Source organism: Schistocerca piceifrons, chromosome 1, assembly GCF_021461385.2.
Source record: "Schistocerca piceifrons isolate TAMUIC-IGC-003096 chromosome 1, iqSchPice1.1, whole genome shotgun sequence".
NCBI lineage: Eukaryota > Metazoa > Arthropoda > Insecta > Orthoptera > Acrididae > Schistocerca > Schistocerca piceifrons.
Window position 1 is genome coordinate 277481033 of NC_060138.1, and position 219212 is coordinate 277700244.

At 41.5% G+C, this 219212-nt stretch overlaps 1 protein-coding gene and 1 non-coding gene across 4 annotated transcripts; one reads left to right on the forward strand and one right to left on the reverse strand.

The window, feature by feature from the left end:
* The first annotated feature begins 11523 nt into the window (after positions 1 to 11523).
* LOC124789319 (progestin and adipoQ receptor family member 4) lies at positions 11524 to 195537 on the forward strand. Of its 3 annotated transcripts, XM_047256638.1 has the most exons (6): positions 11524 to 11661; positions 118788 to 119006; positions 132945 to 133048; positions 147182 to 147319; positions 183400 to 183706; positions 191767 to 195537. In XM_047256638.1, the coding sequence occupies exons 1-5, from the start codon at positions 11538 to 11540 to the stop codon at positions 183658 to 183660; spliced, it is 846 nt and encodes a 281-aa protein (XP_047112594.1). In that variant the 5' UTR covers positions 11524 to 11537; the 3' UTR covers positions 183661 to 183706; positions 191767 to 195537. The 3 variants fall into 3 exon arrangements, with proteins under 3 accessions (XP_047112594.1, XP_047112601.1, XP_047112608.1); XM_047256645.1 differs by lacking the exon at positions 147182 to 147319; XM_047256652.1 differs by lacking the exons at positions 147182 to 147319; positions 183400 to 183706.
* Trnat-agu lies at positions 17520 to 17595 on the reverse strand. The gene has a single exon. It is a non-coding gene; the product is annotated as a tRNA-Thr (tRNA).
* Positions 195538 to 219212: the final 23675 nt, after the last annotated feature.

Genomic DNA, 219212 nt, shown 5'->3' on the forward strand with positions numbered 1-219212 from the left:
TTCTCTTACTGAACTGCTGCGACTTGGATTATGTTGAAATTCCAACAGGAAAAAATGTCATTCAGGTTTTCTGTGCCATATACACTCTATCAAGCAGTTGAAAAATGCGTGATCTATAAAAATTCTCGAGAATCAATCGAACAGTGTTTCGCAAGCCACTTCTTTGGAAATTTGTGGTAAGCTTCTACGGGACCAAACTGCTGAGGTCAGCGGTCCCTAGACTTACACACTACTTAATCTTACTTAATTAACTTACGCTAAGGAAAACACACATACCCATGCCCGAGGGAGAACTCGAACCTCCGACGGGGGGAGTCGCACGAACCATGACAAGACGCCTCAGATCGCGCGGCTACCCCGCGTGGCTACCACGCGCGGCTCTTCTTTCGTGGATGAATTACATTTCCTTAAGATTCTTCCTATGAATCTTAAACAGCTGTTAGTTGATAATTTATTCAGACGAAAGTTTCGCTACCTTAAAGCAGCTCCTTCAGGTGATAAGCAGTGTCACATATATTAGCACACGGAGACGCCCCCAACATTCGTAGTCACAGAATCCAACCTCATGAAGAGGCAACAAATAATAACGGGAAGAGCACTAGGGCGAATAGTGCTGAGAATATGGCACAATAACAAATCATTCGGAACCGAGAGGATTTATTCAAGTTCAGTTTACCTTGAATTTCAACTACTGTGGCTCCCCGTGTCATAAAATTGCATATGAATCTTAGCTGGGGATCTGATTTTCTTACTACTGATTTTATGTGGTTATACCATTTTAAAATCGCTCCGGATGTTTACTCTTAGATATTTTACAGTAATTTCTGTTTCTAATGATTTTTCATCTGTAGTGTGATCATACAGCAACGGATTTCTTAAACTATTTATGCGCATTATGTTACATTTATTTAGACCAGTCCCTGTACCAATCATTAATTCTCTGCTGGTCTTCTACATCTACATCTACATCTATACTCCGCGAGCCACCTTACGGTGTGTGGCGGAGGGTACTTATTGTACCACTATCTGATCCCCCCTTCCCTGTTCCATTCACGAATTGTGCGTGGGAAGAACGACTGCTTGTAAGTCTCCGTATTTGCTCTAATTTCTCGGATCTTTTCGTTGTGATCATTACGCGAGATATATGTGGGCGGTAGTAATATGTTGCCCATCTCTTCCCGGAATGTGCTGTCTCGTAATTTTGATAATAAACCTCTCCGTATTGCGTAACGCCTTTCTTGAAGTGTCCGCCACTGGAGCTTGTTCAGCATCTCCGTAACGCTCTCGCGCTGACTAAATGTCCCCATGACGAATCGCGCTGCTTTTCGCTGGATCATGTCTATCTCTTCTATTAATCCAACCTGGTAAGGGTCCCATACTGATGAGCAATACTCAAGAATCGGACGAACAAGCGTTTTGTAAGCTACTTCTTTCGTCGATGAGTCACATTTTCTTAGAATTCTTCCTATGAGTCTCAACCTGGCGCCTGCTTTTCCCACTATTTGTTTTATGTGATCATTCCACTTCAGATCGCTCCGGATAGTAACTCCTAAGTATTTTACGGTCGTTACCGCTTCCAATGATTTACCACCTATGGCATAATCGTACTGGAATGGATTTCTGCCCCTATGTATGCGCATTATATTACATTTATCTACGTTTAGGGAAAGCTGCCAGCTGTCGCACCATGCATTAATCCTCTGCAGGTCCTCCTGGAGTACGTACGAGTCTTCTGATGTTGCTACTTTCTTGTAGACAACCGTGTCATCTGCAAATAGCCTCACGGAGCTACCGATGTTGTCAACTAAGTCATTTATGTATATTGTAAACAATAAAGGTCCTATCACGCTTCCCTGCGGTACTCCCGAAATTACCTCTACATCTGCAGATTTTGAACCGTTAAGAATGACATGTTGTGTTCTTTCTTCTAGGAAATCCTGAATCCAATCACAAACCTGGTCCGATATTCCGTAAGCTCGTATTTTTTTCACTAAACGTAAGTGCGGAACCGTATCAAATGCCTTCCTGAAGTCCAGGAATACGGCATCAATCTGCTCGCCAGTGTCTACGGCACTGTGAATTTCTTGGGCACATAGGGCGAGCTGAGTTTCACATGATCTCTCTTTGCGGAATCCATGTTGGTTATGATGAAGGAGATTTGTATTATCTAAGAACGTCATAATACGAGAACACAAAACATGTTCCATTATTCTACAACAGATTGACGTAAGCGAAATAGGCCTATAATTATTCGCATCTGATTTATGACCCTTCTTGAAAATGGGAACGACCTGCGCTTTCTTCCAGTCGCTAGGTACTTTACGTTCTTCCAGCGATCTACGATAAATTGCTGATAGAAAGGGGGCAAGTTCTTTAGCATAATCACTGTAGAATCTTAAGGGTATCTCGTCTGGTCCGGATGCTTTTCCGCTACTAAGTGATAGCAGTTGTTTTTCAATTCCGATATCGTTTATTTCAATATTTTCCATTTTGGCGTCCGTCCGACGGCTGAAGTCAGGGACCGTGTTACGATTTTCCGCAGTGAAACAGTTTCGGAACACTGAATTCAGTATTTCTGCCTTTCTTCGGTCGTCCTCTGTTTCGGTGCCATCGCGGTCAACGAGTGACTCAATAGAGGATTTAGATCCGCTTACCGATTTTACATATGACCAAAACTTTTTAGGGTTCTTGTTTAGATTGTTTGCCAATGTTTTATGTTCGAATTCGTTGAATGCTTCTCTCATTGCTCTCTTTACGCTCTTTTTCGCTTCGTTCAGCTTTTCCTTATCAGCTATGATTCGACTACTCTTAAACCTATGATGAAGCTTTCTTTGTTTCCGTAGTACCTTTCGTACATGATTGTTATACCACGGTGGATCTTTCCCCTCGCTTTGGACCTTAGTCGGTACGAACTTATCTAAGGCGTACTGGACGATGTTTCTTAATTTTTTCCATTTTTGTTCCACATCCTCTTCCTCAGAAATGAACGTTTGATGGTGGTCACTCAGATATTCTGCGATTTGTGCCCTATCACTCTTGTTAAGCAAATATATTTTCCTTCCTTTCTTGGCATTTCTTATTATACTTGTAGTCATTGATGCAACCACTGACTTATGATCACTGATACCCTCTTCTACATTCACGGAGTCGAAAAGTTCCGGTCTATTTGTTGCTATGAGGTCTAAAACGTTAGCTTCACGAGTTGGTTCTCTAACTATCTGCTCGAAGTAATTCTCGGACAAGGCAGTCAGGATAATGTCACAAGAGTCTCTGTCCCTGGCTCCAGTTCTGATTGTGTGACTATCCCATTCTATACCTGGTAGATTGAAGTCTCCCCCTATTACAATAGTATGATCACGAAACTTCTTCACGACGTTCTGCAGGTTCTCTCTGAGGCGCTCAACTACTACGGTTGCTGATGCAGGTGGTCTATAGAAGCATCCGACTATCATATCTGACCCACCTTTGATACTTAACTTAACCCAGATTATTTCACATTCGCATTCGCTAATAACTTCACTGGATATTATTGAATTCTTTACTGCTATAAATACTCCTCCACCATTGGCGTTTATCCTATCCTTGCGGTATATATTCCATTCTGTGTCTAGGATTTCGTTACTGTTCACTTCCGGTTTTAACCAACTTTCCGTTCCTAATACTATATGCGCACTATTTCCTTCAATAAGAGATACTAATTCAGGAACCTTGCCCTGGATACTCCTGCAGTTTACCAATATTACGTTGACTTTTCCTGTTTTTGGTCTCTGAGGACGGACGTTCTTTATCAACGATGATAATGTCCTCTCTGGTAAGCCGTCAGGTATTTTATCGTTTCGCCCAAGGGGGGGTCCCTCTAACCTAAAAAACCCCCGTGTGCGCGCCACACGTACTCTGCTACCCTAGTAGCTGCTTCCGGTGTGTAGTGCACGCCTGACCTGTCTAGGGGGGCCCTACAGTTCTCCACCCAATAACGGAGGTCGATGAATTTGCAACCATTATTGTCGCAGAGTCGTCTGAGCCTCTGGTTTAGACCCTCCACACGGCTCCAAACCAGAGGACCGCGATCGACTCTGGGCACTATGCTGCAGATATTAAGCTCAGCTTGCACTCCGCGTGCGATGCTGGTTGTCTTCACCAAATCAGCCAGCCGCCGGAAGGAACCAAGGATGGCCTCAGAACCCAAGCGGCAGGCGTCATTCGTTCCGACATGTGCTACTATCTGCAGCCGGTCACACCCAGTGCGTTCAAAAGCTGCCGGAAGGGCCTCCTCCACATTACGGACGAGACCCCCCGGAAAGCACACCGAGTGCACACTGGCATTCTTCCCCGACCTACCCGCTATTTTCCTAAGGGGCTCCATAACCCGCCTAACGTTAGAGCTCCCTATAACTAATAGGCCCGCCCTCTGTGACTGTCGGGACCTTGCCGGAGAATCGGCCACTGGCCCAACAGGCGAGGCATCCTGTGGTGGCTCGGAAACGATGTCATCACCACTAGGAAGCACCCCGTACCTGTTGGAAAGGGGTAAGGCAGCTGCCACGCGGCCAGATCCCACCTTCGCCTTTCGGCCAGGCACGCGCGAGCCCACCACTGTCCGCCATTCACCCTGGAGTGATGGCTGACCGGTAAGATGCTCACTGCCGGAAGACGCAGCGACATCAGGGGTTCCATGCGATTCCAAGGCCACCGAAGTAGGCATAGGTCTCACCACAGTTGCCCCAACGCCACTACGAGCCGACGCCTGCGCCTCGAGCTCGATGAGCCTAACAGACAAAGCCTCCACCTGCCCCCGAAGAGTGGCCAATTCTCCTTGCGTCCGCTCACAACAACCACAGTCCCTACACATGACTATGTTTACCCTACAAGCGAACGGTGTACTCGCCTTATTAGCAGCAGGAAATCGAAGTGCTCTCTCACTGACGGTCTAACCGACACTGAGCTGTTCTAACCAAATAAACAAAAGCCTGTACGATACGAGGGTCGATAGCAACGGTGATACTGTACACTACACTGTTATTAAAATAAACGGTTGTGTCTAGTAGGCACTCAAACACGCAAGAAATTACAAAAATAAAATAGTAACTACCCAGATAACTGAAAATAAGTTGTACCTGTTTGAAGCTCGCAAAAATGTGTAACAAGCGAACGGTGTACTCGCCTTGTTAGCAGCAGGAAATCGAAGTGCTCTGTCACTGACGGTCTAACCGACACTGAGCTGTTCTAACCAAACAAACAAAAGCCTGTACGATACGAGGGTCAGTAGCAACGGCGATACTGTACACTACACTGTTATTAAAATAAACGGTTGTGTCTAGTAGGCACTCAAACACGCAAGAAATTACAAAAATAAAATAAAATAGCAACTACCCAGATAACTGAAAATTACTTCTTGCAGTTCGCTACAGTGTTCTAGTGTCGCTATCTCCTTATAGAGAACCGCATTAGCTGCAAACAGCCCCATCAAGCTTCCGACGTTAGCCACTATATCATTTACGTATACTGGAAACAGTAACCATCCAATCACACTTCCTTGGACTATTCCTCAAATTAACTTTATATCAGTAGATTTTCTTCCATTAAGAGTGAAGTGTTAAGTTCTGTCTGCAGGAGAGGTGTGAATCCAGTCAGAAATATGGTCCGATACTCCGCAAGCTCGGATTTGTTTCACTCAACGACAGTGCGGATCTGTATCAAAGATCTTCCTAACGTCAAGAAACACATCAATCACAGCGTTCTGCACCTCTTGCAGGAATATGGGACACTTAAAAGAACCACCCTGTATATTAAGCTGCGTCATATCCCCATTTTTAGTCCCCCTTAAACATCCCAACAACCACCACCACCATATCCCCATTTAATTATTACTCTCGGCGCTTACAGGTGGCTCGAACAATGAGCGGTATCACAGGAAACCTAAATAAGTATAACAAAAGGGCTGTGAACCCTCTTCCTATGGAATGTGTTTCCGGTGCGCTAACCACTGAGTCATGTCGGCTCCGCTGACCTTTCCGTGGCATCAGATGGTAAGTAAGGCAGCTACAGGCGTCGGAAAAAAATATGGAAACATCAAAAATGCAACACATTACCATACCTAATATAGTGTAGGAAAACCGTTGGCATTCAAAACTTCTACCAGTAGCCTCGAAAAAGATTGAGTTTTTTGGGGAAAGAGACCAGACAGCGAGGTCATCGGTCTCATCGGATTAGGAAAGGATGGCGAAGGAAGTCGGCCGTGCCCTCTCAAAGGAACCATCCCGGCATTTGCCTGGAGTGATTTAGGGAAATCACTGAAAACCTAAATCAGGATGGCCGGACGCGGTATTGAACCGTCGTCCTCCCGAATGCGAGTCCAGTGTCTAACCACTGCGCCACCTCGCTCGGTTCGAAAAAGATAGAGATTCTATATAGTTTCCAAATTAATCTTACACCACCTTTGCTGCAAAACAATGGCAAGCTCGCGTAATGATGAGGGAGACGGATAGCGATCACGCACCCGAAGTAAATCTCAAAGACTCAATAATATTGAGATCTGGTGACTGTTATGGCCAAGGGAGATGCGACAATACATCCTCGTGCTCAAAAAACCAGTCCTGGATAATGCGAGCTGTGTGAACTGGAACATCGACGTCCTGGAACACAGCACCGCTATGGGAGAATAAGGATCGTACCATGGAATAGACCTGATCAGCCAAAATTGCCACATGATCCTCGGTAGTAATGCAACCTTGCAAGGTAACCATGATGGCCATGGGACACCACGATATCTGCCCAAATGGTCACCGAACCCCCATCTAGTTTCACTCTTGGCAGCGAGAACACTGCATCGGGCAAGGAATGGCGTCCGCCGCACTTAAATTCGGCGAGAAACTGCAAACAGTGCAAAACAAGACCCATCCGAAAAAATGTCATTCTCCCATTGCTCCATGGCTTCGGCACCTCGTTTTCCTATTACGGGCTCAAAATGGTTCAAATGGCTCTAAGCACTATGGGACTTAACATCTCAGGTTATCGGTCCCCTAGACTTAGAACTACTTCAACCTAACCAACTTAAGGACATCACACACATCCATGACCGAGGCAGGATTCGAACTTGCGACCGTAGCAGTAGCGCGGTTCCGGACTGAAGCGTCTAGAACCGCTCGGCCACAACGGTCGGCCCTGTAACGGGCATTTGCATCACTGATGTGTGGTTTTGTAATTCGAGCTCGCTCTGCAATTCCCACCTTATGGAGCTTGCTTCGTCTTATTTTGGTGCTGACGTGGTTCGCGAGTGCGACTTTCTGTTGTACAGTTACATTTGCAATGACCGTCTGTCGTTTTCACTAAACATACATTTTATCCGAGTTGTGACTTAGCGGACGATGCTTTACAGCTTTACTTATATGCGGCACAAATCTTCGATACGGTGCCTCTTTAAACCCCAAACACTTCGGCTATCTTGGTTACGGAAGCGCTCACGATACGATCCCAAACAATTTACCCACTTTCGAATTCATTTATTTCCGACATAAAGCACTCACAACTACACAGAACACAGTTCTGACCATGACTGACATTTGCAGTCCATCGAGGGCACGGCACAGGTGCCGTTCGTGCTCACTCACCAAATACAACAGCGCAACCTGCAGGCTTGTCTAGCATCTGCATTCATGTTCAAGGGTGCATTTATCTCCATAGTTTTGTCTGACCCCCTACACTCCCTAAGAGTACGGGTATCTAGGAGCATGCGTAGAGAGCGATTTAAAGTGGAACGATCACATAAAACTAATCGCAGGAAAGACAGATGCCAGACTTGAGATTCATTGGAAGAATCGTCAGGATATGTAGTCCGTCAACAAAGGAGGTAGTTTACAGTACCGTCGTTCGACCATTACTTGAATATTGCTCCTCAGTATGAGATATGTACCAGAGGAGATTGTTAGAGGAAACAGAGAAGATCCCAAGAACAGCAGCGCGTCATTTAGTAAGCACGGAAGTGTCATGGAGATGATCAAACAACTTTAGTGGCAGGCGCTGAAAGAGGGGCGTTCTGCATAACGGTGAAGTTCACTGTTAAAGTTCCGAGAGCGTACGCCCCTAAAAGACTCAACCAATACAGCCTGAGTCAGAAGGACAGATACATGTTTTGAGGAGTGACATTGATTCTGAATAAACAACTTCGTATGGACGTATGCCATATTCCGAATTGTTTCCTAATTAGAACACAACAATATCACAACGGTAAGTTTTTCTTGAATAACTCGAAAACTGCACCCTCGAGCGAAAACGAGTTGCAAAAAAAATTAAACTACATTAAATTTTCAGCAAAACAGACTGTATTCATTTTTTTCGTCTATGACCAATAGTTTCAGCGAAGACAGCGCGAGATTATCGAAAATTTACGTGACGTGCATACGCTGTAGCTTCGGTAATTTTTCTAGGCCAATTTGTTACTTTTCTGACTTGATGGACCACAAGTGTCCTGTATACAATTGTTCGTCTCATCTTCCTCTGCGTTGCTGAGTTACCGTCAAACGGGGTGATTTCGGACGGGTTTGTCGTTATTTTGATTGTAACTTTCGTATATATTGTTAGATTCAATTGATTTTTATGGAAGTGGTAGGGTATACGTGTAACGAATAAAATATCCCATAACCAGAAAGTGGATGTGTAGGTATAGTTATCTGAGGCAGTTAAATAAAGTGTCCGAAGTCACCCCATGGATTGGGGTGATTTCGGACACATGTGTTTTTTAAATCTCTGTCCGAAGTTACAGTATATAGAGCGCGAATTCGGACAGTTACTGCCTTTTTTAAAAATTCTACATGCTTTCTATTTGATTTTGGTGACATTTTACACATGGTGGGAGATTTTCCAGCTTTCCCTTGATATTGGAGAAAAACATCTTAACAGTCTCTTTGTTCACTTCTGCATGAGCTCGTTTAATATTTTCGCTTAAGCGAACGGAAAGATCTTCTGACTGTCGTTTGCGGAATAAATGCACCCATTCTTCTCCTGGCAGTTTATTACGAAATTTCTTCTCTTTTCGGACAGATTTCTCAAGGTAGCCTTTAAATAAATACCTAATATCCAATTTAGTGAAGGGAAATCCCCAATGTGCAGCCCTCAAGATACCTTGCTTCAACATTTCTTCTTCTTCTTTATTTAGCACTGGCTGTCCTCCCATTTTTTTTTTTTTTCGGATGTGCTTCCTGCACTTTATTTTGTAGGGTTGATTTACGTATACCATACAAATCACACGCTTTTCTGTACAATAATTTACCGCTCTGAATATCAGGAACCGCTTTATCTAAAAGTTCTTGGTCATAATTACACCGTACTGTAACACCTCTCCTGCTCTTAGACGTTCTTGGCATTGTCCGAACTCACCCCACACAGTACACAGTTTTACAAAAACCGTCGTTATTTTATAACCTTGCACGAGAAACTTGGCAAACTTCTACAGAAATTGTCTCAATGCTGTTAGCTACTGAGTGCATCGACAATTGCGATAACAATAACTTCCAGCTGGGCGCAACAATAGAAAGTTTCCACTTTACGATAGTTCATGATTCTTAACACTGAGACTGTTCGTCAATTATCCACATAGGGAAACAATTGACGCAGAATAAAAGTTGTGGAAAGCGATAAATGCATTCTTGCGCTTAAAATAACTGGCGCACGGACGTTAAGGGGGGTAGGACGTCAAACGGGCCGACTTGGAGCAGGAGAGGCACCACAGGACATTTTATTTTCTACTGTCTATACTTTTACAAATAAATTCATAAAACTTTGTCAGCATGACCAGGAAGGTTTCAGGATTCACACTCATAACAGTGGAAGTGCAAAAACAACACAAAATAATTTTTTTTAGATATGAAATTTCATCATTTTTTCACTTACTGTTGGCTGCATTTGTTGCTATAGGTACATTTTTCTTCAAGTAAGAGAGATTCCTTGATGAATTTTGCACAGCATACAAACCATACTTACAGGTGTATGAAACTCTAGAATTTTCCAAATCTATCAAAAACTGTGTTAAAAGTTGAGATAATTAACTACAAAATTTGATATTTTTCTAAACATAAAGTTTAAAACGTTACAGCTCATTCATTTTTTCATACATTAAATAGATTCTAGAGTTTCAGGCACCTGTAAGTATGGTTTGTATGCTGTGCAAAATTCATCGAACACTCTCTCTTACTTATGAAGAAAAGTGTACCTATAGCAACAAATGCAGCCAATAGTAAGTGAAAAAATGATGAAATTTCACATGTAAAAAAAATTATTTTGCCATATTTCTGAACTTCCGCTGCTACGAGTGTGAATCCTGAATCCTTCCTGGTCATGCTGACAAAGTTTTATGAATTTACTTGTAAAAATATAGACAGCGGAAATTAAAATGTCCTGTGGTGCCTCTCCTGCTCCAAGTCGGCCCGTTTGACGTCCTATCCCCCTTAAAAGAAGTAACTCTTTGTTTCTATGCAGTGGCAAAGAGCAAATAAGCCATACTGTCCGAATTCACCCCGGTGTCCGAAATCACCCCGTTTGATGGTACGTTGTAAACAGTGACAATGTTTGAATAATACAGGAAATAAATAACGGAGCACATTAAATGTGTCCTCTCTCGGAAACCATTCGGAATAGGGCACATGCCCAGATAAAGCTTTTTGTTCAGAATCACTAATACCATGTCAGCCCTCGGTAGCTGAGTGGTCAGCGATACAGACTGTCAATCCTAAGGGCCCGGGTTCGATTCCCGGCTGGGTCGGAGATTTTCTCCGCTCAGGGACTGGTGTTGTGTTGTCCTAATCATCATCATTTCATCCCCGTCGATGCGCAGGTCGCCGAAGTGGCGTCAACTCGAAAGACCTGCACCCGGCGAACGGTCTACCCCGGGTTCGATTCCCGGCTGGGTCGGAGATTTTCTCCGCTCAGGGACTGGGTGTTGTGTTGTCCTAATCATCATCATTTCATCCCCGTCGATGCGCAGGTCGCCGAAGTGGCGTCAACTCGAAAGACCTGCACCCGGCGAACGGTCTACCCGACGGGAGGCCCTAGCCATACGACATAAAAAAAAACTAATACCATCAAAATACATACCTTCCCTCTTGACTCAGCTTGTAAGTTGCTTCCTCCTATATAAAAAAACATAAAATTAGGGAGATTCGAGCACACACGGAGGCTTGCCGGCAATCGTTCTTCCCGCGAGCCTTTCGCGACTGGAACAGGAAAGGTGGGAAGTGACAGTGGTTCTCCAGGTACCCTCCTCCACACACCGCAGGTGATTTGCGGAGTACAGATGTAGATGTAGATGTAAGGCTAGGCGACAGCGGGTGAGGTGACGCGGCCGCAATGCGCAGTGCGCAGCATCGACCGCGCGCCACTGGAGGGGTGAATCGGAGGGGTGCGTTGGCGTTGGCGGCGGCGGCGGCGGCGGGCAGAAGCTGTCCAGTGTGCGGACTGCGCGCCAGCAGCAGGCAGGTGGTGTGCGGGCGGCATGGCGCGCTCGTGACGTCATGGGGCGGGGCCGGCGCCTGCTGCGCTTCCGCGACATGCCGGCGCACCTGCGCTTCAACCCGCACATCCGCGCCGGCTACCGGCCGCTGCAGGGCGTGCGCGGCTGCCTCGCCAGCCTCTTCTACCTGCACAACGAGACCATCAACATCCTCACGCACGGTCAGTCGCTTCTGTCCGGCCGTGCCACTGCAGTCTGCACTACTACACTCTGTTCACAATTACTTTAGGACCGACAGCGACGAAGGATTTAGTCGGATGAAGTCTGCGCAGGAGGCAGGCCAATCCACGTGACCCGTGGACGCAGCAAGCATCCGCGATTGTCGACTCTTCACCCACACCATCACAGCACTTTCCACCTACACTGTGTTTTAGGCTTTCGTGTGATCGTTCGTTGGAACGCTGTAAATTTCTTCGTTTTCATGTCTTCACGTATTTTACATGTTGTCACTATTGGTTGTCGGCTGATACTGAACGTTAGAACGAGTTCGTCGAATGTTATGAGTGCATACTTCGACTTCCCTCACTTGTTCAGGGGACTGTGGTACGAAGTCAATCGAGAGAAGCGTGTTGTGTATCTGCATCAAGATACAACAGCTAAATAGCGGCCAAGGCTTTGAATGTCAACAAAGACAAGGCTGTGAAGATTGTCGAGGATATGTTCGAGAAAGTCGAGTAAGCTGGAAATTCATCGAAGCTAGAAACTCTGTGGAAAAGTATGCGTAAGCGAATTAGCAACATAGTTTCATTTTCTGATCATTCGATGCGTCACAGAAAGGAAATTCTAATGTTCGGCATGTTACTGGGCTCATTTACGTTCAGTTTCCCTTACAGTCGCACATCGATATTTACAGTTATGTACAACGTGGCCTTTCACTGTTGGCATTTCTTTGGCCGTAAGCTGTTGGCGGAGATACAAGATCTTGTAGAGTGGTTATGTCGATTTTTAGGGCAGATACGTGACGTCAATATTGACGTAATGGTGTGGCTTGATGAGAAGTGGATCAATTCTGGCCACGTGTTCTAGCAGGGCTCGACAGATGACACAACCAAATGACGCAATAGAGGCAGATATTCTACACAAAAGCGAAAGGCAAGGTTTTTCACAAAGTTTCCCCTGCTTTTCAAAACGAAGAGGACAGTAGATCATCACGAGGAAATGTACTCGCTAAAACCAAATAAGGGAAAACCACCAACAATTGTTCGTGATTATGCTGCTTACCAATCTGTTATTGACAAGGCGTGTATGATGAAAAAGCGAGAGTAGCAGATGATACACTACAGAGTCGCAAAGTCTAAGTAAGTAAATTTTAAAAACGTGGGGTAACTAATGTCAATTCATAAACGACGATTTCCCTGATACGAAATTGACAAACTAGGGAAAACATACGGGCGTTCAGTCATTAGGTTCTCACCCTGTCATCACCATTTCATTCCAGTACAACTGATATGGACCCAAATAAATGCTATGTTGCCAACAACACTAAAAACGAATTATACTGTCTACAGTAAAAACACTCAGCAAAAAGGTGTTCGGAAAGTCACATCCGAAGACTGGAAGAAAACTGTCAATCATACACAGTCCACATAGTCCATGATGAATTGGTAGAAAGAGGTTTTTTTTTTTTTTTTTTTTTTTTTTTTTTGTAATGTGGGAAATGATGCACCATTAAACAACCGACAGGGGCACTTTATCATGTGAAAGAGTTTTCCATCATCATCATCACAAAATTGACTAATAATTAAAAGGCTGTTACAGCAACTAAATTCGAATGATCATCATCTTAGGATCTTAGTATTAATCGCACAAGAGAAATCTCTTTCACTGTTTACATTATAATTGATGCAATGCTCATGTAATACAATTTGTTAACACTGCACGTTTTTCTTCCAAACGGATAAGTATCCTCATTTCAATGAAGAGGCATAATTTTTATTTTGTTACAAATAAAGGCAAAATTTGATTAGAAAACGTAATGAAATGCCAATGATAAACCTAATGCTCTCTTTCTTACAATGGAAGTAAACGGGCGGATGCTGAGGTTTTGACGCGAGAGCGCAGCATAAAGCGTGACATTAAACTCAAGTTATGCATATGAAGACATATTGTGTTGTTAAGAATTCGTTGCAGAATGTGTTCGCCAAAATTCAATAACAAAAAAGTTTCCCACTTCCCACATGTCGATAATTTGGTAACATCGTCAGGAAACGCATTTTCGTAAACTTTCCATATATAGTCTTAAAAATTTGCTGCCCTGAAGAACCTAACTGAAATTTAAACATGATGCGGCTGTCCCACTGGTTAGCACACTGGACTCGCATTCGGGAGGACGACCTTTCAAACACGTGTCCAGCCATCCATATTTAGGTTTTCCATAGTTTCCCTAAATCACTCCAGGCAAATGCCAGTATGGTTCCTTTGGAAGGGCACGGTCACTGCCCCACAAGATCCTGATATTAGTACGCTATCTGTATACCGAAACGTCAGCCAGTATGAGTGAGTTCAATGGAATGTATGATTACGCGTGTGTTCCGTGCTGGGCGTGAAAAATCTGCTCCGCGCCTCCACGTGTTCCTGCCGAAGTGTCAGTCCTAAAGCAATTTTGAACAGACTGTGAGACAGTGTGTTTTGGGTCGCTGTTCTTCTTTTCCCCAATACCGGTAGCCTTATTTAAGATAGTGTTCCCAACTCGATTACAAAGTGTAAATTTTAATATTTGTTATTGTGTAAGTAATGAATAGGGCAGCCAGAAAGCGCAATAACGCCTTAATTATAAACACAAAGATCTGTTTCTCGTTAGCTCTTGACACACGAGTGGAGAATTAAGCATTACATTTAACTTAAATTATCTCGTGTTAGCAGTCTTTGACAGAGTTCCAGTTTAGAGGACATGAAAATATCATTCATTTTAAAAATTTTGTTCGGGTAATATACCTATCTAAATTCAATAACGAAAAATTTTACAGTAGACAGAAAATTCGTTAACGTTGTCAGGATACGCGTTTTTGGTAAATTTACAGTTTATTGACTTAAATATTGCCCTGGACAGAACTGAAATGGAAATACACTAAAGCACCAAAGAAACTGGCATAGACATGCATTTTCAAATACAGAGATATTTAAACGGGCAGAATACGGCTCTGGGGTCGGCAACGCCTATATAAGACAAGTATATGGCGCAGTTGTTAGATCGGTTACTGCTGCTACAATGGCAGGTTATCAAGATTTAAGTGAGTTTTTAACGTGGTGTTATAATCGGCGCACGAGCGATGAGACACAGCATCTCCGAGGTAGCAATGAAGTGTTGCTTTTCCCGTACAACAATTTCACGAGTGTACCGTGAATATCAGGAATCCGGTAAAACATCAAGTCTCCGACATCGCTGCGGCCGGAGAGAGATCCTGCAAGAACGAGACCAACGACGACTGGAGGGAATCGTTCAACGTCATAGAAGTGCATCCCTTCCGCAAATTGCTGCAGATATCAATGCCGGCCGTCAACAAGTGTCAGCGTGCAAACCATTCAACGAAACATCATCGATAAGGGTTTTCGGAGCCGAAGGCCCACTGTTGTACCCTTGTTGATCACGACGCAAAGCTTTACGCCTCGCCTGGGCCGGTCAGCACCGACATTGGACTGTTGATGACTGGAAACAAGTTGCCCGGCCGGACGAGTCTCGTTTCAAATTGTATCGAGCGGATGGACGTGTACGGGTATGAAGACAATCTCATGAATCCATGGACCCTGCATGTCAGTAGGGGACTGTTGAAGCTGGTGGATGCTCTGTAATGGTGTAGGGCGTGTACAGTTGGAGTGATATGGGACCCCTGACACGTTTAGATACGATTCTGACAGGTGACACGTACGTAAGCACCCTTTCTGATCTCCTGCATCTATTCCTGTTCATTGTGAATTCCGACAGACTTGGTCAATTCCAGCAGGACAATGCGACACCCCACACGTCCGGAATCGCTACAGAGTGTCTCCAGAAACACTCATCTGAGCTTACACATTTTTGCTGGCCACCAAACTCCCTAAACATGCGTATATCTGGGCTGCCTTGCAATGTGCTGTTCAGAAGAAATCTCCGCCCCCTTTGTACTCTTATGGATTTACGGACAGTCCTGCAGGATTCATGGTGTCAGTTCCCTCCAGCACTACTTCATACATTAGTCGAGTCCCTTCCATGTCGTGTTGCGGCACTTATGCGTGTTCGTTGGGGCCTACACGACATTAAGTAGGCGTACCAGTTTCTTTGGCTTTTCAGTATATGATGCAGCTCTTCCAGAATACAGTGTTAGTGCCATATTTGTATATTGAATAGTTTGTGAGTTTGAGTGGACTGAATGAAATGTCAGATTAGTGTATGTTTCAAGCGCAATGTAGCAGCTCTGCTCCGTGCCTCCACGTGATCGTGACGAAGCGTCTATCCTAAAGTATACGGCCTGACAAAAAAGTGAATTAGCAGAAGGTGAGGAAGAAAAGCACTGAAACGTCGCACTTGGAGAGGGAATATAATGTCACTTAAATGATTACAAAATCGGGTAATATTTACAAAGAATTTGACGGTATGAGCCCATTTCTGAGTGTGACGTTACACTCTGTCATGCTTCGATGCATGCACTGGTTCAGTTGGGAGAGCTGTCGTAAAGCCATTATATCCCCCTCGTAGGCAGTTTGCTTAGCGACTGTTGTAACAGATCCTTGATATCATGGCTACTGGCGCTGAGACAGTGTTGGCATCCGATCTGGTCCCACACATGTTCTATCGGGGTCAGGTCTGGGGATCTTGCTAGTCATGCGAGTACCTCAACATCACGCAGACAATGCATAGGGACACGTGACATTTATGGACGAGTACTGCCCTGTGACGTATCACTGTGCCGTCAGAATGCCGTCAATCACTGTCAGCCGTTACCTGAAATCACACCCGGTGGCTCCGCTCAAACATTATCAGCTCGATCACTCTCCACACCATGTCATAAGCAGTAACCCCGCTGTGACTCTTCAAACATTGGAAGAATGGGACCTCTCCTTACCTCGCCTCATGCTTGTCGACGTTGGTCATCCAGGGTAGTCCATTGCTGCGAATCTTCGCCATTCATCAGCACGCGTTAGTTTCCAGCTATGGCACCATCCAAAACGCAGACGTTTGTGCTGTGATGGTAACTACAGCCTACGCATGGGACGGTAACTCATTAGTCCGGCTGGTGATAGTCTCTAACTAATGGTAGGAGATGACACAGAATGTTGCCGGATGTATATTAGTTGCGCTGGACGACAACACAAAACAACACGCAGCAAGGCTCATAAAAGATCAGATTCATCACTTAGGATGCGAGAGATTGGGTCATCCCGCCTACAGCCTCGATCTTGTCTCAGTGGACTTTCACTTGTTCCTTGCATTGAAAGCCGCACTGCCGGGACGTCATTTCCAAACTAATGCTGAGGTGGAGCAAGCTGTATGACAATTCCTTACCAGAGTGGTTTCATCAAACTTATTGAACGTTACGAAATATGTCTCAATCTCAGTAGTGAATATGTCGAGAAATAGTGCAAGGTATATACTTCTTGATGCCATAGTGTTTTGCTTTTGGCAGTGAAGTTTCGGTATGGAAAACAGTAACGAAACTTAGTTTCGCAACGACCCTCGTACTACGTTACAATCACTGGAGACCAAGCGTCCCTTAAAACAAAACAGCAAAGAACCCCTGAGAGTTTGTTATTGACTTCACTCTCTCCCTCTCTAGGGTACGTCACTTACCACTGTCACATTGCAGCTCTTTTCACAATAAAGAATGTGATAGTCCATAGAGGTAGCTAGAATACGTCTGTAGTGCGGTGCAAGCGCTCCATCCGCACCTAACTTCGGCAAAATGTGCAACAGTGTGTAGTCAAAAAACTCCTTAAAGTACTGCACAGCTGTATTGTGAGAGTGAAATGACACAATTTCAGAGACTTTACTGGTCTCGTATAGATATGATTACATGTATGTAGACTGAAGCGGCGAGTGAAAATTTGTACCAAGGTCGGGAATCGAACCCGCGTCTCCTGCTTACTAGGCAGGTGCGTTAACCACTAAGCCAGCTTGGCACAGAGGTTCACACAACTGCAAGGACTACCCTGGGACGCCTCCCTCCTGGGCACAAATTCTCGCTGCCGCCCCAGTCTGCTTTACGTTCAAAGTGTATCAGTTCCTAAAGAACCAAACTGCTGAAGTCATCGGTCCCTAGACTTACACACTACTTAATCTAACTTAAACTAACTTATGCTAAGGACAAAACACATCCATGCCCGAGGGAGGACTCGAACCTCCAGCGGTAGGGGCTGCGCAATCCGCGACATGGCGCCTCAAACCGTGTGGCCACTCCGCGAGGCAGTCTACTTTAAATTCTCCTTTACACACGAGCAAAATTGCCGAGGCTCTCGATGTTCTGGAATATCACTCCAGCATCGAACGTAAAAGGGGGATCCAGGCTGAAACCCAGGTACAGTTACTTATATAAATGAAATGACATAATTTCAGAGACTTAACTTGTCTCATTCAGATATGAATTTACATATATGTAAAGGGGAATTATAATAGAGATTGGGGCGGCATTGAGAATTAGGATCGAGGAGAGAGGCATGCCATGATAATCTTTGCAGCTGGGGTGAACCGCTGTGCCAAGGTAGCTTAGTGGCTAACGCACTGCCTTGTAAGCAGTTTCAGTCCATATACATTGTGAGCGACATGGGTGCTATTCTGCCATTCGGCGCAACGGATTCATCTGAGATGTACCCTTTACCCTGAGGCTCCTGCAAGATGGAATTTCCACCCCCACACTACTACAGAAGTCAGACAGACGCTCCTAACGTTCTGAAGAGAAATGCCTGAAAAACTTTCAGCAATAAATATCTTCTGGAGTCGTCCGCTGTAAGGAAATGACACAAAAATTCACAAAATTTCTTACGTAACTAGTGGGATACTTGGGTACTGGAGTAGTGCTAGTTAGTGTAAGAAAAAACATGAAACTAACGAAAATTATTATTTATTTTGCAAAAATTCTGAGAAATCACAATGGCACTTTTATTTATGAACTGAACAAGTTATTTTCGGGTTCTTTTCGGAATTTGAAGTTACCTCTTAAGGATAGGATCGCTAATGAAATTTCTATACAAAGTTTAAGATTGTTATTGACTTGGCAGAATGGCAGAGAGCCATGCCTACTCATCTTGAATAATTATCTGTTAGAATGTTGCTAGGTACGGTCGAGGCTGTCGCGTGTGAAATGCCGTGAAGTGTACTGTTGTGGAGGAAATATGGGGCTTGCAAGAGGTGTAGCGCACAATACCGTAAGCTACGCTGACTGCTGTCTGCGCCGCTCGCTGCTTTCAAATACGATAACTCTCGTTCTATCTGGATTGACCTTCGCCAATCAAACTCTCCCTACGCCTTGATGAAGTCAAGGACTCCTATTCGCCCCTAGTCTAACTACTGGCGAGGTACACCAGTCAGATAACCAGTCCACAGCGATGCCACTCAAAAATTCGCTCGCAGGCGTCTAACTATAACTCTGTCCGTTCACACCGCACAATAAGTGTGGCAGCCAACATAGTGAACAACGCTTAATCGCAAGGATTCAGTATAGAGTCGCACTCCGATTCACTCTCGACCGAGGTGCTCTCCCAGTGAAGTACTGAGGAGAGACTTGTTCCTCGCTCTGTGAGTACACGTACGAGCACACACGCTCTCGTTACGTGTTCTCGCTCCAAGAGCGACAACGGAACGGCCCCTCTCCACGCCAGACGTGAAGAGGGTATATCTTTTAGTCTCTTCCATTACTCCTTCAGCTCAAGGCGTCAGAAATATCGTCTGCCAATCAGCATTGCTCTTCTAAAACGGGAGAATGAAGTTTCTTTTAAGGTGACCAGTCCGGAAATCTGTAGCACCGGCGTTTGGCGTTTGCTGTCTCCCTGTGAAAACCTCTGACACGGCGTGCTATGTTTGTAAAGAATGTGTAGGCTGGGCACTCCCACACAATGCAGCGGAATTTGCTTTTTAGCCAAACACGGGGTTGTTCGCCCTTTCACTCGGGCAAACGTTGTCTGCTCTACGGGCGGTTGCCTGCCGACGTAGATAGGTTGACTCGTCCTCTGAAGGGTCCAGCCTCCTGGCATGCAGTTTGCCTCTCCCGAACTAAAAGCTTTTGTGACCGTCGTGTCTTGAATGTGTGCATGTATGCCAGCCTCGAGTATTTCAACCTCGGTGCGCACTTCGCGATTTACTTGTTATTTGCATATCGTTTGCATGAATTCATACAACATTGACTTTATCTTATCGAGTTTGGGTTCGAATGAAGCGTCTTGATGTGCGGAATATGATTGCGAGGGCGGAATATGTAAGCAATGAAGGTCAGGAGATCATGACGTCTTTCAACTTCTTACATACCTCCCTCCTTCTGACAAAATTTTTGTCTGGGGTTTGTCAATGTCGAGGAAAACATTGACAAAGTCAGGCAAAAATTTTTCTTTTAGATTTTTCAATAAACTTTTCTCAGACATTCTTAACAATTTTACAACGTCTTACAACATTTATTGTGAGGCTTTTGGGAAAATTGGCCTCTACTTGCAGTTCGCATAACGATGGAGTGACCACATTAATTTCACACTAAATTACATTAATTGGAAATATTACCAGCTGCTGCCATCGCTTCTGTGTAGAAAACTTAGCATACTGAAGTGCAGCCACACACTTTTGATTCTATTTTCCTCTGATAAGGTAACTATTCTTAGCAATTAACTGTCACTGTAGCCTGTTGAGGCCTCTACTATGGTCGTTACGCATGACACAACACACTCGAACTGTGTAAAATTACCCCTCCAAAATAAGCATACAAAACATGTGGACACAAAACAAGATTAATTAACTGAAGCACTTTCCGATAAACAATAATGAATAAGCACATGTACTTACAACGCCGGTTCACTACAGCGATTCGTACATGACGGAGCAACATCTCAGCAAGAGACATAGCAGTCAGGACAAAAGGCAGAAACATATTCATTCATGCATTCGTGTAAGCAAAAATATTTTTAATTCGCATGATCATAACCATACAACCATGAAGACAACAACTATAATCAGACGAAACAACACCCACTACATAAGTGCAATACAGTGTCCTAATATAATTCTTAGTATCAAACGCAAGCGCCGGCCTTGGCAGCCGAGCGGTTCTAGGCGCTACAGTCTGGAACCGCGCGAGCGCTACGGTCGCAGGTTCGAATCCTGCCTCGGGCATGGGTGTGTGTGATGTCCCTAGGTTCGTTAGGTTTAAGTAGTTCTAAGTTCTTGGGGACTGATGACCACAGCAGTTAAGTCCCATAGTGCTCAGAGCCATTTGAACCATCAAATGCAAGCCGCCACCTGTTGTGCAACATAGATCTGATAATATTTTTGAGGCATCTGCCAGGCAAGCAAGTCTCTAATTTCTGATTCATTAAATAGTACTTTAAACGCGATAACCATAATCGGTCAGGCTTTCTGCTAGTATCCAAAACAGATGAACATATTTTAGACTGGGACAAAATAATTGACGCATAAGTACAAAGTCAATGTACACTGCACTTGCAATATTCCAAGACTAGGTGTGCTTGAAGTTACTCCGTTTTCAGTATACAAACCGTGCGGGTCCTAATTGAGCTACCGCCGTCCGCCGGCATCTTACGGAAGCTGTGTCGTAAGAAATTATTGAGGCGCCTCCAGTATCGCCAATAAGCGAATCTGACAGAGTCATTATGGACTTCTCCTGTAGTGATATGAGCGTCTTCCACATATATATTTTCTTCTCCATATTGCCGATTAACGAATGTCTGTTACTCAGTAACACGCGCATTCATAATTAAAGCTAGAGTGGAAACTTTCTTCTGCCGTGGCTCGCCATCCTTGCCTCATTCCGCAACAAACAGTAATTTTAATGTTGGATAGTGCCTGATTGACCACTCGCTAAAATAAGTTTTATTCACAAATATATTTATACAGAGAGTTACAGCTCATTTCCTTATCTCATGACAAGCAAATAGTGTACATACATTGCCAAACAATAAAGGTGAAGCACCCAGAAACTTGGTCTTACGTCGGTGTAACTTTGTATACCTACACACCATTGGCGGGCATGTTAATGATTGGAGTTGCAGTGTTCTGTGACAGATAGAGCGGCTACCAGAGTGCGTTAATGTTGTTCATGTTTAGTTTTGTTACGATGCCTGATAAGGCATAAAAGGGCCGTGAGAGGCATCAGTTGAGTGATCGCTATGAAGGACGTGGAGATGCTGCTTACTCGTGCGAGACAGCTTTATCTGCACCTGATAGCGTGTGAGAGGCCGCTCATTGTGGGTTTCCATTTGACTGGCTGGTCGAATCTTGCAGCATCCAGATTTATGAACCACTCCGATGTGACAGTGGTCCGATGTTGCGTTGCATGGGAATGTGATATCACACATATTCGCCGTCGACCACTCTTGACCATCACGAGAGAGGATTGCCCTACTGTGCGCCGAGCACATCGTGACCCACTCACATCTGCGTCTGTCATCCGAGAACCGGTAATGTACTCCCGTGGAACATTCTGCCTAACACCATATGATTGTTCAGAGAATAACAGCACCGGACTAGAGAATTACCATGCCATGCGTTGGGTGCTATTGCAACACAAAAGGCTACGTCTGGAATGGTTCCACGACCAGGAGGCATGGACTGCTGACGAATGGCGTTGCATTGTGTTCAGCCATGGATCGCAGTTCTGTGCTACCTCGGATGAGCATCGTCAGCTTGTGTGGGACAACCTGAGGAGATGTCCCACTCCTTCAATGTTTTGGGGCTTTGTGAATTGCAGCAGTGTTATGCCCGGGTAATGGTGTCAGGAGCCTACAGATATGGCTTGAGGTCACAGCTAGTAGTTATTGAGGAAACTCTGTTGTCACAACGATACGTCTCAGACATCCTGCGTCCTCATCTGTTATGCTTCACGCGACAATATGGTCGTGCCATTTTTCAACAGAACGATAGGACGATGCTTGTCCACTCATAGCACGTGTCTCTACAAACATTTTGCATGATGTTGAGGTATTCCCTTGTTCAGCAAGATCCCCGGCTCTGTCCCCGATAGATCACGTGTGGCACCAGCTCGGGTATCAACTCTCTCCCAGTGTCAGTACCAGGATATCAAGGGCCAGTTACAACAGTTGTGGGCCAGCTTGTCATAGGAGAAGCTGCACCAGCTTCTTTCCAGCCGAATCCGTGCAATCGTACAGGCGAGACGGGGTGCGACGTCATGCTGATAAGTGGATTCATATTGTCGAGTTCTTTGTAAATTTGACTCGATCACTGAAGTAACACAACATACCTCTCACCCCATGAAATTTCATTTCGGTTCCTCCTACCCTTCTGAGTACTTCACCATTTCATCAGGCAGTGTACATTCATTAAAAAAAATTAAAATACGGTAATGTATAACAGAATAACTGTAGGTAGTTTACAGAGGCAGACGATCAGCCAACTTGTCAGGTATCGCACTGCACAATAAATATCGAATGTACAATTCGTAAAGGCAAAAAATATTATCTATGTATGTAGCACTAATATTAAAAGTACCCCTGCTTATTTGTTCCATTTCAGTTGGCCGCTTAAAGCTGGAGTAGATCGCTTTCCAAAGCTTACGCCATACAAAAGCTTTGAATGGCAACGGGGTCTCCATGTTCCTCAGTAGCTACGTTAACTTTCAGATCACGGAGATGCGGTCAGCTTTTGTATTTTGAATGCCAGCTAACACACACCAAGGTAGCCCTGAATTGTTATCCATCAGATCCGAGTAAACGATGTTGAGGCAACGTCAGTCTAGCTGGTTAGAGATGGAGCCGAACTTTGCTTAAAGAGAGACGGATAATAATAGTTGGCCGTGACTGTATTTAAGAACAAGCTTTCCATCGTTCTAAAATGATTTAGTAAAACCACACAGCACTCAGAATGATCATGCTGAGATATGAAACAAGCGTACCCTGATCTCCAGCGTAGTGTCTTAACATCTATACAATCTCGTTCGATTTGGACTACAGAGCTTATTATTGAATGCTGGTGCCGCATTGGAGCAGTACTATTAAATGTCCCAATGTCAGTCTCCATAGTTGGCCAGTGTCTGCTGTGATGTGGACCGCATGTACCTACCACTTGGTATGAGATGCTTCTCAGGCTGCAGAGGGGCCATTACAGACAGTGGCGAAACTGTTAGCAAACAGTTGTCTTTACTGCTGGGCCTTGATTCGGACAGGACAACGCTGACGGTACGCGTGAGATCCTGTAGAGATGAAGTCGTTTCGTAGAGTGCATTATCCAGTCACATCAGACGATAGTGTGGAGTCGTGGTATAGTGGGCAGCTACGGCTAGACGATCGCGGTGGATGATCTACAGGCTGCTCCACTTTCCTGGTACTCTCTGCGTTGATCTATACACCTGGGAAGTTTTGAGACAGTAGCTTTTCTTCAGTCCCATGACCTAGTCGTTATCGTCGTTGCGAAATGGCGCAATGCGGATACGCGGGGACTACCATGGGTTCTTCTGGGATGAAAAAGTCTTGCATTGGAGTAGAACAATGGTTCTTTAAATGTTACGAGCAATACTTCAAGTATTCCGCTTTGCACCACAGTTAATATTTTACTCTAAGCCCAACCTCTTCACCTAACCTGTCAGCTTTCCAACGTACCTTGACTTCGACAGTGTGCGCAGTCTTTTGATGCGTGTTCAATAACCAACAAAACTTTTTTCTGGCCTCAGGTGGAAACTGTATGGCACTACAGTCCTCGTGGTCATATTCAAGTCTCGCTAAATTCATTGCCACGAAGAGCAAAGGTGCTCATCAGAACAGTTGGTGGAGTCAGCAATGTCTAATTTTTGTAATTAACTCCAAATATTTAATCGTTTTAGAAATTGGAAGACGTGATAGTTCAGAAGCCCTTGTGCAAAAATACATTCCTTCTACGTTGCTGACTAAGTTCAACATTTTAGGCGTGGGAGGATGTTCACGTGCCTTCGTAATCTGTCATTCACGACACACTGTTCAGAGGGCAGGTCCCCTTTAAACACTCCAATGAGAGCATCTTGCGCTTATTCTTTATACCATGTGTAGTCGACACTCGTGCATGTGTAGCGTCAGCATGGACAGACAGTCCCCCTGTAAGAGTTCTCGTAAACATCTGAAAGGCACGAATATTCCGATCTCTCTCTTGATACCTTGCTTAAAAAGAAGGAAGTCATCATAAGACCAAGCTGAGATTGGGGAACAGTGGAGGAAAGAAATCGACTGTGTCCTTTTAAACGAACGATTTCGGCATTCGGCTTGAAATATTTAGTGAAATCCTGCAAAAGTTAAATCTAATGTGATTCTTGAAGTTTTCCATGTGGTTTCAGGATTGCAGCCGATGACATATTGCCACGATATTTCGGCTGTCAACCAGGCAGCTGTCTCCAGGCAAATTTTCCATTGAATGAAATCTGTAGATGGCTACCTGAATGTCATCCGAAATATTGTGAAAAGATGTTGATATCGTCCGACTGCTATCCCAAAGCGTGATGGAACACCTAAACATATATGCTCGGGTGGTGAATTCAACACTGGCCATCCTGAATACAACAACCTTACTCTCTGTTGTTCGGTTCCAGCTAAATTTTCTCCATTGACTCATACAACAGAAACTATGTCTGTGATGCTGCCCACCTACGTGCTGTCTGTGCGCTTATCTACTACTCTGTGCACAATATAACGTGGCCCAGAATGTCTAAAGGTCGGTTATCCAGGAACTTCTGACGACGTAGTGCATTCAATTAAAAACTGTAATATATATATATATATATAATCCTCACCAACAGCAAAACGAATAATTTCCACGAGCGATAACCACATTGTGGTGTCGATTTTGTTCATAATCACTTTTTATAGTGTTGTGGATAGTGATTTGACAAAGAGGTTCAAGCTACCACGTTTCTCAAGTTATCGCTTAGGTCTCGCCTTACTAACAGCTACTGAAAACGTTATTACTGCAGGACATACGTAACGTTACAATACACAAAATAGGAAGAAACAGCCTTCGTTCGACTAATGGTAAATTCAGTGCATAGTTTTGCTCTTACACTCAAAGAAGCGAGGCATCCATTTAGAGAATTTAGTATCTCGAAACTGTCCCGTCGATAACAATTAGTCTCCCGCCTATCTAGGGAAACTAGTATTTTATCAGTCGGGGATAAGTGCATTTGGTTTTCCTATATTTATGGAACGTCAGTTTTTTTCAACTCATCGCATAAACCAACAGAACGAATTTGTTGACCAACCACAGTGTTCGTTTTAGACGTTTGCGCAGAACAACTGTGGAGTTCTGCCCAACCCGGCCTGCAATGCGTTTAGTAAATGTGAGTTGCGACATCGCCGTCGTCTACTGACTACTATGGCTTGCAGATTTATATTTTCCTGCATGCGCCGTGGGTTCTAGAAGTAGTTTAATTAGGTGAAAATGTTAGTAAAATACTGGGAACTACCTGCGGTAAGAAATATTTGACGCTCTCTGTTTAAAGGGACACATCCCGTTCCTAATAACCTCGTAATCGACGGGACGTTAAACACTAACCTTTCTTCCTTCCTTCCTTCAGGGGACACGTAGAAGAGGAACATGCTGTTTCGGTAGCAAAAAGAATACTATTGAAAAAACTGACAAACTACCTTAGTTGATTACTGTTATGAATGTGTGGTTTAAACAGTTACACAGAGAACAGAGTATAGTAGCAAATGACGAGCTACATAAAGGATCAGACCTCACGTTAGTTCAAGAAGTAGCTACTATTCTATAGGTTTGAAAGATTTTTTGAAGCTGCGTTTGCGGATTAATAATATCATAACTCCACGTTAGTGCATTAGTCATGCTCACAGACACGTGATTTGGTTCCTATTGATGCTGTTGGTAGGTGGGATTTCACTGGGTGTGGCCTGCACCCCAGTAAAAAAGGAAAGAGTAAATCGACAGCGTTGATAGCAAAGTCCTTAAGGGGGGGGGGAGGGGGGGTACTGAAATTCACGGGAGTATCTCTTTTTTTAGTATAAGATCAGTGTCCAGTGGTACAACATTGAAACAAATGAAGTGTAATGACTAGCTGAGACAATTAGGTACTAAAGCTGTTATAATATCACAAGATTCTTATAAAAGTACCGGTACAGTGAAAAATAATGTTAGTGTATTGCATCAGAATATCAGGTGGTTAAAAACCAAAGTAGATCAACTTCTTTTGTTTGGAAGATTTAGAAACAGAGAATGCAACATATGTACTATTCCTGTCTGAATACCACATAGTCAAAATATAACAGACATAAATGTAAGTGGTGGATATAAGCTTTCATTACATATAAAGCAGAGACAATATGTAAAAAGGAATTGTTACATATATTGAAAGTTACAGTAGTGTGAAAAATTTGGAAACTAAAAAAATTGTGTGGAGCAACATACAGAAGCATATCTTAAACAAAAAATGGTAATATTACAGTTATAACTGATATAGGTCCTCGTTGGGAAATTTCTGAAAAACAGACACAGGGAACCAAATTATTATTTGTTGGAATTTAAATGTAGATTTTCTGAAAGAGTCTGATAGGAATAATGATCTTGAAATTTTACTTGGTTCTTTCAATTCAAATCAGTTATTGATTTTCCTACTCAGATAGTATAAAAAAGCACCACACTGATAGACAATATTTTCATAAACTAAGATAAATTTAATCAAATAAAATTTAACCTGTTAACAATGGTCTTTCTGATCATGATGCACAGCTAATTACAGTAGCTGACATTGCTCCATACAATAATGCAAAACAGTCCTCCAAAACAATGCATTCAGTTAACGATTTAATGATTGAAAATTTTATAGAAAGCTTGCAGCCATTAGACAGGGATGAGGTGTATTTAAAATACGACTTATTTCGTGAAAGGTTTGTGAGTAATTTTGAAAACAGTTTCCCCTAGAAAACAGTGAAATATAGTTTAAAAAGCTGTGTAAAAACCATGACTAACTGAAGGGATAAAATAATATTGTAACCAGAAAAGTGAAATACATCTAAGAAAAAGAAAGAGTAATAATCCGTAAATGGTCAAATATTATAAAAACTACTGTACTATATAAAGGAAAGTTATTAAAAAGTCTGGAAGTATATTTATCATATATGAGATTAGCAACTCCAATAATAAAATTAAAACAATATGGGACATTGTTGAAAGTACAACAGGGCAACCAAGAGCACAGAAAGAATGTACTACCATCAAACTAAATAAAAATTTTATTAACCATAAAAGATTGAAAATATTTTTAGTAATCATTTCTTAAATGTTGTGGAGAAAATAGGATCCACATGTTTATTAGAAAAGGCAAAGCTATATATGGAAGAGGCAATACCTACGAAATTTGATAAAATTGACATTCTACCCTTCTCTCCTCCTGAAGATAGGAAAAGAATAAATTCATTCAAAAGTAAAAGCCCACATGGAATTGATGGCAATTCCAACAAAATACTAAAAGTTTGTTCCCAGCAAATAAGTAGAATTTCAAACCACATAATAATAGATCACTGACACAGGGTAGGTTACCTGATAAATTGAAATATGCTATTGTTAAACCATTGCATAAAAATGGTGATCGATCTGATGCCAACAACTACTGCTGACCGCACTTCTGACAGCTTTGTCCAAAATTCTGGAAAACCGAGTGTATTCAAGACTAGCTTCATGTATTTCTAAAGATAAAGTACTGAGAGAAATCCAATTTGGTGTTCAGAAAGGCTTTTCAACAAAAAATGTTATATATGCTCTCATTGATCAAGTATTAAATGCTCTGAATAACTGAACATCACCAATTGGGATTTTCTGTAATCGCTCAAACGCTTTTTATTGTGTTAATCATGGTATTGTTCTAGATAACTTAAGTATTTTGGTATGAGTGGAACAGTGCATTAATGGTTTAATTCATATTTAACTGGACGAGTACAGAAGGTTGAGGTAAACAGTTCACATAATGAGCAAAAATCGGCAGATTCCTCATACAGGGGAGGCATCAAGAATGGCGTCCCATAAGATTCAATTCTGGATTGCTCATTGTTCTTAACCTGTATTAATGACTTGCCACTCTATATCCACGAAAATGGCGTCCCATAAGATTCAGTTCTGGATTGCTTATTGTTCTTAACCTGTATTAATGACTTGCCACCCTATATCCACGAAAATGGGAAGCTAATTCTTTTTGCTTATAAGTATGGTAAACACACCCAACAAACAAGAGTTAAATGAGGAATTTGTAAATAATGCTTTTCAGAAAATTATTAGGTGAACTCTCATTAAATTTGGTAAAACGGAGTATATACCATTCTGTACAGTAAATGACACAGCACTATTAATAAATATAAAATCTGAACAGAAGTCTGCAGCTAACGGAGAATATTCCAAATTTTTGGATGTGTGCACCGATGAGAGATTGACTTGGAAGAAGCACATTGATGATTTGCTGAAACTTTTGAGTTCAGCTACTTATACTGAAACTTACTGGCAGGAAGTTTCATATCAGCGCACACTCTGCTGCAGAGTGAAAATCTCATTCTGGAAACATTCCCCATGCTGTGGCTAAGCCATGTCTCCGCAATATCCTTTCTTTCAGGAGCGCTAGTTCTGCAAGGTTCGCAGGAGAGCTTCTGTAAAGTTTGGAAGGTAGGAGGCGGGGTACTGGCAGAAGTAAAGTTGTGAGGACGGGGCTTGAGTCGTGCTTGGGTAGCTCAGTTGGTAGAGCACTTGCCCGCGAAAGGCAAAGGTCCCGAGTTCGAGTCTCGCTCCGGCACACAGTTTTAATCGGCCAGGAAGTTTCATATCAGCGCATACTCCGCTGCAGAGTGAAAATCCCATTCTAGCTACTTATACTATTGGTGTTATTGAAAATTTTTGCGATCAACATATAAGTAAATTAGCTTTACTTTTCACTCACTGACTTCGTATGGCATCATATTTTGGGGTAATTCATCATTAAGGAAAAAAGTATTCATTGCAGAAAGGCATGTAAGCTGAATAAAAGCTGGAGCCCAGCCAATATCAACTTGCAGACATTTATTTAAGGAACTAGGTAAACTCACAATAGTTTCACAACATATATATTCACTTATGAAATTTGTTAATAATATCTCATCCTAGTTCAAAAGCAACAGAAATGTGCATAGCTATAACGCTAGGAGAAAACCTGAACTGCACTCCGTTGGGTTAAATCTAAGTTTGGAAAAGAAAAGGGCGAATTGTGCTGCCACAAAAATCTTTGGTCACTTACCAAATAGCATCAAAAGTGTGACAGATATCTTAGCCAACCAACATTTAAAAACAAATTAAATGAATTTCTGAATGACAACTCTTGCTCAGTAGATGAAGTTTTAGATGTAAATTAGTAATCTTACGACAACAAAAATAAATAAATGAAAGTAAAATATAAATAACCTTAAATTATGGCATGAAGATAAACCTTTTGTTAAACTGAAACGTTTCACATCATTACGAAGTGTCATATCAATTATCTATGGTACAAATATTAACGTAATCTCATGTAAGCATATTTTATATCTGGTGGATATGGCAGATGCTTGTGATATTCTGAGGTATATAGAAGTGCAAGATAATTTGCAAGCTGTAAAATAATTCCTACTGTTGAATATCAAAATATCTGATAAGCAACCAATATAGATTAAAAGAGAAAGCAAAATGTGTTTACGACCAACTGCACATGTTATCGTATTAGCCACACTAACATTGCTCGATCATTGATTCAAGAACATGTGCCTTCAAGATACTTTATCATGTTCTAAAACAATCAGAAGCACGGCGGATATGTTTGCATGTGTCGAAATAACAGTCAGGATGGGCAGTGCGTTGATACATTACAGGAAAACGGAGAAACGAAATTTTATTTATAGAGTGTACATTTACAAAATAACACAAGAATGCTAATTGGAGCAGAAACGGACCTACCATCACAGGTCAATCTTTACCTGAAATATCACCTTCTGTATTTAAATAAGATCCTTTAGAAGTGTGAAATCACGTCATCAGCACTATGTATTTAAAGTTACAAAAAATTGCACCCATGCATTTCAGCTATATAGACACATCGTCAGCTTCTGATATAACTGTTCATAAAAACATAATAAGGTCTCTGTTGACAATGGAGCAGACAGGAGAGGAAACTTCTCTCAAAAATTTTATTTTAAAACCCTGTATACAAGAAGTTGTCGAACATACAACGTTAATAATTATTATTGCTGTATTATTTGGCGACATCGTGCATCCCTAGGAAGGACACGCTCTATACTTCCACAACTTACCCACACTAGCTCGTACGTGCCGAACTATGCTCTTACATGCCTGTGAGAGATACAGCTAGCGGCGTTTGCGGGCTTCGACGGAATTGCTGCGGCTTCACGTTTTGGCTGAAGCTGCGGTTGTTGAGAGAAGTAGGACAAACCGCACAGACTTGTGGCCTATTAGTTTGGCAGCTGCGAAGTAATTCCTTTCGGAACTAACGCTTTGGGGACGTAGTACAACAATAAATTACACCTGCTCCCGTCAGTTGTTCGCTGATTGTTTTTCCCTCCATCGTGTAGGAAAATTGTATTTTCTTCTAATTTCGAGTTGAATGGTTCACAAAAATAAATAGAAATTCAGTTTCTCAATTCCATTTGCTATCACTGATAACATACGTTCTGCACATTGTTACCATTTCCGTGATAGATGATACTTTTACATCAACACTACTATTTTAATCCGTTCATTCACTGATCTGTAGCAACTTCCAAAAGTTCCATTCTGTAATTCCAGTCAATCATTAGAAACAAATTGTCGTAAACTATCAATTTCTATCCACAATGATCCTTTTCAAATCTGTCAGGAAAAGGGAGACCAAATACAACTGCTGAACAGTATACGTCTCGTAAATAATCAGTTATAAAATAATGAAAATTTACTACTTGTAATTTCATATGTTACAAAACAAGAGCCTAAAAGTGTGGTGAAATAAACATCATTACAACTGTAGTTGCCAAATGTTAACACGATGTGATTAAGACAATTTATCATCTTCATGAGGTATAAACGAAGTTGCTGCTAATGTTACAAACAACTCACTATTCGAAAAAACTGCTTCGTTTGTTCGCATGTAATTATATACCTTTCACATTTGCTGATCTAACAACTGCTTTCCGTAATGTGTGATCACTAAAATTCTTTAACTGAACCGTTTCGCTGCTGGAGCACAGATTTCATCCTATAAGCACGATCTCGGTTGCACAAATAATCGTAGTTTTTCTTTACAAAAATTATCGAATTTATGGGTTTTCGTTTGCTGCTAGTTCATTACTATCATCAGCCATTGGACGTCCATTGTTGGATAGATGCTGATGCCAGACTTTCCCCGTCTTTCGGCATTCAGCTATAATTATCCATGTAGCTGCTGCATGTTTTCTAGTGTCATTTACAATCCTTCCATAAGGTCATCGGCTCGGTGTTTTGTTGTCTCGTGCAAACCAGCAAATAAGTCCCTTAGTTCATCTTGGCCCGGCTACGTCACCCGCCCATACCCCTCTCGTTTATTTACTGCAATAGTTACTTCTTCCTCTCCAGTGTGTTTTCTGATCCATTTGCTGGTTTTCCAGCCTCTGCTAATAATTCCTAGTAAGTGTCATCCCATAGCTCGCTGTGCAACGTTCACGTTTTGAATGGTATTTGTATCAATAGCCCGCGTTTCATTCAATCAGTCAAAACTCGTATTATACACTTAGGTTAATTTTGGAAATCCTATTTAGCTTATCAAAAGCACTGCAGGCCGTTTTTTATTTTTCAGTAATTCAATCAGACTGCCATTTTATAGCATCTGCTCATCTTCATATATCCACACGTTATCTCCCCTATCATCTTGATTCATCTACTCATGTGATCCAGTGCTTCTATAGCAACACACTTATGTTGATATACCGCTGATTTTATTTAGTTATGGAGTGCAATACGTATTTAACGAAGATACCATTCCTCTTGCATTGTTGATACACTGGGGGAAAAAAATCACAACACCAAAAAATAATTAATGTGGAGTAATGAAATTTCGGGAGACATGTGTCTAGGTAACGCATTTAAGTGATTAGCATTGCAACATCACAGCTTAGTGTAAGCGCGAGGTAAGCCATTTCAAGTGAGGACTGCTGGTACATTCATAACCGGCGAAACCGCCAGAATGTTGAATGAAAGCATGCAAAAATGAATGCATTGTGTTAGACAGGTGCCGGATGTCAGTTTGTGGAAGACGAGTCCCATCTCTTTTGCACTTGGTAGGTGAATACAGGGACGGTTAATGCTGTTTGTGGAGTTGTCATACGCTGATGTCTCACACGTGCTCGATTGGAGACAGATCTGTTGATCTAGCGGGCAAAGGCAATATGTCGATACTCTGTAGGACATGTTGTGTCACAACAGCGGTATTCTGTTAGAAAACACGCCTTGAATGCTGTTCATGAGTGGCAGAACAACAGGTTGAATCACCAGACTGACGTACAGATTTGCAGTCAGCGTAGGTGAGATAACCACGAGAGTAGTCCTGCTGTCATACGAAATCGCACCCTAGACCATAACTCCAGGTGTAGGTCCAGTGTGCCTCGCTCACACACAGGTTAGTTGTAGGCACTCAATTTGCCTCCTTCTAACTAACATATGGCTATCATTATCACCGAGGCAGAACCGGCCTTCATCAGAAAACAAAACAGGCCTCCACACAGCCCTCCAGTGAGCCATCGATCCATACCACTAAAATCGCGAATGACGGTGGCATGGATTCAGTGGAATGCACGCGAAAGGGCATCTGGCTCGGAACTGTCCTTGAAGTAACCGATTTTTAAGTTTCTCTGTGTCACTGTGGCGGCAACATCTGCTCAGATTGGTGGTGCAGATATAGTACGATGAGCCAGAGCTATATGCAGAAAACAACGGCCATCCGTCTCGGCTGCACCACGTCGCCGTCCAGGGCCCTGCCTTCTTGCATTCGTACAACATTTTCGTGATCATCGCTGCCAGTAGTCATGTACAGTGCTTCATTCCTGCCAAGCCTTTCTGCAGTTTAGCGGAAGGAACATCCAGCATTTGGAAGCCCTATTACATAAACTCGTTCAAACTCAATGAGGTATTGATAATGGTGTTTTTGTCGCCTTAAAGGCAACCTTGACTAACATCAACTCACCACTTCCAGTCTCAAAGATAACAAACGCTCACGATCGTTACAGGGTGAATTTAAAGCAAATCTAATTTGCATACTCTTAGTGGCCATAACAGCGCCACTCTTATGCGATTGGCTAGAAATTTGAATAGACAACATCTTTCATATGTAGAAATACGACTACCAACTTTCGTTTATTTCGCGCAAGTCCTTTTTGGTGTTGCGATTTTTTTTCCGTCAGTGCATATTGCTGATTACATTTAACTGCAGAGGACAATACTGGTGATTCGTCAAAAAAAAAAAAAAGGAGCTGTCCTTCTTATATTGTTGTACCACCTCGTTCTAAGCCATCCATTTACCAGGAATCTGCGTTCCTTCCTGTCGGCGTCTATTACATTCGATCTTCGCTATAACTAGTCGACTATCCATTCTCAATTTTCTCTCTCCCGTCTTTGTTTACTTTATTGAGACTTTAAGACTGTTTCAATTGTCTCCTCAATTCTTAAGGATCTAAGCCAATCTCCTCATCATTAAGGGCTGGACATCCTCAATATATGTCAAATATTCCATACTTTGTCACGCTACACAACTGCCCTACCTACTGGTCCATACATTGTCTGATTAATTCGTCCTGGGGAGTTTTGCACATACTCTCACTAGCCTGATCTTTGTTAGATGTTCCTTTCTTCTTTTATTATGTTTAATACCCCTTCATAGCATGTTCTCACTCACCATCTTGTGGCATGGCACTTTAAATTTCTTTCTACAGACTTCAAAAAAAGGTTTTGCATCTCCCCGGTTCCCAGAACCCCTGAAGATGACGTTGGCTGTGGATGTTGTATCATAGACACAGTCCTTTTGACTGTTCAGATGTCACTAAGCCCGGTCAAAGACGTAAAAAAACATGCATGAGCAGATCTTATTACACGGAGGGGGTCTGACAGTTGATCAGTTCCAGTCATTCCAACAGGAAGGAGGTACACGGCTCGTGTTGTCTGTAGTTCAACCATGTCTAGATGGTCAATACCGCGGAGAGACAGGAACTGTCGATGACATGCCTCGCTCAGGCCGCCCAAGGGCTACTACTGCATTGGATGACAGCTACCTACGGATTATGGCTCAGAGGACCCCTGACAGCAACGCCACCATGTTGAATAATGCTTTTCGTGCAGCCACAGGACGCCGTGTTACGACTCAAACTGTGCACAATAGGCTGCACGATGCGCAGTTTCACTCCCGACGTCCATCTTTGCAACAACGACACCATGCAGATGGGCCCAACATCCCAAATAGACCGCTCAGGATTGGCATCACGTTCTCTTCAGTGATGAGTGTCGCATATGCCTTCAACAAGACAATCGTTGGAGACGTGTTTGGAGGTACCCCGGTCGGGCTGAGCGCCTTAGACACACTTTACAGTGAGTGTAGCAAGGTGTAGGTTCCCTGATGTTTTGGGGTGGCATTATGTGTTGCCGACGTACGCCGCTGGTGGTCATGGAATGCGCCATTACGGCTGTGCGATACGTGAATGCCATCCTCCGACCGATAGTGCAACCATATCGGCAGCATATTGTCGAGGCATTCGTCTTCATGGATGACAATTCAAACCCCCATCGTGCACATCTTGCGAATGACTTCCTTCACGATAATATCGCTCGACTAGAATGCCTAGCATGTTCTCCAGACATGAACCCTATCGAACATGCCTGAGATAGATTGAAAAGGGCTGTTTATGCACGACGTGACCCACCAACTACTCTGAGGGATGTACGCCGAATCACCGTTGACGAGTGGGACAATGTGGACCAACTATGCTTCTGTGAACTTGTGGATAGTATGCCACGGCGAATACAGGCATGCATCAATGCAAGAGGACGTGCTACTGGGTATTAGAGATACCGGTGTGTACAGCAATTTGGACCACCACCTCTGAAGGTCTCGCTGTATGGTGGTACAACATGCAATGTGTGGTTTTCATGAGCAGTAAAAAGGGCGGAGATGGTGTTTACGTTGATCTCTATTCCAGTTTTCTGTACTACAGGTTCCGGAACTCCCGGAACCGAGATGATGCACACATCAAATGTGTGCATTTTTGCTCCTCCAGTATCCGAATTTCACTTATACACACGTTGTTCCGAAACGTACACCTTCGGCAACTTTTTCCTCAGTTGTAGGCATCAGCACTGGGCAAAATTTGCTTCGCTTGTCTCATTAGCGTTATGTTCGTCTGCCACAATATTAAAGTAATTTCTCCTAGATGACACTGAAACACATGGCATCCATGGAGAGATGACAAAAATGAGAGAGAAGGGGAAGTAACTACACAAATAATCGACTGTAAATCCATTCTCGGATAGTACAGTGTACGATTCTCTCAGTAAACTTATACGTAACACTCTTCGATTTATTAAAGTTTCATGGCTCTCCATTTCGCATCTACGTGGTCGCAATAGAGGAAGCAAATAAACACATATATAGCTAAGCAGATAATATGCGCTCATATGTAAGACTCTGTTTACTCTTGCTACATTCAGTCTTCATTTCAGGACGCTCTGGAATGTATGTTTACCCTCACTATATTCAGTCTTCATTTCAGGACGCTCTGGAATGCAATGAAAATTTTAAAAAAACCTTTGAAGGTAATCCGTGTATCGTATCATCTTCTACGTCTTTGGTTAGACGGTGAGTGTTTAATTTTAATTAATCTACGCAAGATAAAGTGTTAAAAACAAATATTCTTTGCGGAAGTAATCTACCTTACGGATCTAATGAAGTTCTGTAATTCTCGATATGTCTCGTGGGCCAAGCAGTTAATGAGAACTCATGATCCGACCGGTTTGTCGTTTTTCCATTTACATTTATCTACGCACGACGATAGTTTGCTTTATATAGAAACGTTGTTAACAATATTTCCAGTCACAAGTACCGTTTGGATTCATATTGAATGTTGAATCTTCGTATTGCTATTAGAGATAACCTTCCTACAGAAGAAAATAAATAAGTCATGCTCTAGTCATCTGTAACTTCACCGGCAACTTTGTAAGCGTGCTTCACGACTTACACTCAATTGGAAAGTCATGGGACAGCTATATGCAGGTATACAGATGGCGGCAGTATCGCTTACACAAGGTATAAGAGTACACTGTTCTGGCGGAGCTGTCGTTAGTATTCAAGTGATTCATGTGAAAAGATGCCCAATGTGATTAGGGGCGCACGACGGAAACAGAATTTGAACGCCGAATGGCTCTTGGAGCAAGACGCTTGGGACATTTCATTTCAGAAATCGTTAGGGAATTCAACATTTCGAGCTCCACAAAATAAAGCGTGTGCCGAGAATACCAAATTTCAGGCATTACCTCTCACCGCGGACAACACAGTGGGCGACAATCTTTCTCTTAACGACGAAGAACAGCAGCATTTGCGTGGAGTTGTCGGCGCTAACAGACAAGCAACACTGCCTGAAATAACCGCAAAAATCAGTGTGTGACCTACGAGGAACAAATACGAGTACGTTAGGACATGCCGGCGATATTTGGCGTTACCGATGTGAATGTCTTTGTGAACTGCACATCGCCTATAGCGCCTCTCCTTGGCTCGTGACTTATAGGTTGGATCCTAGACGACTGGAAGACCGTGATCTGGCCAGATAAATCCTCATTTCGGTTGGTAAGAGCTGATGATGTGGTTAGAATGTCGCGGAGACCCCAAGAAGTCATGGATCCAAGTTGTCAACAGGGCACTGTGCGAGCTGGCGGTGGCTGCATAATGGTATGGGGTGTGTTTACATGCAATGGACTGTGTCCTCTGGGCCAACTGAACCGATCATTGACTGTAAATGATTATGTTCGGCTACTTTGAGACCATTTACAGCCATTCATGAACCTCATGTTCCCAAACAACGATGGAATTTTTATGGATGACAATGCGCTATGTAATCAGTTTGAAGAACATCCTGGACAATTGGAGAGAATGGTTTGGCCATCCACGTCGCCATGAATGAATCTCATCGAATATTTATGGGACCTTACCGAGAGGTCAGTTCGTGCACAAAATCCTGCACTGGCAACACTTCCACAAATATTGACCACTATAGAGGCAGCATAGTTCAATATTTCTTCAGGGGACTTCCAACGACTTGTTGAGTCTATGCCACGTCAAATTTCTGACCTATGCTGGGCAAAAAGAGGTTCAATGCCATATTAGGATTTCTGTGACCACAGTATATAATGGCGAACGATTCTGACCGAGGGTTGTACGATCAGTGACAACGTTCATCGTTGAGTTTGCCATATACTAATTGCAGAACTAGACAAACGAGAAGTCATATGGTAACTACAGATTGAGAGAGAAATAGTTTTGAAAGACTGAAACCATCAAATCACGTCTTTTCTTCGTGCGGCAAGAAAATCATGGGCTATATCTGTACTATCGTTTCGAAACGTCTTACTCCGCCGCTGTGACTTGATTCCATTGCGCCGGCCATGTGTGGCCGAGCGGTTCTAGGCGCTACAGTCTGGAACCGCGCTACCGCTACGGTCGCAGGTTCGAATCCTGCCTCGGGCATGGATGTGTGTGATGTCCTTAGGTTAGTTACGTCCAAGTAGTTCTAAGTTCTAGGCGACTGATGACCTCAGATGTTAAGTCCCATAGTGCTCAGTCTTTTTTTTTTTCATTCTATTGTTATTGAATCTTGTGTCCTGTTTGTATTTGCATCCAGAGAAGTATCCTATGTATATTGTTAGGGCTCACGAAATATCAGATCAGTGGTTCTGTATTTACGAGAACCTATGGCAGCTGGAGCAATTATTTTGCGAATAAAAACCAAATCCAGCGGCATTTTCAGTTACTCTTATACATCGATTTACATAGCAGTGTGCATGGAAGCACATCTTCTGCAACATTTGCTTAGAAAACAGCAGAGTCCTTGTTATAACAGTAGTATACGTCACGTTTGTGAATCACTTGGAAAACAAAACAAAAACAAAAAATAGTTATGTAGATTTTGAGTTTTATTTGATCAGTACTAATGAGGTGAGTTTCAAAATACAGTTTATCAATTTTATTGTGCAGATATTTAGGTTAACGTTATTCAATGTTAATTATAAGAAAGCTTATATACATGTGACCTGCACTGCGAACACAGCCTAAACTGTGGGGAGAAGGGTTTACAGGGACTGGCGCTCACTGCTGTGGAGAATTACTGGCTGGGAAGTTAAATATAACCGACTCATGGCGACTGTTGCATATGTAACAGGCGGTTTTCACGGAAACTTTGTGCAGATTTGTCTTTCTGTCACTCTGAAAAATATCCGAACTATGAAAACGACGCGCAAAGAAAGTACTTCGCGTTCCGGCAGAACCACAGCGCTCTTTACATAAAGTGTTCAGCTCGATGAAAGAGGGCAAGTGAAGCATGATCACAGTTTCTTCGACCATATCTCTTGCTGCAGGACATTTCTAATTTAGAGATGCTCTTAAGAGAAATGTTGGGGTATGGCTGTCACGAAACAACCTGTGTCTCATATTATTTGCAAGAATATTTTCTTAAATAAGAAAACAGTTACTAAATAAAATTGGCCAAGTGCGAGTTCGACTCGCACACTAATAGTTATGTGTAAACTTAATTAAGCGTACATTTATATAGTTCATCCATCTTCGGGATCGAGAATCTCAACGACTTTTGCTTGTTTGCGATATAGATACTGGAAAGATATCGGTCCCGCAAAATCCGAGACCGTATTAGAATCTCTACAATAGTTCCTTAGGCTAGCTCGTACATATAAAAAGAAGCGAGCAGGGGACTTAAGTTTGTATATGTAGATATAGCAGATTTAATATAATACTTTTTGTACCTACTAAAATATGACCACAACTTACATTTTATGTTCGCTTGCAGAATATTCGTCTGTTATGGTTTTGGCGGATGATGATTGCAATGAATGTTATAATGGCAGAAAGAGATTTTTGTGTGATATGACTAATTTTTAAAAATCCAGATATTTTTACTTTATTTTTTCGTGAAACCTCGGCTTCGTGCAAAATTTCATGATTCTCCGTTAACGGGAAGTACCCTATACGTTGCCCGCCCTGCTAGCCGTGCGGTCTAACGCGCTGCTTTCCGGGAGGGAAGGCGTGCCGGTCCCCGACACGAATCCGCCAGGAGGATTAGTGTCGAGGTCGGGTGTGCTGGCCTGTCTGTGAATGGCTTTTAAGGCGGTTTTCCATCTGCCTCGGCGAATGCGGGCTGGTTCCCCTTTTTCGCCTCAGTTACACTATATCGGCGATTGCTGTGCTAATATTTTCTCCACGTACACGTACACGTACACCATAATTAGTTCCATACAGTACAATACAATACCCTATACGTTTAGATGGTGTGGGTTTTCGAGTATCAAAATATGTTACATAAATGACCAAATCTTTTGATTGCATTGACTTAGCAGCTTAAATTTTTTACATAGCAAAGGGACCATAGTCTTTAGTAAGTGAAATAAATTTGAATTTGAGACGCCAAGTTATTCATGAGAAAACGGGGTCTTAACAGACGTACAAACAGGCATGCGGATAAAAAATGTCAAAAGAAATATTTGCTCGTGTCACATAATCACAAATTAAGAATTTATCATTTTTTCCTTCACCTGTACTCTGAAACATTGCTTCTCACCGAATTTTATGATTCCATGTCTACGGGAAGTACGCTATAGGTTTTGATGCGTGAGTTTGCGAATTTCAAAGTAGGTGTCATAAATGGCCGAATCTTTTGATAGATTTGATTAGAAGCCTAAATGTTTTATCCCGCCAAGGAATTACAGGCTTTGGTACGTGACACAAATCTGAACTTGATCCGCCTACCTTTTCCAGAAAAAATGGGATCATAACATACGGACAGAAAAACAGACGGATAAAAAAAATTACAAAAGTATTTTTCCTATGATATAATTACAAATTAACAATTTTCCGATATTTTCCTTTACTCGCAGTTTGAAACTGTCTTTGCAAATTGCATTATTCTAGGTCAACTGGAAGTACTCTATAAGTTTTGAAGAGTGAATTTTCGAGTATCAAAATATGTGACATGAAAGGCAGTATATTTTAATTGAATTGAATTGAATTCAATGACCTAAAAATTTTTACGCTTTCAAGAGACCAGATGGCGCTATGGTTGGCCCGCTAGATGGCGCTGCCATAGGTCAAACGGATATCAACTGCGTTTTTTAAATAGAAACCCCCATTTTTATTACATATTCGTATAGTACGTAAATAAATATGAATATTTTAATTGGACCACTTTTTCGCTTTGTAATAGATGGCGCTGTAATAATCACAAACGTATGAGTACGTGGCATCACGTAACATTTCGCCAGTGCGGACGTATTTGCTTCGTGATACATTACCCGTCTTATAATGGACCGTTTACCAATTGCGGAAAAGGTCGATATCGTGTTGATGTATGGCTATTGTGATCAAAATGCCTAACGGGCGTGTGCTATGTATGCTGCTCGGTATCCTGGACAACATCATCCAAATGTCCGGACCGTTCGCCGGATAGTTACGTTATTTAAGGAAACAGGAAGTGTTCAGCAACATGTGAACCGTCGACCACGACCTGCAACAAATGATGCCCAATTAGGTGTTTCAGCTGCTCTCGCGGCTAATCCGCACATCAGTAGCAGATAAATTGCGCGAGAATCGGGAATCTCAAAAACGTCGGTGTTGAGAATGCTACATCGACATCGACTGCACCCGTACCATATTTCTATGTAACAGGACGACTTTGAACGTCGTGTACAGTTCTGCCACTGGGCACAAGAGAAATTACGGGACGATGACAGATTTTTTGCACGCGTTCTATTTAGCGACGCAGCGTCATTCACCACGATGGCTGCGACAAGTGGAACATCAGCGACCTTGGTGGGTTAATGTATGGTGCGGCATTATGGGAGGAAGGATAATTGGCCCCCATTTTATCGATGGCAATCTAAATGGTGCAATGTATGCTGATTTCCTACGTAATGTTCTAATGATGTTACTACAAGATGTTTCACTGCATGACAGAATGGCGATGTACTTTCAAGATCATGGATGTCCGGCACATAGCTCGCGTGCGGTTGAAGTGGTATTGAATGGCATATATCTTGACAGGTGGATTGGTCGTCGAAGCACCATACCATTGCCCGCACGTTCACCGGATCTGATGTCCCCGGATTTCTTTGTGGGGAAAGTTCAAGGATATTTGCCATCGTGATCCACCGACAACGCCTGACTACATGCGTCAGCGCATTGTCAATCCTTGTGCGATCATTACGGAAGACGAACTACTCGCTCTTGAGAGGAATGTCGTTACACGTGTTGCCAAATGCATTGAGATTGACGGACTTCATTTTGCGCATTTATTGCATTAATGTGGTATTTACAGGTAATCACGCTGTAACAGCATGCAATCTCACAAATGATAAGTTCACAAAGGTACATGTATCACATTGGAACAACCGAAATAAAATGTTCAGACGTACCTACGTTCTGTATTTTAATTTAAAAAACCTACCTGTTACCAACTGTTCGTCTAAAATTGTGAGCCATATGTTTGTGACTATTACAGCACCTTCTATCACAAAACTAAAACAGTGGTCCAACTAAAATATTCATATTTCTTTACGTACTACACGAATATGTAATAAAAATGGGGGTTCCTATTTAAAAATACGCAGTTGATATCCGTTTGACCTATGGCAGCGCCATCTAGCGGGCCAACCATAGCGCCATCTGGTTTTCCCCTTCAAGCTAGACGAGTTTTGTTCTTTGTAGTTTTTTCCTTTGACGCTTATTTCGTGAGATGTTTGGCCCGGTCATGATCAATGGACCACCCTGTATAGTACTGTTCAGGGTAAGAGAAAATGACCGAGCACAAATACGTCCCATTGGCCATGTGTAGTCTGAATCACGTGCCTGTATGCCAGGTAGCACAGGGTGAGGCAAATAAAAGTGGCCCAGAGGACAGTGTTTCCAGGATACAAAGAATCACAGCAGAGGAAAGGAAATATAGTAGTAACCTGATTACAGCAGATGCTAAAAGTGTCCACCATTTATCTCTTGTCACTTTTGTGCCCTAGTCAGGAAATTGCTGAAAACGGATCGAAGATGGATTGTTGGAATCGCTGCAGTTCTTGAAGACTATGAGGGTTGTTACGATACACCTTGGGCTTCAGAGTTCTTCACACAAAGTAATCGCACACAGACAGATCAGGTGACCTGGGTGGTCAGCTAGGGCCGCGACCAGACTGACCTCTGCTAACAACTCTGTCAGGTGTGAAGATGTGCGCATGTGCTCCAAGGCTCGGCCGGCTGTATGGGCAGTTGCTCCATCCTGTTGGAAGTAACTGTAGGTCTTCTCCTCCTCTGTTAATGCTGCCCACATGCTGTCAAAACGTTGGCAATGTCACGCGCCGAAGTCAGCATCAAATGAAAGAAGATGGGGTGTGCAGACACTGCATACTAAACGTCAACCTTCTAATCATGCAGTATTGTTTCATGGAAGTTATGCAGATTCTCCGCTGCCCAGAACCAGTGGTTCTGCGATTTGACATAACCACTCAGGTGAAACTAGGCTTCATCAGACATAAAGAACAGATCCATTTCCAAGCCATTCATTGTTATCGCAGTGAACAGCCACTCACAAAACTGGAAGCGCTAAGGAGCATCTGCTGGTTTTAATGCATGAACAACAGACACTCGGCAGGGATGCACGTACATGTCCGGTGAGATATTCGTCCGCATGATCGACATGATATGCCAGTCTCTTACGACAGGCGTCGGGTTGATTCGGTAGGACTCTGAAGTATTTTCTGGTGAACCGCAGCTACATTTTATGATGTGTGGGCACGTTTAGGAATGTTTTTTGATTTGTTCAAACCGATCTTGTCTGACGCCATTTCCGGACTAAGCATTCCATGACACTCTTTGCTCGCATTTTGATACCATTAAATTTCTCAGCTAACAAGTGACCACACCGTTTCCAGCACTTTGTTGTCATGGGGTGTGGTTATATTCACACATTCACGACCAATCGTATCCACTCGTCCGGTCCACTTTTATTTTCCCAACCCTGTACAAGTAGCTGATGACGACTGGGCATATCAAAAGTCAGAGTTGAAGTCGTAGAGTTGCTCGACTGTTACCTGTTCTAAGAGCCACAGGGCACAAGAGAAGTTAGCTCCTGTGCACTTTGCATTCTACGGGTATTTGACAGAACGGTGACCGGAAGACGATCACGGTGGAGTTGGCCGCCGGCGTGTATTAAACCTCGTTAAAAATAATCACTTCCGTACATAGCAGGTACTGCTAAAGAAGGGCAATGCGCAGGCTTTCTGAACCAACACTTCGAAGGGAGTTGTGTACCATACTTGTTGCACAGTTACACACTATATACTTTTCTCGTGCCCACAAAATTTTGCCGATTGCAGTTGGCAGATTGACCGCAGATGATAGCAACATTTTATCACCTCAGACGAATTACTTTTCTGGAAAATACGAAATTCTGTCTATGTAAAGAATAATTGATGCGTTATACATTTCCTGTACATGTGGTGGTCAAAGCGTTGTCATACTCAATTCAGAAATAGCATCAGAGAAACAAGGCATAAATATGACATTATATAGCCGGCCGGTGTGGCCGAGTGGTTCTAGGCGCTTCAGTCCGGAACCGCGCTGCTGCTATGGTCGCAGGTTCGAATCCTGTCTCGGGCATGGATGTGTGTGATGTCCTTAGGTTAGTTAGGTTTAAGTAGTTCTAAGTTCTAGGGGACTGATGACCTCACATGTTAAGTCCCATAGTGCTCAGAGCCATTTGAACCATTTTTTGACATTATATAAAAAGTTACAATGAGTTACATTTTAATTTTTTTAAAGATTCTGATCCACTGTGAGTGCATTTATAACTTATGTTTATGTATAAATGATTTATAATTGGTTATGCGTTACGTAATAACGTAAAAAAACGAAAAATATACAAAAAAGTTACTAGTTTTACCGAAGTAATGAAAGTAATACAAGCATACTAAGAAACAGAGAAGGGAGTTGATTGCAATAAAAAGAATAGTGTCCGATAGAACATTACCGTTTAGCCAGCTAGCGTTTGGCAGTTACGACATGTACACCCCACTATCTGTGCACCGCAGAGTTCCAAATCATTTTTAACCAGCTTCGCTTGGTGTAGACGTGCACAGCATATGCTGCTAAAAAAGGGCTATATGCTCCAATTTCAGTAGGAAAAATAAATATTTTTGAAGTGAAGCTCGTGATGTGCAACAGGATATTCGTTATCAAAATTAGATCTGTATTGCTAGCTACTTAAGGTGTTCCATTTCTGGTTGTGTGGTAACTTTATCGTTGGCCATAGGCTCAGAAGAGAAGGTGTGACTCAGTCAGCATTTTGTTGTAGACTAGTGGCACTCCTCTTCCAGTTCAGATGTGTTCATGTTAAGTGGAAAAATGCTCGGCAGGAGCGACGTGGGCTGGACTGCGTACTGAGGTACTACCGTAGAAACGAGTCACCACTAGGGGGAATGACTGCAAGGGGTGTTGCAAACTGAGGTGCTATTCTAATGTCTTGACGATGTTTGAATTACGCGGAAATTATTCATTTGGTTGAAGTGCATCGGGACGGCTACATCGTGCTGATGACAAAGGGAATTTGGCGCCTGTTCATCTGAACGAGGGGTCGTAACATTAGCAGACATCTCGTTCAGTATGAGAATTATTGCGTCCACCAGTCTAAGACTGTGATTGTTAGGCGTGACAAACGTCCATTATCAATCACAAACCTACATACTCATACAGTCGTCAAATATGAACCCGCTTGATAATATTTGTAAAGTCTGAAATTCCTCGTTAAATGTTAAGGATGGTACCAACGAAATTTATTCTACCTGCGAAAGTGACTGTGGCAGGAATTATTAGTCACTGCTGTTTGACGCATTCAGCACATTTTGCAGACCGTCCCATTGTGGATCACACCTGTTATCACTGCGCTGCGTACTACTGACACGAAGGTGACTAATTTTTTGAGCTTCGAGGTTATTTGGGACCCTGTCTTGAGGCCAACTCCAGCGAATTGCTGTGGTTTATTTTGTTTTAAGAAATGCAGCATCTACCACTTTTTATGTATCTTTCTTAAATTTATGCCAATACACGTTAAGGGCTCTCTCCATCTTCAACTGGTGTAATACATATTTCAGTCTTCAGTAAGAACACGTCGTTAAAACATTGACAGCAGTTTGGATGCTGCAGTTGCCTTTCCATCAGTTTGTTGTTATTCGGAATTTCGCTTTATAGATGAAGCACAAACAGTTTTCCACTTTTATCTTGCACAGAAACAGCGCAGTATCCGACAACATGGCGTCGATATAACAACCACAAACGGAAGCGAGATTCGTCGCTGAACACCACAGAATGGCGCTTAACGTCCCAGTTGACTCTGTATTCACACCACGAAAGTCTCTGTAGTCTGTGGTATGAAGACAGCGATCAATGACGCATGGCAACCAGAGATCTCCACCCAAATTCCAGTGATCTGTTCCGTCGAGCCATGGTGACACTGCTTGCAACTTCTGCTCAGATTTCAGTAGTTGTCATATGTCTGTTCGTCAGAACCAATCCAACAGTTCTACGATCTTCTCGGGGCGTGGTCCACTCTGAAGGACACGTGGCCACTGTTCTCATGACCACGTTGGTATGAATATACCTCGTCATCATTCGTTCTGCAGTCGTTGCACTACAGCCAGTTATGCGATCCGTCGCTATGACTCTCCCCTGTCCCTCATGCCAATGATTACAACTTTATCAAAGTCCCAAATTTGATTACAACGCTATAGGAAAACATAGATTGCTAGTACCATAAAGAAGATAGGTTAAGCTGCAGAAAGTCACAATTGAAAGACATTGACATACAGCATCCGGCCACAGCCTTCATCAGCAAAAAGAGAAACACACAGCATTCAAACACACAGGCAAGCACTCCTCATGCACACATGACGGCCAAATCAGCTACAGGGGCCGGCCCGAGCTGCACCTGTTCATACACTGGGAATGCTGTGTTGCTGTCTCACACCGTTCTTTATAAACGGTCTACTCACATTAATGTGACACTTGTCTGTGTTCGAAGTTAATGTGTAATAACCACTCATAGATGGAAGGTGGCAGCACTAACTCTGGAGGGTAGACGCTAGAAAGACGCTGAAATCAGTGCAAGCACTGTCATAATGCTGAAACAGAGCGATTTATCTCTCTCCAAAAGGGCATGATCATTAGCTTCTGGGTCAAAGGTGGAAGCATTTCTGAAACAGCTAACTATGTAAACTGTTTGCGTGTTGCTGTAGTTAAAATATACCGTCCATAGGAAAATGGCGCTATGAGAAACCGGCGCCGAGGCAACTGTTAGTGTACCGCGGGCCGTAGATGACAGGGGTGAACGACGTATTCGGGAGAATAGACATGCAACTGTTGACGAACTGACCGCCTAGAAGAACCAATGGGCTGCCAACAATGTCTCCTCAACAATCATTCAGCGAATCTCACTGCGTACAGGCCGTCTGTTTCATGCACCCATTCTGACTTCTGTTCATCTGCGACGAAGGCTGGTATGTGCGCGCCATGACTGCAACTGGACGTCCACTAGAGTGGCGACGGGTGGCCTCTTTGGATGAATCACATTTTATGGTTCATCAGGCACAAGGCCGCTGGCGCGTACGGCGTGAAACGTCCGAAAGCAAACACCCGCCAACAATCGTCGGATGGCTCCAGGCCGGAGCACGGAGCGTTATGATCTGATGAATGTTTTCATGGCATTCTCTTAGTGATCTCGTCTATTGGAAGGCACAATGGATCAATAGAAGAATACCGCTGTCCTTGGGCACCATGTCCGCACCTACATGCAGCCCCCCTTCCCTTCCCCCCTCCCCCCCCCCCCCACCCCCCAGTGGGCTCACCACTCTTTGGCAGTTTCATGCTTGACTACCACAGGGCCCCCGCCTTTGTAGTATTTTTTTTTTTCCTTCTATGCTGCATGTCTAGCCTCTTCCTATTCCTTTTCCCCTGCCTTCAGGAACACGTCTGGGTTGTTTTTAGGAATGTGTTCAGCATTTTCAGTAGCCAACATTAGAAAACTTTCTCCACTGTTTTTCGTTCCTTTTTTCTTTCTTCATTCACCTTCTCCTATTTTTCCTCCGCTACGGCATCTGAGGTTCCTCTTTTTCTTCTTCCTCCCTGTGCGCTCCTGAAAGCCGGCCTACGCATCTGATGCGTAACTGGTGATTGGGTAACATGTAATTCCCAGCCCTGGGTCGACAGGTAGGATTCGCATGTACTCCCTGGGACAAGCCAACCCCAGAGGGGGTGGGGGGGTGGGGGGGGGAAGAGATTGCCTGAGCTGCTAGCTTCCCAAATTACCGATTGGTCCCTCTGTCAGGTGTTCAGGAGGTGTGACCTGAACTGTAAAAAAAGACCTCGTTGAAGAAGCGCGCCATCGGAGACGCTGGCAATTATGGAGGATTTTCTCACAATGGGCCAATCATCTTCTTCACAGTTAACGCCTACTAAACTTAACCAGAATGAAGCTCTCAATTGAAAACCTCTATCTGCTCCACAGTACCTTGTGGTCGCATGTACTGAACACGATCAGTCCTTTGCTACCGTAAATGCGTTTACTATTCAGAAAGATGTTGATGCAGTTGCTGGCCCTGTGAAATCCTGCTCTTATTTATGCAATGGGACTTCGCTTTTGGAGACTACTTCTATTCTCAAGCACAACATTTGCTTGCAGGTTTGCTCCTCCATGTCTATCCTGTTCGTGCTGTGGCCCAATGAGCAATGAATTTTTTCCGCTGTGTTATTTACACTAGGCTCCTCGATTCTTTGACTGAGGCAGAAATCCAAAAAGTACCTCCCTGATCTAGGTGTCATTGTAGTCCATAGCCTGATGAAAAAGATAGGCGCATCCTTACTACCCACATCCTCTCTTTCTCTCACTTTTGAAAGAGTGGTGCTTCTGTCAAATATCAAAGCAGGCTATGAAGTTATCACAGGCCAAACATACACTCTGAACCTGATGTGCTGCTACCAGTGTCATTTTACAACCACACTGGAATGTCCTGTCTACACCTGACCAAATGTGTAACCTGAGGTAGGGATACTAATGAGGGTAATCGTCTGCCTCCTCCCCACTGCATCATTCGCAATGGCGACCATGCCGCCTCCTCCCGAGAATGTCTCGTGTATCTTGAGGAGTGGGCCATCCAGGAGATCTGGGTGAAGGAAAAAGTGCCTTACCTGGTCGCTCGCAAATTGTTGGCTAGTATGAAACCCTGCATTCTACCATCCAGCGCTTACAGTGCTACATCTCACTCCATGAATGACATGACCATGCAGACATGCGACCTCAAGTTCAGCTTTATAGCTGTAAAATCGTCCAGTGTTATGGCAGCATCCCAATTTTCTCTTCCAGCTGTGCAACAAGCTGCCAAACTTTCGCCTCACAAGGTGAAGTCACCAGCTACACAACCGACAGGCCAGAAAGGACAGAAGGAATAGTCCCGTGAAGACTTTCTACATCCTGCCAACAAACGTCCGAGTCTTCCTTCACCAACCAAAAAGGCTCAAAGATATCAAAGTTATATGGTCTTCTCCTTTGCTGACTCCAAGATCCTCGTCGCCACATGATATTCTCATCCGGCCAGCCTCCGGTGCACACAACTAACTGTTATTCTGACCTGGACTCTGTAGACTGACAGATGGAGAATGCTGACGCCTCTGTGGATCTCATGCAGCAGGATCCTCCAGCCTCTGTGACCCATAGCAGTGAATCTTTAAAGGCTGGCACTCGGCAGCCACTGAGGTGACACTCCTTCATTTTTCCCTCCTTTCCGTTACTCGTCATGAATCTCTTTCAGTGGCACATTCACAGCCTAGGATCCAACAAACACGAATTTTGGCTGCTCTTGGAATCCAGTATCCACTTGTTCTCTGTTTCCAGGAAACAAAATTGGGTATTCATGACTCTTTTGAGCTCTCGCATTTCTTCTCAGGCCGCATTGATCTTCTCCCCAAGGACGGCATTCTATCTCATGGGGAAGTCATGCTGCTCATCCAGGATGATGTTCATAGTTAATTTATCTCCATGACTACCTGGTTCCATACTGTTGTAGTCCACATTTTCCTTCCTCCCTTAACTTTTTCCCTTTGTTCCGTTTACATCCCTCCATCATTCATTGTCACCAGGGCAGACTACCTCCACCTTATTGGGAAACTCCCTCACCCCTTTCTGCTGCTCGGTGACTTAAATGTGCACCATCGCCTTTGGGGCTCTTAACCTCATCTGCTTAACACAGGAGCACCTACAGTGCTTTCAGTCTTCATGCACACCTACTCCCATTTGGACCTATCCTTATGCACTGCACTGCAAAGCTTGCCCATTGTCTCAAGTGGTCAAGTCTCTCTAACACGTATTTGAGCGACCATTTCCCATGTGCTATCCATTTGCTGACTCCTACCCCACCTACATGCACACCCAAATGGCAGCTTTCTAAGGCCGACTGGAGGCTTTACTTCATCCTGGTGACCTTCGATGAACATTATTTCCCCAGTTACTGACAGGATAGAATATCTTGCAAACGTTATCCTTACCGCCGCAGAACCTTCTATTCCTCGCATTTCATCTTTACCACGCCATGTCCTGGTCCCGTGGTAGACAGAGGCGATCCGCGACACAATTCGAGTGCGGAGACGTGCTCTTCGCGTTTTGACGTTTATCCTACGATGGCGAACTTAATTTGTTATAAACAGGTGCATACACAGTGTCCTCGCGTTCCTCTGGATAGCTAAAAGCTAGCTGGATTTCATTTACCAGTTCTTTTAACAGTTCCACTTCCTCTTCTGATGTGTGGGCAAACTCCCAAACCTCTCTGGGACCAAGGTCCACTCCCCAATTTCGTTCCTGACCGTAGCCCCAATTTCCTTCCTGACTGTAGCAGATGATATCGTAGTGGGCCCTATTGCTATCTCCAACATCTTGGGCCGTTTTTTGCGAGATTTCGAGCTCCACGCTGCCTCCCTCCATCGGGAACGAGTGGAGGCGGCTCAGGCGATGCCCTTCTTTTCTCAGAAGCGCGAGTGCTACAACTCAGTATTTACTATGAGGGAGTTAAGACATGTTCTCACTTCATCCTGATCCTCCGCCCCAGGGCCAGACGATGTTCACATTCGTATGTAGCAGAACCTTTCTCTTGCAGGCAAGCACTTTCTCCTTCATATGTACAGTCGCATCTGGGCAGAGGGCACGTTTCCAGACGCTGGTGTGAAGCCAGTGTCATACCCATACGTAAGCCCATACCTTCTAGTTATCGCCCCATTTCTCTCACCAGCTGTGTTTGCAAGATGACGGAACGTATGATCCATGCCTGGCTAGTATAGTCGCTCGAGTCTCGCAATTTACTAACCAGTGCATAGTGTGGATCTCGAGCGCGCCTTTCTGCAGTTGACCATCTCGTCACTATGTCAACCCATGTCACTAATTGTTTTCTACGGAAATCCCAGACTGTGGCCATGTTCTTTTTAAATTTGGAGAAAGCCTATGGCAGCTGTTGAAGGACTGGTATCCTCCATAGTCTCTACATGTGGGGCTTCCGCGGCCGCATGCCACGTGTCCTTCAGAAATTTTTAATTCTGCCTTGTCGCACACATTGATCTAGAAATACGGTATGCCACAGCGTTCTGTCCTGAGCGGTGTCCTCTTTGCTATCGCCATTTACCATGTTGTATCCTGTCACCCGCTGGGCATCTCTGCTCCTTTTTCATTGACGATTTTGCCGTCTATTGCAGCTTTCCACGGACTTGTCTCCTTGAGCGGCGTCTTCAGCTTTGTCTCGACGTCTTTACTCATAGAGCATCGACAATAGCTTTCGCTTTTCCACTGGAAAAACCGTTTGCATGAATTTCTGGCGCCACAGTTGGTTTCTTCCAACTTCTATACACCTTGTCTCTGTTGCTCTTCCGTTCGTTGAAACTATGAAATTTATGGGGCTCATGCTCTGTAGAAAACTGTCTTATACTTCAGCATGTCTTACCTGGCCGCCTTCTGTAAGCGGTCCCTCGATGTCCTACATGTCCTCAGAGGTACTTCCTGGGAAACGGATTGGAAAATCCTCCTCCGTTTGTACCAGTCCATTGTCCGTTCGAAACTGTACTGTGGGTGTTTCGTTTATGCATCTGCACATCCGTCCCTCTTACGCTGTCTCACTACACTCCACCATCGTGGCATCAATTTGACCACTGGCGCCTTTTACACTAGCCTGGCTGAGAGTCTGTATGTAGAAGCTGCCAAACTACCGCTGTCATACCACGGTGATTTTCTCCTCAGCAGATATTTATGCCGTTTCTGTGTCATGCTTGGCCACCCATCTTACGCTTCCTTCTTCGATGACTCCTTTGATCTCTAGTATGAGCGCGTCCCTGTTTTCAGTTTCCTCCAGGAGTTCGACTTCAGCTGTTGCTCTGGCAACTTAACTTCAAGCTACCTGCCACTTTCCCAATGGGTGAGAACCCTTCACCATCTTGGCTTCTTGCAGCGGCCTTCAGTAGTTTCTCAAGAATACTACTCCAGCCTCGCTTTATTGCCATAAGTTTCTCGATCCTCGCATGGAACTTCACAATAATACGGTTTGCGTTCACTGATGGCTCTCGGACTGACCGTGGTATCGGGTGTGCCTTCGTCATTGGCATCGACGTTTTTCGGTATCGACTTCTAGAACATTGCTCAGTATTTACAGCAGAGTTCTTCGCCATGTATCAGGCCACGCAGTACATCCGGCGACACAAGTTTTTCAGTTGTGTCATCTGCTTCGACTGTCTTAGTGCCCTTCTGAGCCTCTGTGTGCTGCACACCGTCCATCCCTTAGTGCTGCGGGTCCACGAAAGCTGTCACTTGATCACTCTTTGTGGATCCACTGTGATGTTTATGTGGGTCCCTGGTCATATCGGTCTGACGAGAAACGAGGTCGCAGACGACGCTGCTGCTGAGGCTGCAGTTCTCGTACCTCGGCCCACTAGTTCTTCCACACACTCCAATGATCTGTGTCTTGCACTCTGTCAGCAGATGGTTTTTGGATCACCACTGGTCCTTCCTTCATGGAAACAAGTTCCGGGGAATTAAACCCGTCCCAGCGGCTTGGACGACCCCTTGTCGGCCCTCTCGCCGCAGGCAGATCGTTTTAAGAGTAGATAGGTTGCGTATTGGCCACTGTTTTTTTAGCCATCGCCACTTGTTAAGCTGTGCTCCCTTAACACTTCTCATTGCCCTCAACCTTTGACGGTTTGCCATTTGGTAACAAAATGCCCTTTTTTAACCACTTACTTTGTCATTTATGTTTGCCATCTGAGTTATTGGCCGTTTTAGCTAATGACGCGCGGGATGTCGACCGCGTTTTACTTTTTATCTATCGTAGCAATATGGCGAAGGACATTTAACCTTTCGTTCAGGGCGTTCGTTTCTCTACGGTGTAAGTTATGGATCTTTCACCAAATCCCTGTTTTAGCTGTCTTTCCTTCCGTCGATCGGACATCACGTGTAGTCGTTTTTAACTCCTTTTTTTGGTCTTCGTGTTCTACGGTTCTGACATGGGCGCGTATGATCCTAGTTGTTTTTGCGCCCGAAAACAGAACAAAGCAGGACAGGAACTCACATGTAGTTTGTTTTTCCTCGGCACAGTGTCATGTAAAATTAAGACAATGCACTGTTTCACACAGCTCGCAGCACACGTGCGTGGATTGAAGAGCACCAGGATGTGTTTACCTTTCGCCCTCAGCCACCGAACTCCACGGATTTAAACCTAATCGCGAATCTGTGAGACATCCTCGATCGGGCAGTTCGCGCCATGAACCCTCATCCAAGAATCCTAGAGTAACTGGCCACAGCACTGGAGTCGGCATGGCCCCACGTCCCTGTTGGTACCTTCCAGAACATCATTGACGTTCTTTCTGCACGTCTCGCTGCAGTTCACGCTGCAGTAGTTGATTATTCGGGCTGTAGACAGGAACCATGGACCTTGCAGTTGGTGTGGAGGCTTCCGTACCTCAGCGATACAGGTAGCCGTACCGTAGGTGCAACCACAAAGGAGGGGTACCTATTGCGAGGCCAGACAAACGTGTGGTTCCTGAAGAGGGGCAGCAGCCTTTTCGGTAGTTGCAGGGGCAACTGATCTGGCCTTGTAACACTAACCAAAACGGCCTTGCTGTGCTGGTACTGCGAACGTCTCGAAGTAAGGGGAAACTACAGCCGTAATTTTTCCCGAGGGCATGCAGCTTTACTGTATGGTTTGATGAACATCAACAAAAGCAAAACGAGGATAATGGAAAGTAGTCACATTAAGTCGGGTGACGCTGAGGGAATTAGATTAGGAAATGACACACTGAAAGTAGTATAGGAGTTTTGCCATTTGGGGAGCAAAATAACTGATGATGGTCGAAGTAGAGAGGATATAAAATGTAGACTGGCAATGGCAAGGAAAGCGTTTCTGAAGAAGAGAAATGTGTTAACATAGAGTATAGATTTAAGTGTCTGGAAGTCGTTTCTGAAAGTATTTGTATGGAGTGTAGCCATGTATGGAAATGAAACATGGACGATAAATAGTTTGGACAAAAAGAGAATAGAAGCTTTCGAAATGTGGTGCTACAGAAGAATGCTGAAGATTAGATGGGTAGATCACATAACTAATGAGGAGGTATTGAATAGAATTGGGGAGCAGAGGAGTTAGTGGCACAACTTGACTAGAAGAAGGGATCGGTTGGTAGGACATGTTCTGAAGCATCAATTGATCACCAATTTAGTATTGGATGGCAGCGTGGAGGGTAGAAATCGAAGAGGGAGACCAAGAGATGAATACACTAAGCACATTCAGAAGGATGTAGGTTGCGGCAGGTACTGGGAGATGAAGAAGCTTGCACAGCATAGAGTAGCATCAAACCAGTCTCAGGACTGAAGACCACAACAACAGCAACTGACAGGTGGTCACGTTAATGCGACTGGACAGCGTATGTAGGAATTGATTTTTTCTCTACTGAAAGTAAGCTAGCATGTGAGTGAAATTTTAATTAAAAAACCCCACAGACATGGAAATATTGGTGTATCAGTTCGAACCCAAGGGAATAAATGTAACAGTTTCCACTGCCGTCAGCATATGCGGGCCACCCGAAAACCGATGGATTGTGATAGAGACATTGGATCTGTATGCGGAACAGAATTCAAAACTCTTCATTGTCATCTTAATTTATGTTGCTTTGAAAAAGTAAATAACGATATCCTGCTACACTGTCATAACCTGATTATCGACGGAACATTGGCCCCTAAACATCTGTTTCTGTTTGATTTTACACCTTTTTAATTTCCCAACTCTCTTTCACTACCCGTTCGCTCAAACCAACAAACAGCGAATTTACAAATCATCCCTCACAGAATATATTGTTTAACTTTATTACTTACTGAACCGTTTCTAAAATTAAAAATCTAGCTATAACAGTATCTCAGCACATTAGATCGTTAAGCCACTGAATTTTACACGTCTGTCTCAGAATTTTGAGTAGTGCAACAGTATTGATAGGCAAAGTGGAAACATTCATCGTCTACTTTTTCTGTGTTTTGATCAACAACAACAGTTCCATACAGACTGAACACTTCCCAGAATTAGACAATAATTACACCCTGACGTAGATGAGAAACCATCCTAGCCTTCTTGTATAGTGATGTGAGGAAACCTAATTAAATCTAACGCTGTGTAGTCTTTCGACGACATTGTTTTCTAAGGGCGAGCGCCAAGCACCTATAGTGATGGCAGAGTTGATCGCAGGGAGATACTCCAGTACTCGTGCTCTTTCGTCAGTTTGTACACTAACCTTTACAGGTGGCGACAAGAACTTCGGTATTACTGTCCTCGCACGCAATCTGCCGCCACCGCTCAGCCGCCTACAGCTGAGCACCGGAAATAACAGTGATGTTATTCATTCCTGCCTTATTGATGAACTTCCGTAACCAGTAATGGAAACGAGGTCACATCTTCCGCAATACTCAGTGTGTGGCAGAGGACTAGACACGAAAACTGAAAGTGGCCTGATGGCTGAATAAATTTATGATATTGCCTCCTATCGTGCTGCATGCAATGTGTCATAGCTGGTCGCGTAGCTAGTTGTCGTGCTGTAGGTCACAAGTTCGAACTCAGCCTCCAGCAGTTATTTGTTATATAGTATTCATCATTTCTGTAAGGCTGTTGAAATTTCTTACGTTTACAATGTTTGTATATTCTGGAATATTCGATGTCGGTATAAATATCAGCACAATTCATCCAGAGTTTAAATCTCTTCTAACTGTACATTGGTGTTCGTAATAAACATGCTTTCAGTACTAAGAGTTGTAATTAACTGATGAATTTGCTTTCGGATTTAGAGTTTATTCTGGTAACGACTAGGACTAAAGATATTTTTAAAACTTTTGGGAATCCGATACATCGATATTTTTAAAGTATATCATTATTGGCCATCGACATATCGAGAAAAAGTATGGTATATCGAAGGATAAAATATCAACATATAGATCTATAAAAATATCGGCTGCACATTGTAAATATACTGCCGTTCTTAGAGTTGTATACGTAAGTACTGATTTGTTATTAGATATTCTGTACATCAACAAGCTAGCAGCCTGCCTATCCCCTTTAGAGCAAGAATTCAAAGAAAAACACTTAATCTGAAAATTTTTAAGTTAATAGTGGGACATTGTGCTTATGAAAAACTTATATTACAATACTCTTTTGGTCGACTGTTGTGTTGTTAATTAAGAACTGCATGGTGCATTGTCATGCAATATTTCTTTCCAGTTAACCTCTCATGAACCATGGACCTTGTCGTTGGTAGGGAGGCTTGCGTGACTCAGAAATACAGATAGCCGTACCGTAAGTGCAACCACAATGGAGGGGTACCTGTTGAGAGGCCAGAAAAACGTGTGGTTCCTGAAGAGGGGCAGCGGCCTTTTCAGTAGTTGCAGGGGCAACAGTCTGGATGATTGACTGATCTGGCCTTGTAACACTAATCAAAACGGCCTTGCTGTGCTGGTACTGCGAACGGCTGAAAGAAAGGGGAAACTACAGCCGTAATTTTTCCATAGGGCATGCAGCTTTACTGTATGGTTAAATGATGATGCCATCCTCTTGGGTAAAATATTCCGGAGGTAAAATAGTCCCCCATTTGGATGTCCGGGTGGGGACTACTCAGGAGGACGTCATTATCAGGAGAAAGAAAACTGGCGTTCTACGGATCGTAGTGTGGAATGTCAGATCCCTTAATCGAGCAGGTAGGTTAGAAAATTTGTAGACTTAGAGAAAGCTTTTGACAATGTTGACTAGAATACTCTCTTTCGAATTCTGAAGGTATCAAGGGTCAAATACAGAGTGCGAAAGGCTATTTACAATTTGTACAGAAACCAGATGGCAGTTATAAGAGTCCAGTGGCATGAAAAGGTTCAAATGGTTCAAATGGCTCTGAGCCCTAAGGGACTCAACTGCTGAGGTCATTAGTCCCCTAGAACTTAGAATTAGTTAAACCTAACTAACCTAAGGACATCACAAACATCCATGCCCGAGGCAGGATTCGAACCTGCGACCGTAGCGGTCTTGCGGTTCCAGACTGCAGCGCCTTTAACCGCACGGCCACTTCGCATGAAAAGGAAGCAGTGGTTGGGAAGGGAGTGAGACAGGGTTGTAGCCTATCCCCGATGTTATTCAATCTGTATATTGAGCAAGCAATAAAGGAACAAAAGAAAAATTCGGAGTAAGAATTAAAATCCATGGAGAAAAAATAGAAACTTTGCGATTTGCCGATGATGTTTTGATTCTGTCAGAGACAGCAAAGGACCTGGAAGAGCAGTTTAACGGAATTGACCTTGTCTTGAAAGGAGGATATAAGAGGAACATCAACAAAAGCAAAACGAGGATAATGGAATGAAGTCGAATTAAATTTGGTGACGCTGAGGGAATTAGATTAGAAAATGAGACACAGAAAGTAATAGACGAGTTTTGTCATTTGGGGAGGGAAATAACTGATGACGGTCGAAGTAGAGAGGATACAGAATGTAGACTGGCAATGGCAAGGAAAGTGTTTCTGAAGAAGAGAAATTTGTTAACATCGAGTATAGATTTAAGTGTCAGGAAGTCGTTTCTGAAAGTATTTTACGGAGTGTAGCCATATATGGAAGTGAAACATGGACGATAAATAGTTTAGACAAGAAGAGAATAGAAGCTTTCGAAATGTGGTGCTACGGAAGAATGTTGAAGATTAGATGGGTAGATCTAATAACTAATGAGGAGTACTGAATAGAATTGTGGAGAAGAGAAATTTGCGGCACAACTTGACTAGAAGAAGAGATCGGTTAGTAAGACATGTTCTAAGGCACCAAAGGAACACCAATTTAGTATTGGAGGGCAGTGTGGAGGGTAAAAATCGTAGAGGGAGACTAAGAGATGAATACACTAAGCAGATTCAAAAGGATGTAGGCTGCAGTAGGTACTGGGAGATGATGAGGCTTGCACAGGATAGAGTAGCATGGAGAGCTGCAGCAAAATAGCCTCTGGACTGAAGACCACAACAAGAACAACATCCACCTCTCTTACCTCATTTTCTTAAGTTTCCATTGGTTACATGGCGAAATAAACTTTTTTTCCACGCTCATGGGAGAACTGCGTGATGAAGCTATACTTTGCAGTTTCACCTCATACATCTTCTCGGCACAGACCGATCTTATCATTTAGAGTTTTCTTCACCATTTTCAGCAACTGTTTTGAAGAAGCCGTTGTGAAAAAATAGCACTCTTTTTCCGTTAAAAATTGTTTTTAACCCAACTGGTATGTTTTTCTTCACATCGGAAATCTTGTTATTCCATTATCACCGCCACCGCACTGCAATCGGACTTCTTTTGTTCCACCTATACCTGCTTCATACAGTTAAAGAGAAAGAGGACCGATGACCTCAGCAGTTTGGTCCATAGGAACTTACCACCACAAAAGAGAAAGACTGATCGTGATGAAAGCTCAAAAAGTAATAAGGCCCCTTTACACGGTGAAAATAAAATTATGTTCTACTACAGTTTCAAAAGAACAATTTCAAATATTTACCGAAAATTGCGAAAAAAATATATTATAAAACAAAAATATCGGCTCATCGATATATCGGTGAAGAAAATATCGCCATATATGTGAAGGAAATACATCGATATTTTATCTAAAGCCCTAGTTACTACGGGACAATATTTGGACTCGACTATTATGCTCAATATAAATGTGTAGTGTGGATAGTGTCCTAGTTCTGAAAACATTGTGTACAATGGTGAATTAGTTAACCTGATGAAAAAGATAGTAACGTACACTCGTTTACAGGCTGCAAAAGCGATCTCACTGAGAACAGGAAGAGAGGAGGGAGGCGTAATTACACGTCATATACGAATCAACAATGCTAGATCCCAACACCCGGTGTGCGCTTTGAAACCTTGCAGCTGTTAGTAGCCCCGAAGTAACGATGTTGGAATCCTTTATGGTAACAAAACTGGATGGGCTGCTCTACGATCTGCACTGCCGGTAGCACACTGAGTCTTTCCGCTACCCTCCGTACTACACATATTGCATGGGTGGCTTTTGGGAAAAGTCTAACAAACGCCTTTAATCCGCTTCTAACCAAATTACGTATCTATGGAGTATCGTGTTAGTTGTGCGATTGGGTTAGTGATTTCCTGTCAGAAAGGTCACAGTTTATACTAATTGACGGAAACTCATCGAGTTAAACAGAAGTGATATCTGGTGTTCCCCAAGGAAGTGTTATAGGGTTAGTGTTGTTCCTAATCTATAGAAGCGATTTAGGAGGCAATCTGAACAACCTTCTTAGATTGTTTGCTGATTACCTCGTTTATCGTCAAGTAAAGCCACAAAAGATCAAAACCAATTGCAGAGTTATTTAGAGAAGATATATGTATGTTGCGAAAACTGGAAATTGACTCTAAACGATAAAAAGCATGAAGTTATCCACGTGAGTACTGAAAGTAATCAGTTAAATTTCGGCCAATCACACAAATCTAAAGCCTCTCAATTCTACTAAATTACGGATTACCATTAATAATAACTGTAGTTGCAACAATCACATAGAAAATGTAGTGGCGAAGGCGAACTAAAAGACTGCGTTTTACTGGCAGAACACGCAGAATAGAAGATGCAACAGTTCTAGTAATCGGACTGACTACACTGAGCTTGTCCGTGCTCTTCCGGAGTAGTGCTGTATGGTATGTCACCCGTACCAGGTCGGACTTACAGATAACGACGAAGTAGTTCAAAGAAGGGCAGCTCGTTTTGCATTATTACTGAATAGAGGCGAGAGTGTCGTGGACATGACACACGAGTTGGTGAGGCAGTCTTTTAAAGAAAAGCATTTTTCGTTGCAGCGATTTTTTCACTAAATTTCAGTCACCAACTTCCTTCTCCGAATGTGAAAATGTTTTGTTGATGCCTAGATTAGAAGAAATGATCACAGTAATAAAATGAAAGAAATCAGAGGTCGCACCGAAAAGTTTAGGTGCTCGTTTTACCCGCCTGAAACGGTAGAGAGATGGTATGAAAGTGTTTCGACGAGACCTCCTTGCAAGCACTTAAGTGTGAATTATGGAGTAGTCGTTAGATGTAGACGAATCAGCTGCGGCTGTCAAAAGGATGGCGACGGTGTTGATGTTGGGGTTGATGGTGATGGTGATGATGAGAATAGTAACGACGATAGTGGTGATGAGATTTCCTCATTAACCGAACATTTCTCCGCTCCAGGTTCTAGTTCATCCACTCAGACGCGAATCACATAGAAACGAAGAGGAATTAACAGATTGCATTTAACATGCCGCCAGTCATATCAGGGCAATGCCAAGAATCTTTGAAAGCGCTCAGCAAAACACCGTTCGACGTTACCAAGATTGTGTCGCGTCAGAGGGTCGCCAGTTCGAGCACCTGCTTTAAGTAAACAATGTCCTAGCAACTAAAAAGGCGCTTTTCAGGGCCGACACAATTTGTAAAAGACTTTCTGTACACGAACTAACAGCTGTTGATGCGTTTGTTCCTGGTATGTCTTATCATGAAACCACAGTGGGTGTGTGGGGACCCCAGCGGATTCGCCCCCAGAGTGGAAGGCTGGCGCGCTGCCACTGAGCATGCGGGCCGCCTTGGATACATCGCGATCTCCGGCAGGCAAAGCATTCCCAGTTATGCGTTGTCCAGAGCATCCAGCAACAGGGCAATCCCGCGGCCAATCGGAGCGGGTGGCGCCAAGTTTCTGTAGTTTAAAAACTGCGCGTTGTCGACCTACACAACATTAGTAATTTTGCTTCCTATTGCCATCAATTATCCGTGGTTAAAATTACATGACACAATTTTTCTCCACCCTGTATAAAGCGCATACAGGGCACCACCATACGTCGTGTGGGGGCCGACTGTCATTATTCTTGATTGAAGGTAACCAATTGTCACATCGTTGATGCAAAGTCGACCGCCGTAACTTACCTAATTTTAAGCCTTCCCCTTTTCTATTAAAATTATTGTGGTGTTTCTGAATCTCTATAGCTTCTCTATAAATGTGTGCATAATAATGCACGCTGGTCTCAATAAATTTTATTTCATGATCACTGTCTTTAAAAACATGTTCTACTACAGCTGATTTGCCGGTATATCCAAGTCAACAGTTCCTTTTCCGTTCGGTTAAGCGGATATTGACACTGCAAGCTAACCTATGGTGGTAGCAGTCCTCCGTCGGCCAAACGACTAAAAGGTCGTAACCATCACACCCAAGAGGTGCCACGTTTATCAATAGCGCAAATCTGACATTCAGTCAATAGTGGCCCCTGCGTGGATTACCTAATGAATTGACTAACTTGACATAAAATTGCGTTAATGCCTTCAAATACACAACAAAATAAATGACATTGTAGGGAATGAGAAGAGGTGTCATTGATAAATTAATAACAATGACCTATAGTATCACAAACAGATTTATTAACTAATATCAAGGTCAAGAGAGAACAAACATATAAACAGAAACTCCAAATGTGTAACATTCGTGCCGGCCGAAGTGGCCGTGCGGTTAAAGGCGCTGCAGTCTGGAACCGCAAGACCGCTACGGTCGCAGGTTCGAATCCTGCCTCGGGCAAGGATGTTTGTGGTGTCCTTAGGTTAGTTAGGTTTAACTAGTTCTAAGTTCTAGGGGACTAATGACCTCAGCAGTTGAGTCCCATAGTGCTCAGAGCCATTTGAACCATTTTTTGTGTAACATTCCATTAACGCGAACTCAAGTCGGTTGGCAACAGACTTGGGGAACCTGACTGAAATTTATGTTTAGATGAGACTGGCTACTGTGAATGGAAGAATGCCAGTCTAGGCAAGCAGCTCTGCTGTATCATTCCACAGATTGGTCTCCCACGTCATAATATAATTACACATGCAATGGACACTGGGAGTGACTGCTGCTAGTACAAGGCTGTTTTAAAAAAATGGCCATGAAAACGATTGATAGGCTTTGGAATATGTTGAGGCTGCACAACATTACGGATATAGCCAGTGAAAGGCGAGATGCTGTCGTCTGCGTGCGGGCGCTGCCGAAGCTGCTAGGATCGGTGGCGCATCATGCTGCGGGAAATGACCACACATTCATTGGTGATTGTCTCACGTCCACTAAAATATAAAGTTTCACCCGAGTGTCCAGATATGTTTACAACTAACTGCTCTCTCTATAGAGACGGAAGAGCTCTAGCAACTGTACTCTATGACAGACGAGGAGCAAGTCCCCGCCTCTGCCATTGCTCAAACCCTTCCAAAAACCAGCCGTTCCCCTGATGTTCTTGAATGAACCTATCATGGCCCTGCAATGGTTACTGTGCCAATCTTGTTTTCTAGCAAGGAGATCCACTCTTCCTCAACCAATCACTGCAGTGCAGTACACATTCTGTACTCCGGAAAAACAGCACACAGTGCCTGGAGGTCCTGCAGCCAAACCCCAGGCGCATTTCACAAGATGATGGAGGCTTCCTAGTGAAAACAAGCTCTGTATTGTCCACAAAACGATTTAGTGGGCGCCGTTTTAGCGAGGCGCCGCGGCATCTAAGAAACGCGACATCAGGAGAAATTTGTCGTACCGCCTCACAAGGTATGCTGTTCTTGTAATAAACACATTAGCCAGGCACCAGCCCGACGCCACTTTACCTGGATCCGCACACAGGATAAGGAGACGAGACTCCCATACCACGTCCCCTCGCTAATAAAGTGGTCAGGCTGGCGCCAGGTTGCCCGGCGCCGCCGCTTTCTAAAGAAGAGTCATTTCACATTCAGCCACGGTGTTCCCACCCTCTTGCTTTCGCCGCTAGCGGAACAAGACCGACCGCCAGAATGGCGGCCCATGAACCACTGCCCTGCAGGGCTCACGGCCAGTTTCGGTGACTACAGAGGAAGGCTAGCAATGAGAAGGTTCCGAGAACTCGCTTGCTGCTCGTGGAAATCTCTAAAGCTGCCCCTAATGCAATGGTCACCTCCAGTGTCCAAAGATCTGTCGCTGCCGAATTTAATTCTACTGCCGCAGTGTGGCCCGTGCGCTTCTAGGCGCTTCAGTCTGGAACCGCGTGACCGCTACGGTCGCAGGTTCGAATCCTGCCTCGGGCATGGCTGTGTGTGATGTCCTTGGGTTAGTTAGGTTTAAGTAGCTCTAAGTTCTAGGAGACTGATGACCACAGATGTTACGTTCCATAGTGCTCAGAGCCATTTGAACCATTTAATTCTACTACAACCACTGTGGGACCAATCAGTGGAAAGCTGGCGCGCTACCACCGAGCATGCGGGCCGCCTTGGAAACATCACGATCTCCGGCAAGCAAAGCATTCGCAGTCATGCATTGTCCAGAGCATCCAGCAACAGGGCAGTCCCATAGCCAACTGGAGCACATGACGCCAAGTTTCCGTAGTTTAAAATTTGTGCGTTGTCGACCTACACAACATTAGTAATTTTGGTTCCTACTGGCATCAGCTATCCAGAGTTAAAATTTCGTGACACAGTTTCTCTCCGCCCTGTATATCAACTACATTTTTTATAACAGTTTCATTTATGCTGAGTCGTCTTTCTTTTCACCCCTCCTCAATTGTTGTAAAACATTGATGTCTTCATGATTATAGTGTTTTTTGTCGACTCCATTTTGAATGTTACAGTTATCCTGTGCAAAATAAGTTTGTTAAGCTATCACTTTTCCTGAGACGTATATTTATTTCCAATTAATTGACAGTCGCCCTTACTTTTATTCTGTGACTTCTACTCTGTTAGTCCAAAATCTTTAGAGACAGGATTAATAAAAAGTAGATTAAAATTAAAATAATGGTTTTAAAACCTCAGGTGTTCTACATAGTCCGCCCACACATGAATAAAACACGTGGAACGTTCATACAACCATCTGAAACTCAAAAAAGTCCTTCTTTGGGTTAATGTGTAACTAGTGCGTCACCTTGGCTTGAATTTCGATTGAGTCGTAAAGGCGTTGATGCTTCATGTGAATTTCTGCACTTAGTTGTATTATGGTAAGTTCGTATTGATAACACCAAGTCTGGATACCCAACATGATTCTTTCCGAAAAAGAATTGTCCGTGTTTTGCATTTCAATCAAGTAGCTGCAGGCGTCCACGCGACGTTGTTTTTGTTCGAGATTCAAGGTGTGCGGGACGAACTTTGCACACATTTTTCACTTCTTCAGATGTTCTGAAGTCTTGTAAGTTCACGCTGCCACTGTAGTCAATGCGCTGATGTCGCTCATACGATAGGTTCGGTCTCGGAACTTCTTGGACAGACGGTGTAGCTCCTTTTTTCGAATGCATATGTACAGCACTTCAATTTAGTTTTTGCGGTGTGTAGCTGTGGTCAGCCCAAACAAATATTGCTGATCACGTGATTCATGTGACGCCCAGTGTCTGGTTGTTTCGAGATACAAAATTATTTTTAAAGCGGCACTTTTACTCCTAAGACAAACTCTCTGTATATTACGTTCGTCATATTATAAATAATCTTCTGACATGTTTTCACAATTACTGTAGGAATTTCGTCCATTCATCGAAATTTAATCGCGCTTTTAGTGTTCACCAGACCATTCGGTAATGAACTGAGTAAGAAACCGTGTTGGAGGCAAACTGTTTCCGTGTTGTAGCAACAAAGACGCAAGGCAATGGGTTCAATAAACCCACGTCTGCTGGATGAGAGCGATCACAGTTCATTGTTTCTCTCATAATTATTATATTTATGCCCAACCCGTCAGTAGGGTAGCGACAACGAGAGGTATGGGGCACACGGGATGTATACTACACTCGTTTTAAGTACTCAGTGACTAGTATGGGTTTCGAAAAGAAGATCGTGTGAAACCCAGCTCGCGCTATTCGTCCACGAGACTCAGAGGGCCATAGACACGGGTTCCCAGGTAGATGTGTTTCTTGACTTCCGCAAGGCGTTTGATACAGTTCCCCACAGTCGTTTAATGAACAAAGTAAGAGCATATGGACTATCAGACCAATTGTGTGATTGGATTAAAGAGTACCTAGATAACAGAACGTAGCATGTCATTCTCAATGGAGAGAAGTCTCCGAAGTAAGAGTGATTTAAGGTGTGCCGCATGGGAGTGTCGTAGGACCGTTGCTATTCACAATATATATAAATGTCCTTGTGAATAACATCGGAAGTTCACTGAGGCTTTTTGCGGATGATGCTGTAGTATATCGAGAGGTTGTAACAATGGAAAATTGCACTGAAATGCAGGAGGATCTGCAACGAATTGACACATGGTGCAGGGAATGGCAACTGAATCTCAACGTAGACAAGTGTAATGTGCTGCGAATACATAGAAAGAACGATCCTTTATCATTTAGCTACAATATAGCAGGTCAGCAACTGGAAGCAGTTAATTCCACAAATTATCTTGGAGTAGGCATTAGAAGTGATTTAAAATGGAATGACCATATAAAATTAATCGTCGGCAAAGCAGATGCACGAAAGATTCATTGGAAGAATCCTAAGGAAATGCACTCCGAAAACTAAGGAAGTAAGTTACAGTGCACTTGTTCACCCACTGTTTGAATACTGCTCACCGGTGTGGGATCCGTACCAGATAGGGTTGATAAAAGAGGTTGAGAAGATCCAACGGAGAGCAGCGCGATTCGTTACAGGATCATTTAGTAATCGCGAAAGCGTTACGGAGATAATAGATAAACTCAACTGGAAGATTCTGCAAGAGAGACGCTCAGTAGCTCTGTACGGGCTTTTGTCGAAGTTTCGAGAACATACCTTCACCGAGGAGTCAAGCAGTATATTGCTCCCTCCTACACATATCTAGCGAAGAGGCCATGAGGATAAAATCAGAGGGATTAGAGCCCACACAGAGGCATGCCGACAATCTTTCTTTCCGCGAACAATACGAGACGGAATAGAAGGGAGAACCGATAGAGGTACTCAAGGTACCCTCTGCCACACATCATGAGGTGGCTTGTGGAGTATGGATGCAGATGTTCATTGCTACAACAACAATAGTAGGCGTTGTTGCACACATTAGTTAGTGATTTGAAAATAACTGTCACTGTTTCGCCCAGGGGACTCGGGAGAGTGGAGCACATCATTTTGTACACTGTTAATTTGACAATCCGTCAAAAGCCTGAATAACTCCCTTTTGCAGTAGGGACCGATGGGAGACATGCAGGAAGAGAGGCAATGAGGTTGTGGAAGGTACCGCCAGGGATGTGGGACCATGCCGACTCCAGCACCTTGGCCAGCTGCGCTAGGTTCCTCGGTTAAGAGCAGCCCGATCGATGTGGTCGCACAGATTCTCGATTTATTCTGATTTAGATGTTTACTTTGAAGGAATCGGCTTTTCTGGACAGTGTCAACATGAACTCTGTTGCATCGGTTTTAAGTGCTAACATAAAAGAAAATTACCAGAAAAGTTAGCCGCAAAGGAACTAGGAACTCCCAGGTCAAATCCTTTGTCTGAGATAGTGACGAAATCAAATAAGCCTGACTACAAGCAAACATTTAACAAAGAAGTGTGCAATAAGCGTAAGTTGTTGTGTGGGTGCAACATAAGTATGTCAGATTTCCAGCCCGGAAGTTAATTCGTTAACTAATACAAGTATTAGATCTTGTACTTTTGTCCGAAAAAATAACAAAGAACGGAAAGTCCCACTTACACAAAAATGCGAAACGGAGAGTAGCGAAAGCTTAAACATTATTTCGCTCTTGCCATAAAGTGTACTTAATTATGCACAAAGGAACAGAATTCCACAGAAACAATTATTTCTTTTTCAGACAATTTGTGCACAGTATCATCATTTTTATTTTTACTGTTATTACTATTATTATTAATTCTTTTCTTTCTCTGACGTTATGTCTGGTTAAAAATGGAAAGTGACGCGGACCTTGATCAAGCGTGATTTCCTTTTAACTGTACGGTAAATGTTACATAGCATTTAGGAACTTTCGGGTAATTGAACATGTATCAATAATTACAGATTTCTGTAGCTGTATATATACGTATGGATGTAGCTGTATTGCGTTTATGTACTGGCGGATGTTGTGTGGTATGACTACTGTAGTTGATAGTATAATTGGTATAATGTCAACTTTATCCTGATGCCACAGGTCCTTGACTTCCTCAGCCAGTTGGATGTATTTTTCTTTTTTTCTCCTGTTTTCTTCTGTGTATTTGTTGTGTTGGGTGTGGATATTTCGATTAGTTGTGTTAATTTCTTCTTTTTATTGGTGAGGATGATGTCAGGTTTGTTATGTGGTGTTGTTTTATCTGTTATAATGGTTCTGTTCCAGTATAATTTGTATTTATCATTCTCCAGTACATTTTGTGGTGCATACTTGTATGTGGGAACGTGTTGTTTTATTAGTTTATGTTGTATGGCAAGTTGTTGATGTATTATTTTTGCTACATTGTCATGTCTTCTGGTGTATTCTGTATTTGCTAGTATTGTACATCCGCTTGTGATGTGATCTACTGTTTCTATTTGTTGTTTGCAAAGTCTGCATTTATCTGTTGTGGTATTATTATTATCATTATCATTATCATTATCATTATCATTATTATTATTATTGACGGCGACTGAATTTGTATAAATATGTTGATAATCATAATTGTTCTATAGCAAATGCTATTAATTTCACATCTCATATTTATCTGAGTTTAAAAATTTGTGAACATCTAGAGTGTCTACTTACGATTACTGGTTAAGATCATTCCACTGGCCAAAGCATGATCGAAATACACTAAAGAATCATTGGGAACCATTCAAGCAAAACTGTCGGCTCGTCGGTAGGAAGCGGTATGAAAACGACCTGCAGGAAGTCTTCGCTTAAAGCGGAAGGGTCATTTCGCAGTGGCGACCCATTTGGCAGCCAGCCAGTGACGTGGGCGGCAGGCGCGTGGCTCACAGACTCGCGTGGCGCGGGCTGCCGCTGCGTCAGGCGCTAAGCTCTCCACCACGCGTCACTCACAGAACCAGAACATTTATAACTTTGAAAAACGTTTGCACACGGCTACATTTATGCAGATACTAGAAAAAAATAAAAATAAAAAGTGTGTTTTAATACTGTTGTGTAGGCCATTTTATAATTATAAGAGACGTACACGTAATTGATTTGTATGGGCTTATTGGACACAATTTTTCAGTGGACAGCTCGTATGAACTTTGTCAGCATTCACATATTAAACCCCGCGCTCCCTCCTATAAAATTGTCAGTGGAACCTGGTCAGATGCGTGTCACTTCAGTTGGCAAAGACATTAAGACTTCAAAAACAATGATTAACGGAATCCTGGCAGTTTGAAGTGGGTTCGATTCCGTGAAAAGCAAGTTTCTTTCATACTTCACTTCAACCAAACCCGGAACCATGAAACGATAAAGATCGTTCTTTCAATATCGATGTCGTTCGAAGACCGTACCTGTCACTTATGACCACAAACGACATTGGAGAAAGGCCGTTTACGAAATTGAAGTGGATTAAAAACGGGCTTGGAAGTTCCATCTTAGAATGTCGATACAGCATTTTGGTTTCGATCAGTTCTGATATTTTAACACAATTCAGGTACAAAGCTGACCTAGGGTACACAGTAAGTATGAGTGATAACGCCTTCGGTCACAATTTCTTTCGCGTTGTATAGAATCACACAATACACTTTGGGCCCTATGGGTTCACCATCAGATGTAAATTGTCAGTTCTTCGTGCCATCCTACCGCACAGAGACATAAGGCTATTAGGACCATGCTTCAGAAAGCACATTCACAGAACTTGGAAGATAACAGCCTTAAGACAGAAAGAGGCACAATAGAAGGTATTGGCATGGACAGTGGCTTCACAGCCAAGTCAATTGACAATTTAGACACACAAAAACACCTAAATAAGACAAAAATTGTCTCAGAGAAAAAGAAGAGAAAATTTCTGCGAACATCCCAAACCTATCGCCAGTTCATAAAAAAATTGACAATCTATTTAAAAAAAATATAACAATTGCATTCTCCACTAATAATAAGTTAGAACATTTGCTAGCCTACAGCATAAAAATAGGTACCCAAACATTCAACAACAGTGAAATGTATAAAATACGTTGTCCGAGCTGTCGTGCCTACCATGTAGGGAAAACAGGCAGAAATTTCAAAACCCATTTCCCAAGAATACATGAGTGCTTTCAGACTCAACAATTGTGAAAAAATCAGTCATTGGACACCATATTTTTTTGAAACCAAACTATTTATCAATAGTATAGAAAAAATTGATATCACTAGACAATGAAGCTATTGGTAAGACCCTAAATCTGTTAAATCAACTGGAAATATAACTCCTTAAAATCATAAAGTATGAATACATGTTAAAAGAAGAGACAGATTTCGCTAACCATTACTGTTTGTCATTTTAAGGACTTATCTTAAATTTATTTCCTTGCATATGTTGGTTCTTATAAAACTCAGGTCTCTGACACTACTTGATAAACTTCATCTTTGGTCATCTCACGTTAATACATCTGCGAAGTGTTCTGAAACGTACGAAAAATTGTGCACCTTGAGAGACGAGTTGTGTTATTTCAGAATGGATTAACTAACTTCTATCAGCATCAAAACTTTAAAAATGTTCTTCATTGATTTTTCGGTAAGTTTTCCATTGTTTCTCATTTCACATTTTGTTCCCGAAATACCAAACCTAAAATCTAACATTCTCATAACACGAACATACGAGGGCATGCTGCATATTATTGCCTCCGAATTTTTTTATATGAAAATTCGTAAAAGTTTTCAAATAAAACAAACGTTATTAACATTCTGTAGATTTATTCTTCATGTCTACATAGTTGCAGCCCGCTGCCACTCACTTCAGAGCTCCAAAATGTAGGGTGTAACGTGGTGATGCGTAAATTCTCTATGTCAGTGCGTGAGAAACAGCGTGCTGTAATCGAGTTTCTAACAGTGGAAAACTTGCTTTCAATTGAAATCCGTAGAAGAATGGAAGCTGTTTGCATTGATGAATGTATGAATATCAGTAATGTGCGACGTTGGGTTACTGATGCTCGTAATGAAGGGTGCGGTGGTGCTGACCTCAACGTGTGTGACAGAGCTTTGTGTGGAAGACGGAGCATGGCAACCGACGAAACTCATTGGAAACTGCTTCACGAACTCGTCAGAGACAATCCTCGAATAATACAAACACAGCTCTCAGGTAAGGGTGGCATATCACGAGAGCGTGTACTGGGCTTCACTGCAGAACCGCGCTCCCGAAAACATTACAGACGGTAGGACCATCGAGTGCTCACTCCTGCAGTGAAAGAGGAGATTGGACATACGTCACACGAGCGCTGCGACATCTGCAACTGTTCGACGCCTTGGATTCACTGCCATCGATCATCCTCCGTTAAGCCCCGACTTGGCTCGACCCGATTTTCATAGGTTCCAAAACGTGAAAAACACCTTCAAGGATTTCACCTTGATAGCGATGAAGCGGTGCAAGGAGAGGTGAGGTTGTGGGTTCATCGACAAACATTCTACAGTGACAATATCAATAAACTGGTCTCACTTTGCCAGAAATGCGTTAGTCGCCAGGGTGACTATGCTGAGAAATAAATATTTGGACATGAAGAGTAGGGATGTAGAGTGTCAATGAAGTTGGTTTGATTTAAAAAACTTGTTTCTGGAGGCATTGGTATTCATACTTCTGTGTATCGGATGCAGTCGCGTTCACAACTGCGAAATATGGATGAAATGAAAAAATATAGGTTGTAAATGTTCATAAAACCCTATCATTTCACAAAATGATAATTTGCAAACTACTAGAGGCAGAGCATCGTGGTTTGTTGTAAAACATCCAGCAACTTTCAAAGTTTTTTCTGTTATGCCTGAATTTCAGTGTGCCCTCACTCGTCGCTCGTATGACATCAAGGCAGTATTCGAGTTCTACCCTCCTACATTTCAGCATAACACTTCTGATTACTTCACTGATTCATGCTCGAAATGTAACTGTACCATTGACTGGAGTTGTGTGCACGCGACCCTTGACGTAACGCAACGAAAAGAAGTCTAATGGCGTGAGACTGGGAGATCGTAAGGGCTATGAGTAATCGCTTATGTAACACTTCACGACCAGTTGATCTTGGTTCTTGCAGTTCGCGTGATACACGACGGATTGACTCCCGGGGGTTGGGTTGATATGCAACTTCCACTGTCAACACATGCTTGGGACACAGGGAGGCAACCATTTCGGTGAAGGTGTTTGACACTGCCTGTCTCTCTAAAGTTTTTGAACCACGGCATTAAACTTGTTTCTGCCGGTGGTGTATTCGCATACTGGCGTCCCTAATTGCTCAGTACCGTCGTCATAGATTTGGATTTTGCATACCAGATGACACATTGCGACTTCTCTTGATCTGTCGCCATTTAGATCTCTCCAAGTCATATCTGCAAGAAAGGACAAGGGAGACATTTTTGAGAGCATCTAAATATTTTACTGCAAACCACGATTCTCTATCTCTGATAGTTTCCAAATTACGACTTTTTGAAATGATAGTGATCTTTTACAGACATCGAGAATCAGTTGTCTTTATCACAATAACTCTGATTGTTCGGGAAATAAATGTAAATGAAATGGTTAATTGTTATACTGCTTTTGTTAACTTGCATTTTCCCAACAAAAATCTTTGCATATAGTTACAGTGGCTGTTTTCTTTTAATTGAAATATTGGTTTTTACATCGACATAGGTCTCAACTTTGTTTTCTTCTTAAAAAGTATAGTTATTCATAGCGCTCCCTATCATGTCGATCATGTTGAATACTTAATTGATTTTAATTATTTTCACTTTTTAATCTCATCAGTTCATTAAATCTTAGTTTATGTAGTAAAATTTTATGCAACTAAATTATAAGTCTTAAATACTACGTGGGCGGTTTTTATTGAAAAATTACTCTTAACACATTGTTTTGCGGATTAGTTATGACAAAATTTCCTCAGGCAGGAGCTACACCAAAAGTCCAGCCTGGGGTCTATAGATCGATCCTAAGTACAGCCCTCTATTTGTAGAGATATTCTCAGTGCTTATGTGCGTGTAGACTTGTAAAGGATCTCAGTGTTCCTCCAGCTGACCCAGAAACTTAACGTTTTGTGTGTATATGTATGATTCCTGCACGAGAAATAAGGACAAAAGCTTTTTTTGTAATATTTTGGCCATATATTAGCAATACTCGTATTATAAATTCATCAAACCTTACAATTTTCCTATCAATCAATCGTGATGTAAGAAAACATAGCAGATTTTAATCACATGATGGCGTATTTTATTAAGTATGTCTATTTTCATTTATAGTCTTATTAGCTTTTGTAATTAAAACAAAAATGGAAGGTATTCGATTGAGTAGAAAAAAATGAATTGTAGTATATAATATGGGAGAAAATATACACTGTGTGTGATGGAGTGATTTTTTTTAACTGCATGCATATATGCCTTAAATTTGTGATATGTTGGTCGATTTTTTTTAAATGTATGTGCATGTTTGCCTCGAAAGATACAGTAAACATGTGGCACTAATTGTCCTGATCACAACCCTTAGATGGCTAAATTACCGAAGTTCATGCCGTAAATTCCATAGAATTGTTCAGCAGTTATAAATATTACAATTTCTTACCGAAGAAGATTGCATACCTGTGTTGTTACTGTTTCGCTTCAGACGTAAGATTAATTAACTACCAGTCCAGGGCTAATCGCCGTTTTATGCTGGAAGCCGTTGCTAGTTAGGGACCATGTTACGTATTAAGGACTTGGTAATCGGATGGTTAGATGACAGTATTGTTAGATCAGAATAGTAGGTGATAAATTTTATTAGAATATGTGATGTACTGCACCATTGCAATGCGGATACGAAACAACATTAAGAGAAGACGATGACTACGAAATGGTGCCTCCAACACTATTCAGAAACTTATAAAAGCAGTTTTTTGTTGATATGCAGTAAATACAATAAGCGTAGAACTGACGTCTTCAAAATAATGTTGTGAATATGCCGAAAGATAACTGAAAATAAAAGAAAGAAACGAAAATAGTCTATCTCCGAATCTGTAAATATTTTCAATGTTTTTCTATATGTGGCATCTCAAGTTTACTTGATATACTGCATAACCCTGTTGCCGTGCTAAGCTCAATGGTCAACATTGCGATCGTTTTAAGGGATACGCAGAATTTCTTTTAACGTATGACACGGTTTTAATGCGACAACATAAACTGAGCCAGAAACATAACAACAGTTGTATGCCGGTAACGAACGGATCCGGGTCTCGTATAAATAGCAAGAGGCTTAAATTGTTGCTGTCAGCATGGTAGTATTTAGGTTGAGGTACAAATGCTTCGGAGGTTTTCGCATGGCAGCTACCGAAATCACAGATCTTCCTAAGTAGGGCGATAGAACTTTGCCTCCGTATAGCTAATACATCAGCAATGCAAAGTGATTTTCTGTCTAGAAAAATACATTCAATGGGAGAACAGATCATGTAATTATAATGGCCAGGAGAGCTGACGAACATACCTGAAAGCACAATGTGTAATGTGAGGAATGTGTATATGGACCTGCAACTAAAAGAGCACATGTCTCTGGTAGGAATGACAACAAAATATTTGATAACTTACTACACTGTACTAAACAGCAGACAACTCTGTTAAGAAACGCAGTTGTATCTTGACTTTCAGTCGTAGTGGATAGTGGGAACGTGGCCATAAGACGATCTGCAATTGTGCTTAGATTAGCCTCTGGCTGCAGGAGTGGTTTTTAGTGTCGGGATTGCCGGCCCCATTGTCAGATGCACCTATTCACATAACGAAATTTTGCATTACATCAGTGCATATAAACTATGACAGCATCAATCGTACAGTAGTACAGTATGTGATAAAAAGTATCCTGAGACCCCCCAAACATACGTTTTTCATATTAGGTGCATTGTGCTGCCACCTATTGCCAGGTACTCCATATCAGCGATCTCAGTAATCATTAGACATCGTGAGAGAGCAGAATGGGGCGCTCCGAGGAACTCACGGACTTCGAGCGTGGTCAGGTGATTGGGTGTCAATTGCGTCACACGTCTGCACGCGAGATTTCCACACTCCCAAACATCCCTCGGGCCACTGCTTCCAAAGTGATAGTGAAGTAGAAACGTGAAGGGACAAGTACAGCACAAAAGCGCACAGGCCGACCTCGTCTGTTGAGAGACAGAGACCACCGAAAGTTGAAGAGGGTCGTAATGTGTAATAGGCAGACATCTATCCACACCATCACACAGGAATTCCAAACTGCATCAGGTTCCATCGCAAGTGCTCTGACAGTTAGGCGAGAGGTGAGAAAACTTGGATTTCATGGTCGAGCAGCTGCTCATACGCCGCACGTCATGCCGGTAAATGCCAAGCGACGCCTCGCTTGTTGTAAGGAGCGTAACCGTTGGACGATTAGGCAGTGGAAAAACGTTGTGTGGAGTGACGGATCACGGTACACAATGTGACGATCCGATGGCATGGTGTGGGTATGGCGAATGCCTGGTGAACGTCATCTGCCAGCGTGAGTAGTGTCAACAGTAAATTTCGGAGGCGGTGGTGTTATGGTGTGGTCGAGTTTTTAATGGAGGAGGCTTGCACCCCTTGTTGTCTTGCGTGGCACTATCATAGTACAGGCCTACATTTATGTTTTAAGCACCTTCTTGCTTCCCATTGTTGAAGAGCAATTCGGGGATGCTGACTGCATCTTTCCACACGATCGAGCACCTGTTCGTAATGCATGCCCTGTGGCAGAGTAGTTACACGACAATAACATTCCCAAGAAACCTTCCAGCACCTGATTGAACGCATGCCTGCGAGAGTGGAAGCTGTCATCAAGGCTAAGTGTGGGCCAACACCATATTGAATTCCAGCATTACCGACGGAGGCAGCCACGATCTTGTAAGTCATTTTCAGCCAGGTGTCCGGATACTTTTGATCACATAAGGTATATGTTAAAAGTTGTGATACCTGCCGGTCATAAGATGTTATTAACGTTCTTGAATGTAGCTCAGACTATTTATTTATTTATTTATTTATTGTTCCGTGGGACCAAATTAAGGAGAAGTCTCCATGGTCATGGAACGAGTCAATACATGAAATTATAACATGATAGTAGAAACAGGTAAAATGAAATATAAGTAACATATTCAGGCGACAATTCGTAAGTTTAAATAAAGAAAATCAACAATGTAACACTGGAATTTGCTGAATTTTTCAGCTCTTCCAGGAGCTCCTCGACAGAATAGAAGGAGTGAGCCATGAGGAAACTCTTCAGTTTAGACTTAAAAGTGTTTGGGGTACTGCTAAGATTTTTGAGTTATAGTGTTAGCTTATTGAAAATGGATGCAGCAGAGTACTGCACTCCTTTCTGCACAAGAATCAAGGAAGTGCATTCCACATGCAGATTTGGTTTCTGCCTAGTATTAACTGAGTGAAAGCTGCTAAGTCTTGGGAATAAGCTAATATTGCTAACAACAAACGACATTAAAGAAATTATATACTGTGAGGGCAATGTCAGAATTCGCAGACTATTGAATAGGGGTCGACAAGAGGTTCTGGAACTTACACCACACATAGCTCGAACAGCCCGTTTTTGAGCCAAAAATACCCTTTTTGAATCAGAAGAATTACCCCATAAAATAATACCATATGACATAAGTGTATGAAAATATGCGAAGTAGACTACTTTTCGTGTTGAACTGTCACTTATTTCAGATACTGTGGAAGTACAATCACTCAAAGTCAAGACCAAAGATTACGTCGATAATGTTTTCTATCTTAGATATGTTAATGTCATTATATACTGTTGGCAACAAGTTTACGTTTGAAATAAGACCAGTTACAGTGACAGTGTGTGTACCAGTCTCTACAAGCATCAATCATTTATGACGTTACAAATAAATCTCTATGATAAAAATGAGTGATATTATGAAAGGATACAGAGATAACAAAGTATTATTTTATGCTCCATGCGTTACATAGCCACAGGCTATAATAAAGTGAATGTTCACCATAGAGATTAAAATACGATAAAATAATAGTTGCTAAAATTGATAGAAACTGTTTCGTTTAATACATAGTGTGATTACTCCTAAAAATAGACAAAATTTTAATGCAACCTTGTATTCTACCTAACGTATCATCATGTTGGCAACCAATTTTCGTTTGCGACTATGGACCATTTATATTGAGAGTGTCTATATATTCTCTGTAAACATGAACAATTTATGCAGTTAAAACCTTTGTGATGAAGGGCGCACAAACACACACACACACACACACACACACACACACACACACACACACTTGCGCGTAAAATAGTCCTTCATATTTTGTTTAAAAACAAATTAAAAATGTGTTCCCGTTTGCTGCCAATATTTTCTCGAGCTTTCCCTCGCTCATGAGGCAAATGTAACTTGTGCCACCTCCCAAATATGAATTCCCTTGGCCCCATTCTCAGTTACCTCGGATTTGACTGAAAATAACGGAGAGCTGTATACTCGCCTGCTTTGCCCCCTTTTGAAAGAAATAAACTAAAAAATAAAAATTCAAAAAAACCTGTGATCCAAACTATTGCATACTGGAATCCACTAGCAACAGCCCGATCGAGGAGGTAGTTTTTGCTATAGATCGCCTTTTTCACCGTTACGTTTTTATGTCTGAGTGACATTTACAGACATAAAGTAAACAGGCGAGAAAATATCAAAAAATGGTAAAGCGAAGGTTAATTTTTTTGTACACCGCTACCGGATGGATATGAACAGGGTAACGAAAAAAAGGTCCGTATATTTCTGGAAAAAGAACTCAATAATAGCATGGATTCCTGGAGTAAGGAAAGAACTAGAAATAAACAACAACAAAGGATCAGAAGTAACAAAAAGAAGCGTTTTTAAGAATAAAATACAACACTGAAAACGCTTTAAAAGCAGAAAAAGATAAATTAGGAACAACACGGGGAGGGAAGGGGGTAGGGAAGGACAAGACATCACAAGGAGAAAATAATGAAGTACTGGAAAAATATCAAACATCAAAGAAATAAGAGGAATTAAGTTGTTAAATGGTTATAATTGCTCAGTACACGCATAAAAAATAAGTGAGCTGCAGATCTGAGAGCAGAGCGTATGTGAATCCCTTGGTGATGAGCGGTAGCTGTCACGGAACTGCGTTTTAGGAATCAATTAACTGTTGGACAGCGAACCGATATCCCTTTGTTTTGCGAATTTATACGGCTCGCAGTAGCTTTGCAGTGGGAGCGCATAACACGCTGGTCATTCATTACTGTCACGGTACAGCGAACCTATCTAATGTGTTACAAACGACAGCACCCAGTAGCTAATACATCAGTTTTGCCTTGAGCAGGACAAAAAGCCATTACCGAACTTATGATAATTGCCACATCCATAATGCCATCGTATTAGAATCTTTAACAAGTACTCTCCATCCTCTTGATACTGCTCGCTGTAATGAACCGCCGACAACGCAGGTCATCTACGCAGGGACGCCTTTAGACCTGTCCCGCTAACAGGAAGATTACTGCTTCGTGATAAAAGAGGACTTCTGGTATTTGCATGAAAAAGTATTTTCCTTTAAGGTGAACCATAAAGTCGCACGGGAGGCCTGCGAGCATTACGTGAATATTTGAATTTACTTCATTGTACAGTATCTTTGGTAGTGTAAATATTACTACCGTTCTTTATTGCTTCTTTGTTTATTTTACACAAAGAATTTGTAAGATAATTTACTACGCTGTGCTGTTCCCGTGTTATAAGTACAAGACCTAATAGACGTACAGAGGGTTTTTTTTTCTACAGTCTAGTAACAGGTTTGCCAATGTACGTCGCCGACTCTCATCTGTATGAGATAAAATTGGTTCCACCATGTCCCCTTCCCCTGTTCCCTTTCTCAGATCACGTGATTTAATTATGTACTTTTGTTTGTACACATTTAATCTCAAAGAGTGTACTCCTATTTTATGTTTTTACCCTTTTTTCTGATACCGGTTTTGTCAACAATTTCCGTTGACTTTTAATGCTAGGTCCTAACGCCCCTAAACTATGCTAACCGGTGGCATGTAATGATAGTTTTTGTAACGGCAGTATGTGGTCGAGCACTAATGTTAAGACTTAACTCATGTGACTTGATGCTTTTCATCCGTTATATATACTTATTTGTCAATAAATTCAAGTGTGTTTCGTCGTAATGTCATCTCTAAGTTCTGTTTGCGTTTTCGTGACAACTATGATGTTTCTGGCAGATATTTTGATGATGATCTATGCGCGAAACGCATAAACGAATAAAGTTTTAACAAGTAGGTTGTTGTTATGAACGGACAAAAATGGCGTCTACAAAGAAGGGTTCAGAATTATTTTTCTGTCGGCTGGACATTGAAGTACGTCAGCGTGATTTCACTTCAGCATGTCATTTCAACTCTTTCCCGTTATTAAAGTAACGAGTGCGAGCACCCTTCAGCAAACAGGATTGTATTCGTCAAGCGAACACGGCAGGAGTGACCCTCGAACCTAGTTCTGGCTTCCGTCCCATCGATCCCGGTGACACAAAGACACGCTTCTCATTGGCCATGCATTTTTAACCGCTCTCTGGCCTCGTTTCTAGGAGAAATGTTTCGACTTCTCTAATTGATTGTACGTAAACAATTCATTAGGTGGCTGGCCTAGCAGCTTCTGGATGTCCGTCGGGGCTCCACCATAACGGGCACTACACTCTGCTAATGATCCTTTCCTGTGCTTTCCCTTATTATCACTCCTTACAGGAGAAAATCTAAATATGATTTTGCACCGGATCCACCACTGTGCGGGTATATCGTGCGAAATAACACCGAACAAGCACGCTGAATTTATCTGTAGAGAAATTCAGTTCGATTCCGCGTTACGCCATTTTAAATTTTTGTATAATTTTGAAACCTGACGATTAAACGATTTACAGTTCCTCTCCAGAAGCGCAGAAATATGCGCTGCTAAAGACGAGCAAAATATATCGTTGACTCCACAGTGAGTCAAAAATGCACAACTGCAGCCTACTATTACCCTGTCTTGTAAGATAAGTGTGACAACTCTTACTGCTGGGCTACTATGTTGTAGTTCACTAGCAAAGCCCGACCGGGGAAATAGTTTTTGCAATAGATAATCTTCTTCACTCTTATATTTGAATTCAAAATCATATTTACAGATATAACGAGAAGTTATTTCTAAAAGAACTTTAAATTTCACATAATGGTATAGAAAATATACCCTGCCCTCCGTTAAGGAAGAAAAGATGAACCCATACACTCGCAAGAACGTCAGGTTATGTACAGTTGTTTTCTCTGTTATAACGCGACCTAAGCGAGGGCTAGCCGATATAGCAATGCCTGTGTTTACATTACCAGTAACTGTACAAAAATATTTTATTAAATAATACACGGAAAGATGTGTAAGACTGCAGTGTTTAATTATACGCATCTTAAATTTCCTTCTAAACGTTATGCTGTTGTTTGGGCAACTACACCTAAATTAAACAAAGGTTACTTTTACTCCGTGACTAATTGAATGACATGATCTACATTATCTATATCTCTCTCTCTCTCTCTCTCTCTCTCTCTCTCTCTCTCTCTCTCTCTCTACACGTTTGACGCTCATGTCCTGGAATCTTCTGCCAATAAACACATGCTTACTCGTAAGTACCTCCAGGGTTTTAGAAGACGACTGTGCGAAAACAGGAAATAGATACATATCAATCTCGACAAGTTTCAAATTGTAATATGATTTACTCGGGCTCATGACGAACTTCTTCGCACCACATAAGCAGCCATTCTGACGGAATGTTTTGTACTACCACCGAGCGAGGTGGCGCAGTGGTTAGCACACTGGACTCGCATTCGGATGGACGACGGTTCAGTCCCGCGTCCGGCCATCCTGATTTAGGTTTTCCGTGATTTCCCTATATCACTTCAGGTTAATGCCGGGATGGTTCCTTTGAAACGGCACGGCCGATTTCCTTCCTCATCCTTCCCTAACCCGAGCTTGTGCTCCGCCTCTAATGGCCTCGTTGTCGATGGGACGTTAAACACTAATCTCCTCCTCCTTTTGTACTACCCATGCTTTGATTTGTCTGTTGAAGCTTTCACGTAATATTTGGTACTAGGACGCTGAATTGACACAATAGAACTACTCTTTGCAAATTCAAGGACAAAAACCCACGTATCGTTCCGTTATCTGCCATGTTCTGACACACCTGCCCACCAGTGCTCGCAACTATGCACAGCACGTATTACGACTACATCTACATGATTAGTGTGTAATTCACAATCAAGCGCCTGGAAAATGGTTCATCGAACCACCTTTAAGCTATTTCTCCACCGTTCCATTATCGAACAGCGCGCAGGTTGGTTCAAATGGCTCTGAGCACTATGGGACTCAACTGCTGAGATCATTAGTCCCCTAGAACTTAGAACTAGATAAACCTAACTAACCTAAGGACATCACAAACATCCATGCCCGAGGCAGGATTCGAACCTGCGACCGTAGCGGTCTCGCGGTTCCAGACTGCAGCGCCTTTAACCGCACGGCCACTTCGGCCGGCAGCGCGCAGGGTAAAGGAACACTTAAATCTTTCCTTGTGACCTCTGATGTCTCTTATTTTATTACGATGATCATATCTACCTATGCAAGTGCGCGCCAATAAAATAATTTCGTTTTCGGTGAAGAAAGCTGGTGCTTAAAAATTCGTGAAGAGACCATGCCGCAACGAAAACGTCTTTTTTAGTGATTACCACCCCATTCGCGTATCACATCCGTGGCGCTCACTTCCCTATTTCGCGATAATACGAAACGAGCTGCCCTTCTTTGAACTTTTTCAATGTCTTCCGTCAGTGCTGTCTGAGGCGATTCCCACACTGCACAGCAATACTCCAGAAGAGGTCGGACAAACGTAGTGTAGGCAATGTCTTGGTTATGTTGCGTCTTTTAAGTGTTTTGCCAATAAAACACAGTCTTTAGATCGCCTAACCACAACATTGTCTTTGTGATCGTTACAATTTAAACTGTTTGTCATTGTAGGCTCGACGTATTTAGTTGAATTCACAGCCTTTAAATTTACGTGATTTATCGTGTAGCCAAAATTTAGTGGACTCCTTTTAGTACTCATGTGGATTACTTCACACTTTCCGTTATTCAGAGTCAGTTGCCACTTTTCACACCATATAGATATCTTGTCTAAATCACTTTGCAATAGTTTTCGATCATTTGATGACTTTACAAGGCGGTAAAGTGGGTCACAGACGACAGACAGACTTCGTTGAAACACTTATATATATATATATGAGGTAACAAGACTAATATAATTTACTTGCATTACACCACATTACTGAAAATCAGAAAAGCTTACACTAAAGTATAATGGAACAAGCATCCTGTGTCAGACTCACTGACAACAATGATGGTGCGTATTAGAACTAGTTTGACCACTACTAGGTAAGCAGCAGCAACATTCAGTGCAAAAAATATGCAGTGGTCACTATTACCATCTTGGCCACATTACCCCACCTTTCCCTACCGTTCGTTAGCTTAACGAGTAGTTTTGCATAAAATGATAAAGTAACCAGTTAAAAAATCCGCTATTAACAGAATCAAGCTCTCTATAGAAATCTGAACACCAACGTTGTATCACTAGTAATTCCAGTGTCCTCATGATGGCATATGGTTTATGTCTGGTTCAGAATTCATCTATCGCTCTTATTATCTAGCAAAAAGTGACATTAAGAATTTAAGGTTCTCATGAGCAGCTAGTTGTGCACATATTTGAAATTTAAATGGCATTACTAAGAGTTTTGCTCCAGATATGGATACGAACTCAGCACCTTTAGCGAACAATTATCAAACAAAGCTGTCATTCTTGACTGAGGCTCGAACACAGCACCTATCGTCCTTTCTGACGCATAAAAGTACTTGAAATACCTAATTTTTGGCCAGTAAGAGTTGGCAAGTCTTAACTTGAAATTTCACGCTGAAAATTTTTGTACTGGACTACGTCTCGTATCCAGTAAATCTGCCCCTGTGAATCAACCGTGAAAGACGTTAAATGTGCACGATAATGAGAGAAACTGAAGAAAGGAATTAAAATTTGTGCTGCAGCCGAAGCTGAAGAAATGTATTAAAATTTGTACCACAGCCGGGACTTGAACACAGATCTCTTAGCTTACTACGCAGGTGTGCTAGTCATTACCTGTGTAATAAGAAAGGGGACCTGAGTTCAAGTCCCGGCCACAGCGATAATTTTAATTCATTTCTTCAGCATCTATCATTATCATAGATAAAGCTGAGACTCAAGTATCTCAAGAAAAATTTAATTACATCAGATTTGGGCTAAATATGGTTTCATTTACAAGCATAAATGTGCAGATATTTGAATTTGAAATTATGGGACATGAAGTTTAACGTTGGATGAGGATTCGAACCCAGCACCTAATTGGAATCTTAATAACGCAGATATCGAAATTTTTACCAGTAACAAGATGTTCGAACTTAAAATGACTCGAAAATATTCTTGTGAAACTGGGATTCGAACCTGGCATCGATCACCGTTGTTTACTATTTAAGTATCGGATTCTTTTTTCAGTACTGAGAGGTGCGCAAATCTGAAGTAGAAACAACTTGTCGAAAAGTTCTGTGATGCACGGGAGACACACCCTGCGTGTATAGGCGTTGTTGGTTACACAAAAACAGACGTTAACTGTCAAATTCCTTTGCACCAGCGGCTAGGAGTGACATGTTTGAACCACAAACGATGTGATGAGAAGTTCTTTGTCTGTCGGATTCGAGACAGCTCTTATTGTTATCTGACTCTACTCCAGTTGACAGCGAAGGGACATCAAGTTTCATGTGGAATTGGAACCTCTCTGCGATCTTAAATCCTCCATTTTGTTCATACCCATGAAAAATGGTCACCTGAAGTGGGTGGGAACCGAACCTAGATATAAGGCATACCAAGCTAACATCAGTCCAGTGAACAAATCCGTTCATTTGTTAATGATGTTGCACAGGTACTTCCAATATATAATTACTCACAAGCAGCCGGTGCTAAAATGTAGACTCATTTCTAGTACTTTTACTAATATCGCGTTTGTAGGAATCGACCTCATCGGCGCAACACAAGTTGGAATGTAGCTGTATTGTAATGTAACTAATGTACGATCATGCTTTATGCTAGCATTATCATAGAGCACAGTACTTAACCGTGTTGTGTTCTGCAATAAAAAATTTATGTGGAAAACGAGGTCATGGAAATAATGAAATTTACTGACATAAAGGGCAAATGCAATGACGATAAAATGAGTTATGTCATTTGCGTTGGTTTGGGAGTTGTTCTGTTGTTTGTACACCGTTCTGACGGTTACTCCTAACGGACTACAGGTCTCAGGTGCGCACCCAGCGAGGGCTAGGGATGGCAGCTGCCACTCACCCTAGTAAACAAAAAAATGTGGTATTTGGAAACCGAGCTCTCAAGCTTCCCGACTACACAGGCAGGTGTATAATTTCAATATTAGTTTTAGTTATAATCCTTATTTCTGATACTGATTACTTGAACTGAAGCTATTACTTCGAAGAAGATATTCTTTCTGGCAAATTTAATCAAGGAACAAATATATTTGGAACTTGAAGTTAGTATCCCCAGTTCCTTGAACAGACCTCTGCAGCACGATCTTGAATTCACATGATAACGGAAGAGATTGTTATTGAAACACTGCTTGACATCCTGGGGGCGATCAAAAGGTTTCCGTTCGAAGGCCTTACAGTCCAAAATCGGTATGCCAATCAGGCTAAATCGCCATGAATATAGAGGCAATCATCCCATCGACGCGCCAGGTTGAAAATAGCCAGCTAGTAAAGCAGTGTGACCTGCTGGTGAAGTAGCCCGTAGCTGCCAGCTGCATATCCTAGTCCGACGGGAATCGTCGACCTTCCAAGGCCTTCTTCAAGCGACCAAAGGCGTGATAATTGTTTGGAGGGAGATGAGAAGTATATGGCGGGTGCTCGAGTGTCTCTGACTTGAGTTGGCGTAACTTCCGCGTTATTACATTTGCGATACGGGAACGTGCTTTTCGAGAAATATGCTGCTCCATACATATTTTTCATTCTCCGATGCATGTCTACCGGTGTTTGTCCTTCGGCAGCCAAGATAAGAACAATAGCATGTTGGTCGTGTTTGAACTCATTTGGTAATAACGTCGCCATAATTCATATTTCCGTATCTGCTGTACGCATGATGAGAAGACACCGTATACCACACTAATCCCTTGCCTACATGTCCTTGCATACATACCCGCATCGGAGTCGCCATGCGTTGCATATACATTGCAGCAACTCCCTCAAACGGAAACATTTTGTTCGCACATAATATGTTATATCGGCTTTAGCAGGAAGGTAAAGTCTCTCACTTAACATACAAATAAATAACTTGTGTGCCGTTTGCGTCTCATCTGCTCAGAGTGTCGAAAGATGTTGTCTAGTCGACGTGTTTGTAGAATTTTTTTTTATTGACCACCAGGTTTATAAACTCAGCCTACAACTGAACTGCGGCATTATGGATGTAATATATTGATTTTCGTTGCCTTTGAATCACGTGAGAGTTCGAAGTAAGGAGTACTCTTTTCCTGCACGAGATACAATACATTTTTGGCCACTAAAATTTCAATACCAGGCTGTATTACAAGCAACGAAATTTTACCTATTCTACGATACAGTACAGTGCGAAGAATATCTTATTGAACTTGCAGTTGATTTAGCACACAGAGCTGCCAACTCTGGCAGCAGCGAAGACTGTCTGGGTACCGAGACAAACAGAGCTTGGGTGCCAGATATGGGTACCTCACTCCATACCGGTTCGCCTCTGTACCATAATTCATCCATCGCATTGACTGGGAAGTGGTCGTGCACCAGTCTCGCCTTAGGCCGTAGCCTCGTGTTTCCATAGATCTAGAGAACGTGTTGGTCAGGGAAACAGGCGAACAGCCCCTGTTTCTAAGTAGCTCAGTGCAGCACGGGCAACATTGGGTCTTGCGTTATCTTGTTGAAAGGTTGCGTCGCAAAGACTTCGAAGATATGGCACAGACTCTTCGCGGGGCACGATTCTGCCACAGTGGAATTCCGACACGTGCAGGCAAACATTTCTCTTTCTTATACAACGTATAACACCTTCTTCTCACAAACAAGCAACATTCAAACAGGATTCCTGGAAGAGAAACCCGGTTCGTAATCTTTCCTCAAATACAGAATATAGATGGTATTAGCCCTGCATGCCTTGTGTGGCTGCACTGGATTACGTTAAGGAAGGTGGTTTTCATTGCTCAAGAATGTGCTCTAAGAATAACACGTGGCGTTCACCCATAGTAATTTACTGTTTCGCAGTACATAGAGTGTCTCTGAAGGAATCGTCAATATCGCTTAGAAATAAAGTATTGATTACACAACAAAGTACTGATTATTCAACATATCTCGATAAAAGAATCCTTCAAATGATATGTGGAACATGCAAGTAACTAGCAAACTATTGAGGTGTATGACAGGTACTATCATTCGAAGCAAAAAATTCTGGTAAACATGGTCTCTCAAATGCATACCTTAAGAACTATGAGCCACGGTATCGAGTGTACGGTCATAATTTTTGGCTGATATGTGCACATATCGATTGTTTTATTATTATACATTTGCCTCAGCCCCGATCAGATGCTCTGGACGCCTCTTTTCGACATTGCTTCTCGTAGCAAGTTCCTGCCATAATTATTTAAAGCTGCATCGTCTTTGATGTTCGCGCCACGTGATACTGTATTACGCGCTACTCTTTCCTCAGTCATCTGCTACGAGGTGAAAACAGCGTCTGAGATGGATAATACAAGTAATGTACTGATGTCAGTCAGCGTGTACTCGAGAACTCCTACCCTTGCAAGTCTCACGCTGTTTCTGCGTGGGCTACCGCGATGCGAAGATAGAGTTGCGATAATCGTTAACCGACTGCCGAGACTGAAATAGTACAGAGAGCTGGTGCTTCAGCACGCGGTATTATCGGTGCCCGTGAGCCTCCCGCTAATCAATAGCTTGCTCTCGCAGCACAGGTGGGACTGTGGCGACACGCAGAGTTCTGCTTAACCACGACGCGCCACCTGTCACCGCAGAATGCAGAGTGTGCTGGGCTGTTGGCCATTAAAGAAGCAACACCAAGAAGGCGGCATGCGAATAACGTCAAATCGGTGTGAATGACTGGAATACAGTTGGTTTCATGTTCCACGAATTATTTGTGCAATTAATCGTAATTATGTGGTACGACTCATTTTACATTCGTATGTAAAAGTGACTAAATGTTGAGCATTTAAAAACTTGTCCTCTGCACATCATCTTTTATATTATATTACGTAATCAGAAAATCTTGTCAAGAAGATTTTTTCAGTTTGTTTTTATATTTAACTTTGCGCTCTCTCACGTGTCATAAGTTAGGGGATCTATATTTTTGGCGGCAGCACTGTGTACTATTTTCCTGGGTAAAGTCATCTTTAATGTGGAATAATGAATGCCAGTTTTTCTTCTGCTATTGTCATTATGTACCTTACATCATTGTTCCATTTGAACGGTTGCGGGTTATTTACAGCATATTTCGTGGATGAATACTTATAGTGTGTTCCAGGCTGGCAGGTTTATTACAGGAACGATCATTCTAAGCAAAAATGTCGAGTAAATATGGGATCTAAAATGTTTACCTTAAGAGCCAAGAGCACTTAGATACTGTGAAACGAATCTGTCTTACTACAAGCTCTTAGCTTCCGATATTTTGAGAGGTGGTAATATAGAATAAAACAAGAAAAAAAAATGTCCAGTAAACTGCTCTAAAGTAAATATCTTAACCTATGAACCGTTGTTCATCTTCTCTACTGTGACACACATCTCTTTCACTCAGAAAGTGCTCATACCTCGAAAGGTATGCATTTTAGAGACCATATTTGCCAGAATTTTTTGCTTCGAACGATTGTTCCTGTCATATCCCTTAATAGTTACATACATGTCCCATACATCATTTGAACCAGTATTTCATCCAAATAGCTGGTCGTTGTGGCTGAGCGGTTCTAGGCGCTTCAGTCCGGAACCGCGCTGCTGCTGCTGCTGCTACGGTTGCAGGTTCGAATCCTGCCTCGAGCATGAATGCATGTGATGTCCTTATGTTAGTTAGGTTTAAGTAGTTCTAAGCCTAGGGGACTGATTACAACATATGTTAAGTCCCATAGTGCTACGAGCCATTTGAACTATTTTTTATCGAAATATGTTGAATGGGTAAGTTTACAGAATATATTACATGATTAGTATTAACATTATTTTAGTACTACTAATGCAACTACATTTAAAAACAAGTTAGGTTTTATTTTTTATTTTTCTGCACTTTTTCACTGGGTACCTACCAGGTTTTTAAGTATAAATTCGTCATTGGAACAGTTGTCAAAGAATAATGATTTAAGTTGGATATAAAACTTACTCTGCTACCTGTCTGGCATTTTATGTTTTTTTAGCAAATGATCAAAAATTTTGGTTTCCTCATATTGAACACGTTTATGAGACATTGATAACTTGATAACAGGCGAACAGCCCCTGTTTCTAAGTAGCTCAGTGCAGGTTATATATATAGCTCCTTGAAGAGCTACCTACAAAACAACCTTTGGTTAACACCAGATATTATTTTTACAGCTCACGTTTGTGTAATGAATATTTATAAGCGATATTGACGATTCCTTCTGGGACACTGTACTGCGAAACAGTAGTCAAAATACTTGACTCCATAAAGAGAAGTCCACAAAATGACCGTGAGTAAGCACCACGTATTATTCTTGAGCACGTTATTGAGCAATGAAAACCTCCTTTAACGTATTCTAATGCAGCCGCACAAAGCATGCCGATGCAATACCGTTTATATTCTGTATATAAGGAAAAATTACGAATCTGGTTTTTCTTCCAGGAATCGTTTTTGAATGTTGCTTGTTTGTGAAAAGAATGTTCTACATCGTATAAGAAGGAGAAATGTTTGCCTGCACGAGTCGGAATTAAATAGTGGTGCCCTGCGAAGACTCCAGTGCCATATCTTCGAAGTCTTTGCGGCTTTACCTTTCAACAAGATAATGCAAGACGGAATGTTGCCCGTGCTGTACTGACCTACTTAGAAGTCTGAATCGCAGTATAGCAGCCAGTCTATGTGGCATAAATCCGGGAAGTCGCTGGTAGGTTTCCGGACGTATGTGGTACCAAATGTCTGCGTACGGATCACGGGCCAGTGATTTGTGGACGCGGAAGTGGCGCCCGATAGCATCCCAGATGTTTTCTACCTGGTTCAGATAAGGCGAATTTAGTAGACAAGACATCAACGTGTATTCACTAGCATGCTCCTCAGGCCACTATAACAAGGTTCTGGCCATTTGGCAGGGACAGTTCCTTAGATGTAAGACGTCGTCGGGAAAGGCATCAAGGAGGAAGGAATGCTAGTATCCTTCATGCAGTTCACGGTAAAACGATATCAGTAATAAGATTCACTGATGACACGTTGAACTGAGTGAACAGTCTAATGAGTATAGATATGGACTAAGTGTAAACCGAAAAAGCAACAGAAACGGGAATACCGAGAAACATGTTATTAAAATGAGTGACGATGTTAAATTCTGCTACCCTGTAAGCAAAATAACCTATGACGGATGAAGCAATAAGGACATAAAATAGCACAAGCAAATAGGGCAGTCCTAGCCAAAAGAAGGCTACTATTATCAAACCAAGGCTTAGTTTGGGGAAGAAATTTCTGAATTTGGAGTATAGTCTTGTGTGATAGTGAGTACTGATCAGTGGGAAAATTGGAAAAGAAGAGAATCTGAGCATTTAAGCTGTGATGCTACTGAAGAAAATTGGAAATTAGGTGTATTTGTAACACAAGAAAGAAGATAAAGTTCTCCGCAGAATGATAAACAGTGACAAGAAGAAGGGACAGAATGTTAGGACATGCGTTTCAAGGAATAACTTCCATGGTTTTAGAGGGAGCTGTAGAGGGAAGACAGACTGAAATACATCCAACAAATAACGGAGTAAGTAGGTGCAAGTGCTAATCTGGGGTGAAGGGTTTGGGCACGAGAGAGGAATTCAGGTTTGGCCGCATCAAACCCGTCTCACCGCTGACTCAAAGTCCACTGCTGTCACGGTGCCTTCGATTACTACCATAGATCCCACGGACATTGATATGTCTGCGTAAGCAGAAGAAACTAACGATCAAAGTCCGAAAACAATTTATTGGACTGTTCAATTAAGCAAAACAAATGCCCCAAGTATAACTCCAACTCAAAACAGTGATCCACCTTCGAATCACAACTACATACAAGAATAATGTAGAAAACTGAAATAATTTCCTACTAGTCTCCACCAGAGACTTCTCCGATATACCAAGCCTAATCCACAGATCAGCGAGAAAGTCCAAGCTGGGCTGCCAGGGCGGCAGCTATCCATGTCTGCTGGCGGTCGAGGAACTCCGATGTGCGGCCGAGCGCCGGCCTTTATAGCGCTTCGGCGGATGAGTACCTCGGAACTATTTTCTATCACGTGGTTTGACGTGTGAAAATAGTTCTGGGATCTGCAGCGATCTCTTCCTTATGTTTATGTGGGCCGGTAGTGGCCCCTGGTGGCCGCTGGTGTCTTTGCTGTGGTGTTGTTGTTGTGGTTGTTGTTGTGGCCGTTGATCAATATTGCCTGTCGGTTGTGTAGTGCTTCGGTGTGCCTGCGAGGCGGGCAACCCGCGGCTACAGGCTGTCAGTTTTGTTGCTGATACCCTAGGCGCCGTGATGTCTGATGGAGAAGGCCACAGCAGACATTATAATACTGAGTCAATCGATCTGTGTATGTGTGTCGTGTAGTACTTGTTTCGATTACTGTTCGCCTGTGGGATCTGGCGATCGACCTGGTGTTACAAGAAACGTAATTCATCCGGCCAGGCGACATGATTCCGTTAATCCACAGTCAAATCTCAGTGGTTCTGTACCCACTGCAATCGTAATTAACGATGTATGGGAACACGTACGAGTCGTCTGCTACGGAGCCTGCGGCAGTAAGGTACTCCGTCGTCAGATCCACCACGTATCAACTCCTATCCTATTTTAAAGAGCGAGCAAGTCTCTGACATCCACATTCTGTGATGAGAGATGAACGTCCAACACCTTGTCGCCTACTCGGGGTTTCACCGTCCATTGTTGGTGTCTTCTGTTCCGTCGCTCTGGCGATTTGACAGTATATGGCAATCATAATTAAACTTTCGCTGCTTGAAAGGGCCCCCATGAAAAACGAGTGGTCGTAGCACAATGAAACATTTGTAAAGACAAGCGGAAGAGAGATAACGAAAAAACTATTGAAAGAAACACTTTTTAATTTCCACACGAGAGGCTGATATTTGTTAATCGCATACCACGTTTGCCTTCCACGTTGCAAACGTTGCTCAGTATGACGACCACCTGTATCCACAACAGACTGGAACCGCACTAGAGATATCATTTCACAATTGTTCACAGCATGTTTCGGAAGCGGACCATGGAACGTTCAGTTACTGTGACAGAGCTCGTGAAGAGCGGACATTGCGTGGCATGGCAAAGAACCATGGCAACAGTAACTTCTTCAACAATTTGTGGTGACATGGGCCGTCAACCCCTCTCAGGAGTCGTTCCTAAATCGCCAGTTAATTCGAAGTTCCAAATCATGTTCAAATCCAGCGTGGAAACAGGACCTCTCCGTATTTCTTTATTGCGGCGATACTCGCGAAGAGCAGCAGCACTGTTGCTGTTATGATAAAACAGCTTCGCGAGTAACGTACTACTCACCTTGTCTAGCTAGACCCATCTCAATGGTTCTGTACCCACTGCAATCGTAATTAACGATGTATGGGAACACGTACGAGTCGTCTGCTACGGAGCCCGCGGCAGTAAGGTACTCCGTCGTCAGATCCACCACGTATCAACTCCTATCCTATTTTAAAGAGCGAGCAAGTCTCTGACATCCACATTCTGTCGGCAGCTGTAGTGCACACTACTGCTCGTGCTTCAAATCTATGTCGTTGTACCAGTACTGGGGCCTAACGCCAAGTCATAACGCTAATACTACTAACAGTGCAAATCCTGCAGTGCACGGTATAAACATTATTCCTGTAAAGTGTGGTGCCCGTTTGGTAAGTGGTTTTTCGTCTACATTGGCTCAAGCAGTGCAATTTAGCTATAACCACTCTGTACTAGGGTGATGAGCTCTCACGTCCCATTTTATTAATGTCAGTTGAGGAAAGTTTTGTGTCGTTGGGTGCCCTTACCATTCTTTTTGGGTATTGCTTTTCGGAGCATGGTGATCCCGCTTATCTACCTAATAGTAATTTAACTGACGTTCTGTATCTATTCTGTTGTGATGCTGTGCATCATATGGAAAAAGATCAGAGTGTGGCTATTTGTTAATACCATATTAATTTTTATTTTTATTACATTAAGTAACATCACTCGAGGTCTAGAGCGCAGGTATTTGGTAATAACAAATTACATTTAATATTACACGATTTTCGTCATTCGAGGCACCACCAGAGTCCACACTCATGCAGGAATGTACACTACTGGCCATTAAAATTGCTACACCACGAAGATGACGTGCTACAGACGCGAAATTTAACCGACAGGAAGAAGATGCTGTGATACGCAAATTATTAGCTTTTCAGAGCATTCACACAAGGTTGGCGACAGCTACAACGTGCTGACATGAGGAAAGTTTCCAACCGATTTCTCATACACAAACAGCACTTCACCGGCGATGCCGGGTGAAACGTTGTTGTGATGCCTCGTGTGAGGAGGAGAAATGCGTACCATCACGTTTCCGACTTTGATAAACGTCGGATTGTAGCCTATCGCGATTGCGGTTTATCGTATCGCGATATTGCTGCTCGCGTTGGTCGAGATCCAATGACTGTTAGCAGAATATGGAATCGGTGGGTTCAGGAGGGTAATACGGAACGCCGTGCTGGATCCCAATGTCCTCGTATCACTAGCAGTCGAGATGACAGGCAACTTATCTGCATGGCTGTAACGGATCGTGCTGCGGTTACCCATGACGCTGCATCACAGACAGGAGCGTGATGGTGTACTCAACGACGAAACTGGGTGCACGAATGGGAAAACGTCATCTTTTCGGATGAATCCAGGTTCTGTTTACAGCATCATGATGGTCGCATCCGTGTTTGGCGACATCGCGGTGAACGCACATTGGAAGAGTGTATTCGTCATCGCCATACTGGCGTATCACCCGGCGTGATGGTATGGGGTGTCATTGATTACACGTCTCGGTCACCTCTTGATCGCACTGACGGCACTTTGAACAGTGGACGTTAAATCTCAGATGTTTTACGACCGTGGCTTTACCCTTCAGTCGATCCCTTCGAAACCCTGCATTTCAGCAGGATAATGCACGACCGCATGTTACAGGTTCCTTACGGGCCTTTCTGGATGCAGAAAATGTTCGACTGCTTCCCTGGCAAGCACATTCTCCAGATCTCTCACCAACTGAAAACGCCTGGTCAATGGTGGCCGAGCAGCTGGCTCGTCACAATACACCAGTCACTACTCTTGATGAACTGTGGTATCGTGTTGAAGCTCCATGGGCAGCTGTACCTGTACACGCCATCCAAGCTCTGTTTGACTCAATGCCCAGGCGTATCAAGGTCGTTATTACGGCCAGATGTGGATGTTCTGGGTACTGATTTCTCAGGATCTATGCACCCAAATTGCGTGAAAATGTAATCACATGTCAGTTCTAGTATAATATATTTGTCCAATGGATACCCGTTTATCAGCTGCATTTCTTCTTGGTGAAGCAATTTTAATAGCCAGTAGTGGAAGTACTCTGACTGGCTTTGGTCTCTGTATCACAGATGGATGACATAAATAGCAAGAAACACCTGGTAATGTATGCAGTAAGAGCATATGTACACTTGTATGCGCGTATTTATAAACAGACTATGGAAAAGAATGAAAAAATCGAAAAAAAGGAAAAAACGGAAAATGTGTTAAAAATATGTAGAAAACGGTACAAAAATGTCAAATGTACGGTGAAAATCCGGTATGCATGGTCATACAGGATATTTGTATTTAAACATAAGAAGTGGTCGAAATTTCGTGATATAATCATTAGATCAAAGTATTAAAGATCCCTTGGATACCTCCCTAGAAAACTTCAAGTCTGTACCAAGGACGATAACTATTGGAGTCATAGTATCATGTCCTCCCGTAACGACTGATAGATCTATGCTAAATGTTGAGAGAGCTCACGGACTCTCTGAAAAAAAAAAATACACAGAGTTTGTTATTTATGCAGACGAAGGGAGTGACATGATGTCATACATATATCTAGAAACAAAAAAGCTTTATACAGTGTGGCCTAATCAGAATATGCATTAGAGAGGGGCTGTAGGTCCTTAGTGTAACGGTAGAGATGAGAGAGGGATTGACACTGCATATACTTTAATAGTGGAAAGATGGTGCATTCTCAAGAGATATGGTGACAAGAAGAAGTTGTCACACTTCCACAAGTTCTGTGCGCCTGAGTAAACGACAATATTATTTATTTGGATCCTGAGTAATGTGGTACTCACTCCAGTGCATGCGTGTTGCATGTCCTATGTATTTGGAATTGTAAAAATACTTGGATGCAGTGTAAACTGGTATGACTGCATCCACGAAAAGCGACATACTTAAATAACATACTAACAATACTGCAGATGAAATCACGAGAAGTTAGTGATATAGAATAAAATGGCCCTGTGAGCAATATAGGGAGCATAAATTTTATCTACGTGACTTTTATTGGCACGTAGTACTATTGTTGGCATTTGTCGAATATTTTAAACCATTTATCTTGCTTTTACCCATTTTTTTCGGTTGTTCTCTCGGGCAGTATCAGTTGTGGGAGATACACTGCTTTTAACACATTTAGGCCTTCTGTTGACTGCCTTGGTGCAGGGTCAGTGCACCCTGGAAAGAGAGGGGCACGGAAATCCCGTCAGCTCAACTGCTGTTCACATCTCATCGCTACAGTGTGGACGGTTAGGACTGCCCCTGCTGATTCGTCAGAGCTGCCCAGTATCACTATCTGCCATCCTACAAGTTCCTGCTGTTGTCCTATGTTATCAATGTTAAACATTTTACCATCATGCATTATTATTATTTTAAACAAACAAATACACTCTTGTTATAAAATGGAGCTGCGCGACGTTAAAAATGATTTACCTTCATTAGTATGTGTTTAGATGTGTTGAATAACACTATGCGTGTAAAAAAGTCACAGCCATCTTATCCTGGATAAGGCCATGGGGTATTCACGTCATAATATGCACACAAAATAGAGTAATTAAATTCACTCTTAGAGAGTAAGACCGAAAGTCATGCGATCTTGGCTCTTTACTCAGATATTTTTACTACAAATACGAATAATCGGCTAAACTGTTTTTGACGGCTGGGGAGGGATCTAATGAAATATATTATCTGTTTGTCTATAATTTTAATTATTTGACGTAGGAATTGATTATACAAACTGTGCTGTTGGTATCCTCGTATAAAATAACGTATTCTGAGATGTTTACTATTACAGAGGGTGCATAAGCGCAGGAATGATGGTTCAAGCCTAGATTTTTTGTATTATTTTATCAAAATACTTAAAACTGTATCAAGGTCATTCATACATTATGATGACCCTTCACACTACGAAAACATTACCTCGTTCTTCCATACAATTGTCGTGGTTGGGCTACGCTGTTCACTTGGGAGTGGCACCTCGCATTTTTATGATAAACATCTGAGCTAATACTTTCATAAATATACAGCGTTAAAAATGCTGTTTTTGGCGTCCATTGTAACACTAGGCATAGAAACAAAACATCTGCATGTTGCTTGTCGTTGCTGGATCCAAACGCTGTCCTATGACTCTGGAGTATCCACGTCGCAGCACAAACACAAAACAGTGTAATCGGATTGCAAGTCCAATCAAATATAGAAGGTGACTTGAGGTGTGCCACATCTTTTCGCAGGAAATGATTGATCACACCCATGTCCTTCAAATTGAGTAAAGGTGATAGAGAAGTCAAGTTATCGTAGTATTTTAGAATTAAGGTAAGATGCTGTTATGAGCAGATGTCGCGGGTTTCATGGGAGCAGCATATGACGAACAGAGCAGCACCACTTGCTGAAAGGAAAGGGGCGGGGGAGGGGGGGGGGTCTACTCTCGGATCGTGCAGGCCAAAAGTGTGCCGTCAGCCACGATAAGTTATAAAATCAGTGGAAACTACGTCATTCTGTTTTGTTAATGAATTGTATAGCAGGAGATGAGATCTTGCTTCGTCAAAATAAGATATACGTATGGGATAAGGTATATCTTTGTAAGGAGAAGAGAAAATGTATGGACTGACAGTTGAAGAAAGGCTTTCGTCCTTTAGTAAGCTGCAGAAGATAAAAGCAGTTTTCTTTTAGCTTTGCAGCTCAGTCTAAACTGCCATGAGAAGAAGTTTGACGTAACGCAACACTTTGGAACACAGTAGCTGTAGGAGAGAAATTACAAGGTAGGAGCGACTGATTTTTGTTTAGTTCCTTTACGGAACATTGGCGAGAAGATTATATAAATCTAGACTTAGTCCACATCAGAAGTGAGACAGGAATAGCTCAGAATGGAAGTGTTGCCATCATGACCTGTACCCAAAGGTTTTTGCATGTTTTTTGTTTGTACGTTTAGTGTTATTCTACACACCAAAAACCGCATTTTTAGCAGTTTATATTTATAAAGTATCAGCAAAAAGCATTTGCTTTGGTAGACTTTCTGATCATATTACTATTGTAGAACGCATTCCAGTGTTTTCCCACACAAATACGAAACCTAAGACAGACTGACATAGGATCTAAACCCGCATCTCTCAGAGAATCAAAGTAAATACCATACATTGTCTAAATTTTTTAAACAATATTCCTTATACTGCAATCGAATTCCCTCCAAATGAGCGATCAAATGAGTCTTTTTCGCGCCAATTTCCGGGAGGGAATTTGTAGGGGGAGTACTGGTCTTTTTTTCCAGACGATGGATTTAATTAATTGTCGATTTAATCAATTAGTCAACCAAATTGATATCAAGAGTGTACTTGCATCGGTGAGGGTGTTCCCTGAGGTATTGTGCTGAAGGAGGAGGAGGAGGGGGAGGGCTGAGTGAACAATAGGTTAAGGACCTGTCAATCGAAAGGGTGGATTATCTCCAGGGATCATAACATGTTAATCAAACCAGGGATTATCCCCAGGCAGTCTTAATCCTCTTAGCAAAACAATAGGTTAAGTACCTGTCAATCGAGAGAGATCAACAGGTTTGTCTCTGAATTTACACTTTCGCCTGACATAGGCAACCTGCAACGTTTGCTGGCACTCCTGTTGCCCCAGTACTCACACATTCCTGGTAATCAGGACCGATAATTGGTTATAAACTATCCTCTGTATGGCAGACAGTTCTAACGATGTGACGTGGAAATAAACTATATCTTGGTCATATTCTGTGTTGTGCTGATGGATAACTATTCGTCGTACACAAACAGATTTCCAAAACCAGTATGCACTACAAAACCTTAACAGAGGTTTTTTGCTAGTGTTAAGAACGTGGAAAATTCTAGTGATAGTAAATCTGAGAATGCAAAGATCAGCTGTACATCTTTAGTGCCTTGAGTGTCTTGCAAGCAAATATACTGATGTATCAAAAATATTCAGCACAAATTGTAAAACACTTAGCTTACACGTAGATGAAGAATTTGTTATATGAGTATGGGTCTGGAAGCGATTTGTTTCTATGTTACAACTAATTTTCTCCAACTCATTAATCTTTGGAAGTGCACAAGGATATAACGTTAGAATCATAGGGGACATGCACTCTTGGTGACGTCTGCTTACATTGTACACTGCCAGTGTTTTATTTTACGTGTCCCTGTTGCCATGCGACGTACGTCATTGCTTGTTTACAGGTAACATCAACTGTTCCAGCAGTCGGCACGACCGTTGCAAGCACACAGGTTACTACGTAGAGTTAATCACAGACTTGGGTCATGGAGTGGCAGTGTACACGAAGGCATAGATGACAGATGCCCATTTGATGCATGGATTAGCTGACGGCATTGGAGCTCGCGCTCAATTTTTGTACCGGAAGACATTTCCAGGACAAACGTGCCCCTCCAGAAAAACGTTTGAAGTCATTGACCATCGACTTAGGGAACATGGGGCATGTAATCCTTATACTCACTACCGGGTGAGGCCTCGTTCGACGAGGACACAGCAACCAGAGGTGGCAATTGTTCATGCAATTGATGACGACCCTAGTGTCAGTACAGGACATGTAGCTGAAACACTGAATATTGACCACACTACTGGCTGGCGTGTGTTACACGAGGACCAATTGTATCCGTACCATTTTGAGCGTGGGCACGCGCTATCTGCAGCCGATTTTCCTGCGAATGGTTTATTGAACGAAGCGCCAACCTTAATTTTAGTCCAACGGTGCTGTTCACGGATGAGGTGTTGTTTCAACGAGATCAGATTGTAAATTTTCATAATTGGCTTATGTGGGCAGACGTCAGTCCTCAAGCAACTGTTCAAGCAAATCATCAACAAAGATTTCCTGTCAATGTTTAGGCCAGCATTGTTGGTGACTGTTTGGTAGGGCCTCACTTTCTTTCACCCAGGCTCAACGGATAAAGTTATCATAATTTCGTAGAGAATATTAGCAAATGTGCCTTTAGCTGTGCGACGAAACATGTACTTCAATGCACAATGGAGCACCATCTTGTTTTAGTGTTCATGTCCGCCGGCTTCTGAACAACAGATTTAGTGACAGATGGATAGGTAGAGATGGACCAGTTGTATGGCCTCCACGCTCTCTGGATCGAAGCCCACTTTTATTAGTCAGGGCATTTGAAAGCTCTCATGAATGCAGCCCCAGTACAAGATGTTCAGAGTCTCCACGTCCATATTATGGAAGGCTGCGAGACCATACGCAAAACCCCAGGGATACATCAGCGCATCCGAGATTCGCTACGGCGGCGGGTTGATGCATGTGTCAGTACCCACATAGGGCCTATTGATCATCTCCTCTGAGAAAGAATTAGGTGTGGTATGCTGGCGCATTCTGTTCGTGTGTGGCTCCCATGATTAATGAGTTGGAGAAAATGGAAACATGGAAACAAAGCATATCCAGACCCATGGTCATATAATTTCTGCATCTATGTGAGATGGAATGTGTCTGGAATTCGTGCCGTATTTTTTTTTTTTTTACACCTTGTATAGATACCTAATTGAGTAAATGTATTGTGAGGACTCAGACCATTACCTATTTATGTTTCCGAGTATGTGGAATTTTAACAGCACATCATTTCTAGATTTATTCTCGGGGATATGTAATCAAGGTTAATACAGACTGTATTCTAATGAGTTGCTCTTTATCGAGACTGGATCCATATTCTCTGCCGTGGTTTATGTGTCTCTTGATCGGCAGCTATGTCCTGGTGCTTGCTATATCTACCATATGTGGTCGAGGGAGAGATAATGTTTTTCTCACTAACCCTCTGAACGGCGTAGCGTAGCTGGGGACAACGATATACGTATGCTTTTCCTATCCTACATATTTTTGTGACAAAATCGTTTGCATTATACTTTTCATCAGTGTGTTCAGACGTTCCTGCAGTAATAAGAGACCCCTCTCAAAAGAGAATAGTTGATTAGTGCTGCTTTAAGACGCAATAGATTTTATTGTAATAGACTTACAACACAATGAATTTTATAAATTGCAGTCTCATACACATAACAGTTAAAAGTGGAAAGTTATATACACTGACGGAAAAACATTTGCAACATCGAGAAGGAGTTGTGCGACATAAACGAAAGTTGGTAGGCTTGTTTCTTCAAATGAAAGCTCATGTCTGTTCAAATTTTCATCATCATAGTGGCGCTAGTACCTTTAAGTGGCCTTTAAGATTTAATGTAATGAGTTTATGTTAGTCAAGGTTGCCTTTAAGGTGACAAACATGTCATTATCAACACTTCACTGAATTTGAACGACGTCGTGTAATTGGGCTACGAGAAGATGGATGTTCCTTCTGCGACATTGCAGAAAGACTGGGCAGGAATGTAGCAATTGTACACGATTGCCGGCAGTGGTGATCACGAGTATGTACGATTGCAAGAAAACCGGGCTCTTGATGGCCCCGTGGCACTGCCGAGAGGGAAGACCATCGTGTTCGGCGCATAGCTGTGCCGCATCGTAGAAGCATTTTGTGCAGCAGCTGGCACAACAGTGAAAACGAACTGCTACATATCGGTTACTTCAAGGAACGCTCCCAGCCAAATGCCGTTTACCGTGCGTTCCACTGTCCCCAAACCACTTCCATGGTGTGAAATGAGAGCTCGTTGGAGGGCAGAGTGGAGCTCTTTTGGGTTTTCTGATGAAAGCTGGCTCTGCCTAGGTGCCAGTGACGACCATGGGTGTTGGTTAAGAAGAGGCCAGTTGAGGTCTTGCAACCAACCTGTCTGCGAACTGGAGTTATGGTCTAGGGTGCGATATTGTATGACAGCAGGACCACTCTCGTGGTTACAGGCGCGTCCTGGCTGTAAATTTGTACATCAGTCTGATTCGACCTGTTGTGCTACCATTCATGAACAGCATTCCGGAGGATCTTTTGCAACAGGATAACGCTCGCCCACATGACACTGTTGTAACGCAACATGGTCTGCAGGCTTCAAATGGTTCAAATGGCTCTGAGCACTATGGGACTTAACATCTGAGGTCATCAGTCCCCTAGAACTTAGAACTACTTAAACCTAACTAACCTAAGGACATCACACACATCCATGCCCGCGGCAGGATTCGAACCTGCGACCGCAGCGGTCGCGCGGTTCCATACTGAAGCGCCTAGAACCGCTCGGCCACGTCTGCAGGTTGTCGACATGTTGCATTGGCCTACTCGACCAAGAATCTGTCTTCAATCAAGCACATGTGGGACATCATCGGATGACAACTCCAACGTCATCAACAAACAGCACCAACTGTCCCTATATTGATCAAGCAAGTGCAACAGACATGGAACTCCATCCCACAAACCGACATCCAGCACCTGTACAACACAATGCATGCACGTTTGCTTCTCGCACTGAACGTTCTGGTGGCTGCACCGGTTATTAATGTTCCAGCATTTCGCATTTGCAATGGCTTATATCGCGCTTACCTTAATCTCTAAGCTTGCAATATTAATCAGCTAAATATGTTACCTAGGCAAATGTATTCTCGAAAGTTCAGTACCTTAACATTAATTTCTTTTCGGTGTTGCGAATTTTTTTTCCGTCAGTTTAGTCTGTAGCTGGTGTGTGGTGGACTGTGACGTTGTGCGTCCGGCTGCGGTGAAAACTAACTGTAATATTAATGTTTGCTGAGTACTAAGCCAACCACAGCGCACTAAGTTAGAAGATTTTAGTATCAACTTGCGTAAATTAAAAGACTGGAAGAAATTACCACTGCAGTCACACGGCTATACGACTATCTCACTGAAAAACAAGGAGAGCACAAACCTTATTATAACAGTTCACATCTCATAGTCTATTACTATTCATTTTGGGGGAAATGCGCTTCTAGTTTACTGATGTCGTTTAGACGTTCACCATTGTCATTGAAACCTTTGCTTCCTTCAGCAACGTTTAAAATAAATCACTTATATCCTCAGGAAAAAAAATACATTTGCCCTATTATGATTTGCGCTTTAGTAACGCTTCGGATGGTGCCTAGGAAGCTCAGGCCAGAACATTGGGACAAAGTGAATGTTGAGATAGTGTGCAAAATTTTGCTTATAAATATTTCCATGAAAACTGGCATTAACATGCAAAAAATAACATCCTAACGTTAACAGTTGATGGTGCCTGATTTACTCACTAAATAACATTTAATTAAAATCGTGTTATATCCCATAAAGGGATTCTATTTCTTGAATCACACACGAAATTCAAGGAAGGAAAGCATGGACTAGCACACTCTCAACTGTATTCAACAAAAGAGGTTAAAGATACGAAGAAATTAGACCATTACGTACACTCACAATTCTGTCAAAGAAATTCGTACTGATCGGCCTCATACTGAGAATAAATAAAGCAAGCATTAATGTAAAACTGATCCGAAAATATTCACACGCAAAACCGAAAGCAGGAGTCCACGTGGTTGAGTAATTTAACAAAGGTAGCAGTCGTGCGAATTATCGTAAATGGTTGTAAATTAAGTAACAAACACACGTTCAAAAAAGATAGAGAGAAACGCAGTAACACCGGTGAGATAATGTGCAAGAAAAACTGAAGACTAGACTTCTCTGTAGTAACACAAGCAAAGCAAGTTTCAGAACACACAGAAAATTCAAGAATAATTTCACATGGAAAAGCAACTTAAACACAGATTATTCAATATAACGAAAGATTGAGAATGGAAATAAGGAAATATGGAACAGACGGCCCATTGAACGAAATATGAACACGTAAGACCAGTAGGACAATGCGCACGAATAGAGAGTACAAAGAAAACTCGAACATATTGCTCATACATAGGAAAAGAAATTCACTACTGCACAGTTACACTGTTGCTGACAAACAGCTGGAGACAGTGTCTGCAGTAAAATATCTAGACCATCCAGAGCGACCCTAAGTGGAATGACCCCATACAACAGATCGTAGGGAAAGCAAACACCAGATTGATCGGAAGAATCTTAAGGAAAAACTCATCCCGAAAGAAGGAGCTTATAAGGCGCTTGTTCGCCCGATTCGTGAGTATTGCTCATCTATCTGGGATCCCTAGCAGATACGACAGATAGAGGAGATAGAGAAGATCCAACGAAGAGCGACGCGTTTCGTCACGGGGTCGTTTAGCTGGCGACAGAGCGTTACGGAGATGCTAAACGAATTCCACTGGCAGACGTTACAATAGAGACGTTGTGCATTACGGAGAGATTTACTAATGAAATTTCGGGACAGCACTTTTAAGGAGGAGTCGGACAACCTATTATTTCCCACCACGAACATCTAGAGTATTGACCACGAGGAGAAAATTCGACGAATTAGAGCCAATGCAGAAGCTTATCGACAATTATTCTTCCCACGCGCTATTCGTGTGTGGAACAGGGTTGGAGGGATCAGATAGTGGTACCGAAAGTACCCTCCGCCACACACCATTAGGTGGCTTGTGGAGTATGATGTAGATGTAGGTGAATGTATATTGAACTAGAGCAAGGAAAAGAATTACACGCATACGAAGGCACAATTACACATGAGTTCACGTTAGAGATGGAGGCGCTATAAACTAAGCACCTCGAGTTAGGTCACACATCCACTTCTCAAAGTTACAGTGGAACAAAGGTAGCCCCTGAATAATCATGAAAATTCTACCATTCCCTACTCTAAATAAATCACGGATTCCGAAAACAAAGCTGCGAAGGAAAATAATTAAATACTTCCGTTACGCTAAAGACTTTCACAGCCTGATCATGACTCTAAGTTTCCAAGTACGCGCTTAACTAACGATGTTCCCTCATCGAATCCCAGCGGGAGGGTGCCCATGCAACGAGAACAAAATATCGTAAATACTTCTGACAATCGGCTGAAATCGAGAAGGGATCACGTGACGGCTCTCGCTCTTGACAGAAATTTACGATTAAGTATTCGATCGCTGATACGTATTTGTGATAAGCATGGGTATAAACGTGATTGCTGCTCGTTTCATTCGCAGCAGTTTAAGTTGTGCTCTTAGGTTCCTCGCTAATCACACCCGAAAATCGCCACATATTCCGAATAAACGGCAACGTACAGGGTGATTCAAAAAGAATACCACAACTTTAAATATGTGTATTTAATGAAAGAAACATAATATAACCTTCTGTTATACATCATTACAAAGAGTATTTAAAAAGGTTTTTTTTCACTCAAAAACAAGTTCAGAGATGTTCAATATGGCCCCCTCCAGACACTCGAGCAATATCAACCCGATACTCCAACTCGTTCCACACTCTCTGTAGCATATCAGGCGTAACAGTTAGGATAGCTGCTGTTATTTCTCGTTTCAAATCATCAATGGTGGCTGGGAGAGGTGGCCGAAACACCATATCCTTAACATACCCCCATAATAAAAAATCGCAGGGGGTAAGATCAGGGCTTCTTGGAGGCCAGTGATGAAGTGCTCTGTCACGGGCTGCCTGGCGGCCGATCCATCGCCTCGGGTAGTTGACGTTCAGGTAGTTACGGACAGATAAGTGCCAATGTGGTGGCGCTCCATCCTGCTGAAATATGAATTGTTGTGCTTCTTGTTCGAGCTGAGGGAACAGCCAATTCTCTAACATCTCCAGATACTGTAGTCCAGTTACAGTAGCACCTTCGAAGAAAAAGGGACCAAAAACTTTATTGGCTGAAATGGCACAGAAAACGTTCACCTTAGGCGAGTCACGTTCATACTGAGTTGTTTCCCGCGGATTCTCAGTGCCCCATATACAGACATTGTGACGGTTGACTTTCCCGTTAGTGTGGAAAGTTGCTTCATCACTAAACACAATCTTTTAAACGAAAGATTCATCTGTTTCCATTTGAGCTAAACGCCTAGTCAACAGCGCCTCAAGCGAACAAATGTACAACTAAATGAAACTTTATAGCTCCCTTAATTCGCCGACAGATAATGCTTAGCTCTGCCTTTTGTCGTTGCAGAGTTTTAAATTCCTAAAGTTGTGGTATTCTTTTTGAATCACCCTGTACTATTGGCGAGCAAGTCTATAAAAATTATTGCCCCTCGTTTTACGTGCAGCAATTTAAGCTGTTCTCTGAGGTTCCTGGTCAACTACACCACTAGATACCGCGGTATAATTGAAAAAGACAGTCAGATATTTGTGACAAGAAGGAATATAAATGTCATTGCTGGTCGTTTCACTCACAGCGATTCCATCTTTCGTTTTCTAATCAGAATTAAATCACAAAATGGAAGGAACTCATTGCTGAAAGAGCACACTCTTACGTACAGTTAACATCGAATATTGCAGAACATACTTCTGCTACGTTAATAAGAAACTCCCAGAATGTGTTACAAATGCGAAGATGAGAAAAAGAAAACACAGCGTCTACGTAGTTTCAAACCCTGTCTCTACAATAGCCCGTCTTTAATCACACGACCACAGGAAACACACGAAAATTGCTCCTTTAAAACTAGTTATACTAAATTTTCTTAGAACGTTTTCAAAAGATGTACCATTAATTGGCATTTAATTATAATAAATCGACCTAGAGTGATACACCTCCATTGCGCCTTTGCCTTAAAATGTCAGTATGTCACTACACGCATGTTATAATACAGAAACAACCGAAATATGATGAATCCAATATAGTGGCGCAGAATTAGCGCGCGAGGGGTGTCTCGTGACCGCTTTCAAATTTCAGCCGAGTGCCATACACTCGATTTCGAGTCACTCGTCCCATGCACACTTGATTACCAACAAACAACCTCGGAAAAGGGGAGTGATCAAAGGAGTCCCTTTCACCACCAGTCTAACAACGGTCAAGAAACTTAAACACACGGGAAATACCTCTCCGATTTGGTGAAGCTACTCAACGCGTTGGTTAAAGATTAAAGCAATGTAAAACAGAAGTGTGGGCTACGTAGGAAATAATGGATAATATTTACACATACATAAACATGTTTCCAACTGATGCAGACCACACATCACTTGCTTCATAATGTTTACTATGGTTGAAATAATATATTACTCTGCTCAATTTCCTCCCGTGTTAAGTGAAGAAGGGCACCGAAAATCGGAGCTGCCAGTACGAAATAACAAGGTAAACCATGGAAAATATCATGAAACGATTCTTGGTACTTATAGAGATGTTCTATAGTATGTACTTCACACTGGAAATGGTGCATAACCTGATGTTTACCCGTCTATGTCAAAAAAATGTTCAAATGTGTGTGAAATCTTATGGGACTTAACTGCTAAAGTCATCAGTCCCTAAGCTTACACACTACTTAACCTCAAGTATCGTAAGGACAAACACACACACCCATGCCCGAGGGAGGACTCGAACCTCCGCCGGGACCAGCCGCACAGTCCATGACTGCAGCGCCGCAGACCGCTCGGCTAATCCCGCGCGGCCGTCTATGTCAATCTTATCTACAATTATTTATCACTTGCATACGACGTTTCGGGAACTGATTCGGATTTGCAGGTCTTTGGTCAATAACCGTGTACCAAGAATAAACATAATTATTCTCAAGAGGGGACGTGTAAAGGATTCCATGATTCTCGTGGCTTGGTGGAAGATAAATCTATTGGGAGATCGAAGTTCAGGAAGTTTAAGGACTTGCAAGATAAGACTAATGCACGCAACTTTTACTCTAGCCCTACAAACCGCCGTATATGTATTATAAGTTGATGAAGTAATCATGACGTCACTTCCAGTCATGTCTCCTAAAAGATTAGAATACGTATTGAGACCACAGACAAACGGAAACAGTTAACGCGATTGTTTTGTTCGCGATGTTATCGATTTCTCTCTTAGGCGTTGTTCGCTACAACAGATAACAGTATCTGGAAATGCATCACAGCTCCACATCGCTATGCTAATGTCAATAGACTGCAGTAAAATACCCGCGCTTTTTCGAAACTCGAATTCTAAGGGAGTGAAAAAGAGGACGAAAGGTTTTTTTTTTTAAATATATCATTATTAAAGAACTACCAAAGTATTTTTAAGGCTACATCTATGAACGTTGGTGTTTGACTTCACGGTTACAAATAAAAAAATGCGTGTTTCAGTTTTTTTGGAAACTGAACCCAAAGGGGGTGAAATAGGGGATGCACTTTTGTGCAATGAATACTTTTTCTCTTGATGATGAATTACCCCAAAATATGATGCCATATGAAAACAGTGAATGAAAATAGGCATAGTAGGCTAATTTACTGTCATGTTTATCACCAAAATTTGCAATAACCCTGATAGCATAAGTATTTGAACCTAACAGTTTCAGCAAATCATCAATGTCTTTCTTCCAGCTCAATTTCTGATCAGTGCATTCACCCAGAAATTTTGAATATTCTTCCTTAGCAACAGACTTCTGTTCATAGTCTATATTTATCAATGGTGTTATGTCATTTGCTGTACAGAATTGTATATGCTGTGTTTCCTCAAAATTTTGTGAGAGTCCATTTACACATAACAGCTTAATAATTTTCTGAAAGACGTTAAATACAATTTTGTCAGCTGATTCTTGTCTGTTGGTTGTGATTTCTATACTTGTATCATCAGCAAAAAGAACTAGCTTTGCAATCTTCATGAATATACAGTAGGAAGTCATTAATATATATTAAGGATAATAAGAGACCCAAGACTGAATCCTGTGTGACACCATTCTTGATATCTCCCCAGTTAGAGGACTCTGGCGATTTTGACAGACTACCTGTACTGTTCATTTCTACCATCTGCATTCTTCCAGTTAAATATGAGATAAACCATTTGTGCACTGTCCCACTCGTTCCACAATATTAAAGGATATCTAGAAGAAATTCATGATTAGCACTGTCAAAAGCCTTTGAGAGGTCACAGAATATCCCAATGGATGAAGTTCAGTTATTCAAAGCATTTAATATTTGATCAGTGAAAGCATGTATAGCATTTTCTGTTGAAGAGCCTTCCTGAAAACCAATTTGACATTTTGTTAGTATTTCATTTTTATAAATATTTGATACTATTCTTGAATACATTACTTTTCCAGATATTTTTGATAAAGCTGTCAGAAGTGAGATTGGGTTGTAGCTGTTAGCTTCAGACCTATCCCCTTCTTTATGCAATGGTTTAACAATAACATATTTCAGTCTATCTGGAAAAAGTCCTGCATCAATGAGCTACTGCATATGTGGCTGAGAATCCTATTTATCTGTTGGAAACAAGTTTTTTGTACTCTGTTCGAAATATCGTCAATTGCATGTCAGCTTTTACTTTTGAGTGAATTTATTATTTTCCTAATTTCAGTAGGAGAGGTGGGTTGAATTTCAATTTTATCAAGTTACATAGGTATTGCATCTTCAATATACCGATTCTGTTTACAGGATATTGTTATGCCTTTAGTAGGCCCTGGCTTTTTAGATGGTTTTTTTTACAATTATATTCCACTGTTTACTTAGGCAAACTGCTTTCAAATATACTCACAAAGGTATCGTGAAACAGGTTAAATTTTAAATTAGGATCAGGTTCCCAGTACACCTCATGCCAATTTAACTGTTGCAAGCTTTCCATAAAATTTTAAATTGTTGAATTGTTAATTGAATATACTATTTTGGAGAACTGTTTTGCATTACTATATGAAGCTATGTTATATACTGTAACTACCTGTGCATCATGATCAGACAGACCATTCTTAGCATGAAATTTCTTTATTTGATTAAATTTATCTTGGTCTATGAAAACATTATCTATCAGGGTGCTGCTTTCCTGTACCACTTGGGCAGGAAAATCAATAACTGACATCAAATTGAAAGAACCAAGTAATACTTCAAGGGCAAGCTATCAGACACTTTCAGAAAATCTACATTGAAATCCCCATAAACAATGATTTGCTTCCCTCTGTCTGACAGATAACACAACAAAGAATCCAAGCTGTTAAAAAATAGCTGAAAAGTTGCCAATGGAGACTTATACATGGCTAGAATGATAAAAGTACAATTATTTAGTTTAAGATCACACATACATGGATCCATATGCTGCTCTACACAAAAAATTTTAGTTTCTAAATTTTTCACTTTATGGCAATTCCTCCTCTCGTGTCTACTTACATGTGCTGAAAGCTTATATCCACCTACACTTACCTTTCCCATATCTGTGATTGTATGATGTTCAGACAGGCATAGCACATCTGTTTCACCCCGAGTTTCTAAATCTCCTAACAAACAAGAACCTCATCTACTTTGTTTTTTAATCCCCTGATATTGTGGTACAATGTACTAACATTTTTCACTGTGCTTTTACAGTGTCTTGTGACACTAACATTATTTTTCCTACTTTTATGAGAATCTTGTGATAGTTGAACATTTCTAGTACCTGCCGTCTGTCGAATCATTGTACACTGATCTTAGCCTAAAAAGGAGGTCCTCTCAAGAGTTTCAGTGCTCCCTTTAAGGATTTTGCTATCAACCAGCCTATTTACCCTTCCTTTTCCAGTTTGAGGCAGGCCATGTCTTGTGAAGTCCCACCTACAAATATCATCAACAGGAACCAAACCTATGCCTGACAAAGTAGCCACCCAAAGCAGAGGATCGAGCTCCATATTGACCCTACTGACAGAGCTGTTCAGTTGGTGCCAGTCATACTGCATGAAAGCAGGAACCAAGCCAACATTTGTATGGTTCATTGCAGGTGTTATTTTTACCACGTCAAACTCAATATTGTAGTCCTGATCCCTCTCAATACTGTTTCCCACTCCACCCACTACCACAACATACTCCTGCTTCTTAAAACCCTTGCACAATGATCCTACATCCTCTGTCACTTGGCTAAGACATGCATTGGGCTTGAAAAAAATTGTGACTTGGTACCTGTCACCTAATTTTTTCTGATAGATCTGGCCCACACCTCTTCCATGGCTACTACCTAACAACAGAACTTTCTCCTCTTTTCTATTTTTTTGAAACAGTTGGTTTCCTAGTGAAAGTCTGTTGAGTGATGACTACACTTACATCTACCTGAGCCTCTTCCTTAGTTAACTGAGGTAGCAAGGCAAATTTATTGGCCTCATCAGGTCCTCCCTAGCACTATCCAGTTCAGCCTAAAGGCCTCTAATGTTCCCTTCCTGTTCAACTATTTTCTATCATTTGGACATATTCTGCAATACCATGGAAGAGACTCATTTACTTCCCCAATTCCCATGCCACTACATTCCTCCTCCCCCCCCCCCCCAAATTGTAACCATCTTTCACAATAGTGGTATAGAACCCCAGATGTAATTTTCCTATGGCAGCACAAATACTTCTCACTCATGGTTGTTTACATTATTATATACATATTATAGTAATATTCTGTTAACTACAGATCACAAGAGGCACTCACGTTATGTGGAATGCTAATATATGTGTATACTATTAATATAATGCACTTAAACTAGCATTAAAATTCAAAATTTGTATACACCAAAAAATTAGTACTAAGATCACATATGCACGAATGGACTTTATATGTTCTGAAAGAAATTAAAAGATAGAGATTAAAACTTTTAATTCCCGAGTAGATGTGGCATTACTAAGTATATTTGTAATGAAAACAATCTAAATTCTTCACTTAATACTTACGCAAATGTCTTAAATTTGTATGTGAACCTATGTCTAAAGTACGTGGAAACTGGCCCTTAGGTTACTTTTTTTTTTTTTTTTTTTTTTTTTTCTTTTTTTTCCCCAGAACTACTTTGAAACGAGTGAAACCTTCAATAGATAATATCAAATAGACTCTAATTAACTTCCTTGTGGTTTAATATTAACTTAATTGACAGTTATTATAGAATTAACTACTTAACTCCATGAACTCAATATTCAGACTGTGTGGTCTGTGCCAGGGCTGCCAGCATTCATTGTTGGACACATGTCTGTCAGATATAAACTGTCACTCACCAGCAATGTGAATAACTGGAAAGATAAATAAAATGGTATCAAAATTGCCATAATTCGACATGTGAGGATACTGAAAGCTCACAGTTTTAAACATCTACTCTTTTGCCTTTGCCTCCCCTTGACATGGGTAAAGCAGATTTCCTAACAAGTGAGGGGAATCGCACTGGCTTATTTTCAGTTTAATTGGAAGATGGCACCTCAAACTTGTTGGTTAGGGTCCCTGGCTCCCTTGTTCAAGGCACCTAGCCCTGTCACTGACAAGCTGCCCATGATCAAGTAGATAAGTAGTGGTAGGTCCATTACTTCCTGCAGAGAGAACAGTATCTGTAGGAGAGGACAATACTTGAGATACTTTCAGTATTTGTGATAAATGACTCGCTGGAACCTCAAACACTCAGTCAGAGCTACTTCCAATTGTTTGACAGTAGTCAGGGCGGTTCATAGCTGCTTACATAAATCAACCAACTCATCCTGTGGTTAAGAATGGCATTCACAGTGGGTCTGCATTGTGGCTGATGTGGGGTTTTACACAACAGTAAACAAAAATTTTAAAATAAACTAAACCTGTTAAACTAGAACTGCTACTAATTGTGTCGAAGGACTGAAGCAATTCATATGCATAAAAAAGTTTCTGTTAAGGCAACAGAAAGACCTAAGCTGAAAACTACTGATTTCCTGAAACTTTCTTGTGATTATGGTCGCTAACAAACTTGAAAATTCACGAAAATGCAGGCACTGTAGACCCTTGTTGAAACTCAAAACTGGGTTTGACTTGACATGTTAGTTATAATATGTGCTACAGTAACTGTAAATTACAAGCACCGATTTAGTATGAAATATGATATACACAACACTTGAAAATTCTTTGAAAGTATACATTTATTTGCATAAATACACATTTAAATTTTGAATGAAACATTTTTTTCGAAGCAACATACCGGTACTACTATTGAAATAGTGCAAAGTGCAAATGTTGATTACAACTGCTGCTACAGCAGGAAATACGTTTTTTCAGCACGCAGCTAATGAAAATAATATACCATGATTCACACCCGAGGTTTGATACAATTAACACAAGAAATATATTTAAATTTTACATTAAGTTTCTGCACGTAGGTTTTAGATGGGAATTTATCAAACACATGTGAATTTATTCAGACACAAAGAAGATAACTAGAAGTCGATTTATATACACAAATATAAGTAAATACACTGGCTCAAAACATGTTCAATATGCTGTCCACCGTTTTCTGCAACAAGTTGAAATTGAGAAACAGTATGTTCCACAACTGATCAAAATGTTTCCGGGGTCACATTCAGAATGTGTTGTGCAATACGTGCCTTCAATGTAGCTATGTTTGCAGTTGGAACACTGAACACAACACCTTTCAGATAGCCCCACAGCCAGAAGTCACATGGATTAAGGTCAAATGATCAGGACAGCCACACTGCAGGGAAATGGTGGCTGATAATTCTAGCATTTCTGAAATGGCACTTCAGCAGATGCTTAACTGGATTTGCAATGTGCGGCGGTGTGCCATCTTGCATAAAAATGATACCATCTACACATCCACGCTGTTGGAGAACTGGAATGACATGGTTGTGTGAAAGACGCTCATAGTACTCACCAGTGACAGTACAGGTAACAGGACTGGAAGCACATGTCTCTTTGAAAAATTTGGCACTATGATAAATGATGCCATAAACCCGCATCACACAGTGACTTTTTCAGGATAAACTGGTTCTGGTTGATTTGCATGTGGATTTTCCATTGCCCATACTTGACAATTCTGTGTATTGACATATCCTGTAATATGGAAGTGGGATTTGTCTGTCCACAAAATCTTCCATGGCCAATCATTGTCCACTTCCATGTGAGCAAGAAATTCTGAAGCAGGTCAACAGGAAGCAACTTGTGCAAATGGGTAATTTTGAATGGATAGGAAAGAAGGATGTTTCATTGGATTTTATGCACAGTGCTCATGCTTATGTCCAATGTTTGGACAATTCTCCGTGCACTACACATTTGCACACTACCACTCTTCTCCTCCCTGCATTGCTATGGCCACTGCTTCCACTGATGTCAAATCAATTTGTTTCCTCCCTCTACCATGTTGCTCACCAAAAGAACCCATATTTTTGAATTTCCAAATAATTTTCTCCAGATCCATGGCAATCATCAGACCAATGCCTTTTTTTCAAACCCTTCAGTGTTCGGAACTTCTGCAAGTGACATGTGCACTGTCATCATTCTTGTATTACAGCTTTACAAGTAGAGTGCAATCCTGCATTGAGAAAGTCATGGTGAATGTTGCAGGCATGAAAGGAGGAAGAGGAAAAATGATACCATCCACACATCCATGCTGTTGGAGAACTGTAATGACATGGTTGTGCAAAAGACACTCATAACACTTAACCAGTGACAATACAGATAACAGGACCAGAAGCACCTGGCATGTTTATGCCAACTTCAGTGGTCGTGCGCATGCCATGTGTTTTCATTTATGTATTCTGACACATGCAGTGCCATCTATTGATCAATTTTCACATTATTTTTTTTCTTCTGCCATACGTTTTCCCCCTTCTCTGATAATATTCCCTTGCAATTTGACATCATTCTGACCAGTGTTGTTATTTCTACAGTGTTTTGAAAATTTAACTTGAATGATAATCACCCTGTATATTGGATTAGGAAAAGAGGTGGACAGAAAAGGACAAACAAGTGAGAAAGCATTACACAGTTTGTTCAGTAGGAGTACTGCAGACATCAATGAGATGCTTTATAGAGCCAGATTTTCACCTATTGGCCAAAAGTGGAACGAATTTTTTCCAGGGTAAATTGGTGGTTCCACATTAATGCATCAGCACATCTATCAAGTTTCATTGCCATACTATAATTACAGCCTCCACTGGACACTGTAATTACAGCCTGCCCAGGACCTCCGTGAGTAGTTGCACTTTAATTATAACCACCCCATTCGTCTGCAGCCATGATACACATTTAATTCACAGTACCATGGCACATTGCTAGGGTAGCCAAAACCAAGAAGTAATAAAGTGGAATATCATAAACTAATTCATTTTCTGTGTTTGATGGTGGACAATGTGGTTATAGTCAATGCTAAAGAAATCAGCTGGATATTCGCAACATTTTTATTGCTGCTGAAAGTGAACTGCCACATGATACTCCACTCATACTGTCAAACAAGCAAAAAATAATTATTTAACATTATATCATATTTAGTGAAACTAATCAATTAATCCTTAGTCCTCCTTTAATGTTTTCTTTCCCTAACACCTTCACCTTTCAGTACACCCATTAGCAGGTAATTTGGACACACATACCTAGCAGTGTGCAGCACCCACTTTCGCCTTGAATATAGTGACAAGTCATAGCTTGATCTTCAGGAGACAGCGATAACATTGGTGATCCATTTTATTACATGACTATACAACTGCCACCACGATGCATGGAGATTGGCTGGAACTCATTCTGTATTACACATATTCCACTTGATTGTGGCACAGACGTGTTCAATACAACTAAGGCCAAGTGACATTTTCATGGAGGAGGTGGAGGAGTATGCATGTGTAAGACTGTTAAGTGATCCTTAAGCCTTTCTGCCACTCACAATTTTTGGGAGTGAAAAAGTGGTGCATTAGTTTCCTGTATCTTCAAGTTGCCTATGACACTATGATGCTCTGTTGATGAATGAACGGTACCATATGGTACATCGTATATTCTTTGCAGGTGAGATGGCGGATGTATCAGAGCCCTCATTAATTTTCATCGAATGTAAATTCCCACCACCTACCTGAACAATGTCCTCATGTGGTTTCTGACATACTCATATCCTCCCATCACAGGGTACCAAGGATTAGACAACCTTGTTCCATGGTGGTATTCATGCCCCCATTACATTCTCTGTGCTCCAGGGGTGCCTGCAGAAGGTGGGGAGAGGTGGTGGTGGTGGTGGCAGTTGCTAATGAGAAGTCACTTTGTTTATGAACATGAAAAGGGATCTATAACTGCAGGGTTCCAATTTTTGTGACTCAAAACACCAACAGCATGATGTAAAAATTGTACAAAACATGTGTAAAGTACGTCATAAATTGCACAAGTCTTGAGAAACCATAAATGAAGTTGGAACTGAAATGTTGAAGCTTGTGGTAGAGATGAATTAGCACAAAATGTAGATAATGTAATCCACATGAAATTTTTAATGGGAGGAAAACAGTTAATTGAGAGACTAGGACTTATGATGGGAAAAACTGAAAATTACGCAAATGGCGGGAAAATGTAAAATATAGGATTGTAAAAACAGGTTTTAATATAATTATATACTGGTAGCTTGGTCCTCAAAATTCCTAAACCACATGTATAGGGAAAATGTCTAGCCACTACTGATACAAAATCCTGCAGTCACCCCTGATGTGCACTGTAATAGTTGGCAAGTAGAGTTGGTGGTGTGTTCTGAAAGATGATGGTTCAGTATGCTATGCCTGCTCACCAACTGTTGTGCAACACTGAAATGGCGACTGATTTGGTGCTCTGTAAATGATCTACCCATTGTTACAAACCCTATTAGTTGATGTCGACCTTGTAACAACACGTTGTTTCCATTGGAAGCTCACTTCAGCGGCAACTGTTTTCCATCAATCCAATCATGGTCAGGGCTGTACCAAGTGGGTGGCAAGATTGATGTCCGCCAAGGACACAGGCACAGAGGGGGCACAAAAAGTAAGTGAAAAGAAAGGGAGACTGTTTCATAATTTACCGGGAGAGGTAGGTGATTTCTCCCAACCCTCCTATTCCTATCTTCCGCCTATGAGAGGAAGCCTTACCTTTGGCCAGTGACGTACATTGTTGTCACAGTGTCATTTCTACAATGTCATTTGGTCAGAGTCTGCACTTCGGCCACACAACTTCCACCTACCAATTCGTTCATATTCAATAATGAAGCCCTTGCTGCTACTTTGCTGTGGTATTGTAGAAACTTAAGAGGTGGCAAGGTATGTGAAAACAATTAACAAAGTATTTAACCAAAGAATTATTTTTTATTGAGCATCTGGCAAGACGCAGCATTGAAGAAAGCTAGCAGAAGGTGAATGGGATATGTAATTTACTTGAATCTGAAGCCAGTAATTTTGCTGCTACAGGATATGATATGACCAAAAAGACACAAGGACCACTGAAACAGGAGTAAGTGATAAGACACTTCTGAAAGTACTGATTTCGAATTTGTACGCCTTTTAGAGATATGATATATTTTATAAATAAAATTGGACAATACTTAAGAGTGCTACTCTTGATGTAGCATTGACTTATCACTGGTTTCACAAAAAAGTAAGCAGCTATGCGAAGGAGAAATGGAGGCCAGGGTCAAAGATATCTGTGATGTGACTAGCGCCTCGTGTCGGGTAGACTGTTCGCCGGGTGCAAGTCTTAAGATTTCACGCCACTTTGGCAACTTGCACATCAATGGGGATGAAATGATGATGAGTAGTACAATACAACACCCAGTCCCTGAGCAGAGAAAATCTCCGACCCAGCTGGAAATCAAATGTGAGCCCTTAGGATTGACATTCTGTCGCACTAACCACTCAGCTACCGGGGTCGGACATATTTGTGATTCTGTATTTATAAATAGTTATTAAAAGGCATTGTTTGCCTTAAGTGGAAGATGTTCTTTGTTGTTCTCCATATTTTACATTGTCTTTGTGAGATACACTGGCACTGCAGTGTTCATATTTGGTACGCTAGTGTAAACGTTCGTCTTGAAACCACCTAAGTGTATTTATCTATATTTGTGTATATAAACTGACTTCTAGTTATCTTCTTTGTGTCTGAGTAAAATCACAAAATTGGGTCCTATACAGAAGATTGCTAACAGTTACTTTTACTGCACTCCATCTTAAATAAAACAGAAAGGAGAAAATGATCCTGGTACATCTACAACATACATTGCATTGTTGCTTTAGGAGTAAAAATATATATATATATATATATATATATATATATATTAAAATTTATCTCACATCATGGATCTTACTGGTTATTCAAGGATTCAGAGTGCATATTAACCTGGGGAGTGTACATGTACACAATAGAACGTCATTTTCAGAATTGGGATATTAATCATACAGGTGTATCACAGGGATGTTTGCAACAGACTACCTATAATCATTTGTGGATATGAAAACATAATTGTGTTGGAAGTTTTTGAGTACCACAGCACTGATAGTATTATTACCTGAAAAATAATCATTCTATAGTTGTAAAACATTTTTTTTCCATAGTTGTAAATTTAACATTCCTCATTACAATCTTGGGATAATCCAAACTAATGAAGCTAACACCAAATTTTGGAAATTGTTTGTATTATAGTAACTCACTAGGTATAGAGTGGAAGAAGCCACACAGTATAATAGTACTCAGAAGCTCCATCATCTCTGGTACCGAAACGGTATGCCATAACCTATCTGAGAGGAGCAGAATTAAAAGAAAATATAAGGTGTGCTGATCATCTTTGAATTAAGTGCTCATATTGTCATTGTATGATTTCTTTTCAGGGAAGATTTTCATGTAATAACATACACAACTTCATAATGAAACAGAGGAAAATTCAGTTGAGAAAACTAATAACTTGTGAGACAGGATTCCTAGGCAATATGTAACTTCAGGAGGAAAATTGCATAGTAGACCGACATGCTACCTAGCACTCAGAACTAATAATTCCTTCTTCAGGGAGAAGAATGTAGTATGTTGGGGAATATTAAAAAGGAAGGGCAGATCAGTTAAAGACCACAGGGGGAGGTAGACGTGCATGTAGTGAGACATGCAGGAAGAGAGTTGCTGAGGTTCTGAAAGGTTCCAACAGGGATGTGGAGCCATGTTAACTCCATTGCATGACCAGCTATGCTAGATTTCCATGTGACAAAAATTCTGATCAATGTGGTCCCACAGATTCTTGATTCGTTTTAAATCTTGGGTGTCTGGTGACCAGGACAGTATGGTAAACACATCCTGGTGCTGTTCAAACCATGTACTAACACTACAAGCTGTGTGACACTTTGCATTGTCCTGCTGATAGGTGCCATTTTGCTGAGGAAAAGCAAACTGCATGTAAGCATGGACATGTTGCCAAGGATAGATGCAGTCTTGTGTTGATCCACCAAACCTTCCAGAATGACAAGATCATCCACGTAATGCCATAAAAAACATTCCCCAGACCACATCCACTGTTCACCACTGTCATCTATGATCCATGGTGCACCGCAGTTACATTGCCACCAGTTTTGGATAGCACCATTTTGTTACACATGATATGCTTTAACTATGATGACAAGCAAATAGTCTGCAAACTTAATTCTTTTAGAAATGCTTCCAATGTTAGTCCACAAGCCAATGATCATATGCTCTTGGATGTCAGATAAGTCGCAGTTTGCAATATGACAATGACTGCACTGTTTTCCAGGATCCCGTTTGATATACTGTCAACTGTAGTGCTATCACCTGCCATCTGTGAGTGGTTGTTGCACACTGACATCAAACACAGGCAGTGGTCACACTAATGTGACTCGACATAGTATTAGTTGTGGAAGATAGGTAATGTGTATGCATTACTTTTACACAGATATCTATTGGTATTACTACACATGTTGGCTCCAGAAGGTAAATACAGGCTAGGAATCCTGTCCCATAATTTGTTTCGTAACTTGACATACAACCAAAAAGCCCTTGAAATTCAGAATTAACCAATTTTCCTCATACAGCTGTTTTACCCATTATGCTATGTGTTTCGCAGATATTTCTTGACAATATGTTATGGATATCACCAAACTGGATCTGTGAGGACAGTAGCTTCAATTACATTATTTTTCCTAGTTTTAATTTGCGAATAGGTAACATTACAAAGTTTTGGATGGTTCAAATTGTGCAGTAGTATTCTAATCATAAGTCAATAATCCATAAATACAACTTCCCTAATGTACACGCTTCCTGTTAAAGCTGGTTGCAAATGAGAAAATTAACAGTACATTGTTGTGTATACAATTTTTGTTTGAAATAATATATATGGAGAAACAATTTATATGGGACAAACAATTTGTCTAATGTTTAAATGTTCTGCTTTAATAGTTACAACTAGCTATGGGAAAGAATACAATACCATATATCATTTGCAGAGTGTAGCACAGATTTTCTTCTTCCCAGTTGGTTTTAACAGAAAACTTATACAGTGTTGTGTAAGAAAATACATAGCCAATTTCCATCCAAATTATTATAGTATCATGTAAAAATTTGAAATAAATCAGTCAAGAATGTTCTGAGATTATTTTCATTCATACTCTGTATGATTTACTATAACCTAGTTCCAAACTGTCAAAGTGGACAAAGTCACAGTGAGGAGTCATAATTTGTGTGCTGACGTAATTCCCAAGAATCCCCCAGATTAGGATATATATCCAATTCCCATATGTATTTAGCAGTTGCAAAGCATTTCTGAATTTGTCAGTGTTGTATAAACTTAATGTTGGATTTGAAGGCATATAAGAAGTCCATGAAATTCATTCAATAATGCATTTTTTCAGGTGCACCAATCCTGTACATTATCGTGTCATGGCCAGATCTTATCCCATGGAATGAAGTGGACTCATACTTTTTGTCTTGGTGTCACCTTTTGGGAGCTGGCTGCCCATGGATTGGCAGCTTTATTTATCATCTGTTCATGAACCTGGAACATGGGGAGAAAATATATTACCGGCTACTACAACTTGATATGCTTGGTATCTGGATTAGCCAGAGCATTGGTATGTCCTTGTAAATATACTTTATAGCAAGTAGCACATAAATTCCTAACACACACACACACACACACACACACACATACACACACACAATGTGGTAATAGGCTTTACAGTGGCAAAGAATTGAGAAACAGAAGTAAAATTTAAACACTGTGTGTGTTGTAATAAAGAAACACACTAACAATATATGTACTCCTTGATGTGGTGATGCCAACTTAACCACTCTAAAGCAAAAGCAATTAAAACAGGGCATACACATAATCAACAGAACAATTACCAAATCCAGGAGATTATTGGCTGGGAAAGGGGCTAAGAAAAGGTTGGAAATATGCAGAGGAATTAAGGAAAAGTTACTCCACATATTATACCTGGGAAGATTAAACACATCTAAGGGCTCACAAGGGACCTCTTGAGGGTGAGGTCACTAGTTCGGTATTTAGTAAGACTCATTTGAAAAGTTTTGTGTTAACAATTATGATACGAAAAATACTAGCTGTTAATGACTCACCATGTGCATCATGAGAATGACAGAAAATGGATGTCTGGGAGGTATAGAGATCAACCTTCTGTGGGATGTATATATTCCACTTCACAAAATGGACATCATCAGCATTCAAGAAATATCAAAACAAACCATTAACTTGCAACATGAACACCAAATGTAAAATGGCACACCACAGTGGTCACAAAGCTTTGCACCATCAAGATCAAAGGCAGACTCCTTGATAGTTATAACCCATGATGGATGTTCAGCTGCAGATCCACTCTTGAAAGAACACATATGGAAAGGATAGATTGCTACTCACAATACAGCAGAGGTTTCGAGTCACAGACAGGCATAACAAAAAGACTACTAAACAAGTAAGCTTTCAGCCAGAATGCCTTCTTCTGAAATAGGTAACTTACAAACACACACTCATGTAAATGAAGCTCACACCCACATGACCACTGTCTCTGGCTACCAAGGCAGGACTGCACATTCTGGCCTCAACAGTCCAAGATAGTGGCCATGTGTGTGTGAGCTGTGCTTGCATGAATGTGTGTGTATGTTGTCTATTTCAGGAGAAGGGCTTCTGTGCAAAAGGCTACATGTTTAGTAGCCTTTTTGTTGTGCCTGTCTGCAACTCAGCATTTCCACTGTATGGTGAGTAGCAATCTAACCTCTTCATAATACTGTTATTATTCTATCCTGGATTTTCCTTTGCTTGAGAATACATACAGAATCATATTGGTGTAATGGGGTGATGTGAACTGTTGGGATGTGATGGCATGAAGCTGAATGCAGAACAGCCCATCATGGAGTTTGTCATGAAACTGGCTGTCCTTTACGGCACAGCTGTAGATAGAGCAATAATATGTTTTATGTTGTTGTTGGTGGTGGTCTTCAGTGCAGAGACTGGTTTGATGCAGCTCTCTGTGCTACTCTATCCTGTGCAAGCCTCTTCATCTCAAAATATATACTGCAACCTACATCCTTCTGAAACTGCTTAGTGTATTCATGTCTTGGTCTCCCTCTATGATTTTTACCCTCCACACTTCCCTCGAATACTAAATTGGTGATCCCGTGATGCCTCAGAATATGTCCTACCAACCAATCCCTTCTTCTAGCCAAGTTGTGCCAAAAATTCCTCTTCTCCCCAATTCTACTCAGTACCTCCTGATTAGCTGCGTGATCTATTCATCTAATCTTCAGCATTCTTCTGTAGCAGCACATTTTGAAAGCTTCTATTCTTTTCTTGTCTAAACTGTTTATCGTCCATATTTCATTTCCATACAAGGCTACACTCCATACAGATACTTTCAGAAAAACTTCCTGACACTTAAATCTATACTTGATGTTAACAAGTTTCTCTTCTTCAGAAACACTTTCCTTGCTGTTGCCCGACCACTACAGTCGCAGGTTCGAATCCTGCCTCGGTCATGGATGTGTGTGATGTCCTTAGGTTAGTTAGGTTTAATTAGTTCAAAGTTCTAGGCGACTGATGACCTCAGAAGTTAAGTCGCATAGTGCTCAGAGCCATTTTGCCATTGCCAGCCTATATGTTCTATCTTCTTTACTTCTGCTCCCCAAATAGCAAAAATCATCTTCTTTAAGTGTCTCATTTCCTAATCTAATTCCCTCCGCATCACCTGATGTGATTTGACCAAATTCCATTCTCTTCATTTTGCTTTTGTTGACGTTCATCTTACATCCTTCTTTCAAGACATTGTCCATTCCATTCATCTGCTCTTCAGGTCTTTTGCTGACTCTGACAGAATAACAATGTCATTGCAAACCTCACAGTTTATATTTCTTCTCCACGGATTTTAATTCCTACTCCAAATTTTTCTTTTGTTTCCTTTACTGCTTGTTCAATATACATATTGAATAACGTTGGGGATAGGCTACAACCCTGTCTCACTCCCTATTCAACCACTGCTTCCCTTTCATGCCCCTCAACTCTTATAACAGCCATATGGTTTCTGTACAAATTGTAAATAGCCTTTCACTCCCAGTATTTGACCTCTGCCACCTTTGCAATTTGAAAGAGAGTATTGTACTCAACATTGTCAAAAGCTTTCTCTAAGTCTACAAATGCTAGAAATGTAGGTTTTCCTTGCCTTAATCTATCTTCCATGATATGTCGTAGGGTCAGTATTGCCTCAAGAGTTTCAACATTTCCACAGAATCCAAACTGATCTTCCCTGAGGTCAGCTTCTACCAGTTTTTCCATTTGTCTGTAAGGAATTCGTGTTAGTATTTTGCAGCCGTGACTTATTAAACTGTTAGTTCAGTAATTTTCACACCTGTCAACGCTTGCTTTCTTTGGGATTGGAATTATTATATTCTTCTTGAAGTCTGAGGGTATTTTGCCTGTCTCGTACATCTTGCTCACCAGATGGTAGAGTTTTGTCAGGGCTGGTTCTCCCAAGGCTATCAGTAGTTCTAATGGAATGTTGCCTACTCCTGCGACCTTGTTTTGACTTAGGTCTTTCAGTGCCCTGTCAAACCCTTCACACAGTATCATTTCTCCCATTTCATCTTCATCTACATCCTCTGCCATTTCCATAATATTGTCCTCAAGTACATCGCCCTTGAATAGACTCTCTATATACTCCTTCCACCTTTATGCCTTCCCTTCTTTGCTTACAACTGGTTTTCCATTTGTGCTCTTGATATTCATACAAATGGATCTCTTTTCTCCAAAGGTCTCTTTAATTTTCCTGTAGGCAGTATCTATCTTACCCCTAGTGATATATGCCTCTACATCCTTACATTTGTCCTGTAGCCATCCCTGCTCAGCCATTTTGCACTTCCTGTTGATCTCATTTTTTAGAAATTTGTATTCCTTGTTGCCTGCTTCATTTGCTGCATTTTTATATTTTCTCCTTTCATAAAATTAAATTCAGTATTTCTTCTGTTACCCAAGGATTTCTACTAGCCCTCGTCTTTTTACCTACTTGATCCTCTGCTGCTTCATTATTTCATCCCTCGAAACTTCCCATTCTTCTTCTGCTGTATTTCTTTCCCCGTTATTGTCAATCGTTCCCTAATGCTCTCTCTGAAACTGTCTACAACCTCTGGTTATTTCATTTTATCCAGGTCTCATCTCCTTAAATTCATGTTTGTTGCAGTTTCTTCAGTTTTAATCTACAGTTCATGACCAATAGATTGTGGCAAAAGTCTACATCTACCTCAGGAAACGCCTTACAATTTAAAACCTGGTTCCTAAATCTCTGTCTTACCATTATATAATCTACCTGAAACATTACAGTGTCTTCAGGCCTCTTCCACATATACAGCCTTCTTTCATGATTCTTAAACCAAATGTTAGCTATGATTAAGTTATGCTCTGTGCAAAATTCTACCAGGTGGCTTCCTCTTTCATTCCTTACCCCCAGCCCATATTCACCTACTACTTTTCCTTCTCTTCCTTTTCTTACTATCAAATTCCAGTCCCCATGACTATTAAATTTTTGTCTCCCTTCACTATCTGAATAATTTATTTTATCTCATCATACATTTCTTCAATCTCTTCATCATCTGTGGAGCTAGTTGGCATATAAACTTGTACTACTGTGGTAGGTGTGGGTTTCGTGTCCATCTTGGCTACAATAATTCGTTCACTATGCTGTTCATAGTAGCTTACCCGCACTCCAATTTTTTTATTCATTATTAAACCTTCTCTTGCATTACCCATATTTGATTTTGTATTCATAACCCTGTACACGCCTGACCAGATGTCTTGTTCCTCCCGCCACCGAACTTCACTAATTCCCACTATATCTAGCTTTAACCTATCCATTTCCTTTTTTAAATTTTCTAACCTACCTGCCCGATTAAAGGATCTGACATCCCACACTATGATCCATAGAACGCCAGTTTTCTTTCTCCTGATAGTGATGTCCCACCCGGACATCCGAATGGGGGATTATTTTACCTCCATAATATTTTACCGAAGAGGATGCCGTCATCATTTAACCATACAGTAAAGCTGCATGCTCTCGGGTAACATTACAGCTGTAGTTTCTCCTTACGTTCAGCCGTTTGCAGTACCAGCACAGCAAGGCCATTTTGGTTAATGTTACAAGACCAGATCAGTCAATCATCCAGACTGTTGCCCCTGTCGCTACTGAATAGGCTGCTGCCCCTCTTCAAGAACCACCCATTTGTCTGGTCTCTCAATAGATACCCCTCCGTTGTGGTTGCATCTATGGTATGGCTATCTGTATCGCTGAGGCATGCAAGCCTCCCCACCAAAGGCAAGGTCTGTGGTTCATGGGAGGAATATGTTTTATAGGCATGGAGAAAAAAGAAACATCCAGAGGCTGAGCTGCAATGTCACACATTTTTTTCGGGAAAGATAGTTTGCTCTAAATGTGTATTATTTTTATACACAGAACAGGAATCGAGCAAAAGCAAGTTGCTTTGACCAGCTATTGGCTAAAAGCAATGCTCATACCATTTTTATAGTTCCTTTACACCAGTTTTCCCACTCTTGCTTGCTGTGACATAAAAATTTCCTACTCTTCTTGCAAGGTCACACATGCAAGAATGAATCATAGGGGGGAAGAGCACCTCCAACTTCTCACAGCACAATAAACAAGTTTCCAGTCAGTTTACTATCCAGATTAACAGTCAGCATAATTGTACATCAATGCATTAAGGCACTGATGTTAGTAGATCGTGATACAGTTCTCAGGGTATCTCTAATTTCCGGGGTTCCTTTCATATGCATTCAAATGCTGATTAGCCAGAGTTGACAACAAATTCCTTACTAAACAGTGCAATAAGTTTGTTTTATCTCATCTACAAATTTTTGGCCTGATTCCGCAAATTGCTGTGCATCATCAAGCTGACACTTTGGTTGAAATTTTGTTATCCTATGTCTTCCAATACTGTATCATTATTTGAAGTTATGCAATCATCCACTGCTTTCCTTGAAATCACTGTAATCTATGTTGTGTGTAATTTGAAGTGCATAACAAAATAGGCCACAGCCATGCACATCCCACAAATTATATCGAGCATCCTTGAAACACACAAACACCAGTTTTTGTAACAAGTGCACCTTTGCCCTCCCTTGAATATCCATTGTATTTTCTTATGTGTTACAAGGTCATATTCCTATGTATTTATCTGAAATATTTTCATAATTGTTTTTTTATCATGCTTCAGATGATCTTCCACGTATGTAATTATGTTTAGTACCTGCACCTTGGACAATGAGTGTTCTTTTCGATGTTTCACTGGAGATGAGATTTGAGACCCCCTGTGTGACAAGAATAATGAACTGCATCACTCAACACCTGTTTCAACACCACTTTCACTTGTTAAGCACATATCATCATCATTGTACTCCCCATGTGCATTGTCTGCACCATCAAGCATACATGACACCACACATTCCACTGACTGATCTTGCAGAAATGCTAATATTTCATCTGCCACTTCTTTCTCAATATGCAAAATCCCTTGTGTTCCCTTCTGAAAAAATGTAAACTTTGGCAACAGTTGCTGCATGGGACTAGCCGAGCGGTCTAAGGCACTGCAGTCATGAACTGTGCGGCTGGTCCCGGCGGAGGTTCAAGTCCTCCCTCGGGCATGGGTGTGTGTGTTTGTCCTTAGGATAATTTACGTTAAGTAGTGTGTAGGCTTAGGAACTGATGACCTTAGCAGTTAAGTCCCATAAGATTTCACACACATTTGAACATTTTTTGCAACAGTTGTTGCAGATATAATGCAATGTTTGTTTTGTTTATTGTTGCCATTGCTCTTCTCTGTAGCAGCACCACTAGCACTGTAGTATTGTTATGAACTACTCATCACTAAGCATTTCAACTATGCTCCATAGCCTCATGCTGTGCTCACCATTGGATACCTCAAGTCCCACCCCTATTGCCATTAGCAGCCAATATTTTAGTTGATTGGTAGACAATATGTGAGGCATCAAATGGCGTAAACGTCATTGCCCTTTTTTGACCTTGCACTCAAGTATTTCTAGTCAGATATAAGAATGAATAATAACAGCTAATATTCAAATATTAACGTCATAGGGTAGGAAAAAATATGTGCTATAAATCAGAGAGCTTTGGTGGAAAAGAAAAAAGGTAAGAATAATGGTAAGTAAACAATACGAGCTCTCTCTTAGTGCGGTATAAGTGCACCCACTAACAGAAAAAAACTGTGAGATCAGAATGGAACATCTCTCCTTCAAAAATAGGAAAACAAGGGAATAAAAGAACATAGACAACTCACATGTTTTCCAACCCAGTGTCTTTTTAGTTTTTTGTAAAGCAGTACAAAATGTTGAATATCTGTTTAAACCACATCTGTTCCTTTGCTGCAGTACCCTTATCTCAGATCTTTAATGATATGCAAATAGATTTACATTCATCATAACAAAGCGTGTAACTTTTCTTTTTTTTGCGTTCATAACTATTTCTCAAATTCATACCCTAGTGTAACTTGATTGTATTAGTTTTTCCAGGGTAGTTCATTGGCTATTATAATAAAACTATATTTTATTTCTATGTTAAGTAAGGTTTTGTACTTCAGATTTATCTATATTCATTTCATATTATCTGTTATTGTGAATGCAATATATCAAGAGCAATCAAAATATTCCATGATGATAATCAATTATTAAAACTGCTCAGAATCCAAAATTATTCATTTAGAGACCTATCTGATGCCTCACACCTTACAAAATATTTACTCATATATATATATATATATATATATATATATATATATATATATATATATATATATATATATATATATATATATATATATATATATATAAAAATAGAGGGAAACATTCCACGTAGGAAAAATATATCTAAAAACAAAGATGATGTGACTTACCAAATGAAAGTGCTGGCAGGTCGACAGACACACAAACAAACACAAACATACACACAAAATTCAAGCTTTCGCAACAAACTGTTGCCTCATCAGGAAAGAGGGAAGGAGAGGGAAAGACGAAAGGAAGTGGGTTTTAAGGGAGAGGGTAAGGAGTCATTCCAATCCTGGGAGCGGAAAGACTTACCTTAGGGGGAAAAAAGGACGGGTATACACTCGCACACACACACGTATCCATCCACACATATACAGACACAAGCAGACATGAGCTTTGGTGGAAAAGAAAAAAGGTAAGAATAATGTCTGCTTGTGTCTGTATATGTGTGGATGGATACGTGTGTGTGTGCGAGTGTATACCCGTCCTTTTTTCCCCCTAAGGTAAGTCTTTCCTCTCCCGGGGTTGGAATGACTCCTTACTCTCTCCCTTAAAACCCACTTCCTTTCGTCTTTCCCTCTCCTTCCCTCTTTCCTGATGAGGCAACAGTTTGTTGCGAAAGCTTGAATTTTGTGTGTATGTTTGTGTTTGTTTGTGTGTCTGTCGACCTGCCAGCACTTTCATTTGGTAAGTCACATCATCTTTGTTTTTTTTATATATATATATATGAACTCCAAAACTGATTTTCATGATCAAAAGTTGATTTTTTTTCACTATTTACACGTTACCACATTTTTTTCATGTGTTATAGTGAACATATTGTTGCTTAACTGCAAACAAATTCATTGAATACAATTTCTGACATGGAACTCTTGTAAGAGCAAAATATTATTAACATGGTGTAGTAAATAAGTAATAGATGAAACTGATCCAAGTAACCCAAATATAGCTTTATTCATAAACTTCTGAAAAATAAAGGAAAGAAGTCTCTCATGACTCCACACATAACAGGGAAAACAGTCATACAAAAGGTGCAAAGAAAATGTTACACAGAACAACTGATGTGAGTGGTACAAACTAAAAAAACATAGTGAGTGTGAGACAGTGCTGTTCCATGGATATATAGGCATGAGTCGCCAATAGACAGCACAGCATAGAACATGCCATGTGCATGTTTCCTTCCTATAGGTGGCCCTAGTGGCCAACCTTCACTGAAACAGTTGGTGGTTGATGTAAGTACACATGGCAGCAACACTCTCTCAGCACACTCACACTCGCACATACTTGTAGTAGGATACAGCACACCTCTACCTCATGTGAAGAGGGTGCCCAGGTGATGGAAGATATCGTGGAGGCCTGACAAGAGACACATCCATTGGCGCCAGAGCAGTGGCAGCTGGTACCAACGGTGAGGACAGGACAATGTGTCAGGTGTACAGTGGAGTGTAAGGCCAGAACGCGAGAATACACGGGCATGCCCAAGGGCAGTGAGCCCACACAGCATCTAATCACAGCCTCAGGGAGGATGATGCCATTCCCATCTCTGCGTCATCAGCAGCAGGCAGGTCCCAGTGCAGAGGAGACAGGGCTGGACCCACTAGCAATGATGGCTGAGGCAACGATGCCGAGTGTGCTGGTGGAGGCAGCCTGACCAGAACAGCAGGCTGTGGCAATGGACCCTAGGCCAAAGATAGATCGGTGCCAGTGCTGAGAAGCTGGATCTCCATGGCATATGGAGGAAGCAACCAGTGAGATGGCGGCGCCTCCACAGCAAATGAAAACAGGCTTGAGACGGTGGGTGGTGGATGGGCAGGGGAGACCTTAGCCACACCCACAACCCATTAGCTTCTGGCAGTGAGTGGTGGCACAACTGGTCAAAGAGGCATGCCACGAGCCCATCGACCAGCCCATCAGCCATGTGGATTTCACAAAGATGGCATCCCCAGTGGTGGACAACAGTGGTCGCCAATATCCACTTAGGCCACTGACCAAATCGCCGCGCCCACTCCCAGCTACACGAACCTGACCACGGTGGTTGCACTGCAGGCAACAGAAGGTGGAAGAGCATGTGTGGCTGTTGTCCATGAAGCAACTCACCTGGGCCCTGCTCACTTACAGTCATGAAGCAACAGGTGCTCAAAAAATGGGCATCATCCGGCAAAGAATCCACAATGCACTTGTCATTCCGCCTTGCCATTTGACTGAGGGTGAAATGGTGGAGCCATAACGTGATGAATGTCATGACAGAAACAAAACATTTGCAAGGTATGATAAATGAACTGGTGCTCATTATTGTAAACTAACATATAAGGCAACCCCTCAATAGACAAAAGTCTTAAAAGCAAACGAATTGTGACCTCAGCCAGCATCAACACAATCCAGAGAATCTGAAGAAACTGGGATAATGCATCCACAACCAAGAGCCAATAGCAATTCAAGAAGGGACCCACAAATTCTACATGAATGCTTTCCCATGGCTGAAATGGACCTGGCCAAGAGGACAGAGATGCCGTGGGAGCCACTTGTTTTTGGGCACACTGCTCACAAGCAGTAACGAAACAGAAAATTTCGCCATCAATCCCTGTCCAAAATACATGTCTCCCAGCTAAAAGCTTAGTGTGCAAAACTCCTCAATGGCCCAGGTAGGAAAGGTATAGAATCTTGCACCATAACGCAGCAGGAATGACTACTATGGGAGAGGGTTCTTACCCGACCCAGTGGTTTATCTGGCCTACCCTGTTGAACAAACTGAACCAGATGGTGGAGAAGTGGGTTGGTGGCAACGGCAACTGATATGCATGAGCTCATAATTGGGAAACCCTCCACTGTGGCCTGTGTTCCAGTATCCAGATGGAAGCAAAGTGATTCTTCCTGATCAAAGTTTGGATAACGACCCATAGGAAGGTGGAGCATGTTTAGGTATAGGTCAAAAATGGATTTCGTAATTGTAGAGAAACAAGAACAGTGGCAAAGCACTGTGGGCAGTGCCCTGCCTTGTCAGGCAGGGAATTGTAAGGGTTAAGATGGAAACCAAGGGTTTATGGTGAATAGTAAGGTGAAACTTGGAGCCATACAGAAAAGACTCTGGCAAGAGCCTGTTTTCCAGCTGAGAGCAATGCTGCTGGGTTGGAGTGAGAGATTTAGAGGTGAAAGAAACAGGTTGTTCAGAGCTGTCAGCATGTCAGTACACTAGGACTGTGCTGAGGCCATACTGTGAGGCAACAGTCACCAAATCATCTGCTGGTCCAGAGAGAATGTAGTTAAACAACTGGCTAAGAGTGGTTAGAATTTCAACATTTGAAAAGCATGATTGCAATCCAGGCTCCAGAAAAAATGTGCATTCTTGCATAATAAGGCACACAACATGTGGGCCATTTGGTCACCCATGGCAGGAATTTATGGTAGTAGACTATCTTTCCTAGGGAGGTCTGAAGCTTCTTCATGGGTGTGGATAGAGGCATAGACATAACAGTGGAGATGTGGGATAGGGTTCATGCTCTCAGATCACGAGACCTTGAACCCCAAATAACCAGTAGAAGGTTAAAAAAAACTGATTTTGTGAGGTTACACCATAAGCCTGCAGACTGTAAGACAAAAAAGAAGGTGTGACAAACTTTTCAAGCGATCAGCCTCAGAGGAACCTGTATCAACATCATCCAGATAATTAATGCAACTTAAGACAGGCAGAGTCAGTAGCTCTAAAAGTCACTGGAAAATAGCAGACACAATATCCACACCAAAAGGCAGGTGTAAATATTGATAGAGACTAAAAGGAGTATTCAAAACCTGAACTCACCAAGACTATTTGTCCAAAGAAATCTGCAAATACACTTCAGACAAATCAATTTTAGAAAAGTACTGGCCACCAAATATTTTTGCCAACAGTTGCTCCTGGTGAGGGAGAGGCTAAGTATACAGGATTGACTTTGTGTTGACACTAGTGCTGAAGTCACAGCAGAGACAAGCCTTCTGTGACAGCTTCTGAATTAAAACCAGCAGAGATGCCCATTTACTAGCCATAACAGGTTGCACCACCCCTAGAGATTGAAGTCTGTCTGATTCTGCTTTCATTTGATTTTTCAGGGCAACAGGAATAGGACGCACATGACAAAAATGAAGTTCAGCCATGGATTTCAAAGAAATATCAGCAGAAAAATTCATAGCATACCCTATACCTTCCAAAAAACAGGTCTGAAAACTCATCACACAGTATTTTCAGTTGAGAATATGATATCTGATTGGAAACAAGGTGAAATGCATTGGTGATAGAAGATCCAAATGTCAGAAATGCGTCCATCTCAAACAAGTTCTGTTCTCAACACTGGCATCAGCAACCACCAAAAATGTAATGGAACAAACCACTGACTTGGAAGAGACAGATGCTTACATTGTCCCAAAAGTTCAATGTTCTGTTTGTTATAACTGACCAGCTTCTGTGTGACCAGTCTCTACAGTGGTGAGCCAAAACTATCATAGGTTTGACCATTCAATAATTTCATTGCAGCAGCTGCATTGACCTATAGCTGGAGCACTTGGCAAATACATTTAACTCGACAAACAACTTCGGAGAAGTCACAAGTACTGAAGTCACACAGTTTACATTCACATCCACGTCCTGAGCAACCTTTGGTGAATGACACACAGAGGCATTGGGGCCTTTCTTTTGGCGAGTATCATGAGTAGCCCAGCACTTAGCGCACACCGAACATCTGTGCTGAACAAAACAGAAAGGACAAGGTGTAAACAGAGAATGCAGATGCTGGTGCTGTGGCAGTCACAGCTGCTTGGGCCACCCTTGGTCTGCTCAATGCTGGGCCCCTATGTTTACTCTCATCACTCCTGTTTCCTCGTGCAAGCTATCTGTCGTCCTAGTGGGCACTTCTTTCGACACTACTGACACATCACCCCATGCTTCAGTTTTGTCACCTGCTGCCTGAGAAACTTCAAAAAATTGTGCGATTTGCAAAAATTCTGTCAGTGGGGTTTAACATAATCTGCATAAGAATCACCATGGACACCAGTAATGAATTGACACTTACAGCTTAGGCCTTGAAGTTCAGCTATCTGGTCCCTGTATGACTGATTTGATTTCTTGTGGCGCCAGTAGAATTCAACTTGTTCCTTTACTGCATTCTGTTGCGATGGTAGTTGGCCAATAAACTGCACATGTGATCAAAAGTAAGAGCTGCCAGTTCTTGTAAAGGCATAAGCTGATGCAATAATTGATATGCCTTAGGTGGGAACCTTGAGAGGAATAAGGCTTTGCACAAATTGGAGTCTGTCACCACCAAAACCCAAAAAGTGCTGTCTGACTTTTTTCATAAGTTTCCCAATCCTCTACTGAATCAACATACCAGAGAAAAGAGGCTGGATAGACTGGTGGAGCACTACCCTGTCTGTTAATGGACACCACCAAAGTGGGCACTGCAGAAGTAAGCTGTTCAATCAGGGCTGGTAACACAGCATCTATAATGACTAATCCTGACAAAATTTCAAAGTTATCACCAATCAGTTAGCAACAAAGTAATACACAAAACCAATCCAAATAACACAAAATGACTTTATTTGTAAACCTCTGAACAATAATGGAAGTAAGCCTCTCATTCTCCACACACAAGAAGACAAAAAGAGTCATACAGAAGATGTAAGATAAGTGATACACAAAACAACTGACATGAGTAGTACAAACTAAAAGAACACAGTGAGAGTGAGCCAGCGCTGCTCAGTGTGTATACAGGAGCGAGTCACCATTAAATGATATGGTGGAAACTGTCCTGCGTGCATGCTTCTTACATATTGTCTCTAGTGGCAAGCCAGTGGTAATACAGTTGGCAGTCGATTTACATACACACTCACACTGACACTACTCTTGCCGCACTCACACTCCCATGACCTAGTAGCAGGATACCATACATGGGATGATCAAATAATATGTGAAACTGGACACTTAAGATTCTTAAGACTCAAGGTAAATAGAGAGCTTTCTTGGAAATATCAAATTCAGGTACTAGGACAGAAACTTATTGGTGGTATCATATTTTAAAACTACTCCAGGCATTAACCAAAATTATTCTTAACCAAAAAAAGAATAGTCAATACAAATGTTGATTTCAGTTCCCAAACTTATGTAGCCTATTGTTAAATCATTTTTGTAATTCTCTCTCTGTCGTCCATGTACATATAGTATTTGTAGTTAACAACATGGACTCATTCAAAAGGAAGTACAGAATTCACTCTTTGAATACTCAACAGAAAACCATTTGCATTTGGTTATTACTTCCACAACTGTTGTACAGAGAAATATGCACTGCACTACAGGCTCTATTTTCAACTGGCTTCCATGGTCTGAAAAATCTTAGAGATAAACAGGGCTTCCTTCCAATAATTTAGAGATGAATGATGCAACATGATGTTTCATTGTATGTGTTATGGCTAATATTTTGTTTTGGTGTTCTTTTGAGTTTTATGATTTCATGTAATCACTGATCAGTAGTCATCATGTAAAAAATTAAAATTTGTTACTTGTTGTAGTAATTGAATTTCCCTCCCTCTGTATATCAGTCTGCTGGTATGTGTATCATGAGCATAAATGTGTTACAAATGTGTGCTAAAACTTAAAGTATTCTAATTAATCAAGAGTATCAATAGGTAATTTACATACTTATTATACTGTATTCATCACAACTAACTTAAACTATTTTCACTGAATATGTTTCAGGTGCCCTTCCAGCTATTTCTGCATCCACATATTGTTTGCCACGACTCTGTCGATATGTCATAGTTTGTTTCTACTGTGTTCTTTCCATATGGGGCCTCTACAAGGTATGTCAAAATATAATACGTTTTAATTCCAAACACAATTTTCATACTATTGTTCCCACTTAAGAAGGTAATAATATGGAGATGTACAATGAAGAAGAAACTTTGTTAAATATCTGCAGCCATTAAAATTTGGAAAGTTCCTAGCGAATATTGTTTAATCTGCTAACTTTATGGCAAAAAGGATACCAAGAAATGTTTGTCAATCATTGAAATTTATGCACATTTCTTGTACCATTGAGAGACTCACAAATAATACAGAATAAATATTAATTATATACACTCCTGGAAATTGAAATAAGAACACCGTGAATTCATTGTCCCAGGAAGGGGAAACTTTATTGACACATTCCTGGGGTCAGATACATCACATGATCACACTGACAGAACCACAGACACATAGACACAGGCAACAGAGCATGCACAATGTCGGCACTAGTACAGTGTATATCCACCTTTCGCAGCAATGCAGGCTGCTATTCTCCCATGGAGACGATCGTAGAGATGCTGGATGTAGTCCTGTGGAACGGCTTGCCATGCCATTTCCACCTGGCGCCTCAGTTGGACCAGCGTTCGTGCTGGATGTGCAGACCGCGTGAGACGACGCTTCATCCAGTCCCAAACATGCTCAATGGGGGACAGATCCGGAGATCTTGCTGGCCAGGGTAGTTGACTTACACCTTCTAGAGCACGTTGGGTGGCACGGGATACATGCGGACGTGCATTGTCCTGTTGGAACAGCACATTCCCTTGCCGGTGTAGGAATGGTAGAACGATGGGTTCGATGACGGTTTGGATGTACCGTGCACTATTCAGTGTCCCCTCGACGATCACCAGTGGTGTACGGCCAGTGTAGGAGATCGCTCCCCACACCATGATGCCGGGTGTTGGCCCTGTGTGCCTCGGTCGTATGCAGTCCTGATTGTGGCGCTCACCTGCACGGCGCCAAACACGCATACGACCATCATTGGCACCAAGGCAGAAGCGACTCTCATCGCTGAAGACGACACGTCTCCATTCGTCCCTCCATTCACGCCTGTCGCGACACCACTAGAGGCGGACTGCACGATGTAGGGGCGTGAGCGGAAGACGGCCTAACGGTGTGCGGGACCGTAGCCCAGCTTCATGGAGATGGTTGCAAATGGTCCTCGCCGATACCCCATGAGCAATAGTGTCCCTAATTTGCTGGGAAGTGGCGGTGCGGTCCCCTACGGCACTGCGTAGGATCCTACGGTCTTGGCGTGCATCCGTGCGTCGCTGCGGTCCGGTCCCAGATCGACGGGCACGTGCACCTTCCGCCGACCACTGGCGACAACATCGATGTACTGTGGAGACCTCACGTCCCACGTGTTGAGCAATTCGGCGGTACGTCCACCTGGCCTCCCGCATGCCCACTATACGCCCTCGCTCAAAGTCCGTCAACTGCACATACGGTTCACGTCCACGCTGTCGCGGCATGCTACCAGTGTTAAAGACTGCGATGGAGCTCCGTATGCCACGGCAAACTGGCTGACACTGACGGCGGCGGTGCACAAATGCTGCGCAGCTAGCGCCATTCGACGGCCAACACCGCGGTTCCTGGTGTGTCCGCTGTGCCGTGCGTGTGATCATTGCTTGTACAGCCCTCTCGCAGTGTCCGGAGCAAGTATGGTGGGTCTGACACACCGGTGTCAATGTGTTCTTTTTTCCATTTCCAGGAGTGTAGAAATGTCAAAGTTCATACATTAAGAAGTGTAAGGAAATTAATTAGGCCACACATTTCTGAAAATATTGAATGGATTGTCAATCTCTTCTTGTTCTCTAACTTCTTGCTATATCCTTTTCTATCTTCTTTGACCTGGTGAACTGATTATCATTACTGCTAATACATAAACAGCCATCAAAATAAAAATTCATTTGACAGTGCTAATACTTTCAATATGAGACAGTGTCCCTATAATACACAAGGTTCTTAGTCACGTGTGTGGTACATAATTAAGTCTCACTCAGTGTCTGCAAATAGAATGTCAAGTTGTAATTATTTATCTGCCTTGTCTGATGGCTTCATAAAAATATCACACAAGGTCTGTTCAAAAAATTTTGGAACTCTGTGCACAAATTTTTTCTATGCTTACCCTTTACTTATTGTGCATGGTGTTCTTCAAAATACTCTCCTCCACAGATGATACACCACTCCTAATGCTGTTTCCACTTCCAGAAGCAGTCTTGGTGTGCCTCTTGCTGGACTGCACAAAGAATCTTCTCGGAATTTTCTTTTATCTCATATATCATTGCAGATCTTCATTGTTTCAATGGAGCTTTCAACTTTAGAAATAAAAATAAGTCTGCAGGGGCCAGGGCTGGAGAGTACAGAGCATGAAGCAACATAGTGGTTTCGTTTTTTGTCCAATAGTCACACACCAACAGGGATGAATGTGCAGGGGCATTATCGTGATTCAAGAACCACGAATTGTCTTAGCACATTCAGGTCGTTTCCTTCTCACATTTTTTCACAGGTGTCACAACACAACACAATAGTACCATAAATTAACAGTTTATCCCTGTGACACAAATTCATAATGAACTAATCCTTCAAAGTCAAAGAAAACTATCTGCATGGCTTTGAAATTTGACCTTATGTGACAAGCTTTTTTGGTCTTGGAGAACCTTCTCCCACTATTGTGAAGACTGAACCTTGGTCTCAACATCATAACCATAGACCCACATCTCATCAACAGTTATGATTCTTTCAAGGAATATCTTGTTCTCATTTGCATGATCCAAAAGCTATTCACAGAATGCGAAGCGAAGAACTTTCTTGTCTTGACTCATGAGCCGTGGAACGATCTGGGAGGCAACGTGATGCATTCCAAGATGCTGTGTCAGGATTTCTTGACATGATCCATCTGACATTTTACCTTCTTCTCAAATCTCTTGCACTGTCAGTCTTCAATTGGCATGCACAGTTTTGTTGGCATTCCTGACATGAGCGTTGTCGGTAGATGTTGAAGGACGTCCTAAACTAGGATCATCCTTAACTTCCATCTTGCCATTTTCAAACCATGTGAAACATTCATAACATCAAGTGTGGCTGAAGCACTCATCACTGTAGGCTTCCTTCATAATTTGGTGTGTCTCTGTAAAGGATTTCTAGAGTTTCATGCAAAATTTAATGCAGACATGCTGCTCCTCTAACTCTGCCATGAAGTATTCACAAACTATGTCACACAACGTTCTACTCGATACAGCACTGAACAATAACTGACAGACATACAGCAATGAAACTTCCAGCGTTACACATTAAACACAGGCAGGGATGCCAACCGCATTTCACGCCAACACACTATTGGTGCAAAATTACGAATTTTCCAGAATTTTTTAAACAGACGTATTTTAAAAGTAATAATTTACTGTTAACAATGTGTCTTATTTTGTTGGATAATTCAAAACTGTTTGTATTCATGGCACTTAAATATAAACAGCCTATAGCTCTCTTATGAATTAACCCAGATCTGTGTGTAATAACACACAGCAGTATTTCCGAGATCAATAAAAACCAAACCAAATTCCAGACAGATTAAAATGTGACAGTGTTAGACTTCTCAGTATGTAGATTAATGTCGGAGATGTCAACAACCAACAGCCAGGATCTAATCTTACATATTATTTCTATATTTATGAGAATTCAATGTATTCCAGCATTGTCACTCATCTGCACAAAATGAGATACTTTTAGTTTGTATTTGAAAAGGACAGTGATTTATACAAGTATTATGTACATGAGTAAAATTTTAAATGACAAAAATGTAACAGCTAATCCACCTTATAGTATATGATGGAAGATACTAAAAGTATCACTATCTTTTCTGCCCTTCACTGTTCCATTCCTGGATGTTTCACAGAGCATTAAAGGGATAGTGGGCATCTGAAGATGAACTTACAATCAGCTGTAAATATTGGCATGAAACCAATGATAGTTTACAGACTAGTTTCAGTCCTGGCAGCAAGTATGTATAACAGCACAACTCGCAGCACCTAGAGGAAACAACTTGGTCAGACGTCAAAATATTGTCATGAAATGGAAACAACAACTCAGCTGAACACTCATAAGTATGCCATTAACAGTTTGCTGTGATCTGGCAGTGGCCATTCACACTGGTAGCTGTTTAGGTTTCACACCCACATAAACACTGGACAGTATTTGCAGCTTTCATATATGATCCCATCCCTTTTAGACAGCTAGTACTCATCCCAAAAACTGATAGCTGTTTCTCTGCACTGAGGAACTCATCTACATCAGGAGACATGAGTAGAGTAAACTTCTGCCTAAAATATTACCAAAACTACAAAAAGTAGTAGTCTGTCTCACATCCAAACGATAACATAACCCTAAGTCACTCCTACTCCCAATCCCCTGGCTTCCTTAGTGATTACCCAGATACAATACCTCTCCATTTCACATATTCACCCCCTCTTTTTGCTGCTCAATCACATTTATTTACTACTCAAACAAAGATAAGGTCACATGTGAAAGCAGCCACATCACATACTAGCTGTGCTTTGTTTACTGTGCAGCATTCTGCCTTGTGTGACACTTAATTAGCTGTCTCCAGGCAAATGGCAACCACCAAATTGCAAACTCAACCATATGGTGGCACAGAATACTGCATGAGGCAGTGCCATTGACTTCAGTGGATCCTGTCCACAAGGACCAGCTCCTTTGAATTGCACAAGTCAGAATTGTCACTTCAACATTTTCTCAACTCTCAAAATCCCTCTGACCTTAACTTATGCTGTCCCATCTTCAGTTGACTCATTCTAGCTCCCTCACACTAACCATTTCCTTTCCTGTCTCAACTTTTATTCCCCATTTCTCCAGTTCCTCCCCCCCCCCCCCTCCCCCCCCCCCCTCTCTCTCTAATTATCTATCTATCTCTTTCTCTCACACTCCATTTCATCAGTTTTGTGTTTATCATTTATTATACTTAATCCTCATTTTACCACTTCCATGAGAGCCATCTGTCTTGCCCTCTTCTGCTTCCACTGTACTCTTTCCCTTCCTTGCCAAATACTTCAAATTGCCTCCCAGTTGCCACAATCCTTTCCTAGCGCTCGTGTGCGCACACACCCCCCCCCCGCGTGCACACACGTGTCTGTGTTGGCAACCATTGTAGTAACCAAAAACAACTGCGGGAACGCCTTGGGCTGCGGATCAGAGCCGCGAGGCAGGGAAGCCGCCGGTGGTGGAGCACGCACCACCAGGTAAACACAGGACGAGTCGGACGACAGACCAACGACAACTGACAACAACCGACCACGACCGACTATGACCGACACAACAAGGAAGAGATAAACAACGGAGGCTTGTGGAAACCACAACACCAAACACCAACAGTAAATACACTCAGAACCAGAGCCAGGCAAATGTCAACAACGAGCAATGACCAGAACGCAGTACCGCCGAGATAGAAACGAAATTCAAAGCAGGTACCAGACTGGCTGGACTAGGGCAGAGCAGGTCCCTATACACGAAACTGGAGGGAGCGGCTATTGGCGGCTGTCTGCACGTGGCATACCGCGTGAGTGCCGCTGTGCGGAATAGCCGCCGTGGAGGCGGAGCCCTCTATGGGCTGACCACGTCCATTTGTTCTGACGCATGTTCGACTTCCGCGGTGGAAGGTACTAGATCCGTCCCCCCCCGAAATTGGTGCATAGGGGCGGAAATGCCCTGGACAATGCTGAGGCAGGTGGAACGAGGGCACGGTTTGTGAGACATCCGGAGGGACCACTGGGGGAGGGGAGGGCAGACTGTCTGCGGCATCCATCAAGGTGTCACCAGAGGGCAGGGGGTCAGAGAGCGTCTCTATACCCCGGCGAGGTGGAAGGGGTGTCTGCAGAGCCGGTGAGGAGATGGAGGTTGAAGGGAAGGGCTCCACCTCAAGGGACGTGTCCGCACCAGGAAGCAAGAAAGGCGGTGGGGGAGCAATCAAAGCAGGGGCCCGAGGGCGGAGTTGGTTATGGTGGCAACGCTCGAGCCCTCTGTGTGTCTGTACAGTCGTCACTCGCCGCCCATGAGCCGCCGTCACTGTAGCGGGCATCCATGCATGTGTGCTGCCATAGGAGCGGGCCCACACAGCCATGCCCGGGGCGTAGCGCTAGGAGGGGCTAGAGTGGGGCCCAGAAGGGGATGGTGTCGGCAGGTGGAGGAGGGTCCGAGGTCATCGCCCGTGAAGGAGTTGAGCAGGACTATGACCGGCCACCGGCGTAGTGCGGTAGGTGCTGAGAAACAAGTTGAGGGCCGAGGTGGTGGCTGACAGCTCCACTGATTTCATCAGCTGCTGTTTGAAAGTGCGGACCCAGGTGTTCTGCCACGCCATTGGATGAAGGATGGAAGGGGGGACAGCGAATGTGTTTGATACCGATAGTGGAGCAGAAGGCCTGGAATGATGACGCCATGAATTGGGGCCCGTTATCCATGACCAACGTCTGAGGAAGGCCTTCAATGGCCAACACCTGGGCCAAGGCGGTGAGGGTGGCGTCAGTGGTGGTGGACGCCATGTGGACCACATATGGGTATTTGGAATAGGCATCAATGATGAGGAGCCACATGGAGCCTAAGAAGGGGCCTGCAAAATCGAGATGGATCCTGTCCCAGGGTTGGCTGGGTGTTGGCCAGGGCGTGAAAGATTGTGGAGGACTAGCCTGATGACACGCACACACTGTGCAACCACAGACCAGGTGCTCAATGTTGCCATCGATCCCTGGTCAGTAGACATGTCGTCGAGCCAATGCCTTCATGCGAGACATCCCCCAGTGTCCGCGGTGTAATAAGTGCAAGACGCGATGGTGTAAGTCTGGAGGGATGACCACCCGATGGGCGTCCGAGCCCGTGGACAACAGGAGGATGTCCTCCATCACCGAAAGTCTGTGTGAGACGTGATGCTACGGGCTGAAGTCAGTTTTAAAACGTCAGGTAAGGTAGGGAGGCCAACCATGGGTCACATAGCGGAGGACTTGCCGCAGAATGGGATCCCTGCACATGGAAGCGGCAATTTACGTAGCCGTCAGAGGAAATCCATCGAGATTCTCATGGCGGGCAGAGTCGATGTGGAAGCACAGGACTTCCTGCTGGTCGAACGCCAGATCGGGTCCTGCTGGGAGACGTGACAAGGCATCTGCATTAGTGTGTTGACTGGTGGGCTTATAGCGGATGGTGTAAGTGTAATTACGCAAGAACAACACCCAATGCTGAAGACGCTGAGCCGTCCGTTCTGGGAGGTGCGAATGGGGCCCGAAAAGCGACACTAAGAGCTTGTGATCCATGAGGAGGGTGAACTGCACCCCAAACAGCTAAATGTGAAATTTCTGAACTGCAAAAATAATGGCAAGAGCCTCCTTTTCGATCTGAGAATAACTCCTTTGTGCAGGGATTAATGTCTTGGATGCATATGCCACAGGTTGTTCCGACCCATCCTCATTCCTGTGCGCCAGGACTGCCCGAATCCCGTACACTGAGGCATCGGCCACCACCACCAAGGGACGATCCGGAGAGAAAGGCGTAAGGCAAGGGGCAGATTTCAGCATCGTCTTCAGGCGGGTGAAAGCCTGATCGCAGGCAGAAGTCCACGTGTAAGGTACCCCTTTGCGACGCAGGCGATTTAGGGGATGCGTGACGTGGGCGGCTTAGAGTAAGAACTTTAAGTAATAATTGACTTTCCCCAAAAATACCTGGAGTTCAGATAAGTTTTGTGGACGTGGAAGGGCATCGATGGATGCGACATTGCGGCCCGAAGGGCGAATGCCATCTTTACTGAGCCAATGGCCTAAGTACTCCACTGCTGGTTGAAAAAAACTGCACTTCTCCAGCCGACAACGTAAACTCGCAGCCTGCAGGGCGTGAAGTAAGGTACTGAGGTTACCCAGATGTTCCTGGCGCGTGCGCCCCGTGACTAAGATATCATCGAGGTAATTGACACAAGCCGGTATTGGTTGCGTAAGTTGCTCGAGATACCGCTGGAAAATTGCAGAGGCAGAGAAAATGCCAAATGTAAGACACTTGTATTTATAGAGACCGAAAGGCGTGTTGATGACGACGATGGCCTGCGATTCCTCATCCAATTGCAATTGGTGATAGGCTTCTGTCAGATCAATCTTAGAAAAGTACTCGCCACCTGCCAGTTTAGCAAGAAGGTCTTCCTGTCGAGGGATGGGATAAGTTCCGAACAAAGACTGAGCGTTGACCGTAGCCCCAAAATCCCCACAAAGATGAAGTGATCCATTGGGTTTCTTGATGACCACTAAGGGCGTTGCCCAGGCACTCAATTGTACTGGCTCGATAACCCCCACAGCCTGGAGCCGATCGAGTTCCTGCTTGACGGCCGCATGCAAAGCCACCAGAATAGGCTGAGCCTGACAAAAGCGAGGCTGTGCGTTCGGCAGTAAAGTGATGTGTGCCTGGAAATAGGAAGTGCAGCCCAGGTCTGCCGAAAACAGGGAGGAAAAGGACGCGCACAGATCGTCTAGGTCCTGAAATGGAACCGTAGTTGAGACAAACTGCACTTCGTCTTGAATGGAAAAGCCAAACCATGTAAATGCATCTAGTCCAAAAATGTTCGAAGCCGACGGGTGGTCCACTACAAATAGGGTAAGGGGCCGGGGAACGTTTTTGTAGAAGGCCATAACAGAGGGATGGAACCGTCGCCATAGGCGACCAACCTCTGAGAGGGTAGGGACAATTCTGGAGACCCGAGACGTGCATATGTCGTCAGATTGACCAAAGAAACTGTGGCCCCCTTATCGACCTGGAAACGGACGTCCTCGTTGAGCCAATGTGTCGGTCTGAGGCGCGACTGTGTGTAAAGCATGGACGGCTTCCTGTTGGCCTGCAGGGGTGGGACGGGGGTGGGTCAAGCGGCTACGACAGACTGATCGAAGGTGGCCTTCTTTCCCACAGAGCGAACAGTCTTCCAGCAATGGGGACAGTCAGCTCAAATGTGGGCCAAGAAGCACTGGGGGCATGACGGGAGGGGGCCACGCGGCCGACGTCGAGGGGCGACCAGCAGTTCGGACGCCATAGAGACGTCAGACAGTGAGGAATCTCGACGGCGGTGCCCTCTGGAGACTGCACCCCGTCGACGGCGGGAAGGAGTGGATCGGGAAGTGGACTCGACCGCTGCCACCTGGGGCCATGCCATGAAACGTTTGTTCGCTGCCTGAGCAATTTCGAAGGAATGGGCAATACGCAGAATGTCAGAATGTCTTCCAATGAGGGGTTGTCCAACTTCAACGCCACAGTGCGGACCTCCGGATCGGGTGCCAGTTGAACGACCACATCCCGAATTAACAAATCTGCATATGACACCTTGCACTGCTGATTGGTGCACGTGAAGTTACATTTGCGGCTGAGGCCTTGCAAATCTGTCACCCAGGAACGGTAGGACTGACCCGGCTGCTTGTGGTATTGATGGAATTCCAAGCGAGATGCAACCACGTGGTATCGCTGGGAATAATAGTTAGTTAGCAACACACAGATCTCGTGAAAGGAAAGAGCCATGGGGTTGGCCAACGGTGCCAACTTGCGGAGCAAGAAAAACGTGTCTGGTGAGGCGCAAGACAAGAATAACGACTGCTGCAGAGAGTCATTCGACACCTGAAACGCCGTGAAATTTTGCTTCAGACAATGCAGGTACGTTTCCAAATCCTCTTTTGCGTCGTTGAACAGTGGGAACGACGGCGGACGTGGGAACATGTCTGAAAGCGGGGCACCTGGAAGAAGAGGTTGGAGGGAATCCCGCTTATTGACCCTGTCCGAGAGCAACTGCAGTGACGTCTGTAAGACCTCCAACTGCTGCTGCTGCTGCTGCTGTTGCATGAGCTGCTGCTGTTGCTCTAAGAGATGAGCAATTTCTCTTCCATACTCCTATGTTCCGTTTACCTCGTCGCCAATGTAGTAACCAAAACCAACTGCAGGAATGCCTTGGGCTGCAGATCGGAGCTGCCAGGCGGGGAAGCCGCCGGCGGTGGAGCACGCACCACCGGGTAAACACAGGACAAGTCGGACAACAGCCCAACGACAACTGACAACAACCGACCACGACCGACTATGACTGACACAACAAGGAAGAGATAAACAACGGAGGCTTGTGGAAATCACAACACCAAACACCAACAGTAAATCCACTCAGAACCAGAGCCAGGCAAATGTCAACAACAAGCAATGACCAGAACGCAGTACCGCTGAGATAGAAATGAAATACAGAGCGAGTACCAGACTGGCTGGACTAGGGCAGAGCGGGTCCCTATATACGAAACCGGAGGGAGCGGCTATTGGCCGCTGTCTGCACGTGGCGTAGCGGTGGCACCCTCGCTGTGCGAGTGCCGCTGAGTGGAATAGCCACCGCGGAGATGGAGCCCTCTATGGGCTGACCACATCCATTTGCTCTGGTGCGTGTTCGACTTCCGCGGCGGAAGATACTAGAACCATCTATCAACATTTTACCATGTGGGTGATACTGGAGATTTGTAATTGTGTTGGAGAGAGTGTTTCTACTATTATTCAGAAATGAAAACTGATTAGATTGCTGGAAGGGAGATGGAGAAAGAGAGACAGTGAGGAAGGGGTGTGTGTGTGTGTGTGTGTGTGTGTGTGTGTGTGTGTGTGTGTGTGTGTGTGTACACGCATATGCTAAATTGGGAAACTGAAAGAATAGCTTAGTTGAAAGCTAGTGAATGGTTTCTGTCCTTGATTTCCATTATTTCCCAATCCGAGATGGAATAACCATAAAATTAGAAGTACTATATTTTTGGTAGAATACATAGTTCAACATATTACGGTTCTACGCGCTTCAGTATGGAACCGTGTGACCACTATGGTCGCAGGTTCGAATCCTGCCTCAGGCATGGATGTATGTGATGTCCTTAGGTTAGTTAGGTTTAAGTAGTTCTAAGTTCTAGGGGACTGATGACCTCAGATGTTAAGTCCCATAGTGCTCAGAGCCATTTGACCCATTTTTCAACATATTATGAAAAGGTTAGATTCCATCTCACTGTAAAGATGACATGTTGAGATACGGACACACACAACAAAAAGACAGTTACACATTAATATTTCAGTGAAAGTCTTCTTCAGAAAAGAAAACACACACACACACACACACACACACACACACACACAAGCAAGCACACCTCATGCACATATGACCGCTTTTGCTGGCCTCTCTAGTCAGAATGCAAATGTCATGTTGAACAAAAGCAGGAATCCAGAGTAGGGTAAGGAAAGGGAAGGGTTAGCAGTCCACAGATAAGTGGAGAGAAGAATGCTGTCTGTCGGAGCATGCAGTATTTAAATGGCATTAGGACACCAGACTGCCAGGTGCAGCATTGGAGTGGGAGGCTGTTGAGAGGTGTGTGTGTTGGGGGGGAGGGGGGGGGGGAGAGGAAAGGAGAGGAGCAGAGAAGGGAAATAGACTGGTAGGTGTGATAACACAAATTCAGAAAAGCTGATGGTAGAGAGGAGTATCCAGATGGCCCAGTCTGTGAAGCAGCCATTGAAAACAAGCATGTTATGTTCACCTGCATGTTGTACCACAGGGTGGTCCACTTTGCTCTTGACCACAGTTTGGTTGTGGCACACAGACAGGCAATATCCCACACCTAGTCTGGAAATAGATTGCCCATGCCAGGTCCTCACACATTTGCAATCCTCCCACTGCCCTCAAGAACCAGCTATGAAGCACCCCCTTCGGCACCCAGTACCACCCTGGACTGGAACAACTGAACCACATCCTTCATCAGGGCTTTGATAATCTATCACCAAACCCTTAAATTAGGGACATCTTACCAAGATCTTTCCTACCTCTCCTAAATTGGTGTTCCACCACACTCTGACCTCTACTACATCCTAGTGCATCCTTAGTCCATCCCTATGCCACTCTCAAACCCAATCCTATGCCACAGAGATTATATCCCTGTGGAAGATCTGGTGAAAGACCTGCCCAATTCACCCAACAGCACTTTCTATTCCAGTCCTGCCACAGGCTTATCTTACCTCCTCAGAGGCCAGGCCACCTGTGATAGCAGCCCCATCATATACCAGCTTTGCTGCAATCATTGCCCAGCTTTTTATATTGGTATGACTATTAAACAGCTGTCTAACAGGATGAATACCGTTACAAAATGCTGGTAAGACAAAAAATTCCCTCTATAACCATAGTCTGCAAACCATTGTGAAGTGTTTGACAGAGGGCACTTAGCATAGTGATACATGTCATGATTCCTTCCCATTCCAAACGTGTTTGACGCATTTGATAAATGATTGCTTAAATGCCTCTGTGTGTGCTTTAAGTAATCTAATCTTGTTTTGACAGTCCCTATGGGAGTGATATGTTGCAGGTTACAAAACATCTCTAGATTCTTCATTTAACACTGGCTCTTGAAATTTTGTAAGCAGACTTTCACAGAATAACTTATGTCTTTCTCCAAACATCTAGCATTTCAGGTTTTCCAACAGTTCCATGACACTCTCCCATGACTGAAACAAACCTATGATCATTTGTGCTCCTTTCTTTATATACATTCAGCTATCCTCTGTTAGACCTATTTGGTGTGGGTCCAACACATTTGAGCAATATTCTGAGATGGAATGCACAAGTGATTTTTAAGCAGTCTCCTTTTGTAAACTTGCCAGGATTTTGCCATTAGACTACCAATGAAATAAAGTCTGCCGCCTACCTATAGGAGGTTTGATCTCATATATATTTAAAATACACTCCCATAGCAGTTTATAGGATTTGTTTCACTTGATTACAACCAATCTAACAAAATGTTCCCAGAAATCAGCAGTATTACATAACACTCATAATGTTTCAATATTATCTTGGCCTTGTAGATCCATTTATTCATTTACTCACTCAACCATAAGACAGCCCTCAAGCTGCATAAGGTGCCCTCCATAATTACAAAAATATATGTCAGGTGTTTTAAAATACAGATTGTATTGCACAATGTGCAGTTGTACAATTTTATAATCACACTACGCTAAATTTAGTTACACTACTTATACAAAGTTGTTCTACACACACTCTTAAGAATGATAAGGATAAAGGCTATTATTTTATAATTAAATTGGTAGATTACTTACATTGCTATTGACAAATTTGTCAACAGTGTAGAAATATTTTTCTCTCAGACTGGATTCTATAATATTTCTGGACAACTGCTTCATTCCACTTGTTAATTTGTTAAAAAGAGACCTACCTGCATGCAGAAAGTATTTTTGAGTTGTTAGTCCAAAGGAGGGAGATGGTGGTTAGTGTTTAGCATCTCATCAACAACGAGGTCATTAGAGATGAAGGACAAGCTTGGAAGAGGGAAGGATGGGGAAGGAAAATGGCCTGGCCCATTCAAAGGAACCATCCTGTGGTTTATATGAAGGAATTTAAGGTAATCACAGAAAATCTAAATCTGCATGGCCAGACACGGGTTTGAACCATCATCCTCCCGACTACAAGTCCAGTGTGCTAACCACTGTGCAACCTCACATGTTTGTCAGTCTAGTCCAGGGAATATTCAAAGAGTTCCTGTTCCTAGTTCTGTAAAAGTGAACATTTGTTTTTGTCTCGTGTTAATCCCAGTTGTCAGTGGGTGAGTATAAGCATGTGAAATATGTATAGAATTGGGATAGCCGTTGTTTTGTTATTGATGAAATACATTTTGCATTGATTGTTGGCTCTCGGACCATACGTTTTTACCAAAGAAAAGCTCTTCTAGCTCCAATACAGTTGCCCCACATCATTATCCATAGTTACTGTGTATAGGCAAGGAGCAATTGTTTCACACTAACACAGGTTTTTAGTTCCTGATTAGGTACAACACATGAAATAGTTTGCTATGTAGATTATCTGTGTATGGTCTCCAGTTCAGTTTTGTGTTGAGGTAGATATCCAGTAATTTGATAGCCCAAGGGTTGAATTCAATAACCAGGTTGAAATGGAAGTAGGTTGCAGTGATTAGAGTGGAGAGCTACATCAAACCCCAAGAGCTGCAAGACTACGACATTATCATCTTCATTAAAATATATAAAGTAAACCCTAGAAATTTTCAATGTATAGTTTTGTTGAAAATTCAGTTTATAAGCAATTTTGTTTATTTCATATGAAGGCACTTACTGCTTGGTCTCCATGGGAACGAAGGCTCTGTTTTCTGCTCCCCTTTGTGATGCGCCAGTTTCTGTGCCTGTTACGAATGTCACCTATAGGGGGAGGAGATCCAGCAACATTGATACATGTTATACTACAGGTAAAGTACATTTATTTCCATACTGTATTACTATTGTAAGACTGTACATAGCAGTCAACGTCAACAGACTGTAGATATACAGCATCAATATGCACTCATCCTTGTACACTTCATTATTACTATGTATATCAATGGTAAGTGCATGGCAGAGGGCACTTCTCATTGTAACTGTTATTAGGGTTTCTTGCCATCACATTCACTTCTGTCCTCTGTAACTATCATAATCTCATTTTCACAATGTGCATGGGAGTTGTACACGTGGATCAGTATATATTACCAGATTGCTTGCTTAAAGCTGGTTCTTGAAGCTTTATAAGTGGGCTTTCATGTGATAGTTTGGGTCTCTATTTGAAAGTTGGCCAGTTCAGTCCTTTCAGCTTCTCAACAATGCTCTCCTCATGCATCAGACAAATTTGTAACTATTCCTGCTGCTTTTCTTTGTATATATGTTACATCCACTGGTAATCCTATTTGGTATGAGCCCCAACCAACATTAGCACTATTTTAGGATGGGTTGTAAAACCGTTTTGTAAGCAATCTCCTTTGTAAATGGATGGTATTTTCTTAAAATCCTACCCATGAGCCAAAATGTGTCAAAGCTTTAACTGCAAATGAGCTTAGATGATCATGAAATAGTGTTCTAAATGCAGTATTGTAACTGTGAAAACAGTCTTCTACCGCTACCTCTCTAAGAAATCTTGCCACATTTCTTGCTAGTACACTACAAGGAAAAAATTGAATCACATACAAGGATCATTTCAGTGTAATGAAGAGTTATATTTGGTAGTACATGGCATAGTCGCATTAATGAGCACCTGTCAAAAGCCAGAATATCCACCTTTTGCTATGCAGATGTGCAGGAAGTGTGTCAGTGAGGTTTTGTAAGATAACGACAGGGATGTAGAGCCATGCCAACTCCTGTGCCAAGGTTAGCTGCACTAGGTTTCTTGGTGAAGATCCATAGCATGAACAGTTTATACACTGCAATCTGTGTGACACATTGCATTGTCGTGCTGGTATATGCCATCATGCTGAGAGAAAAAAAAAATGGCATATAGGGGTTGACATGGTCCCCAAGGAAATATGTGTACTTCTGTTCAACCATTGGGCCTTCCAGGATAATCAGACCACCCAGAGAATGCCATGATAATGATCCCCAGACAATACTGCTCCCTCATCTAGCGTGGATGATTGTTGCAAGGTATTTGCCATCTGACTGATGAAGCATAAAATGTGATTCATCTGGAAAGCCCACCTGTCACCACTCAGTGCACATCCAGTTGTCCTACTGGTATGCAAAATCCAGCTTTCATTGCAAATGAACAGTAATCAGCAAGAGTACATGAATGAGGCACCTACTGCAGAGACCCATACGCAGAAATGTTCACTGAATGGTCATTGAGAAGAGACTGTTGGTAGCCCCTTGATTCATTTGGGCAGTCAGTTCTTCAACATCTGCACATCTATTCACCCATACACAATCTCCATAGCTGTTGTTCACCCCTGTCATCTATGGCGCATGATGCACAACAATTGCCTTGGCACTAGTTTTGTTTAGTGCTGTTTTGTCATGCATGGGACACTTTAGCCACAGCATCAAGCAATTTAAAAACTTAGTCCTTTTGGAAAGCTTCCAGCATTGGCCTGAAAGACAATGATGATGTGCTTTTAGGCACCAGGTAAATTGCTCCATTTCTTCATTATGACAAAGACTGCACTGTTTTCCACATCTCCCCAACACGCTTTATATACCCTCCACTGTTAGTGCTATTACTTGCTGTCAGTGAGTGGTTATTGATTGTTGATATCAAACACAGGCAGTGGTTGCATAAATGTGACTGGACGATGTATATTGTGGACACTTTATAGGAGAATAAACCTAAGCAACTGTAGCAAATGTTTCACAGCAAGGGATTTTCCAACAGTCATATTGATACTGAAACACTCCTGCTCACAATGTAGAGAAAAATTCAGTCAAAATTTCAATTAAAAATTAATTATGTGCGATATCCACATGATAATACTGAGTTTCTTGTAATATGATAAAAATTTTTGGAGCAAGAAATTGTTATGTAAGTAATTGGTTACTTATCTTGTTGAAAAGGGGTGTTGAGAGACGTTTGTCAAATTTCTATATCATTCTTGTCCATTACAGAAGAATTTTTTTGATTATTCTATATTCCTCTTTGATTTGGAAGATTTTGATTAATTACACATTCTTATGGCAAATCTCTTAATGTTCTTCATGTATTCATCATAACCCTTTTTAACACACAAACTAAATTTTTTGACAATATGACCCTGCCTCTGACTGCAAGACTGAGAAAACTTCGCTAAGATTCTTGTATTTGCAGCTGCAATCATTTTTTTAACTTCTTGACAATCAATGGAAAGTTAGGGTTTACAATATAATTATAGTTTTACAATTAAAATGATTTTGCTACAAGATTTGCTTTATTTTTTCTTGTTTTAATATGATTACAATGACAACTTTTTATCAAAATTTTACTTTTTTTTTTTTAAATGAAATAGGACTTTTCACATAAAACATATTTCAATATTTTTTCATATTTATGTTGGGCTTTAGGATTCACCTGCAAGAATTATAATATTAATTAGCATGCACAGTCTTCCAATAATTGTCACTTTTCAAAATTAACGTACTTTTGTGAAAATTACGTAAATTATGTAGATTTAACAATTCAGTTTCTTGCATAACGCTATCATTATTTCATCCAGTCAGTTATTTCATTTAGACAGTGACGAATGCAAATAAAAGAAAAATCACAGAAAAGTGAACATACATGAATAATACTAATGTAATACTATGCAGCAATATAAGAATTGAAATATTAACTTTAAAAAAGTGAAATGTACAGGTGTATTGTGATGCATATTTATTGTTTGTATTGTGTTGCTCAGTGGTAAATCTTGGCCTGTTACAGTATAGTACACAGTTCAATGACTCAGACTTTAATTCTCACTTACTGATGATCTCACAAGTGTAAATAGCAACCTTTGATACACAGTAACAATCATATTGCAGTTTAGTAATGGTTTTAGTTGAATAAGGAGACCAGTTTCAGTACCCCATATGGGCTTGGTGGGGCAGAGAGCTGTGGATCTTTTTCAGTGTGTATATTCATGAGACAACCAGGAAATATTGGAAAAATTTGGGAATTTTTTCATTCCGCAAAAATACAGGAGAAGAAAAGAAGTTTTTTAGAATTCTGGGAATTTTTTGTTGTTTTAGTTTTTAGTTAAATATTGTAATTTTGACTGGTAAGAACTGATAATCTAAGAAAGAATTTTACTTTAACCTACTATTGCAGAATAACACTGCAGCAATAAGACATAAACAAGGCAATAAAACCAACACAAAACTTTAGTTGCAAAGAAAATGAGCCATTTACAACAACAAAAGACAGTGCTCACACAAGTGTCTGCTGACAAAACGTGTCAAAGGCTTTAGGCTGAAGACTATGCAATGCTTTGTAATGACAAACTGCTTTCAATGAGTGTGACATCAAAAATGTTTACATTTCTAACAGGTTTCAGGAAAATATTGAGAATGGGGGTTTGAGAAGCACTACTTTCAAAGTAAGTTTCCTTTTATGCAAGATGAATTACGTTACGTCTGAGAATGTGTGGTGAATTTTTTAAATCATGAAGCATTTCACTCTCAATCAAAATTTAACACTCCGAGGACAAGCCAATTAGAAAATTTTTGGGCCTAGAAGACCAACCAGTTATGCTATTATTAAGAATTTTAATGATACATTTGTTTTTGATATGTCAATCTTAAAGGGTAACACACACTAGAAAAGGCCAACCTTCAACATTAGTTTTTCATCCTTATTTTAGTTCTTTCATAGACTTCAAATGATGGAATAACAATGGCAAAAAGTACAATCATCCTTAAAAAAGTGTGAGGTGAGTTCTTGAGGAATTTCACAATTAATTGGCTTTCCTATGGAAAGGTTGAAGTGCCCTGGCATGCAGATAGATACACTCCTGGAAATTGAAATAAGAACACCGTGAATTCATTGTCCCAGGAAGGGGAAACTTTATTGACACATTCCTGGGGTCAGATACATCACATGATCACACTGACAGAACCACAGGCACATAGACACAGGCAACAGAGCATGCACAATGTCGGCACTAGTACAGTGTATATCCACCTTTCGCAGCAATGCAGGCTGCTATTCTCCCATGGAGACGATCGTAGAGATGCTGGATGTAGTCCTGTGGAACGGCTTGCCATGCCATTTCCACCTGGTGCCTCAGTTGGACCAGCGTTCGTGCTGGACGTGCAGACCGCGTGAGATGACGCTTCATCCAGTCCCAAACATGCTCAATGGAGGACAGATCCGGAGATCTTGCTGGCCAGGGTAGTTGACTTACACCTTCTAGAGCACGTTGGGTGGCACGGGATACATGCGGACGTGCATTGTCCTGTTGGAACAGCAAGTTCCCTTGCCGGTCTAGGAATGGTAGAACGGTGGGTTCGATGACGGTTTGGATGTACCGTGCACTATTCAGTGTCCCCTCGACGATCACCAATGGTGTACGGCCAGTGTAGGAGATCGCTCCCCACACCATGATGCCAGGTGTTGGCCCTGTGTGCCTCGGTCGTATGCAGTCCTGATTGTGGCGCTCACCTGCACGGCGCCAAACACGCATACGACCATCATTGGCACCAAGGCAGAAGCGACTCTCATCGCTGAAGACGACACATCTCCATTCGTCCCTCCATTCACGCCTGTCGCGACACCACTAGAGGCGGGCTGCACGATGTTGGGGCGTGAGCGGAAGACGGCCTAACGGTGTGCGGGACCGTAGCCCAGCTTCATGGAGACGGTTGCGAATGGTCCTCGCCGATACCCCAGGAGCAACAGTGTCCCTAATTTGCTGGGAAGTGGCGGTGCGGTCCCCTACGGCACTGCGTAGGATCCTACGGTCTTGGCGTGCATCCGTGCATCGCTGCGGTCCGGTCCCAGGTCGACGGGCACGTGCACCTTCCGCCGACCACTGGCGACAACATCGATGTACTGTGGAGACCTCACGCCCCACGTGTTGAGCAATTCAGCGGTATGTCCACCCGGCCTCCCGCATGCCCACTATACGCCCTCGCTCAAAGTCCGTCAACTGCACATACGGTTCACGTCCACGCTGTCGCGGCATGCTACCAGTGTTAAAGACTGCGATGGAGCTCCGTATGCCACGGCAAACTGGCTGACACTGACGGCGGCGGTGCACAAATGCTGCGCAGCTAGCGCCATTCGACGGCCAACACCGCGGTTCCTGGTGTGTCCACTGTGCCGTGCGTGTGATCATTGCTTGTACAGCCCTCTCGCAGTGTCCGGAGCAAGTATGGTGGGTCTGACACACCGGTGTCAATGTGTTCTTTTTTCCATTTCCAGGAGTGTATTTTCAATCAGAGTAATATCACTTTGCTTCTTTTCTGCTTGTTTTGCCAATGAATGGTCTCATCTTCTCCAAGTCTAATTCCAAATAGCTCTAATGGTTGCTACTGCTTCTTTGAAAGTAATTCTATAAACAGACTACGGAAGGCAGAACCTGTCAAGTGACAGGTAGCAGGATGTCTGTTCCTTGCTTTCATATGAAATGAATGCAGATTTCAAGTGACAGGTGGTGTGCACATTATACTTGGGCCTGTTCTCCAAAGTGTTAAGCATAATGTGGAAACATATGTGTCAAATACAGCTACTATATTCACTGCTTTAAAATTTGCTTTTGATCAGGACAAGTTTGTCTTTTAGCTCTTTCCTTCCCCAATTTTTCTAATATTTTTTATTATTATTTTTATTTAATACAAAAACCTTGGTGTGCAGTTTAACGATTAGTAAAATGTGCTCTGATTAACCTTATGATTTATTTTTCCCTTCTGTAGTTGTAGACTAATAAAGAGATATTCTTCTGTATAATATTTTGACAGTTTTTAAAAGTTTACACTGATTTGGTTATCATATGCATATGGGCATAACCACTTCTTTTCTTCTGAGAGGATACTCTATTTGACCTATTCATATCAGTAAAAGAGATACGTATGGCATTTTTGTGGTGTAAGATATGCCAGGGGTAGATGCACGTACAACTGTTGTCTCTCCACAGATGGTTTTCAGTGATATACACTGAAACACTGGAAGCTACATCTGTCCAAGGTGTCTTTTCTGGTTATTCATAAGATGGCTACTGTTCGTACAGTGAATTGCTCTCTACATAAACTTGTTTGGAGCAGTCATGCAGAACTTAGACTATAAGTGTACAATTTTTACCCTTGGCCACTGTTGAAAACAGGAACACAACATAACTGATACATTCACATAACTGTCTACAGTAATCTATCAATAGCTCCATCCAGCTTCTCATAGGCCTGTGGCGCTGATGAAATTGACACCAACATCGATATGCATTCATCTTTGGACTCTAAGCATTATCTTTGGCTGTTCCGCCACGTTCAGATCAGTTCTTTGTGATCCTTGTATGTGTTAAGGTCAATAAGTGAACTGTTGCTAAATGGGTGTGATTATTGGTGCAACCAGCCTGGTAATCCTCCTTACTGGTGACCCCGAGTTGTAATGTCTTCCGTTTTCGCCGTTTTACTGTGTTCGCGACCTATGCGTCAGCTATTTTCACATGTATTACATCGACACAGCATTCGAACAATGACTTCGGCCCAGCGCCTAACGCCTGATTTTGTGATCGACATGAATTGTGTTGCGGGCGATGTACACCCACCAGGACGGCAACACGATGCCTCTCACTTGATGATGCCTCCGATTTCGTCGGACGTTTTTGAGCCTGCAACAATACGTGAGGTTAAGAGTGCACATGGCTCCGGCTATCAAACGCCTTTGTTCCCACCACATGTGCCCTTCCTCATCAGTTGTGCAGTTACCTCATACGGATCTCCGTGCAGTGCGGGACCAATGCCAATTTCTGCAAATGCTTCATCGGACAACCTACTACCACCAGGACAACGATTTGTCACACCGCAATCCGTGCAGTACCATGCGAATACCTGTCATGTGGCCGGAACTGCTTCGTTCACAAGTCTACCTCCTCAGCATCCAACCACACCCGCACCTGCCTCGGTTCAGCATCAGCACATGCCTTCCTACTTCGATACCTTGGCCTGCAACAGGAGCAATAACTTGTTATCTGTGCCTGACCTCCACTTCCGTCCCACTGCTACACCTCAGTGTTTTGTGCCATGACATTCACCTTGTCCGTACACCATTTTGAGTGGAGTGACTATGAACAGTGAACATTTACACATTCCGTCCCACGTTTGACATCATTTCCCACACTGTGCTTCTGGACAGCCCGCACCTCCACAGCCTCCCTGCAACATAGGTGGCCCCGGCTCTGATCATACGTCAAGCTTTCCGTGGACTAACACGCATTCTCAAACTTTGAACTTTTTCTCACCTGTCGCCCCTGCGCCGGCTCCAGTCGAGCTTCCGCTACCATTCTTGGTACATCTCAGTGCCTCATCCACGTCGGTATTCCGCGACGCGTCAATCCGAACACACCCGTAATGTGTCAAGCTTCTGCAGCTGCAACCGACACATTACGGTGTCTCACCCACGTCAGCCTTCCTCGTTGCGACGGATCGCGCTCAACCACAACATGTCACCTACATGCTGCCACCCGAACAGCCATCGTTGCCACATCCCCTGGAGGCACACTCTCCTGGAATACTACAGCAACAACAGCTCAATTCAGGCAGTGCCTTAACGCTTACTGACACTGCCGCCATTTAATCCTGACAGAGCAACAACCTGGTTCAAAATTGTGGACGAAGTGTTCGACCATTACAAACTTGACGAGTCAACCCAGTTTCTGTGCCTCATCACCCACGTGCATGACCAGGAGGACTTGACTGCTGACCTGGTTGACGCCCCAGACTCATCTACCCGGTACCCTCTAGCCAAAAAGACAGTTCTATGTCGGCTTGCACACTCAACTGAGGCAGCAACACCGCAAGTGCTCCATGTCGAGCGACTAGGCAATGACAAACCTTCCCAGCTCTGGAGACAGCTATGTGCCCTGGTCAGTGCCAATCTATTCTCTGACACAGCTATCCTCGCCATCTGGTCAGATAAACTACACTCCTGGAAATTGAAATAAGAACACCGTGAATTCATTGTCCCAGGAAGGGGAAACTTTATTGACACATTCCTGGGGTCAGATACATCACATGATCACACTGACAGAACCACAGGCACATAGACACAGGCAACACAGCATGCACAATGTCGGCACTAGTACAGTGTATATCCACCTTTCGCAGCAATGCAGGCTGCTATTCTCGCAAGGAGACGATCGTAGAGATGCTGGATGTAGTCCTGTGGAACGGCTTGCCATGCCATTTCCACCTGGCGCCTCAGTTGGACCAGCGTTCGTGCTGGACGTGCAGACCGCGTGAGACGACGCTTCATCCAGTCCCAAACATGCTCAATGGGGGACAGATCCGGAGATCTTGCTGGCCAGGGTAGTTGACTTACACCTTCTAGAGCACGTTATGTGGCACGGGATACATGCGGATGTGCATTGTCCTGTTGGAACAGCAAGTTCCCTTGCCGGTCTAGGAATGGTAGAACGATGGGTTCGATGACGGTTTGGATGTACCGTGCACTATTCAGTGTCCCCTCGACGATCACCAGTGGTGTACGGACAGTGTAGGAGATCGCTCCCCACACCATGATGCCGGGTGTTGGCCCTGTGTGCCTCGGTCGTATGCAGTCCTGATTGTGGCGCTCACCTGCACGGCGCCAAACACGCATACGACCATCATTGGCACCAAGGCAGAAGCGACTCTCATCGCTGAAGACGACACGTCTCCATTCGTCCCTCCATTCACGCCTGTCGCGACACCACTGGAGGCGGGCTGCACGATGTTGGGGCGTGAGTGGAAGACGGCCTAACGGTGTGCGGGACCGTAGCCCAGCTTCATGGAGACGGTTGCGAATGGTCCTCGCCGATACCCCAGGAGCAACAGTGTCCCTAATTTGCTGGGAAGTGGCGGTGGGGTCCCCTACGGCACTGCGTAGAATCCTACGGTCTTGGCGTGCATCCGTGCGTCGCTGCGGTCCGGTCCCAGGTCGACGGGCACGTGCACCTTCCGCCGACCACTGGCGACAACATCGATGTACTGTGGAGACCTCACGCCCCACGTGTTGAGCAATTCGGCGGTACGTCCACCCGGCCTCCCGCATGCCCACTATACGCCCTCGCTCAAAGTCCGTCAACTGCACATACGGTTCACGTCCACGCTGTCGCGGCATGCTACCAGTGTTAAAGACTGCGATGGAGCTCCGTATGCCACGGCAAACTGGCTGACACTGACGGCGGCGGTGCACAAATGCTGCACAGCTAGCGCCATTCGACGGCCAACACCGCGGTTCCTGGTGTGTCCGCTGTGCCGTGCGTGTGATCATTGCTTGTACAGCCCTCTCGCAGTGTCCGGAGCAAGTATGGTGGGTCTGACACACCGGTGTCAATGTGTTCATTTTTCCATTTCCAGGAGTGTATCTCCTCACATCCGCTTTGCTCTGGCTCAAAGGTCTTCTGAACCTGTCGAGCAAAGAATGACAATTGTTGACAAGCTACATGATGCATCACTGCTCTATTTCACCAGCCACTGCCTACCTGACAAGTCTCAGGTTCAGGCTCACCGCCCTGCGGCCGGATGCGGCCAGGGCCGTACTGTACCAACCATTCTGCTCATTCCGGGAAGCAGTAAACAAGCAACTGGGACATCACTGGCTCCACTCACGGTCACGCCCCCTCCTGCAACAGAACCTGCTCTGGCCACCAAACCTCGGCCACCACCACTGGCAACGAACTTTCAACAGGAAATGTAACCGCACTATCCGTACTGTTACTTCCACACATGGTTTGGTGAGGCAGCACGAAACTGCAGACCACCCTGCTACTTTCCAAATGCCAATCGCAGGTAGGGCCGGGTGCCGCCTCCTGTGCACAACATAACAGACACTCCACAGTGCTCCATTCTGTTCAGGAACGACCGGATAATTGCGGACGACTTTACATTAAAGACATTTCGTCGGGATACCTTTTCCTAGCGGACACAGGCGCCAATGTTTAACTGCTGCCTATGTCCTTAGCATCGTAAAACATCCGCCCTCATCATACTTCTCTGCAAGCTATGAATTCAACTAAACTACAGTGCTCGGTTCAACTTCCCACGTCGTCTCCCTCTCCGCAAACTGCAAACTTGAGTGGACTTTTTTAGTGTGTGAAAGTGACGAACCTATACTAGGCATTGACTTCTTGTGACACCACAAACTTTCGCTGGACCTAGTGTGAAACACCGTGTTTCATCATCCGTCCAATACTCACTTCCCCTGTGCTCGGTTGAGCAAACCCCCCCTGTGACACATCGGTCCAGGCTCATCTCATCCGTACATGCTCGTCTCTGTCCATGACATTACAAGAAACCATGCACAAGTGTCTTGTTGAGCTCGAACATGACGCTCGCCTATGCAAGGAAAACTTCCAGCTCTCCCTCTGGCTCTATGAAACACAGCTCCAGCTCTCCGAAGCAGCAAAGGAATTACAGACACTACAGCAAGGACAAAGCAAGGTCAATAAGTGCGCCGAATCTGCTTGTAGTCCCAGCAATCGAGCCTCCCGCTACCCCTCGCAACTGTGGTATCAAGACTGCCATAACATGTACTGACAGTTCCGCAGGGCCACACCCTCCTAACACGGCAGCATTTGACACTCGTCCAGACACAAGTACTCATGCACAACAAGCGTCACGTGTTCCCAAACTGACGGCTCTTACCCCGCCCCTCGCAGACAGCACCTCAAACTATGCAACTTTGGCTCCTGCGCACTGCCGTGCGACTGCCACTGACAACACAAACAGTGCACTTGTGCCAAGTGTTTCGCCCGTGACCGTGCTGCCACAGGCTGCGCCCTCAGACAATGGACTCACCAACGCCTCACGAGGTCCACCGAGCTCGCCCGACCACGGTGCCACTGCTTCGGGCCGGCGGCCATCTTGTCACGTTGACTCCTGGGACACTTTGCTGCCTCGGCTCCCGTCAGATCCACTGAGTGGCTCTGAACACACGAACATGCCTTGCCTGCCCCGCCTGCCACACATTGTAAACAAACTGCCTCCCGTGCCTCCGGCAACATTTCCGTCGTCACCAATGGCACGGTTCACAAGCTTCGCCTCATGCCAGGTCCCCCAATCTCCAGTAAACCATGTCGACTTTGTCCTGAGCGCCTCTCCGAACTTAAATATCAGATTTCTGAACTACTAATTTGAGTCGGCCCTGTTCAATGAGATTTGTAACATTTGCGGCATCTGGCACATCCATACCACAACATATCACCCGCAAAGTAACAGGGTAGTCGAGTGCTGGCACTGCACTTTCAAGGTGGCTATTCGATGCCATGACTCTCTATGGATGGAGGCCCTTCCCCTTGTGCTACTCGGCGTTCGTGCAATCTATAAGGAAGACCTCAAAGGCACAATAGCCGAGTTCGTATACGGCCAGAACATCGTTCTCCCTGGTGAACTTGTGAGCCCTTCTGCTTCTCTCCCTCAGTATGACTTACCTTCCTTCATGGACTGCGTCAGACGCCACTTCATCAACCTCCATATCTCTCCACTCGCCTGCCATTCCCGCCCAGAGGTTCACGTCCTGAAATCTCTGGACAATTGCGAGTATGTCATGCTCACAGATGACACTGTCCGTGCTCAACCTCCAACCTCCATATACTGGCCCGTACAGAGTTTTCCGGCGCTCAAACACCTATGACATCCAGATGAAAGATTCAGCTGTTACAGTCTCTCTCAACAGAATTAAGCCTGCTCATGTCGAGCCTTCTTCTACCCCCCTTCAGGCCACGACCACACCACTCACTGTCATGGCTCATGACGCTCTGACCAGTCCCTCCACGTCGGACTTACACAATTGATCGAGTGACTTCCAGCTCCAATTGTCAAGCTCTCCTCCGACCTCGGCCCCTACTCAGGTCTCAAGCACTCAGTCAAGTGACCACATGCTCCCCACGTCGAGCTTACCTATGAACACGCCCTTGCCTCTGGGGCCTTCGCTGGTCCCTTCAACCTCTCCACCATCGCCTGCCTCTCCCTGTTGAGGTTTCTCACACCCCCCATCTTGAACATGCCCTCGCTCGAGGTGTTTGTGCATGTCCCCCCGGACATAATCCATGACATCTCAATAATACTGCATGATTATTCACTGTTCGTCGTGTGTTTCTCTTCATCCAGTGCTCATGACACAACCTCCGCCATTCCCTGCCACCTGGTGAAATGTGCTTCCCTCCCACCCGACGTCGACCTGGACATGCTTCTTGTGTTTGCCGTGCCCACCGGAGACATTGTCGTCCTCACTCCATTCCAACCGCAAACCGCCAGCCTACCTGTCGCCGCACGACCAGCACGCCCAGTACGACGCCCGGCTCACTTCAACGACTTCCAGGTTCAGTGCCGAACCTTCCTTCATGACATCTACCCACGCAGCTCCCCGATGACACTGTCGAGCTGACTGTGATCCGGTTTCTGTGGACCACCCCTGCTGACACCATTGTCACCCCCCCCCCCCTCCCGCCCCGGCCTCTCTCGACTCCGTATTGCAAGGGGGGCGGGGGGGCTGGGCTATGTGGCACCAATGAAATCATTACCAACATCGATATGCATTCATCTTTGGACTCGAAGCATTATCTTTGGCTGTTCCGCCATGTTCAGATCAGTTCTTTGTGATCCTTGTATGTGTTAAGGTCAATAAATGAACTATTGCTAAATGGGTGTGATTATTGGTGCAACCAACCCGGTAATCCTCCTTAGGCCTATAAAGTAGTTTCATTCAAATAGCTGTGGAGTCAATGCATAACAGCGATCTCATAAATAGTTACATATAGTACCACATATCAATATTGGTTACTGTGTTTGGTTACTTTCTTGATGTGTGCCATATAATTAGTCAGCAGTTTAGAAGAAGTAGTTTAGAAATGATTAATGGAAAATCTCATATAAGATGTGAAACAAATACTAACAAAGAGATAGAGGGGCTGGCCAGTACTTACCTCAGCTCAGTACAGCCGATAGATACACATAAAACAGAACTGAAAATTTACATTCCTAGCTTTCGGAACTTTGTTCCTTCATCAGGGAGGAGAGAGCGGAAAAAAAGGGAAGAAGGGAAAGTGGATTCAGTTACTCACAACCCAGGTTATGAAGCAACAGGGAAAGGTAAACAGGGAGGGTAGCAAGGATGGAGGCATGGTTGTCAGAGGGAAGCCCTTTTACAACACTGGGTCTAGTGCTTGGGGGCTGTGTTTGGGTAGTGAAGTGATATTTCCAGTTGAGGTTCCGGGTGAATGAGAGGAGATCTTTAACCAGGGCAGTGTGGTTGAATTTAGGTGTGGGGCTAAAGGTTAAGCCTTTTGATAGAACAGATGTCTCTGCAGGAGAGAGGGATCTGGATGAGAGGTTTAGGACTGAATTGGGACTGGTGATATGTGGCATTTGACTGTGGTTATAGTTGAGATTTGGTCTGTGTGGGGTATGTGCTGGGATGGGGAGATTGAGTAGGGTGGCTAGGCTAGGTTTGTTGGCTATGAGGGGGGTTTGTTGAAGGTTCTGTTGTGGTTGGTGTTTGTGAGGGATAGGGAGAGGGACCCCACTTCTTAGGTGTTGCACTAGCACTGTGGATAGTTTTTTCAGGTGTTGTGTGGCATGGAACTCAAGTTTGCAGCTGGCTTCTAGGATGATGTTCCTCAGTGTGTTCTCCAAGCAAGGGTTTGAGAGGTGGAGGACTTTGAAGAGAGATAGGAGCTGTTGGGAGTGGTGGTTACATGAAGTAGTGTAGAGATTCAGGACAAGTTGGGTAAGGGCTAAGGATTGAAGGTTCTGGAAGTCCAGGAGAGACTGGTGGAAGGAGGAATTGCACCCAGAGATGGGAACTTCTAAGTGATATTTCCTCTCTTCCCTCTGACAACCATGCCTCCATCCTTGCTACCCTCCCTGTTTACCTTTCCCTGTTGCTTCATAACCTGGGTTGTGAGTAACTGAATCCACTTTCCCTTCTTCCCTTTTTTTCCCCTCTCTCCTCCCTGATGAAGGAACAAAGTTCCGAAAGCTAGGAATGTAAATTTTCAGTTCTGTTTTATGTGTATCTATCGGCTGTACTGAGCTGAGGTAAGAAGTAGTTTAGAAGTAATACATAGAAAAACCAGTGAAATTAAATTTTTCACACATCATCATTGAAACAAGAAAAATAACCAAATCTTTAAGAAGTAAATATTCATATAGGATCTACATTTCTGCAACCACAATGAAAAGTTCTAGCTCTGTGGTATGATTTGTTTGACCATGTACAGCTTAAAGTATTTAATTAATTCAAAGAAATTTCCTAGTCAAGTTGAAATGTCCCTTTGGTGACATTTTTCTGTCCAATTTTTTCCTCATCCTAAAGCAGGAGACAATGCAAGAGGCTACATAAATCTGTGTTTAAGTCTGCTGAGGTTAACTTCTTTGAAAGAGAAATACTTTGAACACTTTAATAGTTCCAAAGGCAAGAATAGATAAACTGTTTATTCATATCTCTGCTAACAGTCTTGAATCTCATATGGGATCAAATTTAAAATAAACAGTTTCAAGTATCACACCATTTATAGTCATATTTCACATTTATTATTCATTACTTAATGTTGTATGGAAGAATTACATATTATATACCATTTGACACTAAACATACAATGTCAGCAACAAAATCACCAATTCTTATCATTTATTATTGACATGGCCCCGCAGGCATTAGCTGGGATATATATCGGTGAAAACATCAGACAATGCCCGAATGCCCATACCTGGAATACATGGAAGTTGTGGGGAGTACGGGCAGGTACCATTTCTCTAATAAAAGTTTTTTTTTACCTTTAAAATTTTACAACTTTATTAGCTTGATCTTAAAATAGTAAGTGAACATTCATTATCATGAACAGCAAGCTCCCCAATATAGTTTCTTAATGAAAGTTCCTGAAGCATTATTTAACCAACAGTCTCTTGAATAATTTAATTTGATTTGATTTTTTATTGGTCCAGTTTTATCATACAGCACAAATTGTACAATTGATATTGAACAGGTCAAATATAAGTTACAATAATACATAGTATTAGCAAAATAGTAAGCAAATTAAAAATAGGTACCTATTACAATTAATTCTGTTACATATTCAGAAATTCTCTAACAGAATAGAAACAGTGCTTTATTAGAAATGCCTTTACTTTAGCTTTAAATATTGGATGAGTAGCACTTTTTTTTCCTCTGGTATCTTATTGTGTAGTATTACACCAATGTTAATTATGCTCCTCTGATAGATGGTTGTTCTGTGATATTTTTGATGTACATTTGATTTTCCTCTGGTACTATAGTTGTGTACATTTTTGTTCTGTAGCAGTTTGCCTGTTTTCAGGAGGTAGTCCCTAGTGAACAAGATAGTTCCATAGATGAATAAACTTGGAACATTTAGAACACCAAGCTCAGTAAAATGGGATTTACAGGACTCTATCTTCTTAAGGCCACAAATTATTCTTAGAGCTCTTTTTTGCATTCTAAAATCCTTTACACTGTGAGTTGAGTATCCCCAGAAAATGATCCCATATCGGAGTAGTGAGTGTGCCTGCGGTACTGTTGTTTTGCTTGTTGTAGCCTTTAAAATTCTTTGGCCATAGCACACAGATGATAGTTTCCTAAACAAGTTATTTATATGTGTGTCCCACTTTAAGTCTTGCTGAACCCATAGACCCAAAAATTTTGTGACACTTACATTTTCTAGGGGATCATTTTTTAATTGTGCTTGAATAGACATTTGATTAGTTGGAGGAATTAAATGAAAATCAACACACACAGTTTTTTCAGTATTTATAATGAGTTTGTTTTTTGTGAACCACTCAGAAAGTCTTTTCATCGGCAAACAGGATAGTTTTTGTGGGACTCATATATTCAACTAAGTCGTCCACATAAATTAAAAAGAGTAGTGGACGTAAGATTGAGCCCTGTGGTACACCATATTTTATTGGTAATTTGCTAGAAAGAAAGGAGTTGTCTCTTGGTTTATTCATTTTGTTGAATTCATACTGAAGTGATACTTTCTGCCTGCAGTTTTTTAGGTATGAACACAACCAGCTATGTGCTACACCTCTTACTCCCAGTCTTTCTAATTTTTTGAGCAGAATGTTATGGTCCAGGATGTCAAAGGCTTTTGATAGATCTAGAAAAATACCTGCAGCTAATTTATGTTGATCAAGGGATTTTAAAATGGAGTCTAAGAATTTGAAAATTGCTGTCTGTGTAGATTTAGACTTCCTAAAACCATGTTGTTGTACTGTAAGAGGTGCATATTTATTTATGAAACTTAAAAGCCTGTCATAGAAGAGTTTTTCTAGAATTTTTGAGAAGGAACTTAACTGTGACATGGGTCGATAGTTTGATATTTTTTCAGAAGAACCTTTTTTTAGCAGTGGTAAAACTTTTGCTATTTTAAAAATATCTGAAAATACACCAGCTTTTAAAGAGAGGTTGAAAATTTTTGCCAAAGGGTTTGCTATGTGGTGATCACATGCTTTTAATATGAAATCAGGTACTTCATCAAGACCACTTGACATTTTATTGCTTAATGATTTAATTTTACTTATAATTTCATTGGGGTTTGTTTCATAAACATACATAGAAGCCGTCGAGATCACTGACTTGCTGGAGAAACTTGGGACTGGTCCTTGAATGTGTACCTGAATGAGGTCTTGGCCGGCCGAAGTGGCCGTGCGGTTAAAGGCGCTGCAGTCTGGAACCGCAAGACCGCTACGGTCGCAGGTTCGAAGCCTGCCTCGGGCATGGATGTTTGTGATGTCCTTAGGTTAGTTAGGTTTAACTAGTTCTAAGTTCTAGGGGACTGATGACCTCAGCAGTTGAGTCCCATAGTGCTCAGAGCCATTTTTTTGAGGTCTTCAGCTAGAGAAGAAGTATTCATTGAATTTTTCCACAACTGAATTTGGGTCTGTGACTTTTGAGCCTTCTAGTGTTAATGAATTTTTCTTTGGTGCTGAACTACAAGTTTCTTTCTTTATAACTCTCCACGTGGATCTCATTTTGTTAGATGAGATTCTTATCAAATTGTCATTCCATATAATTTTTGCCTCTTTGACTACTCTACCATAGATTCTTTTGTAGGCCTTTGAATAATCTGCGAATTCTTGGGTTACTCTATATTTCTTTCAACAGTACTGCATAAATCTGCTTCTCTCACTGGAAATTTTTATGCCTTTAGTTACTCATTACTTATTATTGTTAGGTTATACTGTTTTCACTACTTTTGGAAATGCTACATTAAAATAGTGAAGAAAGATGCTCTGAAAACTCATGTACATGCTATCAACATTGTTCTGGGTGGCAATGCTTTCCCAATTTTCCCCAGAGATTAAAAATTCTAATGCTATCTTCAGAAAAGGTTCTTTTTTCAACTACTTTTTTGGAACTGCTACTACTTGTTGGCATTTCTATACACAGCAGTTGTTGGGTTTTTGGGGGAGGAGACCAGACAGCAAGGTCATCGGTCTCATTGGATTAGGGAAGGACAGGGAAGGAAGTCGGCCGTGCCCTTTCAAAGGAACCATCCCGGCATTTGCCTGGAGCAATTTAGGGAAATCACGGAAAACCTATATCAGGGTGGCCGGACCCATATACACAGCAGCTGTGCCTCATGATTGCTACAACCCATGCTCAGTACTCTGCTTGTGACTCTATAATTTGTTTCTGAGATGAATATTTCGTCAATAATGGAATTTGTGCATTCTGTTAATCTTGTTGTGGAGTGTATTGTGGGGATCATATTGAATGTGTTGGTCATATTTATCAAAGCATCTCTGGTGCTGCTGTCTTCTGAAAAATCAATACTGTAATCCCCACAAAGCACTATCTTCATACACTCCTGGAAATTGAAATAAGAACACCGTGAATTCATTGTCCCAGGAAGGGGAAACTTTATTGACACATTCCTGGGGTCAGATACATCACATGATCACACTGACAGAACCACAGGCACATAGACACAGGCAACAGAGCATGCACAATGTCGGCACTAGTACAGTGTATATCCACCTTTCGCAGCAATGCAGGCTGCTATTCTCCCATGGAGACGATCGTAGAGATGCTGGATGTAGTCCTGTGGAACGGCTTGCCATGCCATTTCCACCTGGCGCCTCAGTTGGACCAGCGTTCGTGCTGGACGTGCAGACCGCGTGAGACGACGTTTCATCCAGTCCCAAACATGCTCAATGGGGGACAGATCCGGAGATCTTGCTGGCCAGGGTAGTTGACTTACACCTTCTAGAGCACGTTGGGTGGCACAGGATACATGCGGACGTGCATTGTCCTGTTGGAACAGCAAGTTCCCTTGCCGGTCTAGGAATGGTAGAACGATGGGTTCGATGACGGTTTGGATGTACCGTGCACTATTCAGTGTCCCCTCGACGATCACCAGTGGTGTACGGCCAGTGTAGGAGATCGCTCCCCACACCATGATGCCGGGTGTTGGCCCTGTGTGCCTCGGTCGTATGCAGTCCTGATTGTGGCGCTCACCTGCACGACGCCAAACACGCATACGACCATCATTGGCACCAAGGCAGAAGCGACTCTCATCGCTGAAGACGACACGTCTCCATTCGTCCCTCCATTCACGCCTGTCGCGACACCACTGGAGGCGGGCTGCACGATGTTGGGGCGTGAGAGGAAGACGGCCCAACGGTGTGCGGGACCGTAGCCCAGCTTCATGGAGACGGTTGCGAATGGTCCTCGCCGATACCCCAGGAGCAACAGTGTCCCTAATTTGCTGGGAAGTGGCGGTGCGGTACCCTACAGCACTGCGTAGGATCCTACGGTCTTGGCGTGCATCCGTGCGTCGCTGCGGTCCGGTCCCAGGTCGACGGGCACGTGCACCTTCCGCCGACCACTGGCGACAACATCGATGTACTGTGGAGACCTCACGCCCCACGTGTTGAGCAATTCGGCGGTACGTCCACCCGGCCTCCCGCATGCCCACTATACGCCCTCGCTCAAAGTCCGTCAACTGCACATACGGTTCACGTCCACGCTGTCGCGGCATGCTACCAGTGTTAAAGACTGCGATGGAGCTCCGTATGCCACGGCAAACTGGCTGACACTGACGGCGGCGGTGCACAAATGCTGCGCAGCTAGCGCCATTCGACGGCCAACACCGCAGTTCCTGGTGTGTCCGCTGTGCCGTGCGTGTGATCATTGCTTGTACAGCCCTCTCGCAGTGTCCGGAGCAAGTATGGTGGGTCTGACACACCGATGTCAATGTGTTCTTTTTTCCATTTCCAGGAGTGTATTTAGTGTACTGATCCTGATCAGCAGAACCTCTAGTTTATTCATGATGACTGGCAGGTTTCCACCTGGTGCTCAATATATGTTAATAACTATGAAAATTAAGCTCTGGCAGTTTAGTAATGGAAAGTTCAAAGTCTTTTTCAATTGAGTCAATATAAGTTTTACTGACATCACAGAACTTTATTTGTTCTTTCACAAAGATGTTTGGAAAACTCTCAGCTAAAATGACTTGCTAATCTATATCCTGAGATTAAGGTTAATGTTATGTAGCCATTTTGTAGTCAATGTTCAGAATGCAAATTATGTCTGCATTTAGTGCATACTGGAGTAGTGTTTCCAACATGTAAATTTAATTTGTGAGTGCCTGAATGTTACGGTGTAGTATAGCAAAATTTGGGTATTTAGTAACTTAAGCTGAAACGGTTTCTGATTCTTTATCTAATGGCATTTCTAATACAGCACTTACCCTAAAAATTTTTGGTATCTTTCTTGCGTGTGGCTTCTGTTTGCTGGTGGCAATCAGCAGGTGAGTTAACTTCTGGAGCTTGTATAAGATTTGCTTCATCCACATCTGTCCTCTTCTGGTTAAACTATTTCATAATTTTCATTTTACTGATGACTTGATTGTTTGTTTCTTGTACTCTGAAAAGGATTTTGCTGAAAAAAATATTTTTAGAGCATTTAAAGAGCATTTTCCTACCACGTGTGTTTATGTGCCACACCTGCTTTCCTGTCATCCACTTTTCTGCTTATATTTTAGATCTTTATATCCCCTACATTGCACGTTAGGGTCTTTTTTTTTTTAAAAAAAAAAAAAAAAAAGAAAAGAAAAAGAACTCCCAAGTGTGTTGGCTATCCTTGGAATGATGCAACCATTGGTATTCTTTTGTTTCTGCTGTTTGTAAACAACACGCTTTCAAACACGTGGTTAGTTTTGTTCAAATGCGATTTCGAGTAGTTGTTATAGAAAACTTGCAGGTATACTATGGGCAGGCAATTAAGAGAAATAAAGAACGTCTGGAGGCAATGAAGAGAGATGTTTGGGCCATTTCTTCCATAAGTCCTCTACTGATGATAAGCCATGTCATGGATTGTGTCCATCAGGAGAAAATTCATGGTGCAAATACAATAGTGCTCAAGCAACTAGAGAATCTTATTCTCACCAGCATTCTCTTCCTGCTGCTGTTATTACAGCAATTAAACCTATTATCAGAGACTTGGCTCATCCTGACCTTCTAAGGAAATGTCTGCATGGGCAGACACAGAACCCAACTGAATGTTTCAACAGCATGATTGGAACCGCCTTCCTAAAACTGTATTTGTAGGCATTTATACAATGAAACTAGGAGTTCATGATGCTGTTATTACATTCAATTGTGGTAATATTGGAAAGTGTTGGGTACTGAAAAAGCTGGAAATTAATACTGGTGAAAATATGATCACTGGGCTGTAACATTGTGATAAAATGAGGAGAGTCGATGCAGACAGGTCTGCATCTAATATGGCCAAGAAAACAAGACAAACATCCAGGAAGGTGGAAAAGAAGCTGGAAGACCTGCTAGAGGCCAAAGAAGGGCCATCATATGCAGCAGAACAGTTTTAATTAACTGTAAGTAACAAATTTCAAAAGTTTTTTCTTGAAAGTCAATTTCCCACAAACTAAAATTTTCAGTACATATGCCCCATTATATCAGAAACTATCATAGATAAATGAATGAAATTTTCAGAGACTCTGTGTTACATAAAAAGCCACCTCTGGTACTACATTCATTAATATTCCCCCATTAGGAAGTTCACAAAAAATATTTTCTGCAGAAAAAATTTAATATTTTTTTGTTAATAAATTTAAAAAAGTATTTCTTAAAAACTATAAAATGGATAAAGTAGATTTTAGTACAGTTGACTCTATTAGCACCATGTAACATACAGTGAAATATTAAGGTACTGCATCAAATAGTATTTTTACAGAAATGGGTCAAATTCGTGCCTAAATTAACATGGGTTAGATAGGCAGGGTGTGGTCCCCTTAAACATTTCCTCATTTCTGTAATAACCTTGTATGTCTCGTTTCTACAGACTTCTTTTGATCCTCCTATTAATGTGGCAAAAATCATCTTTATTCAAACTAGCTACATCAGTTGATGTTAGGTCTGTTATTTCACTCAATGGAGCCCCTGGCTTTGTGAAACCAGATGCCTTGAAACTACATGTTCTCATCAACATTGCAGAAATTTCACGGCCGTGACTATCACCTAACATACAGATTGTTTTATGTTTCACCAGAGGATTTAAGGTGGTTCTTCTCACCTGGCTAGTGTTGTTTTTTCGCCGCACGTATTCTAAACGTTCTTCAGTTTGCAGTTTCGCTGGAGATATGTTTTTTCACATAGTTTCTTTTGTTGCATTGAAGTCTGCAGTAGTGTAACTTAGGTGTGCGCACTTATTTTTGGAGTTTTTAGAATATCTCCTGATGCAGTATTTTCACTGTTTGACCTACTTACAATGAGCAACTGTTTGCCCGCTTTGTTTTCCAACTTTTCAATGCTTTCCGACATGTTCACTGAATCCACAGCAGAAAGCACTTCAGATGAGTTTTTTTGCACTAAGTTTTCACTGTCTTTCAGAGCTTTTACTTTCTGAGTACAACTTCCATTAGTCATTATCTTCCATTTTCCCGAGACCGAGTCTTCTTTCTTCATTAGCGCCCCATGTTTTTCAGATTGTAGTTTACTTATTTCCACCTTTTGAGCATCGATTGTAAACTGTAGACTGGATATCCTTTCGTTCAGCTTCAGTATTTCATTCTTACAACTTGCACATGTTTTCCTTTTACTACCGAAATTTACATTTTTTTTGTGGAGACACATGATACACTTCCAACTTGGCGGCCATCCTGTCATAACAGATCAAAGAACAGCTCAGAGAATCAATTTACAATGAAAACTAAACATATAGACAACCCGCCCTCCTCCCCAGGGGACGTAACCCCTGCAATCCACAGGAGACAAAGCAATAAACGACTGAAAACAAATTAATCTGCAACACGGGTCTCGTAATACTAGGACCCGTGTTGTGTTGCAGTCCCGCCTGCTGAGCGCAAAGTGACTCCAAGCAGCGAGCAGCGCCGATGGAAGTCCTTATGAGCACTCATTAAAAGCCGGAAGTAACATTTGATTAAAAAAATGATAAGAGCGCTAAATCCCATAAGAATAACACAGACCGGAAGTGAATTCTTCTGCAACATGGGTCAAGTAAATATAAGGCACGCTGAAAATTTCTAAGTCCGAATCAAGGTCACGCGCAGTGAGCAGCGTACAGCGCGAGACACCAAGGTCACGCGCTTTAACACACGTACACAATGTAAATGCTGCTCACTGCGCGTGACCTTGATTCGGACTTAGAAATTTTCAGCGTGCCTTATATTTACTTGACCCATGTTGCAGAAGAATTCACTTCCGGTCTGTGTTATTCTTATGGGATTTAGCGCTCTTATCATTTTTTAAAATCAAATGTTACTTCCAGCTTTTAATGAGCGCTGATAAGGACTTCCGTCGGTGCTGCTCGCTGCTTGGAGTCACTGTGCGCTCAGCAGGCGGGACTGCAACACAACACGGGTCCTAGTATTACGAGACCCGGGTTGCAGATTAATTCGTTTTCGGTCATTTATTGCTTTGTCTCCTGTGGGTTGCAGGGGTTACGTCCCCTGGGGAGGAGGGCGGGTTGTCTATATCTTTAGTTTTGTGATTTTTTGTTTCGTTTTGTATTTGAGTTGTCTATATGTTTAGTTTTCTGATTTTTTGTTTCGTTTTGTATTTGAGTTGTCTTCTATAAGATATTCTTATCTTTAAAGTTTGATTGTGGTGGTTATTGGTCACGCCAGACCGCTCGTGAGATTTTTTTTTTTTTTTTAATCAATTAAAAGAACTTAACATATTGTTCATTTTTAGGTTGAGATGTTATGGCCTCAATAGAATGAAAACCTCAAAGTCCTTCTCAGACGCAATGGAAAAATACAAATTGCATAATGCAAGGTTAAATAAAAGATTCTAATGCCACATGGAAATACCAAAATTTTCCTAGATATCACCTACAATCTCTAAAGGCAATAAAATATTGATCACAAAATTTTAATTAAAACAACAACTTAAATGCAATAAAGTATGATTACTATCTATGTACACTCAGACCTCATAGCCTATATGATGTGCACCGTATCACAAAATATTTTCCTTCCTTTTAAATACTTTACACCGTAAACCTCCTTACATGTGATGCATATGACACCCAATGAATTATGACCAATAATTAAGCATAGATGTTATAATTAATCAGGTATGTAAATCTTTTGCTTTCAAAATAAATAAAAAAACACACAAATCAACTCTTAAGCTCATGCATTAAAAAAATAATATTCAATACATGTCTTTTGATTTCGTAGTGGTTATACACTGTTGTGCACTGTGGTCTCCTTCAGGATCAGGTGCAGCATGGGAAAGTTTTTCCCCGATGTACAAAATGTTAACAGGGTGCAACCAACTTACACAAATTGCATACTGGGTTTATATGTCGATATGGGGGCAGCTCGCAAATCTTAAAAAGGGTGAGGGAGTGGATTCGGTAATACTGAACACTTTGACTACACTGCACCACAGAAAACATCAGTATGGTGGGGTAGACAACAACTTTTGCAAGGGAACCTCAGCAAAGGCAGTAAAAAAATATCTGGGGCTTTAAATTCTTGGGAGGGCCACACCAAACCACAGAACGATGTCCCAAGCTAAATTATGAAATATCAGCGATTTCACCACAACAAGTAGAACTATAAAATACTGTAAGAAGTTAACACGATTCATAAGTGTCCGACTGAAAAGCTCCACAGTCAATCTTTCCATTACTACAAACACTTAAGAGTACCTCCAAAGTTCACTTGTGGACACTTCCAGAGTGTCAAATTACTCATTATAACTGCAGATAACAGAGTTTAACAAGCCGGGGGCCAACTGAAGTTTCTTAATAACACAAGCACTGCCGGCCATTGTGGCCGAGTGGTTCTAGGCACTTCAGCCTGGAACTGCGCAACTGCCATGTTCACAAGTTCAAATCCTGCCTTGGACATGGATGTGTGTGATGTCCTTAGGTTAGTTAGGTTTAAGTAGTTCTAAGTTCTAGGGGACTGATGACCTCAGATGTTGAGTCCCATAGTGCTCAGAGCCATTTGAACATTTGAACAAGCAATGATTTGGTCTCTCACTTGGATCCACCTTCAATCCAAAACAGTCATTTACATTAAAGCATGTAATTAGATGACAATGCCGATATCCCGTGCTCTCCTCCCAACCAGCACTCTAACTGGAGACTGCAGTACTGAAGCAAAGCTTACACCACTCGCAAGTCTGACCTACACACCACCAATGTGCACCTTTTTAGAATTCTTATGTTCACCTCATACACTAAACTTGCCGTAATTCTTCATCGGAATGCAAGGCAGAATCAAGAAATCACTTCTCAGTGCTTGAATGACCGCCATCAGGACAACACTGGCCCTCCACATTAGGATCTTTGAGCCCTTGGCATTCCGTCCCCAACCAACTGCTTCTGCTGGGCCCACTGACCAAGCAGCCTTGCCCTCTGACACCGACGTCGCTCCTCACACACAGTCTAGAGCCAACTCCCAGCAACCGCCTTCTTCCTCGTTCTGTCACCTCGCAAAACATGGGAAGCCACCTTGCCAAAGATATGCGGTGATCAGAGATTCCAATCTGATCTCGGTATTGACATCATGGTGAGTACGAGAAGGCAGGTGATTTTAAAAACAAAAAATAAATTTAAACAGCGAGCCACACTGACTCAGTAATAACATATTTCTGAGTTTATAATTTGTTAAAACAAAACTGTTAAATCTAAAGGAATAATAACTCCATTCTGTAGCACAGTTACTGTCATATAACATTATCATTTTGAAGGCTTAAAAATATCAAAGCAGTTTAGTAATGTGTAATATAAAGCATAAAGCAAATTGCTCAACTAAAAGTGTAATTCTTGAGGTATAGCATGTGTAATGTTGGTAACTGAAATAATTATGTTATTTATTAGAAAATTCTAAGGGGAACCTGAATCCTAGAGAGTGTGTCCCTAGGTGACAGACTGGGGAAAGCACATTAGCAGCTTGAGGCCAGGAGGGTTACAGGGAGCGTAAGATATATTGCAGGGAGAGTTTCCACCTGTGTAATTAAGAAAAGCTGGTGTTGGTAGGAAAGATCCAGATGACACAGGCTGTGAAGCAGTCACTGAAGTGCAGCACATTGTGTTGGGCAGCATGCTCAGCAACTGGGAGGTCCATTTGTCTCTTGGCAACAGTTTTCTGGTGGTCATTCATGTGGAGAGATTGGTTGTTGGTTGTCATTTTCAAATAGAAACCAGCACAGTGATAGCAGCTTAGTCCGTAGACCACATGACTGCTTTCCAAGTAGCCTTGCCTATGATGGATTAGGTGATGCCTATGATCGGACTGGAGTAGGTGGTGGTGGGAAGATATATGCGACAGGTCTTGCATCTACATTTGCTGCAGGGATATGAACCACGAAGCAAGGGGATGGGAGCAGAGGTGTATTAGGGATGGAGAAGGATATTGTGTAGGATCAGTGGGTGGCAGAATATCACTGTTGGAGGGGTGGAGAGGATAGTGGGTGGGACATTCCTTGTTTCAGAGCATAACAGGAGGTAGTAACAGTCCTGGCACAGAATATGTCTCATTTTCTCCAGTCTAGGGTGGCACTGAGTCAGGAGGTGAGTGCTCCTTTGTGGCCAAGTGGTGGGAATGTGAGAGGTGGAAAGTGACGGGAGAGACAAGGCACAGGAGATCTGTTCCTGTATAAGATTCAGAGGGTAATTTCAGTGTGTGAAGGCCTTCCACATTATTCTCACTAAGACAATTAAACCTTGACCTTCAAATTGACCATTCTTCCTGCCTCACTCTAACATATTTTCACAAACTTGTTGGACTTCGACTTAACACACACCTCCAACCATCTCTCTTTCTTTTCTCTTATTTCAACTTACACATACTAAATTCACCTAATCCATTCACTTCCTCTTCACACATAACCCTCCCCCCATACATCCCATGTTATTGTCTTTTAATTTATTTTTTCTTTTATGTCATTGTGTTTTCACATCAATTTTAGTTCATGTTTGACTTTCACTACTGGCTCTACTCCCTCAGGTTTCACCTTTTTATCCCACACTTCATCTGTTCCCTTCTTTTTACGATTTTTCCCACAAATTTTTCCTATTTTTCACATGTATCCTTACATAATTTATGTATTTTTACGCATTTTTATCCTCCACCATGGATCCTTGCTTCTTCCATCTGTGCCAATACAGAAAAGTTTCCCTATCCCTATCCAGAACCTGGTCTCACATTCTGCTCTTGCATTGTCGCCTAGCTCATGGAATCCTCCCCAGTTGGACTTCCCATGAAATGACCCATTCCTAGCTGCAATCCCTCCTTTCACAATGGCTTCCATCTGTTCAAATTCTGCCAGTCCATAGTCCTCACCAACCTAGTCCTGCAGGCCCAAACCTCCTTGAATACCTCTTCTCCATTTGCAAAATTCTCCTGCTCTGCAATCTCAAATTCCTGCATCTCTTCTCTCACATTGAAGTTCTTGCCCTCTAGTAAATAAAGCAGCATGCACAACGCCACCTCAGAAAACCCTGCTCCCTGTTCATCTTTCTTAACCTCAAACCTTGCCTCACCAAATCCCTCAACATGGAAACTGAGTTTACATCCACAGAAAGACCTGCAACAACACACTGAAGCAAGGGATTGCTTTGGTAATAAAGAAAGTCTATGGATACCAGTTACTGAATGTTGGCCTCTATTTAGACTGCATGTGAGATTGTATTCTTCCTACACATTGGTCGAGAGGCCTGGAGATGGCATAGTGAAATGCCAAAACTTATCACAAAAATAGAATAAAATTTGAAATATAGACAGCTGAAGGTGTTTTTGTTTTGACATTTTATATTTTAGGTTGTGCTGGGTGGGTGGATTGAAAAGGTCTTGAACCTTCTCTGGTTTTGGTCCCTATGGCAATGGGGTAGGGGGTGAGAGTGGCAAAGGGACAGAACAGGGTGTTGTGTAAGTTGTGTGAGGAATGGAATGCCACTTTATGGGGATGGCAATTATCTTGGATAGGATTTCTTTCTTTTCTGGGCATGATGATATATAACTTAAGTCCGGCAAAGATTATGGTTCAGTTGTTCCAGTGCAGGATAATAATGAGTGACAAGGGAGGCACTCCTTTGCAGGTGATTCAATCCTCACACTACCCCCAAGAATCAGCTGCAAGAATTTAAAACAAATCTTTCCTGAATTTACGTTCTTGAGACAATTCTTTGGGAACAGATGGTATTTCTATGTGTTGCAGTTTTGCTGGTATTTTTCTAAGACATGGGATATTTGGGTCATTCATATTTAGATTTTTAGAATAATCTCTGGATTTCTCTTACAGCATATTAAATGCTTCCGTAGTTCTACGATTTGCAAGAGCTACTTTTAGAACCTTCGATTCTGTAGGGATCTGGCTGGTTCCTCACACCGTCCAAACTGTTATATAAATATAGTTTCAAACTTTTCGAGCCACTTCGCATAGCCCCGCAGGTCTGAACTTCTTTCATCTCTAACTGAGCTCGGTACATTCACTATTTCAGTCACCATTTTGTGGACTTGCTCATAGTTTTCCCTGAAACATGTCAAAGATTTCACTCTAAAAGGCTCATCAGGTGGGACACATTGGAATCAGTCATTGACCTTTTGGTTTGGATTCATCTCATCAACACCAGATGGTAGCACAACATCTGCATACGCATCTTTCTTTTTGCAGATTCTAGAATTATAGTCAAGACATCTTTCACAGTTACCATTACATCACCCAATGGATCACAGCTTCTTGAAACTTCCTGTGCCAGATCCAAACAATGATTCCTGCAGTGGATGTAACAACTCTTTGACTGGTCTTGAAGAAGGATTTCCTTAAACCTTTGTTCTCCCCAGGCATATTAACTTCACCATCAAAATAGAGGGTGCGTATGAACTCTATTTCCAGTTACAGTTTTAGAAGGAAGTCTTTAATGGTAGTCCTAGCATTTGTGCCTTGGAGTCCTGCAGACTGTATAAACCCAGTAAAAGTTCTTTTATTTCGAACACCTAAGGGTCAAGACAACAGACACAAAGAGTGAACTGCTACTGGCCAGCCATGTCTGTCATTGAACCTGCCATAGTTCCATAAAATAGGGAATTTTTTATTTTCTGCACAATTTCTCACTGGATCACATGAGCCATAATTTCCAGTACTTTGTTTCATATTGCAGGCTCAATCCAAGTGTCACTATGTTTCAGCGATATCTTCAATTCTATCACATCATTCTTCCTCTCATTGAGAAGTGTCATGAGGTTACCAGAGACCATTTCATGACCTCTCAGTGCATTTCCTGTTTGACCGAGGAATCTGAGTGAACTGAAAATTACTAGTAAAGCAGTTCTAGCTTCTTCCTGATTGATCAGCAGACATCGCGCAACTCGGTCAATTACAGGCATGCTATTTTCATTTTGCTGAGTAATTACGAGAGACCCTCAATGAAAAAGACTCTTCACATGTATCTTGAACTTTTCTGTAATTTTTTTTTTCCATTTACGGAAACCTTCTTTAAGAAAATTTCTCTCTTTCTGCGGCTTTCTATTGTTCATTAAGTGGACGGACCAAATGCAGTCAAAGCAGAAAACACTGCCACTCTTTTCTTCATAATGTAGCCACAGATAAGCCACAAAACATTCTGATTTACAAGATCTCCCATTCCTTCATGGAAGCTTATGCTTCTCTGATGGATGAAATTTGTTTCAAAAATAGGTGTACTCGAAGTAGAGCCCATTTTGTTTTTATGTGAGAATGGTGTTTCAGAATGCTTTGACACTCTTTTGCCACAACTTTTATGTTCCTTACCTCAACCTTAAATTGTTAAGGATAAAGCCGTGCAACATGACATATCTCGCACACATCACATTAATATAAAAATAGCTTTCAACAAGCAAAGTATGTTAATGGTGAGCACATAGTATAACTGCACAAGCATACGAAGAAACACACATAATTGACCAAAAATATTTAGTTTACCAGTATCAATGCTTATTATTTCTTGTAAGTATCTTTGACTAGTATTACTATTTGGTGAGTAGTGATATTATGGTGAAATAATAACATTTAACACCACTTCATTGTAATGGTATAAGTTATTCACTTCGTGATCACAAAACGCAACAACACAGAACAAAAGCAGACATCAAATGAGGTCAGAGATCATCATAAAGAGAGATCACATGGATCGATGTATCAAACTACCACAGAGACCCCCACCCCCCACCTCTCCCCTGGGAGTGCGGAGCATGGTGTCATGGTTTAGGAGTAAAAGGAGAAGGGAATTGTATTGGGAAGGCAATCAGAGAAGACATAACATAATCTTTCATCCACATCGATTGGTGTAGGGGTGCAGGGTCACGGGATCTGAATAGGAGGGGAAGGGAGGGACTGTGTATGGTCGCATAGAATGACAATTGACATTATGTCATCCTTGTTGATAAAATCTTGAAGGGAACTGTTGACAAAATCTTTGGGTAAGTGAATAGCTAGGACGAGCGTGAAGGTAACATACTTAGATTTACATACATGAGAAGGTGTGCAAAAAACAAACAAATAGTCATTGTGATGTCGCACTGAGATGTTATTCACTGAGAATGCTGAGACGTCAACAGTAAACATGGTCCCTGCGGTCATAGTTGAGTGCGGTGTTGGCGGTGAAGAGAAGGGTATGGGAAGTTCAGCATACGCATCACTGTCACTGGGGGGAGACATGATCACTAACACTGGCTTCACAAGATATAAAGGAGGGTGGGAGGGAAGTGCCTGCTGAACAATCACTAGAAACCAGTTCACTTGTTGTGTTGACAGTTGGAGGAATCACTGAGGCCTCATCATTTGAGATGTGTTCAGTGAGGACCCCTGCTGGTTTAACTCTACGAAGAGAGACCATTTGTGGTATACTACTTAGCAGGATGGTCATAGTGTTCTTAGAATTGTTGAGAACCCAGTGAGGTGCTGAATACAGTGGAGTAAGAGCAGGGTGAATGGTGTCATCTTGCAGCATGATAAAGTCACAGTCTGCAAGTTCCTTGTGTAAAAAGACAGGTGGGCGAGTATGTGCTCATGGTCGTAGTATGTGTGTATGCAAGATATGAGAGCAACTTGCTCGACTAAGGAGGGAAGCCTCTCTTCATGAAGAGAAGTAGTGTCCTCAACAGATTCTGCTGGGATTACCAGGGGTTTGTAGTAAAGGATCTCTGCTAGAGAGGCTTTCAAATCATTTTTATATGCCGTGTGAATGCCTATCAGTACCCACGGAAGTGCATCATACTAAGAGTCGGAGTGGCACATAAATGCTGCCTTTAGTGTGCAGAGCCAGCGCTCTACTAATCTGTTACTTTGTGGGTGGTAGGCTGTTGTATGGAAATGCTTGGCACTTCATAGGACACACAGTCATTTGAAGAGTAGAGATTTGAATTGCTTGCCCTGATCTATGGTGATGGATGCAGGGCACAGCAGAAACGGGAGGGCCAGCAGGTAATGAATGCTCAAACCATGGTAATTGCTGAGGTACTGTTCAAAGGAGCTGCCTCTACCCACCATATAATACAGTAAGTGACTGACAAATGTAATGGTGGCTGTTAGAAGGGAGCAGGGGGCTGACAAGGTCCATATGAATGTGTCTGAAGTGTCCCTTTGGTATTTCAAAGTGTCACCAAGGGGGATGTGCATTTTGACCAACTTTGGCACAATTGCAAGATACGCAGGCTCTTGCCCACTCATGATAGTCATGACAGCCTTTCTTGATATGTGGATAAATGAAACGTTCAGTTACTAGGCATACCATCACGCTGATGCTTGGATGACCTAGACTGTGCAGCGAAGAGAAAATGGCCTGCCAAAGGGGAAGGAGTACAAGTGGTCTTGGTATGTCAGTCAAAGTATCACACAGAATTAGTTTGTGGTGCCAGAGAAAGGGCATGGTTGAATGTGGAGAGAGTCAGAACCGTTAGTAGCTAATGACTGTACCTACAGATCAATAGTTTGTAGTCGCACGAGCTCTGTGGGATTAAACAGGCTCATAATGTTATTAATGCATGACATGTAGTTGGCTATGATGTTACCCAGCCTCTGATAAAATGTATGTCTGTTGTATATTTGGCTGATGAAATCAATATGCCTGAAGTGACGTGGAGGGAGATCACTAGCAGGGTTACGCAGCACATCAACCAGTGGACGGCGATCTGTGTAAACGGTGACATCACGTGCCTTCTTTATCCTCTCAGAAATAGTGTGTGGCTTCATGAATAGCCAGTAGCTCCCTGTCAAATGCTGACCATTTACATGAGAGGCAGATAGTTTTTTGAAAAGAAACAAAATGGTTGAGAGTCTTGTGAATGTGTTGCTGCAGCACAGTGCTGATCATGGTGTCACTAGTGTCTGTAGTGACTGAGATAGGCACATTGGCGCTGGGATAGGGTAGTGTGATTTTATTACCAGGGCCGGGTTTAGGTTGCTGAACGTGGAATTCATGTCCTGGACCCACATAACTTTGTGATCGCCTGAGGTATGTCTGCCTTGCAAGGCATCAGTTAGAGGATACTGTAGGAAGGCAGCATGAGGGATGTGGCATTTGAAAAAATTGATCATGCGCAAGAAGCGACATAACTCACGAATAGTGACAGGTGGTGGTAAACTGGTAATGTGAGCGATACATTCAGACATGGGGCATATGAATTCAGAGTTCACTGTGTGGCCCAGAAATGTAACTTCTGGCTGGTGCAGCTGGGATTTGTCTTTGTTTAGATATTGCTCATGTTTATTAGCAGAGGTGGAGAAAATTAAAATTCCATCGAGGTAAGCATAAAAAAATGGGAACTGGCAAAATAATGAGTCTACAAAATGTTGCCAAATATGAGCTGCATTTTTAAGTCCATAAAGCATATAGCAATACTCGAACAAGCCAAAGGGGGTTATAATGGTGATCTTAGGGATGTCGTCTTTCTGCATTGGAATCTGATGATATGCCTTATGGCAGTCAATGATGCTAAAATGCCGAGCATCTTGTAACTGCAACGCAAAATCTTGAATGCGGGGAAAGGGAGTTGTCTAAAATGGTGCGGGCATTGAGTCTACGATAGTCTCTGCAAAGTCTGAGGGTTGAGTCCTTTTTGGGGACAAGAGGAATAGATGATGACCAAATACTGTCAGAAGGATATTTGATTCATAGTTGGAAAAGTTCCTGAATGCATACTTTTGCAGCACGAATTTTCCTAGTTGACATATGGCATGCTTTTGCGTTGACAGGGGGTCCTCCTGTAGTTTGTAGCGTATGACATGTACCATTTGTAATAACTTTAATGGCGAACCTCACTGGGCCTACTCAAGCAGAAGGCACTCCAGAACAGAAAACATCACATACAGCACTGTGAAACTGAGAACTGACCTGTAGAATAGGAAGGCAAAGGTGGCGAAGATTCTCTGCCATCAGGTACTGTACAAGCAGCTGCAGGTGTGGAGTCCAGGCAAGCTGTTGTATGCAGTGAGATGGTGAGAGGGGCACGGTCTGTGTCAGCAGCAGACGAGATGGCATGAGGGTGTGTGGGCTCGATGTGAGCATGCGGGACAGTGTCAATTGTAGTAGCTGCTTTGCTTGTTGGTTTGACAGCTGTAGAATGAGTGCAGTCTACTGATGTGGAGGAGTGGGTTGCTCGCTGTAGGAGCAGTAGGATAGTTGCAGTGAACACTGTACATAGAGAGGGACACCAGAGCAGTGGCTGGCATTGTAGTGGTAGCCACTGAAAGTGCTGTTATGGCCGTTCACACAAGTGCGTGGTCTGTGGAAGTGTTGTTGATCAGTGCCTGTAGTAATGTGTTGGCCACATGCAGAGCTGCAATATCATGTCGCTGGTTGAGTATCTTACACAGTGAATACATCTGTACTGCACTAGTCAAATTAATTAAAATTTTCAGACTGAAATGTGAACGTAGTATATGTTATGAACTAAGAACTTCATAACAATTTGCTATATACTAATATTTCATAAGATATGTCTCACTTTTCTGATACTGCAACAGCAGTGGACTTTCTCTTGCTGTGTAATAAAATTATGATCTGAGGACACTGAAATGATGCCTAATTTCAGGACAAGCTGCAGTGGATTATGGAGAGATTTTATTGCACTCTACACCTAGCTCAAATGCATGCATCCAAACACTAGTTTTCTTGCAACTTACAAGAGTTATTCCATCTTAGTTCTCGATACGAAGTGATATGTACATAGTTTGAGCTTTTCTGTGTGAGTTTAACTTACATTGTTACTTAGTGATTACCGACACCTTTGTTGACTGAACCTCTACTTGTTTTGTTGTAGTGGTAGGGAATGTTTGTTCACCGAACATTGTTAATTATATCTGGAACATTTCTTCCCTCTTTCCTGCTTGAGTCACTGTGGCTGATCTGTCTGCTACTGATACGGATAGTCAAGTGAGTTCTGAGTATTCCAGTGTAGGTCCAGGTACTGTTTTGTTGCTTTTGTATTGAGATTTGGTGACCTCCTTTAACTCAAAAGTATTTCCACTGTACTGGAAATGACTGACATCTTTTTGCAAATACTTTCAGATATGCCATAGCTCCTGCCCCCCCCCCCCCCCTCCCCTCTTCCCATAAAAATCTCACTGAGAAGTGTGGGAATATAATTACATTTATGTTCTTCAATGAACTACTGAGAACAATTAGTATTGAACTAGGAGATTTATGAGAGTAAAATGACATAAAATAATTGCATACCCTTCACCACTAAGGTTTACTCATATCACCTCGAAACTGCAAATAAAATTTGTGTGTCTTTACCTCTGTATACAGAACTGGAGAAAAATCATTGGCTACACTGTACATGTTTCACTTTCATTACCAGAGCAACAATGCATAGTGATGTAACTAAGGCATGAAGGCATGGTGGTTGTCTAGGGTGGGAAAAGAGGGTGAATGTTAGAATACTGCCTCTCCTCACATTGAGACTATCACATTGTTTTTATTTTCTTAAATGTTGGATTGTTCATAGAGTGCGGCAGACATTCTTGTAATGGCGAGCCTGGTCAAGGCGTAATGACTGCTGTTTGGGCATTGTTGGCTGGTGTTTGTCATTTTCGATAGGACCATGCATGGCTTGTGCCTGCATGACCTTGAGACTAAACTGATCAAAAAAAATTTTGCACCACCTGCTGATCTGCCAAAGTGTGTAGACTTAGATTCAAGGGGAACCAAACAGTAAGTAATGAGAGTGGTGGCAATACGTGTTTTGAACAGTATATTATTATGCAGGTGCAGGGGATAACTGTAATAACACTGTAAAGGGACAGAAAAACCAATTTTTTATAGTTGAAGGTTTCACCTTAAATCTGGTGCTCCTCCCCCAATTTCAGCACACTGTCCACTCTGTAATTCGCCTATATGACATAGCTGGCCCTGAGGGCCCAATCAGTCTCAACTACTGATCAAAAGTGCTATGCAGTATTTGTTACATATGCATCCGGAGGCTTTTCCCCATTAGGAGTCGCAGAGTGAAAAATGGGATGAAGGGAGAGGACAGAATGTAGCAGGAGTTATAAGATGCTTCAGTCAAAAGCAAAAATCTCTGCTGACAAAAGAACTGATCCCACATTTCTTGACACCAGCATAGTTTATTCACTTGCTCTGTCAATAGATCAAATAAAACTCCCATTTGAAGTGGGGGGGGGGGGGGGAGTTACAGCCCCTCCTGCAATGTTCCTTTTTCATGTGAGCAGTCTTGTCCATGTTGTGTGACAAGGTGTATGCCAATCAGGAGTAACTAGTTATACACTATATCTTTCCCCTCATTTTGTATACAATATCTGGATTGTTTCTATTTTCCATTATTATTCTATCTCTTTTCCTTCTTTTTTATTTTACAAATTACATTGTTTCTGTTTATTTCTACTTTTCCTCTCATCAGTTTTGTTTATTTTATTTATTTATTTACTTATGTGTTTCATGTCTTTGTTGGACATGTTTTTCCTCAGGCACTCCTTATATTATATACTATTTCTTGATTGCACCATCACTTCCAACTTTTAAAATTTTCAAAACTTGACAGTTCCTGTCCAATTAACATTTTCATAGCATCTCAACCTGTCCTGCCTTTCTCTGCATCTATTAGAAAGTAAATTTTGCATATGACCTCCCTTGTTTTCCGTCTTCTCTCTATCAGTCTGGTGTTGAATCTTTAAGTTGGTTCACATGATGTGCATAGCTTTTGCTGCATTTTGACCAGATTATTTTTATTTGTTTTTTATTTTTGCATACTTTAATATGCACAATATTTTACAACAATTATCAAATTCTTATACAGATTTCTTGCATTATTCATGTCATGTTGATTTTATGCCTTCAGTTTGTATTAAGTTCTAGGTATACCTTTGTTTCTCTTCTTCTTGTTCTGTCAGAAGATAATACTATTCAAACTGATCACTTCTACAGGACTTAGTTTCTGCAATTGGAGGGATTATTGGTGCCCTGCAAATACCAGAAAAGTGGTTTCCTGGAGCTGTTGATATGTGCCTGAATTCTCACAACATTATGCACATTCTTGTGCTCACAGCAGTGTATTCAATGCACAAGTCAAGTATCAGTGACCTCATGTGGATGGCAAAAGGAGGATGCCAAAGGCACAGCATGGATACTGATATTCAGACTTCTTCTGACCTGCCTGCCACTGATGCAGGTGCAGCTGCAGGATGAATTATGAGCAATTACTGATACTACTCCAAAGATGGCATACAATGTGGTAAGGGTTTCTTGATGCTACAATTTCATAGCAACATCTCATAATTTTTTCCCCATTTGTCTAGCTATATCATTATACACCTGGGGAAATCAAATTTTGTATCATTGATTTAAGCATAGCATGTAACACTGCTTGCTCTACTTATTACTATGCATAAATCACACCACAATATATCAATAAGTGTGGCTTACCAGTGACGACTGTTTGTATACACATAATATGGAATGGAATGTAGGTGCCTTTATACAGTTATGTTGAAGAACATCATTTGCTTTGCAGGTGCTATTCTTAGATTAAACACACACTATGCCAAAAGCTTCTGAACACCAACTGCTGTACATTTCAAAGCTGTCAGCATGTATCTAAAATATTCTTTTTCTATCAATTTACAATATAATCTCTGTTAGGGTACAAGGTAATCTCTGTTAGAGTCAAGTGTGAAGGTGAAATTTGTTTCTTTTCTTCCTGAAGCATTATGAGTGGTCATTATGAAGTTTTTGGATAAATTTATCAGGCACACAACTTATGCTCTAACAGTACATATCACAGTCATACAGTGAGGTTCAGATCAAGGCTTGAGGAGTCCATTCCACAAAATACATCTGATTTTCTTTTGTGGAAATGAACTGCTGCAGGAGATATTTCCCTGCTAAGTTTAGAATTAAGTGAATATTATTGACTGTGACTTGACTCTTAAGAAAACTAACCTGACCTCTAATCTGACTCTGAGTGAAATTGACCTAACTAGCATTGAAATCTGATGGCTAGCTGCTGCCTGGTAGAATTGGATCACGGTGTCCCAATGCTTGCGAAAGGGATTACCTGTTGCTTGAACACTGCTGTACATCTCTCAAAACTTCCAATGCTTGTAAGGAGTACTTAACATACTTAAGACAGATTACACTGAATGACTCTGTTCTTGCCTGAGAGGCAGTGTGCAGCTGTACTTAAAAGGGAAAATAAAATGAAAAGATAAATAGCTAAGTGGCTGAGATGTGGCTCATGCAGACACAAAAAATATTAACTTTAAACAAGGTGACGACAGAAAGCGAGATGGGGATGCATGTTCCAACATGGAATTACAGGGATGTTGACTTCGGTTCAATAAAAAGCACAGACAATTTATTGAGTTCAACTTACTATTACAAGCAACCATATATGATTAGATACAATAAGCATAATTTGTAGATCCAACATTTAATAGTTAATTCTTTGTTGTCCAAACAGTAAATGCAACTTGAAATAAATAACGATGAAATACCTGGGTCGCGGAGCTTCAAAGATGAAAAATAAGTCTTACACAATGTGAAAATACAAAAACAATATAAATGAAAGTCAAAATACTATTTTCAGTCCTTGTGAGCTCATAGAAATTAACGTGGATACAAGAATTCAGTGCATACCTTGCATGAAAACAATTTAAACATAGTGTTTGGTCTCAGCTGGTTAGTTCACGTGGATGCTTATAATGCTAACACATTCACCAAATGCAGCTAGGCTGAGCATAGAAAACATACTAAACCCAAAATGAATACAAAATGTGACCCATGCTGTGTATGAAAAACAGTTCGAACAAAGCATTTAAATTCATCTGGTTAGTCCACATGGATCCTCATAATACACACAAATATGAAATGTGGCTGGTGCAGTGCATAGAAAACATACCAAACCTAACATGCAAACAAAATGTGGCACAAACCATGCTTAATAAATACCCTGAATAAAGTGTTTAAACTCAACTGTTTAGCCCACATGGATGCTTGTAATGTTAACATAGGCTGGTGCTGTGCATAGAAGACATGCTAAACCTAACATGAATGCAAAATGCAGCTCATTCCATGCATGAAAAACAGTTTGCTAAATGCTGTCTGGTAGTGATTACAACCAACAGTTAGTACCTACAGAAATGCATAGTGCAATACTATTTTGACTTTGTTTGCTAACAACTAGGATTTTTGCATGGGAAAATATATTGATTATTGTGCTGGTCTGTGGCATTGTAAATTTAATAACATAGGATTAATCAGAGATGAAAAGCGAACTCTCCAAACTGACTAGCAAAGGCAAAAAGAGACTGCAACACATGAGGTATTAAATGCAGGGAAAGCCATTTAACAACTAATGCTCCATCAGAGCCGAAAAACAGACTCTCTTAAGTCACTAGAAAGGAAAAAAAAAAGAGACACTGACACAGGAGCTTTTAAATGCAGGACAATCCATCTGATCCTGTGACGGAAAGCTGGCTGCCTGTCAAACTAGTTACTACAGAGCAACACAAGACTGAGTTACCTTAAGTTCTCTTGAGGTCATTGCTGTAGCTCTCCGGCCCCGTCATAGCACTTATATTTGGCCAAGCCATAAAGTTCTCCAAAAACCATCTACAGTAAGCAGGTTTAAAAGGATGTAGGGTTCACTAATCATACAGATACGAAGAGACTTCAATAAGATAGACTAGTGTGGAGAGCTGCATCAAATAAATCTTTGGACTGAAGTAACAACAACAGCAGCAGAAGCAGCCACTTCTGTAAGTGCCACTAGTAACAAATTATGATTAATGTTAATCTTGTTACACTGATAATTATGGGAATTGCTTATAAATTATTTTATGTGTATTCATGTATAATAAGAATAAACAGCCACTTTGAAAAGTCACTGCTCCCTCTCTTACACTATCCAGTTGCTGTTTTTATCTAATACTTCAAACGAAGCATTTATGTAATGTAACACAGCCCACTATTTGCTGACCACATCAACACCTGTTGCACCATGTTTCATTGGACTGTGTTTTATTTTCTGACCAGCGGGCTGCGGCTGACTTGCTGGCGGATCTGCCATCTCTTTTAGGAAATACTCAAATGAATGTGTTAAAGTTTTAAAGTTCTGTGACTTGTCCAATGTTTTTACCAAGATTTTAGGGAGAGGGTCTTAATTTGTTCAGAGGGTGACCGGCTCGCCCATATTTTATAGAAGTGGCCAGCCAGTGACAATTTCCTGTGGCATACTAGATGCTCCTTTCTCATTTTTTGTATGTTTTATTTTTCATCTTTTCCCCGCTTTCTTTGCGTGTATGCTTCCATTTTACTAAATTTGTCCACATTTGTTTCTTATGTGTGTCAGGGCGCTGATGACCTCAACGTTGAGTGCCCGTAAGCCCCAAACACACACACACACACACACACACATACACACACACACACACACACACACAAAGAATTTATGTTCTTGAGTCCAAATATTGTGATCATTTGTAGGAGGAGTGGCTATTAAGATACTCTTTTACTGTGTTTTTTAATACGTGAAAATTTTCTATTTCCTGCCTGAGGTCTATTTGTAACTGGCTATAGACTATAATTAATATTTCTTGACTTTTCCATTAGAAGGGATTCATGAGATTATATCTACTCTGAAAACAACTGTAAATGCAAGCCAGAGGGCACTTCCCATTATACAAGTTATCATGGCTTCTCAGAGTGCCATTTATGTATGGAGTAGGGGAAGAAAGACTGTTTAAACACCTTTGTGTACACTGTATTTAATCTCATCTCATCCTCATGACCCTTATGGGAGTGATAAATGGAAGGTTGTAGTATATTTTGAGATTCAGCATTTAAAGCTGGGTCTTGTAACTTTGTATGTAAGCTTTTTCTGCATAATCTGTTATGTCTTCAGGTGTCTGTCTGTTTAGTTTCTTCAGCATCACAGTGATGCTGTCCCATGGATCAAACAAACCTTTGACCATTAATCCTACCAGTCTCCATATATGCTCAATATACCTTGTTAGTCGTACTTGGTACAAGTCCCACACACCTGAGCAATATTCCAGGATGGGGTGATAAAGTGTCTCGTAAGCTATCTCCTTTGTAGACGATTGCATTTTCCCAATATTCTATTACTGAAATGAGGTCTGCTGTCAGCTTTACCTACACTTAAGCCTAAGTGATCTGTTTATTTCATGTCCCAACAAACTGTTACACCCAGGAATTTTTATGAAGGGATTGATTCCAATTATGACTCATTGATACTGCAGTCATAGATACTACAACCTTTCATTTTGTGAAGTGCACAAATTTACATTTATGAGAACTTAGAAGAGGTCGCAAATTTTTTCACAAATCTGAAATTTATAACAATCTGAGTCAATCTTTGTTCAGAACTTTTCAGGCGGTATTTCATTATAGATAACTGCATCATCTGTGAAAAATCTGAGGTTATTACTACTATTGTCTGCAAGGTCATTGATGTACAACATGAACTGCAGAGTTTCCAGCACTCTTCTGTGGGGCACTCTTATATCTACTTCAACATCTGTTGATGATCCTCCATACAAGATAACATACTGTGTTTTCCACACCAAGAAATACTCAATACACTTTCCCTAGATACAGCATTCAATCATCTTTTGATAATAATTGTATTGTGTTACTGAGTCAAATGATTATACTATGAAAAGGACAAATTGCTACTCAGCATACAGTGAAAATGTTGAGTCATAGACAGGCACAACTAAAAGAGCACTAGACACATAAGCTTTTGGCCAGAAGGTCTTCTTCTGAAGTAGACAATACAGATACACACACATTCATGCAAATGCAGCCCACTCACGCGTGACCACTGTTTCTGGATGGCCTTGGCTGCCAGAGATGGTGGTCATGAGTGTGCGAGCTGTGTTTGCATGAATATATGTGTGTGTTTGGGGGGGGGGGGGGGGGGGGGGGGCACGCACGTGTGCGTGCGTGTGTGTGCGTGTGTGTGTGGATGCGTGTGTGACCACGTGTGTGCATGTGTGTGTGTTGTCTATTTCAGAAAAAGGCCTTCTGGTCAGAAGCTTATGTTTTTAGTAGTTCTTTCATTGTGCCTGTCTGCAACTCAGTGTCTCCACTATACGGTGAGTAGCAATCTATCCATTTCATAGTTTTGTCATGATTCCATTCTAGATTTTCCATTGTTAGAGCCAAATGATTATCAGAAATACTGGCATCTACCAGACTGCATTGATCCATGGCTTTCAGGATGACATGTCAGACATCAGATTCTGGGGTTCATTCAGTTTTAATGGAGTCAACTGTTTCTCAATGCCACTGACACAAGTATCAATTTCACTCATTTTCTCAAAGGTACAAGAATTAAATTGGGGCAATATTCCTGAATGTTCATCTGTAAATGAATATTTGATAACTGAGTTTGGCTTTGCTATCCTCAGTTTTAATTATTTTCTCATGCATGAGTGTCTGGATACTGACTGTGGTACCTCTAACAGTCATTTACATAAGAGCAGAATTTCTTAAAGTTTTGTGAGAGGTCTTTTGATGATATTCTGCTATAATAGCCATTGAAAGCTTTACGCATTGCCCTCTTGACAGCTAAACGTGTTTAATTCAACATTTCTTTATCTGTAGCCCTATGGTTTGTTTTACACCTATTATACAGTAGTCTCTGTTTCCTTAGAGGTTTCTGTACAGTAACTGCATTATGATGGAAAGGTCCCCCAACATGAACTGTTCTACTAGCTACATATGTAGGCAGTGCACGGTCAACTATTCGTTTGAACTTGAGCCACAGTTCTTCTGCATGCAGAGCTAAATGCTTTAAGTTCCTCATTGAGATATGACACTACTGCCTCTTTTATCTAGTGTTTTGAAATGTAAACTCCAGGTTGGGTTATCAACAACGTAGGAAAAGATAGATTGCTGCTTATGTAAAGATGACACATTAAGTTGTAGATAGATTAAAAGAAACTTAAACAAAAGCTTTCAGCCACAGCCTTCATCAGAAAAAGGAAAAGAAACACACACCGTTCATTCATACAGGCAAGCGCACCTCATGCACACATGACCACCAGCTTCAGAAGCTTGAACCGAAATGTATTTTGATCTGAGCTGCTGGAGTGTTCCTCTTTCTTTTTATGATGATGGGTAAAGTCTTATGTGTAAGTGTCTTTTAATTGTGCCTGTCTGCCATTTAAGATGTCATCCTTACAGTAAGTAGCAAACAATCCTTCTCTACATTGCTGCTGAATATATAAATTTTTCTACTTGTTTTACTTGCCCTTTGTACTTTAGTGATTATTATAGCTACAACTACCTCAAGATCACTGAAACCAGTTTCATTATGGATATTCTCAAAGAAGTAAGATCTATTTGTTGCCAACAGAGCCTATATAGCAGGGTTTTAAACTATTTGATCTCGATAGCTTTCAGAGAAGGCATTTAGTAATGTTTCACAGGGTGTCTTGTCGCATGCACCATTAACAAAACTAACTATCTCAATTGGTTGTTGGAAGACTAGTCTCTCTTCTGACAATGGCAGTATGATTGGGGAGGCTATGTACCAGTGAACTGATGTTTTCTGTTAAGTCTAAGGGTAATTCTGCTGGTTGACAGCAGGATCTAATAAGAAGTCTATGCCCATCCCTGATACTCATTATCTTGACTGAAGCTACATTACTATCTCAGTGGATTTGAGTTTGTTATCTACTCCAACAAATACACTCTCCCTTCACATCTCATTAGCCAACACTTTTTGTAAACTCTTAAATTTTGTGTGACCTCGTTGGCATGACTATCACCAAGTTATCAGTTAGGGTGAATGGGCATAGACAGAGGGTGTATACCAGCAATTCACAATATCCTGTTGCAGAGCATGCTCCAGAACATGACAGTCATGACCTCAGTGCCTATTTCGCCACACATGCCATGTGGATTCTTCCCCCAGACACCACTTTCTCACAACTCCGCAGGTGGGAACCAGCACTACACCACGTCCTTGGTTTTCACCACACACCTGGCCTTAATTTATATTAATTTCTTCCATCTCTGCATCTCCTTTGTTCACTCTATTTTAGTTTTCTATGTGCTTCATTTTCTGATCTGTCTATTTTTCACCATTCCTCTCCCACCTCTGTTGCACACAGTGCACTTAGCTTTTCACTCTTACTAACTCATGCACAAAGTTTTAACAGTAATCTCTGGCTTGCTTATTACCCTGTCTTCCATCTTTAAGCTCTCAGGTTTTCAAATCTCATCCACTGCAGTCCCCTACGATTAGTCTTTCACTCTCATCCTGTACGGTAAGTCTCCCCTGACCTGGGGTTCAGGGTGATTTTTCTACACTCTGCCCCTTCCAAACCTCTCCAGTCCTTTCTGCTGGAAGAAGAAACCAGTGGCAACAAAAGCTTGCATATGTAAAAACTTTTTTATACATGTGTTCTCCTACCACCGCTTGGTGGGTGTAATATATTATTATATAGTTTCCTCTTTGAATGCTGAAAAAAATAATTTTATGAGAAGAAATTTACATTGAATGAAGAGAGAAATTATAGTCAAGCAACTTCATATTTAGCAGAGTTTGAGTATCTATACACTTTGGAAAGCTTAAGTAAATTACATAAATATTCAACAAAAGTGTATTGGGTCAAAAATACAATGAAAGTCTTTTTCAGAACATACAAGTCTGGAGTTTATCCATGTATAAAATAAAAGGATGATAAACAGTTTGACAAGAACAGAATAAATTGCTTGAAATGTGGTACTATAGAAGAATGACGAAGATTAGGTATATAGATCAGATAACTACTGAAGATGTTCTGAATTGATTGGGAGATAAGAAATTTATGGCACAACTTGACTAAAAGAAAGGATGAGTTAATCTGACACACATCCTGTCTCAGCATGAGTTAGGACATGTACTGTGCTCAGTTGTGTAGAGCTCATGATTATTTGTTTACCAATTGTGTGATACATCAACAAGAATTGATGCCAATCATTTGGGTGTAACATGTTAGATATTCACCAGTTTATGCTCAGGAAAATGTATGTATAGCCAAAATATGACAATAGTGGTTTAAACAACAAAAATACACAGTCTTGGCAGAAATATTATTATATTTCAAGAAAGTTTATATTAATGACTTCAGTATAGTTTTTTGGATTATATTTGCTGTGTCATACCTGCAGACTAAGAAGTGTGTGCATTTTAAATAGCAGGTCATATAATGTGTTTTATGATATGTAAATTCTACTAGAAACAAATAACAACATAACAGAAATGGTTGTGTGTTGCAGGTAACACCAGATGTAAAATTTTACAGGGAAGCCTAATAAACATGAGTAGCTGATGTTCCACATATGGACAAAAGCACCAGGAGATTTGTAATAAACGGTGGTTAATGAAGTAATCATCATAACAGAAATATGCTAAGTGATGAAATCAGCATAGCTGAAATATTTTCTGCAGTTTCCCAAAACAGCCTTAATTAAAATACATAACAAATATTTATTTTTATACACATTTGCTATCATTACTACTGAAGTTTTATTGTTTGATAATCTGCTGTATCTTAATTTCTGGATGTCATTATGCCTCTTTGTAATTACAGCAGTGATCTCTCCCTAAGCTGGATGTCGAACTACAGCCATCTGAGCAGGCTGGTGTAACACAATTGTACTTAGTTTTGTGGCTAACTACAACAAGGCAGCCACCATGTGTTACAAAATGTAAAAGAAAACTCTTTCCAATTTTGCGCTCACATGAACCTAGTAAAGCAGATGTTTCAGGTTCCTGGAGAAGAACAAAATTAACTGTTTCAAAACTAGTGCAAAAATGATGGTAGTTCTGCTGTATCATTTCAAAACTTTATGGTAATCTATAGATTGTCAAGCTGATTAAAAAATTCCCTCTATTTCACTTATGCTATACTCATATATCATCATATAAAACAATCGCGTGAGATGCAATAGAAATCAAAGCATTTGGTGCTGTACAAGCCAAACTTTTAAATATCTGTAATTCATAAAATCATGGGTCATAAGCAATGTAGACACCTCTTGAACAAAGTTGGCATTCTTTGCTGAGATACGCCAACATTGATTATAAAAATTGCTAAGAACACAGTAGGTACCCATTAGGTATAAAGTGATATTAAAATATGCATTGCAGCTACTTCTCAGTCTAAAGTGAAATATATTTTTACTTAACTTGGCACCTGAAGTGATCCTTTACCCCCAATCATTTGAGTTGTTACGTACTATAAGTGTGACAACTTATTTTGCACAACAGGATATTAAATTTTGACATTTTGGCAAGAGTACCTGTGATTTAATTTAGCAACAAAGCTTCATGTACTCACTTAGATAATGAGTTTTGGGAATAGTGTTGAAAGCACTTGTTAATTTCTTGCAGATTATGCACAGTAAAGATAAAATGGTCATGAAATATGTTTGAAGCACTAAATTTTGTGCTACCATTTGCAGCAACAAAACCAACAAGAGAGTATTAAATTTGTAGCCAATGTGAATAAAGGAATTATTCTAGTTATATAGCCATCTTCTAACGAAGTATTGTGATCTTGTACTGATCTAATAAGTACCTGTTAGAGTTCTAGACATAAGGCTTGTAACCAGAAATAAGTAAATAATCCTTAATCACCTACAGCCTGATGGAAACTTTCCGCCCAACTACAACATAGAGGGCATTGCAGATGACATGAATTTCCAAGCACATGTAAGTTATATGCTGCAGGACTAATAATCTTCATCCAGGTAGCATAGAGATCACTGAATTACAGACACTGTTAATTCAGAAACTGCTTACCTCTCACAAAAAATATGTACTGAGATTTTAGAATCTCTCTAAGATTACGCTAATTTTGTGTAAACTAACTCAGTTTTATCAATTCTCCCGTACTTTATTGGTGATATATAACTGTCTTCTCCACTTAAGTCTCACTTTTTCACCAGCCTTCTTTCAGTGCCCACCGCTTCTCTCTAAAAATGAAAACAAGAAACATCTTTTAACATTTACAAAAGATGTGCCATATTTTCTTAAAACTTAGCTCATATAGGTAGAAAGATAACTTCTGTGAAGTAAACTGTAACAAATACTATATGGTCTAAAGTGTATTGTGTGCATGGGCATCCACATAAATTTATGCAAGAGGGTGCAAGATGGCCATTGTTTTATATCAGAAAACTTGAGAAACTCTTGCTGACTATTAGCAAAAATAACCAAAAAACTGCCTTGTTTATTCAATTTAGGAACCTTTGTTTGCTTACAAAACTTCACATCTGGCCATGTTAATGCATTTACTGCATTACTGTCATACCTTTCATTTTTTGAAGTCGACTGCTGTAATAAACGTCTAATGAAACATGTTTTAAAAGCTGTGGGTTTGAATGAAGTGTAACCCAGTTCCAGCATTCGATGAAGTGAATGTAGGAAACCTCCCAAAATAGTCACAAATTTCCCAGTACAGTCTACTTTAATCAGCTTAGGACTGAACCAAGATAACCTTTGTCCCCTAGCTTGATGCAGTATTGTGCTAATTCACAACTGGACTTCTGAATTTGTAGCACTATGACTACCTGTTATGCTGTGTTCCACCACTAGGGAGGTTGAGAAGGTCCCACTTCTTAAAGTGAAGATCTTTTTGATCTTGACTTTCCTCAATGTTTCCCCTCTTATGCTGCATAAAATGGTATTTTCTCCTTCCAAATGGCGCATTTTAGTCCACAGACGAGCTAAAGATAAACACAGCAACAGACAACAAGACCGTAATGTTGAGTGTCTACTACAGTTGCTCTGTGATTGTGTGACTGAATGTGGTATCAGCATCTAATGACAGGTCTTTCTTGACCACAGTCAAATGATAAACTACTGTTGTGTTTAAGATGGGCAGTAGGAGAAGGGGTCAGCTTTGTGGTAATTGGGTATGAATGTTGTGCATGTACATTGCAGCTATGTTAATTTTATGCTACGTATAGGCACTGAAATTAGTTTGCCAGCATATTGGAATGATATATTTCTGGAGACCAATAATGGCTATATGTTGGAAGGGACAGGACATCTTGGGGACTTCTTAGGCAATGTTCTGTAAAACTTTACATTCACTTGAATGTAGGACAATGCTGAAATCACCACTGTGCCAAAGAATAGGCATGCTTTCCCATGAACAGCCTGTGTGAGAATTCTGTACCCCCGATTCCAGGAGGGATGAGTGATCCCTTTTGCCTACCATCCTGGACGCCTACTATGGTGTGACAGCTATTGTTGAAAAATTTCTTAAGTAGATTTTAAAATGGGGACAAACACTGTTACATAATATAGTGTAACCCACAAATGCAACCAGTGCTACTGAATATAACTTTGAATATAACTTTGAATAAGTTTCGTATTATTTTGTTTCTAAATGAATGCACCTGACAGATGTGCACAGTCTTCCACTTCACTTGCAGTTGCCTTCACTTGAACATGGGAAAATCAAACACATTTCATTTCAAAATGTGATTTACAATGAAGTGTCAAATAGAGTAAAATGAGAATTCAAGCTTTTGTAAGATATCTTTAGTTAGCTTAGCAAAAAACAAAAGTGTTCTTGATTTTCACTTAATTTTTTCCCAGTGACTTGTAGATCATGGGTGTGTCTTTCTGTTACATCAAACTTACAGTTGTACTGTCAGGATAAAACACAGCATGTAGGCCTATATGACAGTAAATATGATTTTTCCTTCGCAAGAGACTTTTTAAAATGAATTTTATCTGGCACCTAACAGTATTTATTATATTTAAATAAGCAAATGATATATATCTATATAAAAATTAAGTAATATACCAAATGTGAACACCTGTATTTTAAGAAAGTGTATAAGAAAGAAACAATGTTATCAATTTTGAGAGATATACCCAGGAATTACTTGCCTGGTGAATTGCTGCATTTTTATTATTACAACAGTTTATGCTGAACAGTTCACAATACATTTTAATAAAATTCCTCACTGTAATTATTTTGTCTTTTTACAAATATGGAAGAGTATTGTAATAATTGATTTTATACATGACAAGAGAAAAACAAATAAAAAGTCAAACAGATGTTTTAGTTTTTATGCTTTTTTCCCTAACTGTCAACTTTCTAATGATTTCTTGAAAGGAGAACAAATTTACTACAATGATTCTAAGCACTTCAGTACTTCTGAGCTGAGAGGCCATGGTTGATGTGTAAAACTATTCATTGAAATTTGGTCTCCATGTGTGAGAGGCATCTTCAGAAATTAATCAGCAAATAGCTACCACTCTCCCTGTAGATGTCTGCCACAGAGGGGGATGAAATGTCAGTGAATTGTTTTATACATCAGCCAAAACTTTTAATGAAAATACACATGGGTCACGAAAGCCTACACTGGATTCTCGGTAATATAAGTGAAGATCTGAAATATTGTACTGGCAATATAGGGCATTTGTCTTATTTTAAATCATTGGTTAACTTAGCTGTAAAACATTTCTTTAACTCAGTTATCTAATTCTGATTTGGAGACGTACTCACAAAAAGGATGTGATGGCCTCTCTTTAATGTAGCAAGGATATTATGGAATATTTTTTTCTAGCTTGCCTTGTTTGGAATAGTTCTATTTATCAGATCCAATGAAGACATTAATTCTAAGTTTATTTAATAAACATGGATAGAACCACAATAAAATAATACTTATACATAATCATTTGTTTGCCTGTGGCAAACAAACCAGATGGCAATATTTTTCAGGTGTTCTTGTTGGCCGTAATGCAAATTTTTCAAATGATCAATGATTACTCAAAGAATATTGGTGAAAGTGCTAATTAAATTTAGAATATGTGAGAAGCAAGTGAATCATTTTAACTCTCAAGAAATTGTAGTAAGCCACAGAAAAACAATTTATTTCATTTCAGTTCTTTCTACTTTGTGCATGACGTATGTAATCTAATATGCAGAGTTCTACACTGGAGTAGATGACATTAGAGAGGGATTTTACAGTGGCAGTCAACAAAATGAATTGCAGGATGTTCCCACACTTAGTTATCTGATATGTTCCCACACTTAGTTATCTGATAGTCTCATGACATAACCAGCTCCACATACTGGCCCTTACAGGCCTTTCAATACTGATTGGCTACTGTTTCTTTGCCTACCAGTGGTATCATTTAGATGTGGTATGAAGGGCCATGGGGTCAGCACACCACTATCCTGTTCATTGTCAGTTATTTAATCCTTTGAGCCACTACTTCTCACTCTAGTAGCTCCTCAGTTGGCATCATGATAAGTGCACACAATTAGAGAAAGAGACAACATTATGAAAAGGATAGATTGCTTCTCACCATATAGTGGAGATGTTGAGTTGCAGACAGGCACAGCAAAATGAGCAAGCATTCAGCCAAAAGCCTTTCTTCCAAGGTAGACAACATACATACACACATTCACACACACAACTCACACACACATGACCACAGCCCTTGGGTGCCAAGGCCAGACTGCAACAAGCAGCTATGCATGGTAAGAAGTAATCTGGGGGACAGAGGGGGGGGGGAGGCTGGGGTGTGGAGGAGGGAGATAGCAGGGTAGGTGTAAGGGGACAGTAAAGTGCAGCTTTTCTGAATTGCGCAGAAGGGAACTCTCAGTGCCATATATATTTAATCAACTGAATGCATCTAACTGCCCTACCCTCTCTCCACTTTGTCCCTGTGTGCTCCCACAAGCAGTACTTTACCATCCCCCACCCCTGCCCTGCTATCCCTCCCCAAGAAATTTAATTTGATCTGCCAGTAACCTGTACAAAATGTCTAGAATCAATGAACATTGGCTTACATGTGGCAATATTAAAATTCTTAATAAAATTGAAAATTTTGAATTAGCAACAGCTTTTGTAGGTGAGAGAAATCACATAGGGGTTCTTGCATAATTACTCATCCTGATATAAAATATGAAATAGGAAATGATTTTAACCATTTGAATGAAGAGTGTATATTTGAAAGTGCTGTATCGAGTTGAGGGAACTAAAAATTATAGTAGTTTCTATTTATAGAGTACCAGAGAAGGCTACAAGTGAAGCTTTTCTGGTGAAATTTCATTGCCTGCTTGAAAAGCTCAGTAAAGAAAAAAGGAAAAAGGTAGTAATAGCTGCTGACTTCATTAATTAATGTCATACTTGAAAGCAATGGCGTGTCCAAATTCACTGACTGAAAAAGAAAACATTAGCTTCAAAATAATCTTCATGCAACCCACTAGATTAAATGAACAGTCAGCTACTTATATTGATAATATTAATTATATAATCAACAAAGAAGTTTCACGCAACAAAAGCCATACAAAAAGGAACTTCAATGAAAAAAATTCAATTACATTTAGAAATAAGTTGGGAGGTTGAATGGCCTTATAACAGCTGTATTTCGATTAGTAATAACTTTAACAATTTTTTACTAGCTTTCTTGAAATTTTTAATGAAACTTTTCCACTTAGAATCACATTTAACAAAATGATTAATAAACTTAAATGGATAATGCAGGGAATAAAAATTTCTAGTGCCAGGAAGACGGAACTCCACAGTGAACTAAAATATAATAACAAAACAGACATTTTACTGAGTATGTTTGTCATTATAAAGTTATGTTTTAAAAAAAGTTGTGAAGGTAGCCAAACAAGTGGCAAACAATAAGTTCATTGTAAAACATAAAACAAAAGCTGTGTGGTCCATTGTCAAATCAGCATTACATGTTAGAGTTAGCAGCGATGAAATATTTAGGTTTAAAATAGACAATAGCTTTATTGTAAACCCAGCTCAAATATCAGTGTGTTCAAATGAATTATTCATAAATGTGGCAAAGTCAGATGGCGATGTAGCAGAGTAATGTAAATTCCTTTGGACTCCACCAAGAATCTGAGTATTTTATGGATTGTAAAAAAGTCACACTAAAGGATGTGTAAAATGTTATACTATCATTAAAAAGTAAGAGCTCTGCTGGGTGGGATGGGATACCCACTAAAGTTATTAAAACAGTGTGTGACAAAGCACCTCCCCTAACTAAAATATTCAACAAATTTTTTTTAACAGGGATGCTTTCCTGGTATTTTAAAGTATACTGAAGTCAGACCTCTGTTCAAGAAAATGTCGAGGGAAGACATGGGAAACTATTGTCCTATTTCTATTCTTCCAGTTCTGTCAAAAGTGTTAGAGGAAATAGCTGCAAACCAGATCAAAAATTTTATTGTAAAAAATGATACTATTATAAGTAACCAAATTGTATTTCAACCAGGAAACACTCTGGACACAATTAATAACTTTAATGAAAAGATATGCAATTCATTGGCTCAGAGGAGTAAAGTTGCAGGTACTTTCTGTGATCTCACAAAAGCATTTGACTCTGTGAGCAATGACTTGGTTATCTACAAATTAGACAAATATGAGATTAAGTACAATGCGCTAAATTAGCTCACACCACACTTATGCAAAAGAAAACAAAGGGCAACTATCACCCCAAATGCAGTGAATTATTATTGTAAATGGAGTACAGTCTCCAGGTTCCATTTTGAGGCCAGTCCAGTTCCAATTCTATGTAAATGACTTACCCTTAAATACAAATTCCCGTCAGTTCTGTTTGCAGATGATACTTCTGTTTTAACTGAAGATGACAATGTAGAAAAAATTCCGAGCTCCATCATAAGCACACTAGATACCTTAGAAAACTGGTTCCAGTTAAATGGGTTGAAAGTGAACGGTTCATTTCAAAACCAGAACATGGTCAAATTCCTGGGACTAAATGTAGACAAGAACTTAAGCTGGAATACACATATTGACTTCCTAACAAATAAACTAAGCAGTTTTGCATATGCAATGCAAATACTAGCAAATTCCACTGACTTAAGTACACAAAAAATTGCTTATCATAGTTATTTTGAATCTGTTATTAGATATGGTATAATTTTCTAGGGAAGTTCCAGTACTGTATTTTGAATACTGAAACTGCAAAAGAAAATTGTCAGATACATCTGTACTGCACAGCAAACAGAGTCTTGTAGCCCATTATTTTGGAAACTGCAAGTCCTAACTGTCTCCTCCACATACATTTATGAAATTATAATCTTCCTACACAGCAGACTAAAAATAATTTTGTGCTACCCACAAATCAGTTGAAATTATATGCACAGACTCCACAGTATTTGGGTTGTGGTTGGGTTGTTTTGGGGAAGGAGACCAGACAGCGAGGTCATCGGTCTCATCGGATTAGGGAAGGATCGGAAAGGAAGTCGGCTGTGCCCTTTGAAAGGAACGATCCCGGCATTTGCCTGGAGCGATTTAGGGAAATCACGGAAAACCTAAATCAGGATGGCCAGACGCGGGATTGAACCGTCGTCCTCCCAAATGCGAGTCCTGTATTTGGGGATGACAATATGTATGAAGTTAATGGGCAAAAATACATTTAATATGAAGCCAGATGTTTTAAAAACAATGCTACGGCAGACTCTGTGGGAGAGATGCTACTATTCAGTAGAAGAATTCATAGAGGATGAAATGATTTGAGCAATGGGTAATTATATGTTAGATTTTATTATGCGTATACATAACAAAATTGTATCATTATCATGATGCTGTTTGTTAACATCAGCTGTTCTATATTAATGGTGAAATTGTACCTCAATTTTGACATCTCTCCTGCACCTGAACCAAATGCTTTAGATAATGTACATTATGACACAAGTAAACCAAAATTCATATACCCACCCTAGCCTGTTCCCTACCCCATCACCCAGATAATTTCTCCCACCATGCACAGCTGCTCACAGTCTGACCTCGGCAGTCATAGACTGGTTGTGTGTGGGTGAGTTGTGTTTACATGAAGAGAGAGAGAGAGAGAGAGAGAGAGTTTTGTTTAATTCAACAGAAGGTTTCTTGGCTCTGAAAGCTTACTCATTTAACAATCTTTTTGTTGTGCCTATCTGTGAATCAACAACTCTGCAATATGATGATTAGCAATCTATCCTTTTCATAATACTGTCACCATTCCATCATGGATTTTCCACCATTAGTGAGAGAGAAAAAGAGAGAGGGCATACATTAGGTAAAGCCTGGTATTGGATACTGTCTCTGAAGATAGAAGTATCAGACAATGATCATTGTTATATGATTGCAAAGATCAAGAATAGAGATCGACTAAAGAGATGATGAGGATTCAAAGAAATGGGATATCATTTGGATCCCATTTTCATTTCTCTCTCTTCCATCCATCTTTACTTTTCACTTAATACCTTGCATTATCTATTGTTAGAGGCTGACACAGTGCACACTCTTGGCAGCACTGGGAATGTTGCCACCTTAAGGCAAGCAGTGGTGAGCTGTACTCGTAGCAGTTTTATTAGTTGGTCTGGTATTTATTTGTATTTAATAATAAATAATGTTAAAGTTATGAAACAGACCATGAGCATACAAATTTAGTCAGAAGAGGATTTTGTATATAATTCAGAAGTAGTTAAATATGTAGTAGGCACATGACAAGTGAAATAAAGTGAAAACTTAAGAGCTAGTGAAGGAAAAGCAGAAACCTAGTTTGTTTTTCTTATTCAAAATATATTATATTTACTTGTTAAGAGACGATGGAGATAGCATGTTGCCCTGGATTTAACAACAAACTTAGTAGGAACTGCCACTGGCTTCTTAATCTTCACAATGTAGGCAAAGTCAGTATCTATTCTACAGAGCTAAGGTGTGAAAATCTTATGGTATTCAGATAACTAAACATCAGCTGAGTCATCTCTCAGACTCTTGGCAGTAAACATATTCACCAAAGTTCATAACTAACAAAACATTTAAGAGAATTATACACTAATGATCCAAACTGCAAATACACTTTTTACATTAATTTTATCATTGTTCTCAGTTTGGAAAGAAGACATAAATTCAGGCAAAAAGTCTGTAACATATTTTCCAAACAGCATGAAATTTTAACAGTGCCTTGATGAATAAAAACTGTGTGGCAGGTGGAATAAATCTGCAACTTTGCCTTTGACACGAAATAATCTACAAATTTGGTCATGCAAGCCTGCGTAATGTTCCATCTCTCAAAGCTTCAGACTTTCTGTACCTCTCTCTACTTTATCAAACACTGCAGAACTCTCCATATACCCCATTCTGTGAGGAAGTACATAGTTGGGTGTGACTCAGCTACAACTTAGAAGTTTCAGAATTAAGCTTTCACTCACCAGTGAAGTGTGCTCTGAAACACCACTTCCAACAAATTAAATCTGTATGTCAGAATGAGATTTCTGTCAGATATCTTCATTTTAAAAATGTTGTTCATAAAGTAAATGGGGTTTGAAAGAGCAGTAGCCAAATATTTTAACTGTGGAAAATCATTCCAGAAACTTAGTATGACTGTCCTCGGCTCCCTGTGACCACAATGAAGTAGTCATTGAAATAATTCTTTATCAGCGCGATGCATGCAAGTACGTACAGAAATACATAGTATGGATCTTTCTGGAATGGATCTGCTTTTCCAAGAGTCTCACTTTAGTTTTGACCACATTCTGGACTGAGTATGCTGTGTGGTAGAAGTGGAGATATCTCCCAAAGTGCACCATCCAGCACAAAAATCGAAAAACCCTTATTGTGGCAGTCTGGGGTGCCACTAACTATGCAAGGTAATCTCAACTGTCCTGAACTTCAGATATCCAACAGAAATCACTACATCAAGAAGGTTGTAGACTCTCAGGTAACTTAAGGATAATTTCCAGCAATGTGGAATGAGTCAAGGAACACATTAAAAAAAGCAAGGCTGCAGTTAGAAACTCTATTGTTCAATATTTATTTTTGATTATTGTTAAACTGTTATAACAATTTGTGTTCAGTCATGGTAATGACGTCCATTTAACTAAAAAAAAAATGGTTCAAATGGCTCTAAGCACAATGGGACTCAACATCTGAGGTCATCAGTCCCCTAGACTTAGAACTACTTAAACCTAACTAACCTAAGGACATTACACACATCCATGCCCAAGTCAGGATTCAAACCTGCGACCGTAGCAGCCGTGTAGTTCTGGACTGAAGTGCCTAGAACCACTCGGCCACAGTGGCCGGCTGTCCATTTAGCTCCTCAGTGGTCTTCTAAAGGACACAAAGCAGGTATACTGTTATGATACTACATAGGACTTCTTGGATTTAAGCCTGGTATGTAGAATACAAGAAAGTTTTTTGAATCAGAGAATGTTCAAGAACTACTCTTTTGAATTTATTATCCTATTCTTGGTCCTCTACTGATTGTTGTCTGAAATCTGCTGACGCTATATTAGATAACAGACAAAGTAAGGGGTTTTAGCATGACAGTGATAATTCTCATTGTATCACTTAACTTGAGATGAAGCTTGTTGGCATGCCTTTTTCACAGCCAGCAGAAGTGTAGTATTTGGCAAAATGATACAAAACTGATTAGGCTGGTGCACATAAAGTGCCTGCTTGTGTTTACCAGCTTGTTCCAGTCACATTTCTGATTATATATCTAGTTTCAATTTTTTGTTCCATTACGTCTATAAGGTGGTTGTAATTAAAGTGCAGCTACTCCCAGAGATCCAATGTGGGCTGTTATCATATGGTAGCGAAACTTGGTAGATACACTAATGCATTAATGCAGAGCTCATTTACACTGGAAAAAAATTTGTTTCAATATTGGCAACTAGGTGCAAATCTGGCTCTATACAGCATCTTGTCAATGTCTCCGATGCTCACAATGAACAAATTGCATAAGCAGCAGGTAATAATAAAATCAGCATTATGCCTTTCTAACTAATTTTACCTTTTCTGCACATGTCCCATTCCTATCTTTCTTGCATTCACAGCCTCATATTATCACCTGGTGGCCAAAATTGAAACTCCCCTCCTGCGTAAACCACTTCCCCATTAACATGTTAGAATATCTATGAAGTTTTGCTGCCATATGATGATTACAGTCCACACTGGACCACTGTGAATAGCTACACTTCAATTATAACAACCAAGTATTTCCTAAATTCTTATCAATTATTTTTTCAGACAGCTCTACGGAAGGAAAAGGGAGTGCAATTAAAAATGCTCAAAATACATATCAGTTTGGAATGAGTTTAGCACGCTGCATTATCATATAAAAGGGTAAAAAATGTTAATAAGCTTCTTATCTAATTGAAAGTCAAAAGCAAGTTCATGTGTTGTAACAGCCCAAACAAAATTTTAAACATAGGAACACATCCAAGGAGAAATTCGAGAAAGGAACAAAGCCTCATACATGTTTGCTCAGAGACACCAAAAGCGATAATGTGTTGCTGAAGTATCTTCCCATAAGCCTTCCACTCCTCTGCTGCATCATCATAAGGGGGACAGGATAATGGGTAAGCTGACAGTATGGAAGCCTGCAGTCATTGTGGCTGACAAGTTCATGATGGCAACCATAAGTGCCTGCTCTGCTGCTACTGCTCAAGGAGAGGTTGGAGCATAGCCTCCATCAACAGAAGAACTGAAAGAACAACCAAATAGACTAAGCACATGAAAGTGAACACCACACTCATTGTATCGTGCTTTAAGACACAAACAACAGCACACCAACAATGAACTAAAGTTTATTCTTCTTCCACATACAATCAAATAACAGTTGTGAATGAGGACACAAACATAGAAACTATTCAGGTACTGATATAAGCGGTTTCTGACTATAAGTATGAACACAATACGAGTGTGAGTGCCTGCTGCAAGACAGTTATGAAGTGGAAGGCTGGTGGATGGTATGGCGGTTGCCATGCTGTGTGCATAAGTAAAGTTGCCCACATCAGATGACCTCTGGTAGCTGGCCCATGCAGATGCTGTTGACAGAATATTTTAAGTGTAGCGCACCAGAGGCCTGGTGCCGCATCGAATATCCAAGTATTATGTGCAGGATGCTAGCAGTTAGGTTTTCCCTTTGACTGTTACCAACAGCTCATGAAATATTGTGGAGTCAAAACCCAATATTACCTTGTGTTCCTTTATTGTTATTTGTCTCCATCCAGAACATTTACATTATCTTTCACATCTTGTAACAATTGTGCATACACTCCACCATTCTTCTGATTCTATATTTGTCTTAGTGAAAGAATGTCTGAAAATTTTGAAGGTGAAGAGTCAGTCATATCTAAGTGCAAGCCGTTTGAACAAAAATTCCTTCCTATGGGAAATAAAAATTGACCAAAGTACAAGTTACTGGAATGTTTTTTCATATTATTTTTAACGTTCACTGTTTGATGACCTTCGTTCTTTCAAGTTCAAGAAATATCTCTAACTTTCATTCAATTATTGTAGTAGAAAACAAAATAGCAAATCAGGCTATTCCACAAAGGAAAATGATACTTCATGGTTTGTTATAGTTATAGAAATAGCAGCAGCGTACACAAAACTTGACTAACAACCCGCCTTAGTCACTAGAGGAAAATTGCCTGTTCAATGCATTTTTAAACCTCAACTCATAAAAATATTTTTCAAGGAAATATTCTGATTTATTCAACTGTGTCAGGCCTGCTAATTTGCTACCTATATGAGAGCATCACAGATAATTTACTGAAAAAAGCAAATATTTGGAGAGTTCATGTCATCATATTTATAATTAAAAACTGCAGTGCACAGGTATGATTTTTAAAAATCATGCCAACACTGGAGCAACTGTTAGTAATGCAGCAGCCTGACTGTGGTGTGGTGGTTCTTATCCATCAGCCTTCTGAAAAACGAGGAATAACTTATATTTTCCATCAGGATTTAAAGTAAAATTTTGGTAACAATTCTGCACACAAACAAAATTGAAAATAGTAACACACATCACATCTATTTTAAAACCACAATACCCATAGCAAATTCAACCTAAGAATATCTCAATTTTCAGACAAATGTTTACCCATTGTTTATACAGAAAGAATCCCCATTTTGCATACAGAAAGAATCTTCGTTTTGAAAATATGTCTGAAAAGGGTACATACATGAAGTGGAACACAATTATTGTGCTAGTCTGCCAGTGGAAACTCAATTTCAAACAAGTAACTTGACTGTTCAGAACTGCCCATTGAGAAAAGTACTTGTTCTTTATATACAAACACTAGTGACAAGGTCAGCAACAAACATTAAGAACGATGTTTTTGTGTGTACCTCTATCAACCTCAGCCCATTTAGGAGATTCTTCCTGGAATTCAGTAATATTTACTTGTAGTAACTGCACATTTCATCATAAATATAGCGTACATTTTAACATTGTCTATTTTTTACATGAAGCTTTAGTAATACCAGCAACTATTTGGAGAAATCTGACACCTGTTCAGAGGTTTTGATTTATCTACTGACAATTTCCAATGTCTTCTGCATTAAAGTGCTTTTTGATTCACTTATAGGCATAGCAAAATTAGTCGATTTCCATGCTTCTTGTGTTGCAACATTATTAATGCAGTAACAGTTACATAGGCTGTTTCTGTAAACTACTCAACAAATTCTGTGTGAATAAGTGGACTTAGGTAAGAGTACATCACACATTTCTCACTGTTTATTATCCCAAGTCCCCAGCTACATTCAAATGAGAAACAAACATCAGTACCTCATACATTATCTGCCAGTGTCATGTAAAGTCCAACAGAATATTTGTAACATAATCAAAAATTAACTGTCAGTCCAGATAAAAACCTACATTGTTATATTTAGCAATACAACAATCGTTTCTGAAGATATACACAAATACAGAGGATAACTGTAAAATTTTTCTATTACTCAAAGGCTGATAGTGGAAAATCATGAAATGTCAGCTCCATGTTGCCATAGCAAGCCTTTCATTTGTAAATCTGGAACATAGGCATTGGTGCTCTGCATCTGGAGTTTATGCTTGCTCAAATTTCTTGGTTCATTTAGTTCCATGAAAGTCTGGCAAATGTCATTGTGTCACTTTGAAAGTGGGAGCAATTGCATTCAGTGTCCTTGAAGCTCATTTAAGCACCCTGTGCTTCAATGGCCTGACTGTCCACTCCAGTCTGCATGCACACTGGAAGCAAAGTCTTACAACTAAACCATCACATTACTTTGTATAACCTGAGATGTACCACTTTAGGTTGCACGTTACAGTGTATTCATCAGATTGTTGCAAGTTTAGTAATTGATATAATGGACTTTTACCTTTATGATTACTCTCTTTGGCTGAGACAAAGGCAGACATGGCAGAAAAGGAGGAAGGAATGAGAAAACATTATGCACAAAATAAGGGAAGAAAGTCCAGAAAGGTTCTACAGTTATTTTAGAATGACCCTAAAAACATGCGAGAACATTCTGATTAGTGTGGCGAGTCATCTTAGTTACGACTACACACTTTCATAAAACCATATCCCTCAACAAACATCTGAAAAAATGAGGGAACATCAAGAATCCAGCATCTACTTGAATATTACCAGCAGTGATGCATAATTAAAAACAAAAACTTGTAAGTTTTGTGATAGACACATTATATATAAGTGGATAAAGGTTCAAGCGTTACGATACATGCTTTGTGTTGTTGACACTTTCCAGACATTGCATCCACATTAGTACTAAAAGGAATCTGCTAGATTTTGGTTACACAATAAATCACATAACTCTAAGGGCTGCAGATTTAACTAAATACATAGGCGTTACAGTTACAAATAACTGAAATCGGAACAACCACATAGGTAACGTGCAAACTAAAGACTGTGATTTATTGGTAATGCTTAGAAAACGCAGTAGGTATACTAAAGATACTGCTTACACTATGCTTGTCTACCTCCTTCTGGAGTATCGCTGTACAGTGAGATCTGCATCAGATAGGAGTGATGGTGGGTATTCAAAACGTTCAGAGACAGGCACCTCATTTTGTATCATCACGAAATATGGGAGTGTGCCATGGATATGATATGCGAATTGGAATGGCAATCATTAAAACAAAAGCTTTCTGTTCAGTGTGTGAAAATATTTTGTTGCCACCCACCTACACAGGGAGAAATAATCATCATAACAAAGTACGATGAAACAGAGCTCACATGGAAAGGTTAAAGTGTTCGTTTTTGCAGTGCGTTGTTCGAGAGTGGAATGGTAGAGAAATAGCTTGAAGGTTTGATGAACCCTGCCAGTCACTTAATTGGGAATTGCTAAGTAATGATGCAGATGTAGATGAATAATTTGAAATAACACTACACTGCACACAGATTCTACAATGTGCTGCTGTGTGGTAAAAATCACTTTCAGAATAGTCCTATTAATAACTCACCTCATGAGTGAAAAGGCATACCAATTAGGTTCATTTCTGTGGAAACCTCCATCCATGCAGTTCTTTGATGGTCACAGCAGTGATAGTTTCCATTATTTTTGTCCCACAATGGTCTGCATCCGTAAATTAAACTAAAAGTTTTTCAATGTCCATTGCACACAACAGGCAAGTCGTACAACTTCACTTCTAAATTCCAGCATAATGAGATGTGATTGCCAGTTGCATGTATACACACACAGATGTACTACTGATTTGCTTGCAGTGTGATGCTTCCACTATTATGCTCATGTTGGCACTGTTGACGCAATGCTATGCAACTCAGTGGCATCAAACGACTTTGCTTCCAATGTGCACCCTAATTACCTGATCATCACTCACAAGTAAATCTGCTCAAAGGATATATTTCGATTTTAATCAGGTCTTAATATGTTGTAGTGCAGAACAAAATAGGACACAAATGTCTCTTTATATGTGCCTACGTGGTCTGTAAGTGGGTGGAACATCCCCTTGAAAAAAATTAAGTTTAATATTTCTGAATGAATACTGTTGAAATGGGAACATATATAAAAAATTAACTTCAAATAAAAGTTCTTTGGTTTTAATGTGTTTTGCAACAGTGTACCCAGATATCCTTTTCTTTCTTTTTTAATCCCATCCCCCCTACATTATTATTATTATTTTTTTTTTCATTTCTACTTTTGACTAACAGCAAAATATATAGCATTGTTAATACCATGTCCAATCATACATGATGAAGTAGAAAGTCTTTCCCAGATAAATATATTCTAAATGTATATTCTGCATATATTATTTTATTTTTGTGGAATATAAAATATCTGCGTTTTCTTTTTGCATTTGGTGTATTTCCTTCTTTTCTTTTTTTTAAAAAATATATGTTGTAATTGTTCAGATTTCATCATATTAATTTGAAATTGATTGTAGCTTATTGTTGGAACATTATTGTAAATGTGAACAATAATAAGGTAGTGTAGAATTGCTCGAGTCAACACAATGACAGTTTTTAAACCAAAAATGAACAGGTGTGTCACATTTACATGATTTCTGTTCAGTGTAACCACTCTTGTACCATGCATATTTTAAAAGGTTGACGAATCTGGCAAAAGAAAACTGATTGTGAATGAGAGACTGAATTTTTAGAACATTACTTCTTAAATGCAATTTAACATAGTAATTATATAATAAATTACACACAAAAAGTGTTTCCACAGCCGATATGTATACACATCTAACGGTTGAATCATGTTGGTCGTTCCAGCAGGAATCATTAAAATATTCACCTCTTCTTTATGTTTATCAATGGCATTAAATATTTTTTTCATTTTGCCTGTTCCACCAATCTAAACATGACAGATTTTTCGTTTGTATTAGGTATATAAACCTGTTCAGACCATTTCCTTATGAGCTTCAATGTCAATTTACTAGACATATAGATGAACACAAGGATATTGTCTATTTTGTATAAATCTTTTTCAAATTTTGGTCTGAACTCTCCATTTTCTTTCAAAACTGTGAGCAAGGAGGGCATTATATTTCTGTTTGCACATATAATGGGCTATATTCATAAGCTTTTGCACTCAATTCTTCTTTATTTGCTATTTGTGCTTGAATGGTAAATTTATTGATTTTCCTTGAAACAACTCTATCTTACTTTAAAATTATGAATCTGTTTTAAGAAAGCCTTGAACAAATGCTGTGATAAATTCAAATCATCCCTTACCTGTAAGGCCCACCTCGTTACTTCCAGATCAAGTATCGATACTGATTTACCCAGGGCAATTTGAAATTTCTTTAATACGTACTTGGAAATTTCTAATAAATTTCATTTCTTGCTCCACTTTCAGCAATTAGTGCTCCCATTTATATAGATCTTCTTTCTTTGACATCTTATATATATAGAGGGAAACATTCCACGTGGGAAAAATATATCGAAAAACAAAGATGATGTGACTTACCGAACGAAAGCACTGGCAGGTCGACAGACACACAAACAAACACAAACATACACACAAAATTCAAGCTTTCGCAACAAACTGTTGCCTCCTCAGGAAAGAGGGAAGGAGAGGGAAAGACGAATGGATGTGGGTTTTAAGGGAAAGGGTAAAGAGTCATTCCAACCCTGGGAGCGGAAAGACTTACCTTAGGGGGAAAAAAGGACGGGTATACACTCGCGCACACACACACATATCCATCCACACATATACAGACACAAGCAGACATATTTAAAGACAAAGAGTTTGGGCAGAGATGACAGTCGAAGCGGAAGTGCAGAGGCAAAGATGTTGTTGAATGACAGGTGAGGTATGAGCGGCGGCAACTTGAAATTAGCGGAGATTGAGGCCTGGTGGGTAACGGGAAGAGAGGATATATTGAAGAGCAAGTTCCCATCTCCGGAGTTCGGATAGGTTGGTGTTGGTGGGAAGTATCCAGATAACCCGGACGGTGTAACACTGTGCCAAGATGTGCTGGCCGTGCACCAAGGCATGTTTAGCAACAGGGTGATCCTCATTACCAACAAACACTGTCTGCCTGTGTCCATTCATGCGAATGGACAGTTTGTTGCTGGTCATTCCCACATAGAATGCATCACAGTGTAGGCAGGTCAGTTGGTAAATCACATGGGTGCTTTCACATGTGGCTCTGCCTTTGATTGTGTACACCTTCCGGGTTACAGGACTGGAGTAGGTGGTGGTGGGAGGGTGCATGGGACAGGTTTTACACCGGGGGCGGTTACAAGGATAGGAGCCAGAGGGTAGGGAAGGTGGTTTGGGGATTTCATAGGGATGAATTAACAGGTTAACCTTCGTAATTTTGTGTGTATGTTTGTGTTTGTTTGTGTGTGTGTCTATCGACCTGCCAGCGCTTTCGTTTGGTAAGTTGGTGCACGGCCAGCACATCTTGGCACAGTGTTACACCGTCCGGGTTATCTGGATACTTCCCTGCGCACACACACACATATCCATCCACACATATATATATATATATATATATATATATATATATATATATATATATACAGACACAAGCAGACATATTTGTGTCTGTATGTGTGGATGGACATGTGCGTGTGTGCGAGTGTATACCTGTCCTTTTTTCCCCCTAAGGTAAGTCTTTCCGCTCCCGGGATTGGATGTGTGGATGGATATGTGTGTGTGTGCGAGTATATACCTGTCCTTTTTTCCCCCTAAGGTAAGTCTTTCCGCTTCCGGGATTGGAATGACTCCTTACCCTCTCCCTTAAAACCCATATCCTTTTGTCTTTCCTTCTCCTTCCCTCTTTCCTGACGAGGCAACCATTGGTTGCGAAAGCTAGAATTTTGTGTGTATGTTTGTGTTTGTTTGTGTGTCTATCGACCTGCCAGCGCTTTTGTTTGGTAAGTTTCATCATCTTTCTTTTTAGATATATTTTTCCCACGTGGAATGTTTCCCTCTATTTTATATATATATATATATAAAAAAACAAAGATGAGGTGACTTACCGAACGAAAGTGCTGGCAGGTCGATAGACACACAAACAAACACAAACATACACACAAAATTCAAGCTTTCGCAACAAACTGTTGCCTCATCAGGAAAGAGGGAAGGAGAGGGGAAGACGAAAGGAAGTGGGTTTTAAGGGAGAGGGTAAGGAGTCATTCCAATCCCGGGAGCGGAAAGACTTACCTTAGGGGGAAAAAAGGACAGGTATACACACGCACATATCCATCCACACATACAGACACAAGCAGACATATTTGTGTCTGTATGTGTGGATGGACATGTGCGTGTGTGTGAGTGTATACCTGTCCTTTTTTCCCCCTAAGGTAAGTCTTTCCGCTCCCGGGATTGGAATGACTCCTTACCCTCTCCCTTAAAACCCACTTCCTTTCGTCTTTCCCTCTCCTTCCCTCTTTCCTGACGAGGCAACCATTGGTTGCGAAAGCTAGAATTTTGTGTGTATGTTTGTGTTTGTTTGTGTGTCTATCGACCTGCCAGCGCTTTTGTTTGGTAAGTTTCATCATCTTTCTTTTTAGATATATATATATATATATATATGTGTGTGTGTGTGTGTGTGTGTGTGTGTGTGTGTGTGTGTGTGTTTTTTAACAATGCTATATGTTTTGTTATTAGTCAAATGTCAAAATGAGAAACAAAACGGTGGGGGGGGGGGGGGGGGGGGGGATTTTGAAAAGAATGACTTTTTCAACAAATCTAGGAGTACTGTTGTAAAGCACTTTATTAACCAAAGAACTTTTATTTGAAGTTTTCTTTTATAGATTTACTGTTTCAACAGTATTCATTCAGATATATAAGTCTTCCCCCCCCCCCCCAAGGGGTTGTGTCACATGATGTATGGGCACATACATCTGGTCTACACTACAACATATTAATAGCCGATCAAAAAGCTAAGTGTGTTCCTTACGTTGGTCTACACGTTAGTCAATGATATATTGTAATTAATTATAATAACAATTCTAAATTTGGAGACAATTTTATTTCTGTTGATTTTCTAATTTGTTAGGTGGCAACTTTCATGTAAGTAAATTTTAATCAATGAAGTAGATGATGTCATAAAAAAAACATCATTACATGAACAAACGTTGTTATAAAAGTTGGTAGTCACTTCACAAAATTTTCTAGTTAGTTACTTTTTTGTAAGGTAAGCCGTGAGTGGTTTGAGAAGTTTAAGAGGAGAACTGGCATCCACAGTGTTGTAAGGCACGGTGAAGCGGCCAACTCTGACACAAAGACAGTAGAGAACTTCATCAGCAGCTTCACGATGCTCATTCTGAGGGTTATCTGCCGCAGCGGCTTTTTAATTGCAATGCAATGGTCTATTCTGGAAAAAGATACCAAAGAGTACCTTTATCACAGCAGAGGAGAATGCATTGCAATGAAAGACCATCTCACACTGCTATTTGGTGCCAGTGAAAGTGGAGATTTGAAAATTAAACTGTTACTTGTTTGCCATTCAGAAACTCCACAGGCTTTCAAGAAATGTAAGGTCCAGAAGAGCAGGTTAAATGTGATATGGAGATCCAACAACAAGGCTTGGGTGACACATGATCTTTTTGCGATTAGATCAATGAAGTGTTTGGTCCTTCGGTGAAAAAATATTTGCCCAAGATGAATCTGCTATTCCATGTCTAGCTTGTTATGGACAACGATCCTGGCCATTCTCCAGGCCTACAAAAATTAAACTGTTACTTGTTTGCCATTCAGAAACTCCACAGGCTTTCAAGAAATGTAAGGTCCAGAAGAGCAGGTTAAATGTGATATGGAGATCCAACAACAAGGCTTGGGTGACACATGATCTTTTTTGCGATTAGATCAATGAAGTGTTTGGTCCTTCGGTGAAAAAATATTTGCCCAAGATGAATCTGCTATTCCATGTCTAGCTTGTTATGGACAACGATCCTGGCCATTCTCCAGGCCTACAAGGCCTCCTCCCCAAATTTCAATTCATTAAGATCCAATTTCTGCTTCCCAACCCCGCTTTTACCCCAGCTTATGGGACAGCAGATTATTTCTAACTTTAAGAAGCTCTACACTAAAGCACTCTTCAAGCATTGCTTTGAGTTGGCTAAAGTTCAAAATGGCTCTGAGCACTATGGGACTTAATATCTGAGGTCATTAGTCCCCTAGAACTACTTAAACCTAACTAACCTAAGGACATCACACACATCCATGCCCGAGGCAGGATTCAAACCTGCGACCGTAGCTGTTGCACGGTTCCAGACTGTAGCGCCTAGAACGGCTCGGCCACTCTGGCCAGCTGAGTTGGCTAAAGCTACCAACCTCACTCTCAGAGGGTTTTAGGAATGACGCTTCAACACTGTTGCCTGCGCCAGATGATTGAAAAGGTGTGAGAAGGGGTTATCAAGACAACTCTTACTGCTGCTTGGAAGAAACCTTTCACTGGAGTGTATTGTTGAATATGACTGAGGCATTTGAGACAGTACCTGTTGTGCCTGTAGTCAATGAGATTGTGTCTTTGGCCAAGAGCACGGGACTAGAGGTGGATAACAATGATATCGATGAGCTTATGGAATATCACAGCCAAGAAATGACTACCGAAGAGCTTATGGAGTTGCTGCGTATTCCACTGCAGGAAGTTGGGCAGAGGAATTCAGAAGAGGAGGAGGAGGAGGAGGAGGAGGAGGTGGAAGCGGTACAGCAAAGCAGCAATCTTATGGCACAATAATAGAAGTTTTGAAAGCATGGAAATTGGTTGCATTGTTCATTGAAAATCACCACCCCAATAAAGCAGTGGCTAGGCGCACTACAAATTTAATTGACGATAATGCTGTGTCCCATTTTTGCCAAGTGTTGAAGTATCGGCAGAAACAAATGGATATAGATAGCTTCCTAGTAAAAACGAATTATGTATCGCGACTAATAAAATACATAATACTGTATGTATAATTTTCTTTGAATAAATGGCATGAGTAAGATAAAACTTTTAATACTTTTTCTGCATGGAATGCATTCTTGTATTTTAAATTAATTTATATGGGTTAAATTGTTTCACTTAACTAGTGTTTTGTACTATGAGAGCAAGTCTGCAACAAATTATGCTCGGTATGCAAGGATCCGCTGTACTACTGTATAATAGTCACACTAGACTGGGTGGCCTCACCCAACCACCCCCCCCCCCCTCCCCCACCGCCACCGCCACCGCCACCACCACCACCACCACCACCACCACCACCTCATTCAACCACAGCCCTCCTACTCTGACCAGTAAAAGTGAGCATAATCTCCAATCTGCAGAACTCTAACAGGAATACAAAACTTTACTTATATTCCATTGAAATTAATATAATTGTTCTGTTTTGTTTACTGTACCGCATTTAGATGTGTACATGGTTTTGCAGAAATCTTTATTTGGATTTCTGAAACATTCATTCTAGCCACTTTATAAATTTTGTGTTACTTCTGGAGGTGGGGGAAGCTAACTCTAAAGAAGGAAATTTCGATATCAAATAGCTGCCCCTCTCAACCTCAGCATGATGCGACAATCTAGAAGACTATATGACATAGTTAATTCCCTATTCTCCCCCTTCCAATTTCTCCACAACTGCATTTTTATTAGAAACAATTCAAACAGGGCTGTGTATCAAAGAGTGTTGCACTTTTATCATTGCTTCAAATCAACTTCAATAACATAAAATAAATATTCCAACAAACAGTATTTTCTAGTGTTGTATATTTGTACATTTTATGGCACTTGTACAAACATAAGAACTGCAAACACGACTGTGATTAGTTAACACTTGTTTCACCTTATTTTAGAACCAATTATGCTTTTGTAACATGATCAAATAAATTTATGCAACAAAAAATTACAAATAATTTCATTACTACACAGTAATAGCTGTAAACAATGTAATATTTCAATTTAGTCATTGTTTTTCAGAACTAATTTATTTTTCAAAATCACCATCAAAATAACACTTTTCAGCTTCAATTTAAAAATCTGTATTCACAAGGGCTTATAATGATAAAACAATATTTTCTTAAAGAAACAAATGCTGATATTTGCCTGTCTGTCTGTGTGTGTGTGTTTGTGGTTTTGGGGGGGGGGGGGGGGTGCTGAATGCAGTATGTTGTTCTTTATTGATGGTGGAGAGGAATTCTAATGCGGATGATGTTCTTTTTTGGAGGTGGAGAGGTATTCTTCGATGCAGCAGCCAATTGTGGAAACTGTGGACACCTTCAGCTACACTCAAATTTTAGTATTCCCGTTTGTGTTCCCAGTCGCGCAACACAAGGAAACAGTTGTTATGGAATTTTTGTGCCTTTTACCTTTTGATGGTTCAATGACAACATTTGGGGTGAGCATGACGTTTTACCTTTTACGCCAGATGATGGAATTTCAAGTGTTCCAAAACCGGTCATGTACACAATATAAGATTGTGGATCAAGCAACTGTCCTACAGTTTTTTCACTTTTCAAAATTAGAACAAAGGAAACAGTAATAAAACCACTCTCTCCCAGTGGGTATCAAAAGGAATTTATTCCAAAGTCTTTTGAATAAGAATATGTTAAAATTTCTCTGGATTATGCAAAGGGCACTGGACCATTATTAATGTCTTAAACTCAAGGTATTCAGATGTCAGTTTCAAAATACTGATGTATTCTTATGGCAGTGACACTGCTGGCTGGGTTACATGCTGTCACTTATAAGGTGTACTCAAAGTGTGCCAGAATAGAAAAATGATCAAAATATTTTTAAAAATGAGTATTAATCTACTTTGTATGTGCATCAGCAAGTACTGCATAGTCCAACTGTAAAATTATGTAGTACATGTCTATTTTTGAAAATTAATACCGAAAGGATATTGAAGCTGTGTGTTGAGGAACAGAAACCGACACATATTTTAATTTCTTTTCCTGTTCATAAAAAACGTGGAAGTGAACGGAACTCTACGTAATATAGATAAATGCAACACGTAAGCACCACAAAGACTATCACAAAATTTTTCTTTCTAGATTCACATCTTTAAGATCCAGCAGAGGAACTCAATAAGAAGATAGACAGACAAATAGCTTTCCTTCAAGAAAACAGTGAAATGTTTATTCGTGGGGAGTTCAAGGAACTCAAAAGAAACACGCTCCTTGAAACATCAGTGAGAAAAACACACTTCATGACGAGAAAATAATACTTATACTAACAACTACCGCCCAAAAACAGAGAGAGAGAGAGAGAGAGAGAGAGAGAGAGAGAGAGAGAGAGAGAGAGAGAGAGAGACTACGCAACTAAAGTTTGCCGCTTCCCCCAAAAATTCTTGTTATTTGTCTTTCATAGTAATGTTTGTTGTATTACATCAATCAAGATTAGGCTACATTTATTATGAAAGACATCTAATTACCTCTTTATCCCACACCTGTTTTACTCTTCAAGCTACCAACAACAATTAAGTTGTGCAGGTATCTGAATATTAGTCACAACTTTCAAGCACTACTGTTGCCCCGACCAGTGTTCAAATCTTTGGGGAATATGATGTTACATGTGCATCTAAAGGGAAAGATGTAATTTCAAGAGCAAGTTCAGTACAATGTCTGGAGAGCTCCTCATGTTCAGCCTATGATAACATGTAATACAGTTAGCAGATTGGGTTTTTCACAACCAATCAGTTTACCATCTGCACCACTCTATGTAACAGTCTCAATGAAATGAATTCCAAATCCATTTAATATTGCTTTTCACTAATCAATTGGATAACTTCACATTAATGTTTTGTCAAATATAAATCACAATTCACTTATCACAGAAATTCTTGAACATTTTATGAGGAGTGAAATGAATATTATAAGCCCTGTTTTCCATTTTGTCAATTAGTTACATACTGCTGTCTCTTAAGCCAATTTAGCAACTATTTTCAAAATTGCATAACTATAAAAAATATTGATACTTCATCATTACGTATTTTCCTTTGAATGACCATCTACCTTACACTTTCTCCTCCCCGATTTCTTTCTCCTTCGAAAGCAATTTCAAACACTTCCATATTATAGACATTTGACCAACATTCTATTTTGATTAAACAATATCATGTGTATTCAACAATTTTCAGCAAACTACTAACATGAGGTTGTCAAGAAATGCAAAAATGATTTTACAGAACACTCAAGTGTAAACACTGAGTTTCAGGAACATTTGTAATAAATATAGGAGTGCCAGATTGTGTACTAAGGGAATGGTGGTACATGTCTTTCCTGCAGTTTTCAGTAAGCTTACATTTATCTGTTTCAAATGCATACTATTTTAGTAACACACTGAAAAATTCTATGGGAGAATTCTTCAAGTCAGAATAAAAAACTAATATTCATACACAATAACTTCAAGTATTCTTCCAACTTACACATTAAAATAAGTAGGAGCAAAACAAATAAAGTGTGCACACAAACTATTACATCCTCTATGAAGACATACACATAAATGTTCCACCAGTAAGGTATACAGTATCACCCACAAATCCACTTCACAATGGAAACAGAAAAAAACAATGCACTAAATTTCTTGGATCTTACAATCACACGAAACAACCAACAGTATTAATTCTCCATCTACAGAAAACCCACATCCACAAGTACTGTTATCCACACTTCATCCAACCACCCGACAGTGCGTAAATATGCCAGATTTACACACGTGCTCCACAGGATAAACAGAACACCTCTTAAACCAGAAAACTACACAGAGGAACTAAATCTAATCAAACAAATTGCTGTTGAAAATGGCTACAAAACAGACATCATAAAGTAAATCAACAACAAGGTAAAAATGAAATACAAAAATAGTGGCCAGCCACTCAAGAGCGTAATCAAAGGACCTGAAAACCCAGAGGCAGTACACACAGACGACACACACACCATACCAGGAAAAAGAACAGACAACACACACACCATACCAGGAAAAAGAAGACAGATAGATGGTACACACTAAAATACAATAAAAAAATTGGAAACATCTTGAAAAACCAAGGAATCCCAATAACAATCAGAACAAAAACGCAGTTCAGAAAAGGCTATGACCAGACAAAAAAACCTCACACTTCCCCGAAAGAACCTCTTCCCCATCACACACAGAGATAAATGAGGAAGAGAAGTTGTAGCTCCTGCTACAGTTTTCAAAGCCTTCTCGCAACATGCGATACATCTCTCACAACGCGTGCAAACAAGATGGCATAATGTTCTTGATCATAAACAAAGTGCGAAAGTTTTGTTTTTCTGTATATAGAATAAATAACAGATCAGTACACACCAAAACTGTATTCCACAACACTACCACAGCCCCAAGTGTATAATGCTGACATACTAAGTTCATCTTTTAGTATTTGTTTACTAACAGCCGCTCATATAGTTGCAGATGACATGATGCATGCTGAGAAAAAACAGAAACAGAAAAAAGCACAGAAAATATGCTGCAAACAGCGACAATAATTCTTAAAAACACGCCATAACATGCAATAAATAAGGTAGTATGAAAATATCCATAGAAAACTATATTTCAAAAAATGAACAGTAAAAATGTACTAATGTGTTTGTATAACTATGCTATTTTCTGCCTGTTTTAGAGTAAAAGAACCCACTAATGATGGTGATATTTGTTGCCGAAACTAGTTTGGGAAATAAATAAGTAAATAAATAACAAGGTGTTTTGCATCAAAGCAGACTCATAATTCTGATATTGTTGTTTTTCTATGCAAACACAGAACAAATGGTAGAGTTCCAAGATATACTTATAAAGTATCATACCAAAATGAAAATACGTGAATTAAAAAACTTGCTCTTAAAAACAGAAACTCTTTTAAAAACAAAAAATAAGAACCAACCTACTACTGTTTCATCTTGGTGTTTAGGAAACAATATCCAAAAGGATACTATTCATACCACTGGTGGCTGCATAAAACACATACAAAATTAATTACTGGCCTAACTTTTCAAAAAAAAGTAAAGGAAAAGAAAAC

Coding starts and splice junctions, on each gene's coding strand:
- LOC124789319 (XM_047256638.1), top strand. CDS start 11,538: ATGCCGGCGCACCTGCGCTTCAACCCGCACATCCGCGCCGGCTACCGG. Junction 11,662..118,787: donor CATCAACATCCTCACGCACG/GTCAGTCGCTTC, acceptor GCATTTTTTCAG/GTGCACCAATCCTGTACATT. Junction 133,049..147,181: donor CCATATGGGGCCTCTACAAG/GTATGTCAAAAT, acceptor TTTCATATGAAG/GCACTTACTGCTTGGTCTCC.